At 41.2% G+C, this 268,279-nt stretch overlaps 5 protein-coding genes and 1 pseudogene across 9 annotated transcripts; 3 read left to right on the forward strand and 3 right to left on the reverse strand.

Moving 5' to 3' along the window:
* Positions 1–4,322: 4,322 nt before the first annotated feature.
* FLVCR1 (FLVCR choline and heme transporter 1) lies at positions 4,323–39,954 on the reverse strand. The gene is made up of 10 exons (XM_059904280.1): positions 39,188–39,954; positions 33,964–34,108; positions 27,554–27,694; positions 13,690–13,757; positions 12,884–12,987; positions 11,171–11,281; positions 10,468–10,573; positions 10,135–10,246; positions 4,776–4,843; positions 4,323–4,607 (listed from the first exon to the last, which is right to left on the reverse strand). The coding sequence occupies exons 1-10, from the start codon at positions 39,923–39,925 to the stop codon at positions 4,533–4,535; spliced, it is 1,668 nt and encodes a 555-aa protein (XP_059760263.1). The 5' UTR covers positions 39,926–39,954; the 3' UTR covers positions 4,323–4,532.
* A 5,814-nt stretch (positions 39,955–45,768) lies between these two features.
* Positions 45,769–46,155, reverse strand: LOC132371357 (small ribosomal subunit protein uS8-like; annotated as a pseudogene).
* A 20,521-nt stretch (positions 46,156–66,676) lies between these two features.
* SPATA45 (spermatogenesis associated 45) lies at positions 66,677–66,967 on the forward strand. Its single transcript, XM_059932730.1, has one exon. It carries the CDS (start codon positions 66,677–66,679, stop codon positions 66,965–66,967), a length of 291 nt encoding a protein of 96 aa, XP_059788713.1.
* A 28,245-nt stretch (positions 66,968–95,212) lies between these two features.
* Positions 95,213–110,735, reverse strand: TATDN3 (TatD DNase domain containing 3). Of its 4 annotated transcripts, XM_059938360.1 has the most exons (11): positions 110,601–110,689; positions 110,052–110,403; positions 108,883–108,915; positions 107,885–107,958; positions 107,584–107,668; positions 103,206–103,268; positions 102,181–102,290; positions 101,961–102,016; positions 101,009–101,121; positions 98,949–99,029; positions 95,213–96,035 (listed from the first exon to the last, which is right to left on the reverse strand). In XM_059938360.1, exons 4-11 carry the CDS (start codon positions 107,947–107,949, stop codon positions 95,892–95,894), a joined length of 717 nt encoding a protein of 238 aa, XP_059794343.1. In that variant the 5' UTR covers positions 107,950–107,958; positions 108,883–108,915; positions 110,052–110,403; positions 110,601–110,689; the 3' UTR covers positions 95,213–95,891. The 4 variants fall into 4 exon arrangements, with proteins under 4 accessions (XP_059794343.1, XP_059794323.1, XP_059794312.1 ...); XM_059938340.1 differs by lacking the exon at positions 110,052–110,403 and having other exon boundaries at positions 98,949–99,026; positions 110,601–110,735; XM_059938329.1 differs by lacking the exon at positions 110,052–110,403 and having other exon boundaries at positions 110,601–110,735.
* Positions 110,736–110,803: 68 nt separating this feature from the next.
* On the forward strand, positions 110,804–164,622 carry NSL1 (NSL1 component of MIS12 kinetochore complex). Its single transcript, XM_059938318.1, has 6 exons — positions 110,804–111,050; positions 112,905–112,983; positions 118,424–118,554; positions 120,272–120,326; positions 161,141–161,208; positions 163,110–164,622. Exons 1-6 carry the CDS (start codon positions 110,820–110,822, stop codon positions 163,386–163,388), a joined length of 843 nt encoding a protein of 280 aa, XP_059794301.1. The 5' UTR covers positions 110,804–110,819; the 3' UTR covers positions 163,389–164,622.
* Positions 164,623–204,921: 40,299 nt separating this feature from the next.
* BATF3 (basic leucine zipper ATF-like transcription factor 3) lies at positions 204,922–217,220 on the forward strand. 2 transcript variants are annotated; one of them, XM_059904287.1, is made up of 3 exons: positions 204,922–205,005; positions 207,678–207,782; positions 216,743–217,220. In XM_059904287.1, the coding sequence occupies exons 1-3, from the start codon at positions 204,922–204,924 to the stop codon at positions 216,926–216,928; spliced, it is 375 nt and encodes a 124-aa protein (XP_059760270.1). In that variant the 3' UTR covers positions 216,929–217,220. The 2 variants fall into 2 exon arrangements, with proteins under 2 accessions (XP_059760270.1, XP_059760278.1); XM_059904295.1 differs by lacking the exon at positions 204,922–205,005 and adding an exon at positions 205,625–205,664.
* Positions 217,221–268,279: the final 51,059 nt, after the last annotated feature.

Below are 268,279 nucleotides of genomic sequence, written 5' to 3' on the forward strand. Positions count from 1 at the left end.
GACACTACCAGTTCGAATTTTGGTATAGTATTAAAGAATATCCACAATTACCTGAAAAGACTAGTACAATACATTTCCCTTTCCAGCTCCATATACCTGCAAAGCTTTCCTTCAAATATGTCAAAATAGCGTATCTTTACAGATTGAACACAGAATCTAAGAATCCAGCTGTCTTCTATAAAGCCAGACATTAAAGAGTTTTGCATTCTTTAAACATTAAAAAGAGTCACTCTTCTCACTACCTTTGTTTTATTTTGGGAAATAGTTATTTTCGTAAAGATGTAATTTATGTTAAGATATAATGAAGTTATTTTTAAATGAATCAAGTAGTTTTGTTTTAGTTTCTAATATGATACATATTGATTTTTAAGTGTAAAAGAATTTTGAGATCAAAACCTTTGGGAGTCACTGCCCTAGACCAGTCTTTCATCTGGCCTCCAGTCTCTATTACAGTTTCCTTAATAGACACTAACCCATTTATTAGTACACAAGACTAGCTTCCGGAGGATTTGGAGTGGGCAGACCCCTGCCCGGTTTGATTTGAATAGTGCAGGCCACCACTTCCCTTCTCCCCAAATATCTTCTCTGTTGACCCTCCACAGGACTTCAGATTTTCCTCATTGGTATTCTTTTTGATATGTCACTTGAACGTCTCTCTTCAAATTTAAATACATGTAAGTGGTAGTCATTGCTAGTTACCAGTCATTAATGTATTAAAATAATGCCTTTTTTTTTTTTTTTTTTAATCTTTTGGCTGCACTGCACGGCATGTGGGATCTTATTCCCCGACCAGGGGTCAAAACCGCACCCCCTGCATTGGAAGTGCGGAGTCTTAACCACTGGACTGCCAGGGAGGTCCGAATACCCAGCTTTTGAGTGTTGACTATGTCAAGCTCAATTCTAAACACTTTTCATGTATTATCTCATTTAATCTTATGAAGAATGAACATTTATCCTACCCTATTTTCAATGAAGAAACTTGTAGATTGATATTATTACGTTAATCAGCAAGGCCTTGAGGAACAGTGACACATACTCGAGGATATAAGGTCCCATATAGGCACATGCTACCAGGAGAAAAAGGCAGAGAACAGTCTGGAGCTTAGATGTAGTGTCCATGATGGCTCATGGCGGGCCGCCCATCTGGCCAATGAGAGGCAAGCACCAAAGTAAGGGGAAGAGATTGAGCCCTGGCTACTTTGCTGGTTCAGCCCTGACCCTGATCTGGACCCTGACCCTGGTGGGCTTTGTTACCTTGTACAGTAAGTCCCCTCCATACGAACCTTCAAGTTGCGAACTTTCAAAGATGCGAACGTGCATTTGCATGTCCAATCACGTGCTTTTGTGTACCTTACTATACAGTACTATATAGAGTACAGTAGTATAGCATATTTATTTCAAGCCTAGTATGTCTGGAAGCAAGCGTGAAAGCAGCAGGGATGTAGCTGGTACTACCGCTAAGAAGTGCCAAGCAATAACAATGGAAACAAAAGTGAAAATTACTTTGTTGGACTTACAAACAAATTGGACTTAGGGATGCACTCTTGGAACAGAACTGGTTCATATGTAGGGGACTTACTGTATTCCACAAACCACCTCTCTCCCTTGGCCCATTCTGAAATGTTATAATCCCTTTCCATTCCCCATGTGTACTAAAACATCAGAACTTAAAAAAAAAAAAAAAAAAGCCACACAAAATTAATCTTAAAAAAATAAATTTATCTCGTCTGAAATAACTGAAGAACAAGCATACAGCTAAATAGTACAAAGAGCAAAAATTAGAACATGAAAAATGACTTAAGACAGACAGGCATTCTTCTGGCAATACTCTATGTTTACACATATTTTTAAAACACATTTTTAAAGACATTTCTCCAACATTCACAAAAGGCAAAAGCTATATTTGCAACATTTATAAATACAAGAGATTTTGAAAGCATCCAGTTTCTTTCTAAAATCACTTGATTAAAATTTACACAAGTGATAGTTACCAACTCCGTATTCCAAAGATACGACATAGAATTACATGACATTCTTGTTTGATATATTACAGACAAATTTAATTCAAAATACAGAAAAATTATCAATTCATTTTGTGTTTTGTCACATCATATTTCATTCTTTTTCTAATCAACAAGGAAAAATACACATGACATATATGTATATATGCTTTTCAGAAATAAAATATTCCAACTTTTATCTGTAATTTGTTCAAACCTCAGGAACTTGACAAGTACATGATTATTTGAAATAACATTGACAGTTTAAAAGTAAAAACAATTATTTAGAGGAGGGACCTTAAAATATATTTTTGGCCATAAAATCTGTGATGTAAATATCTAAGGAAGTTAATGATTCAGCATATTCTGCCTGAACTATCACCAACTGAACAAAAAGCATAAAAGCAGATTTGATTTTATTTTTTAAAAATTTTGTCATGCATTTTTTTAAATTAATTTATTTTTGGCTGCGTTAGGTCTTCATTGCTGCGTGAGGGCTTTCTCTAGTTGTGGTGAGTGGGGGCTACTCTTCATTGTGGTGCACAGGCTTCTCATTGTGGTGGCTTCTCTTGTTGCAGACACAGGCTCTAGGTGCATGGGTTTCAGTAGTTGTGGCTTGCGGGCTCAGTAGTTGCAGCTTGCGGGCTCTAGAGCAGAGGCTCAGTAGTTGTGGCACACGGGCTTAGATGCTCTGCAGGATGTGGGATCTTCCCGGACCAGGGTTTGAACCCGTGTCCCCTGCCTTGGCAGGCAGATTCTTAAACACTGCACCACCAGGGGTGTTCTAAAAACAGATTTTAAGTTCCCTGTATCTACAAGGTAACAACCACAGTTGTTTATTCAACTGTCCAGGTAATTTTTCTCCAGCTAGATTTAAGTTCCTGTGGTACAATGATTTGGTCTATCCCCCGATGAGTGCATTTAAAATTCAAAAAAGATCTCTGAGATCAAATTTTACACATTCATTATACGGATGAGGAAAGTGCTGCCTGATTTACAGGGAAGCTAGAAACAGAACCAGGACATAGACCTGAAGTTCCTGATTCCCAGCTAAATTCTTCTGGTAACACGTTCTCCAGGGTAAGATTCCACATAATTTACTGTCGTTTGGTTACAGACAATGTTATCATTTCAGTATAAAGCGATGCATATAGTACACCCAAATCAGAATTGCTAATTCACTTCAAGGATATTCAAGGGAATACCTGATTGGCTTTTTGTGTTTATGTGGACATAATATAAATATTACGGCTGTTTAAATGCCATTACTCTAAAGATATTCCCTATCTGCTTAGAGAGCCAGGACACGAACAACACTGAGATTCTCACTGTAAACAAAACGCAGTGGTAGGCACTGTGGAAATGCATTTGGTCCTATTCTCCTTACCCTGAGCGTGTAAAAGAGCAGACTGTCCCGGCAGTTCGGAGCCTATGCACATTCTGTGGTGAAGCAAAGAGCCCACTCCCCCAACACGCTGAGGGGGCACAGGCCTGGGCAAAGGACTCCTCAAAGAATGATACAGACTCCATAAAGAATGATTTGCTGAATTAGAACAGACAGCATCTCAAGAGGTCTCCACTAAATGGGAATGCCTAGGCTACCTGAAGTTATTACAGATTTCCTTATCTCAGGAATCTTCAAGGCAAAAGTATAAGGTGTGATACAAAAAATCATGAAAAAGCCAGTAACACATAGGATGACATTTTCTTACTAGAAAGTTATATATTGAAGAAAAAAAAGAGTACAAAAAGGTAGTGGATACAAAACTACTCTATATCAAGTTGGAGTGAAAAATATAGTGTTAGCATTCTTACGATGAATGGGAAGGCAGCACAAAGAAGAACTCACGGTAATGAGTCTGTGTCTGGGCTACTTCGCTTAATGAGAACATATGCCTAAGACCAAAGTTATGGGTTCCGTCTGCACACTGAAAAGTTTTTATGGCCACTGACAGTACCTGTTACAAAGCATTTTCTAACAAGAATGTAAGAAATGGGAAAAATCTTAAGAGGTCATCTGGAAGTCTCATCCCAATAGTGTCATTTGGTGGGTTAGAAGTGTCATATTCATAGACTGTATTCACACTGAGGGGGCTTGGACAGCTGGTCTGAACAATGGAAAGGGAGATAATTAGGAATACATTGTACACTTGGTTCCACTGGATAGTTTTATATAAACAAATTGCATGTACGCCTATGTGACTTGAAGGGATTGGACCTCCATATTATCATTTTAGAAAGCCTTCTAAGCTTCCATTTTCTACAAAAAGAACATTTACTTTTGAAAACCAAATGTCAAGAAGCTTACTTTTAGGTCAATAATATAAGATGGGACACTCATTAGATAAATGGTAGTGTTAAAATGATGTAAACAAAAGTATTTTAAGCAAAATATTGCTTAAATTAACAAGTAAGAACAGTACCTGCATACAGGAGTCATACAATAATTTTCAAGTAAGTGTCCGTTACCCACAACCTATGAACTAAGCTTTATTACTCAATTATCACATGATATTAACTTTTCCTTTCACCTCAGATTGCTGATTCTGATTGCTTGGACATCAGAATAGTTTTTGATTCTTCATCTGTGGGGCTATCAACTGGTACCTGTAGAAAGAATAAGAGGATAAAAAATTTACAGTATGTATCTGGCATATGCCATTATGACAGATCCACAGGAATAAAAAAAAACAGCTGATGGGGTAGATGGGTTTATACTCACTCTCTATGCACACATTTCTCAATAGTATAATCATAAAAATATTCACTACTTACAGCTTTAATATCGCCATTTGTAATTCCTTTATTTATATTGTGTCTTTTCAGATCGGACTTGATTAATGCTGCAAACAGAGAAGCATCAATGGAGTTACCGTAGAGTATGTATAAATATACTTTTTTCTAAGCAGTACAAAATCTTTTTTGATATTGTCAAATTCAGCACTCTACAGTACCATAATATTCCATAACATTCTTGTAGCCTGAAAAAATAATAGTATCTCTCTAAGCCATTAACTTAATTAGCAAGTCATTCATTAGTGAACAAATACAGGATGCTAAGAACCAAGACACAAAGATGAAAAGCACCATTCTTTCCCTAAAGGACACTCCAGTCTAGAGAAACACTGACATGCAAACAATTATAACACTGCATAACAACTCCAATAATGCAGGCATGCACAGCGTGTAGCGGAAGTGTGGGGAAAAAAATGCCTATGTCAGAAGGAAATCAGGAAAGGCTTACCAGAGGAGATATGTTTGAATTGAAACTTGAGAAATGAGTTGGAACTTGCAAGCAGATAAGAGGAGAGGGGAAGGCGTTCTAGGCAGGCGGAAACCAGTACATGCCAAGAGACCAGGACAGGAAGAGTACAGTCTATTCTTGGCACTAGAGGTAGTTTGGAATCATTAGAACATCAAGTACAAGAGGGAGGTGGCAAGATGGGAGGCTGGGTTGGCAGGATGACATTGCGTCTGAGTAGGGGAGGACGTGATCAGGTCTGTGTGTTAGGGAGCTCAGTCTGGCAGCTGTGCGGGGGATGTCATCAGCAACAAGGCTAGAGGCAGGAAGGCCAGTCAAGAGGCTTTCATCCTGCTGAGAGGTGGTAAGGCCTGCACGTGTGAGAAATGGTGATATAGGGACAGGTTTCAGAGATATTTTAGAATCGAACCAATAAGACTCAGTGGTTTGAGGGACTTCCCTGGTGGTCCAGTGGTAAAGAATCCGCCTTCCTTTGTAAAGTAATTATACTCCAATAAAGATGTTTAAAAAAAAAAAAAAAAAAAAAGAATCTGCCTTCCAATGCAGGGGACGCTGGTTCGATCCCTGGTCGGGGAACTAAGATCCCACATGCCGCGGGGCAACTAAGCCCGCGTGCCAGAACTACTAAGCGCATGCGCCTCAAAGAGAGAGCCCGCGTGCCGCAAACTACAGAACCCACATGCTCTGGAGCCTGTGTGCCACAACTAGAGGAGAGAAAACCCGCACGCCACAACTAGAGAGAAGCCCAGCGCTGCAACGAAGAGCCCACATGCCTCAGCGAAAGCCCCGCGTGCCTCAACTAAGACCCAACGCAGCCAAAAAATAAATAAATAAATAATAGTTTTTAAAAAAGACTCAGTGGTTTGATAGGATATGAAAAATGGGGATTAGGGAGGGGGAAGTGGGTGACTTGCTTGGGCAACTGAATGGATGGAGGTCCTAGTTATTGAAACTGAAAATACAAGACGAATTGGTGTGATTGGGAAGGTGGTGAGTTCAGTTCTGGACAGGTTGAGTATAAAATCCCATGGGACATCCAGGTCCAGAGATAAATAGATGATTAGACATATTGGTCTGAAACGTAAAAGCGATCAGGGTCTGGAGGTACAGATTAATGTGGTAGTTAAGGCCATAGACTGCACAAAGAGAATGTAAAACAAGAAAAGATAAAAGTTTGTGGGTAGTTAAGTAATCTAATCAGTCATAAAGCAAAGTCTGAAAGGTGAAAGTAAAATCAGTCTTAAAAATTAGACTAATGCTTCTTTAGAAATCCACACTGCCCCTTATAATTCTGTTCCATCACTGATACCAATATTTTAGAAATTCAGATATTTACGCTGAACTAATTGGATATATGTAAAATGGCCCTTCTGAATGCATTTAAATGATTTTAAAGTGATGTTGTGTAACAAGCTCATATTTACAAGCAGCTTGACATTAAAACGTCATGCTTTAAATTGCAGCAATGATCGATATCGGCTGATCCGCTCGACATTGTTGTACAATCCACCAAATCAAAGAGGCTACTCATTTTTTATAGGGGGAAACTGTGGCTTTCTTTACCATTAATATTAATCATAGAATTTAGAAACACTGTGAAGTGTTTAGAAACACTTTTTTCAATGGACATAAATGGGCTAAGGAGCATATATAATAGACTTTACAGAGAGCTGTCAATACTGGAAAAGCAGAATGCACTGCATTTAAATGGTAATTCCCCTGTCAAAACAAGACCTGCTGGGCTTCCCTGGTGGCGCAGTGGTTGGGAATCTGCCTGCCGATGCAGGGGACATGGGTTCGAGTCCTGGTCTGGGAGGATCCTACATGCCGCGGAGCAACTGAGCCCGTGAGCCACAACTACTGAGCCTGCGCGTCTGGAGCCTGTGCTCCACAATGGGAGAGGCCGCGACAGTGAGAGGCCCGCACACCGCGATGAAGAGTGGCCCCTGCTCGCCGCAACTGGAGAAAGCCCTCGCACAGAAACGAAGACCCAACACAGCCAAAAATAAAAAAATATAAGATAAATAAATTAACTAAAGAAACGTTTAAAAAAAAAACAAACAAAAAAAACAAGACCTGCCAACAATTCTCAAAAAATGTAAAAAGAAAAGGTACCACTTTCACCACACCTCAGGAATTTCCCAGCCTTCTCTCCTCTGTCTAAACAAATAACTACTCGATATAAATCCATCACCTCTCTCCAGTAAAATATTCAACATATGAGAGACATTAATTAGCATTTTTAGGTGGCAAAAGTATCAATGTAAAACTAATTTTAAAGATCTTTTTTTCACTTCTTAATTAATTTTCTGTACTTCACCTGTTTGAATTAACATTTATGAATCTTACTATAAGATAATGTGAAAAGAGAACACAAAACTGTTCCCTTTTTTGGTGCAACAGAAACACTCTATTTGATAGCTAGGTGTTACTTCCCTGGAAATTAAGAACAAATATGGAATTATTTATGACAGATCAGTAGTTAAGACAGTTAATGTATTAAATTACATACATTCAGTTACAAAACATTCAGTTTTGTATGCTTTGTTTTACTAACTGAAGAGAATAAGAGGAAAACACTTCCATGGTAGGATGTTTTTCTTTGACGAAATGGTACATTTAGTCCCTTTGAGTGTAATGAATGAATGACAGTGACCTTAGGTGGTTGTGTATTTCCAAAATAACTGCTTATCACTGGTAAGCACTTATCATATTGGGGTTTTCAAAAAGAATGATCAGGTATTCAACGAATATAAAAAGAAGCCTTGATTCATATCTTTCTGTTAGAGTCTATCCTTGAATCAAGCTATAGCAGATCAAAAAAGTAATCCCTCTTCAAGTCTCCATGGCTTCTGTCTCTCATGTTGACAAGGGGACTCAGAAAGAAATTAACAAAGTGAAATAACAGTTGAGGCCAACACGGGCCTGGAAGCACTACTGGATATAAATCTTGCTTTTTTTTTTTTTTTTGGCCACGCCCCACAGCTTGCGGGATCTGTGTTCCCTAACCAGAGATTGAACCTGGGCCCTGGCAGTGAAAGCTCAGAGTCCTAACCACTGGACTGCCAGGGAATTCCCTGTAAATCTTGCTTCGAAATTCATCCTTACACCCTTGTGCCTGGACAAACTATGGATAAAAGTTCTTTTACATGCTCTTTTTCTGGAGATTGGGCACTATTCTCTTTCCTGCCCATGTCTATTCCGACTAGACCTAAGAACTGGCAAATAATTCCACACGCTATTTCCACCACCGCCATTTGACTTCTTCCCATGGTTACCACATTATAATAACAGCCTGGGATTTCCCTGGTGGTCCAGTGGTTAAGACTTCGCCTTCCAATGCAAGGGGTGCGGGTTCGATCCCTGGTTGGGGAGCTAAGATCCCACATGCCTCGCAGCCAAAAAAACCAAAACATAAAACAGAAGCAAAAATTCAATAAAGGGGCTTCCCTGGTGGCGCAGTGGTTGAGAATCTGCCTGCCGATGCAGGGGACACGGGTTCGAGCCCTGGTCTGGGAAGATCCCACATGCCGTGGAGCAGCTAGGCCCGTGAGCCACAATTGCTGAGCCTGCGCGTCTGGAGCCTGTGCTCCGCAACAGGAGAGGCCGCCATAATGAGAGGCTCGCGCACCGCGATGAAGAGTGGCCCCCACTTGCCGCAACTAGAGAAAGCCCTCGCACAGAAACAAAGACCCAACACAGCCATAAATAAATAAATAAATAAATAAATAAACCCAAAGTTAAAAAAAAAAAAATTTGTGTGTGCGTGTTTAAAAAAAAAAAAAAAAAAAAATTCAATAAAGACTTTAAAAATGGTCCACATCAAAAAAATCTTAAGGGGACTTCCCTGGAAGTCCAGTGGTTGAGAATCTGCCTTCCAACGCAGGGGACATGAGTTTGATCCCTGGTCAGGGAACTAAGATCCCACATGCCACAGGGCAACTAAGTCCATGGGCCGCAACTACTGAGCACACAAGCCACAGGCCACAACTAGAGAGAAGCCCATGTGCTGCAACAAAGAGCCTGCACGCCCCAGCGGAGGATCCCACATGCCGCAACTAAGACCCGACGCAGCCAAAAAAAAAAAAAAAAAACTTAAAAAAAAAAAAAGCAGCCTGTGTGATACATGATCAGGCATGTCCTAGGTGCCAGACACTACACTAGGAGCTTTTCATCAACCGTCTCAGTTAATCCTCACAGCAACCCCCCAAGGCAGGCTTTTGTTGCTGTTGTTGTTTATTTTTTATTCGTTGCTCTAGGGATTACACTGTGCATCTTTAATTTACCACAATCTTCTTAGACTTTATATAGAATTACTTCAAGAAAGATGTAGAAATCTTGCAATAGTATAGTTGCATTTCCCCCTTTCTTTTTGCTATTTTTACCATATTTATATTACATCTATATACATTTTTTTGAGATACAATTCACATATCATAACATTTACCCCTTTAATGTATACAATTCAGTGTTTTTAAAATTCTATTCAAAAAATTGTATAACCATCATAAATCAGGCTTTTAATACCCTATTATATAAATGAGAAAGGGAGGATGTGAGAGGTTGAGTAACTTTTCAAAGTCACACAGCTACTGAGCAGCAGAATCGGAACTTGAGGCCAAGTCTGTCCATTCCAGGCCTTTACTGACACTTGTTACAATGGTTTTGTTTTCTATGCATAGCAATTGCGTTGAATTTGAAACCTGAAAAATGAATTCATAGATTCATATCCTTGAAGGGAAACAATAATATCCTGCTTTTTATCTCATTTTTTTCTTGAGTTCTGTCAAGCCTTGAGAAGCAATATAAATGAAAATTAAATATAAAGACGACATGACACGAGTACTTTGGCAGGCAAATTCCCTAATTTACCTGTTAAAAGGATGCCTACAAACATCCAAACACAGAGGAAAACGTTCCCTGTCCTAGGACCATAGTCTGATGTGAGCTTTCCTTGCGCCAACGTGAATAAAATTCCAAATATCTAAAATAAAGTAAGAGAAATATTTTTATTGTTTGCTTCTTTAAAACAAATATAATGTTTTCCCCAGAACTTTTCTTAACTATTTTATTCATATGATTTGGCTTCTAGAAACATGCATTGAAAGGTGGAATTTTTAAAACAAAAGCTATGGTCAAACTCATTACCCACTAGGCTATTTGGTAAACTAACGGTCTCAGATTTAAGAGAAATCAGAGGTTTACCTGTGCAGCAGCATTAAGAAGACCAGATGAAGTACCTTCAGACTCAGGGTAAGTGATTTCAACAGCAAATTCAAAACCCAAGGGGAGGTAACCAGTCATGAAGAAACTAAGAAAATAAATCCAAAATCACAGAAAGAATCATTAAAAGGACAATATCACATATTGATGCAATTGCTTAACTTCTCAGACCTATTCTAATTATCAAGTAAGTGAATGTTTTGAGGTTGGTATGTGAAAGGAAGGCACTATTATGATTCACCAATTAACCCAAGGACATGAGAACTGAGACGCAAAACCATGAACTAGGAAGCAAAACAATTTCTAATTTTTTTTCCTGAGAAAAATTTACCCCTAGTTTTCTAAGTCAGTTGTCTTTCTAGCCAAGTAAAGTTACTTGGATTAAGTAAGGCTTATCCATTTTTCACCGATAGTATAGCAAAAAAGTAATTTTAAGCTAATTTTTTATAGTTGTAAAGAATTACACATTGATGTGCACGAGACAGATCTTTTAAAGTTTAAAATATTAAAGAACTTTTGAGCAATTATACTGCAATAAAGACGTTAAAAAAATAAAAATAAAAAAATAATAAATAAAATATTAAAGAACTTTTGGATGAACTTAAAAAAATTAAAAACCACAGTAGTAATACTTCAGAATTATAACAGCACGCTATCATTCCTCCTAAACACATGTGATGCTTACCCAAGCAACCCTCCAGTGACAAACACGATGATAATGTGTCCAAGGTTTAGTGTGAAAGTAAATATAACCATTCCAACAAAAGACAATATGTAAACTGTCAAAGTAGTATGTCTAAAACAAAAACAACAAAATTGTTAGTATTTTGTCTGACTTTCTTAGGCACATAAAAATCATGTCTGGCTATGCTCTGTCCATACAGTAATAAATTCTTCAGATTTCAAGATTAACCCCTTCTTATCTATGGAAAATGTTTCCACCAAGGCATGGACTTGAAAGATTAAATTTAAGTTTCAACAGCAACAGACAACAAAACTCACATCATATCCAATGCTCAGACAAGAAGGAAAACTCATAAGGATAAAATCATTTTTGTGCCACCAAATGGGATAGTTCCCTAACCGTATTTCAAGATACAGATCAAATTCCGCCTCTTCCAAAATGCTTTTCCTAACCGCTGCAGCTTACAAGATTCTCCTTTCTTCCAAACTCCCTAATCATTTTCTATCTACATAATTGGCACTTGACATCTATTTTAGTCTGTTATATTATTATTTAACTTTACATATGTGAACACCTTATTTTTCCCAATTAGACTGCAAAGGTCCTAAGGACAGGGATCAAATATTACTTCCCACGATTCCTAGCTAAGAGTGATGCACATAACAGGAACTTGGTGAGTGAATGGCAGTTATCCTGAGAAGAAAGCCAGGGCAACAAAGAACACTTCTATGCCAATCCAGTTTCCTAATTATAAAATGGACCAAAGACTATTAATAAATGTAAATCCTTTACATATGCTCCCTTCATCTACAAATTTAATGGGTTTTACTCTAAGCTACCATTACGTAATAATGAAGCCACAGTAAGTGCTGTCTTAAATTACCCGAGAACTACCTTGGAGAATTTCAAGATCAGCAGTACTTTGAAAGGGTCTAGATAACGGTATCAAATATATCTTAGGCCTTGAAAGGTGCAGAGGACATAGTTCCATACTTCATTCATTCATAGTTCCATTCATTCATTTCTCCCAAACAGATGGGAAGTTTCTGTCTGTTAAGAAATGTAGCTATTCTTCTTCTTCTTCTTTTTTTTTTGAAATATAGCTATTCTTTTAAGGCCCAGTGCAAAAGATGCTGCCTCTGAAACCCCTTTCTCAGTCTCCTAGTTGGTACTACTCACTTTTTCTTTTGTATTAGCATTTTTCTGGTTCCATACAGATGTGCGATTAATATAGCATCTTCATATTATGTATTACAGTATTATAGTTAAGTGGAACTACAGTTTGGGGGCATTTTAGCCAAAAACTTTTTACCAAAAAGCCTTTTGATAGGAAAGAACAACTTTTTATTTGTTTGTTTTTAAGTTCATAACATGAGAAAAGGGCAATATAAAGTCTCTGTCAGAAGTCAAATGTTTCTCAGAAAGGGCCCCTTTTAGAATAGAAATGATCCATTCTGAAGAGGTATATATGAGTATTATTACAGGGGAGGAGAGTTCATAAGGTATCCAAGTTCTCAAAGTTGAAATAAACATGACAGATAAGATAATACAGAGACTACTGTATTCAGAAGTTAAGGGAACCTAAGAGTGTCTAGAATCCAAGTCTTTTAGTAATAATAACACTTTGTAAATTTCTTAAAATAAAAAGTAAAGGTTCCTTTAAAACCAAAATACCTTAGGTTGTACACCATACATTTGCCTACTTTCACTTACTTGTATGTTTTGGTATAATCCAGCCATAAACCACAAAGAATAGAGCCCACCATTCCAGCTAATACTAGTGTTAGTCCAATCCTTCCAGCATTCACTTCTTCTCCCTTAAAATTTTTTTCAAAAGAAGTTGATCAGATACTTCTAATTCAAACAGATCCTTCACATTCCAATACCTTCTCAAAGTCAATGGAAATAGCAGATAAAATTAAGCATACAATATAACATGAAGAATTCAGTACATGTGTTAAGGTGAATGCGGTAGAGGCAGGTAAAGCACATATTAAAGGACATTCTACGTTAAAACAGAAAAAAAAAACCCTGATATATGGGAGAAATCAAAAAGGGAATTTTTCTTGATCCTCCATGGTTAGAAGTACAGTAATTTTTGTTAGAATTCTTAACTAATTCACAGATGTCTGAAAAGGAAGTTAAGCTGATAGCTTTTACATACTACAACTGCGTTCTCCTTTCAAAAGCAAAGAGAGATCAGAGCTTGATATTTACGTCTTTATATTTGTGTTGGTTTTCTTTTAAAGTTTGTTCTTTGTCTTTTTTCATATAACCAGTCACACTATCTCTTTTAAAAAAAATTTTAAAAAGACTGAGGTACTGTCAAAGCAATAATGACTTCTGCTTTCCATGTTGTTTTATAAACTGGATTAAATGTATTCTCAGTGAAAACAAATATAAATCTTTTACAGCAACAAGGTCATAAATCTTTAGCCTTATGATCATGCTAACAGGAATTATATTTCTAAAGAAAAATTCTTGGCCAGGCATGCAACACAATATAGGCAGAAGCTTACCTCATAGTATGTCAGTATAATTTGATTTAATAATGTTGAGACAGAATAAAATGCTCCAGTCATGATACCTACAATAAATAAAGAGAAAACTATCAATGTACCATGTACTAGTTCATAAAGTAATATGTAACACTCTGTGACAGTTGTGAAAATATAATGTCTTCTTAGACAGTTGAAAGAAAAAATTAAGACCTCTTGCTATTCTCTTTCAGGATGTGGACTGATCAACGTAACACCTAAACTTACTAGAGATTGTGATTGTAAAATTCTGGCATTACATCATTTACTATTATTTAGATTCAGATATATGGACCAGAAATCACAGTCCCATGCATAACACTGTATACAGCAATCTAGCAACGGATTGCTTCCTGAGCGCCTACACAAGCTGATGAATGTTAAAGCATTAAGACAGAATCCCTCTTTCAGAGATCTCACCCCTGCATCAAAGACTTATAAGGCAATTAGTAAGACAATGTTAACTGAAAAATACTTAAAAAGGAAAAATAAAAACAGCTGGTTATCAGGAATCATATGATTAGATTTGAATCATGGAGTTTCTTCACATATGTTGTGTAACTTTAGGTCTAAGTCTTTTAACCTAGCTGAAATTTAAGTTTATTGTTTTCCTATTATTAAATATTTCAAGCATACAAAATAGTACAGAGACTAATTTAACAAATACCCTTACTCATCACCCTCTTACTAAACATTAACATTTTGCCATTTTTGCTTTAGATTCATTTTTTTAGACCTTCCTTAATCCTATTCTTCCTCAGAGGTAATCCCCATCCTGATCTTGGTGTTTATTATCGTAGATATTATAACATATGTGTATCAACACACAATAGTTAGAATTATTCTGCATGTATTTGAATTTTATATAAATAATATGATATTAGTATACATCTGCAATTTGCTCATATCACTCAATATCATGGTTTTGAGATTTAACCATGTTGATACTTTTAGTTCTAGCTCATCGGTTTTCTCTGGTGTATAATAGTACATTGTGTGAATATACTTCCATTTAATTATCTCTTGTCCTAAGTCAATAGACATGTTAAGGCTTTTTCCAGTTTTTTGCTATTTAAAACAATGTTGCAATAAATACTATGTTTTTTTTTTTTTTTTTTTTAATTTTTATTTATTTATTTATTTATTTTTGGCTGTGTTGGGTCTTCGTTTCTGTGCGAGGGCTTTCTCTAGTTGCGGCAAGTGGAGGCCACTCTTCATCGCGGTGCGCGGGCCTCTCACTGTCGCGGCCTCTCTTGTTGCGGAGCACAGGCTCCAGACGCGCAGGCTCAGTAGTTGTGGCTCACGGGCCTGAGTTGTGGCTCATGTTGCTCCGCGGCATGTGGGATCTTCCCAGACCAGGGCTCGAACCCGTGTCCCCTGCATCGGCAGGCAGATTCTCAACCACTGCGCCACCAAGGAAGCCCAATACTATGTTTTTGTTCTTATGTATAAGGGTTTCTCTAAGTATGTACCTAGGAGTAAAACTTCTACTTTCTAGATATAGCCAAACTACTCTTCAAAATGGGTGTGCCAGTTTATATAGTAAGTCCCCTACATATGAACGAGTTCCGTTCCGAGAGCGGGTTTGTAAGTCCAATTTGTTCGTAAGTCCAACAAAGTTAGCCTAGGTACCCAACGGACACAATCAGCTACATAGTACTGTACTGTAATGGGTTTATAATACTTTTCACACAAATAATACATAAAAAACAAACTAAAAATAAAGAAAACATTTTTAATCTTACAATACAGTACCTTGTACAGTAGTACAGTACAACAGCTGACATTCAGGGGCTGGCATCGAGTGAACAGGCAAGGAGAGTTACTGACTGGAGGAGGGAGAGGAGGGGGGAGATGGTAGAGCTGAAGGATCATCAGCAATAGGAGACGGGGGGCAAGCTGCAACTTCACTCACGCCTGACGTTGATGGAACGCACGTTTGCATCTTTGAAAGTTCACAACTTGAAGGTTCATATGTAGGGGACTTGCTGTACTACCAACAGAGTTCCTTTACTCAACATCCTTGCCAAATTTGTTTGCATCAGATTAAAAAATTTTTTTCTTTTTTTTGCCAATTTGAATGTGTGGGATATTGTATCTTACTTTGGTTTTGATTTGCATTTCCTCAATTACTAGTAAGGTTGAGCATCATACATGAGCAATATACACACACACAAACATATAAATGCCTTCTGATTTCCCCGGACTGTTTGCTCTTTTCTTAGTGATTAGTAGGGGTCACTTTTATATTGTGGGTACGAAGCCTTTGTTGGTTATATGCATTGCAGTCATTTTCTCATAGCCTATGTCATGTCTTTTTAGAACATATCATTATTTTAATGTATATATTTATCAATCTTTTTATTTAGGGTTTATGTTTTTTGCATTAGGAAATTCTTTTAAGAATACTAAAGATGGTTCCCTTCCCTTCCCTTTATTGCTTCTAAAACATTAAAGCTCTGGGGACTTCCCTGGTGGTCCAGTGGTTAAGACTCCATGCTTCCACTGCAGGAGGCACGGGTTCAATCCCTGCCCTGGTCAGGGAGCTAAGATCCTGCATGCCGTGCCGCGTGGCCAAAAAAAAAAAAAAAATTAAAGTTCTGATTTTTACCCTTTGATCTTTAATCCACAATTCATTTCCTAATTTCACCTTATTTTTCCTCTATGGCTAATTGATTGTCCCAGGACAATTTACTATGTACATTCTCTTCTACAAATATCAAGTTTTCATATATGCATAATGTTCTAGTCATCATAGCTGTTTGCAAATATTCTAGTTTTTCTCTATCCAGGCACTTAGTGGCATGGCCATATGACTTTAAAGGTGAGTAAAAGTGATACTTCTCACTTCCTACCTGAGTAATCATGGAGACATGTGCCTGGATCCCTGAGTAATTTGCTGCCTACTCACAGTGAACAGGTAGCATTGGCAAGAAATAAACTTTTGATGTGCTTGGCCACTAAGATTTTTTTTGGTAAGGTTTCATTGCTATAATACAACTTAGCCTATGCCAACTGATACACAGGGCTAGGTCCCTGGGCTCTCTATTCTGTTCCAGTGATCTAATTGTCTATCCCTTATTAATACATGACATCTTGATTACCACTGCTCTATAAATCTTGATATCTGAGAATTAGTTCCTTACCTTGTTCTTTATCAAAATTACCATTGTTGTTCTTGGCCCTTACTTATCTCACAGTAATTTCAGAATTAGCCAAGTTTTATTACAAACCCTGTTTAAGTTGGAGATTGCAAGATGAGGCCTAGGTCTAAAGATCTTATCAAAAACCCCTGGCTAACTAGCCTTTGTTACTCACTTCCCACTGAGTTCAGGAATGCATAGGGACCCAGCTAGGTTAGCCTGAGGAGGCCAAGGAAAATAAAGGAGGCCTGTGCTGAGGCTTCAGTGTACTCTACTGCACTGTACCCTACGGTGATCTCAAATCTATTCCAGACCTCAGTGAGGATAGCCAGAATCTGAAGAAAGAATTATAATAGCAAAGAATACTGTTAGCTGAATCTAGAGTATGGTACTTGTCTGAGTTTCAGATAGCAAGTAGCTACAGATGGGGACAGTGAGGGATCATGCTTTCTCCAAATAGCCCTAACTCAAAAAAAAGTTTAGGGCTGCTCTGTTTAAAAGAACCTCGACTCAGGTACACCTTAAATATCCCAGGAAACAGAAAAATGGATAAAGAAGTTGTGGTACTTATGTACAATGGAATATCCCTCAGCCATGAAATCAATGTTATAAGGTTAGTAGCAGCATAATGAGTGGATTTAGGCACGATGATTCTAAGTGAAATATGTCACACAGAAAAAGAAACTTATCATAACATCACTTATAGAGGGAATGTAAAAATCGCTACACATGAACTGAATTATAAAACAGAACAGAGTCACACATTTAGAAAACACACTTATGGCTGCTTAAGGGGAAAGGTGAGGTGGGGTGAGGCATAAACCAAGAGTTTGAAATTAGCACAGATACTGTTCCATAAACCAAATATGTAATAGACAAGACCTACTCATTGCTCAGTGAACTGGACTCAACAAGCCTATTCACCGCAGAACAATATATCTGACTAGTAAGAAACTTAAAAAAGTATTTATTGATATCTCTCTGTAAGTGAATCAAGTGGGTGTAAAGTGGCATAAACACAGCAGTGAAAATCAGCTAAACCCCAATATAAAAATAAATTACAAAAACCCCCCCCAAAAACAAAGACAGTGAAAGAGAGAGAAATTCTTACAAAATTCGTTCAGGGGCTGTGATGCAACCTGGATTGACCACATCTAGACCCACAGCTGGATGAGACATAAGGCTGGACACTCTTGGGGCTGAGAGGACTGGTGAGGTTGGGTGAGCAAATGCAGACCCTTTAAAGTAATACTGCGTGGTACCCATTCCATGGCTCCCAAATCTCCAGGTTCAAGGAAATCTTCCTACAGCTAAAACATGTATGGGAAACCCAGACGATGGTACAAAAGTTTCTTGGTTTATTTGGTTCCTGAGTTTTGGACACTAAAAAATCCTGAAAACCTGTCCTAGGAGTGTAGTGCCTATCCAGACTATCCCATGTACAAGTCTGCTCCTATCTTTTGTATATAATACTAGGCATGGAGGGGGACAGGTACAATTCCAAAAGGTGTGATATGACTCTCACTCATTCAGACACTATGATCCCTAACTATGCACCCCTTCGGTGACGAATATCAAGTCAAGAAACTTCTCCAACTGTCCTGGGGAATATTATTGAACTCTCCACAGGGTTTCCCAACTCCCTCTTTCTAATTCCTTCAACAAGTAAACTCTGTTCAGTTTCTGAAGCCTGTGTCTGTGTCTGGCCTTTCCATCAGTCCAAATCCATAATTGGCATTTGTTAATATAGTGGTCCTGTAAGGTTAACTGGCATTATTACAATCTTGAGTCTTCCAAAAACATGGTATATCCCTCCACTTAACTGAGATCTTCTCTTATGTCTTTCAATGTTTTATAATTTTATAATTTATAAAGTTATTTTTTAACATTTAAGTATAGCTGATTTACATTAAGTTCTTTTTGGTAGATTTATTCCTACACATCTTATACTTCTGGTTGCTATTATAAAAGGTATCTTTTTATAAGAATGCAATTGATATTTTCACATTGTTAGGTATCTCATAATCTTTCTGAACCCATCCTTATTAGTTCTAATAGAGTCTGTAGGTTCTCTTGAATTATTTTGTAGACCATGGGGTCAGCAAAAACATTATCTGTAAAAGACCAGACAGTAAATATTTTAGCTTTGCAGGCTATATGGTCTCTGATGTGGCTACTCTGCTGCTCTTGTAGTTCAAAAGCAGCCATAGACAATATGTAAGTGAACAAAACTTTATAAAAACCGGCAATGGCCGGATTTGGCTCCTAAGACAGTTTGCTGACCTCTGGTATACATAATCATATTATCTGTGAATAATAGCATCTTTTTTCTTTCCAATTCATATACTTTTAATTTTTCCTGTATTAGTGGGCCAGCCAGGACTTTCAGTTGGATGTTGAATAGAAGTGGTGACAATAGGCATCCTTGTTTTAAGGGATACTTCTTATTGATTTTTAAGGGTAATGTTCCTAAGGTTCTGCCTTTGGAATGATGTTTGCTATAGGGTTTTTGTAGATAAACTTTATCAGGTTCAGAAAGTTCATTTTTCTCACAATTGGCTAAGAGTCTTTAACCAATGGGTATTGTATTCTATCAAATGCCTTTTCCTCAGCCATTGGGTAAATTTTCCTCTTTGATCTCTTATTGTGGTCAATTATATGCATACATTTCTAGTACTAAATCATTTCTCACTCCTGAGATAAACCAAACTTCGTCAGGATGCACTATCATTTTTATAAATAGCTGGATTAGGTTTTCTAATATTTTATTTTGGATTTTTACATCTAGGTTCATAGGTAAAACTGGCCTATAATTTTTCTCTTACACTGTCCTGTCTGATTTTGATATCAAGGTTATACTAGCCTCACAAATAAATTGCAGATGATACCAAATAAGTTGCAGGTGGTAACAGTGATTCCTTCCAGGGAGTGGATGACCTGGGGATAGAGATGGGAGAGGACTGACTTTTCATAGTATGTCCTTTGTACCTTTTAAATTCTATACAAATAAAATTTAGAATTAAGAAATGAGAACTCAGGGGACTTCCCTGGTGGTCCAGTGGTTAAGACTCCGTGCTCCCAATGCAGGGGGCCCTGGTTCGATCCTTGGTCAGGGAACCAGATCCCACATGCCACAACTAAGAGCCCGCATGCAGCAACTAAAAGATTCCCGCATGCCGCAACTAAAGATCCCTCATGCCGCAACGAAAATCCCGCACGCGGCAACAAAGATCCCACGTGCCACAACTAAGACCTGGCGCAGGGACTTCCTTGGCGTCACAGTGGTTAAGAATCCGCCTACCAATGCAGGGGACATGGGTTCAATCCCTGGTCCGGGAAGATCCCACATGCCACGGAACAACTAAGCTTGTGCGCCACAACAACTGAGTCTGCATGCTGCAACTACTGAAGCCTGCGCGCCTAGAGCCCATGCTCCGCAACAAGAGAAGCCACCGCAATGAGAAGCCTGCACAGAGCAATGAAGACCCAATGCAGCCAAAAAAAAAAAAAAAAGACCTGGCACAGCCAAATAAATAAATATTTAAATATTTTTTTAAAAAAAGAAAAAGAAATGAGAACTCGGGAGTCTTTATTTTTAAAATAGGTATAATAATCTTTCTATCTCAAAAAGTTAGCTGAAATAATATATATGGAAGTCCTTTACAAATTTCAAACAACTAAACAAATTTTTACCTAATTATTTATGCATAATCAGGTGCTAAATAATGTGCTATAAAATACATAAAAGCTCCACAGAAATGAGAATATTCAGAGACGGTGCCATCTAAGGCCCTTGCTCATGCCATTACCCTCTTCCCCCTTGTCTATCCAAATCTAACCTGTCCTTCAAGGCCAGCCTCAACCACCATCTTTGCTGTGATGCCCTCCCTGCCATCCACACCCCTTCCTTTCTTGTATCTTGTCCCAATTACGTATTCTGAAGGCCTTTAGCATGCACTTGCCATACAACTTCTCTTATGTTGTTATCTTTCTGATAAATAACTTTTACACTACTGTTTACTTTTCAGAGGTTTACATTATCTCCTCAATTGAATTATAATTATTTCAGGGTGGAAATCATGTATCATGCTTCTTTCTAATCCACACAGCATCTAGGGCACTATTATACATTTAGTAGATACTTGACAATTATTGGTAGGATAAATGAATAAATGAATGAATAATACAATGAACAATAAGTGAGGTAAACGTTAAGCTAGCTCTTATAGGACTGCTTAAGGAAGAAAAGGACACATTTCAGGTAAAAGAAATAATGGCACAAAATGTATTACATAGATGAGAATTAACAGTGTATATGCATGTGAAGGCATGTTTGTGTTTCTGTGTATGTGGCACAGGGTTGGTTATAAATTTGGCTAAAAGAGAATTTTGTATTGGGAAACAGTGAGGTATAAAAGAAGGAAAGAAGCCACCTTAAATGATAGGCTAAAGAAATGAATTTGCTCTACTAGGTAACAGTGAGCCACTATATTTTCTCTACTTCCTAGTTATGAATTTTAGGTTTAAGCTAAGCAGTGGAGGTAACCAAAATTAAGAAAAGGAACTGAAGTATTTAATTATGAGATGATATAACATCTGGTATTTGCTTTAAAATATTCCAGGGAATTCCCTGCCTGTCCAGTGGTTAGGACTCTGCGCTTTCACTGCCAAGGGCCCGGGTTTGATCCCTGGTTGGGGAACTAAGATCCCACAAGCTGCAGCGTGGCCAAAGCCAAAAAAATAAAAAAATAAAAAGGTAAAATATTCCAGGAAAAAAGCAGAAGAAATAAAAGCAAGATTGGTGAACTGTTGGTAATTGTTGAAGCTGGGTGATGATGGGTACTTAGGAATTCATTAAATTAAATGTTCTACTTTTGTGTTTAATAATTTCCACTAAGAAAAGGGGTGGGGGGAAGTAATCCCAGTAAAACGGTAAGAGTTTAGGTCACAGCATAATTTGTTACAACTTATAAAACAATTATGTACTCCTGTGTGCACTGCCCCCAAAAAATATAAAGAAAAGAATAGCAGTGAGTGACTTCTGAAGGCAAGTAAGACAGAAATAGGGGGTATTGGTTAATAAACAGTGTTAATACAAGGACGAAAGAATACTCTGCCAGAAAACTCTGAAGGGAACACATCGTGTTGGTGCCTGCAGTCAAAGCTACAGTGTTAGGAGGAATATCTGTCTGTATGCTGAAAGACCTAGAAGGATGAGACTTTGATAGAGTAGTCAAAATAGATGACAGTTTGCACAGGGTCAAAGAAAGGAATTATTGATGACATTTTCCATATGCTTACAGTGGTCAGAACTATAATTTATAAAGGACCTAAAACACCCTGGGAGAACTCACAAAAGAAGACAGTGCTGGCAGACAGCAGAAACAAGAACTACAATCCTGCAGCCTGTGGAACGAAAACCACATTCACAGAAAGATAGACAAAATGAAAAGGCAGAGTACTTTGTACCAGATGAAGGAACAAGATAAAACCCCAGAAAAACAATTAAATGAAGTGAAGGTAGGCAACCTTCCAGAAAAAGAATTCAGAATAATGATAGTGAAGATGATCCAGGACCTCGGAAAAAGAATGGAGACCAAGAAGATGCAAGAAATGTTTAACAAGGACCTAGAAGAGTTAAAGAACAAACACCTAGAAGAATTAAAGAACAAACAAACAGAGATGACAATACAATAATTGAAATGAAAAATACACTAGAAGGAATCAATAGCAGAATATTTGAGGCAGAAGAACAGATAAGTGACCTGGAAGACAGAATGGTGGAATTCACTGCCATGGAACAGAATAAAGAAAAAAGAATGAAAACAAATGAAGACAGCCTAAGAGACCTGTGGGACAACATTAAATGCACCAACATTTGCATTATAGGGGTCCCAGAAGGAGAAGAGAGAGAGAAAGGACCTGAGAAAATATTTGAAGAGATTATAGTTGAAAACTTCCCTAACATGGGAAAGGAAATAGCCACCCAAGTCCAGGAAGAGCAGAGAGTGCCAGGCAGGATAAACCCAAAGAGAAACACGCCGAGACACATAGTAATCAAACTGACAAAAATTAAAGACAAAGAAAAATTATTAAAAGCAACAAGGGAAAAATAACATACAAGGGAACTCCCATAAGGTTAACAATTGATTTTTCAGCAGAAACTCTACAAGCCAGAAGGGAGTGGCACGATATATTTAAAGTGATGAAAGGGAAGAACCTACAACCAAGATTACTCTACCTGGCAAGGATCTCATTCAGATTCGATGGAGAAATCAAAAGCTTTACAGACAAGCAAAAGCTCAGAGAATTCAGCACCACCAAACCAGCTCTACAAAAATGCTAAAGGATCTTCTCTAAGTGGGAAACACAAGAGAAGAAAAGGACCTACAAAAACAAACCCAAAACAATTAAGAAAATGGTCATAGGAACATACATATTGATAATTACCTTAAACGTGAATGGATTAAATGCTCCAACCAAAAGGCGCAGGCTCACTGAATGGATACAAAAACAAGACCCATATATATGCTATCTACAAGAGACCCACTTCAGACCTAGGGACACATACAGACTGAAAGTGAGGAATGGAAAAAGATATTCCATGCACATGGAAATCGAAAGAAAGCTGGAGTAGCAATACTCATATGAGATAAAATAGACTTTAAAATAAAGAATGTTACAAGAGACAAGGAAGGACAGTATACGATGATCAAGGGATCAATCCAAGAAGAAGACATAACAATTATAAATATATACGCACCCAAAGAGGAGCACCTCAATACATAAGGCAAATGCTAACAGCTATAAAAGAGGAAATCGACAGGAACACAGTAAAAGTGCAGGACTTTAACACCTCACTTATACCAATGGACACATCATCCAGACAGAAAATTAATAAGGAAAGACAAGCTTTAAATTACACAATAGACCAGACAGATTTAATTGATATTAATAGGACATTCCATCCAAAAACAGCAGATTACACTTTCTTCTCAAGTGGGCACGGAACATTCTCCAGGATAGATCACATCTTGGGTCACAAATCAAGCCTCAGTAAATTTAAGAAAATTGAAATCATATCAAGCATCTTTTCCAACCACAATGCTATGAGATTAGAAATCAATTACAGGGGAAAAAACATAAAAAATACAAACACGTGGAGGCTAAACAATACACTACTTAATAACCAAGAGATCACTGAAGAAATCAAAGAGGAAATCAAAAAATACCTAGAAACAAATCACAATGAAAACACAATGACCCAAAACCTATGGGATGCAGCAAAAGCAGTTCTAAAAGGGAAGTTTATAGCAATACAAGTCTACCTCAAGAAGCAAGAAAAATCTCAAATAAACAATTTCACCTTACACCTAAAGAAACTAGAGAAAGAAGAACAAACAAAACCCAAAGTTAGCAGGAGGAAAGAAATCATAAAGATCAGAGCAGAAATAAATGAAATAAAAACAAAGAAAACAATAGCAAGGATCAATAAAACTAAAAGCTGGTTCTTTGAGAAGATAAACAAAATTGATAAACCTTTAGCCAGACTCATCAAGAAAAAGAGAGAGAGGACTCAATCAATAAAATTAGACATGAAAAAGGAGAAGGTACAACAGACACTGCAGAAATACAAAGCATCATAAGAGACTACTACAAGCAACTCTATGCCAATAAAATGGACAACCTGGAAGAAATGGACAAATTCTTAGAAAGGTATAACCTTCCAAGACTGAACCAGGAAGAAATACAAAATATGAACAGACAAATCACAAGTAATAAAATTGAAACTGTGATTAAAAATCTTCCAACAAACAAAAGCCCAGGACCAGATGGCTTCACAGGTGAATTCTACCAAACATTTAGAGAAGAGCTAACACTTATCCTTCTCAAACTCTTCCAAAAAATTGCAGAGGAAGGAACACTCCCAAACTCATTCTATGAGGCCACCATCACCCTGATACCAAAACCAGACAATGACACTACAAAAAAAGAAAATTACAGACCAATATCACTCATGAATATAGATGCAAAAATCCTCAACAAAATACTAGCAAACAGAATCCAACAACACATTAAAAGACTCATACACCATGATCAAGTGGGATTTATCCCAGGGATGCAAGGATTCTTCAGTATACGCGAATCAATCAATGTGATACACCATGTTAACAAACTGAAGAATAAAAACCATATGATCATCTCAATAGATGCAGAAAAAGTTTTTGACAAAATTAATACCCATTTATGATAAAAACTCTTCAGAAAGTGGGCATAGAGGGAACCTACCTCAACATAATAAAGGCCATATATGACAAACCCACAGCAAACATCATTTTCAATGGTGTAAAACATTTTTCTTAGAGGAAAGCATTTCCTCTAAGATCAGGAACAAGACAAGGATGTCCACTCTCGCAACTGTTATTCAACATAGTTTTGGAAGTCCTAGCCATGGTAATCAGAGAAGAAAAAGAAATAAAAGGAATACAAATTGGAAAAGAAGAAGGAAAACTGTCACTGTTTGCAGATGACATGATACGATACATAGAGAATCCTAAAGAATCCTAAAGACGCCACCAGAAAACTACTAGAGCTAATCAATGAATTTGGTAAAGTTGCAGAATACAAAATTAATGCACAGAAATCTCTTGCATTCCTATACACTAACAACGAAAGATCAGAAAAAGAAATTAAGGAAACAATCCCATTCACCACTGCAACAAAAAGAATAAAATACGTAGGAATAAACCTACCTAAGGAGGTAAAAGACCTGTACTCAGAAAACTATAAGACACTGATGAAAGAAATCAAAGATGACACAAACAGATGGACAGATATACCATGTTCCTGGATTGGAAGAATCAATATTGTGAAAATGACTATACTACCCAAAGCAATCTACAGATTCAATGCAATCCTTATCAAATTACCAGTGAAATTTTTTACAGAACTAGAACAAAAATCTTAAAATGTGTATGGAGACAAAAACGACCCCAAATAGCCAAAGCAGTCTTGAGGGAAAAAAACAGAGCTGGAGGAATCAGACTCCCCAACTTCAGACTATACTACAAAGCTACAGTAATCAAGACAATATGGTACTGGGACAAAAACAGAAATATAGATCAATGGAACAGGATAGAAAGCCCACAGGTAAATCCACGCACCTATGGTCAACTAATCCATGACAAAGGAGGCAAGGATATACAATGGAGAAAAGACAGTCTCTTCAATAAGTGGTGCTGGGAGAAGTGGACAGCTACATGTAAAAGAATGAAATAGAACACTCCCTAACACCATACACAAAAATAAACTCAATATGGATTAGAGACCTAAATGTAAGACTGGACACTATAAAACTCTTAGAGGAAAACATAGGAAGAACACTCTTTGACATAAATCACAGCAAGAGCTTTTTTGATCCACCTCCTAGAGTAATAGAAATAAAAACAAAAATAAACAAATGGGACCTAATGAAACTTAAAAGCTTTTGCACAGCAAAGGAAACTATAAAAAAGACAAAAAAAAAAACTCTCAGAATGGGAGGAAATATTTGCAAACGAATCAATGGACAAAGGATTAATCTCCAAAATATATAAACAGCTCATGCAGCTCAATATTAAAAAAACAACCCAATCAAAAAATGGGCAGAAGACCTAAATAGGCATTTCTCCAAAGAAGACATACAAATGGCCAAAAAAGCACATGAAAAGCTGCTCAACTTCACTAATTATTAGAGAAATGCAAATCAAAACTACAATGAGGTATTACCTCACACTGGTTAGAATGGGCATCATCAGAAAATCTACAAACAACAAATGCTGGAGAGGGTGTGGAGAAAAGGGAACCCTCTTGCATTGCTGGTGGGAATGTAAATTGATACAGCCACTATGGAGAACAGTATGGAGGTTCCTTAAAAAACTAAAAATAGAATTACCATATGATCCAGCAATTCCACTACTGGGCATATACCCAGAGAAAACCATAATTCAAAAAGACACATGCACCCCAATGTTCATTGCAGCACTATTTACAATAGCCAGGTCATGGAAGCAACCTAAATGCCCATCAACAGATGAATGGATAAAGAAGATGTAGTACATATATACAATGGAATATTACTCAGCCATTAAAAGGAATGAAACTGGGTCATTTGTAGAGACGTGGATGGATCTAGAGACTGTCATACAGAGTGAAGTAAGTCAGAAAGAGAAAAACAAATATCATATATTAACGCATATATGTGAAACCTAGAAAAATGGTACAGATGAACCGGTTTCAGGGCAGAAATAGAGACACAGATGTAGAGAACAAATGTATGGACACCAAGGGGGGAAAGTGGCGGGGGAGGATGGTGGTGTGATGAATTGAGAGATTGGGATTGACATATATACAGTAATATGTATAAAATGGATGACTAATAAGAACCTGCTGTATAAAAAAATTTTTTTTAATTAAATAAAATTTTTTAAAAAAAGACTGCTTCTCTCTTTAATATCCACAAATTTTTTTTGTTCTAAAAACATGTAAGGAAATCCATTCTGAAGTTTTTGCTTTTGGTTAAAAATTTAAGTTTATGACTATGCTATTATGATAGAGTTAATATACCTATCTCATTAATTAAAGCTCAAACCACTAGATTATAAGAAAATAATCTGTAATGCTCAAAGGTTTACACAGACATCAACGAAAATAAAACCACTTACCATAAGTGATCAATAGAAGGACAAAAGGAATATTTTTAAATAGGTTCCTTATTGATTTCACATAGGAATACTCTCCAGGCGGACTGTCTTGGAGAACTGCTTGAGCCTGGCTTGGTGGATACTGAGGTTTTTCTTTGAATGCTGGAAACATACATGAAAAGATAATTCAATATACGAGTCTTCTTTAGTGAGCAGACTAAATTCAGTTTACGTTTAAATAGGCAGTAAAAGTCTTTTACAGTAAGGCTTTTCATTTTCACTAATTTCTAAGTGAAGTATAGTTTGATATTATCATCTCAACCCTCTGAGACGGACTAAAACTCAGCGAGATTTGGCCAATTCACAGAACTGAACTGTAAAACCATCAATACTATGTCACAACTTTGCCCAGTGATTATTCCATTTTTAGTTAAGCAAGATTAATTTTTATTATATTAAGTATTCAACAATTCTATTTCTAAATTTGGTTCAATCTGTAATTAGAGGTAATATCAGATATGAGCAAGCCAGTATCTTATTGAACTTTTAGAGGATTGTCTTGAGTTAGTACCTATTTTCTTCTGAAATTTGATATAAAGTTTATCATCTGATGCAATTACCCCTCTAGAACTGAAAAGGTCCATGTGGATTCATGGGAGCAGAGCTAGGTCCTGCTTGCTGACTCACTTCAGCTGCATATGGAAAATCTAGGGGTAGAGCTGAGAGACATAAAAGTGTGATACATAGTTTCTGATACTGTAAGTTCTAGCACTGCCCATTACTATGTAGTTAGAGAAAGATCGCACAGCCTTCTCAGCCAGACATTTAGAGACTGCCCTTTTGCTGGGCAGGGAAGGATCTACTAATTTCCTACAACAGATGGCTAGGCAGAGATTTCTGTAGGGTATGGCTAGCCAGGAGTCAAGACTTTTTGATAGAAGAGCTGACCTGCTAAGAGTGCTACATCAGAAATTAAAATCTAGTTTTAGTATTGACTCAAAATTTTAAACTAAAATACATACAGGAAAAATGCTGTATTTCACTGAATCTTAAATGGTCTGATGCTGGCACTTAATGATCTTGGCAGGCATCAACAGAAGGTTTTCACATAACCATGTCTCAATTGACACCAATGTTACATGCCATTGATATTTTTTTATTGTGATAAGAACATTTAACTTGAAATCCACCCTCTTGACAAACTTTTAAGTGTACAATAAGTATTGTTAACTATAGGCATAATGTTATACAGCATATCTCTAGAATTTATTCATCTTAGATGCCATTGATTGATTATAAAGGCACCTCAATTTCAGAGACGCCATGAAAAAAATGTACACTTTAGAATCAATAAAGTAGGGTAAATTCAAAAGCCAAAAAGAAGGTAAATGGATTCAGAAGAAAGTAATATTTTCTAAAATATTAGAATTTCCTCCTTCTCTTTCTCGCTCTCTCTTTTTAAATAGTGGCTATTTCTTTCTTCCAACAAAGAAGCCTGCTTTGTAGTTTGAAAGTGGTCTAGATCTGATGGACCTGACTGTCAACTGTAATCATGTAGAAATTTTTTAAAAATACAGATTTTGGGATTCTAAAGAAGGCTCAGTGAATCAGAACCTCCAGAACAGAACCTTAAAACTGTATTACACAAAACTCAACACTCAGCCAGGTTTGAAAATCACTGCAAAAGAAAGAAATGATCCTTAAAACTTGCACACAATATTGTAATTCTCTAATTCTCCTGTTTGCTGCTAAAAATTAAAAAATTACAGCTCTTTGCTCACCAAAACATGGATTAATTACGATATAAATAAAACAACAAACTAGACTTCTATTTTTATAGGTCTTACAACTAATTGAAGAGGAGACATAACTCATAAATATTTACTTTTTAATATCCTTACATTGGAGGACTGGTAGACATAAAACGTTTTAAGTGGTTGCAATCCCTCCCCTTCCTTTCACCCTATCTGCTCCTTGCACTGTTGAGGACACCTGTTGTCCTCTCCTGAAAGCCTCTTTGCATCCTAGTTAAGACAGGAGACATCTCTTTTTATTAATATTGGTAAAACAGAACTCATATGGTTGTAAAACAAAGTTTCAGAATGTAAAAACTATGCTTACAACGTAGTCATGGGTATTGAATGAGTCCTAAGTCTCTTACTTAGATTTTTATTTACTATAGTAAAATAAGTCTAAATGGCTCAGATCTGAACTCAAATGCAAAATAAAAACAAGTTCTGGTAGTCTTTAATTCCATTAGACTTGTTTTCTGAATACAAGTGTTATGTCAGTTTCAGGAAGTCAAACTGCTCTCTTGGACAAACTCAAGACTTTATCTACCAGCTACACAATATAGTAAAGTCAGGCTTAAGTCTATGAAGAAAACAAAAAAAAGAGGAACAAAAAAACCATTGGTCTACGACCCTGTTTACGTCTCATTGCTCCTTTCAAAGGACGAAATATGGCTTTTTCTTTCCCCTTTGAAACTGAAAAATAGACTTCTAACTTCTTCTCTTCTCCCCACCAAAAAGTTGTGCAAATAAAATAATTAATAAAATAATTAATTAATAAAACAGTTATTCTCCACCCTTAGCAATAGGCATGGAAAGTAGCCAAAGGATTTTGGGCACCACATTCAAACTTTTTCTCCCATGATGAATAAATAACAAATCTATTGTGTTTAGAACCACTTCTATTTTTTGAAATCAGGTTATAATATTATCTTTTGATTTCATTATTTGTGCCTTTGTGATTGAAGCGGACATTACACATATTAATTTATTATAAGACAAACACAGGTTTGAATCCTGGCTCTGCCTCATCTCACTATATGACTCGAAGAAATCAATTCCTGCTTCTCAGCTATTGCTTTCTCATTCATAAAATGGAGATAATAACAACAAGCTGGTATGAGGACTATATATGTGTAAAAGAATTTTGTAATTACTGAGTACTACACAAAATACATTGTCTTTTTGAGGAATATTTATTTTTAAAAATCAGAGACGTTTCAGGGAATTCCCTGGCAGTCCAGTGGTTAGGAGTTGGCTTCCACCGCACGGGGTACAGGTTGGATCCCGGTCCGGGAACTAAGATCCCATATGCTGTGCAGTGCAGCCAAAAATAAATAAAGTTTAAAAAATAAAATAAAATCAGAGACTTTTCTCAGGGCTTGAAATTCTTATACACTAAGTAAAATGTACTTCTATTAACAATTTATAATAGGAGCCAATATATAAATATCCTGAATATAAGAATCAAAAGTAAAATTATGCATGCATGTTTTATACTCATGTATTTAAATACCGTAATATTAAATATTTTGACTGCCATTACTTTTGGTTTCTGTCATCCACTCATTTTAGTGAATCAGGATGATAAGGATTTTAACTGACATACTTAAGTGATATAGTTTACTGCTCTGCATAAGAAGAACAGCTTTCAAATACAACAGCATTACCACTTATACAAGAGGAGTTGAAACAAAAAATCAGACTAAGTAAAAATTAAAATGATATATTTGTATATGTAACATTTTATTAATGGAGTTAGATTGCCTAGGCTCAAATTTCATCTTTAGCATTTATATACTAAATGTGACCATGGGTAAGTTAAATTTACTTCAATTCTGTGCCCCGTTTCCTCATTTATAAAATGGGAATGATAATAATAGTACCACCCTTATAGGGCTTTGAGGATTAAATGAAATATAGCATGTAGTTGTGCTTTTAAACATGTTTGGTACATATCAATCAAATGTTAGAGACTGTAATAGTATTCTCCCAATAAGAATGGGGTATTAGTGTGAAATTCAGTGGAAGGTTGGGCTTAATTCTTAGAAATGTTAGATGGATTACACTTAGGGAGGGTAACAGCATTACATGACATGAACTCTCCTCAAGTTAGTATTTTAGGAAGACTTCTGAATACCAGTTTGGTATATGTCACATTGCTGAAAAGCATCAGCAAAACTAAATTATTTTATAAGATTTGACTGGACTTCCAAAGTATTTATGGGTAGAATTTAGAAGGAAGTAGCATTGTCTCTTAGTAATTAAGGAACTTTAAGAAAGTTAGGATTTTTAAAATAATCCATATTTTCCTCCATAGCAAATATTTAGGTATAAGGAAAACAGGTAAATTTTTAATTTAAACGTCACAATTTTCAGCCTAGACTTTCATATCACAACTGTATATTATCTTGCTTTTATACTATGCTTAGTATCATAAGATTAAGTTTATAGGTCACCAAGCAAAACTTGACAATGAGCTTTTTTTTTTCCTATTCTATTACCATTCCATTCCCCTCCATTTCCATTTCCACTCTCTACTCATAAGCCATGAGTACATAAATAATTATGTACATGAATAGCTCTCTTTTAATTTCTTAAATAATACAGGGTGATATGCCAATGGTCATACCTATGTTTTTTGTCCCACTCCTTTGACAAATAAAAATCTTATATTTGTAGCATCTCATATATATATATATGTTTAAATACATGTGTCATATATATAATTTTGTATCTATAGATATCTTATATACAGTCTATTACTCTCACTTCTTCCAAAGAGATAAGCAATTGAAGACGATAAAAAAAGGAAAACCAGAATTTATGCAAAGATACATAGCAATCAAAGGAAAGAGAATTTTATATTTTAATAATCCCTATTGCTAATGGAAGATCCATTTATGCAAAATGTATATAAACTATATCTCATACTTCATCTAGCAAATCAGATATGGCTACCAGAAAAGTAGATACAGGAATTTGTTTTTTAAAAATATAGATTTCTTTTAAAACCTTGTTAAACTGCCAAAAAAGTACAAGGGATAATTTATCCTTTTTCAGTAGTCAGCACACAGCAAATACGCCACTCCCTAACAGAAACATAAAAACCAATCATAGGTAGATTGGACATGTCAGAATACTTTAAATGCTACCAAGAGAATATTTTGTTCATTATCTTAAGGGAAATTAAAAATATGTGGGCTGAGTTTCCTATCCCTGGGTCCAGCAGTTCATCTCTAAAGGCATCTCTGGGCTTCCCTGGTGGTGCAGTGGTTAAGAATCCGCCTGCCAATGCAGGGGACACGGGTTCGAGCCCTGGTCCGGGAAGATCCCACATGCCACGGAGCAACTAAGCCCGTGCACCACAACTACTGAGCCTGCGCTCTAGAGTCCGCGAGCCACAACTACTGAGCCCACGTGCCACAACTACTGAAGCCCGTGCGCCTAGAGCCTGTGCTCCACAACAAGAGAAGCTACCGCAATGAGAAGCCTGTGCACTGCAATGAAGAGTAGCCCCTGCTTGCTGCAACTAGAGAAAGCCCATGTGCAGCAACGAAGACACAAATCAGCCAAAAATAAAATAAATTAACTAAATAAATAAAATTTAAAAAAATAAAGGCATCTCTATCAAAACACTCCATAGTCTTTAACATACATTTTCTTTGAAAACTGAGGATTTTATATCTGGTGATCATAAAAAAAACTTGCATTTTTCATTACTGTTGTAACCATGGTAAAAATTAACATATAAAATTTAAAACTCCAGCTATAACGAAATTTAATTATAAATTTTAATGATTAAAAGATGGCCTTTCAACTTTAAAGTTCCTTTCTTCTTCAAATCAATTTAAGATATACTGAGCGCCCAAAAGGCAATATTATAGTTACGTTAGCAGCTCTATTGCTTAAATAAGCCTCACCTATTCTTTTCCCTGAAATCAAAATTGTTCCCCATTAAAAATAAACTTTAAAAAGCAGACCTTCCCAAACCTTCTTCCAAACTGATGATGGCTGCTTGCAGCTGATTTTGACTGACTGCTTCAAGAGACAGGCCCGGACGAGAGGACTCGGGGACGAGTGGTGGCAGCAGTGCTTTGCTGGAGTGGCCTAACAAGCAGATAGTTGCCACAGTTTGAAATTCTGCTGAACAGCTTGCTGCTGCCCAGGATCATTCACTGGTCAACATTTTCAGATCCAGTTAATTGTTAAATTGGGGATCCCTGGAAGGATTTATCATTTAAAGGAAGGTTGTAGCCTATTCGCATCATTTCAAAGCACGACAAGAACTTGCTCCTGGCGAGGTTAGCGTAAGATGCAGACATGTAGACGGATATGCAAAGAGGAGGCAGGTAATATGTTTGAAACCAACAGTTATCAGGAAATAAAAGTTAGTAGGGAGATAAATGAGAAGAATTAGTCTTCAAACCCTTTACAATATTAAAACAGATGTAGCGGACCATAACATATCCCTAGGCGTGTAGCATTCATTACCTAAACAAGAAAGTGAACAGCAAGAATGAAACAAGCAAATAGCACTTGAGATATTACCAGTACAAATTTTCAGGGTTGGTTATTTTTATTTTCATATGTTTGTCATGCACTTATCTATTTAAGCTTTAGGGAAAATAATTCACTTACCAATTACCGTTAAAATAAATAAAAGTGTGGCGACAGCTGAAGTTCCATAAAACATGGTACTGATATTACAAGCCAACAGTTGTGTGTTATTCTGTGTGTTCGGCACTAAAACTGGTGGCAGCAAAAAGCCAACTGCAGTTCCCAGCTGTAAAAGAAACAGTTCTGTTAATTCTTTCTTCTTATTATGAGAAAAAATAGTAATTAATCAACATAAAGATAACCACTATTGCAAGGTCCTTTTGTAAGTTCTAAAGCACCATATTCTAATGTCTTTTTACCATACCATTAAAGGAAAATTGCTGTCAAATATCTTCCCTATTCAATAAACATTTACTAAGCTCCAACCATCCAAATGATGCTGCTATAAAGTTGTGTAAGACACACTCCTTACCCTTTGGCTACTTACAATAAAAAAGGAGAATAAAAATACATACATACACACAAAAAATGCTGAGAAAAGACAACCTACAGAATGGGAGAAAATATTTGCAAATCATATATTTGATAAGGATCTACTATCCAGAATATATAAAGAACTCTTACAACTCGACAACAAAAAGACAAACATCCCAATTCAAAAATGGGCAAAAGACCTGAATAGACATTGCTCCAAAGAAGATGTACAAATGTCCAACAAGTACATGAAAAAATGCTCAATATCATTAGTTATTGGGGAAATGCAAATCAAAATGACACCCGCTAGAATGGCTATAATTTAAAAAAAAAAACAGAAAATAACAAATGTTGTCATGATGTGGAGAAATTGGAACCCTTGTACACTGCTAATAAGATTGTAAAACACTGCAGTCACCATGGAAAACAATTTGGCAGTTCCTTAAAAAGTTAAACATAGAATTACTGTATGACCTAGCAATTCCTCTCTTGGGTATATACCCCCAAACTGAAAACAGGTATTGAATATTGTACATGAATATCCATAGCAGCCCTATTTGCAATAGCCAAAAGGTGGAAACAAGCAAATTGTCTATCAATGAATGAATGGATAAACAAAATGTGGTATATCCATTCAATGAAATATTATTTAGAGAGAATGAAATACTGATAGATGCTGTAACATGGATGACCTTTGAAAACTTGCTAAATGAAAGGAGCCAGACACAAAAGGTCACATATTGTATGATTCTATTTATATGAAATATCTAGACTAGGGAAATCCATAGCGAAAAAACAAATTAGTGGTTGCCAGGGGCTAGAGAGGGGGGAATGAGGAGTGACTGCTTAGTGGGAACTGGGTCTTTGAGGGTAGATGAAAATGTTTTGGAACCAGATATAGGTGATGGCTGCACAACATCGTGAAGGTACTAAATGCCACTGAACTGTACACTTTCAAATGATTAATTTTATGTTATGTGAATTTCACCTCAGGAAAAAAAAAATTAGGCCGACTATGATAATCACAACAAGAGAAATAAAATCAAAGTATTAAAGGAGGCTCAGTGGAGGGAGATTTCAGATTCTTTGGGGGATGGAGGTGAGACAGAAGGGCCCAAGATAGGTTTCAAAAAGGAGGCTGAGGCAGAGATAGTAACATTCACCAATATTTCATTTGCTCCCTATAAAAAGCTGGATAGAGACAGTTAAACAGGTAATTACAAGTGTAGTAAGAGCAGTACTGTGATGAGAGGTAGAGGGTGCCAAGACTGGGAAGATCGTGTAATTGGTCATTCAAGCAAGAACACTAGTCAGAGTGAGAGGGACCCCATGAGCAGCTGTACTGGGCAACAGATGTACACCTGGACTATTCTAGGCCAGCTGGAACATACGGTCACCTTAGCTAAGAGAGTACTTTGGAGGAGCACCTTGTATAGACTTGGGATTCAGGAAAAATTTCTGAAAGAACAAAGATCTGAATAAGAAATTAGAGTTAGCCAAGTGAAATAGAAATGTTCCCAGTCAAGTAAGTCAGAAAGAGAAAAACAAATATCGTATATTAACGCATGTATGTGGAATCTAGAAAAATGGTACAGATGAACTGGTTTGCAGGGCAGAAATAGAGACACAGATGTAGAGAACAAACGTATGGACACCAAGGGGGGAAAGCGGGGGTGGCGGTGGTGGGATGAATTGGGCGCTTGGGATTGACATGTATACACTGATGTGTATAAAATTGATGACTAATAAGAACCTGCTGTATAAAAGATAAATAAAATAAAATTCAAAAAAAAAAAATGTTCCCAGTCAAGGGGACATCATGTACAAAGGAAGGAGAGAGCATGACCTTGTGAGAAACTGTAAGCAGTGCACAAGTCCCCTCAGAGCAGAGAAAGAGTCTGTGTATGAGGAATGGAGGCTGTGCAGAGAGGTGATGCTGAGGAATTGGCAGGAGGCAGAACTGGAAGGTCTCACTTGACACTTAAGAGAGTTTGAATTTTTTCCTAAGGGCAATGGAAGACACTGCAGGGGGCAAGGGAGTGTCCAGGAGAGATTTGCACATTAGAATGACCACAATGGACGAATATGGAGAATAGAGGGAAGAGAGCAAGAGCTGCAGAGATAGGAAAATCAGTTAGCAAGCTCTAGGTGAGAGCTACGGGGGGCCAAGGCTAAGATGGTGGCAGCAGAAATGAAGAGCAATGAGCTGGGAGACAAGGTAAATTTTGATTGGTGGGGTCATATGGGATAGTCAAGTGGAAATATGCAGCTGACCAGTATCTACATAAGTCTGAAGCTCATTCATTTATTGAATACATTTTTATGGAGAATCTACAACGTGCCAGGCACTGTAATGAATGCTGTACATTCAGACGATGTGCCTATTTCATGAAACTTACAACCTAATGGTGGGGATGGGAGAAGAGTAATAATTAACAATTAATATATAAATATAAATATATCAGACAGTGATAAGCACTACACAGAGGATTAAAGTACAATGATGTAATAAGACAGCGACTGGGCAACTCTAAATGGGATCCTCAAGAAATGCCACTGAATGATATTTAAAATGAATTTAAACTGAGAGCTGAACGATAATACGGATATAACAATGTGATCCTAGGAGGAAGAACATTCCAGACAGAGAGAATGTTTTTGCAAAGGCCCTTATGAAAAATGCAAGCTTAGTGTTGTTTAAGGAACCAAAAACATATTAGTAAGGTTTTGTAATCCAGAGTAAGGAATTTAGATTTAATTTTAATTACTATGGGACATCATTGGAGAGTTCAAAGCAGAGCTGTGACATGATCTGATCTATGTTTTAAAAGGTTCTCTCAGGAATTCCCTGGCAGTCCAGTGGTTAGGACTTGGTGCTTTCACTGCTGGGGCCTGGGTTCAATCCCTGGCTGGAGAACTAAGATCCTGCAAGCTGTGCGGCATGGCAAAAAAATTAAAAAAAAAATTTTTTTTAGAAGGTTCCCTCAGGTTAGAGACTTGGCACAGTAGATGGGTAGTTAAAAGACAGGGTTCAGGAATCAGACAGACCTGAGTGTGAATTCTGCTGCTAATTAGCTGTGTGACTTTTGGAAAACAATTTTATCCCTTCAAGTCTCAGCTTCTGTATATATAAAATGAGGAGACTAATAGTTCCTACCTTACATAATTAAATTAAATGAAACAATGTGTGTAAAGTACTTAGCATGGTGCCAGGTTTAGTGAATGCTCAATAATGTTGAATATTACTATGAATGATCACTCCATAATCTAGGCTAAAGATGCATACTTGGGGGTCGTGAGCAAGTGCAGAGCTACTAGAGCCAAGGAAGGATTCGAACACTTAGGGAGAATGTAGGAGGAAGGCCCAGAGGTATGCTAAGTGTTAGAGGGAAATCTGCCTATGAGAAAACATTTCCATTTATTATCCATGAAATAGATAATCCATAGATATGGAGTTGATAATATTTCCATCATGCTCAATGAAGTATTAATCTTGCATATAATTTCGTAAATGAAAAAATATTTTAAGGGAACAGTTCCTATCCAAACATGCAGAAGCAACCAACTAAAATATCAGTCACAAATTATTTTGGATATACAACTATATTTCAAGCTATCCCTTCTTCTGTACTTTTAAAGGAAATAAATATAAAGCAATAAGCCCACATGTAGAGTTAGTCTTTACATGGAATTTAAATAGATCTTACTGTGATGTTGAAACAAGTGTTAGACCAGAAGTAAAAGAGTAACATTCTTTTGTTACATAGCTACATGATATATGTATAGAGAGAGGTAACATTTTTGTTATACAGGTCTTTTTTTTTTTTTTTAAGCAATTTCTTTTAAAAGTCTTTATTGAATTTGTTACAATATTGCTTCTGTTTTATGTTTTGGTTTTTTTGGCCCCAAGGCATGTGGGATCTTAGCTCCCTGACCAGGGATCGAACCCGCACCCCCTGCATTGGAAGGGGAAGTCTTAACCATGGGACCGGCAGGGAAGTCCCTTGTTATACAGGTTTTTAACTTGATTCTCCTCAAGCTGAATGAACACTCAATATAATTTACATAAAGTATCATAGGACTCCATATGCAAAATTTAAATTACAGTAAAAGGACCATTCTGCAATTAAAACACACACACACACAAATTCTAATAATGCTACTGGAATACTAATGAATTTGAACCTACGGTGTTGGCAAAGTCTAGGAAACAGTTTAATGGAGACTTGGCAAAATAAGCCACACTTTTGCAATGGATTCTATGATCTATGATTTGTCTTGCATTTTCTTACCGTTAAAATTTGGTAATAGGACTCAGTAATGCTGTGAGGTCTTTATCACTAGATTTATTTAGCGATCATTTACAATGTCTGTTATGTACCAGGCACTCTGCTGACTGCTAATATATAAAATTAAACAGAAGCTGTTTACATGGACCACTCAAGAACAAATTTCCCAGAACCCAGCACCTTCCTTTTGCAAAGAATACACTGATGACAAAAATAATACCTACTTTAGACTCATTCATTATTGCACTGACAAGTTTTCTATGATGTTAGGCCTAGATATGGGCCTGTACCGGTAATTACTTTACAGGTAATTCTCAAAGATGACCAGGTAGTCATTTTAAACTGGTTTTGAAAGGTCTGTCTTCACAAATAAAGCAAAACCCCTCTTTAATCCAAGACTGCTTCCTATTTTATGACTGCTCATCTCTCCTTCATTTATAGAACGCCTCCTAAGGGTCCCTCCATATACTTAGCTCACATGCCCTATGACGTTTTATCTGGTCCTTCAGAATCCGATTTTCATCTATTACCCTAGTCCTTACCTGATTACCCAGCACGGCGGTGGCGCAAGCTGTGGACACCTCCTTGGGCCCAAACCACACTGAAGCGATGTGGGAGGGCAAGCCGAGGATGAACACCTGGGCCACAGAGCACAGGCACTGGCCCAACATGGTGACCCAGAAGAGATGCTGCTGCACGCTGCCGCACTTGATCCAGGCGCCCAGGCAGTTGAGGCCGGAGCCCAGCAGGGCGGTGAGCCGCAGGCCTCTGGTATCCAGCAGCCAGGTGGCCGGGAAGATGAGGGGCACGTAGGCCAGCATGTACACCATGGACAGCCAGTCAATGTGCAGCGAGGAGACGTTGTAGAAGCTCTCGAAAACGTTGCTGATGATGCTGTACTGGATCCACTGAAACGCGTTCACCAGCGAGTACAGGCTGAAGATCAGTAGCACCAAAAAGCGCCGCGCGGAGAGCGCCGTCCGGGGCACCAGGGTGCCCTCGACCGCCGGCGTCTCCTCGCCGGGGTCCTTGGGCAGCAGCCGGGCCTGGGTCTCCTCCTCCGGGGCCAGCGGAGTCTTCGGCCCGTCCAGGGCTCCCGAGGCGGCCTTGGGGCTGTCCCGAGAGACCCCACTCAGGGCCAGGCAGCCGGCTTTGGGCCCGTTCTGCGTCTCCGCGCTCACCTTTCCAGCAGGCGCGTCCCCCGGGACCGGGAGGTATCCGTTCGCGGGCGGGTGCCCGTTCGCCACCGTTGTCCCCTCCTCATCGTCGGGCAGTGCCATGTCCCTGGGCTCCCCGGAGCCGCCTGGCGGCCCCGCCCTCCTCCCAGCTCTGCACCCCCAGCCCAAGACCCGAGGCCCTCCCTGCACCCCCAACCCCTACCCCTCGGCCCACTGCTCCTGCCACCCTCTCCCCGGCCGAGTGAGCCTCGGTCTGAGCCGGGAGCCGCAACCCGCGCTGCGTGAGTCCGCAGGCGAAGTCCTCGTCCCCGTGCGCGGCCCGGCGGGCTGTCACTCAGGGCCGGGGCGGGCCGGGAGAGAGCAGTGTCACTGCGCGGTAAAGGCCCGCTGGCCAATCAGCGGCACCCTCGCCCTCCGGAGCCAATCGGGGAGCTTCCGGAGGGGCGGGGCGGGAGTGAGTGCGCGGGGCGGTAGAAGAGGAAGGCCACGCTGGAGGTCTCGGCTCGGTGTTCTCCTCCTAGATGGATGCCGTGGCCATAAGTCCTCCGACCTGGGCGTGGGCGGGCAGGAGGCGCATTGGGCAACTCGGGACTGGGAACGAGGGACTAGGAGAAACAGGGGGGACACAAAGAGGCAGACGTCAGTCTCTCCACCTAGAGGGGCTCCTCTAGAGACAGGTCGAACACTGGCAGAGGACGAACTTGGCCTCTCGGCCCAATGCAGCTGTCAACATCGGACGCTGTCTTTAGAGCAGACAGGAGCACGTTTCATAGATTTGTGCTGTCTCGGCAGAGGGAAAGCACCAGAAAGCATTTTGATCCAAATAAAGAGATTTCTTCAGAAATCTGTCCTTGTGAAGTTGGAATCTCTGGGATGTGCTGTGCCTGAGCAGGCCCTGTTGCTCAACATTCTCCCTCGCACCAATACTTGCAGTTAATATTTACTGGACACACATTCAGTGGCTTCCAAGCACCAAACTTGCTTTGAAAGGTATGTGCCCCACAGTGTCATGGACTCTGGGGAATAAAAAGTAAAAATGAGACATATTGCCTGCTCTCAAGAGCACACGTAGCCTTGTAAGTGTTCCTGGAGTACAGGAAAAGTCAGTCCCGCTACTTCTTGGGAAACTAAATTTGAAGGAAAAAAAAAACAAGACTCCCAAGTATTCATTATTAAAGTGGAATTGAAACTAGGGGTATCTCACAATGGATTTAATCTTAAAAAGTAGGGCTTCCCTGGTAGTGCAGTGGTTAAGAGTCTGCCTGCCAATGCAGGGAACACAGGTTTGAGCCCTGGTCCAGGAAAATCCCACATGCCGCAGAGCAAGTAAGCCCGTGAGCCACAAGTATTGAGCCTGCGCTCTAGAGGCAGGGCCCCGCAGCTACTGAAGCCCATGCGCCTAGAACCGGTACGCCACAGAAAGAGAAGCCACTGTAATGAGATGCCCATGCACCTCGACGAAGAGTAGCCCCCACTCTCCACAACTAGAGAAAGCCTGCGCGCAGCAATGAAGACCCAATGCAGCCAAAAATAAATAAATAAATTTATTTTTTTTAAAAAGTGTTGCTACCTAGAACCCTAAAACCCAGTACACTTTCTTTTTATTGCCTCTTAACATCATTATTTTGGTAGCATATAAAAATATATCAGGGGGCTTCCCTGGTGGCGCAGTGGTTGAGAATCTGCCTGCCAATGCAGGGGACACGGGTTCGAGCCCTGGTCTGGGAAGATCCCACATGCCGTGGAGCAGCTGGGCCCGTGAGCCACAACTACTGAGCCTGCGCGTCTGGAGCCTGTGCTCCGCAACAAGAGAGGCCGCGATAGTGAGAGGCCCGCGCACCGCGATGAAGAGTGGCCCCCACTTGCCGCAACTAGAGAAAGCCCTCGCACAGAAACGAAGACCCAACACAGCCATAAATAAATAAATTAATTAATTAATTAATTAATTAAAAAATATATATATATATCAGATACGTCTCAGTGCAGGTGAAATACTACATAATCCTAAACCTGAAGGAATATGTGCATTTTATGTCTTCCTTGGTCATCCCATATAAATTGTACATTCCATTCCTAATCCCCTTCATTTGTATTCTTAATGCTTAGCACTCTCTAAAATGTCATTTTTTTTTTTTTTTTTGGTTATTTCCTCCTTCTCCACTAAAATGTCAGTTCTGTGAGGGCAGGGCTGAAAGTTTTTTTGCTTTGCTGCTTTTGCTGTATACTGAGAACCTGAAACAGTACTTAGCAGTAGGTGTTCAATAAATATTTACTGAATGACTGCAACTAACAAGCAATGGATATTTTAAATAATTACTTATTTTTAAAGTGAATCCATTTCTTTTTTAAAAAAACTTGTAAATTTCCGCTGCAAATATGATCTTCTAAACACTGATTTAGATATTATTTTAGATGACTGAGTGATGTCCTCTGAATGAACAAATGACTAAATGTGGAATCCAAAGGACTTCATTCTTAGTTAAGAAGTTTATTGGGCTTCCCTGGTGGCGCAGTGGTTGAGAATCTGCCTGCCAATGCAGGGCACACGGGTTCGAGCCCTGGTCCGCGAAGATCCCACATGCCGCGGAGCAACTGGGCCCGTGAGCCACAACTACTGAGCCTGCGCGTCTGGAGCCTGTGCTCCGCAATAAGAGAGGCCGCGCACCGCAATGAAGAGTGGCCCCTGCTTGCCGCAACTAGAGAAAGCCCTCGCACAGAAACGAAGACCCAACACAGCCATAAATAAATAAATAAATAAATAAATAAAATTTAAAAAAAAAAGAAGTCTATTATATGGATTTCTGAAAAATGAACTAATTGCATTGCTTAATATTCAGTACAACTCACTATTCATTATTCTGAGGCTTTTTTTGTTTTAATACCTTCACGTACCATGAAACCTTCGACGTAGCTCACACATGCAAAAAAAATACCTATTCAGAAAGGAAATCAGGGACTTCTCTGGTGGCGCAGTGGTTAAGAATCTGCCTGCCAGTGCAGGGGACACGGCTTCAAGCCCTGGTCCGGGAAGATCCCACATGCTATGGAGCAACTAAGCCCGTGCACCACAACTACTGAGCCCGCACTCTAGAGCCCGCGAGCCACAACTACTGAAGCCTGCACTCCTAGAGCCCATGCTCTGCAACAAGAGAAGCCACTGCAATGAGAAGCCCGTGCACCTCGACAAAGAGTAGCCCCCACTCGCCGCAACTAGAGAAAGCCTGAGCGCAACAACGAAGACCTAATGCAGCCAAAAATAAATAAATAATAAAATAAATTTTTTTTAAAAAGGGAATCCAATGGATAAAATTTTATTTTATTTTATTTTATTTATTTTTTTTTTTTAAATTTATTTATTTATTGGCTGAGTTGGGTCTTTGTTGCTGCGCGCAGGCTTTCTCTAGTTGCAGCGAGGGGGGCTACTCTTCATTGCGGTGCGTGGGCTTCTCATTGCAGTGGCTTCTCTTGTTGTAGAGCAGGGGCTCAGTAGTTGTGGTGCACGGGCTTAGTTGCTCCGCGGCATGTGGGATCTTCCCGGACCAGGGCTTGAACCCGTGTTCCCTGCACTGGCAGGCGGATTCTTAACCACTGCGCCACCAGGGAAGCCTTATTTTATTTTTGATTCTTTTTTTTTTTTTTGAAGCATAATTGACCTACAACACATGTTAGTTCCAGGTGCACAACATAGTGATTTGATATTTCTACACATCTCAAAATGATCATCACCAATGAGTAGAATTTTAAACAGACCTTTCTTTACTTGCCCCAGTAGTACCTCCAATCCACATGTTCACAGTAAACATTCAGGTATCTGCAAACTTCTCACCCCCTTCCTGAAACCAAAAAGTGGCAAATTATATTAGGCTTCATTTCCCCATTATCCAGTGAAGATTGGAGATTGTCTTCTGCCAGACTGGAAAGATAACCTTCCTTTCTGCACAGAGGCAGCTTCCTGAATGTACTCCTGCAGGGAGGCCATTCTTTTTGATTCTTTAGGCTCCATCTGTTTAGAGATAATTTGTCTTCTCTATGTCCTTAGCAAGAATGATTGGGGTTGGGAGTTGGGAGTCCTCTGAGTGTCCCGGATACCAGTTAGCATCTAACTTCCCTCCATGGTGGACTTCCCTGGTGGTCCAGTGGTTAAGACTCTGTGCTTCCACTGCAGGGGGCACAGGTTCGATCCCTGGTGGGTGAACTAAGATCCCCGCATGCTGCTCGGCGCCACCAAAAAAAAAAATTTCCCTACACGCTTTTACCAGCTTGTGCCTATCTTATTCTTTTCCACCTTGTCATTTGTCTTCCCTGTACTTAACAAAGTTCTGTATCTGACACCATCATCATCTACATGGAGAATACCACCAAGAGGATCTAGAATAGTGGAGAAGAGTATCAGATCTAGAGCCAGGCTACCTGGAGTTGAATTCCAACTTCAGTACTCACTAGCTGTGAGAACTTGGGCAAGTTACTTAGCTGTTCTGCAATAGTGCACGCCTCGTTAGATTGTTGTTGTGAGGATTAAGTGAGTAAATAACACCTTGCACGTGGTTTAGGCATTCTTAGTTACAGTTATTGAGATAGTCTACTATAGTGGTTAAGGGTCCAGGCTCCAGAGCCAAATGACCTGGATTCAAATCCTAGCTCTTTGACTTACTAGTTGCATGACTTTGGACTAGTTACTCTGTGCCTCAGTTTCAACAGGGAAAATGAGGACAATATTCTTCATGAGATGGTTGTAAGAAATAAATGGCTAATAAATACAAAGTACTTAAATGGTGCCTTGATCCCTGATGTATAGTAATACTCAGTAAACTATTACCTATAGCCATTATTATCAACTCATATCTCCTCAAAGTCATATCTCATTCTCGTGTTATCTTAGATTTGATCCCATCTTGTCTATTTAAACCTGCTTGGATTGTCCTGGAGCTACTCCAAGCTCTTTTAGACTGAATTTATGGTGGTAAAGTCCCTCTCTGGAAGATGATCTGAGGATGTCCCTAAAGGGCAGTATGCAATGGCATATACTAATTACCCTTAACCTCACAAGAGGGAGATTTCTTATCATCAGAAGTGGCCAACAGTTGAATGGACCACCATGTGACATATCTAGACAAGAGTTAGATGAAATCTGTGTTGGACTAGGTATGTTGTGGATAAGATTCCCAAACTCCATGGAAAAGTGAGCTATGTTAGATCTAAGATTTCTTCTGACTTTCAGTTTCTATGATTTATGAAAAGTAAGATATTTCCAATGAAAGGATTTGACAAAATTTGTATGCCTCTTTCAGCAAAGTTCCATAAAGTAATAAATGGAGTACAGAAAGGGGAAAACTCAACAGTATCTCTTTGTATTATCATTCTAATCTCTTAACCTTGCCTCCTGTCTCTTGAGGCTTCAGTGGTAGATACTTATGTACCAACTTAGGCATGAATCATACTTTATATCATATGTTTGGATATATAACATAACACGAACCTTTATCTCTGCCAGAGAGGACAGTACTGAGAACAGCACTTGGCTGGGAGTCAAGATGAGTTTGAGCTACATTATGGATGTGAAATGCCAAGTTAGACCAATTTGAGTGAGTAATAGTTTAGTGATATGAGATCTGAATGACACCCAGGAGCCAAGGTCCAAGATACTATTAAGAGTGATGTGGCTATTCCTGAGTAAATGTTTCCTGAAGTCTAAGAGGGTAAGATACAAATCAGAACAAGGTCCCTAGATGTAAAATCCATGTTTCATGGAGAGGGGTAAATTTTAGCAGCATTGTTTTCAGTTGGCACCACTATTACCATGTCTGTTCACCTGAGCGGCCAAGGCAATGCTGTTCTACTCTGTGGAAATGTTAAGTTGGGAATAGAGGCATGGAGGAAGCTGGAAATCAGAATCCTCCCATGGTGTACTTTTCCCCCCATTGAAGTGATTTATCTGTATCTATATGTTACATTCCTAGAAAAAGAATCCTAAGGATTTTCCCTTATGTGTGTTTTTGTCTTGCTTCCTCTTGGTCCATGATGCCAGTTAAGTTCATCAGCACAATGAAACCAAACTGACAGGATAGGAGCAGATTATTCTGCCATTTTTCTAGATCTTTGAGTTACACACCTAATCTAGGGCTGATCACTCCACACTTTAACTGCCCGGGAGGTTCACAATTCTCCCAGCTCTGTGATCATCAATGACTTCGAATTTACCAATGTAACCATGCTTCAACATCAGTTATAAACCAGGCAATGACTGTGAAGCAATGCCTAGTAAGGATTTGACATTTGGGCCTCTTTTTGGCATTGTTGATGTTCCTGAGAGCATCAGCCAGGACATTCATGCCTACCACTGCAGTGGCACGGAAAGATGGTGGAAACCATGTGTACATTTTTGTGCAGATGTGCTAGGGATTTAATTCTGAAGTGGAAAGAGTGTTCCGCCCTAAAACATCTCCATGGATTTAATAAATTAGATCCTGCCTCTCCTAATCTGGCTTAAAATTTGCCTATCGAGTGATTTAAGTATAACCAATGTCAAATCACACTAAATTATCCATATTATATCTTGTTCCTATTCCCTTTACCTGAATGAATTTATCAGATTTGGCGTGTTGGTTTTAAAGATGGTGAGATTCATAGCAACAAGTTTAAAGAAGAGATTTCCATTCACACATTTACCCCTGATGGCTCCCCTACCCCCAGCCATAGTCATTTGAGCTTATTTTGTTTGTTTTTTAATGTTAAGGGAGCATTTTGTGCTCAGGAAAACAAAACAAAACATGGTTACTTGTGTTTAAATCAATACAAAATTTATTAAAGTTGCTAATTTCAAATTTCAATCTCAGCTTCAGTGACATCATGTAGGTAGTGTGAAATTGACCATAATGGGAATATGTACACAGTGAAACTGGCAAATGCTACATCTACCAATGCACCACTGCTAAAAATCTAACAAAACAAATCATCCAAAGTACTTTAAACACTACTTACAAACTTAATAAGTCCAAAATTTTTGATTAAAACAAATTTTCTTAAACAGTGAAATACTGTTTGCAAAGAAACTCTTTTACAGCTGTGAGATTATATATATATATATATGTCTTTGTCACCACCCCTCACCCTGTTCCTGGCACAGATCTCCTAAAACCCTTGTAATTTCCTAATTGATAAGAGCACTAGGAGCATCTTTTGTTTTAATATTTGGTCTTTGACCCTCGTTCCTAACACAGAGTTGATAAATCCATTGGAATTTCCCGGGTGATAGCAGTGTCATTAGTCACTTTTAATGAGGTAACTCTTGGTGGGCTACTGGATGGGGGCTGGCCACCAGAAAGACCAAGCCATGATTAGAAGCTTGGACTTTTCAGCCTCACTTCCCATTCTCCAGAGAGGAGAGAGGGGCTGGAAATGAAATTAATGATCAATCATGCCTACATGATGAAGCGTCCATAAAAATCCCAAAAGTACTGGGTTAGGAGAGTTTCTCTAACACCTGGTGAACACCTGCAGGTATGGAAGAGTGGTGCTCCTGGAGAAAACATGGAAGCTCCACATCCTTTCCCACATACCTTGCCCTATGCATCTCTTCCATCTTGATGTTCATCCTTTATCTTATCCTTTTATAATAAACCAATAAACAGTAAGTAAACTGCTTTCCTCAGTTCTGTGAGCTGCTCCAGCAAATTAATCAAAACCAAAGATGGGGTCATGGGAACCTTGATTTATAGTCAATCAATTGGTCAGAAGCACAGGAGACAACCTGGACTTGCAATTGTCATCCGAAGTGGGGAGAGGAGCAGTTCTGTGGGACTGAGATCTTCACCTGTGGGATCTGATGCTATCTCCAGGTAGATAGTGTCAAAATTGAGTTGAATTGTTGGACACTCAGAGGGTGTCACAGAATTGCTTGACATGGAAAAAAAATCCCACACATCTGGTGTTGGAAGTGTTGTCAGTGTGATAGTAGTGTCGGAGTAAAGAAGAAACACATGGGAGGAAGAGTTTTCCCTATACAGAGCTTTCCAATAAAAATACTACAAGTGGGGGACTTTGCTGGCGGTCCAGTGGTTAAGATTCCATGCTTCCACAGCAGGGGGCACAGGTTTGATTCCTGGTCAGGGAACTAAGATCCTGCATGCTGTGCGGATCAGCCAAAAATAAATACATAAACAAACAAACAAAAGGACCAAAAAAAATTACAAGTGGAATAGCAATTAAACATAAATTAAAATCACAAGTCTAGTAAGTCAGATTCTCTAATATATCAGGGTCTCTTAGCCATTCATACATTTAAACTAACAAAATTCATACTGACTATTATGATTACAAAAACATTACCAAAAATATTATATTATGATTTCTTCATTTTCTTGTAAAGTAAGCAAAAAAAAATAATAAACAGAAACCTCAATTAAATAGAGTTGGGAGACCAGCAGGGGGGCGCTCTCACACCCTGCAGCAACAGCAGAGCGCAACAGGAAGAAGAAAGACGCCTTTCCTGACAAGGACTCAGCCAATGAAAAGCCACGGACTCTTTGTCTACTATAGCCCTCCCAACTTCTTTCTCCCCTCGATAAAAGCATTCTCCTTTCCTTACTGTACAGGGAACTTGCATGTGGCTCGCCATGGTTGCAGACCCTGAATTGCGATTCTCTGCTGATCTGAATAAACCCATCTTTGCTGGAAACATATCTAGCAGTCTATTTGTTTCAGGCCAACAAGTCATGCAAACAAAGCTCAATTCAATCCACTTTGTGAGACCAATACCATCTGGGTTCTCTTCCTTGCCTGCCTCTGACTAAACTTCCCAAGGTCAATAGGAGACAACCTCAGATCCAACCCCATCATCTGAGAAAATTCCCACACTATCAGTTTTTGATAAATCAGTCATTTATGGGAAATCAGTCTCTTAGTCCTTAATTTTGTCTTCCTGAGGGCACGTGCGAAAGATTCTCCATTTTATCTCCTCCAGTTCTATTTTGGACTGGAATTCTTTCACACTACCATAGCAAGTCAAATTCCTCATGTCCACGCTTGGGAGGGTGAGGTCGCTAAGACAGTGCCCCCTTTGGTCAGGAGTGGTGAAGGAGCTGGGCATGGCTGAGTGTACAGAGTGGAGACAATAACTAGAGCAGAGGAGGACTGGCAGAGCAGAAAGTAAATCACACCACATTAATCCTCTCAGTGCAGCCAGGATGCCATGTGCATGTTTATCATGCAATCGTCCTCATGAGATCATGAGATTTGCTCTCCATATTCTCTCAATTAGGCCTAACTACCCATCCTTTAGGGTCCAAGTCAGCTCAGTTCCCACCTCCTTCCTTAGTCTCTCTCCATGACTGGAGCCCCTACAGACCTCTCTCTCTTCTGACCTCGTAGCACTATTAGAGCCACTCGCCGAACTCTTCCTGGCAATGTTACTTAACTTCCCTTTGAATATTTTATCCCTTTTCTGGATTTGAGCTTGCTAAAGCCAGGGACTGTATCACATAGTATCTTATTTTATAACTCCCTCAGTACTTAAAAAGGCTTTTTACTTGGCAGTTCATGCCATACAGAATCACTTGCACCTAACTTGGTAAACGCTTTTAGATAGCAGTGACTAACATTAGAAGATAGCCGGCTCCATTATTGTAAAATTTTAAAATTTAATCTATATTACACATTAAATCATGCCTTCTCTCCTTCTAAAATGTAACTAAACACAGTTTAAATTTAATTTTACATAGTTGGCCACAAGTGTGCATGCCTAGTGTTGTATCCTATAACCTTAGAGTGGGAATGAAGTAAGACCTTGGTAAGGTTTTGTGAAATGTGAAATAAAATGGATTCACTCATGTCAAGGGGTTTTAAGATGGAGCCAGGAGGCCATTAAGGAGGTGAACCTCACACACAGATGGAACCGTGGACTTTTGAATTGGGCCAGACCACAAATATTCCAAGGACTCTGCAAGAACACCTGAAACTTGTCACAGTCATGGACCGGACTTTCCCCTCCCTCTAGTGTTAGCCTTAGCACTCAAACCTGTTTAGTCAACACTAGCCTCAGCCTCCAACTACAATTAAAATTCTTTGTAATACAAATCTCCCGTCTTTGCCTTTAAAAGCTCCTGACTTTTACTCCCCAGCAGGACACTGTTTAGTTTGCTACCAGAATCTACATGACCTGAATTACAATTCTTTGATCCCCAAATCAGTTCCTTCCAAGACACAAATTCTAAACTTTCTGAAAAGATTTTCAGTTCCAAAAGACTGGTAACTCTTCTGTCACCCCCTCCAGCTCCTCAAGTCTGTCCTCCACACTTCCCCCCATCTCCCTCCTTCTTTTCCTCTTCCCTTGCTGAACTCCCTTTTTACTCCCCAAACCCTGAGGCCTCCCTTGATCCTCCACCCCCAACCTCTTTCATTCAACCCATTCAAACTCACAGGTTTAGGGAATTCCCTGACGGTCCAGTGGTTAGGACTCCGCACTTCCACTACAGGGGGCACGGGTTCGATCCCTGGTCAGAGAACTAAGATCCTGCAAGCTGTGCAGTGCGGCCAAAAAATAAATACATAAATAAATAGACAAACTCGTACGTTTAAATTGAAACTCAATAATGAGGGCACCCTTTTAAATCTAATTTACATACTTGGGACTAAGGCAGAATTGCTAGCTATAGCCAAAGAGCTTTCCAAGCTTACTGAGAACCCTCACCATTTTGCAAAGGAATTTAACATTGTCATTCAAATCTATGAGCTTGTGTTTCCTGATCTTTATCAATTTTGAGGGAAGGCAGGCCCAACTTTGGATGGCTAAAGCTGGCTGGAATCATCCTTTAGAGGATCTTCAATGTATCATGCCAGCTGACAGCTCTGAAGCCCAAGAAATAGCAAAATCTTTACATGAAGCCATTCCTTGGGCCTTCCCAAAACCTGTTGATTGGAATAAAATCAAAGCATGCACTCAAGGACTAACAAACCTGTGCATGACTATTACAACAGACTTGAAATTGTTTTTAAGGAAAATCCTGGACTTGTAACGGAGCAGGACCCTATGGGGCCTTCCCAGGACAGGCCTTCCCCCATATCCTCTGCTTTAGCTTCTCTCTGAAGTACCTAGATAATAGTATTTTTTTTTTTTCCTTAGAGTTCATCTCCATTTATTTCAACATTACGTGTTTAATGATGACTTCAACATTATATTTGCAGTTTTAATGTAAACTTAAGTAGGCTTTAATTTTTTTAAATAATTATCTATAGAACTTCTTTTAGGCAGGCAAAACATGTTCAGTGATTTTTTTATCCTCAGCCATTGTCTTATTGCTCATTTTATCAAATTAATCCTTCCTGTCCCAAAGAAAATTAAGAGATCACTTTTATCTATAAATTGGGGGATGAGTTATAAAGTTTTTGTATATTATATGTTACATACATATATACAATATACATATGCATTTTATATATGTGTGTATATATGTAAAGTATCCTCCAGTTTCACAAATTTTTAGTTATAAGTCCTAAGAGGGATAGAATATATAGAGACTACTTATTAAATCTTATTTGGGAATTGCTGAAATAGAATGTTACCATATTTGCCTCCTAATAACAACAAACACCATAAAACATAACTCAGTCAATAAATGGAATTCAATGAAAAATTTAAATATTCTTACAAACCACAGAGACTATAAATGCCAAAGAAAATCTGATGTCTATTTAGGTCAACTAAATAAACATTTTTCAGTAAATCTACAGATAAAGAAGATTTCAGACTGAATGAAAAAAAAAACCATTTGGAGGAAATTTATCTTTAAGTTCAAAAGTCACAAAACTAAATCAACTGTATCAAAAATTAAGTTCAACACATTTCTTAACAAACACAAAGAATTCCATACAAGAAACTGATTATAAAATTCTGATAGGACTTCCCTGGTGGTCCAGCGGTTAGGACTCCACGCTCCGAACGCAGGGGGTCACGGGTTCGACCCCTGGTCGGGGAAGATCCCACATGCCACATGGCAAGGCCCCCAAAAATAAATAATTAAAAAAATTTTTTAAATACAGAGAAAGTAAGGAAAAGAAAAATGAAAAATAATAAGGTCTAATGAATAGTAAATATTATATAAGTGAAAGCAAATAAATCATTTATTGCAATAATTTAAAAAAAGAATTCCAAAGGAACAAGACAGGGGCTCTTTTAACACCAGCCTGCCCGGCAGCAGCAACGGGTCTTCCTGTTCTCACACAGGAGACGAACTGCCCTCCCTCCACCTCCAAAACTTACACACCACACCTGCACAGCCTGCAACAGAGAAACTGAGCCATAAGGGAGCAGGGTCAGCAACCTGATGACCATCAGAAGAAATGAGGCAGAGGTCTAGTTAAAACACAGAGGAGCAACACGTACAGAAAGCTAAGACATGCCACAAAGTCAACAAAATGAGGCTTCAGAGCAGTGCAAAAATGATTTTCGTGATTTTCGTGCTCCAGAATCCTCAGCTCCAGCCAGGCTTGCTCAGGTGCCAGGTCACGATAGTACCACCACTGAATATGCCCACATGCAGGGACATCAGAACTTAAAAGAAGTCCTCTAGGAATGCCTACTGGTGATCTCCTACAGCTGACTTCTCAGAGGGGAATTGAAACAGCAAGTCTGATACGGTCTCTGCGACGGTCTCTGTGCTTTAAATCACAGTCATTAAGGAAAGGTGGGGGAGCAGGTATGTTGCCACTTATATCTCTAAGTAGAGAGTGTGGCCCGTTTCCTTGTTCCACTGGGAGTATGCCTACGAATGTCCTTTGTTTTGTAGCTTGGCTGTCCCTATTAAACGAGGACAACCCTGCATGACTAATTTCCACCCCGTCAGTCACAGAGGCCGCTGGAGATCCACGGGGCAGACCCATCATCACTGGAGGTTTTTTTTTTTTTTTTAAGAATTATTTATTTATTTATTTTTGGCTGTGTTGGGTCTTCGTTTCTGTGCGAGGGCTTTCTCTAGTTGTGGCAAGCGGGAGCCACTCTTCATCGCGGTGCGCGAGCCTCTCACTGTCGTGGCCTCTCTTGTTGCGGAGCACAGGCTCCAGACGCGCAGGCTCAGTAGTTGTGGCTCACGGGCCTAGTTGCTCCGCGGTATGTGGGATCCTCCCAGACCAGGGCTCGAACCCGCGTCCCCTGCATTGGCAGGCAGACTCTCAACCACTGCGCCACCAGGGAAGCCCATCACTGGAGGTTTTAAACGTCAAGCCGAAGAAGGACCCAACCTTGCTGTGTGGATATAATAATATCCCCCTCACCTACAGCGCTCACAAAATCCTATAAAGCAGTCATTCACAAAGCCAGCTGTCCTCCAACGTGATAAACTGGGACCAAAATGGGAGAATGTCGCTTCTTTGTCAACACAGACACCTTTCACAAACGCTTCTGCCACTTGCTCACAGATAACGGCTCCAGCAGGCTCTTCCCGGCACCGCCGCTGCCACGCTAGCCACGCGCACCAAGAACCAGCCGGCCCAGGAGGGTCCCTGAGGCTGTCGGCTGTGTCGTAGGGGAAGTATTTTTGCCGCAGTCATCTGAGTTAGAAGAGGTGGAAGCTGGAGTCATGGGAACAGAATTATTGCTATTACCAGCGCAAGGTTTTGACTTATTTATGTTCTTAGGTTTTCGTTTCCTCGTTTGAAGTCCCTCTTTTTTCATAGCAAGCGGTCAAGGCACCCCGCGAAGTTTCATGTAGAGTCCACAAGCGTTGCACACAGGTTCACCCTCGGCGTTTCTGCGCCACAAAGTGGTGGTTGTGGTGTGACAGTTGGCACAGGACAATCCAAGCCAGCGGGAGGAAGGCTGGTTATTATAAATAAGAGGTCCCTTGAGAGAAAAACCTTGAAGTGTAATTAGGTTGACCTTCCTGGACCAAAGTGTGCTCCATCCAATACGGAAGATTCTAGATAATAGTGTTTGATGCACATTTCCTGAGTTGTTTTGCAGCTGTGAACCCCCCTTCCCACACCAAATGGAAGAACTACTTGATGACCATGAGCACATATAGCCCCAGGCCTCCTGGAGCCTAAGGACTGATAACGTTAACCCCTGTGACACCACCCTGCTGCCTCACCATCAGCCAATCAGAGAACTGTGCACAAGCTGATCACGTGCCCTGCGACCCACCCCTCTCCTGGCCTTTAAAAATGCTTTGCCTAAACCGTTTGGTGAGCTCGAGGCTTTTCAGGGCATGAGCCACCTCATCTCCTTGCATGGCCTTGCAATAAACTTCTCTGCTCGAAACTCTGACATTTCAGTTTGTTTGGCCTTACTGTGCATTGGGCACATGAACCTGTATTAACAGACTCTGTTCGGTGCAGAGTTCACTAAGGTGGTCTTTAACTCCATGTTTAGAAGCGGCTCAGGTGAGGATCTCACAATTCTAGTAAAGCGAGCCCAACTTAATTGGGAAACCATGGCAACTCCTGATTTGGTTAATTTGGCAAACTGATTGGGCCGGACTATTCAAAATTCAAATAAACGAGAGGCCACTAAAATCATAAACTTACTGCTTCAACAGCTATCAAACTCCTCCCAGAGGCTTCAACAAACTAAATCAAAGCCTTCAGACTCTAAAAATATCTGCCATTTGTGTAAGAAACTTGGCCATTGGAAAAAGAATTGCCTTAAACTAAAACACTTTAAATAATCCTCCCGTGTTAAGCCTTCAGCTTCTCTTATGGACTGAGCTTGCTCTGAAGACAAACAAGGGGTTTTCCAATCCTTCCCCTTAATCATCTGGGTGAAACTTCCCTTATGTTTGGAAATGAGCTCCTTGTCTTAACTGACACTGGAGCCACACTTTCTGTGCTCAGTCCCACCAATCCCAAACAACCCCTTCCTCAGAGCACTGAGATAATTCAAATGGTGAGAATATCTAGTAAACCCCCTATAGTTTATAAATCCCCTCCCTTCCCTTTCCAACTGGGCTCCCTCCACGACAGCATTCCTTCCTATTGGTTGGTTCTTCTCCTGTCAACTTCCTAGAATGAGACTTCTGAGAGAAATATCATGCTGTCATCTCTTTTTCTCAAAAGGGGGAAATTATTCTTGAGATTGACTCAGTTCCCTCAACAACTCCTGGCACTCCAAGCTCCTCAACCCTATTAGCAGTTTTTGCCCTTAGGACAAGCTTGGAATATAACATAAACTTAAAACTCCCCAAAGAAATCCCTGAGACATTCTGGGAAAAATCCACAGCTGACATTGGGTGGATTCATTCAGCTCCCCCAATTCAAATTCAAATTGACCCTGGTAAGCTCTTCCAAGCATTAATCAATATTCTTTAAATCCTGAGGCCTTAGCAGGAATTCAACCAATCACAGAGGAATATAAGACACAAGGCCCCATAGTTCCTTGCACCAGTCCTTGTATTACACCCATTCTCCCTATTAAGAAACCCCAAGGAAGAAGAGAGAGATTTGTCCAAGATTTGAGAGCTAGTTAGAACATCATTATCCCTCATCATCTGACCATCCCTAACTCTCATACGCTTTTAATAGCAATACCTACAGAGGGTAAATTTTTCACCATAATAGACCTCTGTAGTTCCTTTTTCAGCATCCCCATGGAACGTGAAAGTCAATTTTTATTTGCTTTCACGTGGGAAGGGCAACTCTACACCTGGCTCTATGGAAAGCCCTTCCTACTTTTCGCAGATCCTAAAAATGGATTTAGTAGATGTCATTTTTTTCCACAAAGGTCTATCTACCCTCTTACAGTATGTTGATGAACTTCTCTGTTCCTCTTCTAAGGAAGCAAGTGAGCAAAATAGCATCAGTCTCCTCAAGCCATTAGCAGCTAAAGTTCATTAGGTCTCTAAGGAGAAATTAGAAGTTGTTCAAATGCAGCTCAAATACCTAGGGTACTGATCTCAGATCAAGGACTCCTTTTAGACCCTAATAGGGTCCAGTGTCTTACATTTCCAGTAGCCACAGACCAAAAGACAACTTCAAGGGTTTTGGAATCTGGCTGGATACTATGGGAACTGCATACCTGATTTTTCCTTAAGTGCCCACTCTCTTTATACACTGCTCAAAGCTGAAAGACCAGATCCCTTAGATTGGGAAGGAAATGTCTTTATGACTCTCCAAAACCTGAAAAGCAGACTTCTCAGACCACCTGCTTCAGGTCATCCTAATTACCAGCTTCCTTTTTCCCTCTTTGTGTACAAAAGGGAGGGGAATGCCTTAGGTGTGCTTACTCAAAGGCACAGCGGTCAACACCACCCCTTGGCTATTGCAGTCAACAATTAGACCCTGTAGCCAGAAGTGTTTTCCCATGCCTGAGAGCTATTTCAGCCCCAGCAACAGCTCTTACAAAATCAACTGAGGAAATAGTTATGGGCTGTCCACTTATCATCTGTGTTCCCCATACTCAATTCTTATCACACTCTGCCTTTCTATAAGCCGTCTCACCTCATATGAAATATTGTGACTAACTTCTCACAAAACCCTTTCCTACTGCAACAACCTTAACCCTGCAAGCCTTCTCCCTTTACCTACCGATGAAACTCCTCATGGCTGTTTGACCCTGCCTGATCAGTTATTAATCCTTGGAGCTGACTTACTAGAAACCCATATTGCTAATGCTGAAATTTAAGTTTACCGATGGTTCTTATTCGAAAAATCTTATTTGGAAAATATTGTGCCAGGTATGCAATCACCTCCTCCTTTGAAGTAATTGAGGAAACTCCACTGACTACTGCTACTTCAGCTGGCATGCAGAACTCCATGCTTTAACTGAGTTTGCACCCTAGCAGAAGGTAAAACTGTGAACATCTATATAGACAGTCACTTTGTGGTAGTTTCTGACCTTGGCACTTTTGAAACAAAGAGGATTCTTGACCTCAGGCAGGAAACCAGATTAAGAATGGAAATTGGGTGAATGAGTTGTTGGAATCAATCCAACTTCCATCTGTCCTAGTCATCGTTAAGATGCCTGGGCATTCAGAATTAAATTCAGATGAAACCAAAGGAAATAATTTGGCTGATCAGGCTGCAAGAATAGCTGTCTTATGAGCCACCCAACCTGAAATGGTTATATTAAAGTTTGACTACATTCTGAAAGAGGATCTAATGGAAATGATCAAAGAAGCCCAAACTAAGGCACGGCATAAAGGCTTTATTGGGCTGATAATGGCTGTATTTTTAGCCCATTAACTAATTTATAGTATGGCCCCAAAAGAAGACCTGTCTTGCCAGAGTCCATGTAAAGACCCCTGATGGAAATGACTCATCAGATGACCCACTGGGCCATGAGAAATGAGACAATACTGTTGGGAAAATATTTTTAAGGCCTCCAAGGAGGCACAATTAACTTGTACTGTACATCCTTAAAAAAAACCCAGAGAAACTATCCAAACTGCCCCTGGATATTTTGATTTCCCTAAAGGGCCTTTTAAGGTATAAAAGGCTACACATTTGTTCTTGTTATGATTTGCATGTTTCCTCATTGGATTGAAGCATTCCCTTACTGGCAGGCTACTGCCTCAGCAGTTGCAAAAATATTGTTGGAAAATGTTATACCCACATGGGGTGTGCCCTCAGAACTGCATAGTGACCAGGGAATACATTTTACCGGCCATGCTATGAAACAAGTCTGTGAGGTTTGGCCTATTCTACAGTGTTTTCATTGTACTTAGCACCCTCAGTCCTCTGGACTGATGGAAAGAAAAAATGGCATTGTTGTTAAGACTCAAGTGGCAAAATTTATGCAGACCTTAAAATGGCTTGGCCTAAGGCACTTCCTTTGGTCCTTTCAATCTGAGAACTACCCCTTTTGGGAAACACAGTCTGTCACCACTTGAAGTCATTACTGGTGACCTATGCATTTGTCTCTCTCTGCTCTTGATATAGTCAACTAGTTAAAGGAGACATGCTTCAATATTGCAACGGACTAATCAGAGCCTTACATAAAAAACATACCCTGGTAGAACAATCTTTCCACAGTGTGCTCCTGGGACACAAGGCAACAAACATCACATTCGATAAGCAGGTGGTTTTGTCTACCTGTAAAGACATCTTCAAAAAGATTCTCTTTTTTTTTTTAAAGTTAAAAAAATTAAAAAAAATTTTTTTTTTCAAAAAGATTCTTTACAACCTAGATGGAAAGGATCATTTCAGGTACTCTGAACTAATTCTTGTCCTGCAAAGCTTGAAGGTGTTGAGTCTTGGATTCATGTTTCTCTTTTTTATTTTTTTGGGGCACGCCACACAGCTTTCCTGACCAGGGATTGAACCCAGGCCCCAGGATTGGAAGCACGGAGTCCTAACCACTGGACCACCAGGGAATTCCCATGTTTCTCATTTTTAAAAGGCTCCAATGCCCAGCTGGACTTGTGAACTGACTAGAGAATTAAAATGAAAATTAACTAGGAAGTGAAGCCAACAACATCCGATGCTGACAGCTTTCCCAAGATTCAGGACCAGGCCTCTATATACATACACACTGCTCTAACCTCATTACTAAGCCTTTCATAATTGTCCTGCTCTATTGTACTGATAAATTTACTGAGTTTGTTTTTTTTTTCTTTTTTTGGTTGCATCAGGTCTTAGTTGTGGCACACAGGATCTTTCCTTGCGGTGCACAGGCTCTTCGTTGTGGTGTGTGGGCTTCTCTCTAGTTGTGGTATGTGGGCTCCAGAGTGCACAGGCTCAGAACTTGCGGTGCACTGGCTCTCTAGTTGTGGCACATGGGTTCCAGAGCATGTGGGCTCTGTAGTTGTGGTGCAAGGGCTTAGTTGCCCCGGCATGTGGGATCTTAGTTCCCTGACCAGGGATTGAACACACGTCCCCTGCCTTGAAAGGCAGATTCTTAACCACTGGACCGCCAGGGAATTCTCTTTATTGAGGTTAATACTAATTCAACATTCTTGCTAAGGAAATCCTACTCAGTTGGCTGGTGGTTTCAGAATATCACTTAACGACTTCCTTTATTATGTCCAAGATGGTGACTAGTCAGCATTTGGTTGGAATTTGTTTAATGTTAGCTGAAGTTTTTACCTTCCAAGGGTACTTTTTTGGCAAATGGGAAGAGAATATTCTAGTGAACTATTCCCAAACTATAGTAACTGGAGGACATCTCTCTGAGTGCTGGCTATGTTTCCAAGGCCACAATCATCCAGATCTAAGGACACTCTAGTTATACCCATCACCAATTTCTCCTTGGTTCCCAATGCTACGATAGATTTTCAGCACTCGGCCCTTAAAATTGTCTGCAGAGTAAAACTATATGATCGGTGTCTCCACTTTGTTTTTGTTTGACCCTGCCACAAAACATTTCTCTAAAGCCCTATTCCTTTAACATTCCAACTGCCTGGATCCTCTCTCTTTTTCCTTTACCTCTGGCATGAAGCAAATGGCTGACCAAAATTTGTAAGAAATGTGATCTCACAAGTCTACGTCAAGCTTTCTGTTGCACTGGGGCCAGATGATTGTCGGCTGACCCCTTAATAGGCTGTAATGGCTGCACGGATCCACGGCTAGAACGTATCCCTAAGTTCATAACCTGTCAGTGGAAACGTGAATAACCACTCTTGACTGGGTACGCCTTTGTATGTGATTACAAAGGAGAACCATGGGCTTATGAATGTCTAGACAGCTGGCATATGACAGGACAATGCCTTTTGTGATACCATAGCATTTCACTTCAAGTTCTTGTTAAAGAAAAAAATGCAGCCATAATCTCATAGATCTAGATGAGACTTGGCTGCCCCCCCCCTTTTTTTTTTTTTAACGTTCTTTTATTTATTTATTTATGGCTGTGTTGGGTCTTCGTTTCTGTGCAAGGGTTTTCTCTAGTTGTGGCAAGTGGGGACCACTCTTCATCGCGGTGCGCGGGCCTCTCATCATCGTGGCCTCTTCTTGTTGCAGAGCACAGGCTCCAGACATGCAGGCTCAGTAATTGTGGCTCACGGGCCCAGTTGCTCCGTGGCATGTGGGATCTTCCCAGACCAGGGCTCGAACCCGTGTCCCCTGCATTGGCAGGCAGATTCTCAACCACTGCACCACCAGGGAATTGGCTGCCCCCTTTTAATACCCCATATACTCTCCATTGATTACCACTGTGAAAGGATTTGTTCCTTGGACTGGTGCAGTCCATACTGACCTGTTGAACCACAGCTAAATTAAAAAATTCTGCCACTTGAGGCTTGGCTCAACAGCAGTGATCCCTGGATTCCCTAGTGAGGGTTGTACTTCATTATCTCCTTGCAGAACAGGGCAGCGTCTGTGCCCTAGCCAACACCTCCTGCTGCAACTAGATGAACACTTCTGGTGAATGTGAATTAGAACTCAAAAAAATTAGGAAAACAGCACAAAACCTCTCTGTTCCCTATCAATGTTTTCAGCTGGCTGTCTTCAGCTATAGGCACTTAGATAAGATCAGGACTTCAAATATTATTTAAGATTATTATTAGAATTTTGCTATGTGTGCTTGTATTTAAACTTCTTATGCTACTCCTCACTCAGACCTGCTGCAAAACTTCTACAAACACCAAGATTGTATTCTCTGAATGGACTGATGTTAGTAAGTCTTATTCACTTGAACATTCGGGTAACTTGATGAAATTCCTGGATGATGAAATTGCCTAAAGTCATTTCCTGAATGCCTCCCTGTGGCTCAGATGTGGCCTAATCCTTAGGACACCACTCCTTGACGTGGCTATTTAATCAGAGATTAAAAATTCTCCCGGAGATGGGATCTGGTTTTCTGGGAGACGTCCAGTCCATCCCAGTGATGTGAGACAAAGCATATCTATAAGTTGATCAGTGATGCTTTCAGAGACAAATCTGGATCAAAAGGGGAAAATATGAAATGTGAAATAAAATGGATTCACTTATGTCAAGGGGTTTTAAAATGGAGCCAGGAGGCCATTAAGGAGGTGGATCTTATGCACATCCTCACCCAGTTAAACCATGAACTGGGCCAAACCACAAGTATGCCAAGGGCTCTGCAAAAACCCCTGAAACTTGTCACGATAGTGGACTTTACACCCCTGTAGTGATAGCCTCAGTAAATCACTAGAGGGAAAAGTGACTAATGCAGACTTCCCCTTTTTGCCTTTAAAAGCCCCTGACTTTTACTCCCTAGCAGGGTACTGTTTGTGTTGCTACCTAAGTCTGTGTGCCCCCAATTGCAACTTTTTGATCTCAAATAAACACTTTTTTTCTTGATTGTTTCCTCCCAGGTTTATTTAGTTTCACAGTTTGCAGAGCGTAGCAAACGAGAACAAGTCCAAGAAAATAGGGGTGAGATACCTTAGAATGCAGCCTGAAATCTCTTCTGCGAGAGTAATCTTTGAGCAAGGAAAATTTGTTGGCTTAAGAATTATTCAAATTGGGTTTCTTATGTCACAAATTATTTTTTTTAATTTATTTATTTTATTTATTTATTTTTGGCTGCCTTGGGTCTTCCTTGCTGCGCGCGGGCTTTCTCCAGTTGTGGTGAGCGAGGGCTACTCTTTGTTGCGGTGCGCGGGCTCCTCATTGTGGTGGCTTCTCTTGTTGCAGAGCACAGGCTCTAGGCACGCGGGCTCAGTAGTTGTGGCTCGCGGGCTGTAGAGCGCAGGCTCAGTAGTTGTGATGCACGGGCTTAGTTGCTGCATGGCATGTGGGATCTTCCTGGACAAGGAATTGAACCTGTGTCCCCTGCATCGGCAGGCAGATTCTTAACCACTGAGCCACCAGGGAAGTCCGTCGCATATTATCATGTTGTAAAATAATGAGTGTTACTCTTGGGCACAGCACACACAACTTCCTGAATTAATAATCTAATCTATTATATACTTTAGAAGAACTCATAATGCTTGTATTGTACTTTATAGTTTACAAGTCCTTTCATCTATTATCTTGTTTAATCCTCACAATACTGATATCAGCCCCATTAAGCAGCTAAGGAAGCTGAAGCTCAAAGATGTAGAAATCTTCCTCCAGGTTGCACTCTGACAAGGGAGGACTTGAATATAGCCCTTAGCCCTCAGGTGCCAGGGTTGTGCCCAACTGATGAGGTCTCTTGATAAGTTTTTTGCATATCTGGGAGCTTTGTTTTAAAAAAATGAAAAAAATACCTTCTTTTTTTTTTCTTTCTTTCTTTATTTATTTATTTATTTATTTTTTAATGCTATTCTTGTCTGCTTACATTCTTTTTATTTATGTATGTATGTATGTATGGCTGTGTTGGGTCTTCGTTTCTGTGGCAAGCGGGGGCCACTCCTCATCGCGGTGCGCGGGCCTCTCACTGTCGTGGCCTCTCTTGTTGCGGAGCACAGGCTCCAGACGCGCAGGCTCAGTAATTGTGGCTCACGGGCCGAGTTGCTCCGCGGCATGTGGGATCTTCCCAGACCAGGGCTCGAACCCGTGTCCCCTGCATTGGCAGGCAGATTCTCAACCACTGCACCACCAGGGAAGCCCAAAAAATACCTTCTTATCTTTAGCAAATGCCCTGCATTGGTCTGAATGGTTTTTGTACTCCAGTCTCATTAGAGTTGGGGGATTTAGTTCTTTTGCTGACCCTTGATATAGTTCTTTAGGGAATTAATTTCTCTGGCATTGTGAACTGCTTTCTTCAATACCAATTTCTTTCTTCTATCACTAATTTCTGTAAAAAGATAAAGAAATGATGACTTTTGTATTTGTGAAATGTATTTCTGAAGACTTTTTTAAGTTGGAGACATCTACTTCTGAGAAAAAACATTCGAATTAAATAATTACCCAAGTAAAACATGAAGTTTTAATAAAATCAGTAAAAACAGCTACAATTTACTAAGTACCTACCACAAACTCTCAGACTATAAGCTCCTTGGGGGCAGGTACCTATCTGCCCTCAGTACCCAGAACAGTACCAGGCACAGAATAGGTGCTCAAGAAATATCAGTGCATATAATAAATTGATGCCAGGCACAATGCAAAGAGCTTTATATGCATATCATTTAATTCTGTTAAAAAACAAAATTCAGCCAAGTAGATCTGAACATCAAATTGGCTTTATTAGGCAATTCATGACCTGGGCAGCATCCCACCTGGCAAGTAGAAGGGCACTCTAGGCTTGTACAAAATGGAAGGCTTTTATAGGAAGAAGGGTGTGGAAAGGGAGCTATTGGCAAAAGAAAAAAAGGGCTGTTTTTAGGCCAGGATATCTTATTTTGTGGTCGGGGGGGTGGGGGGAGAGAAAGTCAAGGTTTTCATTATGCAGATTGCCTCTTCTTCCTCTGAGGGATGAAGAGGGCCTACATGGCAAATTACCTTATTGGTGCTGACCAGAAAATTCCAGACTGGTTGATTAAGACTGCATTTCTGGTAAAGATGGAAACTGCAATTACATTAGGCATTAAATCTAAGTTTGGCATCATGGGCTTTAGTATAAGTGATGCCATTTGGGGTCTGTGGGTTTTCTCTGTAACAATTCCAACTCCTCCCTCCTCCACCGTATACACACAAACACACAACTTAATGAAATAGGTATCTTTATCCCATTTTGCAGATGAAGAAACTGATACTAAGAGAGACCGAGTAATTTATTCAAGGACACATGGCTGATAACTAAATGGTCTCTCTGACTCCAAACTCTTAACCAGGATTCTATGAATGGAACAAAGCTGGAATGGCACAGATCAGAATATTCCATCTCCAGGGTAATACCTCAGTAGGCTCATCCACACCAGTGGACTTCAAATAGGTGTTGGGTTGCTGTATGTTAAAAGGTAATTTATAATAATATACCTATAGAAACAGTAATATATTTTCCATATATATACATTTGATTCTTGTTATTGTGGTAGTTATGTTGTATAAAGTGGCCCTGAACACTGAATTAACAGATATTGAGCCATTGCTCTTAGGGAGAATACAGGGTTAGGTTCCTGTGAGCCTTTGGTCACAGCATTTTTGTCAACCGATCAATATATAATCTTCTTTTATGTGTGTTTCAGTTTAAAGAAACATATTTAATATATGTTGTTGATTCATTAATGTTGAACTCACAGCCGACAGAGCTATAACTCATTATTGGACAAGGCTGATCTAACACACACAAGGCACATCACAGCCTTCTTGCTGCTTAGAAACACAAGACAGCACTTTAGCACTATGCTTGGGGGGCATTCTAAACAGTGAAATCAATGAAAAAAAAAAAAGATGTGACACTATAAGGACCAGGAAAAGGACACACATGGTATGAGAGCTGAAATAAGAAGGCAGAGAGCTGCCTTATTGCACCCCAGCTGGGGATGTGCACATCAAGGAGACTCAGATTTTTTGCTGCTTTGTGCATGTTTGGGGATGACTGTGAAAGCGCCACAGTATTGATTATTGGATAACAAATAAATTTTAGTGAGTAGGAGAATTTGCAAATATGGAATCCGTGAGTAATGAGGATCTACTCTATATATGTGCTTAATATTTTCAAAGCCCTTTAAACAGCCATAGGTTAGGCACATTATTTATCTCCATTTAAGAGGTTGTAAAACTGGGTGAATTAACCATAGAAATCGACTTGTTCCTATGTCATACATACAGTCAGTTTCATAGGCATGTGGCCTCTACACTCACACAAGTGCCAAACCTCTTCCCCCATCAAAGGGTCCCACTTGGTCTAATGTTCTGCTGTCACCATCTTGAAGTTCTCAGTGGTTTTTCAACAAGGGTCCCTGCCTTTTCATTTTGCTCTGGGTCCCACAAATTATGTAGCTGTTCCTGATCACATAGCAAGTAAACAGGTTAATAACTGGGGGGACAAAAATACTATATATTTATCCAACTGAACAAAAAAAATTTTTTTACAGTGCCTAATTAATATATTAAAGTTACCATTTATTGAGATTTGTTTGTACTAAGTTCTTGATAATGTATTAGCTCATTTAATCCTTATGACCCTCTGTAATTTGGATATTTCCATTAAATATATAAGGAAACTGAGGCCCAGAGAAGGTAACTTAACCAAGGTCATACAGTTAGCATAGCGTGAACAGGAATCAAATCTTTTTTTTTTTTTTTTTAATAAACTTATTTTTTTTGCTGTGTTGGGTCTTCGTTGCTGCGGGCTTTCTCTAGTTGCCGTGAGCGGGGGCTACTCTTCATTGCGATGCGCGGGCTTCTCATTGCAGTGGCTTCTCTTGCCACAGAGCATGGGCTCTAGGCGCGCAGGCTTCAGTAGTTGTAGCATGCGGCCTCAGTGGTTGTGACTCATGGGCTCTAGAGCGCAGGCTCAGTAGTTGTGGCGCACAGGTCTAGTTGCTCCGCGGCATGTGGGATCTTCCCAGACCAGGGCTCGAACCCGTGTCCCCTGCATTGGCAGACGGATTCTTAACCACTGTGCCAGCAGGGAAGTCCCTGGAATCAAATCTTTTTGACTTCAAATCACATGCTTTTACCATTAGACTCTTGCTGTGTCTAATTTTAGTTGGCTCCAGTTTTCAGGCGATTTGTAATAAGGGTTTGATTTTGTGATCTTCTTAGTGAATTTGTGACTAAGACATCTACATTTCATTTGCAGTAAATCTAATAGGCATTTAACAAAATGTAAATTAGCTCAAAAGTACATAAGAGGGGTTTCCCTGGTGGCGCAGTGGTTAAGAATCTGTCTGCCAATGCAGGGGACACGAGTTTGAGCCCTGGTCCAGGAAGATTCCATATGCCACGGAGCAACTAAGCCCATGTGCCACAACTACTGAGCCTGTGCTCTACAGCCAGTGAGCCACAACTACTGAGTCTGAGTGCCACAACTACTGAGCCCACATGCCTAGAGCTGGTGCTCCACAAGAGAAGCCACTGCAATGAGAAGCCTGTGCACTGCAACGAAGAGTAGCCCCCGCTCACCGCAACTAGAGAAAGCCTGTGCACAGCAACGAAGACCCAACGCAGCCAAAAATAAATAAATAAATAAATTTATTTTTTAAAAAAAGTATTTGATTTCAACATGAGTCTTGTATTCTATTTATAAATTGAGTTATTTTCGTATAAAGAATGATCATCCTTATTTTTTCTGAAATTAGTGTTCGGTTAACCCAACTTGAAAAGACTAAACACCTCTGGTAGTATATTTACGAGTCCTTTAAATATTTTAAATTTCCTTTGCAAATTTAGCATATCTGATTTTTAAGCACCTTAAATGCCTAAAAAGACAAATTTACAGGCCTAACAAGCAAAATCTTCCTAAATAGTTAATAAGACTTATACATTTTAAAATTTGTTTTAACCATAGCCAGTTTGATGTCTTCTGTACTTTTTTTTGGCTGTGCCACGTGGCTTGTGGGATCTTAGTGCCCTGACCAGGGATTGAACCTGCACCCTGGCAGTGGAAGCACGGAGTCCTAACCACTGGACTGCCAGTGGATTTCCTATACTTTTTATAGTAAAATACCTTTGGATATTTATTGGGAAAGAAACATCCAAAAATGTTAATTTGGTTGTCTCTGGATCACAAGTGATTTTAATTTTTCTACCTTATACTTTTCTGTATTTTCTTCATTTCCTACAATAAATACATATTATTTTTATAATCAGGAAAAGCAACAAAAGTTCCTAAAAGCAAGAATCAATGCATAGTATCACGTTAAAATCCAAAATATATTCTCTTACTGTATCCTCTTTTTTTAGCCTTTTTTTTCCCCTGAGGAAATATCAAGACCTTAGAAAGCAATAAGAAATGGAGAGAGGTTGGGGGAGGGGGCACAGTGGTGGTGGTATTTGCAGGAGGAGAAATACCTGACTGAGGTAATCACCTGATAAAGTAACTGGAGGTGCTGGTAAATACCTGATTGTGAATCTTGGCTTCAAGGTCAAGCAGGCAATTGATAGTATTTTTTTCATTTGTTAGCAGGACAGCAAGAATCACATTAGTTTGTCAGCATAATGGCATCTGTAAACAGAACCAGTGAAATAATTAAAAAACTTAAAGCAGACAAACATCTCCTGGAGGAGATAAACGAAAGGCGTGAATCCAACTGCTTGGTGGAAAGAAGCAATCAAGTCAGCTTACTGAGAGTTCAAAAGAGGCATTTCAATGGTGCCTACAAGTCCCTTACTCATGCCCAAATCAAAGAAGCTGTTCCTGACAGTGGCAGGAGCTCTTGGGTCAAACTGAGTCCCCTTGTTCACAAGGAGAAAAGGCACTTTCCACTAAAAAGTAAGATGTTGTGGTAGGATTCCTACCCAATTGACAGGAGGAATCCAGAAATAAACTTAGGAGTTATTTCTGGGGTTGAAAGAGGTTCATATGTATTGCCCTGGGATAGTTGAAAGGCAATCTGTTTGAAGTTAAAAGCATCAGTAAACTAGGCTAGTTGATGTGAGATCTACTACAGACCAGAGATTCTCATATTCTTGTGCTTACAGGATCCCAGAGTCCATCTTCAGGCTGGCTCATTCAATAGGCTCTAGTTTGGGCCCTGGAATCTGCATTCTCAGCAGGCTAAGGTGATTCTGATGCTGATGGCCTGAAAACCGTATTTTGAGAAAACTCCAGAGGCCTCCTCTATCATCAATTTCTGTTGCCTCTGCAAAGGTTTCATGTGCAAAATTGAGATAAAATGGAAATGATTTTGATGACAAATATCAAACAAAAAGCCCTGAGAAACAATAAAATGTGGAGGGAGTTTGGGGTAGGGGAGTGTGTGGTGGTGGTATTACCTTGCAGGGGGCGGAAGAGGAACTGGTAAATACCTTAGCTGTGAATACTTGTTTCTAAGTCAAGATAAGCAGTTGATGGTATTTTTTCCCATTTATTTGGAAAAAAAAAAAAAGAGTATAATTATGTTAAATACAACCAACAAATTATTAAGTTAGATAAGAAACAAAAGAATTGCCATACTGGGAATTTAACTTCTTTGATGAGGGGGCTGTGACTTTACACTTGCTCCACACTCTTTGTACGTGGGGTAGAGAGGGCAATGCAGCATGGCCTGGAAAACTGATGTTTTAAAGCTAATCTGTAACAGCCATGTTTTTATTTTACTCAAAAAGTAACTCTTTTACTTTTACAAGGAGGAATGCCTTTAGTGTTCCTAATTCTAAGAGAATCTGCACAATTTCAGCCATAAAAAAGAATGAAATAATGCCATTTGCAGCAACATGAATGGACTAGAGATTATCATACCAAGTGAAGTAAGTCAGAAAGAGAAAGACAAATATCATATGATATCACTTATATGTGGAATCTAAAATACAACAGAAATGAACCTATCTACAAAACAGAAACAGACTCACAGGTATATTGAAGCTCTCTCTTCAATCTTCCAGTTGTAGATATGGAGGCCAAAAGAGGGACAGTCTTACTTAAACTTGCCTTAAAAACAGAAGACTTGTTGTCTTAGTTAGTTTGGGCTGCTATAACACATTACCAGAGACTGCGTGGCTTAAACAACATTTATTTCTCACAGTCTGGAAGCTGAAAGTCTGAGATCAGGGTGCCAACATGATTGGGTTCTTGGAGTGCCCTCTTCCTGGTTTTCAGAGGGCTGTTTTCTTGCTGTGTCCTCACATGACAGAAATTTCAGAGGGCTGTTTTCTTGCTGTGTCCTCACATGACAGAAATTGGCCTCTTCCTATAAGGGCACTAATCCTATTCTGAGGACTCCACTCTCGTGACTTAATTACCTCTCAAAGGCCCCACCTCCAAATACCATCACACTGGGCCTAGGGTTTCAGCATAAGAATTTGGAGGAGCACAAACCTTCAGCCCATTGCACTTGGGTTCAAGCTCTGCTTTTGCCATGGAGTAGTCTCATGCTTTTACTCATTTAGTGTCTCTAAACCTTACTTTCTGTATCTGTGAAACAGTATTTATCCTCTCTGCCTTCAGTGTTAGTTTGGAACTATGAAATGTATTATAAGATATGTGACAAATACTTATTTTTTATTTTTCAGATAACACCATATTTGGATAAAGTACATCTACAGAGACACATAGAAATACAATCTCTTTGATCCTTCTTCAATGTCTGTCTCAATTATTTACAAATATTAATTATAAAAGAAGCCAAAGAAAACTATTCACTAGATCACCAAGAAAACATTGTCACATAAAACATATTACACCTTCATTCCATTCCATCATTTAGACTTAGATGTTTTGAAAGAGGATTTGAGTTATTAAATATACTTTCAAAGATGGATGACCTGAAAGTTCACTTTACAGCGATCTTCTCTTTACTAATCTAAAATGTTTAGTTTATATTGTTTCTTTTCTTTTCTTTCCTTTTTTAGGGTTTTGGGTGTTTTAATTTTCTTCTTAATTCTTTTAAAAAATTTTTAATTGAAGTATAGTTGATTTTCAATATCATGTAAGTTTCAGGTGTATAGCACAGCAATTCAGTTATATATAAATATATATATATTCTTTTTCAGATTCTTTTCCCTTATATGTTATTACATAATACTGAGTATAGTTCCCGGTGTTATACAGTAGGTCCTTACTGGTTATCTATTTTATACATAGTATACATAATAGTGTGTATATGTTAATCCCAGCCTCCTAATTTATCCCTCCTCCCACCTCCCAGAGTTTATATTGTTTCTGTAAATCAGTGGAATGTGTTGACCAACCCCATTAATCAAGTTGAAGGCTAAAGTTTCTCAAAGTTAACGCTTGCTTCTATTACTTAATTACATTAACTTACTCTGTTAGAGCTATGATTTTGATAATTTGAGTAAGTACATACTTGAGAAGGTAATAGAAGGTGCCTATAGAGTCTTTCATTGTATATCGTTGCCCATCCCCAAAGTGGGCATTGCTTGAATCATCTCGTGGCCAAATCCTATTTGGTTACTATCACCTCTGTGTCACTGCTGTCGGATAGCAGACTAATTTTCAAATTTTAACCTGGCTTGTGTTCTTTTCCGTAATTTGCGTTAATTGCTATTCCATTCCTATTAATAGTCTATTCCATACAGCAAGCTGAGCACAGCCAGGCCTGGAACCCAGCCGTTTCTTGGCATTTGTCTTTATACCAGTGAAATATTCACCTTTTATTTGGTTGCCCTTTGCCTCCATAGAAAGCTCAGATTCATAAGCCAAAACATTTTAATACTGGAAGGGAGATGGATCAGTCATCTGGCCTAAAACCCTATCTCAGCTAGGACTACCGGGGCACAGTGTGGATGAGATTCATCAGCTCTGAGGGCATGTAAAAGAAGCCAGACCCATAGCTGAGTTTTTGCTTTTCAAGAAGGCAAACACCTAGTGTCAAGAGCTGTGAAGGGTTAGCCTGCCACAGTTGCATGGGCATTGACAGAAGACAATGAGACTCCTGATTCTGAGGTAAAGGACTTATTGCTCGGAGCCCAGCAAGTAGCACAAACCTCATGTTCCTGTCGGTTCCTCTTGCCTTCCCCTCCATCCTCCTTTCCCTAAAATCCACGGCACAATATGGAGCTGTCCAGATAGACGCCACACACACAGAGGTTCTGCCTCACTGATAGACCACTGAGTTCAAGAGACCCAAACTTTGCCTGGTGGAGGACATTCTCTTTATTATACTGGACAGTAAATACACCTGCCCTTTTATCCAGTGGGGACATTATCTCTGTCTACCAAGGCCCTTGGCAATACAAACACCCTTGAAGAGATAGTCTGGAACAAAAGTTATCGGTGCCTCTGGCACAAGACTGCAGAAATGTGAGAGACCTGGGCAAGGAGAATGATCTCCCAACACCTAGCCACCCAAATAAAGGCTACAAATATAGCACCAACCACTCTTTGGCTCAATCTAAGATGAATCATAGGAGATAAACACACAGTAAATGAGTGTCCGGTTGAGTATAATACACTTAACAACCTTTCTAACCTCATTGCAATCCCCACTACCTCCTCCCCCCACATTTCCGGTTTCATGGAACTACTTGTGCTTTTCTGCCTTATTCTGTCAACCCCTCTTATTCTGTTCACTTGGCGAACTTTAGTTTAACTGTACAGTAGTCTCCCCACCCCGCCATCCATGGTTTCACTATCCACAGTTTCAGTTACTTGTGGTCAACCATGGCCTGAAAATATTAAATGGAAAATTGCAGAAATAAACAATTCATAAGCTTTACATTTCGCACTGTTCTGAGTAGCTTGATGAAATCTCACACTGTCCTGCTCCATCCCACCTGGGACGTGAATCATCCCTTTGTCCAGCGTATGCTGCCCATTTCTCTCTTAGGAGCCGACCTAGTAGCTGTCTCAGTATCACAGTGCTATGTTCAAGTAACCCTTATTTTACTTAATAAATGGCCCCAAAGCACAAGAAGTGCTTGCATTTAGTGAAAAGGTGAAAATTCTCGACTTAATAAGGAAAAGGAAAAAAATCATTTGCTGGGGTTGCTAAGATCTACAGTAAGAATGATTCTTCTGTGAAATCTTGAAGATGGAAAAAAATTTGGGCTAGCTTTGCTGTCACACCTCAAACTGCAAAAGTTATGGCCACAGTGTGTGATAAGCGCTTAGTTAAGTTGAAAAAGGCATTAACTTTGTACAATAAGACATTTTGAGAGAGTCCACATTCACATAACTTTTATTACAGTATATTGTTATAATTGTTCTATTTTATTATTATTGTTAATCTCTTACTGTACCTAATTTATAAATTAAACTTTATCATAGGTATGTATGTGTCAAGGAGGAAGAAATTTTCCTCTACTCTTCTAGGCAATTCTGGCTGGTCTAAGAATTAAATTGACATGAGACAGATTAGCAGGAGAAAATCAAACATTTTAATAACATGTATACCTGGGTGAGACCCAGGGAAACTGAGTAACTTGCCTGAATGGCTGAAGCCATTACCTTAAATACATCTCCAGCTAAAGACTAAAGAGGACGTTGTGGGTAGTGGTTTGGGACTTCAAATGGGAGGAAGGAATTCACATGGAGATGGAGAAGGTCCTCTAGCTAAATTCTTTTAGGCAGATAGGGGGAAGGTCAGAGGTTCTTCCTGAGTTCTTTGGGACTTGATTGTTTTCAGCTTGAAATAATCCACGTGCCAAAGAGATACATTTTGGGGTGGCAAATTTTGCTCCCCTCAGACATATAGGGAAAATAGTATATATAGGGTTCTGTGTTATCCTCAGTTTCAGGCATCCACTGGGGGTCTCGGAACTTGTCCCTGTAGATAATGGGGAACTACTATAGTTTAAATACCACCCCCTTCAGGGACCTCCCTGGTGGTCCAGTGGTTAAGACTCTGTGCTTCCACTGCAGGGGGCACGGGTTTGATCCCTGGTCAGGGAACTAAGATCCTACATGCTGTGCGGTGTGCCCCCCAATTTTTTTAAATAAATAAATAAATACCACTTCCTTCTGGAAGCCTTCCCGCCTCCACCCCCTTTCCCTTGTTAATGAAAATGCTGCCTGCCATATCAGTAAACAAAGGATGTTGCAGCCATCAAGCCATCACATTACATCTGCCCTATGGTGAGCCCTGAGGGAACTCAGGATTGAAACAGGATGCACACCATCAAGCCAGCAGCCACTGCAGCCACCCCCCAGCGGTACAACCTGAAGAAGCTTAGGATGAGAAAGCATAGGATACTGGCCCCAAACAGCTGAGGTGCATATCAAAGGAATCTCAACCTTCACTGTCCCTGTCTACACAATGAAGGCCTTTACTTCCTTAAACTATTTTTGGGAGTAAACTTTCTGGATGTTGTGAACGCTGCATCCTTTGCACTCTCTTGTGGGGACACGTCTTGAATTTTATGGTTTGAGTTGCTATTAACCTACTACTCATCAATGGCCAGATGATGGATCCTTTAAACTGGAGAAACTTCTAAACTGGTAAGTTTTTAGAGAGCTCTCATTATAAACAGCTGTTTTACTGGTATCTATAAAAAGACCAAGTTAGAAGGTGGATTAAAAAAAAAAAAAAGGCTAACCTTAAGAACTCCCTTAATTTAAAACAAACAAGAAAAATAACTGATTTCGGAAGCCTTAATTGTCTCAGCTTCCCCTCAATGGGTCTTATGGATGCTAATAAAAACTTTGATTAATTAATGTTAATTAGGTTGATTAACAAGGGAATAGGAAGCAGCTGAGGGGAAAGTCAAGTGACTTCTTCCTAACAAGGTAGAAATTTTAATAGGACTCATCCCAACAGGATGGGCATCTTTTATTTTTTTGAATTTTATTTTATTTATTTTTTACACGCAGGCTCTTATTAGTTATCTATTTTATACATATCAGTGTATATATGTCAATCCCAAACTCCCAATTCATCCCACCCCCCCCATGCCCCCACCCCACTCCACCCCCGCTTTCCCCCATGGTGTCCATACGTTTGTTCTCTACATCTGTGTCTCAATTTCTGCCCTGCAAACTGGTTCATCTGTACCATTTTTCTAGGTTCCACATATATGCGTTAATATACGATATTTGTTTTTCTTTTTCTGACTTACTTCACTCTGTATGACAGTCTCTAGGTCCATCCACGTCTCTACAAATGACCCAGTTTCGTTCCTTTTTATGGCTGAGCAATATTCCATTGTATATATGTACCACATCTTCTTTATCCATTCGTCTGTTGATGGGCATTTAGGTTGCTTCCATGACCTGGCTATTGTAAATAGTGCTGCGATGAACATTGGGGTGCATGTCTCTTTTTGAATTACGGTTTTCTCTGGGTATATGCCCAGTAGTGGGATTGCTGGGTCATATGGTAGTTCTATTTTTAGTTTATTAAGGAACCTCCATACTGTTCTCCATAGTGGCTGTATCAATTTACATTCCCACCAACAGTGCAAGAAGGTTCCCTTTTCTCCACACGCTCTCCAGCATCTGTTGGATGTTCAGGATGGACATCTTTAGATGGTTATTAAGAAATGGAATAAATAAAAATGACATTAATGGGATTAAAACAAAGGTTTTAATACAACACCACCTGTAACAGGGAAGAGCCAATTTTGACTCTTGGGATCTGTTTCTTTGACTTTAACCTTTGCTTTTCGTTGCTTTTGTTATTATAATCATACATAGTGGCCTGCCTCAGGGAACACTGCCCCTCCGCCTGAATGTTAAACTAAAGTGCCTTTGTTCAGTTCACAGGGAGGCAATCTGACCCTGCCCGCCTGTGAATGGCTGCAGAAAAGAAGGAATTAACACATTCCCCAGTGCTGGCCAAGCCAGGCAAAACTAATGGCCTTTTTACTTTACTTCCTCATCTCCTCCCCCTCTCTGTTCTATAAAAGAAACTGGCATCCAAACCCCGATAAGATGGTTATTTTGCGACATTAGTCTGCCATCTTCTTGTTCTGCTGGCTTTCCGAAGAATAAAGTCGTATTCCTTGCCTCAATGCCTCCTCTCTGATTTATTGGCCTGTGTGGTGAGCAAAGTGAGCCTGGACTCGGTAACACACCTAGGACTGAATGGGCCAAAGGGATCCCCTGGTGATTCCCCCAACATTAAAGGGCCTCGAACAAGTCTGCTCTATTTCCCCCAATTAAAAAAATTTTTTTAAGCCTGCAAGAAAATTACACTGAGATACCTGACCAGTAATTGCTTGGAGACAGTTAGGATAATAAATCAAGTTAAAGACTGACAAAATGGCCTGAGTCCCTTGGCTCAGTCCCTCACTGGGGATCTCAAAGTCTTTTATACAAAAATGGGTAAAATGGCTGGGGATAAAAAGTAAGTTTCTGAGACTTCTTGTTTCAGAAGATTTGTTGATGGGGTCCTAATCAAGGCTAAAATTAAAGGTATAAGAGTTGATAGAATTGAGATGACAGTTTATACAAATTGGTATATTTGGGACTTCCCTGGTGGCACAGTGGTTAAGAATCCGCTTGCCAATGCAGGGGACACAGGTTCGAGCCCTGGTCCGGGAAGATCCCACATGCTGCGGAGCAACTAAGCCCATGTGCCACGACTACTGAGCCTGCGCTCTAGAGCCCTCGTGCCACAACTACTGAAGCCTGTGTGCCTAGAGCCCGTGCTCCGCAAGAGAAGCCCCCACTCGCCGCAACTAGAGAAAGCCCGCGTGCAGCAACGAAGACTCAACACAGCCAAAAATAAATAAATACAAATAAATTTTTAAAAATTGGTATATTTGAATGGACTTCATACAAGATGGTTAGATCTCTTTTGCCTAATTAGATTGTGGGATTGAAACTGTGCCCCTCAGATTGGGACTTGAACCCGTGTCGGGACTCAAACCCGGCCAAAACCCTGATTGGGACTTGAACCCACGGTCTTTTAATTAGAATCACTCACCTGGTGTCTGGACTTACTGAAGCTCAGGTTCTTTTTGTCTCAGCACAGAAGGAATTCAGCAAGAGGCAAAGTGATAGGCAAGAAGTAGATTTATTAATATAGGACACTTGTAAGAGATGCAAGCGGGCAGGCGAGGGAGCTCTGCCCTGAGGATTAAGTGGGCTACAATTTTATAGTCAAAGGAAAGGGAGAGGGGAAAAGATCACCTTCTTCGAGTAGACATGAGGCTTACATCATTAGTTCCTCCTTCGTATCAGGCTGGAGAGTGTCTGACCCTATGAGGTCAAACTAGAATTATCAGTAGAAAGGTGGTGACATTGTTCTTCCACATAATGGCCTGGGGCATATCTTGTGCTTTTATTTATGGCTTTATAGTTAAGCAAGGCTGCTTCCTTCCACAACGTTCCAATAGCTTTCTTGAGTGATCATTAACTTACAGTGGTCTCTCAAAGTTTTCCTAGGTTTCCCTCTCTATGTATAGTCCCCTACTGGGACTTCTACAACTACCTGTATAACTATCCTACTCTATCCCTATCAGGAAAGGCATTATGTCTCACTAGGGAATGCTTCCCCTGCCTGGTATTATAAGACAGGGCACATAAATCTGCTGCTCAGGCAATATTAATTAAACATACTAAAGGAAACCAATAGGGTTACCTGAGCCCACACAGTATAAAATAAAAAATGGGGGCTAATATTCAGGGGCTAATAAAAGCAATAATGAAGGGTTTTTTTTTTTTTCTCTTTTTGCCCCTAGGGTAAATTGCTAGGCCCACTCAGAAAGAGGGCCTTTGTTGTATGTCTTGCACAAACTTTTTTTTTTTTTTTTTTTTTTTTTTCACACACACATTGTATTTTATTTTTACAAGAGATAAATCGACTGACACCAAGCATTGTACATGGATGACCACAACAAAAGCAACAATGATTTGCACAAACTTTTGAAAGCATGATAAATTGAACCCTAAAGTTCTAAAACATAGAACTCTTGATATCCAGTTTAGTTGGAAATCTCTCTCTTTTTTTCTGATATAAAAAAAAGCAAATTAAAGAAAATGTAGTTGGGACTTCCCTGGTGGCGCAGTGGCTAAGAATCTGCCTGCCAGTGCAGGGGACACAGGTTCGATTCCTGGTCCAGGAAGATCCCACATGCCATGAAGCAACTAAGCCCATGTGCCACAACTACTGAGCCTACGCTCTAGAGCCCATGTGCCACAACTACTGAAGCCTGTGAGCCTAGAGCCCGTGTTCCACAAAAAGAGAAGCCACCACAATGAGAAACCCGTACACCACAACGAAGAGTAGCCCCTGCTCGCCGCAACTAGAGAAAGCCTGCCTGTAGCAACGAAGACCCAACACAGCCAAAAAAAAAAAAAAAGAATGATACTATCCCATCTGATTCTTACTAGAATAAAAAAAAAGATGAGAGCTGGAATAAGAAATGTTTTCTTTAGGGAGTTCCCTGGTAGCCTAGTGGTTGGGATTTGGTGCTTTCAGTGCGGAGGCCCGGCTTCGATCCCTGGTCAGGGAACCATCCTGCATGCCGTGCAGGATGGCCAAAATACAAAAACAAATAAATTAATACAAATTGAGAGAAAAGAAAAAAAATAGAAATTAAGAAAAAAACGGTTTAAAAAAGCTTTAAAAAAAAATGTTTCCTTTAGTATGGCAGGTCACCATATGCATATGGGGGAGAAGCTCTTTTTGCCTTTCAGCTGGGGAACAGCTCCTAGAGAATGCAAAAAGAGTTGCTTTTCCAGACCAAGCGAGTTTATTCCTATTTTTCAAAAGATTTAATGTTAGAAAATCCTTGAGTAGTATTTAATATGCTTATAGGTTAGAGGAGAAAAATATGCATCTCAAAAAAATAATGAACTCAGTGAAGACGTACATATTATCCAATATCCATTTCAAAGAGTAGATTGAAAGATAAAATACTGGACTTCTCAACTGCAATCAGTTGGACTTACTGCCTCCATTCACTTATTTAATTTTTTATATGTGATAGGTAAATAGACTCTTTTTTTAAAAATAAATTTATTTATTTTTTGGCTGTGTTGGGTCTTCGTTTCTGTGCGAGGGCTTTCTCCAGTTGTGGTGAGCAGGGGCCACTCTTCATCGCGGTGCGCGGGCCTCTCACTATCACGGCCTCTCTTGTTGCGGAGCACAGGCTCCAGACGCGCAGGCTCAGTAGTTGTGGCTCATGGGCCCAGTTGCTCCGCGGCATGTGGGATCCTCCCAGACCAGGGCTCGAACCCGTGTCCCCTGCATTGGCAGGCAGACTCTCAACCACTGCGCCACCAGGGAAGTCCTCCCTTATTTATTTATTCACGCATTTTTCTTCCAGTTTTGTTGAGATATCATTGACATACAGCACTGAAAAAGTTTAAGGTGTACAGCATAATGATTTGACTTACATACATCATGAAGTGATTATCACAGTAAGTTTAGTGAATGTCTATCATCTCATATAGATACAAAATTAAATAGAAAAAAATTTTTTCTTGTGATGAGAACTTTTAGGATTTACTCTCTTAAACACTAACATGTAGGGGTGGAGTCAAGATGGCGGACTAGGAGGACGTGGAATTTGTGTCTCCGCACAACTAGGGCACCTACCAGGCACCGGAGGGGGACCACGGACACCTAAGGGATTGGGAGTAACCCCCAGTGACTGGGTAGGACTTGGGGCATGGGGGGAGTGAAGGCGGAGGAGAAGTGGAGGCAGGACGGGACTGGCATCCCTGAGGGATGGCTGGGGGAGGGGAAGGGATCCCACACCCGAAGGGGGAAATTGGGGAACCCTTGGGAGGGCAGAGGATCAAAAGGGAGCATGGACATGTTTCCCCTGCCCACTTGGGCCCCCAGGAACCTGCTGAGATACCGGGCCTGATCCTCTGCCCACCTAGGCCCCCTCCAGCCATGTGGGTCCTGAGGGAGTGGGAGGGAGGGAAGGGGGAGCAAAAGTAAAGGCCGGACCTCCAGGACCCACACCCCTGAGGGGTGGCTGGGGGAGGGGAGGTGTTCTGACACCCAGTGGGACCCACCCATGGTTAGGGGTCCAAAGGGGATGAGGGAGACCCTGGGGGAGACCGTGTGGGGGGGCATGGAGGAATGGAAGGGAAAGCGGCCAATGCTTTCCCTGTCCACTTAGGCACCAGGGAGTCTGTTGGGCTCCCGGGCCTAATTCTCTGCCCTCGGAGCCTCCCTCCTGCCGCCCAGAGCCCGAGCCCCGCCCCTATACCCCACCCAGGGCCCTACCTCTACACTCAGAGACCCCCTCTGAGACCCCCTCCAACCGCACTGGGCCTAAACCACACCCACACACCCTCACCCAGGGCCCTACCTCCAAACTCCGGAACTCCACACTCCAGAGGCCCTCCTTTGGACGTGCTGCCTCTCCCCTTCAGCCCAGGTGCTAAGCAGAGGCATCGCCTAGGCCCCGCCCCCAAGGCCTTTTCCTGGTGCCTGGGTCCTGAGCCTAGGCCCCGCCCCACACTCAAACGTCACCGCCCCACTCGCCTAGGTCCCACCCCACCCTAAACCCCGCCCCTGCCTAAGTTCCACCCCCACCCCTAAACTCCGCCCCCATAGCCAAGGGTTTTTTTTTTTTTCTTTTTTCCTCTTTTAGGTTAGGGTTCTGTTTTACCTTGTTGATTCAGTGTTGTTGATTCATTTATATTTTTATTTTTCCTAATAAATCTTTTATTTTTCTAATTTTATTTTATTCTTTACACTTTGTTATTGTTCTCTCCTTTTGGCTTGTTCCCCCTGTCCCCCCCTCCCCCTTTTTTTGCTTTTATCTGTTGTGGTTTTATTTTACCTTGTTGCAGTTGTTTCAATTATATTTTTATTTTTCCTAATATATTTTTGATCTTTCCAATTTTATTTTGTTTTTTATTCTTTGATATTGTACTGCTCCCTTTTTTTCTTTTTTTCTTTTTTTTTGCCACTCCACACAGGTTGCAGGATCTTGGTTCCCAGGCTGGAGGTCAGGCCTGAGCTCCTGTGGTGGGAGCTCTGAGTCCAAACGCTGGACTAACAGAGAACCTCAGACCCCAGGGAATATTAATCAGAGTGAGGCCTCCCAGAGGTCCTCATCTCAGCACCAAGACCCAGCTCTATCCAACTGGCTGCAAACTCCAGTGCCGGACGCCTCACGCCAAACAACCAGTAAGACAGGAATACAGCCCCACCCAGCAAAAAAAAAAAAAAGAAACGACAAAAAAATATGTTACAGACGAAGGAGCAAGGTAAAAACCTACAAGACCAAATAAATGAAGAAGAAATAGGCAAACTACCTGAAAAAGGATTCAGAGTAATGATAGTAAAGATGATCCAAAATTTCGGAAACAGAATGGAGAAAATACAAGAAACATTTAACAAGGATCTAGAAGAACTGAAGGGCAAACAAACAGTGATGAACAACACAATACTGAAATTAAAAATACTCAAGAAGAAATCAATAGCAGAATAACTGAGGCAGAAGAACGGATAAGTGACCTGGAAGATAAAATGGTGGAAATAACTGCCAGGGATCAGAATAAAGAAAAAAGAATGAAAAGAATCGAGGACAGTCTCAAAACCTCTGGGACAACATTAAACGTACCAACATTCGAATTATAGGGGTCCCAGAAGAAGAAGAGAAAAAGAAAGGGTCTGAGAAAATATTTGAAGAGATTATAGTGGAAGAGTTCCCTAACATGGGAAAGGAAATAGTTAATCAAGTCCAGGAAGTGAAGAGAGAACCATACAGGATAAACCCAAAGAGAAACACGCTGAGACACATATTAATCAAACTATCAAAAATTAAACACAAAGAAAAAATATTAAAAGCAGCAAGGGAAAAGCAACAAATAACATACAAGGGAATCCCCATAAGGTTAACAGCTGATCTTTCAGCAGAAACTCTGCAAGCCAGAAGGGAGTGGCAGGACATATTTAAAGTGATGAAGGGGAAAAACCTACAACCAAGATTACTCTACCCAGCAAGGATCTCATTCAGATTCGACAGAGAAATTAAAACCTTTACAGACAAGCATAAGTTAAGAGAATTGAGCACCACCAAACCAGCTTTACAACAAATGCTAAAGGAACTTCTCTAGGCACAAAACACAAGAGAAGGAAAAGACCTACAAAAACAAACCCAAAACAATTAAGAAAATGGTAATAGGAACATACATATCGATAATTACCTTAAATGTAAATGGATTAAATGCTCCACCCAAAAGACACAGACTGGCTGAATGGATACAATAACAAGACCCGTATATATGCTGTCTACAAGAGACCCACTTCAGACCTAGGGATACATACAGACTAAAAGTGAGGGGATGGAAAAAGATATTCCTTGCAAATGGAAATCAAAAGAAAGCTGGAGTAGCAATTCTCAAATCAGACAAAATAGACTTTAAAATAAAGACGATTACAAGAGACAAAGAAGGACACTACATAATGATCAAGGGATCAATCCAAGAAGAAGATATAACAATTGTAAATATTTATGCACCCAACATAGGAGCACCTCAACACATAAGGCAAATGCTAACAGCCATAAAAGGGGAAATCACAGTAACACAATCATAGTAGGGGACTTTAACACCACACTTTCACCAATGGACAGATGATCCAAAATGAAAATAAATAAGGAAACACAAGCTTTAAAAGACACATTAGACAAGAGGGACTTAATTGATATTTATAGAACATTCCATTCAAAAACAACAGAATATACTTTCTTCTCAAGTGCTCATGGAACATTCTCCAGGCTAGACCATATCTTGGGTCACAAATCAAGCCTTGGTGAATTTGAGAAAATTGAAATCGTATCAAATATCTTTTCCGACCACAACACTATGAGACTAGATATCAATTACAGGAAAAACTGTAAAAGTACAAACACATGGAGGCTAAACAATACACTACTAAATAACCAAGAGATCACTGAAGAAATCAAAGAGAAAATAAAAAATACCTAGAAACAAATGACAATGAAAACACGATGACCCAAAACTTATGGGAGGCAGCAAAAGCAGTTCTAAGAGGGAAGTTTATAGCAATACCATCCTACCTCAAGAAACAAGAAACATCTCAAATAAACAACCTAACCTTACACCTAAAGCAATTAGAGAAAGAAGAACAAAAAAACCCCAGAGTTAGCAGAAGGAAAGAAATCATAAAGATCAGATTAGAAATAAATGAAAAAGAAATGAAGGAAACAGTATCAAAGATCAATAAAACTAAAAGCTGGTTCTTTGAGAAGATAAACAAAATTGATAGCCCATTAGCCAGACTCATCAAGAAAAAAAGGGAAAAGACTCAAATCAATAGAATTAGAAATGAAAAAGGAGAAGTAACAACTGACACTGCAGAAATACAAAGGATCATGAGAGATTACTACAAGCAACTCTATGCCAGTAAAATGGACAACCTGGAAGAAATAGACAAATTCTTAGAAAAGTACAACCTTCTGAGACTGAACTTGAAAGAGATAGAAAATATAAACAGACCAATCACAAGCACTGAAATTGAAACTGTGATTAAAAATCTTCCAACAAACAAAACCCAATGACCAGATGACTTCACAGGCGAATTCTATCAAACATTTAGACAAGAGCTAACACCTATCCTTCTCAAACTCTTCCAAAATATAGCAGAGGGAGGAGCACTCCCAAACTCATTCTATGAGGCCATCATCACCCTGATACCAAAACCAGAGAAAGATGTCACAAAAAAAGAAAACTACAGGCCAATATCACAGATGAACATAGATGCAAAAATCCTCAACAAAATACTAGCAAACAGAATCCAACAGCACATTAAAAGGATCATATACCATGATCAAGTGGGGTTTATCCCAGGGATGCAAGGATTCTTCAATATATGCAAATCAATCAATGTGATACACCATATTAACAATTTGAATGATAAAAACCATATGATAATCTCAATAGATGCAGAAAAAGTTTTTGACAAAATTCAACACCCATTTATGATAAAAACTCTCCAGAAAGTGGGCATAGAGGGAACCTACCTCAACATAATAGAGGTCATATACAACAAACCCACAGCCAACATTGTTCTCAATGGTGAAAAACTGAAACCATTTCCTCTAAGATCAGGAACAAGACAAGGATGTCCACTCTCGCCACTATTATTCAACATAGTTTTGGAAGTTTTAGCCACAGCAATCAGAGAAGAAAAAGAAATAAAAGGAATTCAAATCGGAAAAGAAGAAGTAAAACTGTCACTGTTTGCAGATGACATGATACTATACATAGAGAATCCTAAAGATGCTACCAGAAAACTACTAGAGCTAATCAATGAATTTGGTAGAGTAGCAGGATACAAAATTAGTGTACAGAAATCTCTTGTATTCCTATACACTAATGATGAAAAATGTGAAAGAGAAATTAAGGAAACACTCCCATTTACCACTGCAACAACAAGAATAACATACCTAGGAATAAACCTACCTAAGGAGACGAAAGACCTGTAAGCAGAAAACTGTAAGACACTGATGAAAGAAATCAAAGATGACACAAACAGATGGAGAGATATATCATGTTCTTGGATTGGAGGAATCAACACTGTGAAAATCACTATACTACACAAAGCAATCTACAGATTCAGTGCAATCCTAATCAAACTACCAATGGTATTTTTCACAGAACTAGAAGAAAAAAATTCATAATTTGTATGGAAACACAAAAGACCCCGAATAGCCAAAGCAATCTTGAGAAGGAAAAACAGAGCTGGAGGAATCAGGCTCCCAGACTTCAGACTATATTACAAAGCTACAGTAATCAAGACAATATGGTACTGGCAGAGAAACAGAAATATAGGTCAAGGGAACAGGATAGAAAGCCCAGAGATAAACCCATGCACATATGGTCACCTTATCTTTGACAAAGGAGGAAAGAGTATACAATGGAGAAAAGACAGCTTCTTCAATAACTCGTGCTGGGAAAACTGGACAGCTACATGTAAAAGAATGAAATTAGAACACTTTCTAACACCATACACAAAAATAAAGTCAAAATGGATTAAAGACCTAAATGTAAGGCCAGACACTATAAAACTCTTAGAGGAAAACACAGGCAGAACACTCTATGACATAAATCACAGCAAGATCCTTTTTGACCCAGCTCCTAGAGAAATGGAAATAAAAACAAAAATAAACAAATGGGACCTAATGAAACTTAAAAGCTTTTGCACAGCCAAGGAAACCATAAACAAGACGAAAAGACAACCCTCAGAATGGGAGAAAATATTTGCAAACGAAGCAACTGACAAAGGGTTAATCTCCAAAATATATAAGCACCTCATGCAGCTCAATATCAAAAGAACAACCAACCCAATCCAAAAAAATAGGCAGAAGACCTAAATAGACATTTCTCCAAAGAAGATATACAGATTGCCAACAAACACATGAAAGGATGCTCAATGTCACTAATCGTTAGAGAAATGCAAATCAGAACTACAGTGAGGTATCACCTCACGCAGGTCAGAATGGCCATCATCAAAAAATCTACAAACAGTAAATGCTGGAGAGGGTGTGGAGAAAAGGGAACCCTCTTGCACTGTTGTTGGGAATGTAAACTGATACAGCCACTATGGAGAACAGTCTGGAGGTTCCTTAAAAAACTAAAAATAGAATTACCATATGATCCAGCAATCCCACTACTGGGCATATACCCTGCGAAAACCATAATTCAAAAAGAGTCATGTACCACAATGTTCACTGCAGCTCTATTTACAATAGCCAGGACATGGAAGCAACCTATGTGTCCATTGACAGATGAATGGATAAAGAAGATGTGGCACATATATACGATGGAATATTACTCAGCCATAAAAAGAAACAAAATTGAGTTATTTGTAGTGAGGTGGATGGACCTAGAGTCTGTCATACAGAGTGAAGTAAGTCCGAAAGAGAAAAACAAATACTGTATGCTAACACATATATATGGAATCTAAAAAGAAAATGGTTCTGATGAACCTAGGGGCAGGACAGGAATAAAGATGCAGACGTAGAGAATGGACTTGAGGACACGGGGAGAGGGAAGGGTAAGCTGGGAAGAAGTGAGAGAGTAGCATTGATATATATACACTACCAAATGTAAAATAGATAGCTAGTGGGAAGCAGCTGCATAGCACAGGGAGATCAGCTCGGTGTGGGGTGGGATAGGGAAGGTGGGAGGGAGACGCAAGAGGGAGGAGATATGGGGATATATGTATGCATATAGCTGATTCACTTTGTTATACAGCAGAAACTAACACATCATTGCAAAGCAATTATACTCCAATAAAGATGTTAGAGCAAAACAAAAAACAAAAAAAACTAACACGTATAACATACAACAGTGTTCATTATATTTATCATGTTGTACATTACATCTCTAGTACTTATTTATCTTATAACTGGAAGTTTTTACCGTTTGACTGCCTTCATCCACTTGCCCCTCCCCGCACACCCACCTCTGGCAACCACAAATACGGTCTCTTTTTCTGAGTTTGTTTGTTTTTGAAGTATAATTGACCTACAACACTATGTTAGTTCCTGTTACGTTACACATCACAGTGGTGTCTATACATTTCAAACTGATCACCACGATGTCTAGTTATGATATGGCACAAAACAAAGATACTACATAGTTACTGACTATATTCCCCACAGTGTACAACTCATACCTGTGACTCATTTATTCTGCAATTTGAAGTTTTCACCTCTTAGTCTCCCTACCTTATTTTTTTCCTCCCCCAACTCCCTCCCCTCAGGCTACCACTTGTTTGTTCTCTGTATCTATAATTGTTTGTTTTATATTTGTTCATTTTTTTTTTAAGATTCCACATATAAGTGAAATCACACAGTATTTGTCTTCCTTTGTGACTTGATGACTATTTTTAGTGTTATGTTTGGATTCCTTTCTCTTTTTTGTTTGTATATTATAGATTTTTGGTTTGTGGTTACCATGAGGTTTATGTACATGTGACTCTACATGTGACTGTTTTAAGTTGCTGATTTCTTAAGTTCAAATGCATTTTAACAACTCTGTATTTTTACTCCACTCCCCCCAATGTTTACTATCTTTGACACGTACTTTTTTTGTTTTGTATACTCCTTAAATATTGAGGATATAGATGATTTTACTACTTTTGTCCTTTAACCTCCCTTTATACATGATTGATTTACTACCTTTACTGTGTATTTGCCTTTACCAATGAGCTTTTTCCTTTTTTAACTTTCACGTTTCTAGCTGTGGCCTTTTCTTTTTCATTTAGAGAAGTCCCTTTAGCATTTCTTGTAAAGCCGGTTTGGTGGTGCTGAAGTCCGTCAGCTTTTGCTTGTCTGCAAAACTTGATCCATCAAATCTGAATGAAAGCCTTGCCAGGTAGAGTATTCTTGGTTATAGGTTTTTCCCTTTCATTGTTTTGAATATATCATGCCACTCTGTTCTGGCCTGCAGAGTTTCTGCTGAAAAGTCAACTGATAGCTTTATGGGAGTTCCCTTGTAGTATGTAACTTGTAGATTTTCCCTTGATGCTTTTTTTTTAAAACACTGATTCCTTCCTTCCTCCTTCCCTCCCTCCCTTCTATTTTTTAGACACGCCGCACAGCATGAGCGATCAGATCCCCACCAGGGATTGAACCCATGCCCCCTGCAGTGGAAGCATGGAGTCTTAACCACTGGACAGCCAGGGAAGTCCCTACCTTGATGCTTTTAATATTCTTTTTTTATCTTTAATTTTGTCATTTTAATTACAATGTGTCTTAGTGTGGTCCTCTTTGGGCTGATCCTGTTTGAGACTCTCTGCTTCCTGGACCTGGATGTGTTTCCTTTCTCAAGTTAGGGAATTTTTTAGCTATTATGTCTTCAAATATGATCTTTGCTCTTGTTCTCTCCCTTCTCCTTCTGGGACCCCTATAATGTGAATGTTAGTATGCCTGATGTTGTCCCAGAGGTCTCTTTAAACTGTCCTCATTTCTTTTTATTCTTTTTTCTGTTCAGCATCAGTGATTTCCACTGTTTTCCAGCTTGCTGACTCATTCCTCCGTATCATTTAATCTGTTGATTCCTTCTAGTGCATTTTTCATTTTAGTTATTGTATCCTTCATCTCTGTTTGGTTCTTTATATTTTCTAACTCTTTGTTAAAAACTTCTAACTTCTCATTCTGTTCGTACAATCTCCTCCTGAGTGCTTTGAACATCTTTACGATCATTAACTTGAACGTTTTATCAGATATATTGCCTATCTCCACTTCACTTAGTTCTTCTGGGGTTTTATCTTGCTACTTTGTTTGGAACATATTCCTGTTACCTCATTTTGCCTAATTTGCTGTTTTTATTTCCGTGTATTTGGTAGATTGGTTACATTTCCTGACTTTGGAGAATTGGCCTTTCATAGGAGACATCCTATGCATCTCAGCAGCACACTCCCCTCTGGTCACCAGAGCTATATGCTCTAGGGGTGCCCCCTATGTGGGCTGTGTGGGTCCTTCTGTTGTGGCAGGCTGAGTACTGTGGGAGGTCTGGTAGCGTGTCTGGCCCCCGATCTGGTTGGTTGCCAGGTGCTGGTTAGCAGGGCCAGGTCATGAAGTGCTTGCTGCCGAGTCCCAGGGATCACAGGGCTAGTGCTGGCCCACTGGTAGGTGGAGCTAGGTTCTGGGATTGGTGGTCGTGGGGCTGAGGTTCCCAGATCTAGCGTCAGCCTCCTGGTGGGTGGGCTGGTTCCTGACATGGCTGGTTGTGGGTTCTGGGGTGTCCCAAAGCTGGTGCTGACTTGCTGGTGAGTTGGGCTAGATACTGGAGCCGTTGGCTGAGGGGTCCAAGGTTTCTCTGAGCTGGTGTCGGCCTGCTGGTGGGTAAGCTGGATCCTGGGGCTGCTGGATGAGGGGCCCAAGGTGTCACAGAGCTGGTGCTGGCCTGCTGGTGGGTGGGCTGGGTCCTGACATGGGCTGGGCTAAGGGGCTGCAGTGGTCCTGGGCCTGGTGTCTGCATGCCTGTGGGGGAAGCCAGGTCTTGGGGCTAGTGCTGGCCCGCTGCTGGGTGGAGCTGTGTCCCAGGATCTCTGGCTGCAGGCCCTGGGGGTCCCAGGGTTGGTAAGATGGTCTGCTGGTGGACAGGGCCCAGGCTGCAGCCCAGGTGATCGTGGGGCTGATGCACATCCACTGGTGGATGAGGCTGGTCCAGGGCCTAGCACTGGTGGGCAGGGCCATGTCCCAGGGTGACTGTGGGCTCAACGTGTCTGAAGACAGCAGGCCAGCTGGTGGGTGGGGCAGCATCTTCCCCCAGCTGGTTCTTTGGGCTGAGGTGTCCAGTACTGGTGCTGACAGGCTTGTGGGCAGGGCCAGGTCCCGGCGCTAATAAACTTGAAGGAGGATTCCAAAATGGCACTTGCCAGCACCAGTGTCCACATGGTAGAAGCAGCTCCACAAAATTTTCTGCTGCAATTATTTATGTCCCCAGAGTGAGCTCCAGGTGCCTCCTGCCTCTTGGGGAGGCTCTCCAAGATCAGCAGGTGGGTCTGACCCAGGCTCCTTTCAAATCACTGCTTCTGCCCGGGGTCCTGGAGTGTGTGAGATTTTGTGTGTGCCCTTTAAGGGTGGAGTCTCTATTTCCCGCAGCCCTCTGGGTCTCCAGAAAGTAAGCCCCCGTGGCCTTCAAAGCCAAACATTCTGGGGGCTCAACTTCTTGGTGTTGGACACCCGGGCCTGGGGAGCTTGATGTGGGGCTCAGGCCCCTTACTCCTTGAGAAAAACCTCTGCAGTTGTAATCATCCTCCCATTCATGAGTCACCTACCTGGGCATATGAGTCTTGACTATACCACGTCTCCGCCCTTCCTACCTGTCTCGTTGCTGTTCCTTCCTTAGTTGCAGAAGATCTTTTCTGCTGGTCTTCTGGTCTTTCTCATCAACAGTTACTCTGTAAATAGTTGTAATTTTGTGTGCCCACGAGAGGAGGTGAGCTCAGGGTCTTCCTACTCTGCCATCCTGGCCCCTCCTCAGAGACCTTCTCCATTCACTTATTTAAAAGATATGTGAGAGCATATGATATTGCAAACCTTGTTGCAAGACATGTAGAAGATGCAAAAACAAAAAAAGTATTTGTCCTCAAAAGGTTTGTAATCCCTGGAGGTGAAAAACATAAAGTAACCCTAGTAAAAAGGAGTTATGTGTTATAATGTCATCAGACTGGTTTTACAGTACTTCATTCTTCCTTTATTATAGTACTTCTCACATTGCTTAGAAATTTGTCCACTTGTCTATCTTCTTTAGTAAACTATGAACTGAAGGCCAGAACCATATCTTATTCCTCTCTGTAGCCTACGGACCTAGATTAATGGGTAACCTAGAGGAGGAGCAATAACTATTTGTGTAAAATGAAAGAAACCGATGAATAAATGAAGAAAATGGCTACGCAATTTAGAGGGCAAGGATCATGTCTGGCTGGGGTGATTGCATAGGGTGAAATCATTTAAGTTGGATCTTAAAGGATTTAAAGGTGAGAGTCTGAGAAAGGGAATGGGAGCAGGAGGAGGTAGAAAACAGGCAAAAGAAATATAGAGTTGAGTTACAGAAAGATAGAGAAGATGAAAAGGCAGAGGGCTATGTACCAGATGAAGGAACAAGAAAAAACCCCAGAAAAACAACTAAATGAAGTGGAGATAGGCAACCTTCCAGAAAAAGAATTCAGAATAATGATAGTGAAGATGATCCAGGACCTTGGAATAAGAATGGAGGCAAAGATTGAGAAGATGCAAGAAATGATTAACAAAGACCTAGAAGAATTAAAGAACAAACAAACAGAGATGACCAATACAATAACTGAAATGAAAACTACACTAGAAGGAATCAATAGCAGAATAACTGAGGCAGAAGAACGGATAAGTGACCTGGAAGACAGAATGGTGGAATTCACTGCTGCGGAACAGACTAAAGAAAAAAGAATGAAAAGAAATGAAGACAGCCTAAGAGACCTCTGGGACAACATTAAACGCAACAACATTCGCATTATAGGGGTCCCAGAAGGAGAAGAGAGAGAGAAAGGACCAGAGAAAATATTTGAAGAGATTATAGTCGAAAACTTCCCTAACATGGGAAAGGAAATAGCCACCCAAGTCCAGGAAGCGCAGAGAGTCCCATACAGGATAAACCCAAGGAGAAACACGCCGAGACACATAGTAATCAAAGTGGTAAAAATTAAAGACAAAGAAAAATTATTGAAAGCAGCAAGGGAAAAACGACAAATAACATACAAGGGAACTCCCATAAGGTTAACAGCTGATTTCTCAGCAGAAACTCTGCAAGCCAGAAGGGAGTGGTATGATATACTTAAAGTGATGAAAGGGAAGAACCTACAACCAAGATTACTCTACCCGGCAAGGATCTCATTTAGATTTGATTGAGAAATCAAAAGCTTTACAGACAAGCAAAAGCTAAGAGAATTCAGCACCACCAAACCAGCTCTACAACAAATGCTAAAGGAACTTCTCTAAGTGGGAAACACAAGAGAAGAAAAGGACCTACAAAAACAAACCCAAAACAATTAAGAAAATGGTCATAGGAACATACATATCGATTATTACCTTAAACGTGAATGGATTAAATGCCCCAACCAAAAGACATAGACTGGCTGAATGGATACAAAAACAAGACCCATATATATGCTGTCTACAAGAGACCCACTTTAGACCTAGGGACACATACAGACTGAAAGTGAGGGGATGGAAAAAGATATTCCATGCAAATGGAAATCAAAAGAAAGCTGGAGTAGCTATACTCATATCAGATAAAATAGACTTTAAAATAAAGAATGTTACAAGAGACAAGGAAGGACACTACATAATGATCCAGGGATCAATCCAAGAAGAAGATATAACAATGATAAATATATATGCACCCAACATAGGAGCACCTCAATACATAAGGCAACTGCTAACAGCTATAAAAGAGGAAATCGACAGTAACACAATAATAGTGGGGGACTTTAACACCTCACTTACACCAATGGACAGATCATCCAAAATGAAAATAAATAAGGAAACAGAAGCTTTAAATGACACAATAGACCAGATAGATTTAATTGATATATATCGGACATTCCATCCAAAAACAGCAGATTACACGTTCTTCTCAAGTGCGCACGGAACATTCTCCAAGATAGATCACATCTTGGGTCACAAATCAAGCCTCAGTAAATTTAAGAAAATTGAAATCATATCAAGCATCTTTTCTGACCACAACGCTATGAGATTAGAAATGAATTACAGGGAAAAAAACGTAAAAAGGACAAACACATGGAGGCTAAACAATACGTTACTAAATAACCAAGAGATCACTGAAGAAATCAAAGAGGAAATCAAAAAATACCTAGAGACAAATGACAATGAAAACACGACGACCCAAAACCTATGGGATGCAGCAAAAGCAGTTCTAAGAGGGAAGTTTATAGCTATACAAGCCTACCTAAAGAAACAAGAAAAAGCTCAAGTAAACAATCTAACCTTACACTTAAAGAAACTAGAGAAAGAAGAACAAACAAAACCCAAAGTTAGCAGAAGGAAAGAAGTCATAAAGATCAGAGCAGAAATAAATGAAATAGAAACAAAGAAAACAATAGCAAAGATCAATAAAACTAAAAGTTGGTTCTTTGAGAAGATAAACAAAATTGATAAGCCATTAGCCAGACTCATCAAGAAAAAGAGGGAGAGGACTCAAATCAATAAAATCAGAAATGAAAAAGGAGAAGTTACAATAGACACCGCAGAAATACAAAGCATCCTAAGAGACTACTACAAGCAACTTTATGCCAATAAAATGGACAACCTGGAAGAAATGGACAAATTCTTAGAAAGGTATAACCTTCCAAGACTGAACCAGGAAGAAATAGAAAATATGAACAGACCAATCACAAGTAATGAAATTGGAACTGTGATTAAAAATCTTCCAACAAACAAAAGTCCAGGACCAGATGGCTTCACAGGTGAATTCTATCAAACATTTAGAGAAGAGCTAACACCCATCCTTCTCAAACTCTTCCAAAAAATTGCAGAGGAAGGAACACTCCCAAACTCATTCTATGAGGCCACCATCACCCTGATACCAAAACCAGACAAAGACACTACAAAAAAAGAAAATTACAGACCAATATCACTGATGAATATAGATGCAAAAATCCTCAACAAAATACTAGCAAACAGAATCCAACAACACATTAAAAGGATCATACACCACGATCAAGTGGGATTTATCCCAGGGATGCAAGGATTCTTCAATATACGCAAATCAATCAATGTGATACACCATATTAACAAATTGAAGAATAAAAACCATATGATCATCTCAATAGATGCAGAAAAAGCTTTTGACAAAATTCAACACCCATTTCTGATAAAAACTCTCCAGAAAGTGGGCATAGAGGGAACCTACCTCAACATAATAAAGGCCATATATGACAAACCCACAGCAAACATCATTCTCAATGGTGAAAAACTGAAAGCATTTCCTCTAAGATCAGGAACGAGACAAGGATGTCCACTCTCACCACTATTATTCAACATAGTTCTGGAAGTCCTAGCCACGGCAATCAGAGAAGAAAAAGAAATAAAAGGAATACAAATTGGAAAAGAAGAAGTAAAACTGTCACTGTTTGCGGATGACATGATACTATACATAGAGAATCCTAAAACTGCCACCAGAAAACTGCTAGAGCTAATTAATGAATATGGTAAAGTTGCAGGATACAAAATTAATGCACAGAAATCTCTTGCATTCCTATACACTAATGATGAAAAATCTGAAAGAGAAATTATGGAAACACTCCCATTTACCATTGCAACAAAAAGAATAAAATACCTAGGAATAAACCTACCTAGGGAGACAAAAGACCTGTATGCAGAAAACTATAAGACACTGATGAAAGAAATTAAAGATGATACCAACAGATGGAGAGATATACCATGTTCTTGGATTGGAAGAATCAACATTGTGAAAATGAGTATACTACCCAAAGCAATCTACAGATTCAATGCAATCCCTATCAAATTACCAATGGCATTTTTTACGGAGCTAGAACAAATCATCTTAAAATTTGTATGGAGACACAAAAGACCCCGAATAGGCAAAGCAGTCTTGAGGCAAAAAAATGGAGCTGGAGGAATCAGACTCCCTGACTTCAGACTATACTACAAAGCTACAGTAATTAAGACAATATGGTACTGGCACAAAAACAGAAACATAGATCAATGGAACAAGATAGAAAGCCCAGACATTAACCCATGCACCTATGGTCAACTAATCTATGACAAAGGAGGCAAAGATATACAATGGAGAAAAGACAGTCTCTTCAATAAGTGGTGCTGGGAAAACTGGACAGCTACATGTAAAAGAATAAAATTAGAATACTCCCTAACACCATACACAAAAATAAACTCAAAATGGATTAGGGACCTAAATATAAGACTGGACACTATAAAACTCTTAGAGGAAAACATAGGAAGAACACTCTTTGACATAAATCACAGCAAGATCTTTTTTGATCCACCTCCTAGAGTAATGGAAATAAAAACAAAAATAAACAAGTGGGACCTAATGAAACTTCAAAGCTTTTGCACAGCAAAGGAAACCATAAACAAGACGAAAAGACAACCCTCAGAATGGGAGAAAATATTTGCAAATGAATCAACGGACAAAGGATTAATCTCCAAAATATATAAACAGCTCATTCAGCTCAATATCAAAGAAACAAACACCCCAATCCAAAAATGGGCAGAAGACCTAAATAGACATTTCTCCAAAGAAGACATACAGATGGCCACGAAGCATATGAAAAGATGCTCAACATCACTAATTATTAGAGAAATGCAAATCAAAACTACAATGAGGTATCACCTCACTCCTGTTAGAATGGGCATCATCAGAAAATCTACAAACAACAAATGCTGGAGAGGGTGTGGTGAAAAGGGAACCCTCTTGCACTGTTGGTGGGAATGTAAATTGATACAGCCACTATGGAGAACAATATGGAGGTTCCTTAAAAAACTAAAAATAGAATTACCATATGACCCAGCAATCCCACTACTGGGCATATACCCAGAGAAAACCGTAATTCAAAAAGACACATGCACCCGAATGTTCATTGCAGCACTATTTACAATAGCCAGGTCATGGAAGCAACCTAAATGCCCATCAACAGACGAATGGATAAAGAAGATGTGGTACATATATACAATGGAATATTACTCAGCCATAAAAAGGAACGAAATTGAGTCATTTGTTGAGACGTGGATGGATCTAGAGACTGTCATACAGAGTGAAGTAAGTCAGAAAGAGAAAAACAAATATCGTATGTTAATGCATGTATGCGGAACCTAGAAAAATGGTACAGATGAGCCAGTTTGCAGGGCAGAAGTTGAGACACAGATGTAGAGAATGGACATATGGACACCAAGGGGGGAAAACTGCGGTGGGGTGGGGATGGTGGGGTGCTGAATTGGGCGATTGGGATTGACATGTATACACTGATGTGTATAAAACTGATGCCTAATAAGAACCTGCAGTATAAAAAAACAAACAAAACAACTAATACTAAACTTTCATTGGGTTATTTGTATGGATACATGTTAATATAAATGTTTCAGACATTACATGAAATTTCTAAAAATCTTGTATTTGTATTTGTATGGAAATATGTATGGAAATATGTTAATATAAATGTTTCAGACATTACATGAAATTTCTAAAAATCATATTTGTATTTGTATGGAAATATGTATGGAAATATGTTAATATAAATGTTTCAGACATTACATGAAATTTCTAAAAATCTTATATTTGTACTTGTATGGAAATATGTATGGAAATATGTCAATATAAATGTTTCAGACATTACATGAAATTTCTAAAAATCTTATATGTTATGGTATAATGTTATAAGTAATAATCCTAGTTATTACTTTAAAATGTATATCTCAGAAATAACTAATTTTCTTGTCAACTGCATTATTATGAACTGTCATCAAATCTTTAACCGTGGTCATTTTTAAGTCTTTTGTCATTTACAGACAGTTCTGGGTGTACTCTGATGATTTTGCAAATATGTTCCTATAAAAGGGTTTCATCTTCAAGAAATACATGGAAAAGACTCTGACAAGTACAGGTTTCTGGTAACGGACTGTACTGCTGAACTGAATGAATAAGCATTTTCAGAACTCTAATGAAAAACTGATGAACTCATAAAAGTGCTAACAAAAGATCAAGATGAAAAAAAAAATTAATTACATGGGACTGAGTGAACTGATGAGGATGAGTATAATTTTTGTGACTTTCTGTCTGAATTTAAAAAAAAAAAAAAAAAAAATTCCACAAGGACTCAGAGGCAAAGAATATACAAATCAATTTTCACTGCAAAGTAAAGGAGCTGTTACAGTGGAGGATTACTGGACTGAATGTCAATACTATGACATAGTATGAGTGTGTTTCATGTTTGGTAATTGCAATCATTGTTGCTTTTGTTGTGGTCATCCATGTACAATGCTTGGTGTCAGTCGATTTATCTCTTGTAAAAATAAAATACAGTGTGTGTGTGTGTGTGAAAAAAAAAAAAAAAAAAGACACCAGTTTTCAAAGACTTAGTATGAATAAAAGATTGTAAAATAAAAATAAAAAAAAAAAAAGAAATATAGAGTTGAAAGAGAGATCAGAAGTCCAGTTTTAATATAACCTCCCATTAAATGTGGGAATTTCATCTGTCATGATGCTGATAAGTGGTTAAGTATCTCATAAAGTGTTCTATTCTGCTTCTTAGATAGTCTAGTTTGATTTGGACAATCCGCCCTAGAACTAGTTTTGATTCTTCTATAAATGAATTCATTTCAAAGTATTGAAGATTATGTAAAATCACTTGGCTTTTTAGGAAGTTAACTTATTTCTCTGGCAGGTACTTTTTCCAGTATTTGCTGCTTATATAATTTAACAAAATTAAATACTCATGTTTTGGTATGGATCGCAATACCTTGTAAACTACACATAAGATTTTTTCTAAAAAATTGTGGTAAAGTACACATAACATAAAATTTACCATCTCAAGAATTTTTAAGGGTATAGTTTAATGGCTTCAAGCACATTCATACTGTTGTGCTACTATCACCACCATCCACTGGACTCTTTTCATACCAGAGATTTTTAAAACTTAAAAATATAAAATATTATTGCATGCAAAAAAGTCAGATACATTTTTAATAGAGCTATGTACATTTTAAACATGTGACAAAAGTCAGACTGGAACTTAAAACCAATTTATTAACTAAACTGTGGGGCTTGGTATTTAATGGTCATTGCACGAACCAGGGCTTTATAAGTCAAAATTTAAGATCAATATAAAAACCTTGCACGTTTTTCTCTTAAAATGAGAGATAATTCAAAGTACTAAAAGTTCAATTTTGCAAACCCAGAAAAGATAAGATTTCTGATAGTATAAGAAACTAGACGCTCTCCTTTCACTGGATAAATCCTGTGGGAAATCAAACAGGTGGTAAAGGATCAAACTTTAGCCTATTCCATGCCATCACAGTAGCACTTATTTCTTACCTGTGGGAGCCACCCTTGCCAGAAGAAATGGTTTCAGTTCATTTGGTGGTTCTATTTAACAGGGCAAAGTAAGAAGCAGTGGTATTTCCCAATCTCCTGCTAGGACTCCGTTAATTGAAAAGCAGTGCAAGGTAGAATTAGAACCCAGGGTTTTAGGATCTAAGCCCAGTTTTACTTCTAAGAAAAATATTTCTCTAAAATTATAATCCCGATACAATGGCTTCTTCAGTTCAGACTCTTCATCAGAACATTTATTTTTCTCAAACAGTGCCCTCTGCAGTTGATTTTGTTATGAAGCTATTTCGGGAGCAGGTACTGAAGCTTGGGAAATAGTTTCAATGCATTCTGTGTTGTCACTTCTATAACTTCCTCCACTGAGATCCCTTTCACCTGGGCAATATATTCTGCTGAAATGGAAATGTTTTGGGGCTCATTCCGTACCTGAGACAGACAAAGCAGACATTAATCAAACATGACACTCAAGAGAAGCAATCCTTGAAGACTGTAGATAAAAGAGATGAAAATGAGTTGGTAAAAACAACTGATGAGCACTTTTTTTTTTTAATGGGGGTGAGGCGAAGCTGAGGAAAAGGCCCTGAGCTTCAGCTTGAAAGCTAAGGCTACAACATTAACTGTAAGTCTATGCTGCTCCTGAAAAGAGCCCTGGGGTATTACCAGTCGAGGTCCCAGCACCTAGCATATGAAGCAGTCTGCACAAAGTGGACACTTGGTGACCTGCCTGACTGATGAATTAACTGTCCTTTGGTTTGTTCCTCAAGTGAGTGCTTGCAAAGGTTGCTTGGCCATTTCACCTCACAGGCTACATTACAGTTTGACTCAAGTAATGCCATGGTGTCTGGAAGACTACATAGATTATGTAGTCATATTTCACTGATTCTAAGATGCATTTCTCCCCTAACTTAACATCTCTGAAATTGATATATATTTTACTGACATTCAGTGGCATGTGAAAGTATAATTGGTAGTGTTTTTTTCCTTAATGGTCACAAAACAGTGGTACATCTACAATCAGTGGCATTTAGATTTGATGAAATATATTATTGTTTTTATTATTAAGTTATCTACTCAGGATGATAATGTTCAGAGGAATAAGATAACTGTTAAGGTTAAAAAATAACCTTGATAACGTAGCCTAAGAAAACAATGAAAAATGCTCACCAAGATTTAGGTTCAAGGACATTCATCATATTGTTTATAATATAGTTGACCCCTGAAAAACATGGTTTTGAACTGTGTGGGTCCACTTATACATGGATTTTTTTTTCAATAAATACTACAGTACTACACAATCCAAGCATGGTTGAATCTATGAATGCAGAACCATGAAAATGAGGGCTGAATCCACAGATCCAAAACTGCAGATGTGGAGGGTGGACAGACATGTATTTTCCATGGTATGGGGCGGGGGTCGGGGGGTGGGAAGGGTGTTGGTACCCCTAAGCGCTTCTTGTTCAAGGTTCAACTGTACTGTGTTGGAAACAAACAACCTAAATGACAGTATCAAGTTAAATATATTGTGGCACATTCACACACTAAAATTTATATACTTATTAAACATGATGAGGAGAAGTATATTTATTGATATTTACATGTGTTCACCACATAAAAGCAAGTTATGAAATGATGTGTTGAGGCTAATCCTGTTTTTATGAAAAAAATATTATGTGTATATATATGGACATAAAAAAGTGTGGAAGGACATAAGAACTTTCATTTATTTAGTGCTTGTTGTAGGCAAGGTTTTGTTCTAAGGTTTTCATGGAATTTCTCATTTAATCCTCACAATAACTCTGTTAGATAGGTACTATTATTATTAGCATCCCTTTTTTACAGATAAGAAGGGATCCTAAACAGCGAGTAAGTAGCCCAGTTGAGGTTTAAACCTGTGCAACCTGACATCAGAGTTTATGCTTTTAACCACTATACTATAGTGGTAACCTTTCAGTGGTAGATGGTTCTATTTTCTTATGATTTTCTGGGTTTTCTATTTTTCTAGAACAAACACATTTTACTTAACAAAAAGTATATTCAGTTTTTTTTTTTTTATTTTTACTTTTTGGCTGAGCTGTGCGGCACGCAGGATCTTAGTTCCCCGACCAGGGATTGAACCCGTGCCTGTGTACTTCCTCTGCAGTGGACGTGCAGAGTTCTAATCACTGGACTGCCAGGGAATTCCTCAGTTTTAAAATTCATTTATTCAATAAATGTTTTTGAGTACCTACTATGTGCAGAAACCCACAATTTTTATCAAATCATCTAAATACAAACATAAAACTGAGTTATAAGAGCATTTGAAATTCATATCTGTTTAGGGTGAAAAAGCTAGGTCTTTTTCATCCTATTTCACACTAACCAGGAAGGCAATTTTGTACCATTCTGTCCTACACTCAAACAAGAAAATAAATGTGGTTATAATCCTCTATTCTCTCATTCCTCTTCTATATTCTTACAAGAGCTGATTTATAAAATTATGTAACTAATTGGATATTAATTAGCAAAATAATCATAATGTAATTACAAATAATCATAGTTTATTAACAATTACATCGCTACTGCTCCCAAACCTCTTACTCTCAAGTGCCAGTCCTCTGAATCTGGGAGGCATGGAGACAGCTCTGATGGGCAGTCAGGGGCACTTAGTAAGCTACACAGTGGTAGGTGATTGTAATAGGCACTACTGTCTTCCTTTCAGATAATTATAATTTATAATGGTAGCAATATTTAAAATATGATTCTTTGTGGCCTACAATAACAAAATGCACAGCAAAGATCACATTAATAAATCTATGACTATATCAATACATCCTTGTACTGAAAGAAATTGAGGCTTATTTTAACATGCTAATTAAAAGAAGAAAAACATTTATTGAGCATCTACTATATACCAGACACACTAGGCACTTTCATATACATTACTTCATTTAATCCCCACTGTAATACTTCAAAGTATTTTACTATTATTTTACCTACATTTTATAAATGTAGAAACAGTTTCAGAGAGATTAAGGAACTTGCCCAAAGTTACACAGCTAATGGGTATCAGAGACAGGATTTGAATCCAGGCCTTTCTGACTCTAGACACTAAGCTTTTTACTATACTGGTCTGGATTTCAATATTACATAAATTAGGACATGACCCATATCAAATAATATTCTTTGTAGCACAACAGTCATATTTACAAAAGACTTGAAATTAAGTCAATATAACCTTTCAACCTAGCATTAAAGTAGGATCCCATTGTATTTGCACTGGAATGAGAAACACAGCTAAACTGAAAATAGTTCAAATAAAAGATACAATCTAAATAATGTAGAAATTAGAAAATCATTTACCTTTTTTTCTGGTCCTAGTGCAGGTGAATCTGTTTCCAAGCAAATCGAAGTTAAAGGCAACTGTTTCACAAGCTTCTGCTTCTTAGAGAAAAGAGAAAGCTAGTAAGTTTAAAACATGAGAAGTAAAGATTAAATAAGGAGCATTAAACCCACATGTCAATGCATACTACTCTGCAAGAATCTAAAATTCATGCTTTAATACTCAATTAATAAATGTTCACTATGTTCTCATCATTCTACATTAATGGTTAGATTTAAGAAGAAACATTCTTTGCCAAAAATTATCCAAAGCCTCTAGGAACCCAAAGAGTAGTAACCAAGAGCAAAAAATGAGGTAACATCCAGCAAGAACCCAAACATCTGATACCATATGCCTACTGAAAGATCCAAGGAAGAGTGACTTCCTTGGTGGCACAGTGGTTAAGAATCCACCTGCCGACGCAGGGGACACGGGTTCAAGCCCTGGTCCGGGAAGATCCCACATGCCATGGAGCAACTAAGCCCACGAGCCACAACCACTAAGCCTGCACTCTAGAGTCCATGAGCCACAAGTACTGAGCCCACCTGCCACAACTACAGAAGCCCGCACACCTAGAGCCCGTGCTCCGCAACAAGAGAAGCCACCCAATAAGAAGTCCGTGCACCATAATGAAGAGTAGCCCCTGCTCCCCTCAACTAGAGAAAGCCCGCACGCAGCAACGAAGACCCAACACAGCCAAAAATAAATAAATAAAATTTTAAAAATAAATAAGTAAATAAGAAATTTCTCCACAAATGATAAAAGTAGGAAAAAATAAAAGTAATCATGGACTATCAATTAACATGACCTAATTGACATTTCTAGAACTTTCCACCTGAAACCGTATATAAGGCCCAGTGTCCCTGTATTTTGAAGTAAACTGCTTTTGCTTTAAGTCTCCCAGGCCTCCCCTGGGTCTCAAAAGGCTGGTTCAAGAGTTAGTGATTAGGGGGCTTCCCTGGTGGCACAGTGGTTAAGAATCCGCCTGCCAATGCAGGGGACAAGGGTTCAAGCCCTGGTCTGGGAAGTTCCCACATGCCGCGGAGCAATGAAGCCTGTGCGCCACAACTACTGAGCCTGCACTCTACAGCCCAAAAGCCACAACTACTGAGTCCTCGTGCCCCAACTACTGAAGCCCGTGTGCCTAGAGCCCGTGCTCCACAACAAGAGAAGCCACCGCAATGAGAAGCCCACGCACCGCAACGAAGAGTAGCCCCCGCTCACCGCAACTGGAGAAAGCACGCACGCAGCAAGGAAGACCCAACGCAGCCAAAAATAAATACATAAAATAAATTAAAAAAAAAAAAAAAAAAAAGAGTTAGTGATTAGGAAATGTGAAGATGTAGGAGCAATGAATAGCTGTTGGGTTGAAAAACTGGTAACAACTTAGACTATGAATTCGCCACATAGCAGAGTCACCAAATTCCCAGTTCCCTGAAAGTTATAAATAGAGGCCTGACACACACTCCTAAGCTGTTGTTACAGGAAGCAGACTCTCACCAGATGGAAACTGCTGACCTCAAGCATGTAGACCCCAGACCAGCTGAAACCAGAAGATTGATGATGCTCAAAACCTCACCTTGATGCCAACCAATTCGAGAACTGAGCACAAGCTGCTCACATACCCTGCAGCCTCCTCCCTCACACTGCCTTTAAAATCCCTTTTCTGAAAGCTATCAGAAGTTCAGGTCTTTTGAGCATGAGCTGCCCAATTTTTTGTGAGTGGAAGTTTGTTTTGATGATATCCAATTTATCTATTTTTTCTTTGGTTGCTTGTGCCTTTGGTGTCATAGCTAAGAAACCACTGCCTGATCCAAGGTCACAAAGATTTAGATCTGTTTTCTTCTAAGAGTTCTATAATTTTAGCTCTTATACTTAGGTCTTTGATCCACTTTTGAGTTACTCTTTATGTAAGTATGAGATAGGGGCCTAAGATTAATTTTTGCAATGAAACCAGAATAGTATCACAAGTATTAATAAAAGTTCATATTTTAAAGTATATTTCACAAAGTGTAAAATGAGGTTTAATGAAAGAATTTACCTGTCCACTTCTTATGATAGAAGGAGGAATTGAGAAGAAGTACCCAGCTTTTACTCCTTCCATGGCTACAGATGGCCGACCATCAAATGCATGCAGCAACACTTTGTCAGCACCTCTCAAAAATTAAAGATAAATCACAGTTGCATTTTATTTCCTTAATGAGAGGTTTTCCCACCAATCAAATTGAACAACACAGATTTTAAGTAAATGTCGGTCACTATAAGGTTCTATGATTTCTAAAGAGTAGATAAACATATAGTGTTCAACCAGTAGAATAAAAATATAGTAAATTCTTAATCTTCAGTATAAAATTAATAAATACAATTGAGCAATTATTTAAACTTCCTATACCATCAAAGCTTCTCCAAAAGTTTCTGAACTGTCAAATTATTGTTCCTAATAGGTTTTTAAGCAAATTGTCCTTAAGAAGGATGTTAGTGAAAGAAGAAATGAGAAAATAAATGACTCACAAATTCAACACTCAGAGTTAGTTTCACAAAAACCATCTCCAGTTCTTAAAGGATGGCAGTGAAGATGACAGTGCATTTTATATAAGATGGCCACAATCTGTATAATACCATTTTCTAAAGCAGCAGCCATAAAACATGCAAAACAGTAACTCAATGTGATCACCCTTCTTTGCTTTGTTTTTTCCTCTCTCACACAAGCTGATTAAAATGTTGGAGCTGCTAATTTTTAAATTAAGTCATTAAAGTTACTTGATCCAATTTTTCATTTGCTTTATCCTGGCCTGATAAACATCATAATCACACTGAAAACCTTGTAAATAGTAGGCTGACTTGCAAAACCATCTTAGTTGATTTCCATCTCTACCCTTGACCCATTCCCTTCCCTTTAAGAAATCAAGTAAAGCATGGCTTGTTCTATGAGAATATGGACTGGAATTGTCAAACTTAAACATTAGGCACATTTTTCTCAGGAACCTAAATACCTTGCTCATTTAAGAGGCTGATGGTGGGTCTTCCAGCTGAACGTGAGTGAACATTTCTGGTAAACAACAAAAAAATTCCTTTTGAGTACTTAATATGAAATTATTATTTTTGTTATATTAAAGCAATTCAGAGAAAAAGAAAAGTAGAGCTCAATTTCAGGAGAATCATTACTTAATTTGCTCTGTAACTATTAATATAGAAAGATGATAATTAACCTACAAAGGCAAATTTAGTCTTTTGGCTAATTGGACCTGTCTGATTAGGACTTGTCTTTGCTCTTCCTTCTGTTCATCAGTGCCAGCAATTCTGGGGGAGAAATCTAGTCCAACCTATAACAGAAAAATAAAACAGAATTACACGTTTATGGTTTAATGAATCCCAAAAGACATATTATGGAGCAGTACCGTCCAAGAGAAATATAATGGGAGCCATACACACAAGCCACATACACAACCTTACAGTTTCCAGTAGCTACATTAAACAACACTAACAAGAAACAGGTGAAATTAATTTTAATAATATATTTAATCCACTATATCTAAAACATTATCAATATTATCATATAGTCATATTATTATATCAACACATAATCAATAAAAAAAACTGAGTTATTTTACATTCTTTTTTTGAGGTACTGAGACTTTGAAATCCTCAGTGCATTTTATCCTGATAGCACATCTCAATTTGGGCCAGTCACATTTCAAGTGCTCAACAGCTACATGTGGTAACCACATTGGACAGTGAAGATTATAAATGACTGCTTCCCTTGATTCTATTCTGGCATGCATCGCGATAACCTAGATTCTGAATATAAGTGCTATTCTTATCTTTTATCTTTAATTATAAGTGGAATTACCAAGTGATAAGATGTTTCACAACTGTAAATTATTTAATAAAAAATGTTCTTTAATTATAAACTCTAACCTATTTAAAGTATGCTTGTATATACTATTTTAACTAACCAGAGACATAACCCTATGTAAGCAAAAGGAAAAACAGAGCAAAGTATATTGAAATGGTAATAGTTTTCTTCCATTAACATAAGCCCATGGGGAGGCTTCTATTGTTTTATCCCTAAGTGCTTTTGCTTATTGAGGAAGTACTGACAAGTTATTATTCAGCTGAACAGGGTGAACATAATTATCCAAGTCTGTTATAGTCACCAATACTGAATTAAGGACTATTTTCATCTATCACATGAAAGTCTGGATTAGAAATCATTTGATCAGCTAGTGGGTATTTACCTCTCCAATTGCCAACAATCGATCCTTATAATTCTCGATAATGGGCAAAGCTACATCCAAATCCTAGAATGAAAAAAAAGTAAATTTATTAAAATAGAAGGAGAAGGGTATTTTACAGGCTTTGTATAAACACCTATTATATGCCAGGCACTATGCTATACTGGGTCCTTTACATAGTCAATACCTTTAACCAGTTGAGGAACTAAGAATGTAATCCTTCTATAATGGTGAGTACTTCTGTCTGGAAATTTGAGTACAAACATCCCACATCCATTTAGGTTACAAGAACATGACTTCCTTTTTTAAAAAAATATTTATTTATTTATTTATTATTTGGTTGTGCCGGGTCATAGTTGCGGCATACAGGATCTTCACTGCTGCATGCGGGATCTTCATTGGGGCATGCAGGATCTTTTAGTTGTGGCATGCGGAATCTTTAGTTGCGGCAGCCAAACTCTTAGCTGTGGCATGTGGGATCTAGTTCCCTGACCAGGGATTGAACCCGGGCCCCCTGCATTGGGAGTGCAGAGTCTTAGCCACTGGACCACTTGGGAAGTCCCAAGAACATGACTCCTTACGAAGATTCCCGCTTAAACCCTGCCTTCTGTTTAGGAGGCATTTCCTGGCATTTAGGAGGCGTGAACTGGATTTCCTGGAACAGCTGAGCAAGAGAGAAGAAAGCCACCAGGTGGTCACCTTTTTGAGTTTTTGGGAGTGCACTGCTATGTTCTCCTCTTAGGGTACTGATGGCTTGTGAAGTTTTAATAGTGATAATCCCATACATCCTTTGCACTATTTTCACTGATTTCTTTTTTCTTTATAGTCCTGTGTAGCCTACTTTTGTCCTAAAGGTTCAATAATATACATACTAAATATCACAAATATGTTGTTTGCCAACTACTGAAGTAACTGTGTACTGTTAGTTTCCATATTACTATTTCCACTTAAAAAGAAATCCCCCTGTGAGGGATCCCTTTAAGACAAGGAAAAGACAAATACATGGAAAATTTGCTTCTAGATATTTTAAGTCTAGGATTTTAGTCTCAGAATATGTAAATTCAAGGTACTTCTAGTGAGGATAATCAGAACAAGGGAGAATTAAGAAAAGGGAGGTAAACCATATGGTAGAGGAAGAAGAGGAGATTTTATAATTATACCTCAAGAGAGAGAAAAGAAGATGAGGAAGGCTAAATCAAGGCCTTAGACATTCCAGTAGACTCAATGAAGAATTAATATTGTCATGTGGAGCTAAGAGTATATAACCCTAAATACCAGAGAAGATGTCTGGCAATAGCTGAGTAGGTCAAAGTGTCAGGCAAAGATTTTCCATATCAAACATCCAAACTACTGTGTGTCTGTGGGACCTCAAAGGGACTGGAGAAGTTGGAGAGATTACTCAGGAAATGTTTGATACTTAGAAAGTCTTCAGTCAGAAAGAAATTACACATTTGGATGAAGACCAGATACAGGGAAAAACTGCTTCTTGGAATATGTATTATCTATAAAAAGAAGCAAAATAAATTTACAATGAGACTGTTCCAATTCCTCATGAAATATTTTGGAAGTTTCTGGCAAGTCAGGTATAGTAAATAGAAATTAATATAATTCATATCACAGATTCAATACGTGTAAATGTATGTGTGGTCTTTATCATTTTAATAGATGTAAAAATATCTATAAGGACATTCATAGGTCTAAATCTGACTTCAGTTCTATTCCCACTTCCTCCATAAAGTTTCAAGTTCTTTAACAGCTAATGGTTCTATTGTGGGGTTTTAAAATATCCTATACCTCTATACTCTATGACTGGGAATACTACAACTAAATAATTATTCATGATTTACAAATGAGGAAATTGAGACTTGGCAAAGTTAAGTGCCACAGATCACAGAAGCCAGTAGGCCAAGCCTCTCTGACTTCAAAGCCCATGCTGTTTCCACTATGCTATTGAAAGAAGAAAGGAGAGAGAAGGAAAGAATGGAAGAAGGAAGGGCAAAGGGGAGGGAGGAGATGAGATTTATTCTGAATGATTTAAAATAATTAGAATTGATTTTTTTATGAAAGAAAATGTTTAGTCTTCAGAACCTTTAGAACAGGGGTCAGGCGTGTAACCGAAATGAGTGAAGTGGGTTAAGTAGGGACAGGAGCCAATTGGACAGCACATGCCCTGCCTGGAGGGGGCAGTAGCTTGTAGACAGTGAATTGTGATTCCCCAGGGTATCCCAGGGGCTTAAATTCTGCCTGGTAATAATATTTATTGAATGAGTTAATTCAGGAATATGCTGAAAGATTTGTGTGATGCTAGGCAATTTTCATTTTATAAACCAAGGTAATTTAATGGATACTTACTATTGTACATACCTACCTTTGTACCACATGGTAGGAGCTTGTAATCTAACCACGATGGGAAAACTAAACTATTGTGGCGACTACAAGCACATCAGGAACAAAACTGCTTAACTCTGGTCTTTCCAGCGGGCTATCTTGAGATTTGCTGAGTTCCTGTCTGCTTTGAGAATCTAGATTTACCTGTATGTTGTTGGTATTTTATTTAGTTTTGTAAGTTAAATAGTCCTATCAGTTCTACATTCATGCCAAAAATATGCCAAATCCACTCCCTTCTCTTCATCTCCACTGCTACCACTCTGGTCCAATCCACCATCGTTTCTCACATGGACTATTGCAACAGTCTTTTAACTATTCTCCCTTCTTCCTTTTTTGCCCTCTTCAAAATTGATTCTTCACACCATTGCCAAGGGGATCTTTTCAAAACAGAAATCACATCTTGTCTCTCCTTACTTTAAATCCCCCACTGATGTAAACTACAATCCAACAAGGCCCTGGATGAGGTGACTGGGGATCCCTGCCCAATCCCTCTGACCTCACTATTCCTTCCTCTTCCATCTAGTCACATCAGTCCTCTTTCTATTTCTTGACCACATCAAACTTGTAACTACCTTAGGATCTTTGTGCTTCATTGTTTCCTTTGCCTTCAACACTCTGACCCCTCTCTTTGCATGGCCAACTGCATTCAGGTTGCAGTTCAAACGTCACCTCCTCAGAGAGGCCTTCCTTGACTACACAATCTAAAAACCAGCATCCACAATCCCCATCACATAATCTTGTTTCATTGCCTTTAAAGCACTTAGTTCATGTATCTAATTATTGACTGCCTTCCCCAATCCAGAATCTGGCTTCTGTGAGAGGGATTTTACTCTATAGTGCTTAGAACAGTGTTTGAAATATAGTACATGTTCACTAAACACTTGTTGACTGACTATTGAAATGAAGGACTATTAGTATAAATCTCTACATAAATGAAAGAAACACTGTCCTGCTATCATCCCCAACATTCTGGGAATTGCAACTCTCTGGCAATTTAGCTAATTTTATCATATCAACAACTCAGGAAATCTACAGGATAAATATTTATTTTTACCTGAAGTGAATTAAAAGTAATTTTGTTTCAAAATAAGTAGAACTACCTCAGGTATCCTAATGTAGGAATACAGATTTATTATTATAAAAAATGATAGTCCTCATATCTTAATTTATTCATAGATAACAAAAAGTCTTTACTTCTTCAACATGGGGCTTTCAATCTCATTATGTAATAAAGCACTCAGGAAACTGTGCATCTCCCTGATACTGAGTCAGGAGACAAGTCTGAAATATAAGACATATTGACTACTGTGAGTCAGTGAGATCTTGTGGGTAGGAATTTTTTTAGAGAGGGTATAAAAGTAATGCAGTTTAACAGATCAAGAGCACTCCTATAGGGACAGTTCAATGTTCAAAGAAGACACTATGTACTTGAACTCATCTGTTCCCTTATAGTACTGCATCTATGAATTTGTATCTTTCTTTTTCTGGATATTTTATCACTTTTTTTGCCAAAGCAATATGACAACATGATAAAAAATATGAAAACAAGGTGCTTATAACTCTACCAGACCATCACAATGAGTATAATTTCTGTACTTTTCTCTCTAGTCTTTTCCTTATAGAATATATTTTTACATGGACGTCACAGTGAATAAACCATTTGGTATCCTGCTTGTCTCCCTACACTATACTGTAAACATTTTCCATGTTGCTACATAAACCTTATAATCCACACTTTCTATAGTTATATTTAACATTGTAGCATTATATTTAACACTGTATAAGTTAACTAGTTATTTATTTATTTCCTAACCTCTAGGCTGTTTCCACTTTTTCCCTATTTCAAATAACTGCTGTAGCAAACATCTTTGTGAAAGAAGATAGAATTTCTTTCTTTTGGATTATTGCCTTATAATATTAATTTGAAAGAGGAGGGGTACTGGGTCAAAAGATATTATGATTTTTTATGGTTCTTGTTTTATAAGACTGTTACCTTTAACGTGACACTTCTTTGGTCTTCTGGTGAAACTCCCTGAACTGGGTGAACACCCAAGCATGGCAGGACAAATCCATTATACCTAAAAATGTAGAACGAATTAAGAAAGCAGAATATTAGACTAGGAGACAAAGTTACTCTGAAGAACAAGTAGGAAAGAATTTTTTTAGGGCTATGTTAATGTGATTGTTTTTCTTCTCATTCTCTTTAAAAACTGATGATCTTTGATATTATAAATATGACATCATAACTGCATCCTTACTAGCAACTCTTTCTAATTCTTAATGAGAAGTAACACCTTTCTGAAAGCTGCATAATCTTTTCAAATTCTCCTGAATGTTCAGCAACCACCACAAGAGCCATAACATTGGCCTGCAACAAAAATGAATAGAATAGTTAGAGTCTCAAACAATATACATCCAATATAATCCAATAAAAATTTAAAGTTTTCTGTGCTTTTAGTTATCCTTGCTCACTCACACTCCATCAATATAATCATAATAGCTATCACTGAGTAGTTACTATGTTTCAGGTATTACGTTCAGTGAATATAAATATTACCCCCCATTTAATCTATATACTCCTATGACATAGGCATTGCTGTAATGCACTGTATAGATCAAAAGACAGAGTTTTGGATGGAGTCAAATAACTTGCCCAAGATCACTAGCCCTGTGTAACTCCAAACCCCATACTACTAATTAAGCTGCCACAGTGAAAGATGGCTGTATGTAAAAATGGCAACCATTTCTGACTATCACTTTTGGGGAAGACCACAAAATGCTAATTTCATAAACACTTCCAAAGATTAATAATTGTTTTCCCCACACAAATCAAACTGTTTCAGAAAACTTTTATAATTTCTCCAAGATCTCCAGAATAATGTTAATTCAAGAACTGACAGATGGACCAATTTGTTCCATATTGCTGGTAAGCATGGTGGCTGTGGGAACGTGTTTTGGATTCAGACTATCTTGTCTACATCACTTACTAGTCGTGTGTCTTTGGACAAGTTAATCTCTAGGCCTTAGTTTCCACATCTATAAAATGGGTAATGGTTGGCTATAAAATAGTAGCTTCCTCAGAAGCTTGCTGTGAAACATTAAATGACATAATGTACAGGATGGGCTTAGCTCAGTGCCTGGCACATAGTAAATAATAAATTCTGTTTATTATTAACTTATTATTATTGAAGTAACAACAACATAGTATAACTAAATTTCAAGTTGTTTTAGATCAAAATTAGGAGGAAAATAAAAACAACCAAAAAAAGGGCAATTATAGGTATTGGCTTACTTTCTTGGCTTTCTCCAACACATCATCCAGATCCTAAAATAAACATAAGTAATCACAATCATTTTAGATGGATAAGTGTCCTTTGGCTGTGTATATCAATGTAGTTGAGGCACCATAAAGAATGACAATGATGGCAAGGAACAGGGTGGTGGAATGTGAAGAGCCTATGCTGACCCTACCTCCCATTTACTCTCTCAGTAAAGTGTGGCTTCTGTTCCCACTCTACTCAAACAGAAACTGTTATTGTCAAATATAAAAGACACTTCTCTGTCTTCCTACTCTACCCCTCAACAGCATTAGAAACTCCTCACTTGTCCACTCCTTCCTTCTTGAAATATTTTCCACTCTTGGCTTCTGCAAATCCTCCTCTCTAGCTGGCTGCTACTTTTCAGTCTCCTCGACTGGCTCTCTCTTCTCTATCTGATTTCAGAACCCTATGCTTCTCTCTCTGACTCACCTTAAGTACTCTTATTACTATACTCATTATGCTAATGAGTCCCCAGTTTTTATCTCCAGCCTATAAATCTCTCCTGAACCCAAGATTCACATTTTAAAATGACCATATGACATCTCCACTTGGATGGATATTAGTTTTCAACATGTGTGGAACATAACTATTTTCTCCTCAACAAACCTATTCTTTCTGCCTGCCCTCTCCAACCTCAGTTTTCCCTCATCTCAGCACCACCACCTCTCTACAGCATCCTCAAGTTCTCCCTTTCCCTCTCTTTCCACATCCAATTCCTCTGAGCATGTACTACAGATTCTATCTCTAAAATATACCTTGAATCCATCTGCTTCTCTCAAACTCCCCTGCAACCACTATCTTTAGTCTAAATACTGCAAAAGCTTCCAAGCTGGTCTTCTAGCTTCCATTCTTGTTCTCCTCTGTCCATTAGCCACACATCAGCAAAATGGTTTTAAAATGGATTATCAGATCTTGTCTCTCTCCTTAAAAAACAAAGCCCTTTACTGGATCCCCATTGTGCTTCTAATGAAATGCGAACTCCTGCCTCACGAATCCTCTGCAAACCTCTTCGGTCTTGTTTTAAGCGTCTCTCTTTTTAGCTCATCAGGCTCCACCCAGCCTTTCGGTAGCCTGAATGTCCAAATTCTGTCTTGTCTGGAGGCCTGCAACCCGCCTGCTTTCCTCACCACCATGCACTCACCGCTTGGTCTTTCCAGCACCAATTTAAGCTTCACCTCTTGATAGGTTTTTCCCCTAAAATAGACCCCGCTCTTCTTTATTATTAGCTTCTAGTTTCCAATGTAGCGGGTAAAACACCTTGAAATTACGTGTGTGTGCGCGCGCGCTGGTTTTTGTTTGCTTCGCTCCCCTGGAGAACTGGAGCACGCGGCGTGCGAGAGTGAGCCCGAGTTTCGCGGACGGCGTCCTGCGGAAAGCGGATTCTCTGCCCGGAGCTGAGAGGCTGGTAGGATAAACAGCCGGGCCAAGGCGGGGTAGGGGGAAGGACTCCAGTAGCCGGTAACAGCAAATAAAAGCCAAGTGGAGATAGAGGGCTTATGGATATTCGGGATGGGAAAAAAAAAATCATTGAGTGTGATTAAATAGGGAGTAAGGAGCAAGTCGCACGGGACCACAGACGGGGGCCTGGCAGGATTTGGAGCTTCGCTCTAAGGGAGGAGAACAAGGGTAGTCTGAAGGGAAAGGATGGGGGCCTCCCTGCTCCCACGGGCCCGACCTCGCCCTCACATACGTGGTCAAAGTCCGGGGCGGAGAGGTGGCAGTGACAGTCCACCAGCCCTACGCCCACCGCCCCCATCGCCGCAGCCACTGAATCCCTTGACCTCCCCGCGGAGCCTCAGGCGGAACGCTGCTGCTGCGGGCCGAGTTTCCGGCCGGACGTATGCTCCTTCCTCCCGGGGAACCAGCTCTTCCGGTCCCAGAGTTCCCGCCCACAATTCAAGTTGGAAAAATGGAGGGGGCTGAGTCGGTGGCCCTTTCTCCTCCACGGGACGTGGAGAGAGTGGCCGGGACAGACGATGGAGCCTCGGTCTTTGCCACCTCCCGAAAAGACTTCCGGGTGCGCTGCACCTCGAAGCGGGCCGTGACGGAAATGCTAGAACTGTGCGGCTGCTTCGTGCAAAAGCTGGGGGACGCGCTGCCAGAGGAGATTCGGGAGCCCGTGCTGCGAGATGCGCAGTGGGTACGGGCCCAGTCTTGTCTTATCACCCCCTGTCTCCACACCCCCGGTCTCAGTGGTCAGAAAGAGCGCACAGCAGGCTTCGGCAGAGTTAACGGTGCCCCACGCTTGGTTAGAAGCAGCCCGGGACACGGGAGGGAACGAAGTAGATGCTAGAGGCTGCTGGGTATTGTTAATTACTTAGACCAGTGCTGTCCGATAGAAAATACAAGGCAAGCCATGTATGTAACTTGGAATTAAAAGTAAGAAAAAGTAGGTGAAATTAATAACATTTATTTAACCATGTCCAAGATATCGTTTTAACTTGTAACAATTTAAAAATGAACGAGATAGTTAAATGAACGAGATAGTTTACATTCTTTTGTTCATACTAAGCTTTTCAAATCTGTCTTAAACTTACAGCTCATCTCCTTTCCTACTAGCCACATTTTAAGGCCTCAGCAGCCATCAAGTGGCTAGTTGCTCCCCTATTGGAAGGTGCAGACAGAGACTCTGCGAAATTCTCTAGGAGAGGGTAATCTTGGAAGTCAGTCAGTCAGTCAGTCACCAGGCTAGCTTTTGGTCTTTCCTTTTGTTTGTTTTAGAACATCTTGTGAAGAGAGCGAAAACTTTTTCCCTACAAGCCTAAAGTAGATAAGGAAGCTGTCTTGCTTATAAACTTCAGTAAGATCACACACTGGCCCTTATAATACATTTCCCCTTCCTTTCTTAAATATTTTGCAAAGCCCTGAAGAAGATAGTTTTTTGGGGAAAGACATAACAAATTGAGGGATTTGTGCCTGTCAAAAGGAAGCACACAATCTATTTATATTCAGGAAAAAAAGTTAAAATGCTTATAATGCAGTACAGTTTTGAGTGTGAATGACCACAGTGCAACCAAAATAAAGGTTAAATGGATGAAGAATGAACACTCCCTGGGTTGTGATTCTATATTCCAGTGTTGTGTACACTGGCTCTCATATCATTCTCTCCTTGCAAGCAAGGGAAGAATAGAGACATACCTGAGGACATTTTTAGTAGTTTCTTGGGAGAAGACTGTTTTGTTGTGTAATGATCTTAGAATTTACCCCTTTCTAGGAAGTGCTAAGGTGCTTAGAACATTTAATTACCTTACAAAAAAGAGGAACTTGGCTTAACCTATTATACCTTATTTAATGGATGAGAAAGTGGATTAGAAGATAAAAGGTGTGAAACTACCAAGGGAATTAACTTGTTTTACTATAATTAAGAGAGCAGATAAAAGGCAGAGACTTTAATTATGTTGATATCTCTTTATCTAAAACCACATAATATAGTATTATCACATTCTTTTTTGTGATAGTTATTTTTAAATTTATTTTATTGAAGTATAGTTGATTTACAGTGTGTTAATTTCTACTGTACAGCAGTGATTCAGTTATATATGCATTCTTTTTTAAAAAAATTTTATTTATTTATTTTTGGCTGCGTTGGGTCTTTGTTGCTGTGCGCAGGCTTTCTCTAGTTGTGGCGAGCAGGAGCTGCTCTTTGTTGCAGTGTGCAGGCTTTTCATTGCGGTGGCTTCTCTCGTTGCAAAGCACGGGCTCTAGGTGAGCGGGCTTCAGTAGTTGCGGCACGCGGACTCTAGAGTGCAGGCTCAGTAGTTGTGGCGCACGGGCTTAGTTGCTCCGAGGCATGTGGGATCTTCGTGGACCAGGGCTCGAACCCGTGTCCCCTGCATTGGCAGGCGGATTCTTAACCATTGCGCCACCAGGGAAGCCCCTGCTACTTTTTTTAATATTCTCTATCACAAATTCTGAAATTGTTATTGTGCCAAAATGTTTGAGTTCAGTATTTAAAGTTATTTTCAGTGACTTGACTATTGTGACTTTATTGCAGACTTTTGAATCAGCTGTGCAAGAGAATGTCAGCATTAATGGGCAAGCATGGCAGGAAGCTTCAGACAATTACTTTATGGGTATGTGATTTCGCTTTGTCCCTCTGTCATTCATTTCTGAGTTATTTTTGTGGCTAGTTTTATTTATTAATTTAATTTAATTTTATTGTATTTTTGGTCGTGCTGCGAGGCTTGCAGGGTCTTAGTTCCCCAACCAGGGATCGAACCTGTGCGGAGTCCTAACCACTGGACCGCCGGGGAATTCCCTCTAGTTTTATTTTGAGTGCTAATTCTTAATCCCCATTTTCAGTGTCACTTCTTTTAAAATTCCTTTAGTGGAAGAGTTCCTTTGCTGGAAAAAAGAGAAAACTAATCTAGAAGACTATTGAGGTCATAAGCTGAGGCAAGCAACGTAGTGGTTACTGTGATCCTTTATATTGATATATACTATCTGGCATTCCCAACAAGACTTTCATCTGATTAAACTTCAAAAGTACCCTTGTCAGTAGCTTATTGGAAAATACTGTAGAACTATCCCCAGATGAAGAAACAGGTCCAGAGAGTCCCTATGCTTAATACTTTATAAATCAAGTTGTATTTTTACAAGTGATCCTTTGAGTAGATAGTGAAGTGCTCTTAGAAACGTGAAGTTAAGCTATAAAAGTACCATGTAAAGGATGAGGTCAGTATTTGTAGAAACCTCCTTAATAAAACAGAATATTTTCCTCGTCTAGAGCAGACTAGATTGTACCCTAACTAATGATGTTGACATATCTAAAGAAATAAAAGTTTTAATAGAAAATGGTCAGTGTAGGAAGGTAAAAATGTAGTAGAAAAAGAATGATCAGTGTGGGAAGAGAGGCAGAACTCTCCAGCAATGTCCAGGAGAAGGGCTGCCCCGGTAAGAGGACTGGAGTGTCTTGTTGGTCCCCATGGTGATAGTACGGAGATTTGACCAGCATAGATTGATATCACTGCTAGCTGTTCAGATTAACCACTTATACCCTTGAGTTTATTCCAAGCCCATCAAGTAATTCTCTGTGGCTATAATTTTTCTCCTCAACATTAAGATAATTCTTTGCCCAGAAGACTTCACTCTTTAATCCTCGGCATTAATCCTCTTCAAAGTCACCAAAGTTCACTTTCCAGTTTATATATTAAAATGGAAAAAATAACATCAGATTTTCCAGATACTATGAGTGATTGCCAATTAGTGGGGGAGGGGCAGTGTATCAGAATCACCTAGGAGTATTTTCAAACTACACAGCTTCTACTGTGTGTTTATCTGACTCTTGTTCTTTGAAGTCACTTTGGAATTGCTTTATTGTTTGGTCCAGACTGCCTTCAGCAATATGATTCATCAGTTTATAGATTACCATGTATTTTCTGACAGGTTGGCAGCCTGGGTGGATGGCTCTGAAGTGTGGATATTCTCTATCCCTTTTCCCCCTTATAACTCTGAGGGGAAATAGTTGAGAATACTACATTTTTACCTTCTTTCAAGGGCACTTGATAAATGCCAGACACTATGCCAAATTCCAGGAAATAGATGAAAAGATATGGTTCTTACCATTTAGGAGCTCATCATTAAGGAAAGGAAATGGACAAAGAATCACTATTACTCTTTAGGAAGTGGGAGAAGACGTAACAGAGTAGGTTGTTGTTAAAGGAAATGCATTTAATAAGTAAGCGTGTGCTAGACAGAAAGGAGGTAGGAAGGACATTTGAAGCAAAGAGAAAAGCATATGCAAAGGCACAAAGGAGTGATATGTTTGCAGAATGTCAGCAGTGAATTGGGAAAACTAATGACAGATGTGGCCAGAAAGATAAGTTGGGATCAGATCACAGAAAGCCCTGTAGGATATGCTGAGGAATCTGCACTTTATCCTGTAGGTAATAGGAAGCTGGTGAAGGTTTTTAAAGTAAAATTACAGTAGTCCTTTCTTATCTGAGGGGGATGTGTTCCAGGATGCCCAGTGGATGCCTGAAATCTCAGATAGTACCAAACCCTGTATCTACTATTTTTTAAAAAATTTTATTGAAGTACTGTTGATTTACAATGTTGTGTTAATTTTTTCTGTACGGTAAAGTGACTCAGTTATACATATATATGTATATTCTTTTTCATATTCTTTTCCATTATGGTTTGTCACAGAATATTGAATATAGTTGCCAGTGCTATACAGTACAACCTTGTTGTTTATCCATCCTATATATATCTATGATAAAGTTTAATTTAGAAATCAGGCGCAGCAAGAGATTAACAGCTATGACTAATAATAAAATAGAATAATTATAATAATACACTGTAATGAAAGTTATGTGAATGTGATCTCTCTCCCTCACTCTCAGAATATCTTATTGTACAAATTTAATGTCTTTTCCATCCTAACGAAGGACTTATCATGCAATGTGGCTGTAACTTTTGCAGTTTGAGGTACGACCACAAAGCTAGCACAGATTTCTTTTTCCTTCACAATTTCATGGATGGAAGATTTATTCTTACTGTCGATCTTAGCAACTTCAGCATACAATTTTTTTCCTTTATTAAGTTGTGAACTTTCACCTTTTCATTTAACGGAAGCACTTTACAGCTTCTCTTTGCCATATTTGAATTGCCAGCATCACTACTCTTGTGCTTTGGGCCCATTATTAAGTATCAATAAAATAAGGGTTCCTTGAAAACAAGCATCACGATACTGCAACAATGGCTACCAAGTGACTAATGGGCAGGATACACTGGACAAAGGGATGATTCAGGTCCTGGGTGGGACAGAGCAGGATGATACGAGGTTTTCATCATGCCACTCAGAATGGTGCACAATTTAAAACTTACAAATTTTCCATGTAATATTTTCAGACCATGGTTGACCGTGGGTAACTGAAACTGCGGAAGGTGAAACCACAGATAAGGGTGCACTACTATAACAAGAAAAGGCTTGTGTTTTAGAAAGCTAACTGTTGGCTGTGTGGGGGACAGATTGGAGAAGGGAGAAATTCAAGAGAGAACCTCTAAGACCTTAGTACGTTATTGCAGTAATACACCAAAAGGTGGCGAAGACTTACCCTAAGAAAGGAGAGAAGAGGATGGGTTCAAGAGATGTTAGCAGGTAGAATTAATAGGATCTGTGTCTGATCTAATACATAGAATCAATAAGTAAGCTTCACAAGGGCAGAGGTTTTTGTCTGTTTTGTTCATTGAGATCATTGTGCAAATGAGTGAATGAATAAAAGAATGAATGAATGTGCAAATGAAACCAACTTCCTCCCTGCCCTTCTACCCTGAAAGGACTTGAATTCAGAAGTCCGGACCTGACACATTTAAGAATTAAAAGATAAGTTCCTTGAGAGCAGCGATTATATATATTTTTTCTCATCACTATGTTTTCAATACTTGGCTTGGCACACAGTACATGTTTGTTAGATTAATGACAAGTTCTTCCCTGCTCAAATTTATACATTTCAGTTTTGTAGCTTTATCATTAGGTGGCGCTAAGAAACCGTTTTCTTCTCTACATGGAAGATTTAGCTGGGAGACTTGTTTTTTTAAACTGATTGTGAAATAGTTAACAATATTCCTTTCAGGCTAGTGATTGAACTTTTTAAATAATAAATTAAAATATAGGGAAGACTGCTCATTTAAATGAGTATTCAAAGTAAGAAATGACTATATTTTATAATACTCTCAGAAGAAGTAATTTAATTGGGCTTAGTGAATATTCTTTTCACGAATGGAAGACCATACATGATATATACCTCATTAATCTTTATGATATATATGTTTATGCTGATGTATGTCAGCAGTGTCTCAAAATGTTCTCAAAATATGTAACGTTTCAGACTTCTCCCTAATGAAGCTCTACTCAATAAAATAAATAGATCTATTTCTATCATAGACTTTGACATAGCAGAACACAAATGACGTAAGACCAGTTAAGCTGAGGACCTAGCTCTTTAGTATTTTTAGCTACTTAATATTTGCTACTTTTTAAAGTGATTTTCAAAATAAAGTTGATGTATCCCTTGCATTAATTTCATCTGGGGTGCTTAATTTCTGGGCCCCATTCCAGAGAACTCTACTAGGAATCAAAATTTCTGTACTTCTCCTTACCAAAGAGTACGTACTGTATGATTTCATTTATATAAGATTCTAGGAAATGAAAACTAGAATATAGTGACAAAAATTTGATTGGTGATTGCCTGGGGATAGAGAGCAGTTTGGGAGGAGCAGGAGGGAGAGATTACAAGGGAGCATTAGGAAACTTTTAGGGGTGATGGTTGTGTTCATTATCTTGACTGTAGTGGTGGTTTCAAGGGTATACACATATGTCAAAACTTATCAAATCGTATACTTTAAATATGTGCCACTCACTGTATGACAGTTACACCTCAATAAAGCTGTTTTTTAAAAAGTAAAAAGAAATTTCTGCACTTCTGACAAGTTCCCCAGGTGATTATTCATTCTTTCAGAGTTTGAGAATCAGTACATTTGACTCTTGAACAACTCAGGTTTGAACTGCAAGAGTCCACTTATACAGGGATTTTTTTCACCAAATACAGTACGACACCATTTGTAGTTGGTTGAATCCACAGATGTGGAAACTCTAAAGTTTCCACAGAGGGCAAACTATAAAGTTATGCTTGGATTTTTGACGGCAAGGATGGTTGGTGCCCCTAACCTCCACGTTGTTCAAGGGCCAACTGTACTTTAAAACACAGGAAAGCAACTGATAAGATAGCTTTAGCCGAATCGAAGAAACTCTGAAGTCACCGTATCTTTTACGTTTTCCTACCATTTATCCAGTTGTGCCTGTTTCAGATCTAGCTACTCCACTCACTGCTATTGTCACGGCTTTGGTTCAGCACATGATAAAGTCAAAACTTGTTAGCATCCCTGATGTTAAATGTTCTTTACAGTGTGGCTCTTCTATATATTATCATCCTTTTTTCCTTATACTTTAACCTGCAGCCATTTAGATCTTTTTCTGTTTCCTAAAGACTCTTTGATCTTGCAGATACTGTTTTCTCTGCTTCAAATGCATCTCCCTATTATTTTTTTCCCTACCTTTTTTTATGCAATGGATTTACACTTATATTTCAAGTTCCAAATCAAATGTTATTTTCTCTTTAAAGTCTTAAATTCCCAAGGCAGAGTTAGTGTTCCGCTGTTCTTTGTCCTGACAGCATTTTGTTCATACCTCTACTGTGTGTATTCAGTTGTTTTGCAGTTGTATGTCTGTTTCTTGCAGTGAACCGTGAGCTCTTAGAGAACAGGGATTATGTTATGTTCATCTTTGTATTTTCTGATTTAGGCTTGGCTTCCCATAGGGGCTCAGTAAGTAATCGACTGTTCAATGAATAAATGAATCAGTTACCAAAGTGGGGCATCCATTAACTTGCCATATTTGTTTTCCTTAAATTTTGTGTTTTCTAAATTTAGTTTATTATGTTACATTTTCATATAGAATATTAAAAAATGTGTTTTAAGGAATTTTTTGATATTATTTTTCCCTCGAAATAGATTCTGATATCAAAGTCCTTGAAGACCAGTTTGATGAAATCATAGTCGATATAGCCACAAAACGTAAGCAGTATCCCAGAAAGATCCTTGAATGTGTCATCAAAATCATAAAAGCAAAACAAGAAATTCTGGTAAGATGATTTACCTTTAAAATAGTAAATTTTATGTAATGTCTATTTTACTACAGTAAAAAAATTAAAGTATGAGATCCAAGTGGAGGTAAATGATATTTTGTTTTCTTTGTCTTTCCTGCCTCAGTTACTACTGTTTGTCTCCTCCTAAGTCACACTAGGTTTTGAATACAGCTGATGATAAAATAAAATAGAATTTGAAGATGGAAGACTGACAGTGACTTAATTCTGAGGCCAGGAGGGAAAAAGAAATGTATTTTTTAAGCCTTTTCCTTCTATCCGTCATTTGTATTTGGCACATTATTTGTATATGTTCATGTATTTTGGAAGACCCTTTAGTTAAATCGATGATGAAGATTGACTACCTGTTTTATAACACCAAAATTTGCTTTATGAATTGTGTATAATTTGTTTTGCTCCAAAAATCATGATGAGATGGAAGTAGGTTTGCTGGGAATGGCATTGCCTCTGGAGTGAGACATACATGTTGCTTTCGATTGTGCTTTACTTTTTGTCGTTAGTTTTTGAAATTAGCATACTTTCACATATAAATTTTCTAGTTGCTTTCCTTTCAGGAATTGTTTTAGAGAGTGAAGACAGGTACTTTCTCTAAAACATTTTAGTTATCATTCTGTGAGAAAAAAATGATTATAAGCAAAATTTTTCATTTTTTTCTTCCATAGAAGTCAGTCCTCCAAGAAATACCCCACTCCCTTTGCCTCATCCACTTTTAAAGTTTCCTCGGGAAAAACATTCAAAATGTATTTATTTTCCAGCATCTCCCTCTCTATTACTACACTTCCTCCCCCACCAAAAGCTAGTAATCAGTATTGCATAAAAGAAAGGAAGTTGGCCGGCCTAGGTGGGGTACTGCTGTGGAAGTTTAAAATTGATGCAAAATGGATGGGGTGAGGATACTAAAGACAGCTTTTTTAAAAAACAAACAAACAACAACAACAACAAAAAAACCTTTTTGGCTCCTGCTACTTTGGGCAAGAGAAAGGAGAGACATTCTTCGCTTTCTTTTTGCCTGAATTTTGGATCCTGTTCTTATAGTTCTGCTATTGCAGTCCCAGTGTATCACAGGATATGTAGGTAGGCATTAGTGTGCTGATGTGGTAGTGGCCTGGCCACTTTTTAAAACAGAGTTTCTGTGGGAATATGAGTTCTGAGTTCTAAACACTTGTCTTAAAATGAACTTTTGAAAAACAGTCCATTCATAATTTGAAAACTACCTGGTACTTTCTAAACACGAGATTCCATCTCTATGCCTCTAATTTGCTTGATTGCTTTTCTCATGCATTTTTTTTTCCTGTTTTTTTTTTTTTTTTTTTTTTTTGGCTGCACCTTAGTTCCTTGACCAGGGATTGAACCCTGACCCTCAGCGACAAAAGCGTGCAGTCCTAACCACTGGACCACCAGGGAATTCCCTCTTATGCTTTTTTATGGTGCTGTATCTTAGTGTATGCAGTAGGTGGCAATACTATAAAAGGTATAATTCAGACTTAGTTTGATCTTTTCTTCTTTTCTCCTCCCTTCGCTACAGATTTTCAGGATCTAATTTTGGGGTTTTTTGTTTGTTTTTATTTTTTTGTGGGGTTTTTTTGGCAAAAGAATGGTACTACTGACTAATAATATATTTGCTTGCATAAACTGAAGGAAATGTTTGTATGAGGCTCTAAGTTGTTAAATTAAATCTGTTTTATTTTATGTTTAGAAGCAATACCACCCTGTTGTACATTCATTGGACCTAAAATATGACCCTGATCCAGGTGAGTCAGTGTTTATGGTAAAAGTGAAGCATGAGCTTGTAATTTTCAGGAGTTCCTGATACTCTTAAAGGTTTCACCATCAAGGTTATCTTCCCTTTGATGCTCTAACTCACTACCAGTCATCAGTGTTTAAGTGTTTTTTTCAATTAGGATTATAAGAACTTGCTCTAAACCTTCCAACTCAGAATCTCCAGGGCTAGGACCCAGGAAGCTGGACTTTTATTAAGCACTCTCCTGACCTAGACTATTATAACACCTTGTCAATCTCTAACTTCTGTTATAATACCCTCCCATCTCTAATGCTATTAAACCATCCATTCTTTGCATTACAGCCAAAGTTATACTATTAAAGCACTCATGGTGTCTCTCCTCAGTGTGATAACCATCACTGGTTTCTCATCGTTTACAGAATAAAATCCAACAAAAATATAATGTTGAACTTAAGAAGAGGTACATACACTTGTTATGCCTTTGACCTCAATTCTGTGTCCACTTAGGTGCACCCTCTAAATCACAAAGAAATAAAATTTATACCAATTTTGTAAATACAGCAATAGAACCGACTTTGCTAAAAATGTGGATCATATGTATTTTTAAATGACGCTATTCTCACATTTAAAAATTTCTAGCAGTTTTCTTGAGACCTTTTGAAATTTGCCTTTGGTGCTCAAGAGTACCATTTCTGAAGTATCAGTAAAACAGTTAAGACCTTCATTTATTTGTATGGGATTTCTATACTTATGGCTTTGAGTACCTCGCCCTTGTTGAATTCTGATTTACTTTCTAACATGTCCCCTTGCCCTTCTTAAGTGTCCCAAGCCAATGGGATAAACTGAGAGGGGGAAGTAAAGATACTCTGAAATTGGTTAAAATCACAGCACTCACTGTATTTGATAATAAAAATTGACCTAGGACCTAACACTTAATTGTCATGGTTCACTAAAAATGGTTAGTTGCCAAAATGCAGTGGTTGACATATACTTGTTTTGGTTTGAACAACAAAAAAATAATAATTGAAAAATGTGTTATCACAATATACTCAAGTATTACTTTTTAACTATAGTTAATTCGCCAAAGAAACTTGGTAACCTTTTTATCTTAGGAGGGAAAACCGGTTTATTTAAATGATCCTTTGATGGTCTACATGATTTTCTTCCTACCATTTCAGTTATGTAGTATTAGTGGAAAAATCTTCTTTGTCATGTGATTCTGACTTCACAGTTAATCAAATAATTAGAATCTATCTTTTGGATAAATTTTGAGATTTTTGTCATTATACATTTTCATAATGTTTATAAACTTAGAATAGCAACACCTCTTTAAGCACAGCAAAATTAACTTACAGTTTTTTTAGCTGAATGTCCTTGAGCAAGTCACTTGAAACTTGTGACTTGGGCAAGTCACAGGTTTCTTTATGATGAAGTCTACATAGCCTGATGCTTTAGGTGTGAATTCCAGCTCTGTCACTAAATGTTATAGAAATGTCCTGCCTACTCATTGAGGTTGTTATGAATCACATGAGATAAGGGGGTCTATAAACTGTAACTAAAATATATAAGTAGTAGTTTATAAGGAGATGCTATGTAATAATAACCCTATTATAAATCCTATCCCTGGGCTTCGCTGGTGGTGCAGTGGTTAAGAATCCACCTGCCGGTGCAGGGGACATGGGTTCAAGCCTTGGTCCGGGAAGGTCCCACATGCCGCGGAGCAACTAAGCCCGTGTGCCACAACTACTGAGCCCGCATGCCACAACTACCGAAGCCCGTGCTCCACAACAAGAGAAGCCACCACAATGAGGAGCCTGCACACGGCAATGAAGACCCAATGCAGCCAAAAATAAATAAATGAATTTATTAAAAATAAATAAATAAATAAATAAATCCTATCCCTTTTACAGTGGTACACCTTATAATACTACATAGCTTATAATACATTCAACTGATAAAATCATATGAAATTAATTAAAATGGCTTAGGAGAAAAGTGGAAAGCATAAATTTGTATAGAAGTTAAAACTCTGAATAAGTTACATGGGAAAACTTTTTAGGGAACTTCTTGGAATTTTGTTTGTTATTAGAATATTAAGTGATATCAGGCTTATTTGAAAGCTGACACTTTTAAAGAAGGCTGTCTAGTTTTCAAAACATGTTACTTAAGCAATGTATATAATAATTATTTGGCATAGTTATGTTAGTAACTCTGGGGGATATGGAGATAAAAAAGATTCTCCCCATAAAGAGCTTATGTCTGAGTAGAAATAAGAGATGAACATAAAACAGGATTCTTTCATGCTCTCCAACTGATTCCATTCCCGGTTTTCCCCATCCGAGTAAACAGCACCTTCACCTACGTACTGCTTTAGTGAGAAGTCAACTTTGATTCTTTCCTCTCCTGAACTCCTCATCTACAATCCATCAATAAGTCCTACAAATTATTCCTTTGAAATATAATCTCATGTTCATCCACTTCTCTTCACCTCTCTATTATCACCTCTAATCTAGGTCACCATCACTCTAGCCAGGATTTGTAGAGATGCTTTCCTGAAGGTCTTCTGTTTCACTCTTACTCTCTTCCAACCCATTGCATACACATCAAGCAGAGTTGATTTTTTAAAAAATTCTTTGAAATATTTCAAACATATAGAAAACATGGAGTATAACATAATGAACATCTTTGTACCTACCACTTATTTTTTTTTTCCTCAAAATTGTGTGTTTATTTATTTATTTATTTATTTTTGGCTGTGTTGGGTCTTCGTTTCTGTGCGAGGGCTTTCTCTAGTTGTGGCAAGCGGGGGCCACTCTTCATCGCAGTGCGCGGGCCTCTCACTATCGCGGCCTCTCTTGTTGCAGAGCACAGGCTCCAGATGCGCAGGCTCAGTAGTTGTGGCTCACGGGCCCAGTCGCTCCGCGGCATGTGGGATCTTCCCAGACCAGGGCCCGAACCTGTGTCCCCTGCATTGGCAGGTGGATTGTCAACCACTGCACCACCAGGGAAGCCCCCTACCACTTATTTTTAAGGGCTATTCATATTTTGCCAAACTTGGATCAGACCTTCTTAGGAATTAAAAGGTACGGATACAGTTGAAACTTTCTTTGTACCCTTCACCATCCCATTCCACTCCCTCTTACTTCAGAAGTAACCACCATCCTCAAGGTTAGTGGTTCCTTCCTATCCATGTTTTTATGCTTTTATTGATACTTTATCAAGGTATCCATAAACAATGTATGGCATTTGTTTTAAAATTTTACATAAATTGTATCATACCAATCATATCATTCTGCAACTTATTTTCCCCACTCAATATTTTATACACACATCTCTTTATTCATTTAGTTTCTAAATAATATTCCTGAGTATGAATATACCTCTGTAAATCCATTCCTCTACTGAGGGACACTTAGTTTCTTTTTTTTTGGCTGTTATAAACATTACAATGAATATTTTTATACCTGTGTCCTTGTAAAGTGTAAATATGTCACAGATTTTCTGGGGTAGATTTCTGAAAGCAAAATTTCTAGGTCCACAGGGCTTGTCTCTGTTTAGCTTTATTACATATGAGCTTTACTACCCTTCCAAAAGAGTCGTATCAGTTTACCGTCCCACCAGCAATGTTTGAGAGTTCTTGCTTCTCTACATTTTGCCAACAATTATTACCGTCAGGCTTTCTGTATTTTTTTTTTTTTCTGCCAATTTGATGGACATGCGGTAGTATTTAAAGTGAGGTTGAGCATCCTTGAATTGCCTATTTATATTCTTTGCCTGTTTTTCGGTTGGGTTATTTGAATTTTCCTTATTCATTTCTAAGAGTCATATACACAGGCACATGAACGTACATGCACATACACATTATGGATATTTGTGTTATAAGCACTGTAAATATTTGCTCTAAATTTTTGGCTTGTCTTATAACTTTATAATGACCTTTTATATATGTTTACATAAGTTTTAATGTAGTCGGATTTACCAGAGTTTTTCCATTATAAATGCTCTTTCAGTGTCTTTAAGTGTCTATCTGAATGACATAAAGATCCTTTGTTATTTTATTTATAGACTTTTGATTATCATGTTTAGGACTTGAATACAACTGAATTTTAAAAAAAATTTTATAAGGAAGGGATCTAATTTCTACTGTACTGGTAGCCAGTTGTCCTAGCATCATTTATTGAATAGTCCATCTCTTTTCCACTGCTTTGTAATGTCACTCTCTAATATACTAAGTTTCCATGTATTTGGGGGTCTGTTTCTGCGCTCTGTCTCTCTTTTTCTTTTTTTTCTGGCCACGCGGCTTGTGGGATCTTAGTTTCCTGACCAGGGATTGAACCCTGGCCCTTGCCAGTGAAAGTGTGGAGTCTTAACCACTGGACCACCAGGGAATTCCCCCGGATTCTCATTTTAACGTTATTGGTTGACTTGGCTGTCTCAGCACCATTACCACACTTTTTAAGTTTCTGTAGTTTAAAAGAAGACTTGATATCTTGCAATTTCTTCCAAATTTTGTTGCCTGTTTTTGGCCCTTTACTCTTCCATAGGAATTGTTAGGATCAACTGTAAAATTGCTTGAAAAATCTTATTGGGATTTGATTGGAATTGCATTTAATTTATAGATAAATTTGGAGAGAAGTGCCACGTTTACAATATATGTCTTCCCATTTGTGAACATATTATATCTCATTTTGGGTTTTTCAAAATGTCCTCCAATAGTGTTTTATAAACACATGTAATAAAGATGTTTATAAGAGTGCTGCCTGCTTGCTATGTTGAAAACAGTGTTATTTAAGGGACTGGATCTGATAAGATATTCTGTAATGCATGTAGAGAAGTGTTTAAAGACATGTAATAAAGATGGTTTTAAGAAAAAAATAGTATTTTATAAATTTCTCCACATAGGTTTTACACATCTTTTATTTGTTCCTAGATACCTTTTTGTAGCTATTGTAAATGGTAACATTTTGGGATTACACATTGTAATTGAATATTCCTGGTGTTTAGGAATACCGTTGATCTTTATTTGCTGAACTCTTATTAGTTCTAATTATCTAATTTCAACTAGATTTTTAAAAATGTAGATAATCATATCATTTGCAAGTAATGCTAGGTTTTATCTTTTTCCTAACTTTATACATGTTCTATTTTTGTCTTATTATTACATTGATTAGAGCCTCCATTATTAATATTTAGGGGGTGCGGGAGAGATAAATCAGGAGTTTGGGATTAGCAGATACAAACTACTACATATAAAATAGATAAACAACAAGGTCCTAATGTATAGCACAGGGAACTATATTCAATGTCCTATAATAAACCATAATGGAAAAGAATATGAAAAAGCATATATATATATGTATAACTGAATCAGCTTGCTGTACCCCAGAAACTAACACAGCATTATAAATCAACTATACTTCAACAAAAAATTTTTTAAGGAAAAAAACCCAAAAACCAAAAAAAAAAACAACCTCCAGTGTAATATTGAATACTAGTAATGATAGTGGCCATGATATATATATATTTTTTAAATTTTTAAAATTTATTTTATTTATTTATTTTTGGTCTTCGTTGCTGCGCGGCCTTTCTCTAATTGTGTTGAGCAGGGGCTACTCTTGGTTACGGTGCGCGGGCTTCTCATTGTGGTGGCTTCTCTTGTCGCGGAGCACGGGCTCTAGGCGTGCGGACTTCGGTAGTTGCAGCATGCGGGCACTGTAGTTGTGGCTCGCGGGCTCTAGAGTGCGGGTTCAGTAGTTGTGGTGCACGGGCTTAGTTGCTCCGCGGCATGTGGGATCTTCCTGGACCAGGGCTCGAACCTGTGTCCCCTGCATTGGCAGGCAGATTCTTAACCACTGTGCCACCAGGGAAGCCCAGTGGCCATGATATTTTAAAATTATGAATAAATGTTTAATTTTATTGAACACTTCTTTTGCATCAACTGAGATCATATACTTGTTTGACCAACTTTATTGAGGTATAATTTACATATAATAAAATACATCCATTTTATGCATACAGTTTGAGTTTTGACAAATGTATACAACTATGTAACTGTGACCACAATTCAGATATAGGATTTTTCATCACTCATGAAGTTCCCTTGTGCCCCTAGATCGTATGCTTTTTTGTCTCTAACTCTGTTAATATGGTGAGTTAACAGTGACAGATTTTTCTGATGGTTATCTTTGCATTCATAGAGAAAACTCCACTTCCTCATTAGTTTATGTTTTCTTTTATACACTTGAATTAAATTTACTTATACTCTATACCTGTATTTTATTTAGTATATTAACCTATAGTATATTTGCATCTGTAGTCACACAAAAAATAAACATGTGTTTTAAAACATACTGAACCTATTTGCAGGGCAGGAATAGAGATATAGACGTAGAGAACGGATGTGTGGACATGGTGGGGCAGGGAGGGGAGGGTGGGACGGGTTGGGAGATTGGGAGTGACATGTATACACTACCATGTGTAAAAAAGATGGCTGGCATGAGCATGCTATAAAGCACAGGAAGCTCAGCTCGGTGCTCTGTGACGACCTAGATGGGCGGGCTGGAGGGTGGGGTGGGTGGGAGGTTCAAGAGGGGGGATATAGATATACATATGGCTGATGCACTTCATTGTACAGTGGAAACTGGCACAACATTGTGGAGCAATTATCCTCTAATAAGGAAAAAAATAATAATAAAGCAGGTGAACTTTAATGAAAAAAAAAACAAACCATACTGTCCCTTTCCAGTTTTGTCATCAAGGTTATGCTGCCCTCATAAAACAGTTTCTAAATATTAGAGATTTTTTGTTCTTTGAAGAGTTGATAAGGTTCATGTATAAAACTGTGAGCCTGGGGTATGTATGGGGGTAAGTTTGACTTAACTGATTTAGTATACTTAATGGTTATTGATTTCTTCAGGTTTTAAATTTTTTTCTTGAATCAATCTTGGTAATACCTGTTTGGAAAATAGTCTCTTTCATCCATGTGTTCAATATGTTGGTATGAAACTGTTTGTAGTAGTTGCTTGTAATTTAAAAAATTTGTTCCACATACGCTTATTTCTTAATGTCGTTTGTTTTTGCTGTCTTTTTTCTTGATATCTTGCTGTAGATTTCTTTGTTTTTATTGGTCTTCCCAGAGAGTCAGCTTTTAGTTTTGCTGAGTTTCTCTATTGTTTTTTACTTTTCTGGTTCCTTGAGTTCTGATCTTATCTTTAGTGTGGTCTTCCTGCTTTCTTGAGTTTTCTCTGTTATTTTTAGCTCCTTGAGTTAAACACTTAAGTTTACTTCAGTCTTATTTTTTAATAAATATGTTTAAGGATACAGATTTATCAATAAGTCCTGCTTTAGCCATATCCTCGAGGCTTGACATGTAGAACTTTCATAATTCAGCTCTGAATATTTTTTTGTTTCCAAATATAGGAGTTTTACTATTTTCCCTCTTTTTTGCCATCTATCATGTTGATAGATTTTTCTTTATTCTCATTTTACTTTTTTCTGGTTTGGAAGCTATATGCTATGCTTCTTTTCCTTTAGTGTTACCTGTAAAATTTTAGCATACTATAATTCTAAAATTATCTAACACAGTCGGGAGTTATACAGTATTTCAAGTCCCCTCCTGGGCAAGAAAAGGACTTTATTACACTTTACCCACTGAATAAACACACCCCTCCCCGTTTTCCTTCTTTGTGTCTAGAACTTTAGTTCTTCTCTTGTTAAAAAACACTTCAGTAGCTGCTACTCTTTTGCACTCAGTGATTAATTAAATTTATAGCAAAATGTTCCAAACTCTCTGATTGTCATGGCTTCCTTCTAGGTTTACTACTCTGTTGTTGGGTTCCTTAGGTACTTTGAGTAAAAGTCTGTGGGCGGTAGACTCTTAGTTTTTATTTCATGCCCTTGAATTTTGTTTTATTTACTTTCATTTACCATATGGAATATATTACATCATTATCTTTGACACTTATTTTTTTCTAGTGGCTTTATTGAGGTACAATTCATATACTATCCCATTCACCCATTTAAAGTGTGCAACTCGATATTCACAGAGTTTTATGCAGCCATCACCATAATTAATTTTTAAACATTTTCATCACTTCAAAAAGAAACCCCACATTCTCCCCCAATCTGTCATCCCTCTCCCCTGGCCCTAGGCAACCACTAATCTGCTTTCTATCTCTATAGATTTGACTATTCTAGACATTTCTTATAAATCAAACCATGTAATATGTCATCCTTTGAGAATGGCTTCTTTGAATTAGCATGTTTTCAAGGTCCATGTTGTAGCATGTATCAGTATTTCATTTCTTTTTTTTTGCCAAAGATTCTATTTTATGGACATATGACATTTTATTTATCCATTTATCAGTATATTCTTGAGTTTCTGCTTTTGGTTGTTATGAATAATTCTGCTATGAACATTTGTGTACAAGTTATTCTGTGGACATATGTTTACAGTTCTCTTGAGTGTATATACCTAGGAATGGGATTGCTGGATCATATGGGAACTCTATGTTTAGAGGAACTGTTGAACTGTTTTCCAAAGTGGCTGCACCATTTCACATTTCCACCAGCAGTGTTTGAGGGTTCCAATTCCTCCACATCCTCATCAGCTCTTGTTATTTTTTGTCTTTTTGGTTTTTTTTTTTTAATTGGAGTAAAATTGCTTTACAATGTTATGTTACTTTCTGCTGTACAGTGAAGTGAATCAGCTATATGTATACCTATATCCCCACCCTCTTGGACCTCCCTCCCCCCCTTCCTCCCCCCATCTAGGTCATCACAGAGCACAGAGCTGAGTTCCCTGTGCTATACAGCAGGTTCCCACTATCTATTTTCCCCATGGTAGTGTATTTATGTCAAACCTAATCTCCCAATTCGTCCCACCCTCCCCTTCCCCCGCTGTGTCCACATGTCCGTTCTCTACGTCTGTGTCTCTATTCCTGCCCTACAAATAGGTTCATCTGTACCATTTTTCTAGATTCCACATATATGCATTAATACATGATACTTGTTTTTCTCTTTCTGGCTTATTTCACTCTGTATGACAGACTGTAGGTCCATCCACATCTCTAGAAATGACCCAATTTTGTTCCTTTTTATGGCTGAGTAATATTCCATTGTATATATGTACAACATCTTCCTTATCCATTCATCTGTTGTTGGACATTTAGGTTGTTTCCATGTCCTGTCTATTGTAAATAGTGCTGCAATGAACATTGGGGTACATGTGTCCTTTTTTTTTTTTAATTTTTTTTTTTGGCTAAGTTCGGTCTTCGTTGCTGCATGCAGGCTTCTTCTAGTTGCAGTGAGTGGGGGCTACTCTTTGTTGCGGTGCGTGGACTTCTCATTGCAATAGCCTCTCTTGTTGTGGAGCATGGGCTCTAGGCACACAGTCTTCAGTAGTTGTGGATCAGGGACTCTAGAGTGCAGGCTCAGTATTTGTGGTGCACGGGCTTAGTTGTTCCGCGGCATGTGGGATCCTCTCGGACCAGGGCTCAAACCTGTGTCCCCTGCATTGGCAGGTAGATTCTTAACCACTGCGCCACCAGAGAAGCCCTATGTGTCCTTTTGAATTATGGTTTTCTCAGGGTATATGCCCAGTAGTGGGATTGCTGGGTCATGTGGTAGTTTTTTTTTGTTTTTGTTTTTGTTTTTTTTTAATTTATTTTATTTATGGCTGTGTTGGGTCTTCGTTTCTGCGCGAGGGCTTTCTCCAGTTGCGGCAAGCGGGGGCCACTCTTCATCGCAGTGCGCGGGCCTCTCGCTATCGCGGCCTCTCTTGTTGCGGAGCACGGCTCCAGACGCGCAGGCTCAGTAATTGTGGCTCACGGGCCCAGTTGCTCCACGGCATGTGGGATCTTCCCAGACCAGGGCTCGAACCTGTGTCCCCTGCATTGGCAGGCAGATTCTCAACCACTGCGCCACCAGGGAAGCCCCATGTGGTAGTTTTAATTTTAGTTTTTTAAGGAACCTCCATACTGTTCTCCATAGTGGCTGTATCAATTTACATTCCCACCAACAGTGCAAAAGGGTTCCCTTTTCTCCACACCCTCTCCAGCATTTATTGTAGATTTTTTGATGATGGCCATTCCGACCGGTGTGAGGTGATACCTCACTGTAGTTTTGATTTGCATTTCTCGAATAATTAGTGATGTTGAGCCTCTTTTCATGTGCTTCTTGGCCATCTGTATGTCTTCTTGGATGAAATATCTATTTAGGTCTTCTGCCCATTTTTTAATTGGGTGGTTTATTTTTTTGATATTGAGCTCCATGAGCTGTTTGTATATTTTGGAGAAAAAAACCTTAGTCCATTGCTTCATTTGCAAATATTTTCTCCCATTCTGAAGGTTGTCTTTTTGTCTTGTTTATGGTTTCCTTTGCTGTGCAAAGGCTTCCCATTTGTTTATTTTTGTTTGTATTTTCATTATTCTAGGAGGTGGGTGAAAAAAGATCTTGCTGTGGTTTATGTCAAAGAGTGTTCTGCCTAGGTTTTCCTCTAAGAGTTTTATAGTGTCTTACATTTAGGTCTTTAATCCATTTGGAGTTTATTTTTATGTATGGTGTTAGGGAGTGTTCTAATTTCAATCTTTTACATGTAGCTGTCCAGTTTTCCCAGCACCATTTATTGAAGAGGCTGTCTTTTCCCCATTGTATATTCTTGCCTCCTTTATCAAAGATAAGGTGACCATAGGTGCGTGGGTTTCTCTCTGGGCTTTCTATCCTGTACTACTGATCTATATTTCTGTTTTTGTGCCAGTACCATACTGTCTTGATTACTGTAGCTTTGTAGTGTAGTTTGAAGTCAGGTAGCTTGATTCCTCCAGCTCTGTTTTTTCCCTCAAGATTGCTTTGGCTATTTGGGATTTTTTGTGTTTCCATACAAATTGTAAAAATTTTTGTTCAAATTCTGTGAAGAATGCCACTGGTAGTTTGATAGGGATTGCATTGAATCTGTAGATTGCTTTGGGTAGTATAGTCATTTTCACAATATTGATTCTTCCAATCCAAGAACATGGTGTGTCTCTCCATCTGTTTGTGTCATCTTTGATTTCTTTCATCAGTGTTTTATAGTTTTCTAAGTACAAGTCTTTTGCTTCCTTGGGTAGGTTTATTCCTAGGTATTTTATTCTTTTTGTTGTGATGGTAAATGGGATTGTTTCCTTGATTTCTCTTTCTGAGTTTTCATTGTTAGTGTATAGGAATGCCAGAGATTTCTGTGCATTAATTTTGTATCCTGCAACTTTACCAAATTCATTGGTTAGTCCTAGTAGTTTTCTGGTGGCATGTTTAGGATTTTCTATGTATAGTATCATGTCATCTGCAGACAGTGACAGTTTGACTTCTTCTTTTCCAATTTGTAGTCTTTTATTTCTTTTTCTTCTCTGATTGCCGTGCCTAGGACTTCCAAAACTATGTTGAATAAGAGTGGTGAGAGTGGACATCCTTGTCTTGTTCCTGATCTTAGTGGAAATGCTTTCAGTTTTTTACCATTCAGTGTGATGTTTGCTGTGGGTTTGTCATATATGGACTTTATTATGTTGAGGTAGGTTCCCTCTATGCCCATTTTCTGGAGAGGTTTTATCATAAATGGGTGTTGAATTTTGTCAAAAGCTTTTTCTGCATCTATTGAGATGATCATATGGTTTTTATTCCTTAATTTGTTAATATGGTGTATCACATTGATTGATTTGTGTATAATGAAGAATCCTTGCATTCCTGGGGTAAATCCCACTTGATCGTGGTGTATGATCCTTTTAATGTGTTGGATTCTGTTTGCTAGTATTTTGTTGAGGATTTTTGCATCTGTGTTCATCAGTGATACTGGTCTAATTTTCTTTTTTTGTGATATCTTTGTCTGGTTTTGGTATCAGGGTGATGGTGGCTTCATAGAATGAATTTGGGAGTATTTTTCCCTCTGCAGTTTTTTGGAAGAGTTTGAGAAGGATGGGCATTAGCTCTTCTGTAAATGTTTGATAGAATTCACCTGTGAAGCCATCTGGTCCTGGACTTTTGTTTGTTGGAAGATTTTTAATTATGGTTTCAATTTCATTATTTGTGATAGGTCTGTTTATATTTTCTAGTTCTTCCTGGTTCAGTCTTGGAAAATTGTAACTTTCCAAGAATTTGTCCATTTCTTCCAGGTTGTCCATTTTATTGGCATATAGTTATTTGTAGTAGTCTCTTGTAATCCTTTGTATTCCTGTGGTGTCAGTTGTGATTTCTCCTTTTTCATGTCTAATTTTACTGATTTGCATCCTCTCTCTTTTTTTCTTAATGGGTCTGGCTAAAGGTTTATCAATGTTTTTTATCTTTTCAAAGAACCGACTTTTAGTTTTACTGATCTTTGCTATTGTTTTCTTCATTTCTGTTTCATTTATTTCTCCTCTGATCTTTATGATTTCTTTCCTTCTGCTGACTTTGGGTTTTCTTTGTTCTTCTTTCTCTAGTTGCTTTAGGTATAAGGTTAGGTCGTTTATTTGAGATTTATATTATTTCTTTTTTTTTAAAAGATTTTTGTAATGTCTTTATTAGAGTGTAATTGCTTTACAATGGTGTGTTAGTTTCTGCTTTATAACATAGTGAATCAGCTATACATATACATATATCCCCATATGTCCTCCCTCTTGCGTCTCCCTCCCACCCTCCCTATCCCACCCCTCTAGGTGATCACAAAGCACTGAGCTGATCTCCCTGTGCTATGCGGCTGCTTCCCACTAGCTATCTATTTTACACTTGGTAGTATATATAAGTCCATGCCACTCTCTCCCTTCGTCCCAGCTTACCCTTCCCCCTCCCCATGTCCTCAAGTCCATTTTCTAGGTCTGCGTCTACTTTTCTTATTTCTTAAGGTGAGGTTGAATTGCTATAAATTTCCCTCTTAGAACTGCTTTTGCTGTGTCCCATAGGTTTTGGGTCATCGTTGTCATTTGTTCTACGTATTTTTAAATTTTTTCTGTGATTTCTTCAGTGATCTCTTGATTATTTAGTAGTGCACTGTTTACCCTCCATGTATTTGTGATTTTTACGGTTCTTTTTCCGGTGGTTGATTTCCAATCTCATAGCATTGTAGTCAGAAAAGATGCTTGATACGATTTCAGTTTTCTTCAATTTTCCGAGGCTTCGTTTGTGACCCAAGATGTGATCTATCCTGGAGAATATTCTGTGTGCGCTTGAGAATAAAGTGTATTCTGCCACTTTTGGGTGGACTGTCCTATAAATATCAATTAAATCTATCTGGTCTATTGTGTCATTTAAAGCTTGTGTTTCCTTATTTATTTTCTGTTTTGATGATCTGTCCATTGGTGTAAGTGGGGTGGTAAAGTCCCCTACTATTATTGTGTTGCTGTTGATTTCCCCTTTTATGGTTGTTAGCATTTGCCTTATGTATTGAGGTGCTCCTATGTTGGGTGCATAAACATTTATAATTGTTATATCTTCTTCCTGGATTGATCCCTTGATCACTATGTAGTGTCCTTATCTCTTTTTTTTTTAACAGATTTTTTAAAACAAATTTATTTATTTTATTTATTTATTTTTGGCTGTGTTGGGTCTTCGTTACTGCGCGCGGGCTTTCTCTAGTTGCGGCCAGCGGGGACTATTTGTTGCGGTGCGCAGGCTTCTCATTGCGGTGGCTTCTCTTGTTGTGGAAGATGGCCTCTAGACGTGCGGGCTCAGTAGTTGTGGCTTTCAGGCTCTAGAGCACAGGCTCAGTAGTTGTGACACATGTGCTTAGTTGCTCCGTGGCATGTGGGATCTTCCTGGAGCGGGGCTCGAACCCATGTCCCCTGCATTGGCAGGCGGATTCTTAACCACTGTGCCACCAGGGAACCCCCTTCCTTATGTCTTGTAACAGTCTTTATTTTAAAGTCTATTTTATCTGATATGAGTATTGCTACTCCAGCTTTCTTTTGATTTCCATTTGCATGGAATATCTTTTAACATCCGTTCACTTTCAGTCGGTATGTGTCCCTAGGTCTGAAGTGGGTCTGTTGTAGACAGCATGTGTATGGGTCTTGTTTTTGTATCCTTTCAGCCAGTCTCTGTCTTTTGGTTGGGGCAGTTAATCCATTTACATTCAAGGTTATTATCAATATGTATGTTCCTATTACCATTTTCTTAATTGTTTTGGGTTTGTTTTTGTGGGTCTTTTTCTTCTCTTGTGTTTCCCGCCTAGAGAAGTTCCTTTAGCATTTGTGGTAAAGCTGGTTTGGTGGTGCTGAATTCTCTTAGCTTTTGCTTGTCTGAAAAGCTTTTGATTTCTCTGTCGAATCTGAATGAGATCCTTGCTGGGTAGGGTCATCTTGGTTGTAGGTTTTCCTCTTTCATCACTTTAAGTATATCCTGCCACTCCCTTCTGGCCTGCAGAGTTTCTGCTGAAAAATCAGCTGATAACCCTATGGGGATTCCTTTGTATGTTATTTTTTGCTTTTCCTTTCCTGCTTTTAATAATTTTTCTTTGAATTTAATTTTCATTAGTTTGATTAATATGTGTCTTGGTGTGTTTCTCCTAGGGTTTATCCTATATGGGACTCTCTGTGCTTGCTGGACTTGGATTATTTCCTTTCCCATGTTAGGGAAGTTTTCCACTGTAATCTCTTCAAATATTTTCTCAGACCCTTTCTTTTTCTCTTCTTCTTCTGGGACCCCTATAATTCGAATGTTGGTGCTTTTATTGTTGTCCCAGAGGTCTCTGAGATTGTCTTCAATTCTTTTCATTCATTTTTCTTTATTCTGCTTCTCAACAGTTATTTCCACCATTCTGTCTTCCAGCTCACTTATTCGTTCTTCTGCCTCAGTTATTCTGTTATTGATTCCTTTTAGTGTATTTTTCATTTCAGGTACTGTGTTGTTCATCTGTTTGTTCGTTCTTTTGTTCTTCTAGATCTTTGTTAAACATTTCTTGTATTTTCTCAATCCATGCCTCCATTCTATTTCCGAGATTCTGGATCATCTTTACTATCATTACTCTGAATTGATAGGTAGGTTGCCTATTTCCTCTTCATTTATTTGGTCTTGTAGGTTTTTCCTTGCTCCTTCATCTGTGACATATTTTTTGTCGTCTTTTTTTTTTTTTTTTTATAAGTGGGATTGTGTTTCTGTTTTACTGGTTGTTTGGTCTGAAGCTTCCAGCACTGGAATTTGTAGGTTGTTGGGTAGAGCTGGGTCTTGATGCTGAGATGAGGACCTCTGCGAGACCTCACTTTGATGACTATTCCTTGGGTCTGAGGTTCTCTGTTAGTCCAGTGGTTCGGACTCAGAGCTCCCACTGCAGGAACTCTGCCCCGACCTGGCTCGTGAACCAAGATCCCACAAGCTGTGTGGAGTAGCAAAAAAAAAAAAAAGAGCAAAACAATAACAGAGTAAACAATAAAATTAGGTTAGAAAAATAACAGATATGTTAAAAAGAATTAAAAAATTAAAATATAGAGGAAACAACAACTGGAAGGTAAAACAGAACCACAATAGTATAAAAGAGGAGAAAAAGAAAAAGAAAAAAAAAGCCAGAAAGGGCCTTGGCTGTGGGGGGTGGGGCTTAGGCAGGAACAGGTTTAGGTGGTTGGTGGGGCCTATGCTTAGGACCCATAGGGCAGGAAAAGGCCCTGGGGGTGGGGGTGGGGCTTAGGCTTAGCAGGAGGGGCCCAGGCCCTCTGGCCTTGGAGGGCAGAGGACCAGGTCCAGGGCCCCAGCAGGCTCACTGGGCCTGAGTGGGCAGGGGAAACGCTAGGCATGTCCCCCCCAGTCCTCTGATCCTGGAGGGCCCCTCCCCGTTGGCCTCCCTTCTTCTTCTCCCCCCTGCCTCCCTCCTATTCCCCTGGGACTCATGTGGTGGGAGGGGACCCCGGAAGGCAGGGGATCAGACCTGGAAGCCCAATAGGCTTCCCGGGACCAAGTGGGCGGGGGAAACGCCTGTGGCCCCTCCCCATCTGCCTTGCCTCTTCCTCCCCCTCCCTCCTATGCTCCTAGGACCCATGTGGCCTGGTGGGGGGCCTTGGAGGGCAGGGTACTCAGCACTGGGAAGCCTGCTGGGTTTCCCCTTATCCTCTGGTCCTGGAAGGTTCCCCCCAACACTGTCTGCCTGTCCTCTTCCCCCTCCTCCCTCCCTCCCAGACTCTAGGACCCATGAGGCTGGAGGGTGCCCCAGAGAACGGAGGACCAGGCCCGGGAGCCCAGCAGGCTTCCTGGGGCCTGAGTGGGTGGGGGAAACACCTGCCACGCCTCTGCTTATCCTCCAGTTGGAGGGCTTCTCCCACCTGCCTCTCCTCTTCTCCCCCCACCTCCCTCCTATGCTCCTAGGACTCACGTGATCTGAAGGGGCTTTGGAGGGCAGAGGACCCAGTGTGGGAGCCCTGCAGGCTTCCCGGGGCCCGATTGGGCAGGGGAGACACTATGCACGCTGCCCCCATCCTCTGAGCCCCTGAGGGTCCCCCCCAGGTGTGGGAACCCCTACCCCTTCCCATCCACCCTTCAGTTGTGCTTGTCCTGTCCAGCCTCCACTTCTCCTCCCCCCCCTCACTCCCCCTTCGTTCTACCCAGTCACGGGGGTTCCTCCCGTCTCCTTGGGCATCGAGGTCCCCCACCAGCATCCCTGTTTTTTTGATTATAGCCTTCCTAATGGGTTATTTATCTTTTATTGTTTAGTTGTAATGTCCTTTATATATTCCAGGAACTAGTCTGTTATCAGATATATGATTTGCAAATATTTTCTGCCATTCTGTGGGTTGTCTTTTCACTTTCTTGGTGATGTCCTTTGAAGTACAAAAGTTGTACTTTTGTACCAGTTCATGTTTTTCCCTTGGTTGCTTGTGCTTTTGGTACCATATCTTAGAAACTAGTATCTAGTATAAAGCCATGAAGATTTATATTTAAGGGTTCTCTCAAGAGGTGTATAGTTTTAGCTCTTACATTTAGGTCTTTGATTCATTTTGAGTTAATTTTTGTATATGGTGTGAGGTAGGAGTCCAACTTCATTCTTTTGTATGTCTATATCCATTTGTTTCAACACCATCTGTTGAAAAGGCTATTCTTTACCTTATTGAATGGTGTTGGCACCCTTGGAAATCAGTTAACTGTAATGTGTGGGTTTATTTCTGGATGTACAATTCTATTTCATTGATCTGTATATCTGTTTTTAGGCCACTACCACACTGTCTTGATTATTATAACTTTGCAGTATGTTTTAAAATCAGGATGTGTGTCTTCTAACTTTGTATTTTTTTTTTCCAAAATTGTTTGACTCTTCTGGGTTCCTTAATATGAATTTTAGAATCAGTTTGTCAATTTCTGCAAAGAAGCTAGCTGCAATTTTGATAGGGACTGTGTTGAGACTGTAGATTAATCTGGGAGTATTGCTATTTTAATATTAAGTTTTCTGATCCATGAACAACAAATATCTTTCCATTTATTTAGATCTTCTTTAATTTCTTTCAACAAAGTTTTCTAGTTTTTAGCACCTCTTTAATTACATTTATTCCCAAGTATTTTATTCTTTTGTTGCTAATGTAAATGTAATTTTAAAAATTTTCAGTTTGTTCATTGCTACTGTATAGAAATAGAATTGATTTTTGTATCTAGATCTTGTATCTTACAACCTTGCTGAACTCGTTTATTAGTTCTAATAGTTTTTTAGTGGATTCTTTAGAATTTTCTATATAAAAGATTATATCATGTCATCGGCAAATAGAGATAGTTTTACTTCTTCTTTTCCAACCTGGAAGCCTGGTATTCATTGTTGATGAGAAGTCTCCTGAGAGGCTAATTGCCATTCTTTTATAGATAATCTATATTTTCACTCCTGATTTTTCAGAATTCTTTTTGTATTCTTAATGTTCTGCAATTTTACCATAATGTGGCTAGATGTTTATTTTTATTTATGTAGCGTGGTGCTTGAGGTGCACTTTTTTTTTTAAACATTGAAAGCAACTTTATTGCTTTTTCTTGATTATATATAAATGCATTCACATTCCAAAAGTGTTAAAAGCGTAAGAAACAAATTTAAATCACACAAAATTATGTACTCAGGAGATAATCACTATTAACATGTTTATAGCCAGTGACCAAGTATTATAATATATTGTTTGAGGCTACACCTTCAATCTACCTGAAGATCTTGCTGCCTTTACCTTGAAAATATATTCTGAATCCAACTACTTCCTACCAAATCCATCTCTACTGCTCTTGTCCTTGTCACTGTATTCTCCTAGTGGGACTGCTACAGTAGTCTCCTCACCGGTCTCCTTCCATTTCAGTTTGCCACACAGCGGATTCTTTTTAAAGCATAATCAGATTATGTCACCCCCTGCTTAAAAGTCTCCATTCTCTAGTAGGTCTGTGTCTTTATTCCCGTCTTGCCACTAGGTTCTTCATGGCCTTTTTTTTTTTTTTTTTTTCCTTAGATTCCGTATATATGTGTTAGCATACTGTATTTGTTTTTCTCTTTCTGACTTACTTCACTCTGTATGACAGACCTACTAGAGAATGGACTTGAGGATATGGGGAGGGGGTGGGGTGAGATGTGACAGGGTAAGGGAGTGTCATGGACATATATACACTACCAAATGTAAAATAGATAACTAGTGGGAAGCAGCCGCATAGCACAGGGAGATCAGCTCGGTGCTTTGTGACCACCTAGAGGGGTGGGATAGGGAGGGTGGGAGGGAGGGAGATGCAAGAGGGAAGAGAAATGGGAACATATTGTATATGTATAACTGATTCACTTTGTTATAAAGCAGAAGCTAACACACCATTGTAAGGCAATTATACTTCAATAAAGATGTTTAAAAAAAAAAAAAAGTCTCCAGCGGCTCCCCATCATACTTCCCTTGGTCTCTCTGACCTGGTCCCTGAGTGCTCCTCTTATTTCATCTCTGACCCTGGTTTCTTACCACTCTCACCTTTGTTTACTGAGCTCCAGCTACACTAGCATTCTTTCTGTTTCACCAAGAATGTGCCAAACACACACTGGCCCTGTGGCTTTCACACTTGCTGCTCCCCCGTTCCTATCTGAAACTACCTGCCTCACTCTCGCTTCATTCAGCTCTCTGTTCAAAGTGTTACCTCATCAGAGAGGTCTTCCCTGACAGTCTGTGTCAAATCCCCTCCTGAACCCCTTGGTCATACTCTATCACTTTAACCTGCTTTATTTCCCCCACTACTTACTGACATTATGTAATTTCTGTTCATTTTATTGTCTTCATCCCTTCCCCCACTGTATTATAAACTCCCTGTGAACAAGGACTTCGTTTTGTCCACTTTTGTATCCCCTAGCTCCAAGATCATTATCTGACATAGTACACTCAGGAAATATTTATGAAATAAGTACATAATTATACATGTTCTTTTTAAATTAAAAGAAATAAGGATAGCATTTTATTTTTTGTTTTTGGCCTCCTTTCTCCTTTCCCATCTACTGCTCCTTCAGATATCCAACATTAATCTGGTATGAATCCATTTATTCATTTTTCTCTTCTCATATAATCATATAGAAATACATATGTACTAGACATTTGGGGAGCATAATTTATTTTACAGAAAATTGATTTATGTATTCAGATTATCTACACCTTACTCTTCTAACCTAAGTATATGGGAGAATCCTGCAATTCAACTGCCATAGATCTAACATTATTATTTTAAACTGTGTTATATTTTTATAATTAGTTTTTGTTTTGTTCTCTTAATAAATGTAAGCTTAATATAAACTTTTAAATAATCAGTGGTGTCTATATAGTAGAAGATGAAAGTCCACCATACTTGTCTTCCCAAGTCTCTCTGATGCTACACACCTTCAAATAGATAACTACTGTAACTGTTTGATATGTCTAATTTTAGATCTTTATCAGTGCATTTGTATGTGGGCAGATAGGCACAGGGAGTTTTGAGTTATTTATTTTTTATATATAAGTATTATACAATATATTACATTCTGTGATTTTTTTTCACTCAACTATGTAACATATAGTTCAGCTCTGTGCTGCTTATTGGTAATTTCTTTATGTTTTTGTACATATACACACAATTTTATTTAAATAGATTATACACGTATTTATTTTGGTTTTGGGTAGGGTGGATTTTTTATTTGTTTTGCTTGCTTCCTCTTTCTTCTCATCTTCCACTCAGATCACTGTGTGTACTTTCAATCTGAGGACTCCCATCTTCTAGAAAATCTTTAACTTAATATTCAACTTTGCTTCTTTATCACTTTTTCTATTTTTGTAGTATTCTTGTTTTTATTTCATAGCGTATTTTTTTTTCTGTAATGTCTGTTATGATTTCCTTTAGCTATTGGAGGATCCTAAACCTTTAAAAATCATTTTCAGATTGCTCTATTTTTATTCCATCTGCAGCAAGTTCCTCTCCTTGACATGGGTTATAGTGGCTGTCTTTCATGGTTGTAATTTCTTCATGTAGTTAAGAATTTTGCTTAGGAAGTGCTTCTTGACTAAGTTTTTCATGTGCTTATTTTCTTATTGCTGCTTTCCCCTCTTCCTGTCTAGTAGTTTTGTGGTTTCCTTCCGTCTGGCCCCTGAACAGTCCCAGGCTAGAACCGTATCTTAAATTGACACCGTGGGGCCCCTGTTCCACTGCAATATTGGAGACAGTGGATCTAGTCACTAAGTCAGCAGGCAGCTTAATCTAGGCCTGGGCTTTGAGGTATTTTCTGCTTCCCGTCAACTTCTAGTGTAGCTCTAAGTATGCTGCAGCTCCTCACAGTGGTTAATGTCAGGGTTTTTTTGTTTTTTCCAGCCTCCTTTTCAGGGTAGGAAAACTCCATTTCAGCCCTTGGTTTGATTGTGAGGCCGACTCTCCCCATTTCCTGCCCCTCTGGAGCACTTTGATCCCCTTTTATCTTGTGGGAAGCAACTTCCTGGTTACTTATTGCCTACCTACCATCTGCCTACCAGTGGATCTGCAACTTTAGCCTGACTTACAGCTTTTTCTCGTCTGCTTTTTTCTGGTTCAAAGAAATGTTTACTTTGTATATACTTTGGGATTTGTTTTTTTAAATTTTCTCTATTTATCCAATGGTGTTTTGGACTAAGGTGGGGAGTTTATGAACTTCCAAGACCAACTTGAATAAAAATCTAGGATACTCTTAAAAACACAAATCAACTTTAATTCCTTTGCTTAAAATCCTAAAATCTTCCAATTTTAAAAAGTATATAATAGACTTCAAACTTCTCAGCATTCCTTTAAATGACCTGGCCCCTCTAAATACATTTCAGGCACTTTTTGCTGTTGCCCTAGACCCCATCTTTCAGTTCTTTGAAAGTGCCTCACTTTCACATATGCTTCTTCCCAATGCTTCTTTTTTTTTTAAATTGTTATTGAAATATAGTTGATTTACAATGTTGTGTTAGTTTCAGGTGTATAGCAAAGTGGTCTATATATGTGTGTGTGTATATATATATATATGTTCTTTTTTAGGTTCTTTTCCATTGTAGGTTATTATAAGATAATGAGTAGAGTTCCCTGTGCTATACAGTAGGTCCTTGTTGGTTATGTATTTTATATATAGTAATGTGTATATTTTAATCCCAAACTCCTGATTTATTCCTCCTATCCTTTCCCCTTTGGTAACCATAAGTTCGTTTTCTATGTCTGTGAGTCTGTTTCTGTTTTGTAAATAAATTCATTTGTATCATTTTTTTTAGATTCCACATATAAGCAATATCATATGATATTTGTCTTTCTCTGTCTGACTTCACTTAGCATGATAATCTCTAGGTCCATCCATGTTGCTGCAAATGGCATTATTTCATTCTTTTTATGGTTGAGTAGTATTCCATTGTGTATATATACCACAGCTTCTTTATCCATTCATCTGTCAGTAGACACTTAGGTTGTTTTCATGTCTTGGCTATTACAAATAGTGCTGCTATGAACATTGGGGTGCCTGTGTCTTTTCAAATTATAGTTTTCTCCAAATAAATGCCCAGGAGTGGAATTGCTGGTAGCTCTATTTTTAGTTGTTTAAGGAATCTCCATACTGTTCTCTGTAGTGGCTTCACCAATTTACATTCCCACCAGCAGTGTAGGAGGGTTCCCTTTTCTCCACACCCTCTCCAGCATTTATTATTTGTAGCCTTTCTGATGATGGCCATTCTGACTGGTGTGAGGTGATACCTCATTATTGTTTTGATTTGCATTTCTTAAATAATTAGTGATGTTGAGCATCTTTTCATGTGCCTGTTGGCCATCTGTCATCTTTGGAGAAATGTCTGTTTAGGTATTCTGCTCATTTTTTTTAAAATACATTTATTTATTTTGGGCTGCATTGGGTCTTCATTGCTGCTCGCGGGCTTTCTCTAGTTGCAGCGAGCGGGGGCTACTCTTTGTTGCGGTGCGCGGACTTCTCATTGCAGTGGCTTCTCTTGTTGCGGAGCACGGGCTCTAGGCACGCGGGCTTCAGTAGTTGTGGCTCGCGGGCTCTAGAGCGCAGGCTCAATAGTTGTGGTGCACAGGCTTAGTTGCTCCGCGGCATGTGGGATCTTCCCGGACCAGGGCTCGAACCTGTGTCCCCTGCATTGGCAGGCAGATTCTTAACCACTGTGCCACCAGGGAAGTCCCTGGGCTCATTTTTTGATTGGGTGTTTTTTTGTTTGTTTGTTTGTTTTTGATATTGAGCCGTATGAGGTGTTTGTGTATTTTTGGAAATTAATCCCGTCGGTCACATAGTTTGCAAGTATTTCCTCCTGTTCCATAGGCTGTATTTTTGTTTTGTTGATGGTTTCCTTTGATGTGCAAAACCTTTTAAGTTTAATTAGGTCCCATTTGTTTATTTTTGTTTTTATATACATTACTCTAGGAGACAAATCCAAAAAAAACATTGCTGTGATTTTTGTTAAATAGTGTTCTGCCTATCTTTTCCTTTAGGAGTTTTATAGTATCCAGTCTTACATTTACGTCTTTAATCCATTTTGAGTTTGCTTTTGTGTGTGGTGTTAGAGAATGTTCTAATTTCATTCTTTTACATGTAGCTGTCCAGTTTTCCCAGCACCACTTGTTGAAGAGACTGTCTTTTATCCATTGTACATTCTTGCCTCCTTTGTCATAGATTAATTAACCATAAGTGCATGAGTTTATTTTCCCCAGGGCTTCTAAGGTTGACATCTTCTCAATTTTTCTTTCTCATTTAAATGCTACCTCCTCAGAGGATCTTCCCTAACTACCCTAACTAAAATAGCCTCTCTCCAGTTCTCTATCATAACCCTTGTTTATTTCCTTAATATCATTTGTTATGATATGTATTTGTGTGTTTCTTTATGGTTTCTCACAAAGCTGAAAGCTTCATGAGCTTTTTACTTTGTGTTTGCATTAAACACTATTATACTATTGTGTTTGCTTCATGAGCTTTTTACTTTGTGTTTGCATGATATAGTATCATGCTCAGTAAATACTTACTGCCTGATTATTATTCACCCATCCATTCAGCATATTTATTGAATGTCTGCTATATGCCAGAACTGTTCTCACTGTGGAGGATGTAATGGTGAACAACACAGACAGGGTCCTTGCTCTGTGGAGCTTATGTTCTAGTGGACGAAGAAAAGTATCAACAAATAGAAAAATAAATAAGTAAAATCAGTGCTGGGGGGTGTGTTTAGGTGATGGGAAACACTTTTCTGAGGAAGCAGCAAGAAGGAATTTACCTTGTGACAATCAAGAGGAAGAACTTTTCAGTTAGAAGAGCTAGAACAAGGTTCCTAAGTTAAGAATGAGGTTGAGTATAGAACAAGAGACCACTGAAGCTGTGGTGGAAGAAATAGAGGGAAACAGCATTACAGGATAAGGTTAGAGACTAGGCTGAGACCGGGTAACACAAGCTAGGAGTTTGAAAGTATGTGGTACCTTAAGACAGACGCAACTCTTCAGTATTGAAGGAGCTGGTGAGGTGCATGTGGGAGTGGTTGCAGAGGATTACATACCTGCTACCTAGCAGGTGTGTTAAACAGATGTGTTTAAATTGTAGCAAAGTGTTATCTTCCAGAAAGTCATAAATCACTGCTTAGTTTTTGGTTTCATTTTCACCAGGGATGCTACTTTTTAATTCATGGTTCTTATTCATGCCTTTGGTTACCCCTTTAGAAACTAGTACAAGCCAGACATCCTCTGTTATGCATGCTTGCTCATACATGCTCATAAAATACAGTGGAAATAGAAAGGAAGCATTCAGTTAATGCTTTTTTGCTGAATTTCTGAATTTGTGCAGGCTTTTGGAATTTCATGTTTCCTAGTTTAGTCAGTGCAGTGACCTGAAAGCAAAACAAGGTTGATTACTCAATCTTTCATTTCCACTTTTTCATTTCCCTATGTTTTAGAAAGCAAGTGACTAGTGAAGGCAGTGTACTCAAGGGTGCGTAACTTCCACATTTTTAAGAGCAAACTGTTTTTAATATCTTTGTAGCAATCTTTTAATTAACTATCTACTAATAGGATGAGTTTTCATTTGTCACTTATAACCTTTTGTGATCCTATTAGTAAAACTAATCATTGCTTCCATATCATCATCATTTTTTAAAAGTTATTTGAAGTTTATCGATGAGACTCCCTTTTAATTATTTCCTGTCCTTCTCTAAACATGTAGTGATGACAAGGAGCTATTTTAAGTTTCTCTGTAGTAGACTTTATGATAGTTCCAGTTCTTTTGCTGACCCTACAAGCAGAGGACTTAGAGGCAGTTCCTCTTCTTTCCTAATAATGACTTGCTTAAGCCACTGCCGGAATATTTACAGGTAGTCACCCACTTACATTTCAGACATTCATATTTTATCTGAGCTTTGGAATTTGAATTGTATTTCCCCCCTGAAAAAAAATTTACAAATGGTATTATAAATGAATAAGTTTCTAGGCTACCCTTTAAAGATCTGTGTAACCTACAGTGTAGCTGAAATATCAATACTGCACATTTATGATGAAAAACATTAGGAGAATCACATTTCAGATGCACATTAGTTCTACTACATGATGTTTAAATAGGAGGGAATAGTTTGGATTCCTAAACACCTTTGTTTGTGGTGAGAGGATGAACAGTGGTGCCATGAAGATGTTCCCATCGAGGCTATGGAGAGAGCCACTGGGAACGCTTCTGGAGGAAGCCCATCCTCATCTCCTGCATGGCAGGGACCAGCCGTCTGCATGTGAGACATTCTTAAGTCAAATGGGTGTATATCAGGAGTATCTGTATGCTCTTACTAGTTACAAAAAGTGAAAAATTCATTAAAAAGAATCTTAAGTGAGAGATTGAAAAGTTTATATATTTTGAAATTTCCTAAACAGATGTTAATGTTGATAAATGCTTTTTTGATACATTTACAGACATTTCATGTTTAGTGATATTTAATTGTGTGTTCCCCCCTCCCCCCACCTTGTGGTTTTTTTTAATCTTTGTGTGTTTTGGGACTTCCCTGGCAGTCCAGTGGTTAAGACTCTGTGCTTCCAACGCGGGGGCAGTGGGTTCGATCCCTGGGTGGGAAATGAAGATCCCACATGCCGCACGGTGCGGCCAAAGAAAAAAAATCTCTGTGTGTTTGGTTTTATTCCTAAAATTATTGATGATCGTTAGTTTTCAAAGAAAGGAATTTAATTCACTTAACTAAAAAGAAAGAAAATGGTACCGTAATGTTAACAGTTGAAACAAATTTAACTCTAGACTTATTCTACTTTTAATCCTTTACCAGACATAATTTATTTTTACTTCAAGAGATTTTCATTATATTGGAGCTAATTTTTTTTTTTTTTTTAATTTGAGAGACAGCTTTTTGTTTTTTTAATTGATTAATTAATTAATTTATTTTTGGCTCTGTTGGGTCTTCGTTTCTGTGCGAAGGCTTTCTCTAGTTGTGGCAAGCGGGGGCCACTCTTCATCGCGGTGCGCGGGCCTCTCACTATAGCGGCCTCTCTTGTTGCGGAGCACAGGCTCCAGACGCGCAGGCTCAGTAGTTATGTATGGCTCACGGGCCTAGTTGCTCCGCGGCATGTGGGATCTTCCCAGACCAGGGCTCGAACCCGTGTCCCCTGCATTAGCAGGCAGATTCTCAACCACTGCGCTACCAGGGAAGCCCTGGAGCTAATTTTTGATCATTCTTCTGAGTATAGTATAATTCCTGGCAAAGTGATATTTTGGAAAGTTATGTATAGAATACAGAAGAGCATGTGCTGTGGGTTCTAATTCTATTCAATGTTTATTCAGTTATTCATTCAGTTCAGATACATTTCTCAGCCCTCAACAGCTTCTTTTTCCCTATCTATAAAAGGAGGCTGATGAAACCTGCTTGCCTCAGAGTTGCTAACGTTATTACATAAGATTGATTGGCAATGTATGACAGCCCATAATACTACAGAAATGGGCTGTCGTAGGATCAAGTAGGGAAAGCTTTCATGCCATTGTGTTTCTTTTCCCTGAACTCTCCTTTTCATAGCCAGGTTTCTCAAAAGAATAATCTACACACATCAGCTTTACTTGTAATCTCTAATTTTTGTCAGAAATAATCACTAGTATTTAGCATTGATATTGTTATGTTAAATGTTCTTCAAATGAGTCAGGTAATCATACTATGAGTATATTTTCTTTCTTGAACATCTTCCCATCCCCCTTCAGAATGCTTTATTTTTCTGTTTGCTTTGTTTGCTGTTGTGTCTTTCACTAATTCTTTCCCAAACACTTCAATAGAACTGTAAAATTTCTCTCAGTATAGTAAACACTTCCATCAAATGGTTATCCATCAAATCCATTTTTAAAACCCTTTCCTTTTTTCTTGGAGGTATTCCTCTGGGAGCCTTTTGTCTTCCTAGTCTAATCTGGACTGTTTGCTCTCTAGGCCTGCTGCAAAGCTTTCATCCTGTCTGTTCCTTTCCTCATCATCCTGGGAATTTCCTTTACTTCTTCTCTGTTTTGGATCATGTTTCCTGGTTCCTGTGTTTTCTTCTTTCTTGATTTATTCCCTTGTTTTGGTATAGCACATCCTCTACCACCCACCTCCTATTCCCACTCACCCCCAGCCATCCAAATCCTCTTAGTCTAGGCAACTCTCTTACAACACCTATGAAGTTTTTACTCTCCTTTCAATTCCCCTGTTGGATTGACCTCACCTCCCTTTGTGCCTCCATAGCATACTTTATCATAGCCTTGGTCTGTCATACTTATTAAGCACCTACTCTACATGTCAGGCACTGTGTTCAGCACTAGACCATCCAAGATTAAGAGAATGAGGTTCTTGTTCCCAGGGAAATTCTGAAAGGTGAAAAAGAACACCATGGTTCTCACTGGAGGCAGTACTGCCCCCTAGCGGCCCTTAGAAAAAGTGGGGGGAAGTTTTCTGTTACCACAGTAATGGGAGGGTACAAGCTGGCATTTTGTAGTCAGGGGCCAGGAATACTAAATGTCTTATAAGTGCAGCACAACTTTAGAATGTTCCACCAAACATGTGTGAAAATCTGTTCATAGTTATCCAAGCCTGGGACCTAACTCCATTTTACGCACAAACCCAAACTACTTGGTGCTTTTATGTTGTCTTTGCTTGTGCAACAGATGGAAAACAGCTACTGTCCATCATTGTGGGTTTATAGAAGAAACATTTTTTTAAGTAGCATGTGTTTATAAAAAAAGTTAAGAATCCCTTGGATGATAGATTCATGCAATAGCAATGAAGAAGAAAATGATTGCCTTACTCTATACATAAAAGTAAGAACTTTCTAGAGTAAATGTTAAAAAAAGATTCTGTTCATTATTGTGTGTATGTTTGTATGTACTGAGCTATAATATACAGTGCACAGCTTGATGAATTGGTAAACACACGTACACATTAAGACATGTAACTGCCACCTGGATCTAGATAGAGTGTCTGCATAGTTGGGAAACATAGGATAAACTTATTTTTAAATAGTATGTTACATTTTCAAATAATGTGCCCATTGTATTTTCATGTGTACAATAAATTCAGACAAAGTGTCCAAAAAATCTGGAAACATCAGGAAAATATCCTATTACAGTTTTTTACATTTGAGAAGTTGGACCCATTGTTTTATTTTATTTTATTTTTTAAGCATCTTTATTGGAGTATAATTGCTTTACAATGGTGTGTTAGTTTCTGCTTTATAACAAAGTGAATCAGTTGTACGTATAGGTATATCTCCATATCTCTTCCCTCTTGCGTCTCCTTCCCTCCCACCCTCCCTATCCCACCCCTCTAGGTGGTCACAAAGCACCGAGCTGATCTCCCTGTGCTATGCGGCTGCTTCCCACTAGCTATCTATATTACATTTGGTAGTGTATATATGTCCATGACACTCTCTCACTTTGTTGCAGCTTACCCTTCCCCCTCCCCGTATCCTCAAGTCCATTCTCTAGTAAGTCTGTGTCTTTTTTCCCGTCTTGCCTCTAATTTCTAAATGACCTTTTTTTTTTTTTTTTTTAGATTCCATATATATGTGTTAGCATACGGTATTTGTTTTTCTCTTTCTGACTTACTTCACTCAATGACAGACTAGGTCCATCCACCTCACTACAAATAACTCAATTTCATTTCTTTTTATGGCTGAGTAATATTCCATTGTATATATGTGCCACATCTTCTTTATCCTTTCATCTGTTGATGGACACTTAGGTTGCTGCCATGTCCTGGCTATTGTAAATAGAGCTGCAATGAACATTTTGGTACATGACTCTTTTTGAATTATGGTTTTCTCAGGGTATAAGCCCAGTAGTGGGATTGCTGGGTCGTATGGTAGTTCTATTTTTAGTTTTTTAAGGAACCTCCAGACTGTTCTCCATAGTGGCTGTATCAATTTACATTCCCACCAACAGTACAAGAGGGTTCCCTTTTCTCCACACCCTCTCCAGCATTTATTGTTTGTAGATTTTTTGATGATGGCCATTCTGACCGGTGTGAGATGATATCTCATTGTAGTTTTGATTTGCATTTCTCTAATGATTAATGATGTTGAGCATTCTTTCATGTGTTTGTTGGCAATCTGTATATCTTCTTTGGAGAAATGTCTGTTTAGGTCTTCTGCCCATTTTTGGATTGGGTTGTTTGTTTTTTTGATATTGAGCTGCATGAGCTGCTTGTAAATTTTGGAGATTAATCCTTTGTCAGTTGCTTCATTTGCAAGTATTTTCCCTCATTCTGAGGGTTGTCTTTTTGTCTTATTATGGTTTCCTTTGCAAAAGCTTTGCAAAAGCTTTTGAGTTTCATTAGGTCCCATTTGTTTATTTTTGTTTTTATTTCCATTTCTCTAGGAGGTGGGTCAAAAGGGATCTTGCTGTGATTTATGTCAAAGAGTGTTCTGCCTATGTTTTCCTCTAAGACTTTGATACTGTCTGGCCTTACATTTAGGTCTTTAATCCATTTTGAGTTTATTTTTATGTATGGTGTTAGGGAGTGTTCTAATTTCATTCTTTTACATGTAGCCGTCCAGTTTTCCCAGCACCACTTATTGAAGAGACTGTCTTTTCTGCAGTGTATATTCTTGCCTCCTTTATCAAAGATGAAGTGACCATATGTGTGTGGGTTTATCTCTGGGTTTTCTATCCTGTTCCATGGATCTGTATTTCTGTTTTTGTGCCAGTACCATACTGTGTTGATTACTGTAGCTTTGTAGTATAGTTTGAAGTCAGGTAGCTTGATTCCTCCAGCTCTGTGTTTTTTTGTTTTTTTTTTTTTTTTCCAGCTCTGTTTTTTTCCCTCAAGATTGCTTTGACTATTCAGGGTCTTTTGTGTTTCCATACAAATTGTGAAATTTTTTGTTCTAGTTCTGTGAAAAATGCCAGTGGTAGTTTGATAGGGATTGCATTGAATCTGTAGATTGCTTTGGGTAGTAGAGTCATTTTCACAATGTTGATTCTTCCAATCCAAGAACATGGTATATCTCTCCATCTATTTGTATCATCTTTAATTTCTTTTATCAGTGTCTTAGAATTTTCTGCATACAGGTCTTTTGTCTCCTTAGGTAGGTTTATTCCTAGATATTTTATTCTTGTTGATGCAGTGGTAAATGGGAGTGTTTTCTTAATTTCACGTTCAGATTTTTCATCATTAGTGTATAGGAAAGCAAGAGATTTCTGTGCATTAATTTTGTATCCTGCTACTTTACCAAATTCATTGATTAGCTCTAGTAGTTTTCTGGTAGCATCTTTAGGATTCTCCATGTATAGTATCATGTCATCTGCAAACAGTGACAGCTTTATTTCTTCTTTTCCGATTTGGATTCCTTTTATTTGTTTTGTTCCTGATCTTATTGGAAATGGTTTCAGTTTTTCACCATTGAGGATGATGTTGGCTGTGGGTTTGTCATATATGGCCTTTATTATGTTGAGGTAAGTTCCCTCTATGCCTACTTTCTGGAGGGTTTTTATCATAAATGGGTGTTGAATTTTGTCGAAAGCTTTCTCTGCATCTTTTGAGATGATCATATGGTTTTTCTCCTTCAATTTGTTAATATGGTGTATCACATTGATTTGCATATCTTGAAGAATCCTTGCATTCCTGGGATAAACCCCACTTGATCATGGTGTGTGATCCTTTTAATGTGCTGTTGGATTCTGTTTGCTAGTATTTTGTTGAGGATTTTTGCATCTGTGTTCATCAGTGATATTGGCCTGTAGTTTTCTTTCTTTGTGACATCTTTGTCTGGTTTTGGTATCAGGGTGATGGTGGCCTCATAGAACGAGTTTGGGAGTGTTCCTCCCTCTGCTATATTTTGGAAGAGTTTGAGAAGGATAGGTGTTAGCTCTTCTCTAAATGTTTGATGGAGTTTGCCTGTGAAGCCATCTGGTCCTGGGCTTTTGTTTGTTGGAAGATTTTTAATCATAGTTTCAATTTCAGTGCTTGTGATTGGTCTGTTCGTATTTTCTACTTCTTCCTGGTTCAGTCTCGAAAGGTTGTGCATTTCTAAGAATTTGTCCATTTCTTCCAGGTTGTCCATTTTATTGGCGTATAGTTGCTTGTAGTAATCTCTCATGATCCTTTGTATTTCTACAGTGTCAGTTGTTACTTCTCCTTTTTCATTTCTAATTCTATTGATTTGAGTCTTCTTTTTTTTCTTGATGAGTCTGGCTAATGGTTTATCAGTTTTGTTTATCTTCTCAAAAAACCAGCTTTTAGTTTTTATTGATCTTTGCTATCATTTCCTTCATTTCTTTTTCATTTATTTCTGATCTGATCTTTATGATTTCTTTTCTTCTGCTAACTTTAGGGTTCTTTTATTCTTCTTCCTCTAATTGCTTTAGGTCTAAGGTTGTTTATTTGAGTTGTTTCTTGTTTCTTGAGGTAGGATTGTATTGCTATAAACTTCCCTTTTAGAACTGCTTTTGCTGCATCCCATAGGTTTTGGGTCGTCGTGTTTTCATTGTCATTTGTTTCTAGGTATTTTTTAAGTTTTGGGTTTTTTTATTATTTATTTATTTATTTATGGCTCTGTTGGGTCTTCGTTTCTGTGCGAGGGCTTTCTCTAGTTGCGGCAAGCGGGGGCCACTCTTCATCGCGGCGCGCGGGCCTCTCACTATCGGGGCTTCTCTTGTTGCGGAGCACAGGCTCCAGACACGCAGGCTCAGCAGTTGTGGCTCACGGGCCTAGTCGCTCCACGGCATGTGGGATCTTCCCAGACCAGGGCTCGAACCCGTGTCCCCTGCATTGGCAGGCAGATTCTCAACCACTGCGCCACCAGGGAAGCCCTATTTCTAGGTATTTTTTGATTTCCTCTTTGATTTCTTCAGTGATCTCTTGGTTATTAAGTAGTGTATTGTTTAGCCTCCATGTGTTTGTATTTTTTACAGATTTTTTTCCTGTAATTGATATCTAGTCTCATAGCATTGTGGTTGGAAAAGATACTTGATAAGATTTCAATTTTCTTAAATTTACCAAGGCTTGATTTGTGACCCAAGATATGATCTATCCTGGAGAATGTTCCATGAGCACTTGAGAAGAAAGTGTATTCTGTTTTTTTTGGATGGAATGTCCTATAAATATCAATTAAGTCCATCTTGTTTAATGTCTCATTTAAAGCTTGTGTTTCCTTATTTATTTTCATTTTGGATGATCTGTCCATTGGTGAAAGTGGGGTGTTAAAGTCCCCTACTATGATTGTGTTACTGTCGATTTCCCCTTTTATGGCTGTTAGTATTTGCCATATTGAGGTGCTCCTATGTTGGGTGCATAAATATTTACAATTGTTATATCTTCTTCTTGGATTGATCCCTTGATCATTATGTACTGTCCTTCCTTGTCTCTTGTAATAGTCTTTTTTTAAAGTCTGTTTTGTCTGATATGAAAATTGCTACTCCAGCTTTCTTTTGATTTCCATTTGCATGGAATATCTTTTTCCATCCCCTCACTTTCGGTCTGTATGTGTCCCTAGGTCTGAATTGGGTCTCTTGTAGACAGCATATATATGGGTCTTGTTTTTGTATCCATTCAGCCAATCTGTGTATTTTGGTTGGAGCATTTAATCCATTTACATTTAAGGTAATTATTGATATGTGTGTTCTTATTACCATTTTCTTAATTGTTTTGGGTTTGTTATTGTAGGTCTTTTCCATCTCTTTTGTTTCCTGCCTAGAGAAGTTCCTTTAGCATTTGTTGTAAAGCTGGTTTGGTGGCACTGAATTCTCTTAGCTTTTGCTTGTCTGTAAAGGTTTTAATTTCTCTGTCAAAGCTGAATGAGATCCTTGCTGGGTAGAGTAATCTTGGTTGTAGTTTTTTCCCCTTCATCACTTTAAATATGTCCTGCAACGCCCTTCTGGCTTGCAGAGTTTCTGCTGAAAGATCAGCTGTTAACCTTGTGGGGATTCCCTTGTATGTTATTTGTTGTTTTTCCCTTGCTGCTTTTAATATTTTTTGTTTGTATTTAATTTTTGATAGTTTGATTAATATGTGTATTGGTGTGTTTCTCCTTGGATTTACCCTGTATGGGACTTTCTGTGCTTCCTGGACTTGATTAACTATTTCCTTTCCCATATTAGGGAAGTTTTCAACTATAGTCTCTTCAAATATTTTCTCAGTCCCTTTCTTTTTCTCTTCTTCTTCTGGGACCCCTATAATTCGAATGTTGGTGCGTTTAATGTTGTCCCAGAGGTGTCTGAGACTGTCCTCAATTCTTTTCATTCTTTTTTCTTTATCTTGCTCTGCAGTAGTTATTTCCACTATTTTATCTTCCAGGTCACTTATCCGTTCTTCTGCCTCAGTTATTCTGCTATTGACCCCTTCTAGAGAATTTTTAATTTCATTTATTGTGTTGTTCATCACTGTTTGTTTGCTCTTTAGTTCTTCTAGGTCCTTGTTAAACGTTTCTTGTATTTTCTCCATTCTGTTTCCAAGGTTTGGGATCATCTTTACTATCATTATTCTGACTTCTTTTTCAGTTAGATTGCCTTTTTCCTTTTCATTTGTTAGGTCTCGTGGGTTTTTACCTTGCTCCTTCATCTGCTGTGTGTTTCTCTGTCTTCTCATTTTGCTTACCTTACTGTGTTTGGGGTCTCCTTTTCACAGGCTGCAGGTTCATAGTTCCCGTTGTTTTCGGTGTCTGCCCCCAGTGGCTAAGGTTGGTTCAGTGGGTTGTGTAGGCTTCCTGGTGGAGGGGACTAGTGCCTGTGTTCTGGTGGATGAGACTGGATCTTGTCTTTCTGGTGGGCAGGCCTACATCTGGTGGTGTGTTTTGAGGTGTCTGTGGCCTTATTATGATCTTAGGCAGCCTCTCTGCTAATGGGTGGGGTTGTGTTCCTGTCTTGCTACTTGTTTGGCATAAGGTGTCCAGCACTGTAGCTTGCTGGTCGTTGAGTGGAGCTGGGTCTTGGCGTTGAGATGGAGATCTCTGGGAGATTTTCGCTGTTTGATATTACGTGGAGCTGGGAGGTCTCCTGTGGACCAACGTCCTGAACTTGGCTCTCCCACCTCAGAGGCACAGCCCTGATGCCTGGCTGGAGCACCAAGAGCCTGTCATCCACTCGGCTCAGAATAAAAGGGAGGAAAAAAAAAGAAAGAAGGAAGAAGATAAAATAAAGTTATTAAAATAAAAAATAAAATGTAATTATTAAAAAAATTTTAAGTAATTAAGAAAAAGAAAGAAAGAAGAGAGCAACCACACCAAAAAGGAAATCCACCAATGATAACAAGCGCTAAAAACTCTACTAAGGAAAACAAAAAACAAAAAACAACAACAAAAAAAACGGACATACAGAACCCTAGGACAGATGGTAAAAGCAAAGCTATACAGACAAAATCACACGCAGAAGCATACATATACACATTCACAAAAAGAGAAAATGGGAAAAAATATATATATCTTGCTCCCAAAGTCCACCTCCTCAATTTGGGATGATTCGTTGTCTATTTAGGTATCCCACACATGCAGGGTACATCACGTTGATTGTGGAGATTTAATCCACTGCTCCTGAGGCTGCTGGGAGAGATTTCCCTTTCTCTTCTTTGTTTGCACGGCTCCTGGGGTTCAGCTTTGGATTTGGCCCTGCCTCTGTGTGTAGGTCGCCTGCGCACGTCTGTTCTTCGCCCAGACAGGACGGGGTTAAAGGAGCAGCTGATTCGGGGGCTCTGGCTCACGCAGGCCGGGGGGAGGGAGGGGTACAGATGCTGGTCGAGCCTACGGCAGCAGTGGCCGGCGTGACGTTGCACCAGCCTGAGGCGCGCCATGCGTTCTCCCGGGGAAGTTGTCCCTGGATCACGGGACCCTGGCAGTGGTGGGCTGCACAGGCTCCCGGGAGGGGAGGTGTGGATGGTGACCTGTGCTTGCACACAGGCTTCTTGGTGGCGGCAGCAGCAGCCTTAGTGTCTCATGTCCGTCTCTGGGGTCTGCGCTGATAGCCGCGGCTTGCGCCCGTCTCTGGAGCTCCTTTAAGCAGTGCTCTTAATCCCCTCTCCTCGTGCACCAGGAAACAAAGAGGGAAGAAAAACTCTCTTGCCTCTTCGGCAGGTCCACACTTTTCCCCGACTCCCTCCCGGCTAGCCATGGCGCACTAGTCCCTTCAGGCTGTGTTCACGCAGCCAACCCCAGTCCTCTCCCTGGGCTCTGACCTCCGAAGCCTGAGCCTCAGCTCCCAGCCCCCGCCCGCCCCGGCGGGTGAGCAGACAAGCCTCTCGGGCTGGTGAGTGCTGGTTGGCACCGATCCTCTGTGCGGGAATCTCTCCGCTGTGCCCTCCACACCCCTGTTGCTGCGCTGTCCTCCGTGGCTCCGAAGCTCCCCCGCTCCGCCACCTGCAGTCTCCGCCCGTGAAGGGGCTTCCTAGTGTGTGGAAACCTTTCCTTCTTCACAGCTCCCTCCCAGAGGTGCAGGTCCCGTCCCTATTCTTTTGTCTCTGTTTTTCCTTTTTTCTTTTGCCCTATCCAGGTACGTGGGGAGTTTCTTGCCTTTTGGGAGGTCTGAGGTCTTCTGCCACCGTTCAGTAGGTGTCATGTAGGAGTTGCTCCACATGTAGATGTATTTCTGATGTATTTGTGGGGAGGAAGGTGATCTCTGCGTCTTACTCTTCCGCCATCTTGAAGCTCCTCTCCTAAATGTTGTGACTGTAGGTAGGAGGCCTCAGTTCCTTGCCACATGGCTCTCTCCTTAGGGCTGCTTGAGTGTCCTCATGACATGGCAGCTGGCTCACCCCAGGATGAGTGATCTGGCACAAGGTGGCCATCCCTGGTTTCGCATCAACATGATCTCAGGCGCAAACCTCCTTCTTTTTCCATTTTGTCTTTAAGTTACTTGTTGAAACAACTGGCCCGCGGTCCCCAGGACTGTCGCAGCTTTGGCTGGTGGGGCCCCTCCAGAGCCGGCCGGACCCATTGTTTTAAATTTTACTTGAAAAGGTAATTTGAGGTTGAGGGAAAAGATATTGAGTATATTATTTGCAAATGTAACTAGCACACATTTATCCTGCTTCCCAACTTTACAGATGCTCTGTACCCAAAAAAGTTTACTTACATTCCTTCTTGGTCAGTATTCTGCTATCAGATGTAACCACCATTCTGACTTACATCATCATATTTCTTCAAATATTCTTTCTATCTCTGTTAGTTTACATGTGCAGGAAAGGTAAGTTGAACTAAAAAGAAACAACTATTTGCAACCAGTTACATTTTATCAGTCTAATTATGAAATGTTTTAGATCCAGTTACAACTTTCATACTCCCTTCTTTCAAAAGATGATGAATTAAAAAAAAAAAAAAAGATGATGAATTACTTAGAGCGTTGTGTGTAGAACAAAGCTAATGGGTAATATGTAATAGAAGATTTGAGAGTCCTTTTAATAGAACCAAATGTTACTGAATTAATAGAAGCACACGAAATGTAGGAATCTCATTTTTTTATTAATAAAAATGATTTTTAAATACTTCCTATTATTGCCACACTAAATATTAAAAACTATTTTTGTACAGTGATAAGAAATTATGTGAATATTAAATTTTTAATTCGATTTTTAGATTGCTTGTCTTTACTCTTACTCTGAATCTATCCACAAAGGTCAACCACATATCTTCTCTGTAGTTTCTCATATTTCTGTTTTTGTCTTATCCATTCTCTATTGCCCACCACCTTTCAACAGTGTGATCTCTGAATTCTTTTTGAGTGGATGTATATACTGAATGTAATCTGAATTATGGTGAATTTCAAAGTAGGAGATATGTTTTCTGTTGGATTTAATCTTATACTTCCCCATGTTTTAATGTAGGGAATTATTTTGATATGACACGTTTAATAAGGCCATCTCATTTGTAGATATATTATACTTCCTAATTTTCACCATTTTAACCTCCTGTATTTTGTCTTGGTATGTTATCCACACTCTTAAGATTATTTCCTCCTCCTTGTCATATTCAAATAAATCTAGTCTGTTATTTCTCTGATCTTTTGTTTTCTATATAGAATAGTCTCTGATCTTTTGTTTTCTGTATAGAATGACTTCTAAATATAAATTTTCTTAAATCCAAATGTACCCAGTATAAATAGGTACAGGCATCTGAGTACTTCCTTACATTTTTTTGATATGGTTTGATCTGAACATATTAAATATATTAAATAATACTCTATTATGATAAGTATATATGTCTATATTTCCATTTATGTGTGTAGAAATATCTATGAAATTTATTTTAGAATAGCAAAGGGGACTTTACAAAATACGTTTTAAAGGGGAAGGTTAGATCCAATAAGGTTGAGAAACACTCTTCTAGACAAGTTAGTGCAGTGGAGTCTTCCAGGTATTTTACTGGAACTGTTCAGGACCCAGTGGGAGCCTGTCACAGGGGAATGGTCAGTTCAGGCAGGGAGTGGAATGTGTGGCAGTGATCATGGAAACTAGAGACTGCCTGGGGCAAGTTTGAGCTGATTTTGAAAAAGTATGACTTGTTTCTATATGTTTCCATGTGTCTCTCTCTTTTCAACTGAAAGTTCCTTGAGGGGCAGAGACCATTTTTCCTTACTCTGAGTACCTACTGCTGGTATTTGTCCATGGAAAGTACATAATAAATGTTAGAAGAATGGGCAGCTCCACGCAGGTGTGCAAGTTTGATGAGGAGAGAATGTGGGCCTGGCTGGAAGCCAGATTGCTACAGAAGTACTGAAGGTTGGATCATTTATTTGCCATACCCAGGGGAAATTTTAATAATTGCCTGAGTGCTCTTGGGGGAATCTCCCCAAATCGTAAAAGAATTGAAATTAAATTAGCATATTATTTTAAGGCAAGGGTCCTGAGAATATAGGAGGCTGTGAACTTGGAGAGGAAAAAAATTACATTGTTATTTTTATTAACCTCAAACTGAAATTTAGCATTTCCTTCGATTTTGAATGCAGGTAATGGTGGTAGTATTAGCAGTACCTGTAATTTTTTTTTTTTTTTTTTTTTTTTTTTTTTTTTTTTTTTTTGCTACTGGAAGCCACAGATATTTTCAGTTTCAGTTGTTGCAGACACCTCGCAATATTGTTTATACTCATTATTTTCTTATTATGGTAATTAGACCTGCCACTCGATCTTTTTGTTTAAATCATTAATAAAGAAGCGCCTATATTACCTACTACATTTTTTAAGTAATTATATTTTTAAATTATATTTTAAAACATTGTTCTGAAATTCTAGAGTAAGCAAAACTAACGTATAATGATAGAAATCAGATGAGTGGTTGCTTCTTGTATAGAAGATTGGGAAAGGGGCACAAGAAAACTTTCTGGAGTGATGGAAATGTCCCATGACTTTGGTGTACATTTGTCAAAGGTGATTGAATGCTAAACTTAAGTTATTCATTTAACTGTATGTACATTATACCTCAATTTAAAAAATAAATACATTAAAAAATATTCTGAGAAGGGGTCCACAGGCTTCACCAAATTGCCAAAGAAATCTCTGGGAACAAAAAAAGGTCAAGAACCCTTTTTCTGAGGCTATCATGTTGCCTTTGCCTTTGCCTTTCTCCTTTAAGTGCCTGTTCTCTCAGTTCCTTTTTTTTTTAAATTAATTTTTATTGGAGTATAGTTGCTTTACAATGTTGTGTTTTTACTGTACAGCAAAGTGAATCAGCTATACATATACATGTATTCCCTCTTTTTTGGATTTCCTTCCCATTTAGGTCACACAGAGCATTGAGTAGAGTTCCCTGTGCTATACAGTAGGTTCTCATTAGTTATCTGTTTTATACATAGTATCAATAGTGTATATATGTCAGTCCCAATCTCCCAGTTCATCCCACCCTGCCCCTTCCCCCTTGATATCCATGTTTGTTTTCTACATCTGTGTCTCTGTTTCTGCTTTGCAAATAAGATCATCTATACCATTTTTCTAGATTCCACATATATGCGTTAATAAAAGATATTTGTTTTTCTCTTTCCGACTTACTTCACTCTGTATGACAGCCTCTAGGTCCATCCACGTCTCTACAAATGGCCCAATTTCGTTCCTTTTTAAGGCTGAGTAACATTCCATTGTATATATGTACCACATCTTCTTTATCCATTCATCTTTCAATGGCCATTTAGGTTGCTTCCTGACCTGGCTATTATCAATAGTGCTGCTATGAACATTGGAGTGCATGTGTCTTTTTGAATTACGGTTTTCTCAGGGTATATGCCTAGGAGTGGGATTGCTGGGTCATATGGTAGTTCTATTTTTAGTTTTTTAAGGAACCTCCAGACTGTTCTCCATAGTGGCTGTATCAATTTACATTCCTACCAACAGTGTAAGAGGGTTCCCTTTTCTCCACACCCTCTCCGGCATCTCTCAGTTGCCTTTGCTATTCATTTTCTTTTTTCTAAATGTGTTCTCACTTTTTTGAGCTAAGAAAAGTCAGAAAAGAAAAAGAGCAGCTATGAAAGAAATTCTTTGCTTGGCTTATTTGCCAATCTGTTGAAGTCAGTAAAACTGTGGCCTTCCTAACATAGTTATATACTTGCTTAGACTTTAAGAAATTTCTAGTGAGAACTACTCTTCTAAAAACTAATTTGTAGATGATTTCATAATGGAATGATTTTTCTTATCTCCAGTTTCACTTGGAGTTTTAGTAGGATTTTTATACAGAGGTATCATTGAATATGCGGTTCTGTTATGAAGTAGGCATGAACATTTGTAACACAGATTGGAAGAAAAGAAAATGTATTAGGAATCAGAAAAGCATCGAGTGGGGCTTCCCTGGTGACGCAGTGGTTAAGAATCTGCCTGCCAATGCAGGGGACACGGGTTCGAGCCCTAGTCCGGGAAGATCCCACATGCCGCGGAGCGACTAAGCCCGTGTGCCACAGCTACTGAGCCTGCGTGCCACAACTACCGAAGCCCGCATGCCTAGATCTCGTGCTCCACAGCAAGAGAAGCAACCACAATGAGAAGCCCCCGCACCTCAATGAAGAGTAGCCCCTGCTCGCCGCAGCTAGAGAAAGCCCGCGTGTAGCAGCAAAGACCCAACGCAGCCATAAATAAATAAACAAACAAACAAACAAATAATTTTTAAAAAAAGAAAAGCATTGAGGAAGTAAGGAAAAAAAATGAATATTACTGATAATCTATTCCACATTTTCTTTTTCAGAAATTCCATCTAGGTGTCCTTGATATAATGTGACTGTATATTCTAAGTTCAAATATGTTTTACTTTTATAAAATTCAGAGTACTACAGATACCAAATATTAGCCTATGTTTATTTTAAAATGTGATAGTGCTTGAAGATGTTAAACATAGTGGTAGATAATATGCAGAACAAACATTAGGTTCTTTTTTAGGGACACACAGTGTTAAGACTACTCATAGTACAACTCTTGTCTATCATTTTATTTTATTTTTAAAAAATTATTTATTTATTTATTTATTTATTTATTTATGGCTGCATTGGGTCTTCGTTGCTGCATGCAGGCTTTCTCTAGTTGCAGTGAGCAGGGGCTACTGTTTGTTGCAGTGTGCAGGCTTCTCATTGCGGTGGCTTCTCTTGTTGTGGAGCACGGGCTCTAGGCGCATGGGCTTCAGTAGTTGTGGCTCGTGGGCTCTAGAGCGCAGGCTCAGTAGTTGTAGCGCACGGGCTCAGTTGCTCCGCGGCATGTGGGATCTTCCCAGACCAGGGCTCAAACCCGTGCCAGGCAGATTCTTAACCACTGTGCCACCAGGGACGTCCCTGTCTATCATTTTATAGTTATAAGCATAAGTTTTTCTCTGCTATTCTAATATTTTCACGGTCTTTTTATTTATCTAGATAAACTTAATAGGACACTTGTTTTAATTAGATTACAAAGTATTCTAAGAAAGATTGAGCTAAGGTGAATAGTCCTAACAGATTGTTGTCCAGATAGCATCTGCATGTCTTTTATGACTTGGTATTAGATAAAAAGCGTAAAATACTGTTTGACGGTTTCTTTGCAGCCCCTCGTATGGAAAACTTGAAATGCAGAGGAGAAACAATAGCTAAGGAGATCAGTGAAGCCATGAAGGTAAAAGCTACATACTAAATTATAAGTGAATAACATGTGTGGCTAGGTGTTTGCTTTTAGCATTCATAGGTGTTTTAGTCTGTTGTAACAGGAATTCTCAGTAGTCTTTTAAATAGATCTTTAATGAATTTATTAAGTGATAGTAACGTTCAGAATAACTACCATTTATTAGGCACCTACTATGTGCCAGTATTATACCTGGCTTCTTTAAAGGTTGGTTATATTTTTGAGTTCTGAGAGTTAGCAATCCATCAAACAATTCTGGATAATAATACCAGTTAACATTTAGTCAGCATTTAGTATGGATCAGGCACCATCTAATTGCTTTACATGTACTATATTTCCTCATTTAATCCTTACACTAACCCTCTGAGATAGGTACTGCTACTGTTTTACAGATAAGGAAACCAAGGCACAGAGGGGCTAAGTAGATTGCCCAAATAAATAATTGTGCCAGGATTTAAACCCTAGATGTTTGGCTCCAGAGCCTATATTCTTAACCACTATATTATACTGTGTTGACGCAAATAATCAATAAACAATATACAGTAAGAATGGAAGAAGAGTTTTATTAGAGCCAAACTGAGGACTATAGCCCAGGAAACAGCTTCTCAGTAGCTCTGCTGGGACTGCTCCCAAGGGGTAGGGGAGGAGCCAGGATATATGAATTTTTTTGGCTGCAAAAAATGTGGTCAAGGTTACAGCTTGGTAAAAGATTACTGCTAACCACAAAGAACGGACATCTCAAGTAAATGAATTTAGGATTTTTTCTGTGTATGGGAAGATGCAAGAATCTGGGGTCATTGAAATTCATCCTTAAATATGCATCTTAACTATCTAGAAGCCTGTACATCCAAAGAACAGAATGCCTGAATTCCCCTGAGGGCTCACTGTCTTGGGTGGCTGCAGTGGGTTGCAGCTTAACCCTTTATGTAAGTGGATGATGAACAAATTCTTTTCTTTAATGATGAAAGCAGATGTACAATGTATGTTTGACAGGCCACAAGACAGGCTGTTTCAGTTAGCATAAAGTTCAGGCTAAATCATGTATAAGCCAGAGTGATTTCCCCATACCTCAATATGTGAAAATTTCTTCCATCAACTGCATATCCAACTTGGAGTTTTAATATTATTATCATAAAATTGTTTATATTATTGACATTTATTTTGCCCAAACAGAAAATATTTAGATTTCTAGTACATGAAAATTATTTTAAAACTCCTTCAGAATCTCCTCTGTTTTGATCATCTTCTGTAACATTCTTTTGTGGTTTGTACTTATGCCATGATTTTCTGGTACTCACACTTCTCTCATAACATGTTCTTAATCAGGAGTTGGCAAACTGTGGTGGGACAGGGTAAAATCCAGCCTGCCACCTGTTTTTGTAAATAAAACTATTTTGGAACACAGCCATGTACGTTCATTTACTTATTGTCTACGGCTTCTTTACATTACAACAGGAAAGTTGAATACTTGCGACAGAGATGTAAAGGCCCTCAGAGCCTAAAATGTTTACTGTATGGCCCTTTACAGGAAAAATGTGCTGATCCCTGCTCTTGATAATTAAGATTTCTAAAACACTTACTATCCTAAAATATGGAATTTCAGACATTAAATTTTAAACTCTGAAATTCTGTTACCTCTTATTTTGCCAGAGTTTTATTTTACTACCAGGCATTATAGGAACAGAACGTATCTTTTTAGTTTTAGCTTTTTGTTAAAATTCCTCAGCTAAAACTGGTATTTTAAGGTAAAGTTGAATATCTATGACCTAAAAAATTAGGTTTTAGAAAAAGCCTTGACCTGAAGAGTTAAAATACTCAAGTGTTGTGTCTATCTCTGTGTGTTTGCGTTTCAACCTGAGATTAATGTTAAGTATTACTGTTGTTTGTTTTTTAAGTCCTTACCTGCATTAATTGAACAAGGAGATGGATTTTCCCAAGTTTTAAAGATGCAGCCTGTTATCCAGCTCCAGAGAGTCCACCAAGAAGTGTTTTCCGGTTGTTGTAGGAAACCAGATGTTAAACCTGAGAGCTTTATAGCACAAATAGAAACCACACCAGCAGAGACTTCTGCTAGGAAAGACACTGACTTGGTACTGAGAAGAAAGCGAACTGAAGACTGCCCCCAGAGAAAATGGTATCCACTGCGGCCAAAGAGAATCAGTCTTGACACATAAACTCTTTTTGTTTATCTTGGGAGTTGAGATTAGGCACTATCAACATTTAGATTCCAGCTTAATGCCCAGACCGGACTTCATTTAAAACAACAGATAAGTAGTGATTCTTTTATACAAATACAGTAGCTCTGTGCTGGGGTATGATGTAATATTGTATTTCTTTCCTCACCTTTGCATTGATAGTCAGTGAAAAGCGTATTGTTTGAATATTGGCACAAAGCCTGTCAATGGTCATTAAGAGTGCAAACTTTTACTGTCCTTGAATACCATCAACACTTGGCTGCCTTACAGCTTTTATGCAATTTCAGAAGTAACATATTGCATTGGGTTTCCTGGATATACATCTTTCTTTTAAAAAAAGAGCTGTGTGACAGTTGTCGTTATTTAAGGGCTGAAAGTCATCATCAGTTCTGCACAGGAGCAGATGCAGTCCTCCCCCACCCCTGCAAAGCAGTTTGATTTATCAAATTAGCGTGCAGGTGACAAGACTGGCTCTGACTTTGTTACTCTAAGTTCTGCTAATTTGGATTTGTGGGATTAATTTTAGGATTTTTTGGTTTTGTTTTGTAAGATAAAGAAGATGATTATTTGTGTACAAATTTCTCTTAGAAATAAAAATTGGCATGTAGCCAGTGTTTCTTACCCACACTTGTTTTCCATAGATCTCTTAACTTTTAAACATAATTTGACTTGCAACTAATAGTTTCGTTTCAGGATTTCTCATTATTTCTTTGTAAATGACTCCAGGTCAAAAATATATATCAGATTAATACATTAAACAAATTGTCATTGTGGAACAAATATAGATGCAATCATACTGAACTATTTTACATTTAAGAATGTTTATATATCAAGTATATAATCATGGGTTGAAGTCTGAGAAAGCTATATTGCCTATACTTCTAACATTAACTGCAGTTTCTTATCTCTTATTGTGTCTCTTACATTGATACAATGTAGGCAGGGTCATCTGATTTGCCAGCTGTTTCCCTATTAATGACTGAATACCTTCATTCCTTTGCAGAGGAATTTACTAATCACGAGGCTGGAAAATCTGTACTTCTCTTGTTCATTATGTCTTAATAATCATAAAAGTCTAAATGTGACAGAAAATCTGTCTCAGTGAAGAAAACTTACAAAGCTACTTTATCGCATTCTGTATTTGAATGTTACAACTTGAGATCTGTATATTTGTACACAGCAGTGTGTTTTTTATTAAAATAATGTACAAAGACTTCAACCTTATACTGTGTATTTTTAAAAAATTAACTTATTTATTTATTTTTGGCTGCATTGGGTCTTTGTTGCTGCGTGCGGGCTTTCTCTAGTTGCGGCGAGTGAGGGCTACTCTTCATTGCGGTGCACGGGCTTCTCATTGCGGTGGCTTCTCTTGTGGAGCACGGGCTCTAGGCGTGTGGGCTTCAGTAGTTGTGGCTCACGGGCTTCAGTAGTTGTGGCTCTCGCAGGCTGTAGAGCGCAGGCTCAGTAGTTGTGGCGCACAGGCTTAGTTGCTCCGTGGTATGTGGGATCTTCCCCGACCAGGGCTCGAACCCGTGTCCCCTGCATTGGCAGGTGGATTCTTAACCACTGAGCCACCAGGGAAGCCCCTGTGCGTTTTTAAGAGTAGTCTCAGGCCTTCTTGAGCGCAGGTTTAGTTAGATGGTAGATCAGCACCTTGCATTTCAGAACATACTAAATTTCACTTTAAAACTGTTTTGAGTCTACAGAATATTGCTATACAAATGCAGTGCTAACTTTTTCATAGTACAGAATTCTGTATGAGTAATTTCACTTCAAAAGCATGCAGACAAAAGAATTATTGTTAATTCTCCTACAGTAGATAATTGCATTGTGTTTACATAAGAAAATGTCTCCCTTTTTTAAGAGATTCATATTGAGATACATAGAGTTTAATGACTTGATGTCTTAGATTTGTTCTGAAATATGTCAGCAAAGAAAAAAAAGGAAAAGGACTAGATTAAGCAAGTGTGGCAAAATTCTTGATAATGTTGGATCTGTGTGAGGCTCTAATCTTTCTACTCCTGGGTCTGGAAATTTTTGTAATTAAAAAAAAGTTTTGTTGTTTTTAAAGTGCTCCGACAGGCAGCTGAAACTTTTTTTTGGGGGGGGGGGGTGGGAATCGAACCCACACCCCCTGCATTAGAAGCACAAAGTCTTAACCACTGGACTGCCAGGGAAGTCCCTGAAACTTGAAATCTTTCAGAGAGCCCCAACTTTCACTCCACAGTTATAGCAGATTTACAAATGAAATACCATTAGGAAAGAAAATATATTAGCATTATTAACTAAGATAAACATGGCTGATATCAGTAATAATATTGATAATATACATTTTTAAGAAGAGAAATTGTGTTTCTGCATAGACCGAGAACTAAGCTAGCTAAGGTGATAAAAGGTCAGAAAGTTTATAGTTGCAGGGAATGTTGAAGGAAAGAATAGAAAATCAAATATTGACCTACCTATGGTAAAAAGAAGGCTGGATTGGATGGAGTCTTAAAATTTCCTTTCAACAAAATCAGAGCCAAACAAACAAAAAAACACAACATGGAAAGGTTTTAACCTCTTCCACTGGAGAGAGAACACTGTTAAAGCAGCTGGTTTCTGAAAACATTGAAGGAATATCTGTGTTTTCCAAACTTCAGCCATTAGAAACTGTATTAGTCGGTTTGAGTTGCTATAACAAAATACCACAGACTGGGTGGCCTAAACAACAGAAATTTAATGTCTCACAGTTCTGGAGGCTTGAAATCCATGATCAAGGCAAATTTGGTTTCTGGTGAGGTTTCTCTTCCTTCATGCATGCATTGGGGGTTGGGGGATGTTGGTGTCTTTTCTTTTTTTTTTTTTTTTTTAAAGTAAGCTCTTTTTTTTTTTTAGTTTATTGATTGATTGATTGATTGATTGCTATGTTGGGTCTTTGTTTCTGTGCTAGGGCTTTCTCCAGTTGCGGCAAGCGGGGGCCACTCCTCATCGCAGTGTGCGGGCCTCTCACCATCGTGGCCTCTCTTGTTGCGGAGCACAGGCTCCAGATGCGCAGGCTCAGTGGTTGTGGCTCACGGGCCCAGTCGCTCTGCGGCATGTGGGATCTTCCCAGACCAGGGCTCGAACCCGTGTCCCCTGCATTAGCAGGCAGATTCTCAACCACTGTGCCACCAGGGAAGCCCGGTGTCTTTTCTTATAAGGACATTAATCTTATTAGATCAGGGTTGCACCCATATAACCTCATTTGACCTTAATTACTTCCTTAGAGGCCCCATTTCCAAATACAGCCACACGGGGGGCAGGGTGGGGGCAGGGTTAGGGCTTCAACCTATGGATTTTGAGGGGAAGCAAACATTTAGTCCATAACACTAGATAAGAGAAATCTTTTCCTAGACCTCTTTCTCTGGGTCTTTATGGCTTGGGCTGCATAGAGAACAAAGCCAATGAAATCAAACTTTTAATTTGCTTCAAAATGTAGCTATCTCTAAGAATGAGCTTGTTTGACTTCTATCGAAGGCCTTGGTTTTTCCCTACACACCTTCATTCATTTGTTAATCCATTCAGCAGATTCCTGTTAGTCACTACTCAGTTCAAAAGTCAGAGAGATTCAGAGCATAGTCTCTCAGCCAGATCATCTGCATTCAGATTTCTGCTCTCCTGTTATTAAATAGAATTGGGCAAGTTGCTTAACCTCTCTGCACTGCAGTGTTCTCATATGTAACATGGGTGTGATGATAAAACCCACCTTATAGTGTTATTATGGGAAGTAAATGAGTTCATAATATAAAGTCCTTAGACTAGTACTTGGCGCATAGTATACATAGTAAGCATTCCATAGGCATTATTATTACTTGGGTTGACAAAGGAAGTGAAAAAGCCCATAGGATAAAACTTGTCTTCAAGAATCTCATATTCTAGTGAGGAGAACAAGCATGTGAACAATGATCGTGCAATGCAGCAAATGCTATATAAATGTGTGTGGAGGGAACTTTGGTGAGAAGTCATGGAAGTCTTTATGGAGGAGGTGACATTTGAACAGTCTTGAATATTTGAGGCAAATAATCAGGGAGGAAGATTCCTGGCAGCCTGAGAGAATTTCTTTTAATTTAATTAATTAACTTATTTATTTATGGCTGTGTTGGGGCTTCGTTTCTGTGCGAGGGCTTTCTCTAGTTGCGGCAAGTGGGGGCCACTCTTCATCGCGGTGTGCGGGCCTCTCACTATCGCGGCCTCTCTTGTTGCGGAGCACAGGCTCCAGACGCGCAGGCTCAGTGGTTGTGGCTCACGGGCCCAGTCGCTCCGCGGCATGTGGGATCTTCCCAGACCAGGGCTCGAACCCGTGTCCCCTGCACTGGCAGGCAGACTCTCAACCACTGCGCCACCAGGGAAGCCCCAGCCTGAGAGAATTTAACAAAGCAGGTGGTTGTGAGGGAGCATTGTGTACTGGAGGACCATCAGGTAAGTCTCTCTATGTGGGTCTTGTTTAAAGAGGCTTGCTACAGGTGAACCTGAAGAGAGAAGCAGGATCAACTCTTAAGAATTTTGTACTTCTTAGAATTGGTGATGAGGAGCCATTAATTTCAGCAAATGAGGGGAAAGGAAGTGGAAATCCATTGAATCCATTTTCCTCCTTTTGTAGCATTTACCCCAAAATAGCAAAAGAAAGAGAAACACACGCATCTTTTGATGAAACCAGGAGATATGTTGCCCCAAACCTTAGCATATGAAGAAGGAAAGTGTATGGAGGAAAGAGAAATGAATTAGCAGATCAGAGGAAGATCAATCCTAAGTGTCTGCAGAGAGATGCACTGATAAGAGAAATCCAGTTTTCCCCCCAGAATCTCTGAACAGTTGAAGAATGGAGGACACTACAACACCACAAAAGGCTGAGATGAGATGGAGGAGCCTGAAAAGGAGATTGTGTCCTTATCCCCTCCACTCACTGTCAGTAATTAATCTTCACCAAAGGAATTTGTTTTCTGAAAAACTGAAGTAAAGATGCCCTGGAGAGAAGGGTGAAACTCAGTACAAAAAAATGGGCAAAATGAAATTCTGCACTGGAATGATAAGACTTGAAGTTCCAGAATACTGGCAGCCTGGCTCACACATCTTAGATGGTCCTTCTTTAGAGAAACTGAACAACCCCCAGAGAAAAGAGTTATAGACAGTGATATTTGGAGGTCCCAAACCACATTTCCAGCTGGCCAATCCAGTAGCTCTACTTTAGTCTCTAAGCCTCACTTACATAGAGCTTCTAGAAACATTTTTGTATGTATTTTACTCTCAAAAATGAATAGACAGGGACTTCCCTGGTGGTCCAGTGGCTAAGACTCCATGCTCGCAATGCAGGGGGCTTGGGTTTGATCCCTGATCAGGGAGCTAGATATCACATGCCACAACTAAGAGTTCGCATGCCACAACTAAAAGATCCCGCATGCCGCAACAAAGATCCTGTGTGCTGCAACTAAGACCTGGTGCAGCCAAATAAATAAATGTTTTTTAAAAATTAAAAAAAATGAACACATAATGAAAAACAGGAAGCAACCCAAATATCCATCAATGGCCGAATGAAAAAATAAGTTACGGCATATACACATAATGAAATACTACACAGGAATTTTTTTAAAAGGTGAAATTACTGATACACGTAATATGGATGAATCCCAAAGACGTTATATTGAATGAAAGAAGCCTGGCTTGAAAGAGTACGTACTGTGTATGCAATGACAGAATAGGCAAAATAAATCTATGGTGGTAACCTGTGGGGAAAGAGGAATTATTAACTGGGAATGGGCACAGGGAACCTTTCTGGGTGACAGAAATGTTCTGTATCTTGATCTTAGTGGTGCTCATATTGCTGTATACATGTGTAAAATTTCATTGACCTATACACTTTAATTTCTGCATTTAATTTTATGTAAGTTTTATTTTAAAAAATAATAAACACACAAATGGAAATTCGCCAGACATTTGAAGGAGGCCTCCAAATGCAGAGACCAAAAGACTGTGAGTCCCACAAAGGCAGGAATCTTTGTATCTAAATACAGAGTACCTAAAATAGTGCCTGCAGGGCCCATGATAGTTTCTTAATGCATATTGGTTAACTGAAAACAACACAAAAACCAAAGGGAAATTAGGACCTCAGAAACAAACAAACAACAGATAAATACAAAACAGAGTTCAGAATAATTACTGCTCTCCCAGAGATAAGAGGAGATAACTGCATCCATTCAAAAAATGCTATTAAAGAATTTAGTAAACAAAAAAGAGTTCTCAAAAATTAAAAGTTGAAGTGTAAAAGTTGAAATAAATTCAGTAGGAGAGCTGAAAGATAACATGAGAATTTCCCCAAAGTAAAACAAAAAGATTAGAAGATGACAAATTAGAAAGCAAAGATAAGAATAAAGAGAATAAATTTAGAGGGCCAATGTCGAATTGATAACCTTCCCAGAAAGAAAGGGCAGAAAAAAACAGAGGAGTCAAAATTATCAAAGAGGTAACGCAGTTACCATATGACCCAGCAATTCAATCCTGCGGTCTAAACCTAAGAGAACTGAAGGCATGTCTGTGCAGTAACTTGTACATGAACATTTGTAGCAGCAACCCAAATGTCTTATCAAGGGACAAATGGATAAATAAAATGTGGTATATCCAATTGATGGAATATTATTTGGCAATAAGAAGTACAGTACATGTTACAATGTGGATGAAACTTGAAAACATGCTAAGTGGTAAGTCACAAAAGACTGTCTTTTGTATGACACCATTTATATGAAATGTCCAGAATAGGCAAATCTATAGAAACAGAAAATAGATTAGTGGTTGCCTAGGACCAGAGGAAGGGAGAGGGTGGGAGGAACGGGCAGTGACCACTAATGTGTATGAGGTTTCTTTCAGGGGTGATGAAAATGTTTTATAGCAGTGATGGTTGCTTGGTGAATATACTAAAACCCATTGAACTGTATAGTTTAAGTGGGTGAATTGTGTGTTACGTGAAGTATATCTCAAAAAGAGAGTAAAGAAATAGGAATAATACAAGAAACATTCCTAGATAGCAAGACTCTGGAGGATGAAAGCTGAGTATTCAACACAAGGAATGAAAAAAGACAAGAAACAAAAAACAAACTCACACCCACCAAGGCACATAACTGAGAAATGTTAGATAAAGAGAAGTTCCTAAAAGCTTCCACCAGAGGAAAAAGATCATAAAGAAAAGGGAATTGGAATGGCATCAAACCACTAAATAACAATCCTGAATCTAGAAGTCCCTGGAGCAATACAATCTGGAAATTCTCAGTATAAGTGATTTGCAACCTAGGACTCTATACCCAGCCAAACAATCAAGTGTGAGGTTAGCTAAAAGCCATTCTCAGACATGCAATATCTTTTTTTTTTTTTTTTTTTTTTTAAGGAACTCCTTTATTTATTTATTTATTTATTTTTGGCTGTGTTGGGTCTTCGTTTCTGTGCGAGGGCTTTCTCTAGTTGTGGCAAGTGGGTGCCGCTCTTCATCGCGGTGCGCGGGCCTCTCATTATCCCGGCCTCTCCCGTTGTGGAGCACAGGCTCCAGACACGCAGGCTCAGTAGTTGTGGCTCACGGGCTTAATTGCTCCGCGGCATGTGGGATCTTCCCAGACCAGGGCTCGAACCCATGTCCCCTGCATTGGCAGGCAGATTCTCAACCACTGCGCCATCAGGGAAGCCCATGCAATATCTTAAAAAAAAAAAAAGAAAAAAAAATTACTTCCAAAGCATCCTGTTTGGGGACACTTCTAGAGGATGTGCACCACTACAAAGGGTAAACCAAAGAAGAAACCCATGGGATCTAGGAAAGAGAGGCTACAAGATAGCAGCCAATTCAAGTCCACAGGACACTGTTCAGCAGATCTGGAGAAGAGTCCAGTCAGACCAGGTTGGAATATGAACATGTAAGACTCCAAAAGAGAGATTTTGGGGAGAAGAAAATATAACTGGCAACATGGAAAATTTTACAGAAGAGGTATTTTATAGTATTCAGATGTTCAAAGAAACAAATCAAATCAAATATCAGGCAATTATTCAGTACAATAAAAGCAGAAAGTTGCACAAGAAAAGAAATGTAGTAATAGTTGGCTCCACAGTGAATAATATTTATATAGACATAATAATGTATACTCCAAATCTGAATTCAATAAAAAATCGAGACAGTTATATTGGGAGGGCAAGAGGATTGGGAATTAACAATGAGTACAGCATGAGTACTGGACATTTAGAACAGACAGTGGTCAAAACACTGGAGCAGGGGATCTGGAATGCCCGCTTATCTGCTGGGTCCTGGGGAAGTCCAGGGTTTCCCAGGATGGGAACTGGAGCAGCCAGGGTGACAGCGATAGGATGCTGAGGAAGCTTCTGTACCAACCAGTACAGAAGTTCATTTTGCAGTGTTGAAACAACTCATACGGTTGTAACTCTGACCGTCTGAATATCAGCCACGAAGTGGGAATGAAATCTTTGTCAATGCAAAGTGTCTAAAATAGCCAACTCAAGAGATAGCCGGAGGTGGATATTATTCAGTAAATGCCAGAAAAACACAGCTAAAAGAGTGAAAGTAGCTAACTTTGTGGATGACTCTAAGTGGGAAAAGTGGGCCAAGGGACTGATATTTTTTGTTATAACCCTTATAACCCTTATAGATTTGATTCTTTATGTGCATATAATACTTGCATGAAAATAGATTTGATTTTTAAATGATTTAAAAACTATAACACAAATGCAAGTGAATATGAATTGTCTTTGGCACTATCTTCTCTTCTTCCTATCATTGAGAATTAAGAAACGAATTGTACCCCAGAGGCTCGCTCAGCCGTTTCAGTTCCGTTATCTCAGTATATTTCAGATAAGACTGTTTTTAGCTGTCAGTTTTGGTTTCTTTGGAGTTGCCCCCTGCCCCCTGCTCCCTGCTCCCTGACCATTTGTTCTGCAAACATTCTATTATCAAGCCTCTGTGTACAAAACTGAAGAAAAAAAAAAAATCTTTCTAGAGAACCACTAAAGGGTTAGTGGGGATTTTATATGAAAGGATTTGGGAAAATTAATATTATATTCATTTGAAGCTTCAGGGTTAAAGAGTCCTCCTATAATTCATTGCTGTATCTCTAAGTTGTTTGTACCCAGTGGGCCCTCCACTAATATTAGTTGAATGAATGAATGAATGATTTCATATTGCAAATTTCTAACTTTTCAGTTTCCCTGTATCACAGTCTCAGGCATTAATGACCTGTGGTATTCATATTCTTTATTAATTGAGTTTAGAAGACAGTCTTCCTAGCGGGAGGCAGGGGAGTGGAGTGGGGAGTAGGTGGGTAGCTGGGGGATTTCAAGTCCTGAAGGCAAATCACTGGGAAACTCCCCTGAATTAGAACTCTGGAGTCTTCTGGCTACTACCATTGAAGTCTAGTCCCTGTATCCCTGAGGATGTCAGAGCAGAGGAGGGCATACACACCCCTCAGACTGACTCCCTGCTGCCAGCAGATATATTTGCCCTCTGGCCCTCCTTTCCTTTGGCTACTAGGTGGCCTGGGGGAGCCAGGTAAGGAAACCTGGCTCCTCTGGATCTCCTGCTCCAGCCGATACCTGTGACTGTGAAGGCTCAGGCCGACTGTATTATCACCTTGACTAGCTTCATTTCAGAGACTGTCTCCCATGCCTTGGAGCTCATACCTAGTCATGGGTTTTAAGGCCTCCGTTGTTGCCCACACATGTGGCTCTGTGGCCCACGTCTTCCGCCATGATGGCACTGGAGCTTTCTGTCCATTTCTGCTTCTGGCGTCGTCTGGATGGGAATCCCCTTCACCAGTCCGTAAGTATCTGAGACTTGGGCATTTCATTCTTCTGGTTCCTTCAGACTCTTCTGAGGTTTAGTTCCTCCATGAAGCAGCCGGTGGTTACCCTCGCCCTTCAGGGCTCTTGCTGCCTGCATCACCTCAACAGCGCCTGGATCCCCCCATCCCTGCCCTTTGCAGCGCCAGCTGCTTCAGTGACTTTTCCCGGGTTAGAGTTCCTTTGTTCCTACATTTGAAGCTCCTTTTCTTTTGAGCCATTTAACACCTGAGCATCTCCACCAGAAGTGTAGGTGGGAAAAAGGAGAAGTGAGGCTTTGACCTGCATATCTTGCTTCATTTCCTTCCCTGTTGAAAATAATGTGGTGGGAAGAAGGTTAAAATAAGTGTGGGCATGAATTCTCTCTGATTTGTCATACTTTACATATGTCACGTCTGCTGCCCGCCTCCGATCCTGTGAGGGTGTGGAAATTAGGGAATGACAGGGTAGAGTAATAACATTTGACCAACTTGTAGGACACCTCTGGGCCAGGTCCCACACATCCCAGCTCCAGAGCCTTATGATCTTTCCCAATCACATTCCAAACCATTTTAAAATCATTTTCCACAATCACACCTTCTTTTATTCTACAAATACTCAAATAGTGTGCTAAGAGGTAATGGCTATACACGTGTAAACCAAGGCACAGACTCTGCCCACAAGCAATCTGCCATTGGTCATGGGAGACATCAGTGGCAGCTGGGAATTCAATGGGGTGACAAGAAGGAGCAGAAGGAAAGGGCCAGCAGTGGAGTTGGGGGGGATGGGACTTGTACTGTTGCTAGGGTTCCAGGCTCCCAGAGGGAAGCTGAGGGTAAAACTCATGTGTTCTGAGACTTCTGTGGAATTAGCTGCTTGCAAGAAATTGTTTTGTCTGGTTTCGAAAACTTAAGATGTAGCACTAAGAAATTCCTGTAATTTACTGGCAAATCTTAATACTTTCTGCGATTTCTGTTTGTTATAAGCCCAATCCAAGAATTCCTCTTTTAAAGGAATTTTTCAGATTTAACAAATGATTGCTTCTCCAGAAATACTCCTTAAACGAATCCTCGTTTCATTTGTCTTTCACACTCGAGAGGAACAAAGTTCAAAAACATAAATCAAGGGACTTCCCTGGTGGCGCAGTGGTTAAGAATCCGCCTGCCAATGCAGGGGACACGGGTTCGAGCCCTGGTCTGGGAAGATCCCACATGCTGCGTAGTAACTAAGCCCGTGAGCCACAACTACTGAAGCCCGTACGCCTAGAGCCCGTGCTCTGCAACAGGAGAAGCCACCACAGTGAGAAGCCTGCAGGCACCACAACGAGGAGTAGCCCCCACTTGCCGCAACTAGAGAAAGCCCGCGTGCAGCAACGAAGACCCAACGCAGCCAAAAATAAATAAATAAATAAATTGAAAAAAAACCCCATAAGTCAATATGTGTTCTCTCTGCCTGGATGATGGACTCTGTGGCCCCCCCACCCCCGACTTCCAACACTCCCAGGCTTGCCCTCCCTGAAACATAGGACTTAATCTGCTGGGGGCTCTGCCCTGGAACCCCCTTCCTGCCTCCCAGCTGTTGTCGGATCAGAGAGGGAGGAAACAGAGGAGGAACAAGACAAGATGTGGCATCAAAGGGACCATGATCAAGTTTACTCCGTGTTATCTGTGAAGGTGTCACACTCTCCAGAGATTTCCTCAAATGGCTTACAAGATGTGCAGATAAGCCTGTGGTTCCCTTCACTATTTAATACATCAGATCAGAGCCTCAGAATTCTCAGAAACCATTTTTTCCCCCAACACAACCCCTTTTCTCTTTCATACCTCCCTTTAAATATGGTTTGAAAAAATTGTTTAAACCAACCCACGATGTTACAGTGCAGCAAAATTGGGTGAAAGGCCATTAATAGAATGAATTATAAAATTGTTTAAAGCAACATATTTTTGTTTTTTAGTTTCTTTATTTTTTAAGGTTTTGGGTTTGTTTTTAAACAGTTTTTTTTTTAATTTAATTTTATTTATTTATGGCTGTGTTGGGTCTTCGTTCCTGTGCGAGGGCTTTCTCTAGTTGCGGCAAGCGGGGGCCACTCTTCATCGCGGTGCGCGGGCCTCTCACTATCGCGGCCTCTCTTGTTGCAGAGCACAGGCTCCAGACGCTCAGGCTCAGTAATTCTGGCTCACGGGCCCAGTTGCTCCGTGGCATGTGGGATCTTCCCAGACCCGGGCTCGAACCCGTGTCCCCTGCGCTGGCAGGCAGATTCTCAACCACTGCGCCACCAGGGAAGCCCTGGGTTTGTTTTTAAAGTAGCATATTTTTGTTTGTGTTTTATTTTTTATTAAAAAAATTTTTTTGGTTTGTTTTTAAAGCAACATATTTTTAAAACGAGCATATAAAGAAACCACTTGGGAATTCCCTGACGGTCCAGTGGTTGGGACTTGGTGCTTTCACTTTCGAGGGCCGGGTTCAATCCCTGGTCGGGGAAATAAAATCCCGAAAGCTGCATGGCTCGGCCACAAAACAAAAACAAACAAACAAACAAAATCCACTATTTGCCCAGAATTGTACAAAAATGCTTTCCTATAAATATTTAAACATAACCTTATCAACTTATTTGCTGCAGATAATAGTAGTAAAATACTAATAGTCACTATGCATTCAGTGCTTCCTATGTGCAAAGAACATGCTAACAGCTTCACATGAATCATCTCATTTAAGCCTTAAAACAATACGCAAGGTAGGGGCTGTTATCATCTCCGTTCTCAGGATGAGAGATAGAGGTGAGAGAGTGTACGCGCCCAGCCACCTTCCCGGGGGGCTCTGCAGACTGTACACAGTGTAGCGAGGTGGTGTGACTCCAAGCTCCACCTCCAGCCTCTCCCCATGATACACAGCAAAGGCCCCTTGCCCTGGGTCGCACATGTCCTTGCCATTACACCACAGCTCCCTTGTTGGCTTTTTTTTTTTTTAATTTTTTTAATGACATATAGCAACATACAGTAACAACAAACATTTCTAAATTTCCCAGGAGTTAATGAATAGCTAATATTCCCAGGTAAGAAAAGCATCTAAGAAATAACGAAAAGTGGTTTAAAGAAGTTGATTATCTTAAGAAGATTACATATACTTTTGCTGTTAATTGCTTGGAAAATATACATCATCATAGCCAACCATTCCTTCAGGGCGAGAAGCTAACAGTCATGCCTGTTCAGTATTACAGTTACAAATTCTGAATTGTGAATTAATGAGGTTTCAAAGCAACTTCCAGACAATTGAGTCATCAAGTTTTTCAGAGAAGTGTGTGGCACACATTTAATTCATTGTCCTCTTTGGTGACATGTTTATGACATTAAATTATAAAAGAGGGACGTCCCCGGCAGTCCAGTGGTTAGGACTCTGTGCTTCCACTGCAGGGGGCACGGGTTTGATTCCTGGTCGGGGAACTAAGATCCCACAAGCCGTGTGGTGTGCCAAAAAAAAAAAAAAAAAATTATAAAAGAAATAATTTTAGTTGACTGGTGCTCCAAATTGTATCAGTTTTCCAAATGTATATATTGTTTGTTATAAGGATAATGTTTGGAAAACATTAAACTGACTTAGTTTCATTTTCCCAGTTAAACCTTGTTGCCTCCTGGTCTTCCATGTCTAAGGCTGAGTGCTGAGGCTTTACTGCCCCCCAGTAATGAGGAGGGGAACATTGGCCCCACCTGGAACAAAGGACTGTGCAACAGCTGTCTTTTTTTTTTTTTAATTATTTAATTTATTTATTTTTGGCTGTGTTGGGTCTTCGTTGCTGCATGTGGGTTTTCTCTAGTTGCGGTGAGTGGGGGCTACTCTTCGTTGTCATGCACGGGCTTCTCATTGCGGTGGCTTCTCTTGTTGCGGAGCACGGGCTGTAGGCGCGTGGGCTCAGTAGTTGTGGCTCGTCGGCTCTGGAGCGCAGGCTCAGTAGCTGTGGCGCACGGGCTTAGTTGCTCCGCGGCATGTGGGATCTTCCTGGACCAGGGCTCGAACCCGCGTCCCCTGCATTGGCAGGCGGATTCTTAACCACTGCGCCACCAGGGAAGCCCCAGCTGTGAGTCTTAAGGCAAGTCTGAGCGCCATATTTTTTTGGTAGAGAAAAGGATTTTCTAAATTCCATTAGCCTCCATGTAATACATTAAGAGTCAGGTCTGGTGGACTGGTTATAAGCACAGTCTAGGAGAGAAGGGAGGCCAGGAACCTTTGTCCATTTTGTCCCCAGTGAACTGTGGGAAGATGAAGAGGATGAAGCTGGTAGACTCAGAGCTTGACTCCTTCTCTTTGGGCAGTGGTCTCAGACTAGATCAGAGGGACTCCAAGAGGACAGAGCCTGGAAGCACGCTGTCCCTGTGCTCCTCACCCACCATGATAAGAGAGAGGAGTAAAATCAGTGCCTGGTTGGTGCTCCACAATTCAGCCCCTGAACCTGTCTTAGCTCTGTTGTCTCACAGAAGGCATTTGGAGATCTCTACATGCCACCTGGAGGATTGTGGGAGGAGCCAGTGGAGACAGCTGGCAGCCTATTGAGGAATACAAGGGAGTGACCCAATCATCCCACATTAGTCTTCACCTTGAAGGGGAGTCACAGCCATCCTGCGGGTAACGCAGTGCCCCTGGGAGCTGAGGTGAGCCAAGTGGTCTGTTGGGGGGTGGGGGGCAGAAACCTGGACCAAATCCCATAAACCACAGCATCAGATGGGCCCAGAGACCAGGTGGATGGGGGCATTGCCATGGAAACCAGAAAGGCAACAGAGGGTACAAGGTCCTACACAGATGGCTCTAGAGTGCAAGATGCAATCTTGGTGAGGAGCGAGGAGATCTGAAAGATACCAAGTCATCCAAAGAGCTGGAGTTACCTCCTAAAAACTGTTTAAATAATTGGATTGAACTGGATTTTCTGAGCTGGACTAATGTAAGTGTTTATTTTTTTCTCCTATTACCCAGCAGAGTAATAGTTTAGGGGGGAGATTCGATTCCTTTATTTTCTTTCAAATGAATCACCACATGTCCCAACAATATTTATTTAATAATACCTCTTTTCCCCCACTGATTTGAGATGCCACGTTTTTCATTTAATAAAATCTGATATATATATGTCTGTTCCTATACTGTTCTATTCATATGGTCATACCAAACTGCTTTAATTTTTATAGTTTTATGATGTATTTATCTTCTGTTGAGACTATCCCTCTGCCACTTACTATTTTTCAAGAAAGTTCCTGGCTACTTTTCTTATCCTCACATGAACGTAGCATCAGATGCTCCCCCTCCAAAAACAATCCTGTTGGTGATTTTGTGTGATTGCATTAATTTTACAGCTTATTTTTAAGGAAGATGGACAGATTAATTCTTATTTAAGAACTTGGTATGGTCTAGTTTTTGTAAAGGCCTATTGCTGCCATAACTCTGCTTGATTATTAAATTTCTAAGCCCTTCGTCTATTAAAGTATCTTGAAGCCACTTTGGAACACCATATACTCCTCTCCTGTTTTCAGGAATTATAGGGTGTTGTTGTGGTTTGTGTGTTTGTGTGTTGTTTATCAATTGCTGTATAACAAATCATTCCCAAAATAGTGACTTCAAACAACAACCGAATGTTTACCTGCTCACAGTTCTGCAATCTGAGCTGGGCTCAGCTGGATGGTTCTTCTGCCGTTCTTGCTGGTGGTCACTCATGTGGCTGTGTTCAGCTGGCATGTTGGCTGGAGGCTAGGTTCAGCTGGGACCTGGGATGGCCGAGCATCTCTCCCTCTCCCTATAGTCTCAGTGCCTCTCTCTTTCCAGATGGACTTTCCACGCAATTTCTCCAGCAGGGTAGCTGGACTCCTCACACAGTAGCTCAGGGCTCCTCAAACCACAAAAGCAGAAGTTTCCAGGTCTTCTTGGGCTTAAGCCTGGAACTGGCACAGCATCACCTGTACTATATTCTATTAATTAAAGCAGGTCCCAGGCCAACTCAGATTTAAGAGGGGGGGGGGTGGGGGCTCTACAAGGGCATGAATGCTGAGAGGCATGGTTCATCATGGGCCACCACAGTCTTAAATTTTTTCAATGGGCACTATATCCCCAGTATCTAACCCAGTGCTTGGCTCATAATAGGTTCTCGGTAACATCCGTTGAATGACTACTACTGAAGCATCTGGCTAATGCTGCACATATAACCAGCACCTCTGGAATATAGAAGTTCAGGTTCTGAAGGCAAACTGGGAAGCTACCTGCAAAGTCACACCTATAGCAGCACCACTTGTTTGCTGATGTGTTGGGGTGTGCTGGGGTCATTTGTGCATCCACAAGACACCGTCCTACTTCTCAAAAGGCATCAGCTATTATGACATCCTTCCTGAGAATCTATTCAAACCACACATTAGACAGTAAATAAATTGCAGCATTTACATCCTGTGGAAACAGAGGGGACGTTCTTTGAGGAGAGTGGTTAGCGCGCAAGGAGACCAGCGATTTCGTTGCTCTAGTTAGTCGAGGAAGGTTTCCTGGAAGAGGTGGTTTCAGGAGCTCTATGAATAATGCGAGAAGATAGAGGTTGATGGGGGATATTCTGGGCAAGTGGTATGGCCTTAAAAAAATCCAAGACACAAGAGTAAGATGGCTGAAAGGAGTGGCGAATAACTGTTTGCAAAGAAGGAAGCGCCAATTTGGGAAGGACTTTGATGGAACAGTCCAGGCATTGCCTGCAGAAGTTTGGCAGTGCCTGGAATGTTTCTGCAAAGGTTGAGCATTTACTGAGTCTGAGACTCGCCGTTCCTCCACTGCTCAGGCCCCCACCCCGTCTGGCTTCCCAGTCACTTCTAGAGGGGTTCAGATCAAGGCACAGAGGCGAACATGTCTGGATCCCTCAGGTTCACAGGTAACAGGGTGCAGCCGTGCACAGCCTCAAAGCCACCATGTTTAAAAGCGGCTTCCCTGGAAAGAAACATGGCAACCAGGACAAGGCAACCTGGGAGAGCCCCAGTTACCTAGAGCTCTGTGCCATATTGAGTAAAGCAGTCCCTATGAAGCCAGAGCTCCTTGAAGAACATATCCCCAGGGCTTGCCCCCTGCCAGGGAACACACTGCAAGGGGCAAAGTGAGGTCCCTCAGACCTGTTCTTTGTGGCCCTTCCTTTCGTCATGAATGTGGGAGGAAGTGACCAGGAAATGGGTCACTTATTTATTTTTCCTGCTTGATCCACCACCCCCGAGAAACCAGCAAATTCCTGGAACTGCCTTTACCGTTTGTGACTCTTATTAGCAACCACACTCTTGAGTCAGATAGCCAGTAATGCTTACTAAATATTTGCTGTATGTAGAACCCTAAGCCAGGCTCCATGAGAAGATGCATAAAGTCAGAAGTGAGAGGAAGGCCCCAAAGTCATCTGATCTAGCCCCCCTGCTACCAGGAAGGAGAATAACCAAGTCAACTAGTTGTTAGGAAAATATGCCTTGCTCACAGCCTCTTAGAAGATTCCAGGGATACCTCAACACTTTGAGGTATAAATAAAATAATTGGAAAATGAGACTCAAATGCCAAAGAGAAAGACAGTTGATCGATTCACCCCAGAGAAGAACAGGTTGACGGTGCAGTGGTTCAATTAGTTCTGTGGAAGATTCTCAGGCAGAGGAGATAGGCCAACACTTCTCTGCCTCTGATGGGAAGAGAACAAGAGGAAATGAGTTTGAAGAACAGCACGTGGAACTGAAAATAAACATGAAGAACTGCTGGCCATCAGCAGTATTATGTCCTGGAACACTGAGGGTGGGTAGAGACTCTTCATAAAAAAAAAAAAATCTTTCAGGTATAGTTTCCCCAAACAGGAACCAAAAAGGATCTAGAACAATCTTGCCAAGGTCTTTCAATGTTATCAGCAGTGGTCGCTGAGTAGAGGGATTACAGATGGTAACAATAAATTAATTATTTTAACCAGTTATTAATTAAATATATAATAGTTTATTATTAATTATCGATAAGTATTACCATTGTTATTTCCTAATTTTCTATTATACTTGTTTCATTTTATAATAAGATAAGAATCTTTATTTTAAAAAGTTTCTTCTGGTCTTCTGTGACTTACACATTTATAGCTCACTTTTTAATAAAAACTGGAATTGCTTGGTGTATGAAATTGCACACATGTGAGATATGAAAATTACAGCTACTTTTATGTATGTAAGTGTATGAGACTTACCTGGAATTTTCTACTTTAAAAATAACATAGTATATTATCTAGATTTGTTTTTTTTTAAGTTCTTTTATATTATACAGTCTACTGAAACTTCCACCTTGCTTGAAGAAATGAAAGGTTTTTTTTTCCTTTCAGTTTTGTTGAGGTATAATTGACATACAGCACTGTATAAGTTTAAGGTGTAAGAAATAAATGTTGGAAACTCAGTGGAGTGTTGTCCATTTCCATGCACAATAAAACAAGTCAGAATTTTAAAATACACTTTTCAGCTGTTTTGCTATTGTGAGAATAGTTCGTCTGGCATGTACGTAGAAATCACTTCATAGCATGAGTTAATCAGTATTCTGAATAGTTCATTCTTCCAATTTGTTGTACAGGTGATATTTCTGCTCAACAAATTGGAAGTTTGCCTAATGTACCACTTGTGGTGAATTTGGTCACTGGAGATGGAATTTTAACAGTGTTCACTATGTGAGCTAGAGTATTAATAAAGGAGAAGCACTTTGCCTACAAGCCAAGATATAGATGTAAAGAAACAGCAAGACAGTCCTGGTCTGAATCACTGATGAGAGGCCACCCACTGGTTTCCCAGATGTGTGCATTTTGATACCAAGCCATCCATCATATGACAGATGTTAGAGCACAGTGGAAGAGGGCAATCACTTCCAGTTGGAATGATCAAGAAAGTCTCCATAGAGGAAGCATTTGAGCCATATTTTAAACGTAAGTAGGGTTTGGTTGACAAAGAGCACTCCAGGCAGAGGGAATGGCATGGGCAAAAGTGTGCAGGCAGGGACCATCTTAGCTGGGGCATACTGAGGCATTGACATAGCTGGATTTGTTAAGTCAGAAGTATGCCACGAGCTTTAAATGTTAGGTTAAGGTTTAGGGTGGTATTTGTCAGAAAGTGGGGAGTCACTGGAGGCTTTTGATCTAAGTATGTGTGTAATTGCTTGTGGCACTGTGCCAGGTGGAGATATACAAGGAGACTTACCCAGTGACATATTCCTGGCTTCTCTATTCAGATGCATCAGCAGGGTTCGCTACATATGTAAAAACAGAAACAAAAAACAGAAATGAGAGGAAAAAGCAATAGGTTTGAATAATTGGTAAAGTCTCAAATACATGTTTTAAAAAGTGAAATTTGATAGAGACACAGATGTAGAGATCAAACATGGATACCAAGGGGGAAAGGAAGGGTAGGATGAATTGGGAGATTGGGATTGACATATATACACTATTGATACTATGTATAAAATAGATAACTAATGAGAACCTACTGTATAGCACAGGGAACTCTACTCAATGCTCTGTGGTGACCTAAATGGGAAGGAAATCCAAGAAAGAGGGGATATATATATATATATATATATATATATATATATATATATATGTATAGTTGATTCACTTTGCTGTACAGTAGACACTAACACAACATTGTAAAGCAACTATACTCCAATAAAAATTAATTTAAAAATAAGTGCAATTTGGGAGGAAGGAAAATATTTAATTCATCCTCAATCTTACTAGAACTCAGGGAAATGCAGATCAAGACCACAATACAACAGCGTTTTCCACCTCCTAGAAAGGCAAAGTTTTAGATATCTGATGATCTATAGGATAACTGGACAAAAATCAACAAGGATATAGAACTCAGCAATACCATCAACCAACATGGTCAAAGCAATATTTATAGAACACTCCACCCAACAGCAGCAGAATGCACATTCATTTCCAGTGCCCATGAAACATATACCAAGTTAAACTATATCCTGGGCCATAATACTAACCTCAACAAATTAAAGAGAATTCAAACTATACAGAGTATATTCTCTGAGTATATTGGAATCGAACTAGAAAGCAATAACAGAAAGATAACAGGAAAATCTTCGAAAACTTGGACTAAACACTACTAAATAATTCACGAGTTGAATAGGAAATTGCAAGGGAAGTTTAAAAAATACCTTGAACTAAATGGAAATGAAAATACGATATATCAAAATTTGCTTGACACAGCTAAAGTAGTACCAAGAGGGAAATTTACAGCACTAAATGTCTCAAGCTTTCACCTCAAGAACCTAGGAAAGAGCAAAATCAGTCCAAAGCAAGCAGAAAGAAGGAAATAATAAATAGCAATGAAATTAAAAACAGAAAAACAACAGAGAAAACCACAGAAACAAAGAGCTGATTCTTTGAAAGATCAACAAAATTGACAAGCCTCTATCAAGACTGACCAAGAGAAAGAAAAAAGAGAAAACACAGATAACCAATATCAGGAATGAAACAGGGGATATCACCTGAGAACCTCCAGGCTCAAAAGAATAATAAAGGAGTATTATGAGCAATTACATACACAAAGATTTGACAACTTGGATGAAATGGACTCATTCCTTGAAAAACATGAACTACTACAACTCACCCAATACACAATAGATAATTTTAATAGCTTTATAATTATTAAAGGAATTGGCTTCATAATTTTAAAACTTATAAAAAAGAAAACTCCAGATCCAGATGGTTTCACCAGAGAATTCCACTAAACTTTTAAGGAAGAATTTTTAAAATTTCTTTAAAGAAATTGTTTTTTAATTTATTTTTTATTGAAGTATAGTTGATTTACAATGTTGTGTTAGTTTCAGCAAAGTGACTGAGTTACATACACACATATATATTCTTTTTACATATATAATAGTCTTTATACATATATCCATATTCTTTTTAAGATTCCTTTCCCGTATAGATTATTACAAAATATTGAGTATAGTTCCCTGTGCTATACAGTAGGTCCTTGTTGGTTATCTATTTTATATATAGTAGTGTGTATCTGTTAATCCCAAATTCCTAATTAATACCTCCCCTCCCCTTTCCCCTTTGGTAACCATAAGTTTGTTTTCTATGTCTGTGAGTCTATTTCTTTTTTGTAAACACATTCATTTGTATCATTTTTTTAGATATAAGTGATATCATATGTTATTTGTTTTTTTCTGTCTGACTTACTTCACCTAGTATGATAATGTCTAGGTCTATCATGTTGCTACAAATGGCATTCTTTCATTCTTTTTTATGGCTGAGTACTATTCCATTGTATATATATGTACCACATCTTTTTTTTTTTTTTTTTTGACCACACCATGTGGCTTGCAGGATCTTAGTTCCCCGACCAGGGATTGAACTAGGCCCTTGGCAGTGAAAGCTCAGAGTCCTAACCACTGGACCACCAGGGAATTCCCTGTACCACATCTTCTTTAGCCATTCCTCTGTCAGTGGACATTTAGGTTGCTTCCATGTCTTGACTATTGTAAACAGTGCTGCAGTGAACATTGGGGTGCATGTATCTTTTTGAACTATGGTTTTCTCTGGATATACACCCAGGATTAAAGCAGAATTACTACCAATTCTATACAATCTCTTCCAGAAAATAGAAGAGGGGACATTTTCCATTTTATTTTATGAAGCTAGTATTACCCTGATACCAAAACCAAAGTCAGTACAAAATAAAGAAAAATACAGACCAATAGCCTTCATGAATATAGAAAAAAACAACAAAATATTAGTAAGTAGAAATCAGCAATACATAAAAATGAATTACACACCATGACCAAATAGAGTTTATTCCAGGGATACAAGGCAGTTTCAATACTTGAAAATCAAGCAGTGTAATCCACCATATTAAAAGACTAAAAAAGAAAAATCACACTGTTATATCAGTTGATGAAGAAAAAGCGTTTGACAAAATTCAACACCAATTCATGATAAAAACTCCCAGAAGAATAGGAATAAAGGGGGACTTCCTCAATTTGATAAAGAGTATCTACAAAAAAACTACAGCTAACATTACAGTTAACATGGCGAAAGACTGAAAGCTTTCTCATCTAGGATCTGGAACAAGGCAAGAAGGTTTGCTCTCACAGCTCTTATTAATATTGTGCTGGAAATTCTAGTCAGTGAAGTAAGGCAAGAAAAAAAAAGCATACAGATCAGAAAGGAAGAAATGAAACTGCCCTTATTTGCAGATGACATGATTGTTTACATAGAAAATCCCAAGGAATCTACAAAAAATTCCTAAACTAATAGGTGAGTTCAGCACGTTCACAGGACACAAGATAAACTGACAAAAATCAAATAAACACATGAAATTAAAAATACAATACCATTTACAACCACTCAAAGAAAAAAGAGAGAAATAGGTGTTTTAATCTAACAAAACATGTAAAGGACTTGAATGCTAAAAGCTATTAAATGATGATGAAAGAAATAAAAAATCTAAATAAATGGAGAGACATACTGTGCTCATGGATTGGAAGACTCAACCTGGTAAAGATGTCAATTCTCTCCAAATTTTTATATAGGTTTAATGCAATTCCCGTCAAAATCTCAGCAAGATTTTTTTGTAGATATACACAAGATCATTCTAAAATTTGTATGTGAAGACAAAGAAACTAGAATAGCTAAAACAACCTTGAAAAAGAAGAAGAAAGTGGGAAGAATCAATCTACCAAAGTTCAAGATTTATTATATAGCTATAGTAATCAAGACTGTGGTATTGGCAGAGAGATAGATACATATGTAAGTAGAACAGAATAGAGAACCCAGAAATAGACTCATACAAATATGCCCAGCTGATTTTTGATAATGATGCAAAAGCAATTCAGTGGAAGACAGATAGCCTTTCCATTAAATGGTACTGCAGCAGTTAGATATCAATAGATTAAAAAAAAAAAAAGAACATCAACCTAAGACTCACACCTTACAGAAAAATTAACTTAACATGGATCACACACTTAAATATAAAATGTAAAACTATGCAACATTTAGGGAAAAAATAAGAGAGAATCTTTAGGATCTAGGGATAGTTAAAGAGTTCTTAGACTTGATACCAAAAGCATGATCCACAGAAAGAAAAATTGGTAAATCTGACTTCATTAAAATTAACAATTTCGTTCTGCAAAAGAACTTGTTAAAAAATGAAAAGACAAGCTTCAGAGTGGGAGAAAGTATTTGCAAACCGTATATCTGACAAAGGACTAGTATCTAGTATACATGTAGAGCTCTCAAAACTAACAGCAAACCAACAAACAACCCAATTATAAAATGGATAAAAGACATAAAGAGACAGTTCACTGAAGAACATATACAGATGGCAAATAAACACATGAAAATATATTCAACATCATTAGCCATTAGGGAAAAGCAAATTAAAACCACAATAAGATATCATTACACATCTATCAGAATAGTTAAAATAAAAAACAGTGACAACAGCATGTGCTGGAGAACATGCCAAGAAACAATCTCACTCATATATTGCCAGTGGGAATTTAAAATGGTTCAGCAAAGTGGGAAGCGGCCGCATAGCACAGGGAGATCAACTCCATGCTTTGTGACGACCTAGAGGGGTGGGATAGGGAGGATGGGAGGGAGGCTCAAGAGGGAGGGGATATGGGGATATATGTATACAAATAGCTGATTCACTTTGTTATGCAGCAGAAACTAACACAGCATTGTAAAGCAATTATACTCCAAAAAACATGTGAAAAGAAAATAAGACTTTTCTCTTAAAAAAAAAAAAAAAAAAAGGTTCAGCCACTCTGGAAAACACTGTCAGTTTCTTTAAAAGCTAAACATTCAACTGCTATATGACCCAGCAATTGCACTCCTGGGCATTTTCCCTGAGAAGTTAAGACTTATGTTCACATGAGATCCTGTATACAAATGTTTATAGCAGCTTTATTTGTAATAGCCAAGAACTGGAAACAACCCAGGTGCCCGTCAATGTGTGAATGGTTAAATAAACTGTGGTACATCCATACCATGGAATACTACTTGGCCACGACAACAGCAAAAATGAACTATTACTGATCCAGGCAACAAACATGGATGAATCTCCAGAGAATTATACTGAGTGAACAAAAGTGACTCTTAAAAGATTATATACTGTCTGACTATGTTTATATAACACTCTTGAAATGAAAAAATTATAGAAATGGAGATTTCTATACCAAAAGGAAATATGGGTGATCCTTGCGGTGATGGAAAAAATGTTCCGTATCTCGACTGTATCAGCGTCAATATCTGGTTGCAGTATTGTACTATAGGTTTGAAAGGTTTTACCACTGGGAGAAACTGGGTAAAGAGCACGTGGGATCTCATCACAAGCAAATCTACAAATATCTCAAAATAAAAAAGTTTAATTAAAAACGCAACAAAATGATAAAATTTAGGATAGTTAGGGTAGGGAGAGGAATGGAATAGGGATGAGCATAAAAGTAAAGGAAAGTGATTGTCAGTGTTCTGGTTTTTGGATTAGGTGATGGGTTTAGAGATGTTTGCTATATTATTAATAAATAAATAAGTAATAAATAATTAAAAGAAGTCTATTCATGAACCAATGATGACAGAGTACAAGGAACCAAGAATAAAGGTTAATCCAATTTTGGGTACCTGAGGTTTACTGGAGGGAAATAAAAACTAGCTCAGCTCCTTTTGAGAAGCAGACTTTGGGCAGCTTTCTTACACACACCTAAGGGTCTTTCTGCAGTCAACAAGCCAAGAGCACAGGCAATTGTTAAGAGAGAAAAGAGAAAAGAGATTTCTTGAAACAGCCCCAGAAACCCATCTCGAGTGTTTGGGGGAATACCAAAGGTATTATTCTCTTTCTAATGAAGTTTACTGTGGTGCTAGTGGAAAGTCATTCATAGTTTATTCATTCAGCGGATTTGTGACCAGTGTGTGCTAGGCACAACAAGAAGTTGGAGATGCCTCCAAGGAAATTACAAATTAGTTGTAGAAAAGTGGTCGGTCCTACAGGAAATGAGTGAAATTATTTTTTTAAGTGAGTCACAAATGTCTTATTCATTGTTTTAAAGACAAAAATGAGCAATCTCTTCAGATACAAGGCTATTATAATTCCCATGGTATGCCATAATTTAGGGTTGCCCGAAATTTTACTAGTAGTGCATAACTAGTTAAAACACTATTTTACTATCAGTAGATGTCTTTTCATACAAAACAAAAGTGAAGGAAAAAAGAAAAATTAGTTACTTAATTTTTCTGTGAAGTATGCTAACATGATGCTTCTGTAAGTCATTAAGCACACTCACATCTGCCTTGATGGTCTGTGCTGGACCTTCTGCGGGGGCAACTCTTTTAATCCAAGTGCTACTTGCCCCAGTGCAAATGTTCATTATATATGAATCAATTAACCTTTAGTCAGTGCATGCTCTGCCCGAGTTTGAATGCTAACTCTGCCATTTTTCTTGGTAATCTGGGCAAGTTTCTTAAGCTCTCTGTGCTTCAATGCCCTCATTTCTAGGGCTGTTTATTCCTACAGGTAGGCACTGGGTTGGGGAGTGGGGACAGAGGGATACATGAGACATTGTCTTTGCCCTCACGGGGCTTCTAATCTAGTAGGGGAAGACAGTAGGGAACTAATAAATGAATAAGAACTGGAAAGACACACCAAACTGGTGGTGGAATTGGAGGTGATGATCACGTTCAATTTGTCTATAATAGTTGAATCCCTTCTTTTTAAAACGAGAGTCCATTCATGGATTTCTTATGAAAATAAATGTTTTTTCAAAACTTCCTAAAGAAGTTGAGAAGTGGAGAAAAAAAGGATTTGTAGGTAATTCTGATTGTCAAGGAAAGTCTTCATGGAGAGAGAGATGCTTAAGCTACTTTTGGAAAAGGGAGTAGATGTCCAACAGGCCAACTGAGTTGTTAGGGCTGGGAAGGGGATGTGTGTGGAAAAAACAAAAGGGAAGCAGAAGGACAAAAGCCGTAGAGAATGGAGACATCTTGGTGTGGTCTGGAGGACCCCAAGCAATACTACTGCATGTGCATAACAGGTGAGGTGGGTCAAGGGGGAAGAGAAGGCTGGAGAGGTAGAGAGAGCCATGGAGGCCAAGCGGAGTTGCTGTGCTTCATCCTAGTGACAAAGGGGAGCCAAGGAAAGGTTTTACATACAGGAGTCACGTGACAAATTTGCATTTTAAAGGGACTAGAGGCCATCATGGATGAGAGCAGGAGAAGGAAGGCCTATCACAGGGCAGTTCTATGGTCCAGAAGAAAAAGGATGTGGGGGAGGGAGAAATGTAAGGAGGGAGGGATTCCAGAGATGTTTGGAAACAGGAGCAGACATAGATTTACGGTGAAACTAGTGAAGGGTAAGCTTAGACCCTTCCCAGGCCCTGGGAGGGAGAGAGGTCATAGCCCCGTGTTCATGTGGTCATATGTTTTTGTAGAATTTGCAAAAACTATTTTAACTGTAATAAGTTAAGACTTGAATGATCTTTTTATCCTCTCTATAAAAATAAGTTTCTGACGCACTGTTATACGCTTTTGATCAAAGAGTATGCAGCCGAAAAATATTTGAGATAAAATCATATGGAGTATATTAGCCATTAACAAAAAATAAGTATGCCATTTTCTGAATTTTTTTCACATTTGTGGTATTTTGTTAAGATTTATTTTCTCACTATAATTACATCTTGATTTTAATATCCAAGTTTGAATTATTTTTCTTTTTTTTTTTTTTAGAGAAAATCAATTTTTTTTTTTTTTTAATTACACTATACTAGGTGTGCTTTATTTATTTATTAATGGCTGTGTTGGATCTTCGTTTCTGCGCGAGGGCTTTCTCTAGCTGTGGCAAGCGGGGGCCACTCTTCATCACGGTGCGCAGGCCTCTCACTATCGCGGCCTCTCTTGTTGCGGAGCACAGGCTCCAGACACGCAGGCTCAGTAGTTGTGGCTCACGGGCCCATTTGCTCCGTGGCATGTGGGATCTTCCCAGACCAGGGCTCGAAACTGTCTCCCGCATCGGCAGGCAGATTCTTAACCACTGCGCCACCAGGGAAGCCCTGAATTATTTTTCTTAATGAGGGTGCCCCAAGTGGTGTCAGTTTCAGGCCTCACAAACCCTGGATCAACCCTGATGTAGCCTTAGAGATTGACTGGGGGTGGGGGCTGTGGAAGATGCCCTCATGCTCTCTGCTGGGCAACTGGGCAGCTGTTGGCCCAGACTGGGGGCCAGGGCACACAGAGGAGTGTCTTTGGGTGGATGATAAACTTAGTAGGGATCACAGGAGGCTGAAGTGTCTGTGAGATATCCCGGAAGAGAGGCCCAGGAGGGAGGTCTCAGTGCAGAAAGACAAATTGGAAAGACCCAGAATGAGAGGAGCCAGGCCAAGGATGGAGGGTGGAGCTCAGGGCGGCCATGACCAGGAGGTAGGTGGAGCTGCAGAGATGAGACAGAGAGACAGAGAAAGGCAGATAGATACACAGACAGACAGAACAAGGATATAAAACCCAGTCCCTTAAATTTTCCAGCCTCTATTCCAGAACCTTCTTTGGCATCTGGGCCAAAGTCACTCACTGGCACCCCACCACAAGTAACTTTTCTTTTTTCTGTCTCCTTTTTTCCCCTTTTCTCCTTTGGCCTTTTTCTTTTTTCCTCTTTCCTTTGTCAGTGCCAATTCTACAAGAAGGAATAAGATAACAAGCTAACATAATGAGATTAAGGATTCTTCCCAAATCTTTTCCCCACTTTTAGGGCCATAGAGCTAGAGCCTAAAATTCCACCATTTGTTCTGGTCCCAAGCTCTGAGAACTGGAGGGTTGCTAGTGTAAGTCCTGGAGTCTAAAGGCCCCAAACCAGGAGCTCCAATGTCCAAGAGTAGGAGAGGATAGATGTCCCAGCTCAAGAAGAGAGAAGGAATTTGCCCTTCCTTTGCTGTTTTGTTCTGCTGGGCCCTCAACAGATGAGATGATGCCTGCGCATATTGGTGAGGGTGGATTTTCTTTACTCAGTCTACTGAATAAAATAGTAATCTCTTCCAAAACATCCTCACAGACACACCCAGAAAAAATGTTTTACCAGCTATCTGGGTGTCCTTTCCCCTAGTCAAGCTGATGCATAAAATTAACCACCACAATATGCCAAAATATTAACAAGAATTATCTCTGGTGGGTGATTGGATAATGGGGAGTCTTTTTCTTCTATATGCTTTCCAATTGAGTCTAGATTTTACTATCATGTATGACCAGAATAAAAAAAAAATATTAAAGGTTATAAAGTTAGCTGGCTGACTATTAGGTGCCAACTACCTGCCTACCTCTTCCACAATGTTGACAAACAAGGCTGTAATTAGGAAAGTAATTCTCTTATTCTGAAAAACAAAACAAAACAAAACCTACAACAAATTACAAATGTAAAAAACTGACAAATACCAAAAATATCAGAAAAATTAAGAAAAATACCATATTTTTATTAATTACCTTCCTGACATGCCTTTATAATACTTTTTTCTCACCTTTTAAGTGCACATTTTTCGTTCTTTTCATAAGACAATGCTTCTGTAATATCATTTTCTATAGACCAGAAGGATAATTCAGTCCTTCCATGTGATAGATAAAAATCTGATAAAAAAATATTCAGATAATTTCTTTCAGCCTCACAACGTTACTGGTAATTGTCATATAATTTTTTAGAATTGTTGTCAGATTTGGAAAAATCTCTAAATTTGTCGATGTGTGAGTTGTAATATTTCAGGACATTTCATGTTTTCTTTTCCATTGATTCATCTTAAGTATTCTTAGAACCGATGACATTCATTAACCAATTTGTTACCGATGTCCTCATTGTACTGGCATATTTTCCTTATCAATGTCAATTATTTCACATGAGAGCAGCAAGAATTGTAAATGTTTTTCCTTCGTGATTATATAATGTACTCTACCTCATTATTGGATCATCAGACAATCCAAGAGCCTGTTCATTGTTTCCATTTGACATTATCTTTTCCTCTGAATGAATTACTGCTTCCAGTATAATCTGAAATGTGTTGTTATAATTTGCTTATTGATGTCAGAAAAATTTCTATTTATTTTAATTACTTATCTTTATCTCTTTTTTACATTTCACTAATTTTATGTATCTTTTTCTCTCAATTCTTTAATACATAAATGAATTGATTTTTAAAATTATTTATTTATTTTGATTGAAATATAGTTGATATACAATATTATGTGAGTTTTGGTGTACAACATAGTGATTCGCCATTTAAATACATTACAAAATGATCATGATAAGTCTAGTAACCATCTGACACCACACAAAGTTATTACAGTATTATTGTATATATTCCTTATGCTATAAGTTACCTCCCTGTGACTTGTTTACTTTATAATTGGAAGTTTGTACCTCTTATTCCCCTCACCTCTTTCATCTAACTCCCCACCCTATACATAAATGAATTTAGAGATGAGAAAGAATAGTGTCCTCCCTATAAGAAAAAAATCAGAAGTCTGTACTCTTTTTTTCTTTTTAAGATTTTTTTTTTTTTTTGATGTGGACCATTTTTAAAGTCTTTATTGAATTTGTTACAACACTGATTCTGTTTTACGTTTTGGTTTTTTGGCAGTGAGGCATGTGGTGTCTTAGCTCCCTGACCAGGGATTGAACCTGCACCTCCTGCATCAGAAGGCCAGGTCTTAACCACTGGACCACCAGGGAAGTCCCTGTACTCTCTTGTATTGAAAATGTTCCAGAAGATATTTCCAAATAGCAGTTAAAATGTCATATTCAAGCTTTATCAAATATATCACTCCCATTAACAAAGAAAAAAATCCCTTATGGTACATTTATTATTGTATAAGCTGTATGGTTGATTTCATTCCTGGCAGGAGAGAATGCTATTTTGACTAGACATAAAAAAAAGCTGAATCTTCTGCTTACCATTTTACACGTGTGATGATCTGAAGAATTTTCAGAGATTAGCTTCTGGGGCTGTACGTTTCAAACCTTTTTTCTCTTCCACCATTGATGTAAGTTTGGTGCCTGGCAGTGTAGGAATGTTCATGTCTCAGTACAGCATACCTTGTCAGGTGAGTTAGCGTGGAGGGCAGTAGGAATATTCTTGGAAGCCATACAGTAAGCAATAATAGGACTTGACAGAAGTGACTGCAAACCACATCCCTGTATCCCAATATAAAAATATGTCTCTGATTAAACCTTCCCCCAAATGCCCACAACCACTTCAATACCACCAGACTTGAGGGGACTGAGGGGAAGTTGGGGTGGAAAAGAGACAGTGGTCTTAACCATTTGTGGTTGAAATATCCCAGTTTTGCAAAATTTATTACAACCTATCACCATGTGAACACGTTACCAGGGCCCCTTCTGGGCCTTGAAAGGAACCTGTCCAAGTGAGGAGCCTTGAAGCTTACGCTCACTGACTTCCTGGCAAATTGGCCTCAGCCTCCCCTGCTCTCAACATCTTCCAAGCCCTCATCCACGCTCTCCTGGACTGTTGCCATCACCTCCTCTTTCTTCCCTGCCCCTTTCAGTCTGTTCTTAACACGGTGCCCAAAGAGATCCTGTAAAAACTTAAGTCAGATCATGTCACACCTCTGTTCAAAAGCCTCCAGCGTTTTCCGATCTCAATTCCAGTAAAAGCTAATAGTCCAGGTGGCCCTGCGTGACCTGGTCCTTTGCCTTTCTGACCTCACCTCGTGGTATCCAGCCCTTCCTTACTCCACTTCAGTCTCCTACAGTTTCTGGAGTGCCCAGACGCAGTCCCGTGGGGCTCTTGAATTTGCTGTTCATGAAGCCTGGACAGCTCTTCCATCTCCTTCAGGGAAACCTTGCTTGACCTCCCCTCACAAGTCCGTTTCTCGTCCCTGCTTTATATTTCTCCATAGACTGAATCACCATCTAAATACTATGTTTTGCTTTTTTTGTTTTTTTAGTTATTTTATTTTATTTTTTTTAACAGCTTTATTGGAGTATAATTTCTTTTTTTTTTTTTTTTTAATTTTATTTATTTTATTTTTGGCTGTGTTGGGTCTTCATTGCCACACACGGGCTTCCTCTAGTTGCGGTGAGCAGGGGCTACTCTTCATTGCGGTGCGTGGGCTTCTCATTGCGGTGGCTTCTCTTGTTGCGGAGCACGGGCTCTAGGCACGTGGGCTTCAGTAGTTGTGGCTCGCGGGCTCTAGAGCATAGGCTCAGTAGTTCTGGTGCACGGGCTTAGTTGCTCCGCAGTATGTGGGATCTTCCTGGACCAGGGAACGAACCCGTGTCCCCTACATTGGCAGGCAGATTCTTATCCACTGCACCACCAGGGAAGCCCCTGGAGTATAATTTCTTTACAATGGTCTGTTAGTTTCTGCTGTATAACAAAGTGAATCAGCTATACATATACATATATCCCCAAATCTCCTCTCTCTTGCGTCTCCCTCCCACCCTCCCTATCTCAACCCTCTAGGTACTCACAAAGCACCGAGCTGATCTCCCTGTGCTATGCGGCTGCTTCCCACTAGCTGTCTATTTTACATTTGGTAGTGTATATATGTCCATGCCACTCCCCTCTCACTTCGTCCCAGCTTACCCTTCCCCCTCCACCCCCTCAAGTCCATTCTCTACATCTGCGTCTTTATTCCTGTCCTGCCCCTAGGTTCTTCAGAACCTTTTTTTTTTTTTTTTAGATTCCATACATATCTGTTAGCATATGGTATTTGTTTTTCTCTTTCTGACTTACTTCACTCTGTATGACAGACTCTAGGTCCACCCACCTCACTACAAATAACTCAATTTCGTTTCTTTTTATGGCTGAGTAATATTCCATTGTATATCTGTGCCACATCTTCTTTATCCATTCATCTATCAGTGGACACTTAGGTTGCTTCCATGTCCTGGCTATTGTGAATAGAGCTGCAATGAACATTGTGGTACATGACACTTTTTGAATTATGGTTTCCTCAGGGTATATGCCCAGTAGTGGGATTGCTGGGTCGTATGGTAGTTCTATTTTTAATCTTTTAAGGAAGCTCCATACTGTTCTCCATAGTGGCTGTATCAATTTACATTCCCACCAATAGTGCTAGAGGGTTCCCTTTTCTCCACACCCTCTCCAGCATTTATTGTTTGTACATTTTTTGGTGATGGCCAATCTGACTGGTGTGAGGTGACACCTCATTGTAGTTTTGATTTACATTTCTCTAATGATTAGTGATGTTGAGCATCCTTTCATGTGTTTGTTGGCAGTCTGTATATCTTCTTTGGAGAAATGTCTGTTTAGGATTTCTGCCCATTTTTGGTTTGGGTTGTTTGTTTTTTGATACTGAGCTGCATGAGCTGCTTGCAAATTTTGGAGATTAATCCTTTGTCAGTTGCTTCATTTGCAACTATTTTCTCCCATTCTGAGGGTTGTCTTTTCGTCTTGTTTATGGTTTCCTTGGCTGTGCAAAAGCTTTTAAGTTTCATTAGGTCCCATTTGTTTATTTTTGCTTTTATTTCCATTTCTCTAGGAGGTGGGTCAAAAAGGATCTTGCTATGATTTATAGAGTGTTCTGCCTATGTTTTCCTCTAAGAGTTTGATAGTGTCTGGCCTTACATTTAGGTCTTTAATCCATTTTGAGTTTATTTTTGTACATGGTGTTAGGGAGTGTTCTAACTTCATTCTTTTACATGTAGCTGTCCAGTTTTCCCAGCACCACTTATTGAAGAGGCTGTCTTTTCTCCATTGTATATTCTTGCCTCCTTTATCACAAATAAGGTGACCGTAGGTGCGTGTGTTTATCTCTGGGCTTTCTATCCTGTTCCATGGATCTATATTTCTGTTTTTGTGCCAGTACTATACTGTCTTGATTACTGTAACTTTGTAGTGTAGTCTGAAGTCCAGGAGCCTGATTCCTCCAGCTCTGTTTTTCTTTCTCAAGGTTGCTTTGGCTATTCAGGGTCTTTTGTGTTTCCATACAAATTGTGAAATTTTTTGTTCTAGTTCTGTGAAAAATGCCAGTGGTAGTTTGATATGGATTGCATTGAATCTGTAGATTGCTTTGGGTAGTATAGTCATTTTCACAATGTTGATTCTTCCAATCCAAGAACATGATATATCTCTCCATCTGTCTGTATCATCTTTAATTTCTTTCATCCGTGTCTTATAGTTTTCTGCATACAGGTCTTTTGTCTCCTTAGGTAGGTTTATTCCTAGGTGTTTTATTCTTTTTGTTGCAATGGTAAATGGGAGTGTTTCCTTAATCTCTCTTTCACATTTTTCATCATTAGTGTATAGGAATGCAAGAGATTTCTGTGCATTAATTTTGTGTCCTGCTACTTTACCACATTCATTGATTAGCTCTAGTAGTTTTCTGGTAGCATCTTTAGGATTTTCTATGTATAGTATCATGTCATCTGCAAACAGTGACAGCTTTACTTCTTCTTTTCCGATTTGGATTCCTTTTATTTCTTTTTCTTCTCTGATTGCTGTGGCTAAAACTTCCAAAACTATGTTGAATAATAGTGGTGAGAGTGGACAACCTTGTCTTGTTCCTGATCTTACAGGAAATAGTTTCAGTTTTTCACCATTGAGAACGATGTTGACTGTGGGTTTCTCATATATGGCCTTTATTATGTTGAGGCAAGTTCCCTCTATGCCTACTTTCTGGAGGGTTTTTATCATAAATGGGTGTTGAATTTTGTCAAAAGCTTTTTCTGCATGTATTGAGATGATCATATGGTTTTTCTCCTTCAATTTGTTAATATGGTTTACCACATTGATTGATTTGCATATATTGAAGAATCCTTGCATTCCTGGGTTAAACCCCACTTGATCATGGTGTATGATCCTTTTAATGTGCTGTTGGATCCTGTTTGCTAGTATTTTGTTGAGGATTTTTGCATCTATGTTCATCAGTGATATTGTCCTGTAGTTTTCTTTCTTTGTGACATTTTTGTCTGGTTTTGGTATCAGGGTGATGGTGGCCTCATAGAACGAGTTTGGGAGTGTTCCTCCTTCTGCTATATTTTGGAAGAGTTTGAGAAGGATAGGTGTTAGATCTTCTCTAAATGTTTGATAGAATTCACCTGTGAAGCCATCTGATCCTGGGCTTTTGTTTGTTGGAAGATTTTTAATCACAGTTTCAATTTCAGTGCTTGTGATTGGTCTGTTCATATTTTGTATTTCTTCCTGGTTCAGTCTCGGAAGGTTGTGCATTTCTAAGAATTTGTCCATTTCTTCCAGATTGTCCATTTTATTGGCATATAGTTGCTTGTAGTAATCTCTCATGATCTTTTGTGTTTCTGCAGTGTCTGCTGTAATTTCTCCTTTTTCATTTCTAATTCTATTGATTTGAGTCTTTTCTCTCTTTTTCTTGATGAGTCTGGCTAATGGTTTATCAATTTTGTTTATCTTCTCAAAAACCAGCTTTTAGTTTTATTGATCTTTGCTATCGTTTCCTTCATTTCTTTTTCATTTATTTCTGATCTGATCTTTATGATTTCTTCTCTTCTGCTAACTTTGGGAGTTTTTTGTTCTTCTTTCTCTAATTGCTTTAGGTGTAAGGTTTGGTTGTTTATTTGAGATATTTCTTGTTTCTTAAGGTAGGATTGTATTGCTATAAACTTCCCTCTTAGAACTGCTTTTGCTGCATCCCATAGATTTTGGGTCATCATGTTTTCATTGTCATTTGTTTCTAGGTATTTTTTGATTTCCTCTTTGATTTCTTCAGTGATCTCTTGGTTATTAGGTAGTTTATTGTGTAGCCTCCATGTGTTTGTATTTTTTACAGATTTTTTCCTGTAATTGAAATCTAATCTCATAGCATTGTGGTTGGAAAAGATACTTGATACGATTTCAATTTTCTTAAATTTACCAAGGCTTGATTTGTGACCCAAGATATGATCTATCCTGGAGAATGTTCCATGAGCACTTGAGAAGAAAGTATATTCTGTTATTTTTGGATGGAATGCCCTATAAATAACAAGTCCATCTTGTTTAATGTCTCATTTAAAGCTTGTGTTTCCTTATTTATTTTCATTTTGGGTGATCTGTCCATTGGTGTAAGTGAGGTGTTAAAGTCCCCCACTATTACTGTGTTACTGTTGATTTCCTCTTTTAGAGCTGTTAGCATTTGCCTATGTTTTGAGGCGCTCCTATGTTGGGTGCATAAATATTTACAATTGTCATATCTTCTTCTTGGATTGATCCCTTGGTCATTAGGTAGTGTCCTTCTTTGTCTCTTGTAATAGTCTTTATTTTAAAGTCATTTTGTCTGATATGAGAATTGCTACTCCAGCTTTCTTTTGATTTCCATTTGCATGGAATATCTTTTTCCATCCCCTCACTTTCGGTCTGTATGTGTCCCTAGGTCTGAAGTGGGTCTCTTGTAGACAGCATATATACAGGTCTTGTTTTTGTGTCCATTCAGCCAGTCTATGTCTTTTGGTAGGAGCATTTAATCCATTTACTTTTAAGGTAATTATCGATATGTATGTTCCTATTACCATTTTCTTAATTGTTTTGGGTTTGTTATTGTAGGTCTTTTCCTTCTCTTGTGTTTCCTGACTAGAGAAGTTCCTTTAGCATTTGTTGTAAAGCTGGTTTGGTGGTGCTGAATTCCTTTAGCTTTTGCTTGTCTGTAAATGTTTTAATTTCTCCATCGAATGTGAATGAAATCCTTGCTGGGTAGAGTAATCTTGGTTGTAGGTTTTTCCCTTTCATCACTTTAAATATGTCCTGCCACTCCCTTCTGGCTTGCAGAGTTTCTGCTGAAAGATCAGCTGTTAACTTTATGCGGATTCCCTTGTATGTTATTTGTTGCTTTTCCCTTGTTGCTTTTAATATTTTTTGTTTGTATTTAATTTTTGATAGTTTGATTAATACGTGTCTCAGCGTGTTTCTCTTTGGGTTTATCCTGTATGGGTCTCTCTTTGCTTCCTGGACTTGATTGACTATTTCCTTTCCCATGTTAGAGAAGTTTTCCACTATTATTTCTTCAAATATTTTCTCAGCCCCTTTTATTTTCTCTTCCTCTTCTGGGACCCCTATAATTCAAATGTTGGTGCGTTTAACATTGTCTCAGAGGTCTCTGAGACTGTTCTCAATTCATTTTATTCTTTTTTCTTTATTCTGCTCTGCGGTAATTATTTCCACTATTTTATCTTCCAGGTCACTTATCCGTTCTTCTGCCTCAGTTATTCTGCTATTGACCCCTTCTAGAGAATTTTTAATTTCATTTGTTGTGTTGTTCATGATTGTTTGTTTGCTCTTTAGTTCTTCTAGATCCTTGTTAAACGTTTCTTGTATTTTCTCCATTCTATTTCCAAGATTTTGGATCATCTTTACTATCATTACTCTGAATTCTTTTTTAGGTAGACTGCCTATTTCCTCTTCATTTGTTTGGTCTGGTGGGTTTCTACCTTGCTCTTTCATCTGCTGTGTGTTTCTCTGTCTTCTCATTTTGCTTAACTTACGGTGTTTGGGGTCTCCATTTCACAGGCTGCAGGTTCGTAGTTCCCATTGTTTTTGGTGTCTGCCCCCAGTGGGTGAGGTTGGTTCAGTGGCTTGTGTAGGCTTCCTGGTGGAGGGGACTGGTGCCTGTGTTCTGTTGGATAGAGCTGGATCTTGTCTTTCTGGTGGGCAGGACCGCATCCGGTGGTGTCTTTTGGGGTGTCTGTGACCTTATGATTTTAGACAGCCTCTCTGCTAATGGTTGGGGTTGTGTTTCTGTCTTGCTAGTTGTTTGGCATAGGGTGTCCAGCACTGTAGCTTGCTGGTCGTTGAGTGGAATTGGGTCTTAGTGTTGAGATGGAGGTTTCTGGGAGAGCTTTTGCTGTTTGATATTACGTGGAACCGGGAGATCTCTGGTGGACCAATGTCCTGAACTCAGCTCTGCCACCTCAGAGGCACAGGCCTGACACCCGGCCGGAGCACCAAGACCCTGTCAGCCACACGGCTGGCCTGGAGCCTTCTCCCACAAGGGATGGGAGCTGTTTCACTTTCTCTTGAGCTTCTCTTTAACCAGATTAAAAGGGCCTCTGAGTTTCTGTTCGCATAGTCAGAGTTTGCAGTATCTGTGTTTTGCTTATTGTCTGTCTCCCTCCTCTAGAATGTGAGCTCCTTAAGGTGTGGATCTTTGTTATGTCCACTGCTGTACCCAGTGCCTGGAATAGTGCCTGACATAATGACTGTTTTCTGGTAAACACAGGGGTCTCTGCCTTAAATGTTCCTTTCTCTAGCCCCACCAGCAGCCTGCAGGACCACCTTCTGAGAAAGATCAGTGAAAGTATAGTTACTGGAAGTCCAGTTTCCCTAAAAGTGAAGAGCAAAGGTGACATAGTGGCAGGGTTTTCTAGCATTTGAGCAGCTTGTTTTTATAAAGAACTGTTTTCTTGTGAAGTGAATCACCAGAGGATTTGATCACTGAATTATAAATCTCCTGCACCTCCTCCCCTTGTTCCCCAAAATGTAATCCAGAGTCACTGCGGTAGGAATAGGAAATTGCCAAATCATATAATTTTTCTTCCCATTTCAAAGGAAAAAATACAAATAAAAAGAAAAGAAGAAAAGGAGACACTTGAAATGTTTGTTCTTGTTTATCTTTTCTTCCTTTTCATTTTTCTTTCTCCTCCTGACTTCGAATAAAATGAACCAGAATATATCACAGAAAAGCAAGAAAACAGGCTGTTATTAGAGCATCCCACTTATTCAGAGGGTTTTGGCGTTCTGCTGTGACAAATGAGCTTAGGGCCAGGGGAGATAATATCACTTGTAAATATAAAATATTTTAAGTTGTTAACATAATAAAACATTTTCCAAAAAGTTTGAAAAAGACAAGTAAGCGGGCTTCCCCGGTGGTGCAGTGGTTGAGAATCTGCCTGCCGACGTGGGGGACACAGGTTCGAGCCCTGGTCTGGGAAGATCCCACGTGCCGCGGAGCAACTGGGCCCGTGAGCCACAACTACTGAGCCTGTGCGTCTGGAGCCTGTCCCCCGCAACAAGAGAGCCCGCGATAGTGAGAGGCCTGTGCACCGCGATGAAGAGTGGCCCCTGCTCGCCGCAACTAGAGAAAACCCTCGCACAGAAACGAAGACCCAACACAGCCAAAAAAAATAAATAAATAATAAAAATAAATAAATAAATAAATAAATAAATAAAAAAAAAAAAAAAAAAAAAAAAGACAAGTAAAAGTATTCACCACAAAAGAAAAGCTAGAACTTTGGTATATTCCCTTCCAATTTTTTCTCTCATGCATACACTTTTTCATTATGGTAAAAAACATACAACATAAAATGTACCATCTTAGCCATTTTAAGTGTACAGTACAGTAGTGTTATGCACGTATTTTTTAAAAATAAATTTATTTATTTATTTTTGGCTGTGTTGGGTCTTTGTTGCTGCGTGTGGGCTTTCTCTAGTTGTGGTGAGTGGGGGCTACTTTTCATTGTGGTCTGCAGCCTTCTCATTGTGGTGGCTTCTCTTGTTGCGAAGCACGGTATCTAGGCATGCAGGCTTCAGTAGTTGTGGCTCACGGGCTTAGTTGCTCCGCGGCACGTGGGATCTTCCCGGAGCAGGGCTCCAACCTGTGTCCCCTGCATTGGCAGGCGGACTCTTAACCTCTGTGCCACCAGGGAAGTCCCCATATATTTTTACATATGTGTCATACTTGTCCCTATTGTACCCTGATTTTTTCCCTCACTTTACCTCATATCAAATAAATCTTCCATGTAGCCAATTTGTCTACATGCTTGTAATTTTAAAGATGCATAATATTCTATACCATGGCTATAACATACTTTATTTAACTGTTCACCAATAATTGGACATATATGTTGCTTACAATTTTTCACTCAAAATATTATTATGAACTTTTAGTTCATGCAGTATTTTTCTCTTTAATACCTTTAATGAACTTGATTTTCTAGAAGTTTTCTGGGGAAAACTAAGTCAAAAGTGATGTCTTGCATGGTTCTTAAAAATTACAATAAAATTGCTTCCCAGTGGTTTTGTTCCAATTTACAATGATCCCAGTGAAGTATGAGAGTACCAATTTCACCACACTCTCACAACTTTTTCTGTTGCTAATTTAATAGTATAAAACGTTTCTTATTTTAATATGTATTTTTCCTGTATCTATTTTCCTTGATTGTTTTCTCTGTTGGGAAATACCAGTTCCTGTCACTTGCTCGGTTTACCTTTGGGAGGTTGTCTCAATATTTTTCTTATTCCTTTCCATGGGCTGTATATATAATAGAGATTTTAACCCTTTTTCGTATTTATTGTGAATATTTTCCCCCAGCTATTGGTTTAAATTTACTTGTTATACTGTCATCTGAAGCAATTTAACATTGTTATACAGTTCAGATCTTTTTCAATGTGGTTTTTCCTATCATCTGTCATCTTAGAATATTCTCTCCACTTTGTCTTATCCCCAGGGCTTTGATAAAGGATTTAATTCTGCTTTATCTTCCTGATTTTATTTTCTGTATCTAATTATTTCATTCATCCATTTTGATGTAAATGATATGCAGGTCAAATTAATCTGTTCCTTAAATGCTCACTAGTTAACCAACACTCTTCCTTTAAATACACTTGAAAAAACCCTTGAATAACTGAGACAGTAGGTCTATGCCTGTATGAAGAGTTCTTGTGTGCTGGGGCAGGATTCCAGGCTCCCTGGAGAAAGGGGAGGAAGGTACAGTCCCAAAGGACTTAGGATGTGGTGTGGTTCAGTGAGAACAGAAAAGGAGCAATAACCAGAATGAAGTGTGGGAGTGCCCCTAAATGTCCTTGCGTTTTCACCTTGCTCGTCCCTTCCCCATATTGGGGAATGACTGCATTTCTAAAAATTAAAGACCACTTGACCCAGAGGTTTTTCTATCTTGTTAGAGTCCTGCTAAGTTTCCAAGAATGAGGGCTCTCAGTTGACCTACAGCAGTACATTTACTAATCAATCGTGCATGGAGCCTGTGCTAGGCACATTGTGTGTGCCCGTGTAAGAAGCAGAATAATAGCCCCGGGACAACCATGAGTTATGCTGTGAGAAGAAAAGGATAAAAGGGAGATGAGAAGAGAAATCTAGGTAGATGTAGAGATGGCTCCGCTGTGCAGCCTTAATGGTGTGGGGTGCGGTACTGTCCCTGTGAAGGGCTGTGCCCGCCCTCTATCCTCCCGCCGCCGCTGCCGTGCACCTCTACTCTCCTCTCAGTTGGTCGAAGCCCCTGCACACACAGACAAGACTCTCCACTTGCTTCCCTGCCCTCGGCCAGGCTGCATCTCAAAGCTTCTGCAAGGGTCTTAATCCTGGCGGAGAGCCACGTGCACTAGACTGGGAGTCAGAGTGTCCGCCCCCACTACCCTCCCCCCCAACCCATCCCCACTGCTGCCCAAGAGCCTGGAGCCTGAAAGCTTAAGCGACTACACTCGGAAGGAAGGCACGTCTGACCTCCAGGTTCTGGTTCCCACCCGCCCACCCAGGTTCGCGGTTATCTTTCCTTCCCGGTGCTCACAGTAAGCAGACCGCAAACCCATAACCACTTGTTTTTTCTTTGCTGGGACCATGTACAACAACGCTTGGCTTTGCATCTTTTAACTGGCAGGCAGGTGGAGGGAACGCGCCTCAGGACCTCTGTCTCGTCCTGTTTGGCGTGAAGAAGTCACGCATCTTAACCTGTTGGCAGAGCATCTGCCACTTTAATCTTGAGAAAGAAAAAGGATCTGGTCCATTTAACGTTAGCACGGAGATTCCAGATCCCCGAACCTGTTAAACAGCGACGTCCGTGCCAGCTTGGCTCTCCGGGAAGCCCAGCCACTGTTAATCTCCAGGACAACCTCTTCCTCGCCACCCTCCACTGAGGGAATTCACCCTCGGGGCCGCCCCGCCTGGCTCCCTCCCACAGCCCCGCGAAGACTGGAGCAGGTGCTCCCCTCAGAAAGGCCCTGTAGTGCCCCGTGGCTCTCAGGGTGCGCAGTGGGACTCGGTAAAGCCGCTGTCCCCTCCCCTGGCCTGCGCCTCCGGGGCAGGGCAGCCGGGGGCCGCGGAAGGAGCGAGAGTGGCGTCCGCGTGACCGATCGAGGCGGAGAAAGTCCCCCGAGACTGTGACCCCTGCGCTGGGGGAAGGCGGGGCCGATGTGCAGGAAGATGCCGTGACGGGACCGGGAAAAAAACACCAACCCCAAACCACCCACTTGTGTTTCTCAACCCGAGTTCTCCGAGAGCGGCCGAAAGACCCCAGACGCTGCGCGGCACCTCCTCGACCCCCACCTGCCCAGCCTCGCTTCTTGTGGGTGGGCTTCGCGCTCCCTCCCGGGTTTCGGAGTCACCACGTGACTTCCACGAAGAGTGAGGCCCCAGCGGAAAGCCGCGACAGGGGTGGTATTTGGGACCCCGAGGTGCGGCGAGAGGGCGGGGAGAGGAGGAAACGAGGCGGGGGTGGGAGAAGGAGGGGGCGGGGCGGACTTGGGGACGGGAAGGACGGCGGGCTCGGACTGGGGGGTGGGGAAACCCGGGCGTTGCGCAGCGGGCGCTGGAGCCGGGAAAGCGGGAAGCCCGAGGGGGCGGGGCAGAGGCGGCGGCCGGCAGGTGCTGGGGCGCGGGGATGCCGGTGGCGGGAGAGAGCCGGTAGGCAGCTCCCCGCGTGCAGGGCGCGCCGGGCCGGGCGGCCGCTCCTCCGCTAGGCTGCGCGGCGGGGCGGGCCGGGCCGGAGAAGCGCGCGGCATGTCGCAAGGGCTCCCGGCCGCCGGCAGCGTCCTGCAGAGGAGCTTCGCGGCGCCGGGGAACCAGGCGCAGCCGCAGCCGCAGGTAGTGAACTAGAGGCTCGGGGAGGACCGCGGGCGATGCGGGGGTGGGCGCGCCTGGGGGCGCGAGGAGGTGGGTGCTGGGGCTCCCGGGTGGTGACCACTGAGTGCAAGCGTGGAGGGCGCTGCGGGAGCTAGACGCGAGCGGTGTGGGGGCCGCGGGGGCGGGCCAGGGACCCTGGCGTGGGCCTCTGCCCTGCCGCCCCCGCGCACGCACGGTGCCCGGGGCGTCCGGTATTGTGACTGGGCTCCTGAGCCTGGGAGCGGGGAGAAGCCAGAGGGCGCCGTCGCCTGGTAGGGCTGGGCACTGTCCACGCTCCCCCGCACGTGGGGTCCGCGCTGCCTTGGGCGTCGCCATCCATGCGCCGCCGCCGGGTGCCACCCCACCGCCGGAGCGCGTGGTCCTTCCCCGCCGCTCCGAGCGGGGGCCAAGGTGTGGAGAGGGGAAATTCCGCTACAAGGGGAAACTCGTGCCCAGGCGCTCCCAACATCTACCGGCTGCCTCCCGAATGGCCTAGCGGTGCGAGGTAGGGGCCAGAAGTAGGCGGCGCTCGGTCCTGTGCGCTGTCCACCACCACGTTTACAACCGCGTACTCGGGAAACTGACACAAAGTTGCCCGCAGGGACTGCAGTATGAGAACTTCCCGCTCTGCTGCTTTAGGAGTGAGTCTTTTCATGGTTATGCCCTTCTTCTCAATTCGGTGCCTGGCACAGAATGTCATCGGGTGACGCTAGAGAGTCACACATCTGAGTTTAGGCCTCGGCTTTGCCACACACAGGCTGAGTAGCCTTGGGCAATTTGCTCAACCTCTCTGAGCCTCAATTTCCCCACGTGTAAAATCAGTATAACAATATCCACTTCTCATGATATTTATGAGAAGTAATTGAGATGCGGTTAATAATATATGAATATCTCAACAGTTTGCTCCCCTCTTTCCATCTTGATTAAATGTTTCTGCTGGTTGTCAGGTATGACAATGATAGGTGATAAATCCAGTTTGGAGTGTCTGCTCCTACAGGGCAGAGTGCAGACTGCTTCATGTGCCCTGTGAATTTCTGATGATGAACAGAGAGGCATGATTTGGTGACAGGCACTATGGGGGACTCAATAAAAAATAGCAGACTTAACAGATTATTGAGGGCATACCATGCGCTGGTAGCTTTGGGATAAAATCTCATTTTATCCTATGCAGCCCCAAGCGTTGGGCTGTTAGGATGATCATTGCAGAGATTACTGACCACTTGTTCAGGGCATGTGTCTCTAGTGCCCAGGACAGTGCCTGGCACATGGCAGGTACTCAGTTAATACTTACTGAAAGAATGAATGAATCGCACAACAAATGAGAAAATGGAAAAATCAGAGAGTTTAAGTCATTTACCCAAGACCATATTGATAGTAGGAGACAAAACCAGGAACTGTGTATTTCTAAAGCTAAAAGTTCTGTCTGCTGCATTCGCCGTTGTGTTGCGGTTTTATCTACCGAGACTTCTTTGCCTCTAAAAGACTACATTTTAACATTTTATGCCTGTTCCCTTAAGCACTGCCTCTAGTCCACTTCTATTTGTTACGTTCTTTCTTCTTATCCTTTCATAGCTCTATATTCTTGCATATGCTGAAAATTCTTTACCTGCTGTAACTTGGGGAGGTGATATGGGTCTTTCCTTATTTGGAATATTAGACCAGATAAAATGATAACTGAAAACATCCATTATTTTATGTTATCAATATTTGCTTTCCATTAATAGTAATAATTGAGTAGCTTTCCTGTGTTTGTATCCCACTAATCTCTTGGCCTTTACACTCTTTAAAGGTAGTATTTCCCGGGTGTCTTCTATAGGGTTCTGGAAAGCAAACAGTGCCCCACTTCTCCATGTCTTCTATAACTGGATGAAGTGTTTTTTACCATGGTAGGTGGATTTTTCTGCCTGCCTGTTTCAGGATAACTCTTGAAGGATTTGACCGAGTTTGGTTAAATCTCATATACAGCCAAGAGCTTTCAAGACACATCATAAATTTGCTTTCTCATTCGCCCTGACCTGTGTGTGAAACAAAACGTCAGTCAGACATTGTTCAAAGGAACCTATTGTTGTGGCGTTCAGGATCACGTGGTACGTTGGGAGAGTTACGTGGTTGCAGTTAGTTATCAGCGTAATGGTGATTTGTACACAGTATCAAAAGTACCTGTTTGCGTGTGGTGGCGGAAGCCCCGGCCCACGGCAAGTCCCAGATAGCAGCCGCCTTCTGCCTTTCCCGTCCTCAGATGAGCACCAGCACCACACCTCTTCCAGGCACATGCCCTGCAGGGGAGAGGTTTGAGAACGTTGGTCTGGAGTCCAGCAGACCTGAGTTCCACTTCCCGTTCGCCCCGCTACTAGCTGTGATACCTGGAGCAAGTTCCTCAGCATCTCTGAGTTTCTTATTCCTCATCTTTTAGATGGCGGTCCCACCACACATTTCTCAGGGTGGCGACAGGGGTTAACAGCTAGCACAGTCATAGCGCATGGTGAGTGCTCCTCGACGCGGGGCCGCCGTTACCCCACTGATGTAGCAGCAAACACTGCTGTGGCTGCAGAGAAAATGGTGGTGCTCCGTAAGCAATGCTGGGTGAAGAGAGAGGGCAGGGAAGGTGAGGCGAGGGGCCTCAGCATCACACCTGACCACACCTTCCCCCCCAGAGCCCTGAGGATGATGACAGGAAGGTCCGAAGGAGGGAAAAAAACCGAGTTGCTGCTCAGAGAAGCCGGAAGAAGCAGACCCAGAAGGCTGACAAACTCCATGAGGTGAGAGTGCGGTTAGGGCAGAGCCATGCCGAGGAGGCCATGCAAGGGCCATGGCAAGGAGTCATTCTCCACCCTTGCACTGTGGTGGACCTAAGGTCACACCCTGGTCATCACCGGGTCGGCCACATGCACGTCTAATTCTGCTGTGTCCTTCCAGCCCAGTGTTCTGAGTCTTCACTCACTGGTGTCCTCATTTCTCCCTCACTGGTTGCATCTCACACTCAAGTTTCCTTTATTCTAAAATAAAGAACCCACCTTTTGATCCTGATTCCCTTTCAAGCTAGCGCCCCATTTCTTTTCTTTCCCTCTTTTATTTCCCTGCTTATTAAAAAGAGACCTGCTGTCTCCATGTCCTCAGTTCCTGTTTATTCCCCAGTCCTCTGTGATATCGTTTCTGCTCCCCCAACACACATACATGCACACACACACATGCACGCTTCCTACAGAAGCTGCTCCGCTGAGGCCACTAGTGCCCTGGCACTGCCCGGTCCAGGGACCTCTCTCTCGTCCCCTCATCCTTCACCTTGCTGGCTCCTCTGACACCACTGATCCTCGCCTTCTTGAAACCTTCTTTCAAGGTCTTTAGCTTCTAAAAGACCACATTTCCTATTTCTCCTGGCCCTCTTCACCACTTTTTTCTTAGTTTCTTTGTTCACTTTTCTACCTCTGTTTTCTTAGACGTTGGTGTTGACCAGGCTTTCAGACTCTGCCCTTTTTTCTTCTCACCCTGGAAGATTTAATCTATTAATCTGTTCTGCCAGCGTCAGCTCCCAACATCACTTACTCTCAGGTAGGCATTGATTACTCCAAGACCTCTGGCCCTAACCCCACATCTCCAGTGTCTGCTTAGAGGCCTCCAAATGGCTCGACACAGTCTCCTCAGCTGTAGCGTGACCATGATAGTGTGTCTGTTCACCCTGAGACTTTTTCTTCTCACTGTCATCAAATTGTAGTTAATGGAGCTAACTAACCATCTATCTTATCACCCAAATCAGGAACCTGAGGTTTATTCTAAACTCTTCCATTTTCCTCTATCCCGGTGCATAATCCCACATAATCTCACAGTCAGGACATGGGAACTGACCTCGAAGGCATCCCAGGATCTGTCCAAGGAATTGATGGCACTCCCATGCTCTTGTCTTTGCACAGGGTTGGTGTGAATATTAAGGGTTTTAGTTCAGCTCTCTCCTGCCACACTTTCTGGCCATAGATTGTCTCAGCGAGGCCAGTCTGGGGGGCACTGATAGCACATGAGACACTGAGGTGTTATGAGGGGGAAATGACAGTCTCTAAAAACCCCTTCACACTGAGCAGAGAACAGATTTAGAATGCACAGGCTCCAGGGAGAGGTGACCCACTGATATAAATTCACAGAGGGCCATAGATTATAAATGTTACATTCTTTCTTGAAAGTAGGAAGTCTGGGCTGTGGAAAGAGACTAGGATCTTCAGACCAGGGTCAGGGAAGGTCCGTCCCAGCCGGGATTAGTTCTGTAAAATTTCCACAGAGGAATTGGGATGCCCTTTGCCTCCTTTCTTTCCTTCCCCTTGCTCCTGGAGCAAGCCTGGTTCTAGCTGCATGCTACCAAATAACCCCCAGAGGGGACTTGTGGCTCGGTCAGTGCAAGGCCCTATGTTCAGAACACATGTGCCAGCAAGGCCCTTCCTCTCGAGGAACTTCTAGTTGGAGCCAGATGCATCAATATCAAAATACACTAGAGAACACTTGGTTTTAAATCCCAAGTGATTATGTGTGTGGAGGTGACGAAATGACTTGGACAAGATCTTTCATGGAGCAAGGGTCGAGTAGATTCGTTCAACAAATATTTATCAAGAACCACTGCGGGCAAGGCATTGCCACTGGTCACAAGGAGAGGATTAAGATCTCATTCCTGTCCTTGGGAGGCATAGGAGTCTCAAGGAAAGTATATTCGTTTCCTATGGCTGCTGTAACAAATTATGACAAATTTGGTGGCTTAAAACAACACAGATCTATTTTATCTCACAGTTTTGGAGGTCAGACATATGAAATGGGTCTCACTGGGCTAAAATCAAGGTGTCAACAGGGCTGCATTCCTTCTGGAGGCTCTGCAGAGGAATCCGTTTCTTGCCTTTTCCAGCTTCTAGAGGCTTCTGTATTCCTTGGCTTGTTGGTCCCCTTCCATTTTCAAAGCCAGCACTGGCCAGTTGAGTCTTTCTCATCCTGCATCACTCTGACACCGTTTCTGTTGTTATATCTCCTTCTCTGCTTCCTCTTTCCCTAATACTCTCATGATTACACTGGGCTCGCCTGCATAATCTGGGATAATCTCCCTCTTTTAAGATATTCAACTTAGTCACATCTGCAAAGTCCCTTTTGCCATGTAAGGTAACATATTCACAGGTTACAGAGATTGGATGTAAACATCATGGGGGTTGGCATTATTCTGCCTACCACAAACATAAATACTTTACTACAGTGTCAAAAAAAGATGGGTCTCTCAATTTCTGTCATTGTTGGATTTGATAACGAAATGAACTAGATGTCCGGGAAATTTAGGGGTGATTTGCCACATTTACTCCTGCCTAATCCCTTTTAGAACGGTGGGCGGAGGGCCCTTCATAGGATTCTTAGCTTGTTTTGCTGTCCATAATCATAACTGTGCCAGTTGCCCTTTCCAGAAGGGGGCCGACTGATCTGAAACCCAGTTCTTCCACAGAAGAACACGCCCTCCTCCTCTTTCTCTGTGGAGCTACAAGAATGGATTAGGATCATGCACCACCGGCAGATCACCTCAGCAAGGCCAGTTTTGTTGGGAAACACAGTATCAAGGAGGCCAGGACAGTGGTTGCATCCATACACAGGCCCCAAAGCGGAAGTCCACCCTTTACCGTCACTAGCTACACACAAGTGTCATTGGTCACTGGTGTCAGTAGTCACTTTGGTGACTAGTTTTTATTTTTATTTTTTTAATTTATTTTTATTTATTTATTTATTTATTTTTAAAATTTATTTTATTTTTGGCTGTGTTGGGTCTTCGTTGCTGCTGTTTGCGGGCTTTTCTCTAGTTGTGGCGAGCGGGGGCTACTCTTTGTTGAAGTGCGCAGGCTTCTCATTGCGGTGGCTTCTCCTGTTGTGGAGCACGGGCTCTAGGCGCGAGGGCTTCAGTAGTTGTGGCATACAGGCTCAGTAGCTGTGGTGCACGGGCTTAGGTGCTCTGCAGCATGTGGGATCTTCCCAGACCAGGGCTCGAACCCGTGTCCCCTGCATTGGTAGGCAGATTCTTTTTTTTTTTTTTAACTTTTTGGGTTTATTTATTTATTTATTTATTTATTTATGGCTGTGTTGGATCTTTGTTTCTGTGCGAGGGCTTTCTCTAATTGCGGCAAGTGGGGAACCACTCTTCATTGCGGTGCGCGGGCCTCTCATTATCGCGACCTCTCTTGCTGCGGAGCGCAGGCTCCAGACGCGCAGGCTCAGTAATTGTGGCTCACGGGCCCAGTTGCCCAGCAGCATGTGGGATCTTCCCAGACCAGGGCTCGAACCCATGTCCCCCGCATTGGCAGGCAGACCCTCAACCACTGCGCCACCAGGGAAGCCCGGCAGGCAGATTCTTAACCACTGCGCCACCAGGGAAGCCTGGTGACTAGTTTTTAGATTTTGAAAAACATCTACATATTGAGAGTGGGATGTCTGGTTAAAAAATTTGGTGATGAATAATTTTACTGTGCTCCAGCGAGCTGCAGGCAGAGGGCTTAGCACACTGCTTTGGGTCACAGCTGAAAGCCCCTCCGGCTCCCTGGGGCTCCCAGGACACATCTAGGTTGGGAAAAGTAAGAGCCAGACACAGTGCATGGAAACCTTCTCCTCAGACTTGGAATGAGGCCAGCTCATTGGGAGACACCGAAGGGCACAGAAAACTGCCACCTGATAGCCACGACTGCCCACTACTCCCTGGGGAGCTGAGCCCATCATAAGGGCTTTGAGTAAATGTAAAATCGATAGCTAGTGGGAAGCAGCCGCATAGCACAGGGAGATCAGCTCTGTGCTTTGTGACCACCTAGAGGGGTGGGATAGGGAGGGTGGGAGGGAGACGCAAGAGGGAAGAGATATGGGGATATATGTATATGTATAGCTGATTCACTTTGTTATACAGCAGAAACTAAGACACCATTGTAAAGCAATTATACTCCAATAAAGATGTTAAAAAAAAAAAGGGCTTTGAGTAAAGCCCTTACCCCATAAATTCCTCTATCCTATACTGTGGGCTCGCATTGCTAAATATCTGCAAGTAACTCGAGCTCTTTATTTGCCTTTCCTGAACACCATGAAGGGGAATATTTAGAGCAAGACGTGTTTAAAATTCCCACCTTCCTCTCCTGCCCACTCAGTTCTTGAGCCTCTCTCACCTCCAACATCCAGAAAAACCTCCTCCAGTCCTGGCTGTTACAAGTCTCTCGGCTGCCTTCTTCCTTCCCCAGCTCTCCATCCCCAAAGCCGGGGGACTATCCAGCAGGGCAGAACCCCCTTGGAGGGCAGGGCGGGAGGAGAACCTGAGCAGGCCAAGCCAGAGAGAGGCTGGGGTCACTCTTCAGAGGTGTCTGAGTTTCCCCCTCAGGGTGGCGGCTGCCAGAAGTCGCCCCGCAGTGATGAGAAGCAGTTCCTAGTGTGTATCTGTGCACCTCGCTGTTCACTGTGACTTTTCGAGTCTTCCCTTCAAGGCACTTACCCTTCTCATGGAGATTTTGACCCGTGTTCGTCTCTGAATATTAGGCACATGGCCCGGGTCCAGATTCACAAATGGGAACCCAAGAAAACAGTCCAGGTCTCTAAGCCCAGTTGAAAGTGTCTCAGAAGTGGGTTACACTGGTTCAAGCCAGGCACCCAAAGGTGTAAGACTGAGAAAGAACTTTGAGTCAGAAAAGGAAGGCAGCGATGCCATCCTCAGGAGCCCCAAATGTCACAAACTGACAACTTTCTTGGGCAATATGGTTGTGGTACGTGTTGCCCTGGTGCTTTCAGATATTGCATACTCTAAGAGAATCCTTCATGTCAGTCCTCACTGGGTTTAGAAACTGATGATGACACTAATTTGTACAGCCCTTGCTGGTGACACAATTTGTCTGCTGGGAAGTATATGAGCTTAAGGCTTGGGAATAGACTTACGGTAAAATCCTGAGCTCTCATAGCCCTTTAGTGCTGGTAACCACCATGGGGGGAAATTTAGGCCCAGACACTGCCAAGCGAAAGCAGAATTGCTGTCATTGCCTGAGGGCTGCAGTTGACCTCGAAGTCAGGGATCAGGCCCCATGTCTGCATGACCTCAGAAAAGTCACCGTACCTCTGAGTTTCAGCTGTCTCGCGTGTGAAATGGGGTCTGTGTCCTCCTGATGGCCTTTTCCTTCCCCTCATTTCCTTCCCACCTTAGTTATCATCTCTGGTCCCTGGTACCCACATTAGCTTCTTTACCAGTCTTTGCCTCAAAGGCATCCTAGACCCTGAATCACCCCCCAGACAGCACCTCATTCCTCAATCAACCTCTCTTTAGAAGCTCAGACCAGGGCTTCTCAACCTCAGCACTATGGACATTTGGGGTCAGCTATTTCCTCGTTGGGGTGGGGGGTGTCCTGTGCACCGCAGGACGTTGAGCAGCATCCGTGGCCTCGACCCACTAGAGGCAGTAGCGCCCCCTTCCCAGCTGTGACAACCCAAACTGTCTCCAGCCGCTCCAGATGTTCCCCGGGGACTGCCAGAATTGGCCCAGTTGAGAATCATTGCCCTAGACAGCTTAATTTCTGAGGCAGAAGTGGGATTTGCAGTGATTTCAGCGCCTCCCATTTCTGGTCTCTGCTTTGTGACTGTGTCCTGCACATACCCAGGGAAGGCGGCACAGTGACCTCAAATCCTCCCGGGATAGGAGATTGGAAAGGCAGCGAGATTTGAGCTAAACTGATCATCTCTTTGGAAATAACAAAGGGTCTAAAGTCCTTGGCTTATTTTTCAAATATGTTGAGTCCAGGTAATCTCTCCTCAGGTTGAAGTGGGTCTTACTCATTCCCCATTGTACCCACTCAGCGTTCTCACCTCCTCTTCCTCCCCTCTCAGCTCCCTCTTTTATTTTTGTGGAACTGGTCTCGCTTGAAGAAGATTTTGACTTCTTCTCTTTTTATTCCCTCAGCTCAGTAAAAGCCCCTCCGCAGATTTATGAGTAAAACTTAAATCCCAGAAGAGAAAGTCCCTGTGGAGAAGGCAGCCGAGGGGCCTGCTGGAGGCCCGCGACAGGCAGCTCCGTGGCCTTCCTGAGCTGGGCCTCGGGGAGAGCCGTGGACTTCGGCAGCACGGCCCCTGTGGCTTCCAGAGGGAGAGCTCAGAAGCTCAGAAGCATCTTGCCACAGCGTTCAGTAACTATACAAAGGCATGTGGAATATTCTGCTACAGGGAGAATTCTGTTCTTTGGAATCTAGTTGAAATCTTAGCTCATCGGAACCGTTCAAATGCATTCTTCATTTTACTTGGAGGTGAAGAGAATTTCCAGGTGCAGGGTGGAGAGTGTGTGTGCGCGCGCGCGCACGTGTGCGAACTACCCAGAGCTGTGGCCTCTCTCAGCCCTTTGCTACAGGCAGTGCTCCCCACGATGCCTAGGTCCCCATCCCCTCCTCCCAGCCAGACCCTTCCTGCCCACAGAGGGCCTCTTGCTGCATTGGGAGACTGAATTCTGACTCCCGGACTAGAGCTGTCAGAGGCCAGAGGAGAGCCTGGGGCATTGGGAGTGGTAGGCCTGGAGGAGAGCTGAAGGCGTAATGCAGCCAGGGTACTAGGGGGCCAAAGTGGCCCAGCTCAGCCTGTGGCGGGGAGGGCGAGGCCCGCTGCCATGGAGAGTATTCCAGGTCACCCTGAGAGCCTGCCTGGGAAAGACAGGAGGCAGAGAGATAGCTCCGATGGCCTCTACGTGCAACCTCTCTGGGGCCCTTGTTCTGAGAGGGAGGAAAGTGCCTAGAGTGGGAGAGAGGGAAGGAAGGGGACAAGAGAAGGAGACCAAGGGCGAGGGTTGTGGAGTCACTGAGCTCGTAGATGTTGGCACTGGGGCCTGTCAGGCAGGGGTACAGGAGAAGGTAGCAGAGGCCCCTAGTTGCTATACATTTCTGATCTTCGGGGAGAGACCTTATTTAATATAAATACGATTGACTATGATACAAGACTGAATCGAACACGTAATGAGAGATGTGGTTCCATTAGGTGCTATGATCTGGGAAGCCTTCCTGGAGGTGGTGGGCTTGACCTTCCATACAAAAGCAGGAAGGCAGCCCAGTTGAGGAGAACAGCTTTAGTAAAGAGGCAGAGCTGAGAATTTGCCTGTATCTTCATGGCCTGTAAGAAGATCAGACTCTTAAAATAATATTTCTTAAAAATTACTGGTAAGATAATAAGGTTGGGCTCCCAGCTCAGGAGATGCATGGTATGCATGGTCCGACAAAGCCCAACCGTATGAATCAACCTAGAAATGATTGAAAACAACATGTCAACAAGATGCAAATAAGATCGTCAGCCTTAAGAAGGTCTCTATTGGTATACCGTAGGGCTCTGCACGTGGCCGAGTATTGTAGGACTTATTAATGAGTTGGGTGAAGAAAAGGAAGACCTACTTCATCGAGTTAGTGGACAGCTTAGAGCTGTGTGGTATCACTAACCCAGGAGCTGACACAATCAATATTCAAAAAGATTTTGCTAGGCTAGCAGATGACCAAGCAAACAGGGCAAAATTCAGTAGAAGCGGATGTAAAGCCCACCCTTAGGCCAAAATATCAGTTGTAGTTCAAGTATGAACAGAGAAGCGGCCGATGCAGACAAAGCTTGCACTTCTCTGCATTCTCAGAGAGAATCCCCAGAGCTAAGTGGCTGCACACTTGGGTCCCACCCAGAGCAGACTACCTCACGCATTTGCCCTCTGCGTGGCGGGACCGTCCCCAGAGTCGTGCATTGTGTTTTGGGGACATTTTCTCAGAGCTCCTGGCAAATTGGAACGTGTGTTGGGAATGGCCTCCCGAAGGGCGGAGGAACCAGAAGTCCTAAAACCCAAGGAACTCAGAGGACCTGAAGCAGTTGGGCTCAGAGAATACCTAAGGGGAAGTGGTATGGGGCCGTCTCCTAACATTTCAAGAACTGTGATGTTGAAAAAGTATCGCATGTACTCTATATGTGGTTCCATAGGTGGAACCAAGCCCAGTGGGTGGGTTTAAAGGAGAGAATGATTTTGGATAGTACAAAGAGGAGCTCAGAAATAGCAGGAACTGTCCTTTGAAGGAGAGAGTGTCCAGCACAAGTTGGATGTCGGAGCTAGAATTGCATAGGGAAGGTTTCTGCGCTGTGTGGTCTGGGATAAGGGCTCTCTGATCTCCCGCAGTTCTAAGCCCCTGTAAACTCCGATATAGTGGAAGCTTAACAGGTGAGTGTTGGAGCAAAGCCAAGGCAAGGGGTGTTTTCATTCATTTACTCAGCATTCGACAAACATTTGTTATGTTCCAGGCACTGTTGCAGGTGCTGGGGCTGTAACAGTGAACCCAGCAGAAACCATCAGAAAGCAGATCAGCGGCTGTGGGGAGAGGGCCACTGACTGCAGAGGGAGATCAAGGAACTTTTCAGAGTGATGGAAATGTTCTGCGTCTTGATCAACACAGTTGTTTACATTTGTCAAAACTCATCAAATTATACACTTAAAATTAGGTGCGTTTTATTTTATGTCAATTATAAATAAGATAATAAAGATGATTCAAAAAACAAAGCCCGGCCCTCATCCTGGTGGGAGGGGAGTGACGTGAAGCAAATGAACAAACAAATCTGAGTGGTGGAGGCGGCCACGGTTAATGAGAAAGATTTCAGGGAAGGAGGTGAGCATCGTGGCCGGGGTTAGATCTGCCCGGAGGACAGAGGAAGGGCACGTGGTTTCAGAACCGATGCTGAAGACTGATTTCTGTCTTCCCAGGAATATGAGTGCCTGGAGCAAGAAAACACAGTGCTGCGGAGAGAGATCGGGAAGCTGACGGAGGAGTTGAAGCACCTGAGCGAGGTGCTGAAGGAGCACGAGAAGATATGCCCGCTGCTGCTCTGCCCCATGAACTTTGTGCCGGTGCCGCGGCTGGACCCCGTGGCTGGCTGCCTGCCCCGGTGAAGCCCAAAGACGGTCCTCCTCTGTCCAGCAGGGCGCGTTGGTCTTTTTCACACCTGGGAAGAGGCTTCCCTCTGCATCTGTGTACCAGGGGACCTGTGGCCGGGTCGGCTCTTAGGAGCTCCGGGCCGTGTCCCCAGCAGCCCAGGCTCAGCATGATGCTCTCGCAGGCCCCTGACTCAGAGCCTTTAGCAGATCCAGGCAGGGAGGCCATCCTCAGGAGTCACTGCGCGTCCACTTTGGCAGCTAGTAGGTTCCGTTGTTGTGCAGAATCATTTCCTCTAGCATATGGATAATAAAGGTGTTATCTTCTCTCCTTTCGCCAAGTTCTTAGAATTTAGAGACACAATACCTTTCCTCTTCCTGAAGAGGTCATCTCCTGTCTTCTCAGGTGGTTTTGCAGCTCCTGGGTCTTGCTTCTCCTCCTGGTCATCTCCCCCATGGTCACATCCATGCTAGATGAGGAGGCACCTTTGGGGTGGGACTCCTCTGCCACCCCAGCTGGGTCATGCAGGGGTGTGCTGGGCGTGACTCGTGCTTGTCTTATGCGCTGCGTGACCCTCCATCCTGGTCAACTTTCCCACCCAGGCTGGACCGTCCTGGAAGATTTTCTACTCCAGGCTGGTTTTCCCATGTGCTCTGTATATTCCCAGGTCACCTCCCATTCCATTAGTAGTCACAGGATCAGGGGACAAATGTACTTTATAGAAGTCTGAATCACACTCGAATGGAGGAGATCTGTCCCCTATTTAAACAAGCAAATATTTGGGTAGATGAGGAGAGGAGAGCTATTTCCTTTTAAAGGTCCCTTCCAACTCTATTCTTTCAGGAAAATCAGAACCAGGCCAAGTTGAAAGTGGCCCCAGCAAGAAAAGCAAAATGGGAGAACACATCCCATCCCCTCCCAATTCTCTTTCTTCCTGGAACAAGAGAGCTGTGGAAAGTGGAGCCAGCCTATCATAAAGGGAACAAGAAATGGGAACAGCAGGGAAAGTGCTTTGCTGTAAATGTAAATGGTTAAAAAAGAGAAAAGAAATAGAAAGCAGCTCTTGCCAGGGGTGAAGAACTTGCTGACCTCATGCCAGGATTCCTACTGGCTAATCCCCACCAGCCTCCTCTTTTTTTCCTCTTTTCTCTCTTTCTTCCCCTGCTTACTGGAGGCTGGCCTGGTGTCTTCTAACTCACGCAGGCTGATGGTGGCAAGATTTCCCTGGTCAGAGGCGCTGGAAGGCTGCTGTTAGGGCCTGTGCCTGCTGGCGGGACCAGGCCAAAGCTTCCTGAATACAGCTCTTTCAGGGGGATGGTGGAATTATCTAGCCACGCGGCTTGTGGCATCTCAGTTCTCCGACCAGGGATTGAACCCAGGCCCTTGGCAAGGAAAGCGTGGAGTCCTAACCACTGGACTCCCAGGGAATTCCCAGCACAAGAGACTTTAAGATCATCCAGCCTCATCCCTTCACTTTGTAGTTGAGGGGTGTGGCAAGGGGGAGGGGATTGCTCACGGTCACCTGTGAGTTAGAAGCAGGACCAGAAGCAGACCCCAGGGGATCTGACTGCTGACCCGCTGTAGTTGATAGAGTCAGGCTGCCGCCGTGCCAGGGTCCTGCTCAGCTGGTGGCTAAATGTGGTGTGACCTTCTGTCAGCACCTCACCAGGCTGCCAGGGCTGCACAGTCCAGGCGGGCGGCCCATCTGTGAAGGATGGACTCAGAGCCAGGGCCCCGGGGGCCTATGCAGCTGAGGAGAGCATGGACACGTGAAGTATGCATCTTGTACCCGCCAGCATTTTGCTGCTGCTGTCTTTCAAGTCCAGCGCTTTCCAGAAGGGAGCATTTTACACTCTGGCTGGGGCTCACCTGGCCCTGCAGTACTTCCAGGCTCTGGCTTGCAGACCCCTCTCGCTGTCTGACTGCTCATCTGCTCTGACCCCTATGGTCACGGCTGTCCAGCTGGCTGTTCACCCACTCCACTGCTGACCCCAGGGAGTCTGTGCCCACCAGCCCCACTGGCCAGAGCCCCCTGGCGCCATGTAACAACCCAGGGACCAGTTTCCTTCCATGTAGCTGCTCTGGGCCCCCGAGGCCTTGGAGTCCCCCTAGATCCTCTACCCTGACTGGGAGACTGGGAGGAAGGGTCCGTGGAGGATGGTGGGAAGGGCTGTATCCTGGAGGTGAGAGTGCATCCTTTCCCATGCACAGTCCTTGTGCCAGACCTCAAACGCGTGGCCTCACCCAGACACAAGGGAGGCTGGGAAATGAAACTCAGCCCCGTGCCCAGGAGCTGGAGGAGCGGGACTTAGGCGAACATCTGTCAGCCTCTGCCATAAGACAACCTAGCTTTTGCTCCCGCCACCTCACCGAAACCGCCCCCTTGGAGGTCCCCAGTAGGCACTTTTTTGCTAAATCTAGTGGGCATGTCTCAGGCTTTATCTTCCTTTACTTCCTAACAGCCTGTGACACTGGCCTTGGTGTTGCTTCTACCCTCTCTACCTGCTTCTCAGTATAAAGGAGCTCCTCTTCTTGGGGCCTCAGTCACCACCTATCTCTATACGACAACTCCCACATCGGTACCCAGGGCCCCGCTCTCCCTTCAGAGGGCAGACTTGTGTATTCAGCTGCCCATCACGTGTCTCTGAAAGGCCGTCTCACAAACGTTTCCCACTCAACAAGTTCAAAACCATACTCGTGATCTCATCATCTTCCCTTCACACCTGCTTCTCAATCTGTTTTTCCCTGTTTAATAAAGGGCTCTATCATCCATCTGGTCAGAAACCTACACATCATATTTGATTCCTCCAAATCCTTCAGTTGTGTCTCCTAGATATCCCCCGACCCAGCCACTTGGCTCCAATGTGCCAGCTGCCTTATCCACTATCAAGAACTTTACTCAAAATATCTGCTGGACACAGGGGCTTCCTCCCTAAGCTGTGTGTTCACTGAGGTTGAACTCACATTTAGGGAGGGTTAGGCCCCCATTTTTGATGTCAACAGTAAATTTGGAGTTAGGGAACCAAAACTAGGGTAGTCCAGGGTAGTGAGTCATGGTGATGGGGACAAGTCCCCTCCAAGATAACTGGAGAGGTGACGAGAGTTCTGAAAACCAAATGCTCATGAAACTTGTTGCTAAAAACATCTTTATCCAGATCCCAGTAGCACTGAGGGCTGTCTCAGCTCCCCAACTGCTACTCTGAAAAAGTAGAAATTCCTTATAAATCAGAGAAATGATTATTTTGTTCCTGGAGGTATAAGGGAAGTAGACCAGTTCTGGAGACTAGATTTGATTGGCTGTATTCACACTGCTGCTGTGTGCCAGACATTGGGCCGGGTATCTGAATTAAATCTGAGAGTGGCTGTTTGTTGGGCTGGGAGGAAGGGAGGCAAGCTGAGAAAGGCCCCTTTAGAATAGAAAGTGTCAGAGAGGGAGGAAGCCCTTCCTTCATACCCATGCAGCCACACCACTTCCTGTCCGCAATCTTGCCCCGTATTGCACCACTTCAGCCTTGAAGCCTGGGGTTTCCATCACTGAATCAGTCCCCAGTTTTGGCCTCAAACCTTGGTTGAGAACGATGACTCTAACGGACAGGAAAGCGAGAGACTCAAAAGCCCCTCTCTTCTTTCCCATCAATGCTAGGGTTTCCACAGTCCGGGTGTACTCACCAGGGCTGTGGGTTCTGCCGTAGAAGGAGCTAGAAGAAAAGGGGTAGCCCCAATCTCACTGATATGTCTTCCCTCCTGGATGTCCAGGAAGTCCTGGCAGAGTCATGCATGCCACAGCAGGAAGGCTCGTAACCGAAAGCCAGGGAAGCGGAAAGAAGAAACAGTGGAGAGGAGGAAGGAGAGAGGAAGGAAGAGAAGGAGAAGGAGAGAAGGAAGTGGGAAGGGGGAAGGGAAGAGGGTGATGGGGATCCTTGAGCTCTGAACCTAAACCATCCCTGCTCCTGGGGAAGTTATGCTGAAGCCCCAGGAAGGTATGCTATTTGGAAGCTCCCCTAACAATGCCACACGTCTTGAGGCATGAGAGTGGAGCTAGCCAAGGCTAGTCTCTGGAAACCCCTCTATGCTTGGAGTCAAGGGAAATTTCCTGGATTGCCCATTTGGAAACTGACCACCTTGATGAATTGTTCCTCCTCAGATATTTGGGGCAAAGGAGATCCATGTGGTTACTACTGTCGCCATGGACATCATCACCATCAGCATGACGCACACTGAAAGTCTGCAGTTAGCAGATGCAGGTGCGCTTGGCGTGGCGTGCTTGAACTTGTGCCCCAATCTGGGGCTGTGTTCAGGGCACACTCTGTCCCTAGAGACAGCTCACCTGCTCTTTTGGGTGTTCTAGCATGACCTTTTCTGGTATGGTATACTTAAGAAGATCAGAAATGTCATTGCAGATCAGACCAAAGGCCACTAGCCCAGAATTCCAACCACAACACCAAGGGGAAGCGTGAGGGAGAGTCCAGTGTTTGCATTCTAAGACGCCATCCTGAAAGGCCTGAGGTGTACTTGGAACTTCCCTGATTTCCCTTAATAACCCACTGTTATCTATCCATTCATTAATCAAGAGTTTTCTTAAACCAGTTTGAGTTCTCCATCACCTTGTGCAGGGTGGTACTTCTGATCTGCTCTGAATCCACCCCCTGCGCTTCTAAATCCCAGAGGAACTCATTCTTGGGCGGTGCTGGGACCTGGAAAGCAGGACCATTTCCTGAGCATCCCAGGTTCACCAAGCTTCCTCGCAGTCTTTCCTCTAGGCTGGCAGCAAGGCCAGAAAGTACCTTCCGAAATGTCACAAACCTACAGAAGGCTCAATTTGCCAGGCAGTACTTTCTGAAATTGAGAAAGTAAGAGTTCAAGCCCCCCAAGTAGTGACCGGCGTCCTGAGGCTAAAGAGTGGAAAGAACCAATGAATGTTCCCCGAGGCAATTCTTGAGCTGCTGCAGCACATTTGCAAATTATTTTGATTAATCATTATGAAACTTTACTAGTAATTAATTACTTATTTTAATTCATCTTCATTAATTATTGCAGTAAACCAATATATTTATTAATAAAAATAAATGATAAAATAAATTATTTATTTTATTGTTGTAATATACCATCATATTTGTTTATGACGTAATAAAATATTTATTTTAAAATAATAAAATAATGGATTATTAATCATTAGTTATTACTATGAATTTACGAATTAGCTATTGTTCAAACAATTAGTAGTGAAGTACCCATTGCACGTGTGGGGAGGAGAGCAGGGCCAGCAAGGGAAAGACCCCCCTCGCCCCACAGCACCTTAAAGGGTGCCTTGTCATACAATTTCTGAAAACTTACCTCCAGACCTATCTCAGTTTGAGCAAAGGAAATCTAATGATTTTCTCCGTCTGGTCGGAACAGGGAATACCCCTCCTTAGAACGTAAGCAATTACAGGACAGGTATTGTGTTTTTTGTTTGTTTGTTTTGTTGTTTTTTAAAATTTTTATTGGAGTAGAGTTGATTTACAATGTTGTGTTAGTCTCAGGTGTACAGCAAAGTGAATCAGTTATACATATACATATATCCACTCTTTTTTTTTTTTTTAGATTCTTTTCCCATATAGGCCATTACAGACTATTGAGCAGAATTCCCTGTGCTATACAGCAGGGTCTTAGGGAATTGTGCTTTATTTATCCATATATCCCTAGTTGCCTAACAGGTACCTAGCACGTGTGCTTAGCACTAAAAATTCCTGCTTGAAAGATTGATGGAGTGAATGGCTACTCCTTTTCTAGTCTTCATCCCAATTAAGGCCTCACCCTTCTTCCAATCCAAATAAGAACTTACTATTACTCTATTGGTGATATGAATTTCTCATTGTTATTTCCCCATTTAAGAGTGTGAACCTAAGCTACTTTTCTTGTTCCTGTAATTCAACATCTGGGTCAGCTTGCCTGTCGTAAATTAGGGATTCCCATAAATCAGCAGTGAAGTTGCTTCATAAAGCCCTGGTAACAATACTGTTGAAAGGAACAGTAGGCTGGTTGATGAGGATGGGGGGAGGGCGGCAGAAATACACACAGGGAACAAATCTCTTCAGATGTCATCTTCAATTTTATTCATTTATTTATTTATTTTAAAGGATAGTTACCTTTTTTTACAAAAATTTATTTACTTATTTATCTTTGGCTGCGTTGGGTCTTCATTGTTGCGCGCAGGCTTTCTCTAGTTGCGGTGAGCAGGGGCTACTCTTCCTTGTGGTGCGCAGGCTTCTCATTGCGGTGGCTTCTCTTGTTGCGGAGCACGGGCTCTAGGCGCGTGGGCTTCAGTAGTTGTGACACGTTGGCTCAGTAGTTGTGGCTCACAGGCTCTACAGAGCAGGCTCTGTAGTTGTGGCGCACGGGCTTTGTTGCTCCGTGGCACGTGGGATCTTCCCAGACCAGGGCTCGAACCCGTGTCCCCTGCATTGGCAGGCGGATTCTTAACCACTGAGCCACCAGGGAAGCCCTTCAATTTCATTTAAATGTTGTAAATACAGTTGTTATATTTTATTTGTCCTACAATCATTACTATTTAAACCTTTAATATTTATCTAGGATTGCTTAACTTGTCACCTGTGCACAGAGGAGTTGGATACATAAATCACCAGTGGCCCTCAACTAGAGAGAAAAAAGAAAGAAATTTAACAGGTGGTAGGGAAAAAATTCAGGGGAAAAATATACAGGCATACCTGGGAAATAGTCTGGGTTCATTTCCAGACCACTGCATTAAAATGATTATAGCAATAATGCAAGTCACAAATTATTTGGTTTCCCAGCACATATAGAAATTATGTTTACACTGTACTGTAGTCTATTAAGTATGCAGCAGCATTATGTCTAAAACATACCTTGTTGCTAAAAAGTGCTAACTATCATCTGAGCCTTCAATGAGTCATCATCTTTTTGCTAGTGGAGTATCTTGCTGCTGGTGGATGGTGATGGCTGCTGACTGATCTGATCAGGGTGGAGGTTGCTGAAGGCTGGGGTGGCTGTGCAGTTCTTAAACTAAGAGAGCAAGGAAGTTTGTTGCATCAAGTGACTCTTCCTTTCACAAGCAATTTCTTTGTAGCATGCAGTGATGTTCGATAGCATTTTTACGTACAGTAGAACTTCTTTCAAACTCGAAGTCAGTCCTCTCGAACCTTGCCACTACTACTGAAGCAAACTTGGGTCTGCTCACCCGATGTGCGGTAAAGCCAATCTACTGACACCAGGCTGTGGTGAAGGAAAGTACAGAGCTTATTTCAGGGCCCAGCAAGGAGAATGAGCAGCTCATGCTCAAAAGACTCAAACTCCTCAATGGCTTCCAGGGAAGAGATTTTAAAGGCGAGACGAGGGAGAGGGCCCCAGGGTACATAATCATCTGTGTACATCCTTCTGATTAGTTGGTGGTGAGGTAACAGGGTGATGTTTCTGGAATCTCAATTATCAACCTTTTGGTTGTAAGTGGCCTGGGGTCTTCCTGGTGGTCAGCATGCAGTTAACTTTTCCCACCTGGTGGGGGTTTTAGTAGCTGCAAAACAACTCAAAGATATAGCTCAGGATATTATCTATAGACCTTGAGGAGGAACTAAAAGTCCTTCACTTTGTTTTATGGCTAAACTGTTATTATTGTGTCTTACTTGACCGCTTTCCTTTGTTTCTGCATTTCCTCACTTCTCTGATTAAATTTGTTCTTTGGAACTCGGGGAAGGCCTACAAGAGGCGAGGGACACAGGGGAGGGGTGGGGTCTGTCCCGGAGAAAGCCCTGCAGGGTCCTGATCAGTTTCATCACTGCTTTATCAACTGTTTATTTAATATTACAAATCCTATGTTGTCATTTCAACAGTCTTCAAACCATCTTCACCAAGAGTAGATTCTGTCTCAAAAAACCACTTTCTTTTCTCATCCATAAGAAGCAACTCCTCATCTGTTAAAGATTTATCATGAGATTGCAGCAATTCTGTCACATCTTCAGGCTCCACTTCTAATTCTAGTTCTCTTGCTATTTCTACAATATCTGCAGTTACTTCCTCCACTGAAGTCTTGAACCCCTCTAAGTCATCCAGGAGGGTTGGAATTAACCTCTTCCAAACTCCTGTTAATGTTCATATTTTTAACTCTTTCCATGAATCATGAATGTTAATGGCATCTAGAATGGTGAACACTTTCCAGAAGATTTTCAGTTTACTTTGTCCAGATCCATCAGAGGAATCACTATTTATGGCAGCTATAGCCTCACGAAATGTATTTCTTAAATATTGATAAGACTTGAAAGTTGAAATTACTCCTTGGTCCACGGGCTACAGAAAGGATGTTATGTTCGCAGGGATGAAAACAATATTAATCTCATTGCACGTCTCCATCAGAGCTCTTGGGTGACCAGGTGCATTGTCAATGAACAGTAAAATTTTGAAAGAAGTCTTTTTTTTTTTCTGAGCAGTAGGCCTCAACTGTGGGCTTAAAATATTCAGTAAACTGTGTTGTAAACAGATGTGCTGTCACCTAGGCTTTGTTGTTCCATTTATAGAGTATAGGCAGAGTAGGTTTAACATAATTCTGAAGGGCTCTAGGATTTTCAGAATGGTAAATGAACATCGGCTTCAACATCAAGTCACCAGCTGCATCAGCCCCTAACAAGAGAGTCAGCCTGTCCTTCGAAGCTTTGAAGCCAAGCATTGACTACTCCTCTCCAGCTATGAAAGTCCTAGATGGCATCTTCTTCCAATAGAAGGCGGTTCTGTCAACATTGAAAATCTGTTGTTTAATGTGTAGCCACCTTCATTATCTTAGCTAGACTTCTGGATAACTTGCTGTAGCTTCTACATCAGCATTTGCTGCTTCACCTTGCACTTTTATGTCATGGAGACAACTTATTTCCTGAAATCTCATGAACCAACCTCTGCTAGCTTCAAACTTTTCTTCTGTAGCTTCCTCACCTCTCTTGACCTTCATAGAATTGAAGAGAGTTGGGGCCTTGCCCTGGATTAGTCTTTGGCTGAAGGGAATGTTGTGGCTGGTTTGATCCTCTATCCAGACCACTAAAACTTTCCCCATATCAATATAAAGCTGTTTCTCTTTCTTGTCATTCATGTGTCCACTGAAGTAGCACTTTTAATTTCCTTCAAGAACTTTTCCTTTGCATCCACAACTTGGTTAACTGGCTGGTGCATGGTGTCTAAATTTTGGTCCATCTTGGCTTTTGCCTTCCTCGTTAAGCTTAGTCATATCTAGCTTTTGATTTAAAGTGAGAGATGTGTGACTCTTCCTTTCACTTGAGTGCTTATAGACCATTGTAGGGTTACTAATTGGCCTAATTTCAATATTGTTGTGTCTCAGGGAATAGGGAGGCCTGAGGAGAGGGACAGAGATGGAGAAACGGCTTGTCAGTGGATCAGCAGGACACATACATCATTTATTGATGAAGTTTGCCATCTTATGTGGGCACATTTCATGGCACCCCAAAACAATTACAATAGTAACATCCAAGATCAAAGATCACTAATCACAGATCACCATAACAAATGTAATAACAATGAAATTTTGAAATACTGCAAGAATTACCATCAAAATGTGACACAGAGATACAGAGTGAGCAAATCTGTTGGAAAAATGGCACCTACAGACTTGCCCAATGCAAGGATGCCACAAACCTTCAATTTGTAAAAAATATCTGTGAAGCCCAATAAAGCAAAGAGCAATAAAATGAAGTATGCCTGTACGTTGTCTAGAAGACATGCTTCAGGTTATCTAATTACAGTTTTTCAGTGTCTTTGAGCTATTTCACAATTCTATAAATAGTAGCTAATTGATAGCAATGCAAAGCAATTCTTGCCTGTAGACATGCAAATTATGTCAAAAGACTATCAGTTCAATTTCCTCCCTTCCCCTACCTCCAAAAACCAGTTTGCCTCCATTTGCACAATCATTTCAATATTCCAAATCTGTCAATATGACTGTCCTTTGGATTCTCTTCTGAACTAGTTATAACTGCTCAGCTCCCCCATTGATTAATGATCTTTAATCTTTATGATCTTATTTAATGTTTAATAAGTAAAAATTTTAACACATGTTCATTTCATATCTGAATGAGAACCATGATTTTGCCTTTTTTTAAAAAAAATTATTTTTAATCAGGGTCAAATAATCCTAGTATTGTTGTTTGGGAGATGTTCACCCCACGTGGCTAGAGACAGTATATTGACATTGAGTGTCATCTCCAAGGGACAAAGTCTCTGGGGTCATTTCTCTTATTCTGCTGTCCTGGGCTGCATTATCCTGAATCAAGCCCTCATATTTGCTGTTCCTCTTCCTCATTTTCTCTCCAATTCCCAAGCATCCTTTATGTCACAGGCTAAAGGTCTTTTTTCCCAGAAGCCTTCTGGATCCCCAACGCATTTGATTGGGTGCTCTTACTCTGTGCTTCCCTTGACTGTATGGTGAGTTATAGCATACATCCCATTCTTTGTTATAGCTCATTTAAATACATGAATATGCAAATGAACGGATCCTGTTGTGAAAGATTCTGCAGCACCTTATAGCCACCAGTTCTGGTGCCTGACTTCAGTGAGAAAACTTCTTGGGTATAAATGGAATCTTCGTGGAAATATTTCTCTTTCTTCATTTTCAGCAGACACACTGCCTTTTAAAATTTATTTTGTATTGAAATACCTTTGTGCTTGAAAACCCTTACTCACACCTGTTTCATTTTTTCCTTTTCAGATTTTCTTCTGTGTCTTTCTTTTTTTCCTCCTCTATCGTCTTTATTGAACTACAGAGCCCACAAAACTAATAGCACAGGATCAAACCCGTATTTGCAAATAAATGCTTTGAAGGCAGCAAGATCCTGACACATTTCACCTCAGGCTGTTTTCCAGGGACACTCCTGGGCACAACAAAGGAGCGGGCATCTCCCTGAGACCACCCTTGGAGTAACCCTGAAGCCGGAGTGCACAGTCTTCACGTCTCCACAAGAAAACCATGCTGTGCACATGTCTGAGTCATCTGACCCCTGTAGACAGCTAGGAAAGTAAAAGCATAAGAGGCACTCTGGGCCCCAGAGCAGACTGAGCAAATCTGTGCCCTTATCCAGACTAATTCTTTACATTAATAAAGACAAAGATGATAATACAGTTCAGAAATATCTGGACCCCCTTTCAAACCAGGATTTCAGAAAAGCTCTGTGGTGTACTTCCATTTCACCCCAGGGCCATGCAGTGTGGTTGGTGGTCACTGAAGGTTCTTTGCCTTCCAGCTTATTGGTGAGAAAATATGGAATCCTGTGTCTTTAAGAACTGAAACTGTCTAGAAACAGGATTTGATACCCAGTAGGAGAGAGGAGACTTCCCTTTTGCTGTTCAAGTTTCATCTTCAGTTATCAGGAACTGAGTGGGGGGCACCGGGACCGGAGCTGCAGCAGCTCAGGCCTGTGAAGCTGCAGCTCTCTGGAGATGAGTACACTCTTCTTTCTTTTTGAATGTACCTCATCACAGTGAAAGAAAGTCCCTGGTCGACTCAGCACGTCCCAGGGTTTCACTGGAAGAGAGGAGCACCAAGTGCAGTCCCAGATGCTGGCCAGTCCCAGGATTCCCCAGGGCTGCCCTTTGCCGGCCCGGCACCCTATCTGCATGGGGCGGAGCCCTGGGAGTAGCGAGTGTGTGGTGGAGCTCAGTCTGTGCTGGTGAGAGAGCCAAGGGACCCCATGTTGGAAGGCTATGAAGGTCACGTGGTCCAGCCTACTCATTTTATAGCTGAAGCAGTTGAAGCCTCAGATGCCAACCACATGCCCTTGAGGACCGCTGGTGTGTGGCAGGGCCAGGACTGTCAGGGATCCATGTATCTTGATATCCTGGGGTGTGATTTTTCTGTCATTCTACAGAATTACCCATGCCACTGCCTTGCACAGGCTGTGTTGGGGGATGTGGTTGTGCTGGTGTTATCTTGCTTGCTGCCACACACCTGAGCCATCTTTCACCCCTCTCTGCCTCACTCCGAGTCCACAAAGCTGACCCTTACATACTCCAGCCCCTGCTCCCCTGTTGGCTGGTTTCTAATTGACATTAGCCAATGGGAGGCACCAGTAGGAGACTGGGGGGTGAAAGGTGGAAGAGGTCGGCTGGGATGTTTCTTGCCTGTGCCTCCCTGATTTGGAACCTCAGATCTGGCAGTGCCACATTCCTCTGTGACAATAGCTACTCCTGGAGCGACAGCCCCCTCCTCCACTGGGTCCCAGCCTTTCCTTCTGCCCTTTCGGGCCTAGATGTGGTAACAGCTCTCGATTGTTGATATCCTTTGTGTGCCCCAGCATCTTAAGGTTCCCTTAATCCTGCCCACATCCCTCTAAATTGTCCTTTCATTAAAAGCTCTTCCACAGAGTGGCATCCTGGAACGTGATTGAGATGTTGGTCAAATTTGTTCCAGCATTCTACACCAAGGGCCAGTTGGCTAGCAACCAACAAATCCATGCTAAAGAACACCATTATCACCACCAAAACCATGGAGAAAATTGCTTTGTACTTGCTCAGAGCCCTATGACTCAGCATCTGTCCAACTAATTAATGCCCAGAGAACACCTTTCTTGCCAGCAGGGTCTGCCCTGTGAGGGAACAACTAAAGGACTGGCTGGAGTCAGTCCATCTCCAGCTCTCTGCCTGCTGGGCACACTTAGTGGGACTGAATTCCTGAGCTCTCTATGGGACATGTAGATATAATTCTTCTCTCAACCTCTCTCACCCTCCACTCCCATATATCAACATACTCGGCTCTTCATTTCCCAAGTCCTGGAAAAGGAAACCATCAACCACTCAGTTTCCTGAGCCAGAGACTGCAAAGTTAACTGGACTTCTTTCATCAAGTCCAGTTGGTCTCCAAATCTATCTTCCATCCATTCTTGTTTCTCTATCCCCATGGGTGTCACTTTGTTTGGACCAGTAGTTCTCAAGCAGGATCAACTGGAGAGTTTTTTCAAAATGCAGATGCTTTAACTCTCCCTCTCCCATCCCCTTATGGGCATGAGGGGGATCCCCTCATGCCCATAAGGGGATGTAAAACTGTTGATCAGGGTAGGATGTATTTTGCTACTACGCAGTCTCTGTGTTCACTGAGTTCCACTGGTTTTGACCTTCAGATACCTTCCTCCTTGGTCTGCCTGTCTCTAGCTTCTCCACACCAACAGAACTATCTGTCTAAAAGCCAAGCCTGATCATTTCTTTCTCTTGCTTAAAAATCTTCAGAGACTAAAAAGAAACAAAATTGAGTTATTTGTTGTGAGGTGGATGGACCTAGAGTCTGTCATACAGAGTGAAGTAAGTCAGAAAGAGAAAAACAAATACCGTATACTAACACATATATATGGAACCTAAAAAAAAAATGGTTCTGAAGGACCTAGGGGCAGGACAGGAGTAAAGACACAGATGTAGAAAATGGACTTGAGGACATGGGGAGGGGGAAGGGTAAACTGGGATGAAGTGAGAGAGTGGCATGGACATATATACACTACCAAATGTAAAATAGATAGCTAGTGGGAAGCAGCCCCATAGCACAGGGAGATCAGCTCGGTGCTTTGTGACCACCTAGAGGGGTGGGATAGGGAGGGTGGGAGGGAGGGAGACACAAGAGAGAGGGTATATGGGGATATATGTATACATATAGCTGATTCACTTTGTTATAAAGCAGAAACTAACACAACATTGTAAAGCAATTATACTCCAATAAAGACGTTTAAAAAAAAAAAATCTTCAGAGGCTACAATGATAAAAATGAACCTGTGTGTCCAAACAAGGCCTTTCACCATCTGGGTCTAACCTATCCTTCTAGTTTCATACCTGAAAGTACAGAGAATAAAGCAAAAGGTAGGAGGAGGCAAGAAAAGATAGACACAGACAGAAGACTACATTAAATATTTAGGGGTTCTGGCTGCTAAGGTCAGGAAAGGAACCTCAGATCCAGAACTGACCTCCAAGCCCAGAAACCGTGAGGTCTCACCAAAGATTTCTTTTTTTTTTTTGGCTGCGTTGGGTCTTTGTTGCTGCGCGCAGGCTTTCTCTAGTTGCGGCGAGCAGGGGCTACCCTTCGCTGTGGTGTGCAGGCTTCTCATTGCGGTGGCTTCTCTTGTTGCAGAGCACGGGCTCTAGGTGTGCAGGCTTCAGTAGTTGCAGCACGCGGGTTCTAGGGTGGGTGGGCTTCAGTAGTTGTGGCGTGTGGGCTCAGCAGTTGTGGATCATGGGCTCTAGAGCGCAGTCTCAGTAGTTGTGGCGCACGGGCTTAGTTGCTCCACGGCATGTGGGATCTTCCCGACCAGGGATCGAACCCGTGTCCCCTGCACTGGCAGGCGGATTCTTAACCACTGTGCCACCAGGGAAGTCCTCACCAAAGATTTCTATGAGACTTCTCTCCTGGACAGTTCCACATGCAACCCCCTTACCTGACTAAGTGAGATGAGTTGTAGTTTTTTATGATCAGCAAAGCCTAAGTAAATCAGTGCCCACCTGGTAACTCCTCAGTCATCTTTCAACTTCCCATTCAAATGGTACCTCCTTTGAGGAGCCTCCCCTGAGTTACCTAATCAGAGCTATTCTTCCTTCCTCTGTGCTGTTATAGAATCTCATATGTGTCTCTGTTACAGCATTGATCTTATTTTATTCAATTTTAGATTTACTGTATTATTTTAAAAATTTCATATAAATTTAGAATTATCTTGTCAATGTCTAGAAACCACAGTTGTTTTCAAATAGGGTTGCATTAAATTTATAGATCAATTTGGGGAGAATTGACATCTTGATAATCTTAAATCTTCTAATCCATGCAGGTGATATTATCTAGTCTTTTATTTAAATATTTTAAATTTCTCTTAGCTTATACAATGTATTATAAAAATTCCCTGTAGACGTCTTGCACATCTTTCATTAAATTTAACCCTAAGTATTTGATGCTTTCTGATGTTATTGTCAATGGGATTTGTAAGATTATAATTTTCCAGTTGTTTGTTCTGGTTTATTGGTTTTTGTGTGTTGATCATGTATCCTTTCACCTTGCTAAATTCACTTACTAATTCTAGTTTAGGTGTTTTTTTGTTTTTTTTTTTGTTTTAAGGATTTCTTGGAATTTTCTATGTAGACAATTATGTTGCCTGTAAAGAAAGTTTTACTTTTTCCTTTCCAAACTGTGTGCCTTTTATTTCATTTTCTTGCTTTATGCATTAGCTAAAGGCTCCAGCATAGTATTTAATAGATGGGTTAAGAGCAGTTATCTTTTCATTGTTCCCTCTCTCAGGGGAAATCATTCAATCTTTCACCATAAAGTATATTGTTAGCTGTAGTTTTATTTCAGAATTGTCCTTTGTCAAGTTTAAGAAGTTCACTTCTATTCTTAGTTTTCTGGGCATTTTTATCGTGAAGGATTATTGATTTTTTTCAAATGCTTTTTCTGCATCTATTGGGCTGATTACTTGATTTTTAATCCTTTATTCTGTTAATGTGGTCAAGTACACTGATTGTTTTTTGAATGCTGAATTGACCGTTCATTCCTGGGAAACCCCATTTGGTCATGGTGCATTATTTTTACATATTGCTGGATTCAACTGGCCAAAATTTTGTCAAGCATTTTTGTGTCTATGTTTATGAGCAATATCGGTCTGTGATGTTTTTCTTGAATTGTTTTTGCCAGATTTTCGTATAAAAGCTTATTTTTTAATTAAAATTTATTTTTTAATCAAACATATACATAATTTAAAAACATCAGATAGTGCTAGAAGGCTTATGGAGTAAGTAGCATTAGTTTCAACTACAAATAATTGAAAAACCCCAAATATTTGCACTTAAACAAGATATATATGTTTTCTCATTTAAAAGCAGTCTGAAAGGAAGGGAGTCAAGCTGGTATGGCAGCTCCACTGTGTCATCAGAGACCTAGGCTCATTTTCTTTTCCTGGTTATCCTTAGGGTCACTTCATATTCCAAGATGGCTGCTGGAGCCCCATTCATCAAGTCTGTATTCCAGGCCATCAGCAAGAGAAAGGGGAAGAAAAGAAAAAGGTTGTCTGCCTCTCACTTTTACAGAGCCTTCCAGAAGTCCCACATGACCCTTCTAGTTATGTTTCTTTGGCCATCATTTTATCATATGACCACAACTAGTTGCAAGGAATGCTGGGAGGTGTAATCTTTTAGCTAGGTACATTGCCCAGGATTTACTGAGGAAGAAGAGGAGGATGGATACAAACATTATGCTGAGCCAAAAAGGCCAAGACACAAAAAGGGTACACACTGTATGATTCCATTTATATGAAACTCTGGAAAAGCCAAATCTAGTTTCTAGTGACATTACTGATTGCAGGTCAAGATTGAATGGGATGGGGCAAAAAGAAACTTTGGGGAATGATGGAAATGTTCTGTAACTTGATTACATGGGTGTATAAATTTGTCAAAATTCATCCAAATGTATACTTAAAATGGGTGCGTTTTTGTGTATATACTTCAATAAAGTTAATTTTTATAAGTATAGAAAATCTCAGCAACCATAACAAAACTACTCTTAAATTTTGTTCATGTCTGTCATGTCTTCATTCGTTTGCTTACCTTTGCATGACTGAAATCAGAATGCACATAATGACTTTGAATCTTGCTTTTTTCATTTAACATTACATCATAAAATTTTCCATATCACTCCATTAATTTTCATCATCACCATTTTAAATGACTCTATAATCCTTTGGGAATTGAAAATGTAATATATACTTACAGTAAAAAAAAAAAAAAAATTCAGAGACACCCTACACAGTAAGAGCTAACTCTTCCCCTGAACTCTGACCTTTAAGGCCCCTTACTTAGAAGTAGTGGACAATCCAGTTTCTAGTATGTACATCCAGAAATATTCTATGCACATAAAGACAAGATGTGAACATCTTTCCCTCTCCTTTTAGACATAACTAAGACAATACAGGATGCTTGCTTTTCCCCATAATACAGCTTGGATACCATCTCATGTTCACACATCGAAACAGGCCTTGTTCTTTTTAACCACTGCATGTATTCTCCAGTGTACTGAACCAATATTGATAAACACTTAGGGTTTTCCCAGCTTTTTTTTTTTTTCTGTTTCACATACCACAAGATATAATGTTAAAGTTTTGACTCAGCTATCAACTTACAGTAGATGCTCCATTCCAAAGGAAGTGCTAGCCTGTATGCAAAATTTACCACAAAAGTAGCTGAGAGCTGGTCACATGATCATTGAAACCTCTCAGCTACACTGAGGATATAAAAGGGTGGAGAGGGAAGAGATTGTGAAGGGATTTGGGAGGACTTCCTCCATCCCCTAAGGTCAAGAAAGACTTTATTCAACAGGTAACTCAAAGGGCTCAGTATATGTCCCTGCAGTCTGGGGTCTGACTTCTGTCTAGGAAACGCTGAGGAGGTAAGAAATACTAGAACGATCTCTTAAGGGTATAAAGTGGTGTGGCTCCTGCTTGTGTTCATCCTGCGGGCTCAGGATTTTTCCAGAGAAAATTACGCAGGTTTTCCCATGCAGCAGTTGGCGCTAAGTCAGTGCCATTTCCACCCACCCCCCGCACCCTCCCACTGGCTTCCTCTGGTCTGTCAGCTGGAGGCAAGGCCAGCTTTTACCTCTTTGCCCATGAAACACAACCTGTTTCTCTCATATTCTCAGCACAAGTCAGGGGCGGACAGGCCAGGACATCTGGATTAGGTCTGGGTCCAGTTCTCAGCCTGGCTCCTTGCCTTTAACCATTCTTCGGCCCCTAGACCACCTACCCCCTGGGCTGGGCTGAAATAGAGACCCCGTGGGTCACTGTGCTGAGCCTGAAGGGCTTCTCTCTTCCTTCCTACCACCTGCATCAAGACAGGTGCTTCCTCTCACCCCACTGCTGCCCTCCCGGGAGAGCCTGCTTTCTGGGCTTCTTCCCCCTCATTGCTCCTCTTGATCTAGAGGCCAGTTGCCAAGGTCATGACATGCACACACTCCCTACGTGATCTGTCCTTGCAGTCCTTGGGTTGTTCTCTCTCTGCTCCTCCCACCCTCAACTATGCCCAGGGCTGGCTGTCCCCAGAGCAAGGCATATGCTCAGAGGAGACCAGCCCCTGTTAGCATCCTTGGGAGCAAAGCAAAATTCTGCAAGGAAAGTCACTGCCCATGAAGATAATATCCAACAAGGTGCTTCTCAAACTTTAATTTGCATTGGAAGCACCAGAGGATCTTGCTGAACCGCAGACCCTGACCCAGGATATCTGGATGATGAAAGTCTGCATTTCTAACAAGCTCCCACGTGATGCCAATGCTGCTGGTCTGTGGACCAAACTTTGAGTGGCAAAGACTTAGTACATTCCAAAGCCAAAGTGATTTTTAAAAAGTCATTCTTTGGGGTCATCTCATAGGTACAGAGAGCAGTCAGAATTAAAAATAAATTATTGGGACTTCCCTGGTGGTCCAGTGGTTGAGAATCCGCCTTCCAATGCAGGGGACGCAGGTTCAATCCCTGATTGGGGAACTAAAGATCCCACGTGCCGCGGGGCAACTAAGCCCGCATGCCACAACTAGTGAGACCGCGTGTTGCAACTACAGAGCCCACGTGCTCTGGAGCCCACACGCCGCAACTAGAGAGAAGTCCACACGCCGTAACAAAAGATCCCGTGTGCTGCAACTAAGACCTGACGCAGCCAAAAATATATAAATAAGTAAATAAATATTTTAAAAAGATACATCCTAAAAAATAAATAAAATTAAAAATAAATTATTTAAATATTGTAAAGCACAGGGGCTTTTATTTCTTTCAAGGATATGTATTATCACGGAGTGGAGTGACAGAGGGCTAAAAAAGAGGGTCCTGTGAATCTGCCGCAACAAAGAGGGAAGCACTGAGATTCACAGGTCTGTTTTCCTGCTACACGTGAGGGCTTCGAAACAGCTTGAAAACGCCTGATTCTCACCCATAGACCAGGGTGCTATGATGGATTCTCTTATCCATTTTTTTTTCTTGGCCATTTTTAGGGCGTTTTCTAACCCTCCTTGAGTGTGTTCTTACCTATGCATTGAATAAATGAACAAAGAATTGGATTAGTTTGCTAAGAAATTAGCTTCCTCACTGTACAAAAGTAAACTCTGGTCCCATCACTACGTTGTCACAAAGTCTGTGCACTGTTCAGGTTAATGATGCTTTCCCCAAACCTAAGCCAGGCTCACACCTGTTTCCTTCTATTGCCCCTGCTTGCCCAGGGATTACTCAGGGTTACATGAATGTGTTTTCCTGAGCGAGGCTGGGCAGTCACGGATGCTGTCCTACAAGGACAGCCAGAAACAGCTCTTCCGTGATCACCTCTCCCCGCCTGTGCCGAGTCGGGGTGGGGAGGCAGGAGGATTGGCAGGGAAGCTAAGAGGCTGCATGGTTCTCTCTGAGTCATCAGGGCAGGGATGAGCTTGGAGGAGTGGGGTTTTCCTGCCAGTATTCTGGTATCTCTGAGTATGAGCGGATGCAATTGGCTCTGTGGACTGGCAACCAGCCCCGTGGCTACTGCCTCATTTGCATCATGATTTACATGGTTGGGTCTTAGACACTCATGGGTAGGCATTTTTCTGAAAGGTTTAGACAGACACATGCTTTATGCATATCTATGCAAGTGAAGAGTTCTTTGGAGTGATGACCAGATTTTTGGCTGTTTCCTCATTTGTGCATTTCTACCAGCGGTGCCAGCTGCTAACGCAGAGATAGCCACGAAGCTGGAGCATCTCACTAGGGTCCACCTTATGAAAAGCTTCACGTGGGGCCCTTGGCGTTGGCGAGGAGAGGCCAGAAAGAGAACTGGTAAATACAGCCCTGGTTTTTGAGGAACTGACAGTCTGAGGCAGGAAGAGAAGCAAAGAAAGATCCTGAGAAATCATGAAGGAACTTCTGTGCAAATGGGTTTAGGAAGCACAAGGGCACGGGGTGGTGACCACGGAGAGAGCAGAGGTGCTGCGGCCCTAGGGGGCGGGGGGAAGCAGAGGGGAATTAGCTGTGTCCTCTAGGGAGTTACTTAACCTCTCTAGGCTTTAACTCCCACCCCCATCCCCGCATCCCACAGTGAAACAGTAACACCTACCAGCTCGGTTGCTTTGAGGATTAAATGACAGAATGCATATAAAATGTCTGGAGCCGCATCTGCTGTCAGTGGCATCTGTCACAACTATTATTGTCAATAGGATGGAACCGGGGACCGACCATGATGCTGTCTTTCATATTTAGCCTTCCACCGTGAGGAAGGCCTGCCCTGAGCTCCCTCACTCCCTCAAACCTTGGGTTTTCCTTGGAATCTACAGCACCAGTGAATGGCTGGACAGAGGGCAAAGTGCCATCTGTGGCCACCAAACAGGACAGAACAGAATGAGGCTGAGAGGTCCACTTGAGGGTAAACCTCGGAACTGCAACCTCAGGGACAGAGAGCATGGCTCACTTTCTACCCCCAGCCAGCTGGCTGGAACGGGTTGGCAGACCGAGAGGTTGCATGGTGAGTAGTTACGAGCACAGGGCCAAACCGGGTTCACAACTCAGCACTGTCACCATTCATATCCCCTTGGGAAAGTGACCTTAACCTCGCTGCATCTCTGTTTCTTGACCTGTCAGATGGAGATAATTATAGTGTAGTGAGAATCAGAGGAGTTAACACATACAAAGGGGTCAGAACAGAGTCTGGCGTGGAGTCAACACACCGAAGTGTTCGCTATTCTTTTTTTTTTTAAATATTTATTTATTTGTTTTGGCTGCACGCGGGATATTTAGTTGCAGCATGTGGACTTTTAGTTGCGGCACGCATGTGGGATCTAGTTCCCTAACCAGGGATTGAACCCCGGCCCCCTGCATTGGGAGCGCGGAGTCTTACCCACTGGATCACCGGGGAAGTCCCTGCTATTCTTATTTAGCAGAGGTCCTTGGGTGTGACGTTCTGGGTTTTGTCCCTCTCCGATAATTTTTTGGGAGGTGGCTGGCATGTGTGTGGTAGTGTGAGGGGGGGTGTGGCAGATGACTGAAGACACCCAGGTGGGCAGGCAGAGCCCTGCCTTCGCCCTGGTCTGTGGGTTGTCAGGGAAGGGGAGGATAAGGCTGGTTGCCAGGAGGGAGGAGGGTGCGCTTGCCCAAGGTCGTAAAGTTCCTTTAAAGGACACTCACGAATTTTCTAGGAACAACCACGAGGAGCTCGGGGCCCTGCCCAAGGCGTCATCTCCTCTTGCAGGTGGAGAACGGCTGTGTCTACATGACCCTTCTGGGGCACCATGCCCACCAGCTGCAGCCTCTGCTTCCCAACCCACCAGCAGCCCCTCAGCCCAGGCACTGGTGCCTAGACCTTACCATGGCAACATCTGACTTTTCCGACCACCATTTTCCCCTCTTTCCTGTTCCTTCTTTACTTAAACAAAACAAACAAACAAGCAAAAAACCCTTGTTGTTCCATATCTAGTCTTGTAAGTCACTTTAGGTTGCTCTTGGAATAGGCAGAGTATAAATAAATAAACTTGTTCCTGGAGTTCTCGTTTACCTTTCTTGAAGTTTTTACAGCAGTGATTTTCAAACATATTTTTTTCAGAGAAATCCCCCCCCCCCCTTTTATTTTTTTTCATGTGGACCATTTTTAAAGTCTTTATTGAATTTGTTACAATATTGCTTCTGCTTTATGTTTCGGTTTTTTGGCCATGAGGCATGTGGGATCTTAGCTCCCCGACCAGGGATCAAACCCACACCCCCTGCATTGGAAGGCAAAGTCTTAACCACCGGACTGCCAGGGAAGTCCCGAGAAATCCTTTTTTTAAATTTTAAATTTTTAATTTTTTAAATTTTTGGCCGTGTTGAGTCTTCGCTGCTGCTCGTGGGCTTTCTCTAGCTGCGGTGAGCAGGGGCTACTCTTTGTTGTGGTACATGGGCTTCTCACTGTGGTGGCTTCTCTTGTTGCGGAGCATGGGCTCTAGGCGCTCGGGCTTCAGAAGTTGTGGCACATGGGCTTAGTTGCTCCGCAGCATGTGGGATCTTCCTGGACCAGGGCTCGAACCCCTGTCCCCTGCATTGGCAGGCGGATTCTTAACCACTGGGCCACCACGGAAGCCCCCGAGAAATCCTTTTTTAAAAATGAAATATTTCATAGAAGCTCTTCATAGATTATACATACCTCGGGTATTGCGGGCTTGGCTCCAGATCACCACAATAAGGTGAATATTGCAATAAATCAAGTCTCACAATATTTTTGGTTTCCCAGTGTATATAAAAGTTATGTTTACACTGTACTGCAGTCTATTAAGCCAAAGCATTATGTCTAAAAAAAATGTATTAAAAATATATAAGGGGCTTCCCTGGTGGCGCAGTGGTTAAGAATCCGCCTGCCAGTGCACGGGATACCGGTTCGAGCCCTGGTCCTGCAAGATCCCACATGCCACGGAGCAACTAAGCCCATGTGCCACAACTACTGAGCCTGCGCTCTAGAGCCCGCGAGCCGCAACAACTGAGCCCACGTGCCACAACTACTGAAACCCACGCGCCTAGAGTCCATGCTCCGCAACAAGAGAAGCCACCGCAATGAGAAGCCCGCGCACCGCAATGAAGAGTAGCCCCCGCTCGCCGCAACTAGAGAAAGCCCACATGCAGCAGCGAAGACCCAACGCAGCCATAAGTAAATAAACAAATTTATTAAAAAATATATATATATAGAAAATAAAAATTTATTAAAAATATTTTATCACTAAAAAGTGCCAAAATAATTACAATGGTAACATCAAAGATCACTGATCACAGATCACCATAGCATAATAATAACAAAAAAGTTTGAAATATTACGAGAATTACCAAAATGTGACACAGAGACGTGAAGTGAGCAAATGCTATTGGAAAAATGGCACCAATAGACTTGCTTGATGCCGGGTTGCCACAAACCTTCAGTTTGTAAAAAACAATATCTGCGAAGCACAATAAAGTGAAGTGCAATAAAAAATAAAATGATATATATATATGTGTATATATATATGTATATATACACATATATATATATACACATATATATGTGTATATATACATATATATGTATATATATCTTGCTCAGTTAAAGCAGGAGAAGGACCCTGAGCACGCAGGCCCTGGCCGTTCCCTTTTTCCTGAGGCATCCTTACCAAGCCTTAGCTCTGGCGAGCCCTGTTTGTAAACCACCAGTCTGTTCCATGGAAAACATGCTGTAATATTTAGTATGTCATTTTGATGCAAAAAATAAGGAAGTGAGATGGTTTCTTATGACCTTTTGGACAATTTGCTAACTATTGGTGGAATGCTAAAGAATGAAATGCTAAAGAATTCACTAGTATCTAACAGAAAAGAACTGTGAACAAAAACAAGTCTTATTTACTCTTCTATTATAAAAGATAATCATTGGGCTTCCCTGGTGGCGCAGTGGTTGAGAATCTGCCTACCAATGCAGGGGACACGGGTTCGAGCCCTGGTCTGGGAAGATCCCACATGCCGTGGAGCGACTAGGCCCGTGAGCCACAATTGCTGAGCCTGCGTGTCTGGAGCCTGTGCTCCGCAACAAGAGAGGCCGCGATAGTGAGAGGCCCGCGCACTGCGATGAGGAGTGGCCCCCACTTGCCGCAACTAGAGAAAGCCCTCGCACAGAAACGAAGACCCAACACAGCCATAAATAAATAAATAAAATTAAAATTAAAAAAAAAAAAAAAAAGATAATCATTGTGAGTTTAAGTAACAATTTGGTCTTAAATATTACTGATGGAATGTCACGGTTAAACGTGGGTTCTTGATGTGAAATGTACAGGAAAAAAATTCAAAAGTCACGTTGGAACAGAGTTTTAACAGATAACTGACACAACATCTATATCAGCTGCCTCTGTCTCCCCCATACCAGTGAATTCCCCATTCCTCAAAATGCCTCCACTTTCCGGTCTCCCTCCTTTCATGCTTAACCCTCTTTCTTCTCAACTCCCAACTCCATGAAGCCTCTTGTAACCTACCTAGTCCAAACCCTGTAGCACTATGTCAAGCACAGGCTGCTCTGAGTTAGGATGCGGGCCTGGCTCCCCCAGGGAGGGGATAACGTGGTGTCTGAGTCACTTTGCACTTAATGGCCAGCCTACATTAGGGTAGTGGCACCAAATAACTGCCACCGTTAGGCTTTAATTCTGCCTGGTACCTAACACAGTGCCAGCTTCTAAAATAATTCAAAGTTTTACGGCCGTGTTGGTATAAGTCAAATATATTAATATCATATATTAAAACATCTTCTTCAGACCTAAAATTAATTTTTTTCTTCTGATTAAAAAAAAAAATTGAAACATTTTTTTAAGCCTCCCAAAATTCTGTGGGCCCTTGGCACGCGGCAGGTATATAAGGCTACTGCTTGCTAGCTATGTGGACTGGGCAATTTATTTAACTTCTCTGGGTTTAGTTTTCTCATTTGTAAAATGAGGATAATAATAGGACCCAATCTGCAAAATTAAACGTTATCTATTACTTGTTTTGCACAGTTAAAAATTGGGAAGCACAAAGGATAAATTCTTAATTTCTTCTTGTGCTCTGATCCAACCTCAAATCTAGTGTTTCACTGTACTCTTGGCAAAAACAGACCTCTTATTTCAAAGGAAAAGCACCACAAAAAACAAATGCAACCAAACCAAAAGCCCTTTCCGAGACATCCAAGGACTCTTGCCAAGCACCAACTTGATGAGTTCACAGTAAATGACTCAGAGACACACGGTTTAGATTTCCCTCTCAAAGTCCCAAGAGGGAAACAGGAAGGCGAGGATTTCAGAGAGCTCTTGGCTGTGCCAGCCCCACTCTGCCAGCTGAGCGAGAGATCAGAGTGTCCAAGAGCCCCTCAGACATCCTTCCCCTGGGCTCAACTCACATTTCTCATTTGAATGTGCCCTGTCCCAGAGAGTAGATGCCATCGAGGGGCCCTGACAAGAAACCAGATAGTAAACACGGCACCCCAAACCCACTATTCGGTTATTGCTTAATCCTCCACCTCTATTCCATTCATTTCTAGCTGCAGACAGGTAAGATTTCTAAGAAAGATTTGGGGGGTGGAGGTGGTGGATTGGCTCTCTGTGGATGATGTTTTCCAGGAAACTCAGCTAGCTTCCTGAGAGATGTCATACACTGGAACGTTCCCAGGGGCTGGCAGGGGAACTCTGGAATGACTCAAGTGAGGACCTGAACCAGGAAAGGGTGGGTAATGGCCTAAAACCACACTCTCCTCTCATTTTGTCAAACTGCGTCCATTTTACTTACAGCTTTATCCCCTACCCCAATAACCAGGAAGACTTCCTAGATGAACTAGAAGCCATTTCCACCCCAGGTCACGTTCACACCTTCAACACCCTCATTTGCATATGCCATTAAATTTTATTGACAGCTGAGTGATCTGTGAATAGCTTCAGCAGGGTCCACTAATGGAATCTAATGAGCTGGATCGCAGCTTTTAAAAAGATCTGCTCGAGATCCAGTTTGGTTGAGCCCCCCAGAGCCAATTTGTCAGAAAGTCAGTCAATACACATGGAGTGATCGTGCACTGCTAGCAAGACCTTTTGCCAAGCACTGGTTAGTGCAAGACAGAGACAGATGTTAAAGAGAGACCTGACCCGGACTCCCAGAGATGGAGAAGTCAGGAAAAATACAAACGGAAGCCACAAAGAACTCCAGACACAAACATCTACAACCTGACTTGTTAACCTGTGTGGTCATGCCCAGCAAAGGCAAGTGTTCCACACTGTCTTAATCTGGCTAAGGTTTTACAGCCAGCTTCTTCCTCTCTGCCCAAGCAGGCCTTTATATGGAGCACATAGTATCTCCAATCCTAAGTGGAAACAAAACAAGTTTGGCACTACCGCTCACCCGGTCTAGACATCCCCCCAGCCCCAGGCAGCAGGAGGGGCTTCCTGCCTAGAGGAGAGTAAAAGGCTCTCATCACTCAAAACTGGGCACCACGCATCCCACAGCAGAGAAGGGAGCACTCAGCAATTGCATCAGCAGATCTGTATAAGAACCCACCACCTGGAGAAGATAACATGGATGCAGAATTGTAGCTGGGGGCTGTGGTTTGCGGTGATCACTGTGACCCACTCTAATTATCATGCACCAGGAGAGGGCCTGTGCTGGGCGCTTTGGAGCACAGAGATATATAAGACAGCCCTCTGGCCTTGGGACATCCTATATGAAGAGTCAACCAAAAGCACAAGGCTGTCTGCATTCAGTGTCAAATGACTGATGTGCACATTGTATCAGAGGAAAAGAAATAATAATGGTAACATTTATTGAGCGCTTCCTATGTGTCAGAGTGCTATTCTAAATGGTTTATATATATCTAATTTTTCCAACAACCCGTAAGGTGGGTACTAGTATTATTCTCATTTTATTGATGAGAAAAGTGAGGCTCAAGGAGATTAAAGAATTCGCTTGGTGTCACATGATTTTTAATGGTAGATCCAGGATTTGAACTCAAAATTCCACTTCCCCAAGCGTGTTTTTCTTAAGAGATGGGAAAGGACTCTGGGAATGAGAGGTGACAGAAGGTACAAGACTCTGACTCCTATTTTTGTTACTTATTTTTAATATAGAGAGGGAAATTCAATGGCTGAGTTTTAAAGTAGGAGCATGCCTTAACAGTCGAGAGATCATTTTTGATGTTTAGTTTTGCAATATTTAAAATCCTCAACTTGTGAGCATGCTTTTAAATTATATATTCAATATCTTGTAATAATTCAATATATATATATATGAATCACTTTGCTGTACACCTGAAACTAAGACGATATTTAAAATCAACTCTATTTCAATTATAAAAAAATTATGAAGTGCGAGAGCAGTGGGCTGGGACTGTCTGGCTGGGCAGGGGAGGAGCTGAGGGGGAAAGAGGAAGGGAGCGCCGGGAGGGAGAAGCAGCTCTCCTGGGGGTTGCCTGCGTGTCGCTGCGGAGTCCCAGGCTTGCCTCTGGATCCTGCGCTCCCTGATGCGGCCTCCGTGTCACAGCCGGGAAGGAGGATGGAGGGGAGAGGGATTCCGGTGGGGTGGGCGTGGGAGAGCGTCCTCAACAACCTCTTTCTGCCCCCTCGGGGTCGAGTCCTTCGCGAGGCAGCTGTCTTATCCTGGTGGGTCCCGTCCCGCAAGGGTCCCGGGTCCTGACCCTCGGTCCTCGGAGACGGTGTCAGGCAGGACCCTGAGTCTCCTGAACCACAGCGCCATCGTGTGGCTTCTGACAGGTGCCTCTGGGGCTCCTCTGGCTCAGGTATCCCGCGCTCTACCCACCTGTGCTGGTGGGTTTCAGTTGGCTGTCTTCTGGGGCAGGGAGCCGAGAAGGAAAGTGGGCCTGCCTGCCGAGGCCGGGACCAGATTTGCCTGGCTCTGAGAACTGGCTTCTCAGGGCGTTAGCATATTGGAAGAAATGATCATTAGAGCTGGGCAGGCCAGAGCCCTGCCCCCCTTGCTTATGAGCTTTTGTCCCTGAGCCTCTTGGGGCCTCAGTTTTCTCATCTGTTAAAGGGGCATAATAATACCTGGTGGAAGATAAATCGCAAAGCCTCTAGAACAATTCCTGCAAGCGGTAGGAGCTCAATGTGTCATTGATGGTGCCATAATCCTCAGTCACCCCAACAGGTCTCAATGCTGCTGAGACTCGTGCTTGGCAGATGGCAGGTGTTCTGGGTGCATGGCAAACCACTAGGAATGCCTTCTTAGTGCCAGCTTAATAGTGGGATAGCCCCGGGGCTAAATATTTGCCTATTTTCATAAAAGATAACAGTCCAGTTGGTCTTGCAAACCACATAGGAACAGCTGGCTAATCTGATCACCAGCCCAGGGGACTGCTCCATCTTCACCATTTACTTCTGCCTCCCACATCTGCCTGAGGGAAGCCCTCTGGGAACAAACACATCCCACTTCTGAGAGGCACTGCAGTAGTGAGGGGGAGGCAATAATGCAGGGGATCTCACAGACCGAGAGTTCACTTGCCAGGTGAGGACCTGGGGCAAGTCACTAACTTCTCCAAACCCCTGTTTCTCATCTGTAAGTCAGAGATCTTAGCTCCCAATTCCTTAGGCTTTGTGGAATTAAATGAGGTATTCATGTAAAACACTTAGTACACTGGATTTAGTATGCATTAGCATCACCAGAGAACTTATTAAAATACTAGTCACTGGGGCCCACCCGGAGTTTCTGAATCAGTATGTCTGGGGTGAGGCTCAAGAATGTGCATTTCTAATTTGCATTTCACGAGATGCTGCTACAATCTGTCCCAGGACCAAACTTTGAGAAGGACTAATCTAGCATATACTAGACCTGCCATTAATGTTCACTGGGATTCCCCAACCATCCAAGTACAAATCAAAAGGGAGAATGACAAGATATGGGGGAATATGAACCCAAACCCGATCAAGCAAAAGCTGCAAGCCCAACATCTAGCTAGTAGTAAGAACAGTTCCATTTAACAAACGTAAATTGAATGTCTTTTCTCCATTTCTTCCATATGCTCCGTTGGACAGTGCTTTGCTCACATGCACTGTCTCATTTGATACTCATCCTAGCCTTCTGAAGCGTGTGATGATCAGGAGGAAGGGGCTCTCGGAGAGGTCCAGTGATTGCTAAGGGCACAGAGCTCTGGAAGGCAGAGCACAGGCAGCTGGAGTCGGCTATGATGGGGGCCCTTTCAAGCCGCCTCTCAGACACCTGAGCATGCTTGGCCGAGGCTGGATGGGCCCCTGTGAACCTGCCTTGGGCCCTGCCCTCTGACGGCTTCTGTCCTGTCTGAATTCCCATTGCGAGCACGCTCTCTTAACCAGCTCAGCCTGCTTTGGGGTCAAGGGCCGAATCATCTCCCCCTTGCCAGGCTCATTGGCTCTGCCTCTCTTCTCACCCACAGGACACTTAGTCCTTCCAAGAGTGTGGTGTGTGTCCTAACCTCTGGCTGTTTGCTCTGGGCTCCAAGGCTCCCAGCAAAAGGAGGAGGTCCTCAGGGTTTGGGGTAGAACCAGGAGGCCGTCCCTTGGCAACCAGCACATACCAGGCCCTGCAGGTCTCAGAAGGAGTCCTCCCTTCCCTATCTTGGGCATCTGAGAGGCTGCAGAGACCCAGCCATAGCAACACCTCAGTAGCGAGCCACCTTGAGAGGCTCAGATGGAGGTGCTGCCCTCCCCCACTCAGCCTGGGTCGGGGAGGGAAGGGGCACTAACTGCACGGACTTCAGGATGCCAGGGTTCCCTCCTCCAGGCCCCAGATCCATTTGAGTTTTTATGGTTGTTGGAAGGAACAGGGGCTTGAGAGCAAAAGGACGTAATCTGAACCAACCCTGGGTCTCTGCTACCAAAATAGCTGTGTGGTTTAAGGAAGTCGCAACTTCTTAGCCTGCATTTGTTTCCTCGTTTGCAAAGGGCCGAGGAGGACCCGCCTCCTAGAGCCGCTGGGTGGGCTGAATGACATCGGTGTGTTGGAGCTGCTGGCACCTAATGAGCAGTGAATAACCCCATCTTCCTTCCTTTGGCGAGCTTGTTCCTGGAGGTACACAGGCCATGAGACAAAGACCCCACCTGCTAGGAGCTTCCACCCCACAGTCTTGCCCAATGGCAGGAGGTCTGAGACTGGACCCGGCTGGGGGCGTTGGGTTCAGGAGGTGAGGCTGCTGGTCCAAGCGATGGGCACCCAGTGTGTGAACTCTGCAGCTGGGTGACTAAAGCCTGCTCCGTGCCAGCTGGGCTTGAATCAGAGCTAATGGCCTGCTAATGGTTTTCAGAGCTTTGCCTTGGAGGTGTGGAGAGCCGTGTGACTCACTGAGAGCCATGTGACTCACTGCCGTGCCAGCCGGGGCGACTGGAGGCTCTTCCATCCAGTAGCCTCTGCTCTCAGCACCTTTTGTTTCATGTTCCTTCATTTATATTTATTCATTCTGTGAACACTAGTCAGGAACCCAGAATGTGCTGGGCCCTGGGAGCACAGGCCCGGGTGAGGAAGACAGACTTGAAGGGGGGAAGGACTGAAGGTGGGTGACCTCCCACCCATCCCCCCCTGTCCTCATCTGGCTCTGAGTGGCGGGGGGTGGATGAGTCAGAGCTTTCCTCCAGGCTACCGAGGCTCACCCCCTTTCTCATGGGGTCACAGGAAAGGCCTGATGAAGGAGAAGCTTTTGAGGTTAATTGCGCTGAACTTGGCTCCTGAAGGGATGTGGGATGGGGAAGGAGGAAGCATGGAAGATAGTGCCCGGGGGACCAAGAGAAGGTAGCACTGACAGCTGCGGCCATAGAACTGGCTTGGAAAGGGAGGAGATCAACTTGGTTTCAATTTGTTTTCTTGAGTTTTTTTTTTCTTTTAGAAGATGAAAAGGGAGTCAAGAAGCCCAGTGTGGGGATACTGGGGAATAAAAGTGAGGATGGAGAAAGGGTAAATGCTTCCTTGGCCCCAGCTCCCTCGAGCCTTCCTTCCCTGTTTCTCTGTCTCCAGCATCTCCCCTCTTCCTCTGGCCATCCTGTCTACCCTCTTATCTCTTCAATGCCTCTCCATCCCAGACTACCTCTGAAGCTCCAGAGGAATAATTGAAAAGCACAGTGACCGCCAAAATTGCTCCCCCGACCCTGGCTCCACCTCTGCATCTGCTGTCCAGATTTTGCTTCAAAGTTCTGCCCGTCACTCACAACCAGAAAAGAAGTATTGATTAGAAAAGAAAAAGAAGTTGGGAATTTGAGTTGGAAAGTGGAAGGAGCAAGGGATCTCTTTCACATTCAGGTAATGGCACTGTGGCTAGTGAGCTGTAGTGGGACATCAATACCGACTCCAAACCCCACTCAAATCCTGCTGAATTGAGGTCTGATTACAGGCTAACTGATGGATGGTGACAGTGAAGTGACTTGTCTAAGGGTATTCGATAAAGACTAGTTCTTCTCTCCCTTTCCTCCTCCAAATTTCCTGGAGGTCCCAGGGCGTTCCTAAGACCCTCCCCCCCATCATCTCTGTGGCCGTGGACTAGCTTCTAACCTCTTGTCCAATTGCCAGAGCCTAGAGGTGGTTGGGAGCTTTGGAGTAACGAGCCTGGGCTCTTACTAGCGGTGGGAACTTGGGAAGTACTTAACTTCTCAGAGTCTCAGTTTCCTCATCTGTAAAAGGGGGATAATAATATCTACCCAATGGGATGCTGTGAGGATTAAATGAGATAATGAGTGTGAAGCGCTTAACACGGTACCCAGAAGATAGTATGTTCTCAATATGTGTCAGTCAATAATAATTCCAATAATATCTCTACTTGGACGACCTACAAGTACCTTACACTCAGTATTTCTTCCTCACAAACCAGCTCCCTGGCCTCACTTTCTAGTTCCCTTTCTGGAGTTAGCATTCCTCCTACATGTCCTTGGTGGCCTGGTCACCTGGATTCTATTCTGTTCCTTCCTCGTGAACTTTCTACCATCTCCTCATGCCCAAGTTCAGCCTTTCGTTATGTTTTCCCTGGGCTCCCTGACATCAGCGCCCCTGTTCAGTCCCTCTCCACAGAGCCACCAGATTTAGCTTTTGGATTATGTCACTCTCTTCCTCAGGAACCTCCAGTGACTCCCCAGTGGCCACTACTAATGTAACTACACACTTCTCACCCTGACGGTTCAGGTCCTCCACACTATGGCCTGACGCACCCCACCACCCTGCTCCCTGCCCTTTCCCTCTCCCAACTTTTCTCCTTGGATGGGACATCACTGTCCCCACCACCCTCTTGCTCCCCAGTGTATGCTCTGTCAACAGAATAGATTGTAGAGACTACCCTAGGTAAAAAAAAAAAAGGAATCTTTTGATGCTACCCTCAACCCACCAATACACTGGTCTACTCAGTCAAGGTTCTCCAGAGGAACAGATTTATATATAGAATGTATGTATATATACATGAATTGGCTCATGCAATTATGGAAGCTGGCAACTCAGAAACCTGCTGAGTTAGCAGGCTGAAGACCCAGGAGCACCAGTGCTAGAATCAGTCTGAAGGCCATCTGCTGTAGAATCAGGATAAGCCAATCTTGCGATGAATTCCGAAGGCAGTCAGTTGGAGAATTCTCTCTTACTTGAGAGAGGCTGGTCTTTTGCTCTATTCAGGCCTTCAACTGATTGGACGAGGCCCACCCACATTATGAAGGGCAACCTGCTTTGCTCAAAGTCTACCAATTAAAATGTTAAACTCATTCAAAAACACCCTCACAGAAACACCCAGAATAATGTTTGATCAGATATCTGGGCATCCTGTGGCTAAGCCAAGTTGACTCATAAAATTAACCATCACCCCACTCATACTCCTGTCAATGTCTGCCCTCTTGAAAGGATCATAAAAAGTCATCCACCTTGAAGAGTTCTATGGGGCATTTTGCGTCCCAGAAATATTTACACTGTATCTCTAACTGTGGAATTTCAGCACTGATTTCCCACGCAAAGGAAGTATGATTTTGAGTCGGGTGGAGGGGTCTCTCTGAAGCCTGTGAAGAAATCACAGCACACTGGCATTTCAGCCAGCTGGCTGCTGTCCATGGCTGACATTCCTGCTAGGCTTGGTTCACTCTTTTGCAGCTTTGCAGATAGTATGTACAAAAGTTAATTTCTAGCCTTTCCTCAAGCTCTCTTTGGTCCAAGCACAGCTGTAAGAAAAATTGTGAAGTAGAGCAAAATACAGGGCATGAAACCAACCAGAAACCACAAAGAGTACTCATCCGTGAGAGGAAGAGGATCTCATTGCCAGGCCAGTGGGGAAACAAGAGATCCCTGGGCTCCAGGAGCTGGGAAGTGGAGCCCAGGGTGAAGGGGTGTGTGTGTGGTGTGTGTGTATGCACGGGTGCCTGTGACTGTGTGTTTGTATGGGTGCCTGTGAATGTTTGTGTGTATGTGTATGCATGGGTGCCTGTGTTTATGTATGCATGGGTGCCTGTGAGTGTGTGTGTGCATGGGTGCCTGTGAGTGTGTGTGTGTGTGTGTGTGTGTGTGTGTGTGTGTGTATGAACCCTGACAGAAAGAGCTGGACGCACATCTTGCCCTTCCTCAGGCTCTGGTGCTTCAGGTGTCTCTGGCCACAGCCCTGCTCAAGCTTAGTCTACTCTGCCCTTCTTTTTCGCCCCTTTGCCCATGACTCTCAGATGCCAGGATCCAGGCTCTGAACCCTGGTTCCTCACCATTGCCCTGCCCAGGACGCTCAGTCTCCTCAGGGTGTTGGGGAATCTGCTATGGGGCAAGACCCAGGAGGCCAAGTTTCTCCTTTTGGTTCTGTCTCTACATCTCCCTCAGGTTCTTCTATCACAAAGTGACTCAAAGCTAGTTGATCTGCTAGCTCCTCTTCTAGCTCCAACAATGTGTGAGTAATTATTTTGGAAAACAGTGAAATTTAATGAATCAGTATATCAGGATGTTTCAGCTGCAAATAACAAAACACTTGGAATAAAGAACTAAATGATCGGGCTGATTCATCACAGCAAACCTGCAGATCAGAGGGAGGTGATCCCAGGATTGATGTGGAATCTCTGAGAGATCATCGAGGACTCAGGCTCTTCCACCTTCTCTCTCTGCCTTCTTCACGGCTGCCGCTGTCTTCCCTCATGGTGGCAAGATGGCTGCAGTGGCTCCAAGCTTCCCTTCTCACGTAGCAGCTTCTCAAGTAGGAAGAAAAGGGGTAAGGGTGCAATCAGTGAGGAAAATCTTTCTCAGAAGCTCTAGCAGCTTCTTTTTGGGTCTCTGGTCAGAACTGTGTCACAGGTCTAAACTTAAACCAATCACTGGACAAAGGGATGGGACTGACCAATCATGATCCATCTACTTGGGCCTGATGGATGTATGAACAATTGAAAACTTGGGATTCTGTTAGCAAGAAAGGTTTGGAGCAGCTGTTTGGTGGATTACAGGGGGAATGCTTTCAGGAGAAAGAAACAGTGTCTGGTTGTTGTAACCAAAAAGGGAATTTATTGGGAGGAAAATATAGGGTGGGGCCTGGAGGAAATAGGCAGAAAATAGCAGGAGCTTTTGAAATAAATGCTTTTCAGCCAGAATGGCCTGGTACAGACCCCTCATCACTGGGAAAGAATTCTAGTGCCTCTGTGCTTTGCATCACTTGTTCAAGACAAGTCTTGGCAGAAGTATAGTATTGAATCAGGCCAGGATTCAGGCCTATGACCTGGACACCTGGGTGCAGAGAGGAGCACCTGGCCTGTTTAGTCTCCAAAGTAGCTACTTACCAAGACCTTATCCAATGGGATATTCTCATCCAATAGGAAAGAGGAGTTGGAGGCTGCACAGCCAACACAAAGCCAGACAGCACAGCTAATATCCAGGAATTAGAAAAGCCTCTGTGAAGCCTGTGGCTTGGGAGATGCAGTCCTTGGGAAGCAGTGGTTGGGCTTATTTATTTCCACCCTGATTAATTACCAGGAAGCAAAGTAATGACTATATGCTCCATATCATTTTGCAAGTCTTATTAACTGTTGGGTAAGTTCAGTTTATTTACAACACTAATATCTGTTTATGTCAGCCAAGTTGGCAGTGTGGTTAGCCGTTCGCAACTTCAAGGAATTAGAAGAATATGGTTAAAACAAACAACAAACATTAGAAGGAACATCGTCTCTGAGGAAGCTGGACTGGGGAGGAGTTTGATCTCAGGGCCTTAACCGCAGCTGCTTCTCCCTTGGGTCTTTTCTGAAGCCCCGTCCCCGCCCCCCCCCCCGCCCCCGCCCAGATAAGACATTGATAGGAGCAGAGGCTCCTGAGGGGCCCAGGTTACAGCTCCAGTGACTTGGCGATGTGTTGAGTTGGTTAGGCGGAGAGAAGCAGGTGGTCTTGCATTTTACAAGTTCTATTGAATTGAGGCAAAATTTCTGGTCATCAGCAGGACCTTCAATTAAAATGAGTTGAATACAAGTTTACACAGCCCTGTTTCATCAGCCCTGAGTGCAGGTACCCGGGTCTGGGATGGAGGAAAGGATGGGGCAAGAGTGCGGACAGCCAGTGGTGCGCATGCGCACACTCGCACTTGCGCATGCGCACACTCACACCTGCGCACATCGCACAAACCGTTGCGTGGGCGGTGCCCGCAGTCGGCGCCGGCCTCCTGCGATGTGCGTTGAAGTGAAATTGGGTCCTGGTGCCAGTCCAGTCATCCTTGAGAATCCTGTGTCGGCTGTTCCTGCTTCTGGAGAGGACGAAGCCACGGAGTCCGCTGAGGTAATGGCCTGGATTTTAATTGGTGCTAAGTGACCTCTTTGCGGGAGGCTTCAGGGTTCGATTCACGCTTACACTTAGGGACAGACGAGGTCCCCTCTTCTTGGGGGCCCATGGGGGTGGGGATCGTCAGCTTAGGGCACGTCAAATGTCCTTTCCTACATTCACTACAATTTAGACGCTTCAGATATTTAATATCTTTCCTCCCGGTGCACACTCAACCTTGGCGGAGAAACTCAACAATGGTGGTTGTCACATCATCTAAAAAGAAACATTCTCTTATCAATAAAACTCCTGACTAGAATATTCAAATCTAATTACTATGCAATTTTAATCATCTTCTTTAAACCCCGCCCCCCGCCCCGCCGCTTATCAGGCCCACTAAGTAGCCTCCTGAGGGACCATCACAAAGTCTCTTACCAGGAGCTCCACGGGAGGGATTGACCCCCGTGCTCACAGCACCAGGCCTGAAGCAACCCTGCACAGCCAAAGAGGAGTGAGAGAGGGGAGAAGGGGAGCCCACCCTCCTTCTGCCACCTGGATTCCTCTGTGACTCAGGAACCCAGCTGAAGTTCTCACTCTGCCCTCACATACCCCTCACACACTCAGATTTCCTCCTCAGAGCCTCTTCCTTGCCCAGGTGGAGCCATGGATGTGTGACAGCTCAGTTTCCATCTGCCCACCAAGCCCAACCTTCTCAATGACCCCGTGAAGGCCTGCTTTCTTCAAAGACTCCTTTCCTGACTGTCCTGCCCCTCCTAGACCTCGCACCCCAAACTCACTCTCTCCCCCACCATCATTAAGGCAAGGCGTTCATTTCCCTCCAATCAGACACAGTGCTTCTTCCCTTGGCGATCTCTTTTTCCTGGCTTAAAGACCACCCCTGGTGTTTATTCAGCGTGATTTCCCTGGACTACAGATATGATGTGTGTAGCAAATAGAAGGGGTGGGAAGCTAAAGTTAGTCTTTACCATCCATGTATGACATTCCTTCCAGCTTTTTTCTTTCCCAGTTCCTTCGTTCATTCGTTCATTCATTCATCAATCATAGATTGCTCTTTTGTCATGTGTCAGGTGCTATGAAAGATAAAGGGCATGAAAGAAAATGGATAAGACATGGTCTCTGCCCTCAAGAAGCTCAGAGTCTAGTAGGGCAGGACAGTTACACAAGCAGATGGTAGTGAGTGCACTGATGAAGCATTACAGGAGCAATGTGGAGGAGCACTGAACCTGGGTGGGGATGAAGCTGAATTGCAAAGGATGAGGAGGCATTGGCCGGGAGAGGTGGGGTGGGGGACAGGAGATCAAGAGACAGTGGTATCCCAGGGAGAGGGGACTGCGCAAGTAAGAGCCTGGAGACCAAAAGTCACCAGGTGTGTGCTGGGAACTAAAGGTAGTTTAGAGTTGCTGGACCTTAAGGCAGGGAGTGGTGAGCACTGAGGCCAGAGCTGCTACAACGCCCAGGGGTGTCATCATACTGTAGTCAGTGCCGATGGATTCCCCCTGCTGGGGACAGTTTTTGTGACCTTAGACCATGGCCCTGAATGGGTCCCAGAGGCAGGTAAGGGCTGAGCTTGGTGGGCGTTACAATTTGAAAAGGGCCAAAGGACATGAACTTCAGCCTCATGCTAGCCCAGCTCCCTGGGCCTGACCGTGTGTGTCCTTCCAGACACCCACCCTCTGGCTCTTCCTTCCCATTCCCTCCCCCTTAAGTCACAACCTGTCAGAACTGGAAGACACCTTAAATGCCATCAAGAATAACCCCCTCTTTTAACAAAGAAAGACGTGGAGGCCTGGAAAAGGGGTTGCCGGCGGTCACACTGCCAGTTAGTGGCAGAATCTGCCCATCTGTTCTTCCCTCAAACCCAGCTCCCTACTGGCTGAGTGGGCAACACACCCAGCATCCACCCCCTCCCCCCAGCTTCTCTCCGTATTTTCTTTCAGGCTTTCGGGTGTGCCTGAGGCTAATTTACTTAAACCTCTCCTCAAACAGTTACTGTTTGGCGGGGGTGGGACCTGGGGTTGCACAGTAAGGCCCGAGGAGAGGTTTGTGGGAAATGCACTTCCTTACTCTTCTGAGGACATTTCCAGAAGTCCCCTCGCTCTCCCTGGTTGTGGGGCAGGGGCTGCGCACAACACAGGGTGGAAACTCTCGGAGGAGGTTCGGAAGAAGGCGGCCCCTGGGAGACAGACACAGATGTGAGGTAGGAGGGCCCCCCGCGTAACCTCTCCCTCAGGTGCGCTGGCGTAGCCTGGTGTGTGGTCTTGAGGAGAGCACAGAGACGGGACACCAAACAAGGACATCTTGTCCTGTGGCCCTCCCGTTGGTAGTGCCCTCTGGGGGTTAGGGGCGGGGAGGGCAGCATACCAGGAATTACGGGAAGTGATCAGGACGAGCGGCTGGCTCGCTGCGATGCTAGGGGTGATGCCTGGCAGCCCCTGGTGCGTGTGCGGCAGTAGGACGGGGCCACACGTGTATCAGTTCTGTAGATGATCACCTGCAGGTGTTCACTTCGTCCTCGTCCCCTCCCCTTGATGTTGGGCTGTCCTGGGACTTGTTCTGGCTAAAGGAATGGAGCATAACATTAGCAGAAGCTGTAAATGTGCTCGTGTGGTTGAGCTTCACCCTGACACACAGAGCACGTCCTGAGCGTCCCCTAGTCCCAGAATTCAGAGACGCGTGGAGCAGACGTGAACACAACCCGCAGTCTGAAGCAGAGCCACCGCAGCCCACTTGCAGGCCTTTGAATGAGAAATAAACATGATCACCATCTGAGATTTTGAGGCACGGCCAAGAGCAAATCCTAGAATACAGGTTCCTTTGTGAGTAACAGAAAATACAAATGAATTGTGCCGTAAATCAAAAAGGTTTTATTTTCTCACATAAAAAGTCCAGAGGTAGGCCATCCAGGGAGTTATCCAGACCCAAGATCCTACCAGCTTTCTGGTTCATCAGAAGCTGTGGCCCTCAGCTTTGTGGTCAAAAATGATGTGGATGCTCAAGGTCCAACCATCATGTCCACACTCCAGCCAGGAGGAAGGAGGGGTCGGGGGAGAAGAGCATACCCATCTCTCTAAAGAGACTTCCTAGAAGTTTTTGCGCACCAGAAGTAATTTTCAAAGTATTTACAACATGGATTTCAATTAATCAGAATGGATGCCCTCTGTCAACAACAGGTACATCTGTACCTGTACTTGTGGGCTGTCCTGATCACATCTTTCCACTTACAAATCTCACTGGCCACATCTCAGTCACATGACCACACCTAGCTTCAAGGAACACTGGGAAATGTAGTCTTTATTCCAGACGGCCATGGGCGCACTTACCTACTATCAAAGAAGGGGAGGACCTTTACAGTGGGACAGCTGGCATCTCTGTCACACTATGGAAAGTACTTAAAGCTCTTGGTACAGGTCCACAAGCCCTTGCCACAATTTGAAAAAATTTTTTCTGAAAACAAGTATTTTTCAGAAATCATTAGATGGCACAATTTGACCTGAAGTGTCTGTTTATCCCTCTTGTGAATATTCATATATTTGCTGCAGAAATATAATGTTTGATCATGAGGTGCTGCCCTGGATCCCTCTAGGGTATTTGTATGTGTGTGTGATACACACACAAGTACAGTATTACCTATAAAATCTTCTAAAAGTCTGAATTTGAAGTCCATTTGGCTCAGGGTTTTGGATAGAGTGATCATACATCCCAGTTTGCTTGGGATATTCTGGTTTACCCTTGTCCTGGTGAAATTATTAATAGCTCTCCCAACTTTCACTTTCACAATTGCTCAGTTTGGATGTTAAATTATAGGGTCAACCTATGGATAAGAGATTGTGAACCTGTACAAACTAAGCTCTCAGTTAATGGCAGCAGTTATTACTGTTCCCCAGCAGAGCTCCTGTAGTGCCTATTGATATATACAGATATGCTAAAATGTTTCTTCAAGTAGCCATTCAGTTCTTCAGGGCTAAACAGTACCCTCCTGCCAGTTTTGTCTCCATTCTTCATGAATTGGCTTCCAAGATAGTGTGGCAGTCAGCTTCATCCCAGCCACCTCTCAGAGAGCACAGGCTTGGAAGCAGTGAACACTAAATCAAGGCAGTTTTACTGAATCAGGAAAATGACTAGCATATTCTGAACTTTGGCAGACTTTTCTTTCTTCATTCCTGGCGAATTTAAAAAATAGGTCTGGAGATGCCTGTGGATGCAGCAGAATTCCACAGGCATGATACCCTCTTTGCACAGCAGAGATGTAAGGAAAACAGCTGAGTCAAAAGGCCTTTTCTTGCTTTCGTTAATTGTCCTCTGGGTCTCATGGCCAGGATCTCAACTGTGAGCAGGGCCAGCCCTGCACAAGGCCATAGAAGGCCCCCTTCTGTTCTCTTCCCCTCCGCTCCCTTGGCATCCATGTACCCTCTTAGCTTTCCCACTGCGAGGTGCAGAGAAGTGGATCCCAAACTTGGCTGGTCTTCACTCAGGCCTGGGGTGTGTGGGAAGAGAGATTGCTGAAGCCTGTCCCAGGTCAGTGATTTGGGAGTCTGGCGCCAAGCCCAGGAATCTGTGTTTTAACTATTCCCCTGGTGATTCTGAAGAGCAGCCCAGTTTAAGAAACACTGGCATAGTGCAATGAGCGAGGACTTTGGAATCAGACAAAGCTGAGTTCAAATTTAACTTCTGTCACTGTGGCCTGGGGCTGTTTCTAAGCTTCTCTGAGTCTCAGTCTGCCCATCTGTAAAATGTGAAGCTTCAGGAAAATAATGTATTTTATTTTATTTTTAAAAGAATTTAAAAATCTCCTTTGAATATATAGTTACATTCCTTTTTTTTAATGCTCAGTGTTTTTATTGTGTTCACGCATGTGGGATCTTAGTTCCCTGACCAGGGATCAAACCTGCGCCCCCTGCAGTGGAAGTGCGTAGTCTTAACCACTGGACCGTCAGGGAAGTCCCAATATATTTTTTTTATTTTTTTAAACATCTTTATTGGAGTATAATTGCTTTACAATGGTGTGTTAGTTTCTGCTTTATAACAAAGTGAATCAGTTATACATATACATATGTTCCCATATCTCTTCCCTCTTGCATCTCCCTCCCTCCCACCCTCCCTATCCCACCCCTCTAGGTGGTCACAAAGCACCGAGCTGATCTCCCTGTGCTATGCGGCTGCTTCCCACTAGCTATCTATTTTACATTTGGTAGTGTATATATGTCCATGCCACTCTCTCACCCTGTCACATCTTACCCCTCCCCCTCCCCATATCCTCAAGTCCATTCTCTAGTAGGTCTGTGTCTTTATTCCCTTCTTGCCACTATGTTCTTCATGACCTTTTTTTTTTTTTCTTAGATTCCATATATATGTGTTAGCATACTGTATTTGTTTTTCTCTTTCTGACTTACTTCACTCTGTATGACAGACTCTAACTCCATCCACCTCACTACAAATACCGCCATTTCATTTCTTTTTACGGCTGAGTAATATTCCATTGTATATATGTGCCACATCTTCTTTATCCATTCATCTGATGATGGACACTTAGGTGGCTTCCATGTCCTGGCTATTGTAAGTAGAGGTGCAATGAACATTGTGGTACATGACTCTTTTTGAATTATGGTTTTCTCAGGGTATATGCCCAGTAGTGGGATTGCTGGGTCGTATGGTAGTTCTATTTTTAGTTTTTTAAGGAACCTCCATACTGTTCTCCATAGTGGCTGTATCAATTTACATTCCCACCAACAGTGCAAAAGGGTTCCCTTTTCTCCACACCCTCTCCAGCATTTACTGTTTCTAGATTTTTTGATGATGGCCATTCTGACCAGTGTGAGATGATATCTCATTGTAGTTTTGATTTGCATTTCTCTAATGATTAATGATGTTGAGCATTCTTTCATGTGTCTGTTGGCAATCTGTATATCTTCTTTGGAGAAATGTCTATTTAGGTCTTCTGCCCATTTTTGGATTGGGTTGTTCGATTTTTTGTTATTGAGCTGCATGAGCTGCTTGTACATTTGGAGATTAATCTTTTGTCAGTTGCTTCATTTGCAAATGTATTTTAAATTTAAAAAGTGTTTTTCAGATCGAAAGTCTATTCTTCATCTCAAACGTAAAGTCAGACACCCCCCAGGTAGCTCATTAACACACTGGGAGAACCAAGGAGAATCTCATTGCTGAAAAGAACAGGCATAGACTTACCTCCCACCTTGTCCTCTGCTCCCCTCCCATCCGGGAGAGCAAAGGGCAGAGTTCATGACCTCAAGGTGACAACAAAAGTAGATTTGTCTATGCTTGGCAGGTAGTGTTCAGTCAACAAATATTTGTCAATTGCTTGCTTGATTTTATGTTTTTGTTTACCCAACTTCCTCTGAAATCTTCAGGAATCTAATTCTTATTTGTGGGAGAGGCATGGTGGGAGAGAGGTGAACTGTGGGATTAGATAATATTTTATAGATGGGCTTTTATATTTCTGCTGTATTTGTGGCAGTATGTCTTAATGAGAGAGGATGGTCTTTAGAGTCTGGTGGATTTGGTTTCAGATCTTGCCTTCACCATGCTGTCAGGACAAACTAAACTCTTAGTGGATTAACACGGTGAAGGTTTGCCTCATCCAAGTCACAGTCCAGTGCAGGTAGCGGAGGACAAGGTGACGGGTGCTCTGTTCCATGTAGTCACTCAGGGAGCAAGCTCCTCCCATCTTTATGGCTTCCTGGTGCCCTGGGTCATCCAGATAGTGATGGGAAAGGGCACGATGGACCAAGGTTTTTATGGACTAGGACCGGAAGTGGCAAAATCACTTCTGTCCCTGTTTCACTGGCAGAATTCAGTAATGTGGTCAGCCTAATAGCAAGAGGACCAGGAAATATAGTTTAAGACGTGCCTGGAAAGAAAAGGAGAAAATGGATACTAATGAGCAGTAGAAGGTTCTGCCAGAACCATTCATCAGCTCTGTGACCTTGGGCAAATGCCTTTAACTCTTAGCCTTAGTTTCCTCATCTGTGCAATGGGAATGATACACATCTATTGGGATACTTGTAAGACTTAAAAGATATAATATATATAACATGCTTGATACACAGTGTGCCCTTCCCTTTTAAATATATGGAAGAGCATGTTTTCTTTCCTCTGAGTAGCCCCAAATACTGACTAGTTGAAAGTTTTGGCCTTCAATAAACTTTCTACCAAGTTAGGGGAACACAGATGAGAACACAGCTCCTGTTCCCTGGAGTGGAGGGTTCAGTGTGGATCATCTCCTTTCAGTGAAGCAGTGAGGCGGTCCCTGAATCTTGGGGGAGTTTGTCTTAAGGTCTTTTCATGACATGTGTTAAGGGTTTGCTGGAGTATTACCTTAAAAACCAGAAGCATCTGTACTCTAGTTACCTGGAGGAAAGAACCAGAAGGAAATGACTTCCATGGCAGCACCAAGCAATTATGTTAACATAAGTAAAAACATTCTGATGACGCTTAGTAGTCTGTTGGAAAGATTTTGGAAAAAATATTCTCTTCTCTTGAAATCTTTAAGAAAAGGTCAGTTTCTACCTTTTGGAGTTACTCAGCACCTCCCAGCCTAGGGGCAGAAGAACGGAAGCTGTTGCTTCTGGGGCCACCTTCTTCTCTCCTGTCCTTTCTTGGAATGGTCCTCCTGCAAATGAGGTGCCTAAGGCTTCGTGCCTGAGTTGACCTACCCCAGAGCTATCCTCTGAGGTCTTCTTTGTTGGAACATGCAGACTGCTGCCTAACCCCTCTGGCCAGGTTGCAGAACATTCTGTTCACTTGACCAGCCATACCCAATAAGGACAAGTAGAAGGGGGTCAGTGTAGGAGATGCAAGAAGAGAGGAGAATAGCAGAGTGTTGTCATGGGGAGTGGGACATAAATAATGCCTTGTTTCAGAGATGCAGTAATGCCTTGGGTGCTCTGCCCTCCACTGTGTACCCCGTTGGGAGGTTTTGGTAGGGCGTGGGGCTGAACCAGAGCTCTAGAGCCGGGAGAGGAAAAGGGGGGAAGGCTTGGCAGCCAGATGCTTTCTCTTCCTCTGACTTTTGCTGGGTCACTTACTAATGACAGGGAACCCAGACTGTGCTTCTTTCTCCGAATGACTTCCAGCCACATCCCTCCCCAAACCCCAACTGGAGGCCACTCTATTTTTAAATTTCTCTTGGGAAGTAGATTCCAGAATTTCCCTAAGTCTTCCCGTCAGGGGAGCTGCTGATTTCCAGTAAATCCAGGGTCACATAGCTTTCTATACTCATTTGCGTTCAGTTTGCATAAATTAGCATGCCGCCGAAAGCAACCCAGGGAATTTAAGCAAAAGGAGTCAGCTTTTGTGCCCCAGGGAGGTGATGAGGGAGGCGGCGTCATCCCCAGAGAGAGTGCAGCAGCCCTGACTTGTAGGCAGGAGGTTCCGTCGCCCCTTGGCCTGCAGGTCCTCAGCGTGGGCCAGTGGGAGGAGGCATCCTCAGATCTGAGTAAAGGTCAGGAGGGAGCGAAGCTGGGGGCAGGGGTGGGAGCAGATGTGGAAGGTCCCAGTGAGACAGAGCGTTTCAGTGGAGACAGAGACAGCCCATGGGGCGGGGACAAAGGGAAGAGGGAAGAAGGAGCAAGAGTGGGTGGGTAAGTAGAGGCAAGTTGGTGGCGAGCACTGCATGGCCAGTTAGGATGGCACACGGTGGACATCTGCTAGCTAGCAAGCTAACGGTCCTAGAGAGCGTGTGGCCAGGCGGGTTTCCCAGGAGCCATTTCCATCTTCTCTCGCCAGGTGGGTGTTAGACTGGGGTTTCTTGCTGGGGTCTGGAAAGTCATCCCTTGGGTCTCTGAGGTGTCACAGCCTGAAAGTGCCGATGACAGATTTTAAAGTGGTTCCAGATGAGACAGATGACAGCAGGACAGGACTTTGGGTTGTTTTTCCAGAAGGAGCAAGCTACCCCGTCCACAAATACCACTCATTTCCCCAGTGGCCACGACACTCTTGAACCTGAGTGAAGGGTGCTGCCTGGCAGAGGAGCAGAGGGAGGTGGAGTGGCCCTCACAGCCGGGGAGGCTGGCACCTGGTGCAGTACCCACTGTCCTAAGTACCACACATGTCTCTAAGCCACGGAGTTGATTGACTGCTGGCTGTAGGCTGGCTACTCTCCATAGTGTAGGGTCTGATACCGTCTAAGGCCATGCAGTCCGTGGAGTCAGCCCATGGTGGGGTCAGGAGTGTGGACTTCGGTGTCAGACCCCTTGGGATTTGATCCTGGCTCCACCACTGGGGATCTTGGGTAAGGTATGTGAACTCATCTGTGCCTCAGCTTCTTCATCTGTAAAATGGGAATAACATTGCCTACTTCATAGAGCTGTGGAGAAAGAACTAAACACAATAATCCCTATAGAGGTCTTAGAACAGCAGCTGTCTGAGAGGAAGGACTCAATCGATACAAACATTATCGTATGCGGCAGCCCCAAATAAGATGCAGTGAAAATAATTGCAGAACTTGGAGAGAAACACGGGGTGGGCTGCTAATTTCTTGGCCCTGTGCCCAGTGTGGCAGCTGCTCATACAATTTCTACTCAAGCTGATGCAGCCACAGCAGCAGACCGTGTGGGCAAGGGCCAGGCATGGGCTCTGGCCAACCACAGGCTAGGAAATAACACTGTTAGCTGATGATGGTTCCCTTTTTTTTCCCCTCCCTCCAGCAGGGGAGTATGAAGGAAAAGAAATGGCTCCTGTGTTCGTTTGGGTGGAGAAAGGGACCCCAACAAGAAAGAAAGGCATGGGACCCTTCGTGACTTGTTTCTATCACTCCCAATAGAGGGCCCCTGGGGAGGGCCTGGCATCGCGGGCAAGAAGGGACTGAACATTATTAATGGTCTCTCCCCATGTCCTGGGCCTCCCGTCACTTAGAGCTGGCAGAGGGCTGCTGGAAGGAGGGGAGCAGGGACTGTGGAAGGTCACCGTTGTGCCTGGATGCAGGAGAATGACGGATGGACTGGGGACTGTAGGTCTTTATAACAAACATTTATGGAGCCTCTAATATGTGTGCTGCACCTGGGGACTCAGAAACAATAAGACATGGCCACTCCCCTAAAGGAGGTTACAGGCTGTACCAATTGAAAAGAATTACTTCAATCCCTTCTTCTCAACAGAATCCTCCACAGATGCCACTTCTCCCTCTGTCCCGGGCACTCAGACAGCCTTGGGGACTCTCACTGTTGGCCTAAGGTGACTTCCCTGACAGCACACCTGTGTCCCACACTCTCAGCTTATCACCGACTTGCAGAACTGCTCTCTGGGGCCGAAAGCACTGGGCTGATGGATTACAGAGAGTTCTGAGAGGCTTCTTAGCAGACTGTTCTCCACATCATCACCACTCAGATCCCAGAGCAACGTGCCAGCCGCCTGCTTTTTCTCCAGCCCTTGCTCTTCCCTCAAGATCAAGCTGCTGGGAACTCCCTGGCGGTCCAGTGGTTGGGACTCTGTGCTTCCACTGCAGGGGGCAAGGGTTCAGTCCCTGGTTGGGGAACTAGGATCCCACATGCCTCGAGGCACAGCCGAAAAAAAAAAAGATCCAGCTACTGATGCTATGGGATGTCTGATAGCCCAGCCTGGGATCCCTGCTCTGGGCCCCATAGTCCGCTTGTTTGAAGTGAACGGAGGAAATAGACTTTAATGTAACAGAGTTGTTGTCTCTTGGACCTGGCCTTAAGAGTTGTGTCTTCTTGTTTTACATCCCCTCCAATTTATCCTCAGCCTGACTTCAGTCATCACCAGCCTAAGTTAAATCCTGGATGCCCAGAAAATTTCAAAACTGGCTGCTAGTTGATTCTTGAATTCAGGGAATTCTTGGACTTTGGGATCAAAAGAAGCTACTTGTGTCTGGGGTACAAGGAGGTGGTTGGAGGGGGGCTGGTTATATGGATCCCAACTTGCTGTATCTGTGTTCCCCACTCCCTCCATCCATCTCTGAAGGCTGACACCCAGGCCAGGGCTGGGACAGGCCTCTCTGGGCACAGAAGCCTGCCAGCATTGATTTCGCTCCTGAACCAAGAGGCCAAAAGGACATTGTGATGGTGAGGCAATGAACATGAAACAGAAACGAGTAGCTTTAGTTTCAGGAAGTCCAAAGTGGAAAGCAAGTGTTGACATTCTTTAAGACCCATTGTAGGCTGTATTTTGTGCTGCGCTAGCCAGAACTCTGCTACTTACTTGAAGTAGGACCTTGGGAAAGTCCCTTTCCTCTCTAGGCCTCAACTTCCTCATCTGTAAAGTGCCCGTGGGATTAGTCAAGATACTTCTGGGCCTGACCTCATATGGTTGTAGGTGTTCCAGTAATCTATCACTCAGAGGACAAAGAGCCTGAAGGTATGTGGGGAGAGATGGGGAGGAAGGGACTACGAAAGGTTCAGTGGGAGTCCTTGTGAGTTTAGCTAACTGATAGGGGAGAGGAAGGGAGGGGAGTAAAAAAATAAAGTGAAAATGAGGAAGAGGGAAGAGCATAAGAGTGGGGGCTAAGGGGGCCACCACAGCTACCTCAGGGCTCCTCGGGCACATCCGGGCCAGGTTTACTTTGTTAGGATGGGGGTAGGGGTGGGAAGTGGCAAACTGTATTTTCCACAGAGGGCCACAATGATATTGCCACCCACCATGTTCTTTCACATTGTGAACTTGCCATTTCCCTGTCAAGAGTCGGAGTCTAGTTCCTCTCCCTTCAAATCTGGCCTGGCCTTATGACTTGCTTGTAACCACAGAATGTGGTAGAAGTTACGCTGGGTGACTTCTGAGGCTCAGTCAGAAGCAGCTTCCACTTGGTTATTTTGGGTCACTCCATCTGAGGGAAGCCATCTGACTACCTGAGACCATCATGCTGGAGAGGCCACATGTAGGCATTCCCGTTGACAGTCCCAGCTGAGGCCCACCTTCCAGCCATTTCCCTCAAGGCACCAGATACGTGGATGAAGCTACTTTTGACTCTCCAGGCCAGACTACTGACCGACCTCACTTGATACCACGAAGAACAGAAGATTTGCCCCACTGAGTCCTACCCAGATTTCTCATGTAGAAGAATCTATAAAATGTAAGAAAATGACTGTTGTTTTAAGCCACAAAGCTTTGGGGTAGTTTGTTATAAAGCAAAACGTACTGGCACAGGATGGTAGGAGATGTTTAAAAATATAAGCTCCCTTGCAATGAAAAATCCTTAAAAATGTATAAACAAGACTTTAAAGATTTCAGAGATGTGTGAAATTTCAAAATTAATTTGGAAACCAACTTTAAATTTTGCCTATTAAGGACATTACAACAAAACTACCATTTTCTGTATGTCACCATATTATATATTTTTAAGTATATTTTTATCATGAAAAAGGGAGAAAAGTCACTCTACCCCACCTGAATGGCTAAAAGGAAAGAGGTAAACAGTATCAAATGTTGGCAAGGATGTGGAACAACCAGGACTTTCATACATTCCTGGTGGGAATTATTATTTCCACAGTCATTTTGGAAGGAAAATAGCTTGGCAGTATAATCAGAAGCTGAACATATGCATATATTCAATTCCATTCCTATGTATATGCCGAACAGAAGTTTATGTATATTTTTACCAACAGATCTGTATATAAATGTTCATAATAGCACTATTTTTAATAGCCCAAAACTGATAATAACTTAAATCAATAACAGAATAAGTTGTAGTATCATCACACAATGGAATACTGTATAGCAGTGAAAATAAATGGACGATCGCCAGGAAAGTCATGCACAAACCTCATAAATATGATGTTAAGGGAAAGAAACCAGAGTCAAAGAGTACATTCTCTGTGATTCCACTACGTAAGGTTGAAAAGCAAACAACATTCATCTATGGTGTTGGAAGCTAGGGTAGTGGTTACCCTTGAGTGACTGCAAGGGGGCACTTCCAGAGTTGCAGTGATGTTCTGATTCTTCGCCAGGTGCTAGTTTTGTGGGTTTGCTTATCTTGTGAAATGTCATCGAGTGGTATGCTTACGATGGCACACTTTCCTGCATGAATGTTATAAATTGACCATTGAACAACATAGGGGTTAGGAACCTCCCCGCCCCCAGGTGAAAATCCGTATATAACTTTACAGTTGGCCCTCTGAATCCGCGGTTCCACATCTGCGGGTGCAACCAACCATGGATTGTGTAGTACTGTAGTATATATTTAGTAAAAAAAATCCAAGTTTAAGTGGACCCGAGCAGTTCAAACTCGTGTTGTTTAAGGGTCAACTGCACTTCAGAATAAAATGTTAAGAAACAAGGAGGCAGGACATGATCTCAAAGCCAAGGATAGATCTTTAAAAAACTAATTTAGTTTTATGAAAAGCAATAGATTTGTTCTTGTTTTTCCCTTGAACCAGTGTATATTGCATTATGGCAGGGTCCCAGCAGGGACTGTGAAAGTGTCAGTGGGAAAAGAAAAGAGGGGTGACGTGGTGAGCGTCAGCTGAAGCTGTGGGGAGCAGGCTGGCTCTCCAGGGAAGGAACTTCTCAGCAGCTCCTTGCTGCTGCACTCGCAGTTCACCTGCAGACTGTACCACGTGCATGCATGTGCATATCACAGGCCGTGGCACATGCAGAAAATGACGACATTGGAATGGCACACACTGGGGTACCAGATGGGGCTCCTGGCAGCCAAAGCCAAGTGGCCTGGTCCTCCAGGTGCTCCCGGGATGAGGGGTATCAACCTCAGCACACCTGTGGGATAATGTCCTCTTAGAGTGTGGGAAGCCATGGGCCTCCACTCTCCATTTCACGTTCTCTGAGCTGGCAAAGGGGAAGAGTCTAGGCTTCCCTTGCCCTTCTGCTCTTGGAGAAACCAATTCTGCACACCCCTCACCCCTGGGTTACAGGTCCCGTTTGCAGTAATGAAGATCATGGGGTTCAGGGGAATTGTGCAGCATTCTGGGTCTCTCCTCTATGCTGTGGCCTTCTATTTCTAGCCTCATTTCCCACCGAACACCCCACTCTCTCTCCTGATCACATTACACCCTGGGCACACTGTACTTGTCTGTCATCTATGAACATCTCCCAAGCCCTTCTCTCTCTCCATCACACCATTCCCTCTGCCAGAGCGCTCAGCCTGCCATCCCTGTGCTAAGCCCTCCACTTCTCTGTGAAGCCTCTTTCTATACACTGAGGCCACTACCACACTGTGATTTGTGTGACAAGCGTGTGTGTGTGTGTGTGTGTGTGTGTGTGTGTGAACATCCTCATGGTCCCTGATTTCCTATCTTGCCCACAGTAGGTGCTCAACAGTTATTTCTCAGATGACTTCCATGCTGCAGAGGGACCCTGGCACTAACTCCACCCCTGTTCTTGGTGGTCACTCATTGTCCCCTTGGGTCCGGATCGCCAGCCTCTCAGGGACCTTTCAGCCGTTTCAGACTCTGCCACTCCACTGCCAGGGGCCTGGAGCCATGCTGCCTGGATGAGACACGTCCTCATTGCCCAGATCCCCTCACCTCCCCTAGCTCACACCTGTGGGGTTGGCATTAGACTAATTGTGGTGTGACAAAGGGAAAGGGTCACAGTGACTCAGCCTCAGTGCTGACTCCCCTCATTCAAGCGCCAACCTGCAGTACCAGCATGTGGCCACAAGGGGCTCTCTGGGGGCGACTCTTGGCCCAGGGGAGGAGGGCTCTGTGGGAAGAACTGCCCAGATAAACAAGGAACTGCTCAGGGGCTCTGCCCCTCTCCAAGTGCTGAAGCCCCACTGCCGCCTTGGCTGCCTTATCCTGATGTTTTACCCTTGGCTGTCTAGCAGCTGTTGTTTTCTATCTTAACACGTTACTCCTTGCTTTCCCGTGAGCCTGTCTTCTGGCCACCCACTCTACTGACCAATAGCCGCCACAGGGGCAAGTCACCTCCACTTTTGTCAGTTCCACTTCCTTTGGATGAGGGCCAGACTTACACCATGAGCTCCCCATCTTTCAGGATGTGGGCTGGAAAATTGTCCTGTTCCATCTCTTCAACACCTCTCGACTCTGCCCCCTTCTGTCTCCCCAGTGCCACCCAGGTTCGGGGCTCCCCTCTTCTGCCAGGATTAATGCAGTGGCTTCCTGGAGGATCCCGTGTCTCCAGACAGCCCCCTACCCATCAACTCTCCACCCTGGAGCCAGAGAGATCTTACTCCCATCAGACGCTGGCCTTCAGTGGTTTCCCAAGTCCCAGACATTCAAATAGTACCCCAGGCCCCAAGACCCAGCTGCCTGATTCTCCAGCCTCACATCCCTCCTCTCTTGCCCTCCAACCAGTAGTACTGAAATACTTGTAGTTGCTCAACACACCGTGATGTTTCAAGCCTTTGTACTTTGCACACGCTCTTTCCTGTGGCCTGATCATCTCCCACCCCTCCCCCACCTTTTCCCTTGCTGCTCATACTTCCTTCACCTGGCTGAGCCCTATTCATCCTTAAAAGTGCCAATTCCCCTGTGAAGCCTTCCCTAACGCACAACTCCTTTCCATGTCCCAGAACCCCTCCTCTGAATAGATCCTGTCCCCAAACACACGTCTCTCATTGTATTTGTCACTCAGAGTTGTGATAATTACTCGTGCTGTCCTGTCTCCGCCACCATCTGTGTACCTCTGTGCGGGACCGTGGTGTCGCACTGTCTGAAAGTTGTTGCACTGAGGTAGCTCCCTCTCTGTACCATCACCTCCCACCTTGAGCAAGTCCTTTAAATGCTCTGAACTTCCGTTTGCTTATCTGCAAAATGGAAAGATGTGAGAATCGGAAGGGGGCACGTACATTCAAGAACTCTATAAATGGCTAAGGGCTATGCACGTGTTTTTAATGCATTTTCTTCCTTCAGACTAGTGTTTACCTGCACTTGCCTGTGTGGAAATCATAAGATCAAAGGAATGTGATGTGATCTTTTTGTAATTTCTCCACCTTGGGTCCAAGGAAAAGCTGGTGGAGAGTAAACCATTAATTGTGTCTCCCTGCAGCTCCTAGTCTTCTCGGAAGCTCTGGGTTAATCCTGGGGTCAGGAACCTTGTTTGGCCAGGGGAAACAGTGCATATGTGTAGGTCTCGGGCTGTCTGCCTTTCTCATCAGTGCTCCCCACCAAGTGCCCACCTTTCCCTCCACCAACAGAAGAGACCTCTCCCCACCCTCCCTTCAGGGGGAATAAGCGTTTATAAAAAGAATAGGGGGATAGTGAAGGAGAGCTTCCTAGGCCATAGTCTGACTTTCAGCCA

Source organism: Balaenoptera ricei, chromosome 1, assembly GCF_028023285.1.
Source record: "Balaenoptera ricei isolate mBalRic1 chromosome 1, mBalRic1.hap2, whole genome shotgun sequence".
Classification (NCBI taxonomy): Eukaryota; Metazoa; Chordata; class Mammalia; order Artiodactyla; family Balaenopteridae; genus Balaenoptera; species Balaenoptera ricei.

Bases quoted from the DNA above. Each gene is read 5' to 3' on its own strand.
- BATF3 (XM_059904287.1), top strand. From the start codon at position 204,922: ATGTCGCAAGGGCTCCCGGCCGCCGGCAGCGTCCTGCAGAGGAGCTTC. The intron at 205,006-207,677 runs GTAGTGAACTAG...CTTCCCCCCCAG, and splicing joins AGGCGCAGCCGCAGCCGCAG to AGCCCTGAGGATGATGACAG. The intron at 207,783-216,742 runs GTGAGAGTGCGG...CTGTCTTCCCAG, and splicing joins AGGCTGACAAACTCCATGAG to GAATATGAGTGCCTGGAGCA.
- SPATA45 (XM_059932730.1), top strand. From the start codon at position 66,677: ATGGCATCTGTAAACAGAACCAGTGAAATAATTAAAAAACTTAAAGCA.
- NSL1 (XM_059938318.1), top strand. From the start codon at position 110,820: ATGGAGGGGGCTGAGTCGGTGGCCCTTTCTCCTCCACGGGACGTGGAG. The intron at 112,984-118,423 runs GTATGTGATTTC...CCCTCGAAATAG, and splicing joins TTCAGACAATTACTTTATGG to ATTCTGATATCAAAGTCCTT. The intron at 118,555-120,271 runs GTAAGATGATTT...TTTTATGTTTAG, and splicing joins AAGCAAAACAAGAAATTCTG to AAGCAATACCACCCTGTTGT.
- TATDN3 (XM_059938329.1), bottom strand. From the start codon at position 110,666: ATGGGGGCGGTGGGCGTAGGGCTGGTGGACTGTCACTGCCACCTCTCC. The intron at 108,916-110,600 runs GTATGTGAGGGC...TGTTTATTTTAG, and splicing joins CCGCCCCGGACTTTGACCAC to GATCTGGATGATGTGTTGGA. The intron at 102,291-103,205 runs GTAAATACCCAC...TTTCTGTTATAG, and splicing joins GATTGTTGGCAATTGGAGAG to GTTGGACTAGATTTCTCCCC.
- FLVCR1 (XM_059904280.1), bottom strand. From the start codon at position 39,925: ATGGCACTGCCCGACGATGAGGAGGGGACAACGGTGGCGAACGGGCAC. The intron at 10,247-10,467 runs GTAAACCTCTGA...ACTTTATTTTAG, and splicing joins TTCTTAATGCTGCTGCACAG to ATATTTGGAATTTTATTCAC. The intron at 4,608-4,775 runs GTAAGTAGTGAA...TTCTTTCTACAG, and splicing joins CAAATGGCGATATTAAAGCT to GTACCAGTTGATAGCCCCAC.